This window comes from Phasianus colchicus, chromosome 15, assembly GCF_987193195.1.
Source record: "Phasianus colchicus chromosome 15, bPhaCol1.hap1.1, whole genome shotgun sequence".
NCBI lineage: Eukaryota > Metazoa > Chordata > Aves > Galliformes > Phasianidae > Phasianus > Phasianus colchicus.
In genome coordinates this window covers 8,104,524-8,348,316 of record NC_143450.1, presented here as the reverse complement: position 1 = coordinate 8,348,316, position 243,793 = coordinate 8,104,524, and the positions used below count along the sequence as shown (strand labels likewise).

The following is a 243,793-nucleotide window of genomic DNA, read 5'->3' as shown; positions in this document are numbered from 1 at the left end:
GCTCCCTGCTGTGGCTGCTGAGGTAACGGGACAACGAGGAGTCCAGCCCTAGAAGCTGGTTGGCAGTGCAGCTGCGCTCATTGTTGACTGCTGCTTCCAAACCTCAGTCTTATTCCCTGTGGTTCTCTGCCATCCCCTCCCAGCTCTGGCACCTGCCTTGTACCAACTGGGTTCAGCGGTAACCTGTTGGAAAACCAAAATGAAAATCACGCTGAGGATGGTTGATGGGAGAAATTGAGGGCAACAAGATCTCTCTGTTTTGGCAGCAGTCCCGCCACCCCCTGGGGCTGTTGGTGGAAATGCAGGGCTGGGCACTGAGAGAGAAAGGCAATGCTTGAACTGTTGCTGCCTGCAAAATGCAGGCCAGGACATACTAAATGAGGGCATTGCAAAGGAAAGTACATTATTTGCACAGCAACTGCTGGGAAAGGACTTCTGCCAGTAGGCTGAGCAGCTGCTCAGGAATGTACAGACCCTGTTCCACCTTGTAGAAGGCCTTGTACAGAGAGTAAAAAAGTGTGTGTGTTCCCTGGCTTGTAGGGTTGGGAGGGAGGAAATACACTGGTGGCATCTGGCCCTGCAAAATCCATCACTGAAACTGGCAGCGTCTGTGGAATCTGTAACAGTTTTGAAATAATTTCAGGAAAACTGCTTAATAAGCATTAAGGATGTTGCAGTGGTAGTTCTGTTCAGCTTTATTAAAAAAAAAAAAAAAGTATTTGAAAAGATTTTCATAAGATATAACACATTTAAAGTTGTTTACAAAATCATGCAAATACAATGACTTGTAGAAATAAGGTTAATATATATATATATATATATTAATTTGTTCTTCTGTGCTATCTCCTCAATGTCTAAATGTGCAAATGAGAAGAACTGGAAGTTGATACAAGTGTTTGTTGCAGTAGGGGAGACAAGAAATATGATTGTGGGAACCAAGAAGATGTGTCAGATATTGAGGAAAATTCCTTCCCTTTGACTGCAGGCTGACTTCTGGTAGTGAGCAGCTGCATACACTGGGGCAAGGCAAGTGGCTGAGTAGCCATACAGCTGGAGATGTGATAATGATGCTCCATTTGGGAGCATATCCCTGTACGGCTGCTGGTTGGGATAGGGAAAAATGCAAAGCTCATCATAGCAAGACCAAAAAGCTCACCTCTGGCCTTTTCTGCCTTGTTTTTCTTTTTTTATACAGTTTAGAACCACTATGTTAAGATCGCTCATGTGTAACATTTGACATACAAAATTAAAAAAGCAAAGCGCGTCATTAAGACAGAGTCTGTATGCAGCATTAAGCCTGTGAGGAGCACCTCAGCAGCACCATGAGAATTTCCTTTCAGCAAAAGCTGACAGGGATGGAGGAGTGGGATTTGATGCACCTGTTTCTGGAGTGAAGGTTCACGTTCTCTCTCTCTAAAAACTGAGTCTTATCTGCAGCGTTGCCCTCCACCATGAACCAGAGGCTGGCAGGTATTGGGCTTGCACAGCCAATGTCAGGTTCTGGTCACAGCTTTTTGACACTTGTCTGAAAGCAGATGCAAGACTCAGCACTGCTTTGTTGTGGCTGAACTCTGAGCAAACCAGCAGAGCTCGATTCGACGGTGTGTGTCTTAGCAGGAGTTTTACCTTTAGCCTTAAATGAGCTCTTTTCTTTGTGTCCCATTTAAACCGGATGCCGTTGCTTATTAGTACTGCTTTGATGAGGCTGAGGGTTGCTGGTACTTTTGTAACGGCAGCTGATAATTTCCTGACTTGTAAGTAGCTGGTGAAGTGTAGTAAGTTTTATTATTATTATTATTGAGGGTGGGAGAAGGAGGGGCACTGATACAATCTCCAACATCAATGGTGCTTATAAGCTCAGTTTTCAGGAAATGGTTTTCGGTCTCTATGCATTACAGTAATATAAAATCAAAACATTCTGCACCAGTATTTGAGTTACATGTCTGTGGCATGTTTGAACAGTAGGAAAACATAGCGGCTGGCTTCCAGGTTTACAGAGTCATGAGGTCACTTAAAGGTAGGTCCTAAACATCCTGATATACTTCATGGAACTAGTTGGTGATATCAAGTAAATATCTGTATTGCCAATATGGGCTGTTAGTGTCAAAAAAGTAAAATGATGAGATAATATCACACATGTCCACGTGCAGGCTACACTTTGCTGGACTGAAGTTGCATCCATTTCTTATTTGTTTCTCACTCTATATTTCATTGAGATAATCTTGGTCAGGGTAGATCAGAAAGCCAGTAAATAAGCTGTCTGTCCAGTAGGGATCATAAAAGAGCCCGTTTTGTTCAGAGTAAAAGATCTGCAGCCACACCTCATCCTCTTGCTTCAGAGAGAGAATGGTTGATCCAGAGGCAACGTCGTGGTTCCCAGTGTTGGCATCAAAAGTCTTGATCCGGTACTGCCCGTTGTGGACCAAACCAATGGCCAAATGTTTGTTGGCCAAAGTGATATCATAAGTGAAGTAGTAAATACCTGGGATGCTGCATATGAATTTTCCACTGGAAGCATTGTAATGTCCTCCCTCGTTCATCAGGATCCTGTCAAATTTGATGGGGAGCCTTTCTCTTGGATAGCTCTTAGAGACAGCTACAGAGAAGGCAGATTTGGCTTTGTTAGCATTGCAGGTGCAGGGTCCTGGCATCCCAGTCTCACCTTTGTTCCCTTTGGGTCCTTTCTTTCCTGGTGCTCCATTTTTTCCAGGATTACCCTTTAAACCCTTTGGTCCTCGTGGGCCTGCCTTGCCAATGGCTCCTGCTTTCCCCTTTGGTCCCGGCTTGCCTGGATTTCCTGTTCTGCCCTGTGGACCTGAAAGACAAATAACCTTGTAAACATTTTAGTGAAGGTTTATCAAGTGGAAAGGGGTTGTATCATTGCAGCAGTATATTTTCATTTGGGAGGAAAATCGTAGTGGTAAGAAACCAATGAAATACCACCTGGGGCTGGACACACGTCAGGTCATAAATCATGTAAAGACTGGGATTTACGCTGTGTCTTATTACCTGCCATAGCAAGGGTGGATGGCTGTCAGAGATGTTCTCTAGATTCCCTGTTCTGAGTGTGAGAGAAGATGTAGCACTGGCACACTGGCATTATGCTGAACCAGGAGTGCACTCTAGTGTGGTGATGGGAAATCACTGCCTTCTGCCTCCAGCTGCCCCTGATGCTCACAGTGAGGACTGATGGAAAAAAGAGCCCCTTTGCAGGACCAGAGGAGGGTGGATGTGTGCTTTGGTTTTGATGGAGCACGGTCAGAGCAGTGCCTGACACTCAGAGTGCTCCAGGGAATCAGTGCTTAATTTTTCATTTGATTCTGTTTCCCTTGAAAGCAGGAATCAGAAACCAGTGTTTTGTCTCTCACATAATGTGTGTGTGTCAAAACAGAAAATCTCCCTCCGGAGGAAATATGTGCAACAACAAAGGGAAGATGAAAATAATTACATGCAGCATTACAAATCTATCAGCAAACAATATGTTTTGGGAGGTTTTGGCATGGGTTTTGGGGTGATGTTTGAAATACTTTCTATTGCTGCTTAGGCTGATTAGACTTTCAAGGATTCGATATTGTGAAAATAAAAGTTTCCACCTGCTGCTGTGGCAGTGCTACGTGGGAGCGCCTGGACACAGCATGAGAATCCAAAACTCACTGGCAGGATTTGAGAAGTGGGGAATGTTGAGAGGAGGAGGCTGAATTCCTGGAAGTGTCTCATGAGATGTAGCCTGCTCTGAGGCTTGGATGTGGGATGACAAGTTGACGTTAACTGGGCTGTTGCACTCATGCTTTAACACTTTACCCTTGTTTTGCAAAGAAGCTCTTCCCTCTTACCTTCATCACCGTAATCGCCTTTGTCCCCATCCTTGCCGTCCTTGCCATCTTTCCCTGGGAAGCCCATCCTGCCAACTGTCCCCGGAGTCCCAGGTGCACCAGGAGGGCCAGGAGGCCCGGGGGGGCCTGGCAGGCTGCACGTCAGCTGGGGGCCCTCCTGCAGCGCTGCCTTGGCAAAGCCCCCGAGGATGTGGTTGGCCACGCAGGGCACAGTCCAGAGGAGGAGGACAGCAGAAATCATGGCACAGCCTGGAGAAACGAGATGGGGGCTCGGCTGATGTGTGCGGCAACCTGTGTGTGGGTGCAGCAGGGTGCCCTCTGCCAGGGCTGCATGGAAGTGGGGCACAACTGGGATTTTTTCTTTTGGCAGGGTGGGGGAGCTTTTTGTTTTGGTGTTTGTTCTCTCTTACCTCTTCTCTCCTCTTTGCCCTTTCCTGGGCAAGCAGAGCAGAGGAAGAAAAAACTGGGGAAGCTCACGCCAAAGCCCTGAAACATGCACTGCTGTTGTGTTGCTGGGTCTATTACAGGGTCCAAGCACAAACTCTATGGTGATGTGGGGCTGAGCTGAGTTGTGGAGGCCTGGGGCCAAGTCAGTCAAGGAAATTCTTAATGTGCTTTGCCTGATAGTATGCATTGAGCCTCTGCTAGCTGAGGACACCTGCCTGGGGTTCCCCTTCTTCATCATGCTCAGCTGCACTGCCTGCAGCCAGGATCAGCCCTGCTGCAGCCACCACTGCTGTGACCTGCCTTGCTGCAGGGGCTCGTGGCTCTCGCTAACCTTGGAAAGATGGATGGCCGTTAACAGCACTGTTTGCTGCTTTTCTCCTGGCTCGACCATAAGCCATTGCTTTAGGTGTAGAATACAGCAACATTTGTTACACTTGTTGTTGGAGCAGCCTTGCCTCTGCCTTCATTGACAGAGGAGGTTGATTGTCCTGGGCTTGTCTGACTCCCCTCCTGGACAGATTTCTGATAGGAAATCATTTCTAGAATAAAACTATTCCTGTGGAACTGTTAGTGATGCAGAGCAGTTATCATGCAGTAACACCTCTCTCTGGATGTCTGCACGTGAGCTGTTTGCGAAGAGCTGCACACAGAGTAACTCCACTGCATCTTAAAATGTTGCTCGGGATGGTAGCTTAGGGAAGGTGCTCAAAATCTGACTGACAGGAGCTCATCTTCATGCACAACCTGCCTGAGACTCTGAATGTCAGAAGAGAGTAAAGTAGACTTTGCATTGCTTCTGCATCTCATTACAGATGTACTTAAAAGGAGGATTTCCCCTATGGTATCAGTTTCTGGCAGATGAACGAAGGTCCTCTTGCCATTCCCTCCCAGCTCTGGAGGATGCTATGCATGTGGTGGTGTCCAGGCTGAGGATTTTCTTCTCCTCCTGCCAGTGAGGGAGGTCACAGCCATGAGCTGCGGGCACTGACCATGTACTGAGGGAGATGCTTTTGGTGTTGGGCTGTTTCCCAGTGGTCTCAGTGTGGAAACAAGCTGGTGGGAGATGAAAGGCATTCTCTGCCTCAGTTTCTTTCTTTGACCTTCTGTAGCTGGAGTAGCTCTTGGAGAAATGAGACAAAACCTAAAACATCTCTGTCTGGTTCACTGTTTTCTCAGTCACTCCATGATCAAGAGTGATCAAGCCAAAGGAGTTGGCTTGCGTGGGCTTTCTTATCACATCTCCAGTCCTGTTAGCTAAATACAGAAGCAGGGATTATGAAGCGAGAAAACTGCCTTTCAGATATTTCTTCATGCTTTGGTGCTGAGGCAAATTTGCAATAGACAGATGAACTGCGATATCCCCAGTCTTTCATTGGCCTTTTGGTCAGGCAGGATCCTGTGTGGCATGAAGCCAAATACTGGGAGTCTTTAGCATCTCTCTGGCAGCATTATGTTCAATTCCTGCACTGGAAATGAGATGTTTGAAGGATTGCATACATTTCGTGTTGCCTTAGTGCTCCCGCCTTGGTATCAGCTCCTGTAGGGGGTGGGAATGCACGTTACATGCTCCAGATCCGGCCAGCAATATGCCGTATATAAATGCTGAGTGGGAGCCCCTTGGTTCTGAGAGATGTATAATTAAGAACATGCAGAGGAGTAGGAAATGCAGAACAGATTTCTGAGCTGGTTGTGCCTGCTAAGCCATTTCCTTCGTCTGGGCTCTTTTGCTTTGCTTATACCCAAATTTATTTGCTGGTGAAAAGTGTTGGTTTAATGGCCTTGTGAAACTGAAACCACCAACCAGTATTAACGTGGATAGCTGAAAAAGTCTTCTCGCTTTACAGAAATGGAAATAAAGTGCTAAAATGCCTTTGGAGTGGGGAGATCCTAAGGAAAGCTCCATCCTCTCTTCCCAGTAACCACCTCAGATGGGGCAGAAGAGAAGGGAGAAGTGTTTGGAGATGGCTGACTCTTAAGTGGTTGTGGCAAGGAGGCATTTTGTTGTGGAGCATAACCTGGGGAAAAGCATAGATGGGACTACTTTGTGTGGAGAAGGAATGAGAAGGAGTAAAGCATGGGGAAGAGGGCAGCAACTTCTCTGAAACTTTCTATTTACCTCCAGGCAATGCCCCTAGTTAAGCCAGTGGGGTAACACACACAGTACCCTGAGGCTGGGAAGTTCAGGTACCGACACATGTAAACATGGGGAACATTTGGCCACCTGGGTGCTCTGCATGTCTAGTTTGGGGCTCCACAAGAGCACTGCATCCCACATCACAGCAGTGTCACATTCACAAGAGCATCTATAAATAACCTTTGAAAGGAATCCCTTTGAAAGGAAAAAAGACTCGTTCTGTTCCACCTTAAAAGGAAAATTGCATCTCGGTGTAGAACATACAATGAGTTCCAAAAAGCAAATTGGAAACAGACCAGCATCTTTCCTCTCCTCGGTACAAGCAGCAGACCTGGCACTGAAGGCCATGCAGCACATTTTCAGCTGAGGTCTCACTTTTACAGAAACGTTTTAATTAATGCTTTTTGTGATAGGGTTCTGGAGGCTTTTGGCCTTGACAAATGCCTGCTGTGTGGGACTGCACCCTGCGCCCAGTGCTGTGAGGGCTGAGGGCTGATGGCTGAGCACTGCCTGGGGGGGAGGGGGAGAGATGAGGCGATTGCGGATGCAGGCAATGCTGAGCTGCTCTGAGGTCAGCGTTGGATGCTGGCAGGCTCATCACAGCTGGGCCATCTATTGGCAGCCTCTGATCTCTGGGAGAGGCTCCAAAATGTGCAGAGAATGTCTGGGTCCTGAGGCGGCAGGATGAGCCACAGGCAGGTGGTGACAGGTACCATCTGCTGGGATTCAGGGACGATGTGCCCTTCATCCTTCAGCTGAATCCATACAAACTGCTGCTCTGGGGTCCAAGGCATTCCCTGGGATTGGTTTAGTGCGTAAAATGATGCTGTAGATCCCCATGGGTTCTAGTTCTGTATATGAATAAGCATTAAAAAGGAGCATCCGCAAGAAAAGCTTTTGCCTATCAGAGTGAGCCCCAGGAGCAAAGGAGTGCTTGAACCTCCTGGTGCTTGTGAGGCAGCTGGGCTGAGACCACACCGGAGGGGAAAGTCTCCTGGGTTTGCTGGATGTGGTGGTGGTTTGGCACCAGGCATAGTGGTCAAATGGGGATTTTTGGCAGGGAAGTGGACTCATACAGTGCAGTGACAGTGAGAGCCTCTGCATGGAGAGGGAAAGCTGTAAAGCATGCATTTAACTTCTGATATAAGCCAGTGAAGTTGCTATAGCTGATATGAACTTGATCTGCTGCACAGTAATGTTAAAGGAGTTGAGGGAGAACGATGAATCTCCTGCACCCAAAACCACACTGCCTCTTCTGCTGTTTCCTTCCCTGACTATTTCTTCCAACCTGGGCTGTTGTCTTTACGTTTCATGTGCAGGTGTTGGAAACCTGAGTGCTCACATTTGCTAAGTCAAGAGGAAGAGGGGGACAAAAAAAACCAAACCAAACCAAATCAAAATAAAAAAACAGGGAAAAGGAATGTACTCACCCAGGCTTAATTTCTTCAGTGAGGTCTTGACAGGCGCTGGGATTCCGCTCAGCTTGCAGCAGATGTTTTGCTGCAGACTGCTGTCACATCATGGAGCACAAACCCCGTCCTCCTGCGACTGCGTCTTTCTGAGTGTGCTCTGTGCTTCTGACTTGGTGGGTTTTTCTTTTCTATTAATGTTTTTCCCCGTTTTGCATGTATTGCTGGCTTCCCGCTGCAGCTCTAGGTTTTGGCTCAGCTTTGCCAAAGGCATATTTTTATTATTGTGTAATGGATCTGAGCCTCTTCCTCTGTCACGTGGCGTGGGCAGAAGTTTTGCACACACATGGCTGGGGAGCTCTCGGTGCCTGAGGAGCCTTCCCCCTTCCTCTCCTCTGCAGGCTGCTGCAGAGCTGGGCCTGGGTGGGTTCTGCTCTGCCCCTATGGGCAGGATCTGTAGGGCCATGGGCAACAGGGATTGATGTTCAATCTTATAGCACTAGCAAGGGAAGCAAATCTCATGCTGAGGGTGGAAACAAGCTTCTTGTGTATGGAATAATTTAGACAAAGCAGAAAGGATAGATCATTCAGGGCTTGGAGTGAATGACATCTCTGTGAAGCAGCAGCTTTGCAAAAATGCAAGTTGAAAGAAGACAGCAGGTACCGCACAGAGGTGCTGCAGGAGGGTGTGTGAGACAAAGCGTGGAGACTGACACTGAGATGATGGAGTGCGGAAGTTTCTGTCTTTGGAAAGGCTGAGGTTTTGCTTTAAGCTTTCAAAGTAATTGCAAAGCCCCAGCAATTGTTGCTGATGAGGCAGCAGTGCTGGAAGCGGTGCTGCAGTGAAAGCTGGCTGCTGTGCGATGCAGTCAGCTGTTGTGGGATGGCAGGGCTGGCCCTGGGGCTGCTGGCCATGGGCACAGGGCCCTGCCTTGCTCAGCACATGTGCTGGCAGCCAGCTCTGAGGCCAACACAGCTGCTGCCAGCTAGCGAGCACCTGGTGTTCTGTCCTGTGCTGAGGGCCAGCAGAGCAGGAGTGCTCCGCAGGTGTCATTCCTCTTCATGCCAGAATTTGTCTGCATCAGAGATCTGATGTGGTTGGTTTTTGTTTTCAGAGTTTTTGTTTGTTTGTTTGTTTGAGTTTTCTGCAGTATTTGCTCTCAGAACATGGTGAGAGCAGATTTAGCTGCATTTATTTGCATTAGAGACAAACATATAAATGGAGTGTATCTGCAATTGGTTTTGTGACCTGCAGTTGGTGACGCCGCTCCTGGAGGGGTGGGGATGTCTCTCTGCTGCCTGGGCACCAACCAATACAGCAGAACTGTGACAGCATTCAAATACTACGTGTATCTTGCTGTCCACGGGCTCCTCTTCCCTGCACCCTGCATTGGCTTCTCCCACCTAAGTGTGAACAGGACTCAGCAGAGCTGGAAGTGTGCTGGCAGCACGTGCTGTTAAACCAATGAGCCGCCCCTCCGCAGTGAAGCAGAGCAGCCCTGGTGTGCAGCTCTCCATTCTTTTCCTTTTCATGCATTGCAGGAGACTGTTACAAGACATGTATCTCAGCAACAGAGGGTTTTCCCCTGCTGGTTCTCGGAGGCTGAACGCACTGTTACAGACACCCAGCTCGTGGCAGTGCCTTCGTAAGCAGACACAAGGAGTCAGACAGGACAGAAGCAGCTGCAGCTGGAGGTGGCCTAACAGGCAGCCCTCAGGGCAAAGCAGGGTGATGGCTGAGCAGGTGCATCTCTCTTCAAAGATGAGTGCAGGGCCTTTGATTTTTTTTTCATTTTTATGTTTGGAAGATACTAATGGGAGGAAAAAAGCATTTTCTCTGCAGCAGGTCTGCTGGCTTAGCTTGGAGTGGTGATTTGAGTCACTTTTATTGCCCTGCCTGAAAGGAGCTTGGAAGCCTCTGAGCACTCTTCAGAGAGTGATTGTCCCTCTCCAAAAGCCCCCATAAAATCAGACAAATCGCTCTTTAAACTTAAAGGATACGCTTGAGACCATCAGCTCTGCTTAGAAGCTGCTGTCCTAACCCATTAAGATAAAAATAAATAGATCTATTTTGGGAGGAGGAAAGTGGGAACCAGCCCAAACATCAGTGAGACACTGCCAGCGTGTGCAGAAGACAAGTAGTGCTGTGGTTTTGTTTATTTGGCTTCTTTTTTTGGACTTTCTTTTTTCTTATGTGTCTTCTAAGTCAAAACCAGCAGTCTCTTTGACTTGCCACAACTGGTTTCTGCTGAGCTATCCAGTAACACATTTAGACAAGAACTGTTCTGAAAATGCCTTGCATTTCTCAAGAAAGCTTAAAAAAAGGCATGGGAAATTAGTATGGAGTTCTACAGGAGCCCAAGCCTGTAGTCAGAACACTGAGCGATGAAATGCAATGGCACACAAAAGCAGGTTACGTAGAGCTGAGTGAGCATCTGAAAGCAGCACAAAAAGAGGGAGAGCAGATTGGTTATTTAGTAGAGAGTGGGGAAAAAATGCAAAATGATCTCCTCAAACTGAAGTCCAGATACAGACATAGACGAGAAACAAAGCAGAAAAACAAGAGTTGATCCAGAAACCTTGCAAACTCTTAGTAATTGCGTACATTCTGAAGGCCCAGGGGAGCCAGACCTGGGGTTAGCAAAATCTCTTAGTTCTGAGCATCACTGACAGCAATGGCTGGGATGAGGGCAGCACTGCCCAGGCCAGGAGAGTCGAGTGCCTCAATTCAGTGCCTCTGTCCTGCAAGGCAAAGCTGCATCCCCTAGACAGACTGCCTGTGAGCCGTGACAGTCTGCACAGCTAATAATAGCTACAGAACAAATCCCACCTCTTCTGTTGCTTTCCAAGTGGAGAATTTAACATTAGAGCTGGATTTTCAGTTCTCAGACAACAATTAATTTGCTAGAAATTGACTTTCTGCTGTTCCTAAAACATAGAGCACACTGTATGGCTGCACTGGCTCTCAGTTGCTAGGAGCTGCCCTCTCTGCTTTTGCTTCTATATGTGTCCAGTATGAGATCTCTAAGCAAGAAGGAGCAGCCATGCCACAGAAGGAGCTGGCTGAAAGCAGGCTTTCTCCTCCCAGCGAATCTCAGAGCAGCTCTCAGGGTGCTGCCCATGCACAGTGTGCAGACCCAGGACACACGCTGACGTGGGCAGCGTCTCCTTGCCCTGTGTTGATGGAGCATTGCAGCAGGTGCTTCAGCACCCAGCAGCAATGGGTTACAGCTGAGAGGGGAGGTGCTGCTGGAAGGTCCCACTGCTGAGGTGCAGTGGGAGTGAACAGGGCAGGGCCACGGGTTGTGCTTGGACCCGAGTGCAGTGCAAACAGGAGGCAGGGCGATGGCTTTCCTAAAACACAATGGAATTATGAGAATATCTTTTTAAGACTGCTGCTAGGAAGATTTGGGTTTGCTCATCTGCCCATGGAACAACGTTTCCCTGGACAAAGGGTTTTCTTTTTGTTCCATTGAGGTCTGAGATATGGTAGTATTTAGTGGAAGCAAAGCCCACCCCTGCCTTCTATCTCTGGGCAGGTCTCTGCCTGACTTATCCCAGAAGTGAACAGATTTGTTCCATGTAAGATAACTAGCTGAACTTAAATTTTTTTTTGCCTTTTTCTGTGTTGCATCCAGCAAAGCTAACGCCACCAGGAGAGCTAGCAGAACAACAGGAAGTTGCTTGCATGTAGTGTTTTGGCCTAAATATATCCAAACATGGGATGGAAAACAGCTATTGGGCTGCACTGGGCCTAGCCACTGTGTTAGCTTGCACAGAAAATCCTGTCTCTGCAGTTTTTATTGTTTTTTTTTAATTCCCTAAAGGACCAATTCCATTTCATTCTTGACTACTGCTAAGATCCCTGCTATGCTCTGATCCCTGAACAATTGCACACATGTAGAACAGCACCTCTCTTTCACTAATCCACTCAGGAAAGCCATAAAGATCCAATTACAAAGAAATGTGGAAGACAGTAAAAGAACCATCTTCTGATGTGCCTTGAAGGAACGTAACACAGAACAATAAGCTTATCAGCAAAAAAATAAAGGAGAATATTTTACCTGCATGCTTAAATATAAACACTTTCAAATCAACATCTTGCTCACAGTTCGCAGATTGAGTGTGCCTTGAGAACCAGGATTCAAACAGGGAGGAAAAAAAGAGAGGTAATTGAAGCAATTGCTGGGAAGGGAGATGGGAAAATGAACACTGAACTCTGCCAAGGGTGAGATGCAGAGAAAGCTGCTCTGAGCGTGCTGGGTGGGTCTGGTCTGTATTATGATTTCAGAACGTGACAAGTTCTATTAACAGGCTACTACATTTCTTCTCATCTCCCTTGTCTTTTTATGCACACAAGAAACAATTGCAGCCATCTCTGCTGCTTTCCACTGTATGATTATTTTCATCCATAACTGGCCATAAACTTGTTTCCAACTCACTTTAGGAAAGAAAAAAAAAAACAAAAAAACAAACCCAACCCTGCTCGTTCAAGGGGAGGTGATCTTCGGACACGCAGTCACACTGCATGCCAAATGCAAGGGGAAGCAGATGGAGGAAAATCAATCCTCACAATCAAATGCGTGATGTTCTGTAACATTTAACCTCTGTCATAGAAACAGAACAATACTTTTTCAGCTTTTTCCCTTTAACTGTGGAGGCTGACGTAGAAGAGAGATCCTCTGTGTCATTCACAGGTCCAAAGAAGTGTACTTTGCATGAGTCTTAATGCTTTTTCACTCTACAGCTGGCTGCTCTGGGAAACATAAGTCCCCCAGGCTCTTTCTGAGCAGAGCAAGACAGGGGCTGATAGGGAGCTACTCATGGCTTCAGGCACTGGACAGAAAATCCAATCACATAAATGTACTTACGGTGGAATTTGGTATGTTTCTGTAAGAAACCTGTCTTGCTAGAGCACGGAGCATGTTACATGAGCTTTCACATACAGGTGCCTTTAACTCTCGCCCTTTTTCTCACATAAAAATACACACTACTGTGCTCAGCTGCTGGACTGCTGAATTATATTTATCATTCTTTATTACTCTTTTCGATGTTATTTCTGAACTGCCTCCTTTATAAAGAATCAAGACTCTACCTTTAAAAAAGTATCCAAATAGTTCAAGGAACCAATAGCACAGACTGATTTAACATCCCTCACGCTCAGCTTGGCACTAAGACATCAGCAGTTGGCACCTGGAGGTCGTACTGGCCAGTACAAAAGTATTACAGTTCAAAACAACTACATCAGAAAAAAATCGTTCAAAGCCAGTTTGCATTCAAAGGTTGTAACAAGAGATCTATGGACCACAATAAAGTGATCCAAAACACTGATCAATGACAACAGCACAGGTAAGTTTTTACACAGAACCAATTTAATGCCTAACGCACAATTTCCATTTTACTGTACACTAAATGGAAATGCTCAGACCTCAGAAGGTGGCTGCAAAATCATATGCAAAACATTCAAATTTGTACTCAGCGTATATAACTACTTGTAGAAAAGTGTTATTTTTTCCCTTTGAAATTATTCACAAACTAGACAGGTGAGGATGAGCTGATGTGAAAACCTAGAGAGTGAGTCACTGGTAAAGCAGAAGGGAAATTACACCCCAGCCCCTCTTTCCCTCTGACTTTCTAAATATCTGTGTTTTTCATGAAAACATAAAAACAATCTCTGCACTAATTCTCAACCCTTCCAAGTACAAAACTACGGCATGAAGCTTTTCACCCACTTCTTCAGCTTTTAATAGTACGGTGGAGAACTCACAGCTTAAGGACAAATATTTCCAAACAACACCCAGATGCTGCACGCCAGCAAGAGGTAGATATCTAACCATCACTTCCACACAATGTAACTGGACTCAGGAGGTTTAAGGATAAGATGTATATTGTTATGAAACAAAACTAAACAACTTAGATCTTTGCAGCTGAAATGTGCACTAACACCTGCAGAAACACAATGAGAATTTTATAGCTCTCTGGTCAGCTTCTCCTGAACTTTTAATTACAACAGCTAGATAGTTTTTGAGACTTTTACATTAATTTAATCAAAACTGTACAAAACTATTTTCACATTCCAAAATACTCAGTGAAAACTGATCAAAAACTATTTCTCCCTTTAAAGCCGTGTGACAGGCAAGCCCTTTTACAAATAAAAGTTGGGCTTCAATAGCTGCACAAATTTATATGCAACAATTACTGCTATACATTAACAGTGACACCTGTTGATCTTCTCTTCATTGTAGTTAATTTTATTGAATTAGTTAAGTCTTCATGTATGGCCAAATGAACCGGAACTTCTGGAATTACAGCCAATATCTGATCTTCTCTTTTCCAATCAAGAATTTAGAGTGTATATTTTTTAAAATGCATTTATACACTTATGTACATATATATTTGTGACTGCATATATACATACAAACATAACATTGTTTTAAGTACTAGACAGCTCAAGTCTACTGAAAGAATTTCACCAGCCTCTGTGGTACACAGATCTCTGCCATTTTTCTGGCATTTCTTAGCTGCATAGAAAGGAACAGCCTGCAGACTCATAAGCAAACATAGAAAAAAAAAGTCTTGGGTATTGGAATGATCTTCAGCACAACTACTGTCCAAGAAAAGAGGCCATGGGATCATCAGGTCTCTGACGTTTCATTCTATAGGCTTCCATTTCCTCTTCTGTTGGCTCCCTGGTCTCATATACACTGTTGTATGGTCTCTTCCTCTCATCTAACTGCATAATTTCTTTAACTTGCAGGAGACGAGCCTCTTCTGCATTTAATGCCTGAAATGGAAGAAAAAAATGCAATGAAATTAAAAAGAAAAATAATAAAGAAAAAAATAAACGAAAATTTACATCAAATCCTAGTATAACAAAGATAGAGCAGGCAGAATGCTAAGATAAGCAACACACACATGCCTAGCTACCTACAGCATACTTTGTGTGCTGTTTAATGCACATTTTTTAGTCTTAACCACAAGACAATGGTAAGTTGGTATTTTGCAATCAAGATACTTCTTTCCAATTGCCAAAACCAAGTATGAAACTCCTGTGTTCTACCTAAAAAGTAATCATGATCCTGGCAGTACAAAAATATGCCATGTTAGGGGGTTGATTTGTCTTTTTTCAGTTAGGCTGTAATTTTTTAGACGAAAATATACCTTTTGAAATACAAATTCTTCAGTTCCTCAAACAACTACTACACTATTAGAAAAGCAAAAAATAGTAGGATTTTTTTTTTTTTAAATTAACTATAGTTTAGTGTTAATTTGCTTCAGATACCCAAAGACATGTAGCTGTGTTTGCACAGGGTCCATTCAGCAGTGGACAGGATAGCTTGTGAATGGATTTATTTTATTAGCTGTGAGTTGGTGCCCAACTATGGGATTAAAAAAATGCTATGCTGAGCTTTGACAGTGCTTTTTTTTTTTATCTCTGCATCTTCCTTTAATAGAAAAACTGCTGTGTTCTGTGATTCTTTTAGATATCTGTAATAGTAGTAGGTGACCAGGAAGGAAGTATTCTGTATCTTCTAAACTAAGTCTTCCAAAGCTAGAGAAACAGGAAATAACAGCAGTGTACTTTAGAACATCTAACAGCATTTTAAGTTTGGTTCACCTCAAAATTAACATAGAAGAACTGTCCACAGAATTCTATTGCAGAACTATTACAGAATTCATAAACCTGATGTACAATGCATTTGAAGCTCTTTTTGCCACAGAAAGAATTGGAGTGCTTTTGAATGTACCTTTTTAAGTTTTTCTTGCTTCTTTTTCTCTTCACCCTCACTATCTGAATTTGAGCTCTTTTTGTGTTTCTTCTTTTTCTTCTCCTTCTGTTTTTCTTGGTGGATCTACAAGGTGGAAAAATAGCAGCAGTTAAGATTCAGTAGACAGTTGTAATATTCAAGCCACTAAATCCCAACTGTCTACTAATGCTACTCAGAGCTTTAACTTCCAGACTTACTAAAATGACTTAAATAATTTTGTAGTTACATATACATTTGGGTAGCTTAAAGTGATAAATATCTCCCTTAGAAAGGGAAACAACGCACCTCCATTAGTGTTTTGGGTTTTGTCACATGCTCCTCCTCCCTGGGTTGCTCCTCTAGTACGTTTGCTTCAGCATTCTGTATGGCAGACAAGAGAAAGGATATCCATTTACAAAGCATGTTTGAAAGCAGAAGGACAAGTTAAAAAAAAAAGCAAAATCATCTAAGGCTTACAGAGATGAATGCTTTCCAACTCTTCTCAAATAGTTAAAAAAAATATATATATATATACTTACAGCAATTTCTTTCCCAGCTTCTCCTGTACAGTATGAGAACTTGACAAATGAGTGGCAGCATTTGTAACCCCACTTGCCTTCCTTCCAGTATGAACCCCAAATGCACTGCAGGAAAAGATGACAGAGCAGTCATAATGACACTCCCCTACGAGGCAGGATGCAATTTATTCCTGCCATTATTTCCTGATGAGTAACCTATTCAAACAGCCCAAAGGGGAGAAATTATGAGAAATTAGCAATTTTACATTAGTCTTACAGGTATTATTTAAAAATAAACAACAAAACAGGATGTGGCCAACTCATTCACAGCAAAGGGAAACATAGTAACTTCCTTTTCAGTTCAAGATGGTCATCATAATTCTTTAAATTCATGCTGTGATAACGAGGTTGAAATTCCTTCTTTGCAGAAGGATAAATTTATATGTTGTTTTGATTATATTGTGCTGCATCTACCACATGTCATTCCCTTCCAAAGGGAAGACTTTTTTTCCCTTCAACTAGGTACTTACTGTATGGTTGTTAATCTTCACATCTTCCTCATATTTAGAGCAAGCAATAGCTTTCTCTTGTCCTTTGATCACTGTTCCATGTCTAGAATACTCTACATAATCTTCTGTTTGAGCTAACAGCAACTCAGCTGGTGGGGCATCTAGATGTTCTTGCCCTCCATACTATAATGCAAGAAGAAATCATGTGTGAGAATTTTGAAGAAAACCTACCTATATAGTTAACCATACATTTCAAGAATGTCACCTTTGGTGTCTTCTCTACCCACAGCACATAAATCCAGAAATACAACACTAAAGGCTATGAGAAATGCATCTCCTATGGCCACTGACTTTTCTTTTATTCCTGGAGGACTACAGCGGCAGATATCCTTATGTTAGTGATGTTTCAAAGCAGGAACACTTTTCAGATCAAATCAAAGGCTACAAAGGACAACCTTACTACAACTGAGCACATTTCCCCCCCCCTCCACACTTTCATGTTAGCAAGGTCAGAACCTACATGGATTGAGTTCTTTGTCAGTTGGCCAAAAAACCAACAGCAAAATATAAAATATACATATTCATTAAGACGACTTCATCTAAAACTAGATTCTGAAAACTGCTTCTCAAGAGAAGAAAAAATTTAAGGAAGCTCTGTGACACAGCTGGTGAGGTATTTTTTTTTAATTTTTTTTTTTTTTTTTTTTTTTTTTTTTTTTTTTTTTTTTACAAAAGACACCACTTTTAAAGCATATGGATTTTTTTTTTTTTAACCACTTGTATTATTTTTAAAACAAAATATGTAGAATTCATCATATGTACTGGTGTCAGATTTTTCACTAGAGAAATTTGTCAAGTAAGGGAAGCTCTCACAGTAATCTAAAGAAATATTTGTAGATCTTCAAAGGTTCCTGTATTAAATAATGGTTCTAATAGATTAGTGTATATAAATTTTTTAATTTACATATCATAAATGTCATTAGAATAGCTGCTATGTTTTCACATTACATTACATATTTGTTTTCTAAGAACCAGAATTCAAACGACAATTCTAACTAAATAAAACCAAACGCGTGTTACCTTCTCTAGAATGCTTTCTTTCTGCTGTGCCTTGAAGTCTTCTTTTTTCACTTTGAAGGATTTATAGAGCAGCTCTAATTTTGTAGGGTCTGCTTGAAGATGAACTTCAGAGCCTTTATCGTAAGCCTCCCAAGCAAACACTGTATACACAAGAGTCATCACTCAACATTTGTACTCAAATCATGTACTCATTCAAATTTCCATCTTCAATTTTGTAGTAATTTGAAAGAAAACCTCACTCTAAAAAAGAGTTTTCTTTTGCAGAAGAGCAGCATTAACTTAAATCCTTTAAATCTATTCCTTAAAAACAAACAACCAAGAAATAAAACCCAACACAAAAAGCCCAGCAAGTCACAGAAAAACAGAAACCACTCACGCTGAGTCTGTGCCATTGAAATGGTATCTCCAGTGTAACGAACGAAGTTGTCACCTGCATAACCAACCCTGCAAAAAAGAAAAATATTATTTTTAGCACGCAGCTTATGTGATTGTCTTTTAAAAGCAGTCATGGAACACCAACAGGAAAATAAACTTCTCTGTGCCTTGAGTTGCAAGAGGAGGGAGGGAAAGGAGCATTCCGCTCAATACATGAAATCAAAGCCTAGGCTCCCAGTGGTCATGGAAGTACTGGGCAGCATTTCGGAATATTCACTGCCTACATTTATATGGGTACATCTTGCAACACTTTCTTGGAGCTCCACCTTGAGTCATGCTTGGATCTGACATGAATATCAGGTGATATTCAAGCAGTGATTCTCAGCTTTCAGATTTATCAATCTTTCCTGCCCAGCTTCAGTGGATTTCAGCAATTTAAAGCCTGGTAAGAGCTTTACTGCCCTTGGTTACCTTTTGCTCACCTCTGCGTAGAGGTTCACAAACTGTAGCTGGAACACAGGTTGAGAAATCAAATTATGTTAACAAATTCAGTTTTCACCTCCCCATAGCCACCCTGAAGTTTCCAGTCTGCAATACTGTAGCAGAAGCACAGATTCAATAAAGGTCAAATTATGACCGGGGAGAAGAGAAAGCACCTGCATCTGAAATAAAACTGACTAGCTTCACTCTATCTGGGGGCAAGCAGAGGTGCAAAGAGCATTATTTGCTGTCATTGAGCCACTGCCATTCCATTTCAGGCAGCAAGCTAATCCAATTACTGTACCCTGAATAAATGTTTCTGCATGCAATCTGTCTGCTTTGCATGTCCACAGCACCACACAGGTCAAGGCAGGGTCACAGCTCAAGTGCTTGACTCAGGTTGTAGGTGAGACAGCGTTATGTGCAACCAAGAGCCCTCCTACAGTATTCTTTAATCAAGTGACCTATCTAGACAACAATAAAACATTCAGACTTTTTCTGTGCAGGCTCTCTGAATACATGGGGAGCTTTTGTTCCTGATTCTGGCCCTTAGGGAACACAGACACTCCATGCTAGAGGTCTCCAGTGCTGAATGCCTCCCAACAAACAAGGGAGGAAGTTCTAGATTCGGTTACTGAAATACTTTGCATAAGCATCATCATCACTGTTCATAAATACCACTTTTAGAGAAAAGAGAGTGTTCTAATCCTTGTTCTATGTCAGGTTAGCAAATAATAGTCCATGTACCCCTGAGGATTAAAGACCAGTATCAATGAAATAGTACTTTTATACACTAAACCATAAATTAATAAACAGAATAACTCCTGCACGTTTACTGTAAAGCATTATTGAAAGACTCCTCCTCCTGCAACTAACCAGGGATTAATTAATAACATGACATACAGATTCAAAATAAAATACAAAACTATTAAAGTCATCTCATTTTTAACAGAGTTTTGTTGGATGCACCAGCATGACCATTTCAACTTACTCATCTGGATTCTTGCCTGTATTGGCATATGGATTCTCCCTCATTGCTCTCGTTTTGGGATCATAATAAGCAGAGTTTGGATCTAAATTCCTCAGGTACTAGGGGAAGAAGAGAAGAGAAGGTATTTTATTAACATTTTTGGTTTTCAAAGAACTGAAAGTACTGCTGATGCCTCAACTTAAGACATTTTAAAGGGACAGTGACCTTGAAAAAATCACAAAATAAGCTCGAAGTGAGCTGAGAACTGACCTTAACTTCCCAAACACAGGGACTCACACTCAAACTCAGTGATAACAGAGTGTTCAACTTTTAAAATTAGCTAATATGAAGAGAAAAAGAAAAACTGTGAAGTATTCTTTACTCACTTTTGCAATATCTTCCCGAATACGTAAATTCCGAACTGTGATACGTCTTTTAGAGTCAAAGTTCTGCCCAGGCATATCAATGTCATCTGCATATTTATCTTCATCTTCATCTTCACTGTTATGATCTCTTTCCTAAGAACAGAGATGAATAACTTATTTAGAAGCGGTGATTCATTCTAGAGAGAAATATAAGAATCTGATTTTAGTGGTTTCATTACAAATGGGCTTAAGTGTGCTTATGGATCATGCAGTTACATTCATCGTTCCAGAAATACTCATCAAGGATTTCCACTTCCTCCAACTAAAAAACTGTAATTGTGATATAAATTTAAAAAGCTACCTTGGGCAAATCATACCATGCCTTAACAAGCGGTTACTTGATTACACCTTTAAGGTTTGACAACACACAGGAGTTAAAAAAAAAAAGCACAAAACAAAGCAACAATTAATAACAAAAAACCCTTCATAAAAGAAAAACAGGCAGCCAGTGATTGAACCCAACTCTGAAACCCTTATGCCACCCTTGTTTTGCTGTTTCACTAACTACAAGTCCTTTTTTCTGCCCATGATGTGATGCAGTGGGTATTCATCTTACTGTCTGTGAATTTGGTTCCTCTTCTCCCCACTGGTGTCTTGGGGAGTTCTGCAGCAAACAAAGAGCACATCAGCAGAGAAGATAAGATAGTGCAGAGAGGAAAGGCGGCAGGTAGATCAAGACCAATCAAAGCTGGACTTTGATGCTGGATATAAAAATACAATGTACTTGTGGCACAAAATGCACAGAGATCACTACATGTTCAGTATCCTAGGGAAGAGCTCGTAGTCCTTGTCACTGAATTACCAACCAGATTTCTAGGATTTGCCATTCTTGCAAAGGCTCAGTACTGTCACTATTACCTAAAGCCTGTTATACCTTTAGAGCAGAACAGAAATTGGAATATTTCACATCATGCAAATAAATCCAAGATTAAATTTTGAAAGCTTTAAAGAAATATATATTAAAAAGCTGGGTATGCACACATTTAATTAGCACTGACAAGAACACCGAGCTTGAATCAGAAGACAGAATCCAATCTGCAGAAACAAAACCTAATTTTTTTATTCACCTGCTTTGCCTTTCACTTTAAATGTTATTCTGCACTGAACACACACACATAAAAAAGAAAAAATAATAACAGCTTTTATCTGGAAGGTCAGAACTCTGTATTTTGTGCTGGGTCAGAGATTTGGTTCACTCTGCCACCTGGTGACAAAACGCAGGGTGACAACCTCTGGAAAATGGATTTCTGATTGTACATCATGTATTGCTCAATGCCTTCTGTCTTAAATGCCAATTCAAAAACTCTTTTGACCAGAAACAATTCCTACATTTTTCCATGTTAGAAACCTGGAGTTAAAACTCAGAAATTGAGCTTAGAAAAAAAAACATGCCATTAAAATCAGAACTTTGTATCAAATATTATCAAAAGCATTGCCTATAATCTAAGAGGAACCTGCAGAAGTGGAAGAAACAGACTTTGCAGAGTTACAGTCCAGAGGGAAATATCTACGCTCAGCCTTCATTTAATCAGAGACACTGCAAACAGCCATAGCAATGACTGAAGAAGAAACAAGCTTTGTTCCAGGATAAAGAAGATAATTTCCTATTCCCACTTACATCGACCACAATAAAACAATCCACACAATAATCACTACTTCACTATTAGACAAAACAACCTTTAAATTAAAAAAAAAACACCCAACATGCATCTCAGGGTATGAGCAGAATTACTATATGGCAGATGAGCTTGCTAATCTAAAATACCACATCATTAATTTTACAAGGTTAACAACCAGAAGGAAGTTTTGTCCAAAACCAAAATACGAAGTCACACATTTGAAAGAAGGTACTCTGAATTCTTGTACATGACACACAACAACCTGGTGCTACAAAGAACTTTAATATTTTGCAGGGTATAAAAAGCAACAGAAAACTGTGTATAGAGAATAAACACATCAGAGAGCAGAAATAACCTTGGTTTGGTTTTTATTCAGCCTAAACAAAAATAAATTAAGAGTTTAATGCACTTACCACTTGTTCCAGCTTTCCTGATGCTAACTCTTCTTGAAGCTTCTGGGCTTTCAGCGTACGCTTAGCCTGCATATCATGCAAATGCATTTGTTTTAGTATTTCCTTTTAATAGCAAGCATGTAGTGATGTCATAAGCATTTATTGTGATCACTGCCATTTAAAATCTATTATTACAAGAAAACGGGCATCCAGTTCTCCGGGTACTTGTAAAAAAAATCAGCAACCTGAAGTTTATCTCCTCTATGCTTAAGACTCATCATGCTGTTTTCAGAGCTCCAAGGAAAGGAAACTACACGTAACTCACCATTTCACTGTTTTATGGTATACTGTTAAATAAGCAAGTTTACTATAGCTCATGCACTTGTACCATTGCTATGCGTCAACTAATTAAAGAAATACAGCTTATTTCAGTTCACCAGTGTTTGAGAACAAATGTGTTTTACCATAGCACCCTCATAATGTAGTCAGGAATCTCAGTGATTAAGGCAGTTCACTGAGAGATAGTGCAAGCATTTACAATTTATGTGCATGACATCACAGAACCACAGAGACATGTATGAACAGCCACTGTTCCACAGTAGTAACAAGAAGGACTCGAGATAGTAAGCACTGCTTAGCAATTCCATATTTGCCTACAAATTGATCTTGGTCAGTACATTATAGGGTTTGTCTAGTAAACGCAAGCAATCAGGAGAGACACTTAGCATGGCAGACCCACACTCAGATCCGAATTTCTCTATTTCTAGTGAAGTCTGCTAACACAGCACGCATCCAGTTTTTCCATTACAGCACGAGGTCTAATACTGCAGTATGCAAAACACTCCTCACAGTGAACCCAAACACTACGTCTTTCCCCAGTGAACTGTAACACCTACATACCAAGTCAACCTTGGCATATTCCTCTACAATCTTCATGTGCTCTTCTGGGTTATAACCATTCCAGCGATCTCGCTTTCCATCGTAATCAAACATCAGCTGAGGCTGCACGTGTTCATCTGGTGCAATATTCATGCCTGTGTATTTTGCTCCAACTTTCCTAGGCCTCTGGAAGTAAAAAAAAATATAAAAAAGGCTGGATCAGTCAATCCAATTGAAACATACACTGAGACACCACTCTTTAAAAATAATATCAGTAGAGCACCTGTAAAGCAAATTAAACTTAGCATGATAAACCTCTGACTTGTAAATAAATGCAAGTAGTTCAGTTCTGTATTTCAAAATAACTGCAACTGCTACAAAAAAAAAAAACACAACCACCACATTTTCTAACTTAGACAGTAAAGAAAGCAAGTAAATTAACTTCCGAGAACTCTTCTAGCTGACAAGAAACACAAAGATGGCCACACCAACACTGGAACTGAAGTACATTAACATAAAGAACTAAATGTCAAACACTTTCAAGTTTTATTGCAGCATTTCCCACAAGCAGAATTAAATGGTGATTATTTTTTTCTTTGCTTTGTTCTTTATTTTCCCTACGAAACAGCTGCTTTAGATAATTTCAAACAGCATTATAACACTTGTAATCTTTTACAAAGTAACGGCTATTTTACCTGTAGCAAGACATTTTTCACTGCAGTCACATTCACTTTTGAACCATTAAAATATCAACAGCATCAAGCTTACCTCCATGCAGTCCTTCTTTTTGTGTGTCAGTGCACCACAGTTCTCACAAGCTCCCTTCCGGTACCTGGTAGCTATAGAGTGCTAAACAGCAAAAGAAGACTGTATTAAACAAACCTGTGCTAAGATTCATACAGATTTTCCACCAACAGATTTATTTATTTGCTAACACAACTAAAGCATGCATGCTCCAACCAAACTCAAAAGGCCATTTTGGTGATTACCAAATGCTTGGGTAATGCTTGCTGAGTACAATTTGCCAGTTCCTCTCACCCTCCAAAACACATAACCAGAACTTGTAGTGTATCAATTCCTCTTATTACGCAGGAATAAACCAAAGCTCTGTTTCAGGACAAAGGCAGCCCCATACCTCTTTCACTCCCCGTTTGTACCAGTCTCCCGAGGAGCTGTACTGCTTCTGCTTCTCCGGCTGAGGTCTCTGATGCTTCAGAGTTGGTCTTTTGGAAGGATCAATGTACCACGGCACTGAAGAGATGTACTGAGGGATGTGAGGATTGATATCTCTGTAAAAGGCGTTATGAAATTAACACGTGGCACAGGAAAAAAACACCACACAGTTCAGTTGACAAACAGCTCTTACGTTAAACTCCAGGTGAAACTATTTCACAAACAAAACTGTTAATTTCTGATGAATCTGCTTTACGGAACTCACTTTCCTTCCTCATCCACCTCAGCAGGCGCGTTCCCCAACTTCCTCTGCTCCTCCAACTCCTTCTTTTTCCTCCAGTCCTCCCTCGTCATCTTCTTCGGCTCCTCCATGCTCACGTCGCCCGGCCCTCCCGAAGGAGCTGCGTTTACCGCTGTCCCGGACGCCATTTTACTTCCCCCTGTAACACTAAAGAACCACACGCGTTCAAAGCCGGCCCGATCCCCCGACGCTCTCCTCAGGGACCCCTCAGGCTCTCCTCATTACCGCCCAGCCGCCCCCGGCCCAGCGCCCGCCCCGCGCCTCCGCCGCCGGTTTACCAGCAAGGCCGCGCCGCCGCCCCACAATGCACCGCGGCCCGGAGCCCCGCCCCTTAAAGGCGCCGCGTCCCCTGAGGAGCCGTCACGCGGTCACCACGGCAACGACGCGCCGGAACCCGGTAGTCCCGCCGTTGCCCCAAGGCGCCGCTGAGCCAATCGGATACCCGAGCGTTAGTCGAAACAGCCAATAGGAGGAGCGGAGGGGCTGGAGAGGCTGGTGGCGGAGGGCGCAGTCTGTACTTTTCTCTGTCTGTGCTCTGAGCCGCTCTCGCCCGCTCTGTCCTCCCTCTCACGTCCCGTCCGGCTCTCGTCGCAGGTAAGCACACGACTCTCCGCAGGGAGTTCTTTCTCGGCTGCCGAGCGATCCTTCTGCCCCGGGGGAAGCGGCCCGCTGTGACTGCAGGCTGCTCGCGTTACGAGTCGGATCGCCGGCCTAGGCTTCCCGCAGTAAGCGGCACTGAGCGCTGGAGAGAAGCGAGGCAGCAAACCAAAGGTGTTAGGCCTTGCCGCGCAGCATTGCAGTGAGACCTCGAATCTTTCTCAAGCCCACGTGAGCTCCGTGGGTCCGCGCACTGATGTATCCAGGGCCAATAGTCTGTAGCTAAACTGCTATGGCACGAAGCACGGCTTGCTGGATTCTCTTCTAAGAGCCAGCACGTGGCAACTGTCATCACAGAGTCATAGAACGCCTTGGGTCAGAACGGACCTCAGGGATCATCAAACTCCAACCTTCCCCCTCCCCCACTGCATGCAGGGCTGCCAGCCTCCATATCTAATGCTACACCAGGCTGCCCCATCCAACTTGGCACCATTCCTAGCATTCTTCAAACGCTTGCTGTTTTGTTTTCTTGTTTCTGTTAGCAAGAACTGGCTAGATTTTTTGTATGCCTTTCCAGGGTGGTCTCATCAGCCCAGAGATGTCAACGCTGATCTTTGTGGATAAGGAGAATGGTGAAGTTGGTGCTACGAAGAACCAGCTGAGACGCCCTTCAGTATCATGTGGGTATATGCTCCATGGAGGCAGTGTGGAATGCAGTAAAGTGCGTGTCCTGGATTTTGTTAATCACTGTTTTGAACAGAAATAACAGAACGGGTTAAGTAGATAAATAATAAAACTAAGTTTATCAGTTATTACAAATGTGGAAATCACTTGTCTTTTGTCACAGACAGGGTCTGTACTTTTGAGTTATAAGTGAAGAACAACAACTAGCTTTCTAGCACATGCACTTCATTAGAAGCAAGCTTTAGGGTTGATATGGTGCTAAAGTTTGCCTTCCCTTCCTGTCTTCAGCAAAAGTCTTATCAGAAAGAACGCAAGTCAGTACTCCACTTCCAAAAAAACCAATCAGAACTCCAGCCACATCTCACTCTGTCAGAAAAGCTCTTGGAAATGTGAACAGAACTGTAGGAGTTACAAGCAAGAAGGAACAGATGAAAGATAAAAGTCAGCCTTGCAGTGCAAAGAAAGTGAGTACAACCTTTCTGTAATGGATGGGAATCAGAGGAATGCATGACGTACCTACAGCAGCTTAGGGAACACACAAGGGCAAAGAAGTGGCTCTAGACAAAATATTGGCTGGGTTATTGTCTTGTTCATATTCTATTTAGTGGATGTTTATTGTTATGAGCCTAAACATCATACTGCAGAGATTTGTTGCCACTGTGTATCATCACACAAGCTCAGCTGAAGCATTTTCCCTTTTGCAGCTTATTTGTATCAAAGGTGTTAGAATTCAGACATAGCTGGAGAGCCTGTATAACAAGCACTCGTGTCTTTTCTATGCTATACAGGCTTACAGGCACAGAAAGGGTACCACACTGAGAATACATGATAGCACAAATAACATGACTTTTTCATTTCATTTTAAGGTTGCTGAAAAGACTGCTGGATTAGAAAGCTGGGATGCAGTGGGTGATGAAGCTTACCCAGAAATAGAAAACATGTTTCCCTTTGATCCTCTAGGTAAGAACTCTTGGGGTAATTATTAAAAACTAATTAGACTTTGACTAAGTGTTGATGCTGTAAGACTTTCACTGAGCTGTTGTGGTTTTTCCTGAGTCCTTTCTTAAACATAAGGGCATTCGTTATTTTTGAAGCATCACCTTGTTCTCAACTGAATGTTTTAAACATACATACTGCTTGATATAGTTGACATAGCATAGGGATTAAAAAAATTCCTTAAAGCTCTTGCTTTATAATGACTGTTACATACACATCAGATAAGCATTAGCATACAAAACATCATGGACGCTTATAAGTAACTGTAAATAAGCACTCCATGAGAAGGAACTGTTGGACTGAATTGTCCTGGAAATACTCCCATTTCACTTAATCAAAGACAACTTGCAGCTTCTCATGCTATTGTGTGCTGTTACTGAACTACAGCATGTCTTTCCTAAACAGATTTTGAGAGTTTTGAAGTTTCTGAAGAGCACAGATTAAGCAATATCAAGCTGTATGGTGTTCCTCTCATGATACACTCAAGTACTTGTGACAAACCTGTGAACATAACTTCTTCACCTGTAAAGCTTGAAAAGATGCCATGGGAGTCTGGTAAGTGGAAAACTAGCCTGAGTTCCAGTGCATACAGTGCTCATTAGTGGTTTGGGAAGGAAACGAGTTGGCTGCAGTAGTGAACAGCTATTGCTCTTGTGAGTACAAGAGCAGGACACTTGTCTCAAAGAGCTCGTGGTATATAACTGAGCTGAATTTAACTGGTCAGCTCTACTGGCATAGGTAGTGGTCTCAAAGCTGCACAGCCATGTAACTTTCTGTAATGCATTGCTAACTCATTTGCTAGGAGGAATTGGCTCATACAAGCTGACAATACTTGATGAAGCCATTCAAGAGGCTGTTGCTAATCCACCAGCAGCTAGCTTGAGTGTGAACTTCTGGATTTTATGAGTAACTAATCTGCTCTATTTCTAACTTTCAGACTTGCTACAACCACCTACTGACTTTATTTCTACACTGGATGACATCATTGATATGCCACCTATGAACTATGACTTTTAAAAGTATACTCTGAAGTTTCTATTGAATTTTCTGTTTATAATAAAGGTTAGTTTAACTTGTAAAATAAAACTCAGCTTGCTTTTTTTTCCTTTCAGTACAGTTAATATGCTTCATGCCCAAGATGTAGGCATTTTACTATCTGACAGGCTATTAAAACAAAGCTTAGTCTTGCTTAAAAGCTCATTTATAATTCAGTGTTCTGAATTATATCCAGATGTTAGCATATGAATCTTCAAATCACAAGTACAGATTCAATTTCTTCTTCTCACCACTGTTGTTATTCCTGTTCCTTTCTGCAATCACGTAAGACAAGTCAGGTTTAGAGGTGGCATGATTCACAGTTGCCTGTTTGAGGTGTTTACTGAAGGCTGGAATATGGGGCCCCTCACTACAAGAAAGACAAGCCCTGGAACACATTCAGAGAAGGGCAACAAAGCTGTGAGGGGTCTGGAGCACAAGTTGTAAAAGGAACAGCTGAGGGAGCTGGGATTGTTCAGTCTGGAAAAGAGGAAGCTCAGAGGTGACCTAACCAGTCTCTACAACTGCCTGAAAGGAGGTTGTGGTGAGGTGGGGGTCAACCTCTGCTACCAACTAGCAATAGGATGAGAGCCTCAGGTTGCTTCAAGGGAGGGTCAGGTGGGAAATTAGTGAATACTTCTTCAAGACAGTAGTCAGGTGCTGAAAGGGTCTGCCTGGGGAGGTGATGGAGTCATTGTCCCTAGATATACTGTAATGAGAGATGTGGTTTAGCGGGAATTATTGGTGATAGGTGGATGGTTGGATTGGATGATTGAGGTCTTTTCCAACCTTAGCAATTCTATGATTCTAGTATGCTATTCCATCTTCCTGCAAGTTTTATGATGCTTACATAAGCGTAGTAGTTACATATCTACTACTGTAAACATCTGCTTTGTTCCAGAAAAAGAAATATTTACTTACAGTGACTGTGTGAATTCACTCTTCTGAGAAAAGAGAGTGAACTAATAGCAGATGGATGTCCTTGCTTGATATACACAACTACATTTCTAATTCTTAAGTATTTTTCCACACACTAAGAAGCCAGTTCAGAAAGCGTAATGCTATAACATGATAGAAAACACAGCAATGATAGTGAGGTAGCAGAGTCCCAGGCCGCAAGAAGCAAGGACAAGCCCAAGTGCAGCAGCCATGAATGCAAAAACACAGGAAAAAAGCCGCTCACCTTCAGAAAGCAGGGATCTCTGACAAGATACCCTTACCTCCAATGCCTACTCTTAAATGAGGTCTGGTGGGGGGGGGAGGGAGGGGGGAGGGGGTTGGATCTTGGTCCCACCCTTTCTGGTCATTCCATTGCATTGCATTCACCTGAGCTCCCCCTGGTTTGGCCTTGCCTTCCCACCAGGTGCTTAATCATTGCTTCAGGCCATGACTTAGCATTTCTGCTACAGGAAGTCCTAGCGAAAGTCAGGAATCATAGCCATTAATGTTTGCTGTACTTCTAGTTTTGTATACAACATTAGCAATTGGTGTTAACTTGCTTTTATAGTTCCTGGGTAATACTTTGATCTACCTGGATTGCAGCAGCCTGAGCTGCCTTAAGCTCATACTGACCATGTATTACAACACTGTGATAGTTTTTTGTTGTTCTTTGGGGCAGCTGAGCTCTTGTACACTGAACAGGAATTGCTGTGTCAAATTTAACATCACTGTGACTGACAGATGAAGGATGGAGCTTGTCAACAGCTTTATTTTCCTAATTGGTAGGTGTGTAGTCTAGATGACATTTCGGGGCTGAAGGAAAGCAGGCGTTAAAGAAGCAGTTTAATGAGTCCAGACCAGTGGTTTTCCAGACCTCTACATCTCAACTCCTAACCCCTTATTCCCATCTCCTGTCTATGCAAGTCACTTTCTTGAGAAATGAACAGTGCTTTCTTATGATCATACTTTGCAATCACCATAATTACTGCTGTAGTAGTTAAGACATCAGTGTGCTGTGTGCTAGTGGTATACAAGATGTTGTTTAGCTAAGTAGTGTCCAATAGCTTTCCTGTATACAGGTGAATTAAAAGCATCACTCAGCACTAGTCACAGAACACAAAGGTGACACGTTATTAAGAGCTGCATATCTAGGTTGTGGACACGGTGCTGTGAGTACTTGTGTATTCTGTTCATTATCTTAGAATCCCATGATAGTCTGCACTGAGAAAATACTTGACCACTTGCTATGGTCCTTAACTTTAATAACTCTACATATATCAATAAGACCTACAGTTTCTATTATTGCCCTCCTTGTGGCTATCTTACTAGTCTAGTATCTAGACAGGGGTTCTACATCTTACTTCCAGTGTGCTAAATGTTAAGTGCTAAGCATTCTACTGATGTTCTTGCTATACACTTGAAAGGGTGCTCTGACTTGATGCTTTCTATGTTTGTAATAAAGGTCCTTATGTTCTGTAGGCTGTTCTTTTAACTGTTTTAATTAAAATACGTTGAAGATGTTGCTATTGCCACTCAACAGAGATTCTGAGCAATCTGCAAGTTACTCAACTTTCAGTGGGCTGTTGGGAACCTGGAGTTGCAGACAGACTTGTAGAGTGTGATTTTGAGTCCATGAAGATGGAAGAAAAGTGTTTTGATCCATAGATCCAATTAAAATAAAAGCCAACAAAACTACTGGATAAACGTAATTGGAGACTGTTTAGAGAACAGCTTTTACAGTGCTTCTCAAAGCAGGCCTAAGACTTCTTATGTTTTATTGAATCTTTAAAATGAACTTGGGAACCAGCAGCCTGTAGAAGCTTTTCTCAGAACTGTTAGACAGCTTCTTACAGTTTTGTGGAGTGTAGCAGCCTGGGTTTTGCAGTCTGGTAGTCTGGGTGCTCCAGAATGCCACAACTAAGCAGCCGCAAAAACAGCTTTCCAGCTCATGCCTATAGTGGTACTTGAAGTAACAAATAATATGTTAACTGCATGTTAACTAAAAGAAATCAGGCTAATTTGGTGCAGATCAGGGACAGTTTTGGAGGCGTGCTATGGCTGTAGCCTTACTGCTTGAAGGTGTGATATGAATGTGAAACTGTTTTCTCTTTGTGTTGTGCCTTGCACAGCTGTCAAAGGTAGAGAAAATCCTTTTCAAAACTAGAAAGGATAACAGGCCTCGGAATGTTTCAAGTCCTTAACGCTTTTTACTCATCAAAAGCAGATGAGCCTGAAGGTAGACAAGCCTTCTGGGAATTGTCCTGTTGCAAATTCTGACCTTTAATCAGGTTAGCTGTTTCTGAACTATCAGCCACCTGTAATAAAAACAGGCGTTCATTCTGCTTTGCTCTCAAACTTGTCAGGGTTTTAGGCAGCGTTAAATACCAATGAATTATACAGTAGCTGCTCTTTGTCTTTGGCTTCTTGCCTTTGGCTTGAAACTTCAAAAAATAATCAGGAGAATATCAGACCAGCAAAAACTTTGAACTGAATTTCTTTTAATCATATATCTCAGGTTTTTGATGACCCTTACTTCAGACTCAAGAAATATTAAAATTAGCATTGCCTTTTCAGCTGAAATCTAAGTTTGGGTATAATCTAACAGTCACGGGAGTTAAGGCAAAACTAGAAGGAAGTAAGGAAATGCATAGTCCTCTAACTTCGTCTCTGCCAGTTCATTTGAGCCGGGACAAGACTTCAAACCCAATTGAAGCTGAAAATGCCTGTAAGTGAGGCACTGAAACTGATCGCACAGTGCCACCATGTGGCCTCCTATGCAGCCATGCAAGTTAAAACAGAAGTCATTTGGTATAACACAAAACACAGGGCAACATAGTATGAGATAATGCAAGGCTGCGACTGCCTGTTTCAAGGCTGTGACAAGATAAATGCATAAATATAGGCTGCATCTATTTGCATGTCCACCTGTTTGATCTGGAGAGATATCAGTATTTTGTTTTTATAACAATCCTTTACTGTTTCTTCTGAAATATTCAGTAATCAAGTGCATACATCTATTCTTCCCTCCTCCAGAAATTACATTTTTGTGCCACACCCACAGTGTATGCTCATGATGTCAAAACATTCAGAGCATGCTTACTAACTGTAAGATTTCATATTGGTATGGATAGCTTATGTCATGTTCATAAATGATTATCAGATGATTGAGACAGTCTTCCTGCTGCTGATAAACTTTGAACTCGAGCCTCCCCTGAGGCTTTGTTTATTCTCATTGGATTCTCTGGCGAATGCAGGTCAAATCTGCCTCAAAGCTCTGCTCTGTAAACATTTGTCAAAAATATCTGTTGGTTTCAGTTAGCTTTTAATTTTCCTGTTTCAGGTACTTCTGAACTCAGTTGGTTGGGGTTAAAGGGAAATGCATGTTCTTGTGATTCTTGCAACTTGCATGAGAACCAAGCTGAGATGAGGCTCAATCATTGTGGATTGAGCTTCCTGTTTGCAGTGACTCAATGAGATCACAGTCACAAAGGCACAGTCTCTTCTATCAGGAAAACATAAACTTTTAGGCATCTTTTGCAGCTCTCAGGCTATGTAAGCCCACAAAATGCTGTTTTCTGAGATGCAGGCAGCCCACCCTTTGGGACTTTTGCACTGCTATCTGTTGTTTCAATTAGGGGCAAACAGTATCTTTGGTAACAAAAAAATTTCCTGAACAGTTTTGCTGTTGATATATATATATCTAAAGTTGCATATATTGTAAAATGTTGCTTCTCTGATTGAGCAGTGTCAGAAATAGAATCAACTTGAGCTCAAAGAGGCGTCAGAGCATTACCTCACCAACAGAAGCCCTGCTTAAAACTGTCTGCCTTCTTTCAGCTCATTCGATCAGGTTTATGCTTCCTGCCAAGGATGTGAATCCATGGCTATGATATAAGTGTTTGGTGTCTTCTTCTCAGTCTGAGTGATCCTTAAAAGGCCAATGTAACCATGATGTGACTGGGAAATCTGGATAGTAATAAGGTACATAGAACAGGTACTTTATTGACTGCTATCAGTTTGTCAGATGTTGTCTTTCTCAGCAACCTGATAGTAACAACTACTTTAAATCCCTACCTGAATTTCTGCAAAGAGAACTCAGAGATTCACTTAAAAATAATGTCTTAGCAGGCTGAGTAAAATTACTGCAGTGCACATCAGATAACTCACCCTATTTGTAAGGTGCTGGCAGCAGGAGGCACCGTGGTAACAGCCTGCATTACAGCTCCCGCAGCCTGACAGCTGTGCTGCGATGATGTTTGCCTTTGGTGCATTGTGCACAGCGCAGGCATCTGTAATGGGTTTCGTTCCACCATTAATGTGAAATGGAGGGTAAGAGTCAGCTGTAAGGAATTCAGTGTGCCGTTACCCTGTGGCTACAGGGAACCGTATATCAGCTGAGGGCTTTTTTATCTTCCGTTGTTTAAAAGGAACAGAAATTAGAAGCCTGCGGGCAATTGGTCTCTCTAGGGCTAGTAAGGCCATGAATTTTGTAACTTTTATTTTCACTGTAGTTTTATTAGTGCTAGCAAAGTGCTGTATAGAAGTACAATAACGTCTCTCTGATGTCCCCAAAGTGGTACTCACTGTGTGACAAGAGACACAGGCGCTTGGTGATGCCACTTCCCTCACAGTACTGCAAGCTCAACTTCCACAAGCTTCAGCAGATCTTACAACAACCTGCAGAATGTCTCCAAATGCACCAATTTCTGACTTGAGCAGATAAAGCTTTATTACTTAATAAGGTTGAGATGTGTCCTGGCAACAGTGTCCAGTTCAAATGGCAGTTTCTTCAGTTCACAGCCTTGGTACTTAGGGGTTGAATGTTTTCCTCAGGGACTCGGCTTGTGTAGAAAATCCCAGACAAACATCTGGTTTTGAGATATTTGATAACTTAAGAAAGAACCTGTTCCACTTGAGCATTTGGTTTGACTTCAGAAATACGCACCTGGTTTCAGTTTCACAGTTAACCCCGAGTCCTCTTAATAAAAGGATCGTTCTGAGCTGTGTGGTGAGGCTTGAGAAAAGTCCTGCAGAAGATGTAAGACTGTATGGGTGAGGCAGACTCCGAAGATAGATTTGACCTCCTTTTTTTCTGCCCAGTAACCCAGAAGTAAATCACCAGCATGATTAAAAATGACATTTGTGCTGCATACTCAGCACTGCAGCCTCAGGCCTGCACTGCCTTCACGTGGGTGCTCAACAGCCCTTGGGATTTGCTCTGGTGCTTTCTAGAGACCGCATCCTAAGTCTTCTGCTCTTTCCCAATTCAGATTAAATTTCCATGAGCAAAACTCTGAGAGCACTGGCTGAAAGCAGTCAAGAGTATCAAAAGAGCCTGGGGCTACAGCTGTGCTGCTGTCAGAAGGGGCTGACTGCAGCTTGTGCAGGCACATCAAGCATCCTTCTGCCTGGCTTTAGACTTGTTGAGCCTCACGTGTTATATGCAGCATTCCTTTGGCTCCTCTTTCTTACTCTGGAGCCTGTACTGTCTGGCCTTTTCACCCTTCTGTGGCTGTGAGTGCCGGAGGAGAGCATGTCTCCTCCAAAGTGTCTGCCACGTCTCTGATTGAGGTGCAACCAATCAGTACTTATGGAAGATGCCATTTTCCTGCTGCCTTCCCCCTTTAATTGCTGCACGTTAATAATCAGTCAGTTCTCTGTTTTGGTATTGCAGTCATGGTGGGAAAGCCATCAGGCACATCTGAGCTTCATGCTGTGAGAGGCAGAATTGGGTATTGCCATGCTGACAGCCAGAGGCTGTGCAGGGGCTGGTACAGGCAGCCCCATGTCCTGTCGGGGAAGTAGATGTTCTGGGGTGGAAGCTTTGAAGGATGAGGACAAAGAGATGATGATGTGTTACATGTAACTTGAAGATAACACATTCTGCTAGTGACAGAGGACGTTATCACTGTGAATATGGTATGAGTGAGCACACAGTATGGCTGCAGAAGGATTCAGAGACCTCAATGGCAGCATCTGAGGGCATCAGAGTTGGTGCTGTGAAAATACAAGAGGGTAAGGATGTAGCTGACAGCTTGGTAGGAGGAGGGCGGTAAAGGGAGCTAAAGGAGTCAGCAGTAAGAAGCAGCGTCCTTGGACTGAGTCGATGTTTGGGGCAGGTGGTGGGGATGGGGACATAGCCAAGAACTTCCTAATGCTTCTGGCAGGCTTTTACTTTCTTTGGCGAGCTGGGCCACAAGAGGGAGCCCCTGTTACCAACTGTCAGAAAACGAGGGACTCGAGCAAATTTTTCATCAATTCTTGCTACTGTGGGGCTGTGTCGATGGGCTGTAGCCCTCAGGCTCCCTGCACCGCAGGGATCGACGCTGAGAGAGGCAGAGGGGGCAGAGCCTATGCCTTTGGCTTCTGCACCCACTGCTGCTCAGCGTGCTTTACACAGGGACAGATCTCAGCAATGCTTCCTTTGCGATTTCTCTCTGTAAATGCGACTGCCTGTGCATGTGACATGGATCCTGATTAGGAGAAGTCTCTCTGATCCCAAATTACAGACCCTTGTCTTCCCAGAAGGCAGAGGTTGACCCTTTCTTCAAAAAAGCCTCTCATCTTTACTTGTGAACGATACCAGCATGGCTGTTGTGCAACAACCGAGCACCTTTTAGTACCACTGTGACTCTTCTCTCTCTTGCTGCTCAGTTTTTCTTTCTCATATCCAAGCATGATGTTGCTACTAACCTTCTTTAAACAGCCAGCTGGATAAGGAGTGTCGGTAGGCTTAAGAAAACATCTGAAAATGTTCATGTTCCTTGTAGTGGTTCTTTCCAGCTCTGTGGTCTGAGTGTGCACCTCAGAGGATGGAGAGATGAGCTGTGCCTCAGGGAGACTAAGCTGCTGAGCTCCCAGGGAGCTGAACTGAAAGTCACCATGTTCTTCCTTCTCTGATAAACTCCCAGCTGTCCATGGGGAAACAAAACTACTGTGTGCCTGCCCCTGCAGCGAGGGATGTCCCCGGTGTTGTTTCAGGGGAATCCCAACTGTGGGGCCCCACGGACCTTTGCTGCTCCCCTGAGCAATGTGCAATTCTGCGGGGTAAATAACATGGCCAGCGTCCCCTTTGAGGGACCTTGGGCAGGTGCAGGAATTCTGTGTGGTGACCAGGTCCCTGATGGATCTCAAAAGCAGCACTGAATACTTCTGCAGGACAGCAAAAAAGCTGCTGCTCCATGTGCTGGTGAATCAGATGTCTTCAGAGAGATGGACTATGGCTTGTGGCAAATCTCAGCAGGCACAAACAGCTTCTGTGCCGGGATGTCCCCATCAGGGGATGTTGGCTTTCAGCTGAACTTTTTTCTCACCAGGAATATATATTTCTTGGCTTTGTTCCAGTTCAGGTTCTGTAAACTCCCTATGACTCAGTGCTGCAACGAGGAGGAAAAGATACAGCCCGAATCAGTTATTGTTTTCTGTTTTCTGTGAGCCTGGTGAGCAAAAACATTTCAGCTTCAGGAATCAATAAGTTAATATAATGTTAAGATAAGCTATCATCATCTTCTTCCTTAATCAAATACATAATAAAATAGAAGGTGTTGCCAGTATTTACTAGTTCAAAGGGTTTTCCATTTTATTCAGCATGATAGCACCTCCCTGTAAACATCTGACTAGCCAGAAGTGAGCTTCGCTATGCCTGCTGCTTGGAAACTTCCGGCAGGAGAAACAAATTGTGATTCTTTCTGATGGTTTCTTTTTACTTTCAGGAAGTTCTATTGGCCTAAACATATTGAGCATCAAACAGTGAGTGATGGTTTCTTTGCTGTTCACACCTTTCCTGCTTGAAAGCTTTGTTCACACAGTTTTGTTCCTATAGCTGTTTAGGTATTGTCTGCTCCTTTCCATTGCCTTATTTTTTAAAAATACACAAGCCTTGACAAAACAGCCAGCACAACTGTTCTGTATGTAGGCAGCCACATATATTTTACCTTTAGCAGCTGCGTGATGCTTTGCTTGGAAGTGCCTGTTATATTTATTTCATCTCCTGGATTTTGTGAAGGAACTTAAGTTCTTTTTAGGTATTTTAAATTGTCATATTAAGTGTCTCATTTTTATAAAATAAAGACTCCAATTCCAAACCTGACTTACAAAATCTTACCCTGAAAAAGTTAGAAATGAAACATTATTTTGTTGATCCAATGTTCCCTAGTTCCAGAAGCATTTGGAGAAAAAAATTATGAGAAAAAAAATAAATAAAAAAAATCAAAATGAAAACATTCCTGTGGGAAATATTTGATTTGAACAGCACAGCACTTTGCTATGAATAATTATTCCACTGGAAAATGTTCAAAGCCTGCAAGTTGCAACCAGGTGCTGGACTTTACTTTTTTACCTTCTACCCAGTCTTACCCCAACTACTTTTTTTTCTCCTTTCAGATAAGGAGTTCTCTGCAATTTCTTTCAGTTTTGTAAACCTTCTTTGGAAGTGTTGTTCTTCCATGCTCACCCTCCAGAGTCTTACTCTAAGTGTCTTTTGAAACTAGCAAGGATCTGGCAATGCTTGGTACTGAAGTCTTCTCACCTCGAGGATGGTCATATTTTACTTGTCTGTCTCCTGACTCCTCACTCAGCTGTGTATGACCATGCTGTCACTTTAAGCCTTTTGATACAGCAGCTTGCTGCTTTGTAGATTATTTTTGGGAGGAAGAAGCAGAGAGGCAAGGGCCTTTGCTAGAACTGGAACTGAGCCAGTTCTGTCAGTTCTTCTACAGTCTTACTTTTTTATTTTCATTTTTTAGCTGAAATTAGCATCCTATCTTTCTGACTGATACACAGAGAAGAAAAATGACACATCCTCCTGACAGCTTCAACACTGTGCCTTGAAACACTGACTAACATAGTAGGAACCCCATGCACTCACAGCCAATACTTCACCTATTTTGTCCTGTTTGGGAGTCTGCAAAAGCTGGTGGGAATTTGTTACTAACCTCAGTCATGGGTGCTTGTGTGACTTCCCAGCCTTTAGTGCTGGATGTTCTTTACTGATGCTGCGACCAGGAATGCAACACTTCTGTGTGAAAGGCAATACTGTTGAATATCTCAAGTATAATTTTCAAAGCTGTATGTGTGACTTCAGAACCCAGGTTCTATTTTTAAATGCCTGCAGGTGTGCCTGCAGGTACACCTACAAAAGGACTTGGGCCTCTTCTGCACCTATCCCCAGACTGCAGTTCCTCAGATCCCCTGCCATAACGCCGCTCAGCTGTGGTCACACAAATGGCTTATGGCTCTTCTGATTATTCCAGATGAGTTCCATGATAAACATCTGTTTCTAGGCAAGCAGATAGTTTGGCTTATGCCTCAGCCTGCTTAGATATTCCCTTGTTCTATGGAGGCTGATGTGACAATGTTTTCAGAGCAGTTTCTCTGAGATTCAGGCAGAGTGGGATGGCAGCCGAGGAGGAGGTGTCAGCGTTTCTATTTCCAAGAGCACAGTACTCATCTGAATGTGTGAGAAGCCTGTGCTCAAGTTTAAAAATGCTTGAGAAGCACTGAAACTGTAGTCCCAGCAGGGCGACTCCAGAGCAGTTTTCTGATCCATCTCTCCTCAGTGGAGCACACAGGATCGCGGTGCCCCTGAAAAAGGGGAGGGCCTGTGGGTGGCTGGTGGTGGGCCTGAGGGTGGCTGGTGGCCAGCCTGCTCGTGCAAAGAGAAGGACAACTGTCGATTCCTGCCGCTCTGGTTCCTGGTCCCAGGCTGATTCACCTGGCTCGGGATGGCTGTGCCTGAGGCAGTGAAGGGGTTGCTGTTTGTTGTCCCCCTGCTCGGGGCTGACTCACTTCCTGCCTTCGTAACTCATTTGAAACCTTCCTGTTTTTGAGTCCTGACTGCAAAACATCTAGTGAAGTCATGTATGAAGCTGGTTACAGAAACTGTACTCTGCTGCCCCATGCTGCTTTGCATCATTTCTTTTTGGCCCAGCTGGCTGGTAGGACAGCAGCAGGTTTTTGTTTTGTTTTGTTTTTTTTTTTGCACACTGAAACACAGCGTTGCTATCAGTGGGAGCCTCCTGTCAGGAGCTGAGGTGTATGTAGGACCGATGCTCACCAGGCATGGCAGCAGGGAGGCATGCCAAGGCCTCACTGAGATTGTGGGGCTCTCACTGTATGGTAATCAATGACTCAGGACTTTGCCTTCTTAGAAAAGCAACTTAGCAAAATGGCTAAGAGAATGATAAACCAGAGTGGGATTACTCTGGCAGGGTTCAAGAATCTAAGGTGGATACAGTGGCTGTCATGGAGGACCCTGAACAAAACTGCAGGGCTGCTCTGGTGATACTGGAGCCTTCTGTGCAGCTACAGAGCAGAGCTTTTCCTTTAGGACAAGAAATATGGGCATGTATGTGCACTCACGTACACAAACAGGCTCTGTGGGGGAGGTTAATGGTGTTTCTATGTGAATCTCTGCAGGCATTTCCTACTGGGAATGGTTCCCAGTACAGAAAAGAATGTCACGGAGGGCAGCTTCAGCTCTCCTGTCTTGGCACGTTCCTCCTTCTTTGTGAGCCCTGTCTGCCAGCAGAGCCCTTCTGCAGGCTGCACAGGCCAACAGTAGAACACAAGAAGGGCTGCTCCTACTGTTCCCCTCCGCTCTTCCAGGTATGTTGCCAGGGCCCTTTACTGCTCACACAATAGTTGGGAGCACTGTCTCTTAGCTTATATATCCATCACAGTGCAAAATAAAGCTTATCTGGTTTGTGATATGTCTTTCTAAATATGCAAATATTCATGTTTTATGGTTTCTTTATCAGCCTCTTTTGAATCAAATGGCTGCACTGCATATTAAAGCCATGAGACAGAAGTCAGTAGGAGAGTGCACAAGAGTTATATGTGAATTCAACTTGAAGAAATCTGACACCTAGAAACAAAAAAGTAAAAAAGAACATATATTTACATGTACGTTTAAGGCTTTACACAACAGAAAAAGAGACCCACGGAACTCATCTCTGAAGATAAAATAAGCAAAAGTTTGCTTTTGACATACTGAGGAAGGAATTCCAGCTTCTTCACAAGTAGTGTGGATTTTGCCATAGTTTTGAGTGGGAACAAGCTTCAGCTTCTCTTGGAATTTATAATTTACGGTTTCATCTCACTATTTGTTACAGAGAAATGCTGTAAGCAGGAATGGAAGATTTATGAAATTATGCAAGAAATGTCTGTGTGTCTACTGTGCTTTCTGAAGACAGTTTTTGTGAAAGATACTTACGTATGGATCTGATTTCTCTCTGATGCCTCCATGTTTCATACTGCTGTAAAGCTTTTGCTTAAATAGCTTTACTTATGAGAGACCCTCCCTTCTGAGAACACATTCCTCCCCAGTGAAAGAGGAAAATTAGCCCTTTGTATTTATAAAGAATACAGAGAACAGCAATAAATAAAGCAAAAAAGCTGAAACTGCCAGGTGGTGCTGACAGCAGAACCTGGGCTGTGATTTGGTGCCTTTACAAAGTACAGCTTGTCTACATATTGTATTTCTGAGAACACTGCACTCAGGGCTGTATTGTTATCTTGTTTGGTTTAACATAATGTTGCCTCAAGAAATTCCAGCCACTGAATTAGGATGAGGTCTAGACTTCCTGTCAAAAAACAAATTCTGCTAGTCAAAACTTTCCAGATGAGATGTGAAGATGATAGTAACCATCCCGACTGATGTCAGCTGTTGAGAATGATGCACAGTGTATATATCTTCTCTTTTCTGTCACCATATAGCTTTTTTCCCTTAGCCTTTGCTTCAGCTCCACAAAGCGAACTAAAGAGCCTGTCCTGCCACCTTTCCTTTCTGAAAGCCTATGTAAGTGTTTAGGCTTTACTGGTCATGCTTTCCTTCTTGCTTGGAAAATGGACTGAGGAGGTGCTATTATCTCCCTGTGGGTCTCCCTGCTGCTCTTGAGCTACTTTCTGTTTTAGGTTATTCAGCTGATGAGTGCATACTGAAACTTACCTCTTGTTACCCAAGAAATGGGGATAATCCTTACCAGAGATTACCCAAACCAGCGAGAGTGTATTGGTTTGTAGGAAACAGATGAATTTAGTTCAGTGCTGCTTACAAGGAGGTTTTTAAACATGGGACTGAGGTGGGGGATATGTGATGAAAGTTGCACCAGTGAGCACTGCAAATGCTGCTGAATTTTAGCCTGAAATATAACTGTTCCCTCTTGTGCAAAGACTTGTGCAAGTTCATTCAAACATCACTATTGGTAAGTCCTATCAGGGCCTTTGCTTCTCATACCCAAACTTGACAAGCAGCAACCACCAGAAAGATCAAGGCAGTGCCTGAGAGCTCAGACACGGTATTTTCTTTGACTACACTGGGTATTTCTTGCTGCTGAAAGATTAAATCTCAGTTTCAGATGCTTTTTAAACATTGGGATATTTCACATTTGGATCTCCACTCAGAGTCAATGGATCTTCCTGCCAGTGATACTTACTGTTGTTACTTATTTCATTAGGGCTATTAAAATAGTGAATAGTTTTGTGTCTGAAGTCTCTGCTCCTGTGAATTGTATTTTGTGCATTTGCCAAGTTAGGAATCTGTAAACTAGACCTTGGGATGAAACAAAAGATGATACAAACCTTTGCTTTGAGTACGGATGATCTGAGCCTTTGTACAGACTCAGAGGAATGTGGTTATTAACAACAAATACCTTCTCAATTTTTCTCTTCTCCAAAGTAACTGGTCCATACACGAGCATAGTTTTTGTGGTAACCCTAAGGGTGAGTGCAAACATCAGAGCTCTTATGAAAAGCATTTGATATACTTTATGGTCAGAGAGGGGGAAAAAAAGTAAGCCTGGATTGCCTGCAGATCTACAATAACTGGGAAAGTGTTCCGAGTTCCCTCTGGACCTGTAGGCAGACTGGGTTTCTCCAAGCTCTTCAAAACTTGTCTGTGAAGGATTACTTCCCAGAATATGTCCTCAAGAAGCTCCCAAGCTCCTTGGCCAGACTGGGATGAAGGTGGCAGCGGAGCAGGAGTGATTCCCTTTGGTGAGCCCTGATTCAATGTCAGTCTGAAATGGAAAGTTTTGGGTGTTCAGACTATGGTACTGGAAGTTTAATCTTCCAGGGCTAAATCCACTGATCAGAGAGCAGAGCATGCCTCTACAGGATTTGTACTGCTGTCCTGCAATGAGAGGCTGGGAAAGAGTTTGGAAATATCCATCTAAGGCCTGGTAAAAATGACTGTCTGCATTGAACAAAGCAAACATTGCCACACTTGCCAGTTTTGCCAGTGAAGCTTTTAGGATGAGTGGGCACTGGAGTTTCAAGTAATCCCTCTCTCAGAAGCAATCTGTCTCGAGTCAATGGTGAGCAGCATTGGGATGGGGTAAGCAATCTGTGCTGCTGCTTCTGCTGTGCTGTTTGTAGATAAATGAAGGCATTTAGTTAACCAGACGTGTAATTCCAGCCCGTTTTAATAAGTTTGAATTACACACACTGAGCATCTTGATGCAGGTATGGAAGAGTAGGTTTGCTTATGCCAGTTTTAAATATCACTCATGTTATTTTGGATACCAGTGATGTTAGGCTGCAAGTCTAATCTCTTCTCTGTTAGGGACTCACTTTTTATGTAGATTTTAAAACTGTATTCAAATGAGGTTTTGACCGAAACTGAATCACTATGTACTTGAAAGCTAAGGAGCTTATCAGGCATCTGATAATGTTTTCAGGATTTCCCCAGATTAGACCGCGGAGTGTACAGACAGGAAGCTGAAGTATTGAGCGCCTGACCAGAGCTTCCTCCTGTGCAAGAGTGGGGGTTTCTCCAACTTGAATCTTTAGCTCTACAAGCACAGTCCGAGTCTTGAAGTCCAAAGGATAAAAAGCACCCAAATCTCTCAGCTGGGTCCTCTGAGCATGGAGAATGGAGTACTGCACTTAAGCCCTGCTTGCAAGGTCAGCAAAACAGTTCTCACCTCTCCCTGCTACTGCTTACCTTCCTGGCTCCTTATCAAGCAGGGAATCAGAAAGGGACTTTCCAGAGCTATAAACATGTGAGCTGAAGAGATGGAATGAACCCTTATGCAAATGAGTCTTGATTCCCTTCCCTTTATAAAGATAAAAAGTTTTTGAGAGCAACGGTTCCTCCAGAATGTGGGTGTCCGGAGTTATTGCCTCGGACTGGCTGGATCTCTCTGTGCTGTCTGTCTGTCTGTCCGCCTTTCTTTCTGCTTGTCTGTCTTTCCATTGTAGAGAACAAAGCGGAGTGATGTAAAATAGAAAATGAGAAAAGCAAACCTTTGGTGATTGAAGAGGAGGAAGGAAAATGAAAGAGAAAAAGCTGAAGAGTGGGAAAAAGATAAAATAAAATGAATTTTGGGGATTCCACTGTGAGTAAGAGCTGAAAAAAAAGTAAGCTGATTTATTACGTGTTTATCTTCTGCCTGAGAGTCAGTGCGTCTTGTGTATGTGAGGGATGTGCACAATTAAAGATTGAATCAAAATTCCAAATTCTTCCTCAATTCCTCCAGCTTTAAACAAGTGTAATTCCGACAGCTCCGATGGATTTACATTTTGTAAACAGCAGCGGAATCAAGATCAAGTCCTTTAAGTCATTTTGAGTTATATTTATGCTGAAGTTATGAGAAATTTAGAATGACTTTTAAATAACGTTTTGTCAGGGAAGCTGCACATTTTCTAATGCTTCTCTTCACTGGGCAGGAATTTTGCTATGGTCTTTCAGGTGCTGTTTTGACTTTATTCTGAATCCAAAGGCAGTACAGAAAGAGGGGGTGATGTTATCGTTATGTGCATCCATATTTTCCTTGCATTATGATTTATGTTTGTTCATTTTGATTATAAATGTGTCTTTTAACAATTGTTCAAACAGGAAGATGGCATGAGCTAGTTGATGTAAGTATTTCTTTTTCTCCATGAAATGCCATTGATTTTGAAAGTGCAGTGTTTGACTGCAGCTGATGGGTTTAGCTGGCTTCACCTTGCTTTCTTTCACATTAATCCTTTACTCTTTTGCAGATTTATTTCTTCCTTTGCGTGCTCTGAGCTTAGCTGGGCATCCAAAACTTTGTTTTATAGTATGGAAGAAGAGGGACAGAGGAAGCACCACAGGTTTTCTTGGTGAAATTTCCAGGCTTTTGTAGGGGTAGAGATGGGCATCTGAAGCCTGCAGGATAAGGCAGCTCCAATCCCTCTCTTTCTTCACCTAATTAGACAGTTACTCTCATGCTCTTTTTTATTTCAGAATAGTTTGTTTGCTAAAAAATGCTGTTTCGAATAAACTGAAATTATTGACAGAGCTGAATGGAGTGGTGCAAATAGTATTGGATAAACCATCATAAAAAGTAGAAATATTTTGACATTTTAAGAATTAAATACTAATTCTTTCTTTGAAAGTGCTATTTTCATTTTCATGTTGTTCTTATACATCGTTTTTATGCAGCAATAATGACAGCAAAGAAGAAACAAAGTATCCTGTTTTAGGCCAAGAAATACCCTCTAGTGCAGCTAAAATTATTTGCTTATTTATTTATTGTTCAGAAAAGAACAATAATCACTCCAGGTTCTGCCAAATGGCATTTTTCTTTTTCTTTCTTCTTCTTTTATTTTTACTATATATATATATATATATATATATATATATATATATTTGATTAGTAGAGGAAAACATGGCTAATTGCCACAACCAAAAGTCCATACGCTGTCAGGACCAGCTATGTTTCAGCTGTATTAATCTGTCAGAATATGGAGATTTCATTGACAATTCATTGACAATTAAAAAGCAGATTATTTTGATGAGAAAAATCTACCCTTTTCTGTGCTTTTATTGGGCAGATTAAATACACAATCTACCTTTTCCCATAATTATAAAAAAAAAAAAAAAAAAAAGGAGAAAAGTCAGCTTTCATTATTGAAATAGATTTTCTGGAAGACTTTTGACCCAATTCCCTAACATCATGAAAGGCTGAAGCTAGTCTCTTTCCTGCAGTGTTTCAGATGCCTGTGCTCCATTGCAGCTTCCACTGGGGCTGAGTGCTTCCCTGGAGCTCCTGGATCCATGGGATGTTTGGCAGGACAAAGGTTTCAAGTGTGTCAGTGACTGCCTGTGGTCTTTGTGGGGGATTCAGTAAAGAGAAATCCGGAAAACACAGAGCTGCTGAAAACTATTTCAAAGCTTGGATTCTTTAGTGCATAATGGATAGCCAAGTCCTCACTGGCAACTCGAGCAATGCCATGTTAAAAGTCTGTGTGGAAATCAAAGAACAACTTTACTTTTCATTGTAATCATTTGTAGCAGTCAACACACTTGATTAAATGTTTGAGAGATGATCATGTTGAATCTGAATGGCACCTAGAACTATTTTCTTTAAAATCAGCCCTGGTGAGCTCAAGGGGAGCCAGATTTAACATGGTAGTGAGCTTATCCCGGTGGAGAGCAGGCTGGCTCCTTGCGGGCTGTCTGCATCAGCGCTTCTCAGCCTTCTGTAATGGGGCCTTTTTGGAAAAGCCACTGCTGGACCGTTTCCCATGCACAACAAGGAGCCGTCTGCACCTGCAGGCGCTCACTGGCAGCATCCAGAGAGCGGCTCCCGGCTCCGTCTGCCAGCACCGGCGCTTCTCTGCCAAACGGAGCAGACATGTGGTTTGGATCTTCTAAACGAGCTCGTGCACTGAGCAGGTCCTGGCATCTAACAGCAAGCAGTGGGCTGCAGCCCATGGGCTGTGTAACACCCATCCAGCTCCCAGCGGTGTCACACCTGCACCTGGTCACGAGCCAGAGCTCTCGGGCTGTTGCATTCACTGCTGTGTGCCTCTGCAGAGCTACGGCCAGTCTGCACAGTACTTGAGCTGTTTCATTATTCTAATTTTAATAGTAGTCGATTTCAGTGAATTAATGTTGAAACAGGCTGTATGTGAACTGAAAGTGTGCTTGCTCTTCACAGCTTATTTTCAGTAGCTACAGTATAGTTACAATATAAATACAGCCATCTCTTATGGAATTGTGGGATCACTGGAGTTTGAAGGGATGTTTAAAAGCCTTTGAATCCAACCACCTTTCTATATTTCAACTCCATCTTTTATATTTCAAGTATTCAGATATTGAACCTGTCTGAAGAGAAAAAATCTCCGGCTTCTAATGGATTTCTAAGTAATAAATAATTGAAAAATAATAGCCTAATATAAATAAGAATAAAATCCTTGCTGAGAGATCATGGCATTCCTTTTTTAAATAATGCAATAATTACAAAAACATTTTAATTAATTAAAACTATTAATTAATGTTTGCCTGTTTTTCAACTACTTACACAGAGCCTAATCACTTCGGGTTAGTGATACAGAGCACAGCAGTTCCACAGGGACAAAGACTTGTAAGTATCTGTGTTATTGCCACAGATAGAACAATGCCAGTTCTTTTGAATTCTTAAAAATGTAGAAATTGGAAGGGAGCAAGGAATAGCCAACTAGTCTCTCCTGTTTGCTTTACCCTCCTCTCCCTATGTTACTGGATGTTTAGATTGTGTCTGACGTGTATGGCCGGACCAGTCCTTTCTGGTGCTTGGTTCCACTATGTGCATCAGGAATTGGTTTGGCTGCATAATGCCACGTGTTGGGATGCAGCAGGTGCCTTGCACCCAGCATCTGCAGCACATGCCTGGTTGGATATCTGAGCCGAAGGAGGAAGTGCTGCTGGATTTGGGACCGGCTCCATATATGAAGAGGTAGGCCTTTCCCTGACACTGTTACTCACTGACATGAAACGCTTTGCCGTTAGGATTAAAAATGTATCAATGAGATGATAAGGAATAAATAGGGTTGCAAGGTCTTTTAACTTCTCGGCTCTCATTTACCCTCATTAGCACGCTGAGAATGGGCTTTCTGGCTGTCCCTGCTGCTCCTCGCAACATCTGGGCAGTGTCAATGCAGCTGTTGCTGCAGTTGTGTCCATGTGCAAAGTGCATGTTTTATACTGTTTACATTCCCTGCGCAGTGCTCCCTTCTGTCATCTGACAGTGCACAGGGAAAAATTTGGAGCGCGTGTATATCTGTACTTTTCACTACAAAAACGTGCTGGAATCATGTTTGGAGAGGTGTGACCTATTGTGCCTTCCTTTAAGTGTAACTGAAACTGTGCTGTAGTATAACCATACTCTATGCACGATAGAGATTACTAAAAGTACTTGCTTTGAAAGGCTTTTATAATTATTACCGATGGCAAGAAAGTTTTAAAGCTCTGACAACATACAAGTTTTTCATGCTATGATTTTCCATATGATTGTTTTAAACACCTACTGTGTTCATACATGGCAGTCGAGGTGTAATATGTTTCGGATATCAATCGATGCATTTTGCCATGTACTTTTTCTTTAAATTAAATTAGTGGTGCAATGCAAAAACTGTCAGTTTTAGGTCAAGAAATGAAATGGAATATGCAGTGATTTTTATCTTTCGCAAAGGAAAACGGTCTGTTGCACAAAGTAATGTGTTGTTGGAAAATGTGATTAAAATGGTGACAACAGAACTGAACCTCCAGATAAGCAGAGTGGAATAATTCTACAGGGGAGGAAATTGCATGTTTGTTATTCGTGACATGGGTATTGGCAGCAGAAACACAGCTACCGCCTGAAATTAAAAATGCATCCAGAAAGTAACTGCGAGTTTCAGAAAGCAGTTTGGGAACAAACGCAGCTGCTTCTGCCAAGAGCAAAACATGTGGGGGGGAGCTAATACCGATTCATCATGAGATGTGAGATTGTTTGTTTCAAATACAAGTATAAAAAATAAGATTTTTTTTTTTAAAGCTCTTTTTTTTGTTCGGTGGAGGGGGCTACAAAAGTCTACTTGTTCTTCCTGGGCTGAAGGCATTGCTGGCTTGATGTACTTGAAGGGATCAGGAGGAGGAATCCCTGCGGGTAGTTCCTTGTTTGACATTGGGAGCCCAGGGAGCGATGCTGGAGCAGGGCATGCTTAGCACCCAGGTGTCTGTCTGATGGAAATGGTAGAGCAGAGTGCAGCTCAAGTGCAAAGCTTTTCCTTTCTGATTGCACTGGAGGTTTGCTCTTATATTTTTCAGTACTGAATATGGTTTTTACAAAACTAGGGAAGAGTTGTAGCTTCTCTGCGTGTAATCACAGATATGTTTGTCTGCAAACATGGATATTTGCTTTACCAAAATGGATTAACAAAATTGACAGTGTGTTAAGATACAGGCAGTGTTTGCCTGGTGTCCAAGCACTGCGTCAGGACCTCCCTGCTGATCCTTACATTTTAACGCAGAGCAGCTCTGTATTGGTACATGTGATGGGAGCAGAGCTGCTCAGCATAGCAAGGGCCCAGCTGCTGTGCTGCTTGTCCTGCTGCCTCAGTGCCTCCTTCTTCTGCTCTGCCCTCTTGCTTCATCCAGCCAGATGGCAGCATAGCTGTGGGATATGTTTTCCCACTAGCTATGGGGGGAAAATGTATTTAACTCAATAAGGGTGAAAAAGATGCATTATGCTCCTAATGAAATGTGACCATATTCATATTTTTATTTCAAGTTCCCCATCAATGTTAATTAATTATCACTCACGATGAGCTCATTTAAAACGTATCTGGATTCACACGGAGTTGCAGTACATCATTGACTGGTTAAGAAGCATTAAAATCTCACTCTTTGGTGTGTATGCAGACAAATGTAGATGTTGTATTAGCAAGAAAGGTACTAACGGCAACATGGAGAATAAAAATAGGGGATGGTAAGGAAAACGCCGAAGTTTTACACAATCCATTAACTTGATAGCTTTAGGATCATTATGTTCATTTCCTGTTAAAACATATTTAATTCAAAAGGAAACTTATGGAAGAATAGTCTTCAGGCACTTAACATTACTTAATCACTCTAAAAAGATTCGCCTTTTGGTACAGCAGTAAAACTTTATACGATGATTGCTTATTAAGTGCCTGTCCTATAGGGATAGTTATTTCTAGTGTAATAAGACCTCTAAGCTGTGAGGTACTAAGTGACCCTGATGGAATAGGAAAAAATAATGTTTCTTCAATAAGTGGATTTATGGTCTGTTAGGAGGCTCACCTCCTTATTGCTCTTGCAGTGGTAGAATAGTATAATTTTATGGGCTTTCTTCTTGTTTGCAAGTGCATGAATTTAATTCTTGAGCAAATGAGAGGCTGGGGGGCACTCCAGGAATGATACCGACAGACAGAGGATGCCATGTGTGAAGTTGATATTGGGTCAAGGCAGAATGCGTCTGACATTGGCATTGTGTACTTTAAAGGTGAAAGAGAACTAATGCGCTGTGATGACACTAAACGCAGTAGGAAAACTGAGAGAGAGCTTGACCTTTTCTCCTACATAGTTAAAAAAAACCTCTAAAGTCAACTTACCTTGAAAATGACTGGGATTATGAAGATGCACTCATCCATACTGGCAATTTAGGAATTTATGTTAGACAGTGGCTGCTCTGGTGGAGAATCTGTCTGAGATGTCCTTCGGGTAGAACACTGGGACAGGTTAGCTTGCTTGCAGTTACCTCAGGTCCATTTACTGAGCATTGAGGAGGGGGTTGTGGTGTTTTCCCTCATCTTTAGTGTGTCTGATTGGTCAGAAGAATACAAACAAGCAACCAAATCAGGTATCCCCCTGCTCTGGGTGCCCACACAGTGCCGACTGCTCCAGGACACACCTGTCGACTCTGTGCTCTGAACATGGGGCCAGGAGTCTGTTCCAGGGACACTTTCATGCTTTATTCTATTTGGCTCTTTCTCTATTTTACCATATCGTGTTTTCATTGATCACTGTTTGATTTTTTTCATATTTTAGATTTGAAGAGTCACTGTCACAGCAGGGCTGGGCTACTGACAGATATCTCGCTTTACATCAGCAAAGATCTCCTTCGTAAGCCGTGCTCCTGTGACCAATTAAAAAACCAAACAAGCAGATTGTATTGAATTACAGAATCATAGAATCATTGAGGTTGGAAAAAAACTCTATCAGGTCCAACCATCCAACACTGCTCACTAAACCATGTCCCTCAGTGCCACATCTCCATGGTTCTTGAACACCTCCAGGGATGGTGACTGCACCCCCTCTCTGGGCAGCCCATTCCAGTGCCTGACCACTCTTTCAGAGAAGTTTTTCCTAAGATCCAACCTGAACTTCCCCTGGTACAACTTAAGACCATTCCCTCTTCTCCTATCAAATGAGACTGCTGTGATATCTTCTTTCAAAGGAAAATTTGCCTGTTATTTGAGGGTCTTAACAAGAAGCTACTTGTACTAATTTGTTTTTTTCTCTCTATAGTAGATGTCTCACAAAGCCAGCAGCCTAAATGGGAGGAATGAACAGGTCTGAGGGTACCACAAGACATTTCTTTTGCAAGAGAAATTGTTCAAGAAGCATATTTTAAAATTCTATTGTTTGGATGACTGGCTTAATAGCCTAAGAAAATAATTAAGAGCAGTAGAGCCACAGGCATGCTGTGGGATGCTGCAGCAGCCAAGCTGCTGGGTGCTGTGCCAAGCACTGCGCTGGGGCTCTGCCGACTGGGCTGCGGGTGCCGCTCCATCAGCTGAAAAAGTGGCACAGGGTGTTTGCAAAATCACTCATTTCGCTCTGCTCAGGTGTTGGTTGTTCACTCGTAGTGAAGGTTTTAGAAATAAATCTGAGAGCTGTTCCTAGTGAAATGGTTTAGAAAAGCTGATGCTGATTGCTGCAGGACAGGCTGTATGGAAAACAAGATTTGACATCCATGCAGAGCTCAGGCCATTGCGTGGCAGTCACCAACGTGGGCTCTGCTGGGAGGGACGGATTCCTGCCACCACTGAGCAATCTTTTTGAGGGTGATTAGAATAACTTGGATATTTTTATTGGAAATTTGGAAATATTTTTTCAGCTCAGAATCAAATTACTCTTTCAGGGGACAACCTATAAATTCCTTAAACTTTTAACATTTTGTTTCAACTTCAATATGCTTATTTATAATTTAAGAAAACCAGCACTAGAACAAAATAATTTGTTCTCTTTCAGCCATGCTATTAAATACATTTACCTAAATTTTGTTTGTGAGGGTAAAGTGAAAGATTTAATCTAAACCCCTTTTTCCTCCAAATATTTTACCTCACAGCAAATATTTCTTTTCACTGATCCCGAAGAGACTTTTTGAGACATCTCATCTGGAATATAAAGAAATATGCTTAAACTGTTCCAAATCAATCTGAAACTTTTTTTTTTTTTTTTTTTTTTTTTTTTATGGGGATGCCACAGATTGTGTGCAGTGCTGTGCAGATGCAGTGTCTCATTTAGTGACTTTGAAGGGATGAGTGCATCATCCAACATCTTATCCGATCTGTTTCTCCTCAAAAATTCTAAGTTTGGGGTGTGAAGTTTGTAACACCAGTGACTTCTCTTACATTTGTAGAGTAATGATGAGGTGTTTCCTGGCTGAGATGCCAGCTTTGATCATCGGTGCACTTGAGCAGCACTTTATCTGTAGCTCAAAACTGCTGTCCTGGGGTAAGGCTGTCACCCTGGGATGAGACTGTCACATCAGTGTAGGCTGTGCCACAGCAGCAGTGCAGCCATGGCACGGATAGCTGCTGCTTGCCTTTCTGCCACCCAGACTCTGATGGCTGGAGGCTTGTACCTGTGCAGGAATTCCTTCTTTTAGAAGTATTAGATTGCTGTATGACTCTGGAAGATTTTACCTCTGTGCTTTCTTACTTTATTAAAAAAAAAAAAACAGAGAGAGAGAGAGAAGAAAAAGAAGGAAATGTATAACTTATCCCCGTGAAATTCTCAAACAAAGGCTTCCAGGAAAGTGCTGAGTGTTGTACTGTTTATGCTCCTTAGCTATAAATTTCATTTTTTATTACTAGTGATTCTGCTATGTGTTAGGGCACCTTCTGTCTATGAATGTGGCCTCCTCTGTGCCAAAAGAAAACATAAAATAGCCTGTTCTCAATATATATGTCCTCAAGCCATTATTTTGCATCTGACCTATGGGCTGGATAGAGTTGCTTTGGCTGCAGTGAAGATTTCCCTCTTCTGTTTTACAGCACCTGGAGGAAAGCCAAGCGCCGGGGAGAGAGAGCAGAGGATGAGATAGTGCCGCGCATCAGAACGGCCTTGAAACGAATGTCGTGTATCCTCAGCTTTGAGAACTGAATTCCATGGGTTGTAATTGAATCCTTTGTCAGACCCATGGGGCTCAGTTCTTCAGCTTGGATATTTCTGTCTTCACATACACAGGAGATCAAAGAAGCACTTGATCATGCGCTGACTCTTCTGGATTCTGATAGCAGCAAATAGGAAAGAGAAAGAATAACTGATGTGAATCACTCTGGTAGGGAGGTTTCACTGCAAAGACCAAGCTCTCTCATGTCGAGTAGCTGCACTGTGATTGAACCTCTCCGTGGCTGATAGTCTGTCCCTGCATTGCTGCTTGCTGGTTAATTCAACTCTCAGTTTTATTGAAGTTACATATGAAGTGCTGAGATGATGTTGACTGAATTATGCTTCCCAAAACTTGTGTGGTGCTGCTGAATGTGGCTCTGGTCCCACATGGGACCAGCAGCACCCCCACCCTGCCAGGTCTACCTGCTGTTGGTCTGCTGCAGCCTCCTGTGGGATCACTGCTGCACAGCTTCTGTTTCCTCTTTTTTGGCCCCCTGGAGATGGACTCATTTAAGCTGTGGGCTGACAAAGTTTGTGTTTCTTCCTTGGAAGATCTGTGTTAAAGTTTATTTTCTTTCAGGCATCAGGAAAATAAAATTTATGGTCTTCAAACACATAAAGAGGTATAATTACCAACAAGATTTCTACTTCATTCCTGCAATAATAACCCTTCCTAAATTACATTTCTCAAACTCAGTAAAATGGATCAGTCACTGATCTCATCCCTGTGGTGCAATGCTATTAAAAGCACAGGAATTTTAAAATCCCACAGGTGCAGGAGGAGCGTGTTCAAGCTAAGTAGTTTAAAGCTGCCGTGTGCCTTTTATTCTGAAAATGTATTTACACTAAAAATAATCAGATGTAATCACTGTTGCCTGTGGATACAGATGTACCTTTGTACCGATGTGCTTTTCATATAAATTTTATTCTAGGGTTTGAAGGCTTTCTTTGTGGCTGTCTGAAGCATATCATGCTCCCCAGTTGTGAGATGATGGTTCTTGGAAGGACTCACCAGTCCCACCAGCTCCTGCTGGGAGATATCCATTAAACAAGAAGGAGAAACACATACAAATGAAAGGAAAATTCTGAAGTTTCATTTCTGCTATACTCCCTGTCAAGAAGAAGGAATTAAACTAGAAGTCAGAGTTAGCAAAATCTGCAAAAGAAGAGAGTGAGGCAGCAGCCGCACAGAATGCCTGAAGCAGGCATCCGCTAGCAGGGCTGCAGCCCCACCTCTGGGGCAAAGCCCAGCCTGAGGGCACTGATGCAGCATAGGGGATGTGTGATGGCAGCCTCACAAAGCCACTGATGAAATCAAGATAACCTTTGGTACAGCAGTTTTGCAGTCCTATCACTTCGAGGGTGGTCCTTAAAGCACGGTGTTAGTTACGCTGGTTTTGCTCAGAAATTTACCATAAGTTGTGAACTAACAATAGTACTGCTGGTGTCTAGCTGGAACTACTGCAATTTCTAGTCAGCTCTTACATCCAGCCTGCCCTTGGTGCTGACCACTCTGTGTGCTCTTCCTTTGCTGTGAGCTCCTGTAGTTATTTTGATCCTTCCTTGCCCAACATGACAAAGCATTCTCTTTCTGGATGCTCCTGGGATCTTTTCTTTAAATCACACAGTTAAGCTTTCAAGAGCACTCCTGCAGAATTAAAATTATTTTAAACACATGGCTTCAAACCAACGTGCCTTTTGCCTGCGCAGCATTGCAGTACACACACAGACCCCTCTCCAGTCTGAGCTGGGCAATGCTCAGGCACCCCAGCATGCCCAGGACCTCTGCTGTGATTCTCACTGTGCACCCGGGTATGCGGTGTGCTGGTTGATATGATACCCAAATTCTTTTAGCTTCTTCTGCACCCAGGCTTATGAAACTGATTGCTTTAATTTAGGCCTCCTCGTGTTTAATTTCAGAGGGAAATGTTGATTTGTCATTATAATTTTTGTTTCTCTTTACAAACTCATTCAGGTGAATTCAGCTGTGTTTGTTGCTGCTGTAGACTTGAAACTCAATTTGGGGCCAAGTAAAGCATTTGCTAGAAAATATTACACCCCTACCCCCTCCCCCCCCCTCTATCTTTCTGATTTACACCACTTTCTGGTGCTTATTCACAGATCTCGGCCTGCACATTCTGTTCAGGTAAGGCAGTGAGCTGAGTCCTCCTGGCACAGCTGTGGCAGAGCAGCACGACCACCCACATTTTACAGATAAATAAACTGGGTCCTGACCCTTAGAATGGGACGACAACCCTGAATTCCATTGTGTGCCTGCTGTACTTCAGTTCTGGCTTCCTGCTTTTCATTCCCAACAAATAAATGACAACAAGCACCTTCACCTGCTGGCAGGAGTGTCCCCCAGTGTCCCACTGAGCCTCTCCTCCCTTGGCTGAGGTTCTGTCTCCACTTGCTGATCAACCACTGCTCCCTTTTGCTCCCTCCCACCCCATGAAAGCCCCTGCCTTCCTTCTTGATGCTGTGCGTGTCTTGCCTGGTGGATGCTGGTGGGAGAGGGGTGGGTACTGGCTGCAGACCGGTATTTCTGCTCAGCAAATGATGTCAGGCCCTTCCAAAAGGGTGACTACACCTTGCACACTGCTCTGCAGAAGGCTCTGTGCTTGCTACCCTTTGGTACCCCAAGACAAGCTAGCTGCTGCCAAGTGCAGCTCATCCATTTTTGGCTAGCAGCTCTTTTTGCTTCCAGGAAAATGATGAGTTTATGTCAGGTTCAGTAATCCTGATGTCTGCACAGCTGAGAGAAATAGCGCTTTAATATGTGCATGACTGTGCATGTGTATATATGGAAACTACAGCTTTGACAAGCCTCTTGTCTGCCTTGGGAAGGAAACAGCAGGGTCTGAAAGCCACGGAGTCGCAATGCGCTGGCTAAGGTCAGCAGCTTTCAGTGACTTGCAATCTGTTTTCCTGGCAGCACCACCATACAGCAGGTTGTGCCTTTTTTATCTTCTGTTTCTTTCTTTTTTTTAAAAAAGAAAGGCTTACATGAGAAAAGCTGCTAGCTCCAGACGTCCTGGAAGGCCTCTCCCTTTGACAGCATGCATGTTCTCAAGAACAGAAAGCTCTGCGCACTGGTATCTCTACCAGCCTATTTTTGCACTGGTACGGAGATGCTCTTTCAGTTTACATTAGATTGAAGTTACTCTGAAAAATATTTGCTAGGCTGTCTCTCTGGTAGCCATCCTTGCTTTCCATTTTCTGTATGCTTGCAGCTGAGCTGGGGAGGAGCAATGGGCACAGGCAGCTGAAAGCTGCTGGGGCACCGAGATGCCTCTGGCTGCCATTAAGCGTCTGGTTTTCAGTAAGAGGGACAGATTTGTTTCACTTTTTTTTCCTTTTCTTTGCTAAAAATAGGATTCACACTGCCTCAGCATTTAAAGATAATATATGGATTGATCAAATAATGTAATCTGTTAAAAGAACCTGAAGAGAGAGAATTTTTTTACTTTCATTTCTTTTAATTTTTTTTTTTTTCCTTTTTTTTTCAGGCTTTCTTTAACTTTCCTCGCCTTTGTTTCCCTTTCTTTTGTATTCCCAACATTTTGTTGTCAGCCGCCTACACATACTGGAACAAGCACAGGTAATCATTGGGAAAGGCGGCTATTTCATTTCAAGACAAGAAGGAAACTTCTGAATCAGATTTGAAATAAACATAAGCTGTGCTACAGATTTGTCTCTACAGGTACATATCTGCTCTGACCTGTGAACCTCCAGCTCTGCCCCACACACATGCAGGCATGGCCCCATGCTGTGCAGTACAGCCCATACCTCCTAGCAGCAGTTCACAGACAAATGAAGCAGCCTGTGTAACAGCAGTTGCCACTGTGATGATCCATGCAGGTTCACAAGAACATATTAAATAGTGGCCATTAATCTGTTGTTTAGAAAAAAAACAAACAGCCATGCATTTCTACTTTCTATAGATAGCAATTCAATTATTATTGGGCTTGAGTCTCCTTGTACTCCTGTGAGAAGTTTTATTATTTATTTATTCTCGTTTTATAGACTGAGACTCAGGGACATACTTGGCTGAGGACACAAAATGAATCTATCTGAAGTTTTCTAGGAATTTTGCCACAGTTAATATCACTTGTTGAAAAGCGTTAGTGTAAAGGAGGCCATCAGTCTCTTCACAGCCCATCCGCCTCTGAACAGATACACACAGTGCAGAGATGTCCATTTTTTGGTTACATTGCTGCTCAGAAAGTTGCTCTGCCTCTTCCTGCCAGCGAAAGGCTTTGCAAAAAAGCAAAACAACGAACCCCAGCAAAAGGACCACCTAAACCGCTCCCACTTCCAAATCATCCTGTTAACATTTGACAGCTTCCCTTGTTTTTCACATCTCCACCTTTCTGTGCTTTCAGTGTGGGAGGGCTGTGGATATGGATATCTGTGGCTCACAAGGTGCTTTGGGGCACATTGCTGCCAATCAGCCGGGTCACACAGAGAGCCCCTGGAGCAGACCCGAGGCCACAGCTCTGGGCATCAGTGTGGCAGGGCTTCAACAGTGGAAAATTTTATCTTTTCTTGCATGAAAACAAAGCTCTTCTCTTGACTGAGATTTCATGCAGCGCTGACAGCGTTTGCTGGGCTGCTGCCAAGTAATGAAGGGCAGTATTTTCTTAAAAAAGCAGAAAGCGTATTAAAAGTTCCCAGTCTGTGTTTGTGAAGATCTCGGAGCCGCTTGATTAGGAGCTTGAAGTTGGTCGGACTCCTTCCAGATTCCCCACTTCACCCTCCTTTCTGCATGATGCTGCAGCTGTTCTGATGAAAAACAGTTATTTAAAAATGTGCTTGTCTCTATGGCAACCTCCATGCACCGTATTTCAATTGAAACTCTAAAACAGTGGCAGAAGTTTCTTAATAGGATATTTATGAAGATTTTAGTCTTTGTACATTTTAAAATGGAAATATTCAATTTTTAAAGGAGGTTATCAAAATCTCATTAATTTTGGAACTGCTTTTTTTTTTGTTGCGAGAGCTGCTGCTTAGCTCTATTTTTTTATTTTTTAATTGGTCTTCTCTTTGTTTTTGTTTAAGATTCCTCTGGTTGCTTTAACCCTTGAGAGCCCACAACCTGGGCACTTTCCCACTGCCTGCTCTTCCCCAGCCTCCTGCCCTTGCTAGCAGATGGCTGTCTGTAATGGCAGGTGGAAGGGCAGAGTCATGTTTGGATGGGGCTGACTGGGCTGGAGCATTGCCAGTCTTTGCCTTTCCACAGTAAATAATCCAGATAATTTATTTAGACCTTTGTCATTGCAGTTTTTAGGTGTCTGCCTGCTCTGGGAGAAGCAAATAGATGTGCTTGCAGTTAGCCTATTTAGCACCTCAGTGATAGTCCAATTCTTCACAAAGGCACAACTTCCAGGGGGCACTTGCATTTGCCTGGGCTCAGCCACAGTAGTTTGTAACCTCCCAGCCATCTCAGTGCGCCAGCTGCACCTGATGGGGTTACATTCATAAAGCTGCTGAGTTTTTTGCTCTTTGTTTTCTTCCCTCTTCTTTTTCTCTGCAGACACGAGCCTTTAAAATCACAGGGATAAAATTAAGGAAGCCTTGCTGAGCCGTGCACTCCGCTGCCTTAAACCCCCTGAGCCGTGGTGTTATGTTCTAGTGCCTCCGAAGTGTGGATTAGGTCTCATTAATACTATTTCTTGACCAATGGTTTTGACACAAACTCGTCTAAGGGATTTGCGTAATTACAGCTTCAACAGAGAAGGCTTTTTTTTTTCCTCAGCAGTTCTCAGCACCGTGGCAGGGAACTTTGCTCCCAGTGATGGCTGTGGGAGCATGCCTGCCCTGCCACTCTTGCTCTTTATCACCTGGGCAGGTGTGGAGCTACTGGTTTCCTGCTGGAAGACACCTGAGGTGCAGACAGGCATGCTCCCAGGCTAGCACAAGTCTGTGTAATGGAGCATCTGCACTTTTTGGCCGTACCACCTGACCCACACAGTGAAATGCTCTTTTTTCCCCCCTGCAATGCCTCACAATAAGTAATGATGAAGCAGCTGAGGAGGTGTTATCAATGCACTTAGAGAGGATTTTTGTGTTTCTTTATACTAATCTATACAGGAAAAGTTGAACTGATCACATCTGACAGTACATCTAAAAGAAAACATGCAGGGAATGGGAAATGCTCAGCATCCTGCAGCCCTCCCACTCTGCATTTAGGTGATGAGTAGCCTCCCCACTCCTCTCCACACAATGAGCAGCCCATATGTGATCCATGTGGCACATCTGTTGCTGTCATCAGAGACAGGACCAAGACACAGAGGAATCTGCCTAGTAGACAGGCATGGCTCTTGAACTGCATGACTATGAAAGAGATTAATTAAAATAATGAAACTCTGCAGACCATTGCCTGTAGTAAAGCAGCCATGCTTCGCTTGGGGTTGTGATGCTCTAATGGAGGCTAGAAAAGCTGCCAAAGGGGCAGGCAAAGTACGTCTGTACTGGGAGGAGAAACTTATGGTTCTGTAAGACATGAAGAATCAACGAAAATAAGGCTGAGTGAATCTAAAGGGATCACCTAGTCCAGGCCATGCAATGTGCTATGAGGCATTAATAGGCAAAAAGGAAACACAGGGCTTAGGTTCAGGGCTGGATCCAGCTGTTAGCAGCTCTACGCTGTAACATTTCCCTCTCTCAGTACAGTTACAGCTGACAGGATGTGCAGAGTTCTGCATGCTCTTGGCATAGAGGTGAACTAACACAGAAGGGCAGAGCCTTGCCAAGCACCAGCACAGTCTGTTACGGGCCAGCACAGCAGGGAAGGGGACAGAGCACAGAGCTGCAAGGATGTCACGCACTCAGGTCTGTCCTCTCTTCTACCAGGTCCTGTGCTGGGAAGAACTCTGTCAGCCTGGATGATTAAAGCTCCTTTGCCTTTTCTGGAAGTTGCCACGTGCAGCACACAGATGTACAGGGCCTCACTGCACTTCCATCCATATGCTGGAGGTTCTGCAGGATTAATGCCAAACTGGGGATTAGAATAGCATTAACACACCCTCTACTTCAGGACACTGTAGCCTGCAGTCATACCATGAGCCAAATATTTATGGCTTAAGAGAAAACATTTTGATACACACAGAGGCACCCGGGAAGATAAGTCAGAAGCCACAGCATAACTTGCTATGCTTTGCTGTTTTCTTGGTTGGTCTTAAAGTCCAACCAATCCAAAGGCTTCCTTTAAAAGCTGGAGAACATGAGCACGACAACAGGGACTGATATTGGGAGATTCACATCACGAGGGTCTGTGCCTTGCATAAATCAAATGTTGGTGGGGTAACTTGGAAATTCCTCTCTAATTTTATTAGCTACCCTGAAAACTTTCATTGCTTCTTCCTGGCTCGACACGAGTTCTCTGGTTCCATATATATTTTTTTTCTTTTTGCTTTCCTTCAGGATTTGTTTCTTTCCCCTTACAGCTCACATCCTGAGGGGGGGAGGGAAAGGAGTGGAAAAAGTTATCTGAACTTCTGATTAAACAAACCCAGCTTCATAGAGACCCCTTGCGACATCTGAGGAAACTTGTGAGAAAGTCCAGCTCTCTGATGTGAACTCCTACAAAACTGGACGAGAACCAGAAAACGCACATATTTATTCAAGCACTAGCATTTATAGGAGCTATTGATGACCTGCCTCCTGCCACAGGGCTCTGCTGCTCAGAAACACAGGGAGATGACCATCCTGTGTACTGGGAACAGGTAGCATGAAAGCCTTAAACCCACGGCTCATATTGAGGCTTTTTCCTCTCTCCCCTCAGAGCAGCAAGAAGAGCTGAGCTCGCCGTGCGCTAGAGGGCAGGAATGCAACACCAAGGCTGTGCCGAGCGGGCTGGAGGGCTGGCGTCTGTGAGGGGCTGCTCTCAGTAGGGGAGGGAGAGGGGAAGTGGACAAAGCGAAGCGTGGGCCTCCGGGAGATGCGATGCAAAGTATCTATCAAGCATTTTTAGGGGGAGGGGGGAAATAATCAGGGAAATGAATGCTAGTCAGTTATGTCTACAGATGGAATTTGTAAAGGAGGAGGGCATTTACTCTATGAATCTTTGTTTTTGCAGAGAATTTACAGGTGGCATTGCAAGAAGGGGGTAGAGACAGCAAAGGGTGATTTCAGAACCGCTACTTCCACTGACTGGCACTGCGAGTTGTCCCATTCCTTCCCTGGGCTCTGCAGGCTTGTTTAATCCAAAGATCTCTGCAGTTGCCTTTGCTTCAGGGACTGTCTGTTTACACAGAGGCTGCTCAACTGAACCTCCTAAATATTCACTGCATCTCCTTCCCTTATCCCCAAGAAGCTGCTTTGCAGCAGCGTGCAGCTCCCTTCCACTAAGCTGACCGCAGAGCTGCTTGGGAGGCCAAACACAGCTCTGGATATATTGAAATGCATTGCTTGCTTTCTGTCAGCAGCACTGATGCCAGTAAGAACAGGGCAAACACCTTAATAGTTGAGCTGAGAGCCTGTGTTGTGGGCAAGCCTGGATATGGCTCAGCTATTGCTCTACCAGCAGCAATGGTATTAGTTCTGAATAGTGCTGGAATTAATTGCAGCTGGGCCTGCCTAAAGCCTGAGTAGCTGCTGGGTCAGCACTAGGCCCATGCAGAGCAGCCTCATGGGTGCAAGGCCAGGGGGCCTGTATTGATTCTGGCAAAAGAAAGTCTTTATCTGGCTCAGAGCGAAGGGCTTTGGCACTGTGGAGGGATAAGTGCAGTGGGAGCTTGTACTGCATGTCTGCCCCTGGCCAGCCTTCCTGGTGAAATACAAGGGAAGGAGGCAGCTCTCCACGTGCTCTGCAGGGAGAGCATTTACTGAAATAGAAACCACTCTCCCAGCACTGCCCTCCTGTGGGTAGAGCTGCCTCTTCTCATTGCACAGAAGCACCCAAAAACACTCATTCTCTGCACCCAGAGCAGTATCCTTTGCTGCCTGCACTGCAGAACTACTCCACTTAGTTAATAATTGCAATTGTGGGATTATTCAGGGGGATCTGAAAAGCTATAGCCACTGTCCAGCTCAGAGCAATTTTCTTTTTATGTGAAGAAAAACATCTAAATATCACAAGCATACAGCAGAGAGATAAAGAGCCTTGCTGAATAGATGCACAAAGAGGCTGAAGGACAGCATCAAACTGCCTAAGTACAAATGCATCAGATGGGTCTCACCTGTGATAACTGAAGTCTGAGCAGTTGTGACCAGCTGGGGTTTGCATCCCATCTCAAAAGGCAGAACCATTTGTTTTAAATGCTAAACCTTTCTTTAAGAATTGGTTTAGCAATGAATCAGGGAGGAGACTGCAGTGAATTGAATCACTGCTCAAATTGACTAGTGTGAAGAATTTAGTGCAGAGAGAAGGTTAGTGGTAAAGCTGTAAGGTCCAAGGAGATCACAGCCCAAACTGCTGCAGTCACTTTAACTTGCTAACTGCTGCAGTCTGGGCTCAGCCTCAGTGCTGATGTCATTTTCCACTGTGTGATTGTTCTACTTCCCTTTGGATTATATTGGTATTGCCCAGTATCCAAATATAGACTAACACAACGTTTCCATTCAGTGCTTTTGTATGTAAAATGTGTTAATCTGTTCTAAGCAGCAGAACATCTTCTATAAGCTGATGTCCTGGCACCTGCTTCACTCTGGAGCTGTTTTGAGTTTCAGACAGTGGTGCAAGGGATGCCTGCACCATGCAGAGATGCAGTGGTTCTGCTGCCTGGAGGCACTGGGAGGCTTCTGCTAGTGGGATGCATCCATGGAGAGAGACCAAGCTGACACAAGCATGCTAAAGCCGTGCTAGTGATGTTGTACACAAAGCCTGTGTTGAAAGGAAATGGGTCTTGGTAGATCAAGGCCTGGGTCAAGCAGGGGAGGGCTTTCCAAGGAGGCTGAAATTTGAGTCTGTAAGAACAACTGCTACAGAGAAGTTGGGCCTGTGGATGGCATGGGCAAGGAGATGAGCTCCACCGAGGGATGTGTGTAAGCAAACAGCAGGTATCCAAAATAAGGTGGCTCCAGTAAGCCATACAGGCTTACATACAAGAACAGTGCTCCTCCCTCATGTGCTGTTGAGTAAGCCAATTCTCAGCAATCCACCTGATTGGAGTTATAGGGACTCAGCCACCAGCACCTCCATTTGGGCTTAAAGAGAGGTGTGATAGAGGGTGGAAGTTGACAGCCAGCCTTCTTCCAAGCAATACTACCTGGTACAACCTATCTCCTGTGGTCTTCTCACAGCCCACAGCTGTGCAAAGGACCCATGTAAAAGGCAGAGCTGTCTGCTGTCATGCTTCATAAGGTTTCTTTGCTTCGAATTGACTGAATGTTGAATAACCAGCCTTGATTCAAGCCAGGGAGATTATTGGAGCTCCAATATAACAAAGTAGAGAAACCAAACATTTTATAGTGTAATGCTATAACATGATAGAAAGTACAGCAATAATAGCAGATTACCAAAATCTTTAGCTGCAGCAAATAAGGACAAGCCCAAATGCAGCAGACATAGATAAGGAAACAATAGGGGAAAGAAGAAAAAAAAAACAAACCTACTTACCTTCAGAAGGCCTCAGATACACAGGGATTTCCAGCAAGTCACCCTCACCTCCACTGCCAACCCTTAAATGAGGTCTGGAAAGGGGTGGATTCTGGCTCTATCCCTTCCGGTCACTCAGGTACATTGCATGCACCTGAGCTCCTCTGGGTTGGCCCTGCCTTCTCACCAGGTGCTCAATCACTGCTTCAGGCCGTGACTCAGCATCTCCCCTGCACACGGCAATATGAGTATGGAAGAGGGGAGGGCAAATTGTCCGTTTCCCACAGTGAGTGATGAAATAATTACATTGTAAGTGACAAAGCTGCTGCTTTTAGGAGGATAAATTTTCCAAGAGCAATGCTAAGACAATGAGCTTTCAGCTCTGATGCGATGTTTGCTGTTTCTTCTTGTGTTGATTTTTACAGTGGTTTGTCTGGAAAAAGTGGCTACTCAGCAATGTTAGTGTGTCAGAATTGAACCCTAAGATGGAATCCAGGATTTCATCAGCAAGCTTTTCACATATTTGAAAATCATATTCACATTGGGAGAGACCATTTACCACTTTGCTTCCCAGCCCACTCCACAAAACCTTCAACCAGGGATCCTTGTACTGCTCCCAGAAGCCACTGATGGAAGCTTCCTGGAGCTAATGCAAAAGAAACAATTTACTGGGAATAAAGTTTAAAAAAATGTCTCTTCTTTCTAATACACATCATCTGTGATGAATTATTGCCCTGCGTGTGGCAGGGGGGTTGGAGATTCGTGATCCTTGAGGTCCCTTCCTACCCTGGCAATTCTGTGATTCTGTAATTATCACAAGATTTCTCCAAATAGAGATCGGATTAAGACAGAAGCTCAACAATTTATACCTGGCATTGGCATTTGCAGCCTCTTGGCTGTGCGACCCAGGAGAATGGCTTCTTAATATTCCTCTTAAATACTGACTAGTTTTTGTTGGGTTTCCTGTAAATTCACTGTGTTTCATTTGCAGCCAAATTGCAACAAAACCCACATAACGATTAGGAAGCCTTGCACGTAGATACAGAAAATGCAGTCACAAGATTGCTAAATAGAAATCGCTCTATCTTTAAATGATCATGAGCTGTCAGCTGTTCCTTTGTTTGGATTATTATAGGCACATATAAAACGTTTGATTGAATGCTCAAGTTTTCACCATCTAGAATCCAGACGGATGTCTGACAAAATAACAAACACTCCCCACTCCACCCCTCCTCAAAACCCCCTTCCTGCTTCAGCTGAATTTCTCCCTGTAGTGAAGCCAATATTTCATGGACTAAATTGGACAAAGCAAGTAAACAATCTCCCTTGCATTGATATCCAAATCAAATCATTGTTAATCACATCAATATTCCCAGCCGACAATAGACCCCGAGGCCAGCATTCCATCCTAAACAAGCTCTTCCACGTGGGTGCCACAGAGCTCTCTATGTGTGCCACTGAGATTTGCTGTTAATTATGGCTGGAAGCATTCAGTTCTGATTATCTCACCTGTTCCTTCTTCCCTCCTCCTCCTCAGATGGCGAGGAGGAAACTAAAATATAGTTCTTTGCCTGGCACTGGATTTCTGACCTCTCTCAATGATGTCAAGGGAGCAGCTGCCCTGTGCTAAACCACAGATCACCAGCTTGCCTGTAAGCAATGCAGTACCTGACCCTCTAGTAAGCATGGCAGACATTTCAGGGTGGAAAGACACTAATTTCTGAGGCTAAACTCTGCTGTCTGTGGTATAACTCTCAGAAGGGTGCAAGGGATACCAATGCCCACTTCCTTGCCTGTGGCAACTGCAAACCATAAGCCCAGTGCTGCAGACATTGCCCAAGAGGCTGATTTCAAACCCGTATGGGCATCCTCTGTACATTCTCATGCTTTAAACCAGGGCAGTGCTTGTGCTTTAGGAGAACAAGAGATCAGAGCAGGGGCAGGAGCCCACTTGTGTGAACAGGGCAGAATGGGACACACCTGGAGGCTGAAATCCTCCCACCAGGGAGGCAGCTCCCAGGAGCTCTGCATATGTGTGTGCACAGGACACGCATATGCTGCCCATTCAATACATAATAAATTTACTTTGCCAATAGGCAGCACTTCAGGACTGCATCTGTAGCATCTATTAGGAACGGCAAATTAATTAAAATCACAAGCTAATTAACCTCCCAGCTCTTTGCATGCTCACTCTGCTGCTACTCACAGGGCTTTGCTGGTCCCCGCATTGCTCCGGGGTGGCTTGGGACTGTGGGACCTGCTGCATCATGAGGCTCTTAACTATTTGATGGTGCTTTCTGTGCAAGCGTTCTCTTTAGAATCACTACTCCTTCTAGCTACTCCTTCTCATTCTCCTGTCTGTTCACCTGTAAACCAAACTGCCACATTCTCTTACTCTTCCAAAAGTTACTGTTTGCATAGCAGCATCTGTATGATGCTGTTTTCCCCTCTGAATAATTGTTTTCATAATGAGAAACTGGAAAGAAGCCCCAAACAACTACCATGAAGAAAGGAAAATTCTCACAGAATAAATCTCCATAGACTCAGTTAAATTTTCCCATAAGTGTGTGTGACTTCTGCAGCTTCCTGGAGAGGCAGGGAATTATTCTGCCCCCTTTTCATGTACTGGCCATACCAAGTATTTCCTTTTCATGCTATCAGGTGGTAGGTAGAGCATTTGTTGTTTTCTGTTTAGTAGAGCTGATATTCAAATTAAGGGATGTCCCTTGTCACAGATATAATTTCATCCCTCTACAGCACTTGCCAAGAACAATGAGATGGCCTCGTTATTAGATACTGTGCTTGGTTCATTACTTTAAAATATGTTAGCACTTTGTTTGCAATAGATTTGATGGCTTAAACAGCATAGGTGCTGAATTTTTAATGGTAACAATCAAGTATTTTATTTGTATTTGAAAGAGGAACAGGAAGAGTGGGGGTGCTTTGGGAGAGAGCTGGTTTGTGTGAGACCAAAGCCTGCTGTACCTTGCTGTGCCGTGCCTGCACCCTTCTTTCACGTCACTCTGACAGTGTCACAGTTACTAAAGGTGATTTGTCATTTAAGGGAGTTATGAAACATTCTCTGGGAGCACTTGCAACACATGGGAACTCTTACCTTCAGAGCATCCACGGATAGGGTCTAATCATCTCTGTGTAAAGGGAGAAGACCTTACCTGTGCTTGAAGCATCTTTCAGTCAGTGGAAGGGTGTTTCTTGTGAGGATGCTAAAGAGACAGAGCTCGGATGTGTCTCATTAACAGTGAAGTTGAAACCCAAGTGATCTTGTGAGAACTGCCCAGGAAGGAAGTGTTACGAGACTGCCCCACATTCCTGTATTCCAAGCTGAGATCTGGGCTGCCCCTGAGCAGCATTCCCTGATGGCATCCAGAGGAGAAAGGGAAAAACCCTTGAGAGTATTTAGTTTACAAAAAAAAAAAAAAAAAAAAAGAAAGAAAGAAAGAAAGAAAAGAAAAAACATTCTTTTAAACCCATACACACAAGTTTCAGCTTCCTCTGGAAATGGAAACTGTCTCACAGCAACATATGCTAATTCATGAAATGAATTTCATTCATTGAAATGTGCAGTAGAGCAATTTCTTCCTCCTTTTGAATGCAAGTTGTAATTCAGACTTTACTATGGTGGCATTCCCATTACATGGGACTGAAGAATGTCTATAATATTTACTTCATTATTGCTTTTAGCTTAACAACATTTTTTTTCAATAAGCTCTCTCTCATCCCACAGCAGCCCCTGTGCAGAATGTTGCATTTTGGCATTGCACAGAGGGGTTGGCTGCCCTGGTCAGGCTGAAAGTCTCCTGGACAAATGGGGGGCTTTGGGATGGGCACGATGTGACTTCCAGTGCTCTTCTTCCTGGTGGGAAGTGCTCAGTGCAGCTCCAGCAGTCCAGTATTCCCACAGCAGGAACCTATTGAGGCACAGCCAATACCTGGCGTATTTTCACTTTGATTTAAATGAGCAATTAATTAATAAATAGGGGAATTTGCTTCTATTACGATTTGCAATTTGAATGAATGATTCTTCCAGCTAAAATAAGCTACCCCCAATTAGTAACACCTTCATAACCCTGAGGCTTCTCTTTGGGCTGCTGATAGAAATACTGCATAGCCTCTGTCAGCACTGAGCTCCTACTGAGCACCACAAGCGTTGAAAGAGAAAAAGGAATAGTGGGAGAGGCAGAGGAGGGTGAGAGACAAAAGGGAGTTTGCTTCCCCACTATGTAACAGATTGATTCTTAAAAATTCTTTTGATGAATTTCATGTGCTTACAATAGACTCTTCTGTGTATTTATCTGTGTTCTCCCTGTGTGAGACTAATGACTGCCTGAAATCACTCACTGAAAGCAATTGTTTGGACATCTCTCCAGATATGTTAAAAGTAGAAGATTTTAGTTATTGTTCAGCTCACATCTGGAATTAACTGCAGCCAGCGTCTGGCACAAGAAGTCAATAGCCTCATTCTATATTCCAGCTGCATCTTTTCCTTTTCTGAGCTTGTTCTGTCTGGCTTTGTGTTGCTGAATGGTGCAGTCACAGGAGGGATCGTGTGTGAGAAAGCGAGCTCTCTGGTTTCAGGCAGGAGCCAGTGTGAGGGATTAAAGCTCCTGTTGTGACAGAGACGGTAACAAAAGCAGAAAACTTCCTCGTGCAGAAGGAAAAGTTGTCTGTGTGATAACTGAGATGTTCAGAGGGGACGCATGGATATTGATCAGTGGGTTTCGCACTAATTCCCAAAGTGGTGGTGGTGTCAGTCTTGTTCAGGTCCTGATGCTTCCCAGCCTGGGGTTGCAGGGTGATGCTGCTTCCCACTGCTGCTGGAGAGTTTGTTCCCACTGGTGTGGATACAGAACGTGCAGTGAAGAGAAAGCAGTTCCTTTTTATTGCCCTCTCATTTCCAAATCCTGGGGGCTCTATGTTGCTGATCGCATATGCCAAGGAAAACAAGCATGTTTCCCCCAGGCCAGTGCCTCGCTGTCTGCCCAGCTGTGGGTGCCGGCCCCTGCCACGGAACATCCTCACTGCAGCCCCACCATGCCAAGAGACAGCGGGCTGCTGTGCACAGTCTGGAGGCGCTTGGGGTAGGCAGGCACCTCGTGGTGATAAGCTGCACTTTGGTATCAGTAAATAACAAGAAAATCCTTCAGGCTTAAAATTGCTTATGGTAAAAAGCTCCCATTTGTAGGTATCACTGTCTAACAGAACAAACTGTCTTGGGAGTTTAAGGATAAACCTGGCATTCACTAGTGGGACTGGTTGCGGGGTGGGGGAATGAGGCGAAACTGGGACAAAATGCACACAAGTTGTGTTTGAAGAAACGGCATCTTAGCAAACATAGTCTTACTCTTCATCTCTCAGTATTTAAGTCACAGTGCAGCTTCCTGCCATTATTACAGCAATTAAAATGCAATTACTTTTTCATCTTTATTTCAGTTCTTGAATAATTAAAGCCACTTTACATCAAGGGTGATCCATAAAGGAAGTCATTTTGCATGTGAAAAGCTGTGAAGAGTGGAAGACATCGGGGTATCGCAGTCAGCAGAGAGCATCTGAGATCGGTTATAGTACGGTAAGCTGCCTCCTTTGCACAGCTCTACAGGATCATGGAAGGAGGCCAATTGCTGGATTTCAGTGCTTTATCTTGATTAAACGGCTGTTTCAATTTGGTATTTGCTCCTTTCATATTTGTAATCACTTTAAGATTTTCATTTTATAGTATTTGCTTATTTAACTGCTTGTTTCCTGCCAAGTCTAAAAAAAGAAAGGCTTTTCCCTCCTTCCCCTTTTCAGGGCTGCAATGAAGAAAAGAGTTTACACAAAATGACTTCTATATTTAAAGTCTCCTGATGTAAATCTCTGATTGCTTTAAATAGTCAGAGCTGGTAACTATGGCAGATAAGTGTTAGAGCTCTGTGTAGGTGCTTCCCCTCCCCTGATGCTCGGAAAGATTTTGGGGATTGCTGTGATTCCTTTTCAAGTGTGTGCTAAATGCTTTCATCAGTCATTGTCTCTTTTGTGAAATGCTTTGAGATCTTCAGTCGTGGAAGCATTGAACCATCTGAGATATCAGCATCAGGAACAGGTGTGTGTAAGTAGCAGCCTCCTGTGGGCAGCCCTCACCCCACACCTCTTTGCCATAGCGAACTCAGGGGTCACCACTAGAAAAGATTCCTGCGTACACAAATGCCATCTCTCTGATCACCCAGGATGGAGTTTTCAGATGACAGCCTGACAGCTGGTACAAGACCTATGCAGCTCGTCTTGCCCCTCCCCAAAATTGCACCATGCCATAAACTGGGTTTGATTACTGCAAGGGACAAATAGCTTGTACTGCTAAAGGATTCTGTAACCAGCTTGTGAATCAGGGGAAGGGAAGGGAGTGGAAAGAGAAGGAGAAGGAGAAGGAGAAGGAGAAGAGGAAGGAGAAGGGGAAGAAGAAAGAGAAGGGGAAGGGGAAGGGAAAGGGGAACGGAAGGGGAAGGGGAAGGGGAAGGGGAAGGGGAAGGGGAAGGGGAGGGGAGGGGAAGGAAAGGGAGTCTGGCCAAATAGTGCATTTACAAGAAAATCAAATTGGTCCTCAAACTTGGCAGTCTGCAAACGCTTATCAAAAGGCAAGACAACTGTTGCACAGCCCTTCTGTGGCTGATTCAAAGACCGTGAGGGCTAAAACTTGCTTTTACCTGTACTCAGTTGCAGTGCTATTGTGTGGGTTTTGCTTGGTATATTCATGGTGTATGTGAGTACAAGAGCCTACCAGTGTGCTGGGAAGTGTTTGCCCAGAGAAAACTTGTTTCTTGCTAGATATGCTGCCTGATCAAAGAAGGGACTGATAATACAAGGGGAAATGTAAAATCTACAGGAAGAGTGGCTCAGCTAGAAGTACTGGAGTCCAAGGGCTCTTAGAATGTTTGTTTTTTTTTCCCTTTCAAATAGAAATAATGCATTTATGGCCTTGATGGTCTCTGAGAGCTGGAAAACCCTTGCAATCCTTTGTATGGATTTTCTTTAGCCTTCTAAATCTCAGTGATATGAATCAATCATATGTGAGCAGCTCTGTAAAAATCTCACGTCCTTTCCACTATATTTCACCCATCATCCCCTTCTCCAATCAATAGAACAAAAGCCAACTGCAATCTTCATTCATAATTGGTACAGAAAACAAGTTTGATATTTGAAAAGAAAGTTTCCATCATTTCTCCTTAACCTCAACCCTTTTTGTCTCCTCTCTCTGCCAACTATCAGGTTTCTGACGTTGTTTGATAATAAGAGGTGCCTGGTAAGAGGGCATGAGCTCTCACAGAATGTCTGACACCGCTAGAAGCAGCACCATCCTTCCTTTTGTTGTAAATGAAAAGCTTCATAGGGACGTGTGTGAGCAGAAAAACCTCCCAAGCTTAAAAGAATTGGAAGAGGTGAATGAGCAAGCAGAAGCTTGATGGTTCACCTGAGCTGCATCTCCAGCAGCACAGCCACCTCTCGCTCACGAGAGACTTTGTCTCTTCATCTTTGTTTCATACCACTTTGCTCACTGCTGGCTCTTTCCCAGTTATGCAGTGCCATAAGGCTTTTTTACATCAGACCCCAGAGAACATGAAACCTGTAGCTTATACCCTGTATGGGCCACAAATGTTGCTAGAGAGAAGACCAATGTCTGTGGTGTTCCAGAGGTGTTAGGGCTCTGGACACCCCACAGCAACTCAGAGGGATCAGAGGGATCTCAGGGTGCCTTACGACTTTGACTTCTTCCCTCAAGCTTCGCAATCAATTTCCCAACCTTTCTGCACAATGAAGGTTTAACTTTGCTGTGATTTTTGAGGCAGAGAGGAAAGACAGAGAGCAGATGAAGTCTTACATGGAAGTTTGCATGGTACTGGGCACCACAGCCCAGTCCTGCCTGGAAGAAGATGCCGTGGGTAAAGGCAGTGCCAGGCACTTTAGGTGCAGAATAGCCATACGACTTACCATCATCACAGGCAACACCTTACTTTATTCACTGCCCGAAGCAAGGTTTTACCTTGCCTGGTTTTACACTGAAACCATATTTCTGTCCCCTCCATTCCTGTCACCTCAGGGCACGGAGCTTCTCGGGGTCACAGAACTGGGGTGAGGTTTCCTCGTGGGCTGCTGTGCTCTGGCCCTGCTGCACTGTGATGGGAGCAAAGCACTGCAAGAAGAGGTGGAAAATTACCTGCAAGTCATTTGGTTTTTGTGTGAGTGGTTCTCTCCCAGTTCGCTCCACTGCAGAAGTTTCCTCTGAACACGTATTCCTGCAGCTTGTAGCCAATTCTGCTTGCTTTCTCTCCTGCAGTTTCTCCTGTCCTTGGATTTGATCGAACCGAGTTTTAACTGGCGCGAATTCAGGGCTTGGGGAGCAGCATTCTGTGAGCTACGCTCTGAAAAATTAAAAGCATTGACCTCCGCATTTCTGTCTTCACCCTTCACCCCTGACATGTAGTAAGGCTTGGGCTCAAGTTTGGGAGTTGCTGAATTTTTATTATCTAATGCAATTTTTCTCTGCAGATTGATTTCTGTGAAGTACCTCGGGGTATTTGCTAACATAAACATTGCTCCAATGGCACAGGCTGTTTGTTTACATCGATAGGAGGAAAAGAGTCCTTATTACTGATATTTTGACTTCTTCCCTCAAGCTTCTCCCCAGGAGCCAGCACGTAGGCAATATTGATAACTGCTTTTTTAATTTAGGGCCAATTTTCTATATAGATGGATGTGACGATGCATAAATAATACACCTCTTTGCTGCATGGATTGTTTATCCCTGACTTCATTGGCATGCACGGCACACAGGCAAACCGAAAGCTTCTCTGGATGGGTATTGTCAGATAACTTGCCAGGTTATTCCCTAGAGAAAATCATCAGACACACAGAGCTGGAGTTTTTAAAGTCCTTTTATTTCATCCTTTCAATGCACTCCGTGCTGGTACAGCAAAGTTCAGGCTGAATCAGCACTCCCATTAAAATTCCTTATTTTCAGGAATTTATAAGTTGTTGGTGAAAAGAATAAGAACAGGGCAGGACTGTACAAGAGCTGAGCTCCAAGGATGAAGACATTTGCACAAAAGTTTAAAAAGCACACAAAGGAGGATGACAAATGCTCTCCATACAAAGCAAATCATTGTTCCAGGTGGCTGTCTGGCTGCAGAAGGTAGGCTCTGGAAAAATCCTGCTGCTTAATTCAGAGGATTTGGCCATCTGTGCAGGACACCCACCCCTCCGCAGCCCCCGCTCTGCCCCAGGCTGGCCACAGGGGCAGCTCAGGGCTGGGCTTGGGCATCGCATGGGCAGCAGTGAAGGCCCTTCACCTCCCAGAGGGTTCTTGAGCTCTGAGGGGAAACAAATGCCTGGACAGCTTGTTTGCTGTGGTGCTTATCATGGTGCATAATATATTCCACTTTTAAATAGATTATGAAAGGCCCAGTTCACCCATTAATTGCAAAATTCTCGAGAACGTCATTATCAGCAGGCCTTAAATGTACATTTTAGAGTCTTAATTACTTGATATGCCATATGCCACTCCCTGGATCTAATACTGTGAGCAAAATTCATTCATGAGTGCTTTATGATGAACTCAATTTTACAGCTGATACCAATAATATTCAATTCTTTCCTAATGCTAGGAAATAACCTCAACACTTTTGCTATGGAAATACATTATTTAATCTGCTGATTTGAAGAATGAAAAGGATTTAAAAATGTGTGCTGCGTTTGGTTACTAAGCACTGACCCACTCATGTTTTGAGGTCCTGGTGATTTCTGAAAATGAGGAATAGTGACCAACTTGTTTCTGCCAGCTCACAGAATTCTGGCTTTTATAATTACCACATATTAAAATTACATTAGATTTATTGTTTACGGCAGTGCCTTGCAGGCTGCATAATGCATGGAAGGATGCTCAGCATCCAGATGCTGGAGTGGCCCACGCTTCAGAAGGCGAGCGTTAAGTACGGGGGATTTCCCTCAGCTGAGTGTGTGCTGTTTGGTGTTAGTTACTTCGGATTAGAAGGAGCCTGCCTCTACTCCCAACACTGCGAGATGACAAAGGAACACGCTATTGTCTGGATTATATTTCTTAAAAAGTTATTAAATATTTGCTGTTAAATTTTGCAAAAATGCGAGCAGGGAAATACAGGCATGAGAGGCATAGCTGAAGCAAACATATTACCCAGAGGAAATTATCGTGGTCTTGCATGTCTTAATAAGAACAAAAGGAGAACAAAAGATATTTTGTTAAATGAGATTTGTATAGGTAGTTTGCTGGAATTGTTTTTTGCTTTTGTTTTTTTTTTTAGTTAGTAATTAATTGCCAGGCTAAGCTGTAATAATAATATCAGCATAGCAATAAGATAATGAGCGCTGATGGATAGCAGGCATAAATTTAAATGAGTGGTGTGACTGGCCTTGTATGAGCAAGGTGTCCCAGTTAATGGCCAGGAAAGGCTTGAAAAAATAAGTATGTAAAGCATATTGAGTAAGGCACATGAGTTAAGTTAAACGCAGTGGTGCTTTGACTCTGCTCTCCTCTGCTTGCTGGCCTCCAAAATGCTGCAGCCATGTGCTGGCAGCCCAGTGAGGTGAACAGTCATGGGGTGAAGATGGCAGGGCTAAGTTGGTCAGTTCTGCAGCTTAATGGGGGGAAACTGGTTTGATCTTAGCAGCACAGATGTGATAATGCAGTTTGGTTTCTGATGAGTACATGAAGTAGCATCTGGTCTGTGGAAGAATGGGAGTGTTGCTTGTGTTCAGTTTTCTTTGCCCACAGATTCTGTGTCCGAGTTGGATGCTGAGGCTCCTACTCTCCCTGCACTGCCAGAAGCAAACAAACTGCTGCCAGGGGCAGTTCAGAGCATCCTGGGCAGCTCTTGCTCTGAATCGCTCTATGGGTTATGGGGCTTGGGCAACCAAATGTGGCCCCATGCTTAATAGGAGTCTTCCTGGGCTCAGTGCATCACAGCTTGTGAAAGGGCGACCCTGGTTGCTCCTGCCTTTCCTCATCTCCTTTGCCTCTATAGAGAATTTCCTGCCAAAAAATTGTTTGCCAGCCTCAGTTTTTAAATCCCAGTTAGCCTTCAGCTGAGGAGCAGCTCCTTGAAGCAGCACCAGGACACCAGCGTCACACTGTCACACTGCTGAGAAGAACCCACGGGAGAAGGAGCCCCGATGCAAGCCTTGATGACTTGGTAAGCAACGTACAAAAGGCTGCCAATGGGAACAAATGTATTTTGGTGATATAGGTGAACTGTATTTTAGCCGTACATCGGCAAGAGAGTGCCTAAAATGCTGCTGAGGGGACAGAAGTGCTGACCACACCTCGTGCCTTATTACGGACTATCATTATTAAGCTGCTATAGACAGTCACTTCTAGCACTTTATTCGTGAGTGCTGCTCACTGTGGAGCTGTTTGTCTCCTTTGAACACCTCAGAGCACATGCCATGATTTCATGATCCCCTATTGCTGCAGTGTCCCAGCTCAGCAGTGCCTGCGGTGCTGCCCCGGTGTGCGCAGTGGAGCTCTGCGTGTGCTGGTAAATGAGCAGTGAGAATGCAGCGAAAGCACCACTGCACATCACTGTTTGAGAACTGTAAGATCTAGAAAAGAAAGACAAGTTCAGACAGAAAAATACATCAGAAACATCATTAAACATTAATACTTGCAAAGCACTAAGAAGTTTTGATACACTGGAATTAAGGCATCTCGTACAGCCTGCACCTGTTGTGGCAGTGCTTTCAGCTTTTCATCAGCTATTTGCTCACATGCAGCTCTGCCATTGTTTTTGTTGTTTTCCCCAAATTCATGTGCCCAGGATGGTGACTGACTGGTGCAGATGAGGCCTATGAAAGGGTTTGCCTGGGAGCTGTGAATTGCCCTCTGGCCAAGGAGTTGGTCCCTCCCTCCTCCAGGTCTTTGGTTACAATGCTCCGATTGCAAACACAGGTGTTTTTTTTTTTTTCAGTAGATGAGTTCTTTGATGGCATGCAAACAGAAGACTGAGCATGCAAAGATGAATGCTTCATGCCGTCTCCTATGGACATATCTCTGGTCGTGGGCTCTGGCAGGGCTGAGCAATGCCCCAGGACTCAATGAGGCTGAAGGCTGCAGAGAGCTCAACTGCGGTTGTGAGTGACATCAGCAGCCCCACTCCAGTTACAGCTCCCTGCAGAGCAGCAGGGTGCCCCCAGGATCCGGCTGAATGACGCACAGGAGCCTCACAAAGAGCAGGAGATGCGTGTGATGATCATACGCCAAAATGGATGTGGGCAAGATGCCTAACATGATGTAGGGGCTTGAGCAATTGCTGGAGATGTGCAGCCAGCCCTGGCACTTCTCTTAAATGAGAACTATCTTTTTTTTGCTGGGATAATCTATCATACTTGAAACATTTGAAAGGCTGTATCTTTCCCCTTAACCATTTTATCATTTTAATTTAAAAGCTTTTTAAAATTATCACCCAAATAAATGATAAGTAGTAACAGGGTAAACTCCTCTGAGCTCTCCATTAGTGCAAACAATGCAATGTGACTGTGTTCTATTTACAGAAAATTAATGAACGTAAAAAAGATGAAGTGCACGTCATCCTGGTGATTGTAGGTTGTTTTTCATGCAGTGAGGTTTGCAGCTTTATCCATTAAATTCTGGGACAAAAGAAACGTCCTCACAATTTTAATAGTTGTAATATATGATTGTATGTGAAGGGAATAGGAATAACATTTATTTTATTTAATGAAGACTAATGAAGTTGTTCTGATCTTTCCATTACAGTTTCAACAAATTTTTCTAATCAGGAAGATCCTACTTTCTGAAAGCTAATTTTTCATCTTAAACATCATCTAAAATGCCAGCATAATAGTGAAATGTAGGAGCAATATTATAGGATGCCAGAAAATTTCCAGTACTAATGGAAAATTGATGCATTTCAGAGGTTTTTTGGTTTCTTTTTTGGTTAAGAGAAAAATGCTCAGGTTACTAGAGAAAGGTTTATGTTACGGTGCTTTATCATCTATTAGACAAACATGACAGATATTGGCTGATACTTCAGCTGGGAGGAAGGAAGGAGTATGTTTCCTGAGTCTGGTCAGGGCAGGACACTGGAGGGTGTAAAATAAAGGACAGTGTTGGGAGATGGAGAGAGTGAAGGAGGTAATCACTGCAACCAGGTCCTCCTGGGGCACTGCAGTCAGTAATGATATTCTTTGAAAAGTGTCCTTGGCTCATTAAGCCAAGGTTCAGGCTGCAAATACTGGGAAGTGATCAGGGCCAAATTTTAGGGAATATGTATGTTAAGATTCACAAATGAGCACGGCTGTAGGGATCCAGATGCTTTGGGGATCCCGAAGCACCAGCAATTCCTTTGGTGTGGGCATCTAAACAACTCCATAGGCAGGACAGGGTGGTAAAGGCAACAGGACTGAAGGTCTCTGAGAATGCCCGAGTCAGTAGTCATGACTTGCTGCTGGTGTCTTTTATGAGGATCTGTTCCATTTCCTGCTTAAGCTGCCGTGTTTCAGATCATGTGCAGCAGCACTGCTCTTAGGAAAAGAAAAGGAGTAGTTGCCCAGACTTGTGCTGTCTTAATTTCTGTCATATATATCTTTTGCTGTGTTGGTGCTGCTACATAAATCTGTCTAACACCTTCTCATAGCATTAATAGGGTTGTTGAGCCTTCAACATTTTTCACACCCGACAGTTTCTTAGAATGCATCAATTATTTTCCTACCTTTGTTCACAGTTTTGCTGTCTTCTGAAAAAAAGAAAAAAAAAAGAAAAAAAAGAAAAAAGAAAAGAAAGGATTGATTTTACTTTTGGTTTGAATAGAAGAACTGAAGTATTTTATAGCCTTTGTATAAGCACAAACATGATAACTACCACAGGCAATGGTGAATCTTGAACTGGTGAACTGCCATTTTCAGGCCAGCAGGTGTGAAGCAGAACAAGCAGGGCAGGAAACTCATGCTGAAAATAACAGGAAAAAAATCACTGCCTGTTACTGCCATTTCTAGATATGCTGATGCACACATATACACTCGTGGATTCACACAGAAAATACGTCTGTCCTTAGCAATTTGATTTTATTGTATAAACTTTTTGTCGTCTGCCTTGCGTAGCAGCAATTCTTCCTCTGTTTGCTCTCCCCATTATTCAGTGCCTCTCCTCCAGCTTAATGCTGGAATGGAACCCAGGAGGTGGCAAGTCGGTGAGTCCTTTGTGGCACCTCTTGCCTTGTTTGTCTGGAAAAGCACTACATCACACAATGACAGATGATAGGTTCTTTTCGTATTTACTTAGGAGTCCTGATGTCTCACTAGCAATGAGACTTTTTATTCCTCTATTTACTTAGCTCTTTCCCTCAGCAGTGTAACCCACACTTCTACTTGACTTCTTTCTTGCCCTTACACACATAAAGTAGAAAGCTGGCAATTTTAATAAGTACAGACTTTGCTGCCTAATTGAGATTAACATAGATAGTTAAAGTATTAGCACAGGAGCTGAACCTTGGTGGCTTTCAGGAATTGCTCATCTCTTTGCTGGGTCAGATTCTGATGAGTTATTTTAATACTTCCATATTTGCAGTGCGACGTCATGGGATAGACCTACTTATGCCATCCTGCCCTTCATGGTGTGCGCAGGGAGGGAGCCTGAGAGAGAGGAAAAACCCACACACATGCACAGACCTTCCATCTGTCTCTCTGATTTACATGCTTCAACACACTCTGGTGCTAGCCAGAACTCTGGGCACTACGTGTCCTTGCATGGCCAGGAACCAGCGTGACCCAGGCTCCTGTTTGCTTGAGTGATGCTAGAAAGAGTGTCACTTGCAGCCTGTCAGTAAAATGCTGCCATAAAATGACTCCAGAAGAGGAAGCTCTTACACTAATTTTGCAGTCGTTACTACTAGCAGCAACAGGCAGGTAGGTGACCTTGGGCAGGTCACACTTACCTCTGCCCTGAATGCCCCCCAGAACACAAGGGATTTCTAAAGATCTGCCCTGCTGGCAATCAAGGATGGATTTCCTCAGGTTTCTCTTTTTGTGCTGAAGCTGTTCAAGGCTCATGGGGGATGATTTTCTCTTGCACTAAAGCTCCAGGGTGCACAGCCCCAGGAAGGACAGCACCATGACCTCTGGGCCAACCTGAACTCCAAGGCCTGAGCCTTGCCTTCACAAGCAGAATGGGCACCAGGTTGCAGTCCCTGTGTGGCTCAGCCCAAGTGCTGAGCCCAGGGCAGAAAGGAATGGCAGCGGGATGGAAAAACGGGGAGTGATCTGCATGACTTTGATCTCTGAGCACAATTCTTGCCCTAAAAAGGGCACAGCTGTCAGTCCGTTTGTCAACATCAGCAAGTCATTATGTAAAGCAATACATCATTGTACTTTTGACTTTGTTGCTTGTCGTATCGGTTGGAGACCGATAGATGGACCACTTGTTCTGTGTGAGGTAACCGCACGGTGGGGAATGCGCAAAGCTGGAAGGGCTCCTCTGGCTCCAGCTAAGCTTGTTATTTTTTCCCCTAATAATAGAGTGAGAATCGAGAAAGAGAGAGAAAATTAGCAGGAGAAAAAGCAGTTCCTCTTTGTTGAATAGACAGTTTAATTTATTCCTGAGCACAATGTACCTGAAGAGTGATAAGAAACAACTTTGATATCATGCTAAATAAATAAAAAAGAGGTTACATAACCTAATTTTCCCCGGCTCTTGCAGCAGTTTCTATTTTATCAGCTTTCGTTTAAGCAGAGCAAAATTAATAAGATGAGAAAAGTGAGGCTACCTGGAATACTATGAGATTTCTTACAGTGACAAGGAAAGAGTCTTTTAGCTAATTATTTCGTGTGTGGGTTGCTGTCTGGCATGTCAGGAGGATTCACCTTCAAGAGAGGCTGATGTTACGTGTGGGGCACTGAGGTCTGGTGGTGGGCTGGCACAAACTGCTGCTCTGGGGCTGCATGAGGTGCTTGGACGTTGGGCATGGAGGGCAGCAGGGCAGGAGAAGAGCACTACTGTAGATCTGTGTTGTTCTTCTCATGAGAGATGTGATAAACCATGGTAAGCACCCAAGATTTCAAAGGCAGATGATTAAAACAGACTGAAATTATTTACTCCCTGTTAGAGCAGAATAAGCCCTTCAGTTATTTCCCAAAGAAAAAAAAAGCAAAATATGAAAATAAGCTGTTCTTTTTCTTCTTTTTCTTTTCCAGATTTTTACTCCATCTGATGTAGAAATTGACCAATACTACAATAGCTGCAGTGAGAGGAGATCGTGACACCTCCACGCATCCCTTCCCCTGAGTCAGACATTCAGAGTCCCTCACAGCTGATGGTGGCTTCAGGCACAGCTTTACCATTTTGGCTTTGGATGTGTTTTAATATCAGTCTGGGGAGGGCAGTGGACGTTAGATGTAAAATTCCCCTTAAAAAGCAGTGGTAGGTAATTATTTTCTGTTTCTGCAGAGGAGGATGTACGTGTAGATACAGTAGTTTTCCTTTTGGTGAGTATGACTAACACTAACCCATGCAGGAGGGCATCTGTGCCTTCTCATTAACTGGAGGGGGAGAGCAAAGGGGAGCTGCACTCATGCGGATACAGCCTGTAAAGCTTCTGTGTAGCAGTAACATCTTTTGCACTAAAATTTTCAGAGAGGCTTAAATTGTCACGCTGAAAGGTAGAAGGTCCCAGGAGCTTGTGTTGTGCTTTTCTGCTCTTCTCCTTGGGCACAGCTTAAAGGCTCCTGGTAAGGAGCAACCCTGGTGCTGTCAGTGGCTGGGAGCTGGCTATGCTGCTCCAGAAGAAACACCTATCTGCCAGCTGCTAGTCCCAGGGCTCAAACAGCTCTCACAATGGTCTGACATGAAGCTAAGCCTCTTATCTTATGTGTTGTAACCATGCAGCTGGAAGCAAACTTATATATGCAAATTGTACATCAGTAAATAGTGACAAACGTGACCTGATTCCTCTGGCATTACGCATTTATATTGGTATCTTTTGTGCTTTGGAAATACAAAATGGGTATGGGAAAATAAATTAGAGAGTGTTGGGAGTTTTGTCACCAAAGGTACTTATCTTTTTTTTTTTTTTAAAGGAAGGAACTCTCAGTTGTGCTGCAAGTTGAGAGATACTACCCTCAGAAAGCCACTGGATGTTTTTGGCTTGCTTCCTGCTGTCTTTACTGCTGTAGTACCACTCAAACAAGGATAAAACTCATGAGTGCCTGGTTCAGCAAGTCATTGTGTAGCTCCCTCTATGGGCCTCTGTGTACCACTCTGCCCATTTGTCTCAAAGCACCTGGTGACATGCAGACATGGAGTTACAGGCAGACCCTTGCTGGTACTCTTGCTATCAGGCCAAAGGCATTTATGGCCCCAAACGTCTGACACATTGGTTGAAAAAGGCATTCCTCATGTCCGAGCTATGCTGCAAGAAAACTATTGCAGTCCATTTGCCTTACTTGGTGTCCATTCCAACCCAAGCCATTCTGTGATTCTGTGATTCTACGACCACCTTTCCACCATAAATAAAATAATGCTATAGCATAGCAGGCTGCAGATATGCTTTGCACTAGATTGTAGAATGGAAATATATTGCAGATGGTATTTACTTAAAAGACAAGTAAATTTTTATTTCTGTCTCTGCAAGGAGTAAAACTAATTAAAAGCTAGGCAGAGTGTTTTCTTCTTCACTTGAACATTACAATAAGTGGTAACATCTGCGTTGCACAATTTATTATTTGTATGTGCAATGTTGTAAAATATACTTTCCCAACATTATAAGCTGGTGTACTAATTTACATTAAAATGCTAATTTAATTTGGAGTAGAAGAACTCCATATCATTTCTTTTCTTCAAAGTATCTTTCTCATCCCATTCCAGAACTCCAGGGAAACTGTTCTAGAATGACTTTGGGGAGTCCTCTCACCACATACAATAGTCTGTTAAATACAGGATGCAACTTCAGCTGAACTCAACACTGGGACACTGGAACTGGTAAAATGCCCTGTAGGTGTTCCTTGAATCAACAAGATGTGAGCCAAATGAGACTGCAGACTCTCCTAGTCATTGCCCTGACTGAGTCGCAGAGGCAGCCTTGCAGTACATAGTGGGGATAGTGACTCAGGAAGTAATACTTCTGGTATAACATAATATGTTATCACAGCTTTTCATCCAGCAGCCACCTAATGCAGAGCACAGTGGGAGTCCTCTCTGCAAGGACAAAAAGGATGCTCACTGCCACGCACGCATCCAACTTCACTCATTTTACTTCTGCACTGGTGTTCCATTCAGCCTTTCTCTCCTTCTCCACTTACTGTCCCCATCAACCAAACCCTTAATAGACCCCTCCAAGTCCATCCATCCTGTGTTAAATCCCAGGGGAGGCTGCACCCTCCTGAGAGGTGCAGTGCTTCCAGGAGACGTGTAATCCTGTGCCTCAGTGTATGTGGGAGGGAAGGTAGAGACACGGGAGCTGTAGAGGCTGCTTGTCCCCCAGTGTATGATATGAGCTCAGCCCATTCCCCCTATGACTCACACTGTTAGGAGACTAATTAAGCAGAGGAATATCTCTGTATGGATTATAAATAGCCTGAGGGAGTACATAGGGTAAATCAAAGGAAGACCTTGATCACTGTCATTGGCAGCTTAAATCAGGCAGTGTGACTTTGCACAGGGATGACTCAAACAGGAGTGTGGGAATTGCTGCTCCTCCTGAGCACTTGGCTGGTGGCTCTCCTTTGCCACTGTCTTACCTGACTGCAGCTCCAGCCTGGCATTGGGAACACAATGTCACCATGTTAGCAGACGTACTGTGAATAAGCTCGTGGGCAAGAACCTTCAGATCATGTGTGTTTAATCTTGAGGTGATTGATTTAGCCTGTGTACAAGGGAGTAGCCTTTTCTACCACTGCAGCCAAGTTTATCGGGGACTGTGAATTGATCTGAGCCACTGGATGCTACCAGTAAGGCCTTGCTGTTAGGGAACAGAAGTGAAGACACATCAGCTGCAGCTCTCTTTTGGAAAGAGCCATTAACCCCCCGGCTGCTGTTAGCCTGGAGATATTCAGCAAGGATTTGTCTCTTTCTCGGTGCTTTTAACCTTAGCTGTGAGCTGTTTCTTCAGCTTTGAGAGTTGATTGCATTCCCAATTCTACTTAAGCTGGCGGAATATCTCTGTGCAGCCCATTACTGCCATCAGTCATCTAAATTACATAATTTGCATTGATTTGGTTAATACAAAGAGTTTTTATCCATTTAGAATGGGAACTGATTTTCTGTTGCTGTTGTTCACACAACCATTGCAGACAAAGTAACGTCAGGTGTTCTTCTGCCTTCCAGATACCTCCACTCCCACCGCAAGGCTGGGTGTCAGAGTGGCACCTCAGATCACAGGAAGCTTTGGAACATCCCTGCCTTTGTGCTTCCTACCCACAGACAACCGTGATCACTAGAGAAATATTAAACTGGGACTCATCATCTCATCAGCACATGAGCTGCAAAGTATACAGCAAATCAAACTCTCCCCCTCCTTTGACTCCTTAGGTAAGGTCCTTTGGCTCCCACGCAGAACTGCTCCTCTGATGAAGAAACCCGGATTCCATTTGGGTTACAGCTTCACTTTAGCATCAAGTTGAAAATCCTATTCTTTTGTCACGGTGAACAAGGGCTGAAGTAAGAAAAGGAAAGATTACTTTTTTTTAAAAAAAAAGTTGGTTTTTATTACAGCTGGAAGGTAGAACTGAAAACTCTGGAAAGCCACTCCATCAAACTCCATGTAGTCAGATTCCCTCAGTGATTAATTAATCAGAAAATAAATCAAATAAACTGTGTTTTTCTCCGTTTCTTTTGCTGGATCCCATGTTATGCTCTTGGCAATCCCAAGGGGATCCCTCTGCTTCTGACTGTTGCAATCCACTTTATTCTCTTGCCCTTTGTTCAGTCCCAGGATGCTTCCACCTGCCATAAGTATGAGGAGATGATAACAAAAACCCCGCTGCCTATGGGGAATGATCACTTTACCTTTTATTACAATCTGTTTTCAGGCAGCATGTCTTTTTGTGTTCAGTTCTTTGCACTGCAATCTGCATTGCTGGGTGACGTTAGGACAAATTGAGTTACTCCTTCTCGCTCATTAAAAATATCTTGTGTCTGAAAGGGAGCTGAGGACAGAAGGGGGAGAGAGAAAGCATCATTATGAGCATGAATTGCTCTCTGATCTTGTTTGGTTTCATCCTAGCCTGTGGAGCAGAAAGTGTTCCGTCTGGCTTTGGCAATGCCAGAATTTGAAAGTTTTTAATTACCATCAGCCATTGTGTATGCTTATTATAGAGCCAGCATAAGAACAAATCCATCAAATTGGTTTATGGTTAGGTTTTTGGTTTTTTTTTCATGAAGCTGTGGGTGCTGTGAAGCATAAATAAATACATATAGTTTGGTTTCAGACCTCATGGCCCGTGGCATATGTTCTTAAGAGTGAAACAGTTCCTCCTTGATGGCTGCAGCAGTTGCAGTACCATAACCTCAGCCACCCACGTGTGCTGATGCTGCCCACTGCAGCAGCATGTGGTGCTGACACACGCCAGGTGCCATCAGACTGCTGGGTTTGGGGCCTCACCTCTGCACACTGCTTGGTTGTGCTGAGAAGGAGCGACCAAGGCAGCAGTGCTCATGTAACACTTAGAGAGTAAATGATGCCCTCTGTTATGTTTGTTTGAGTGAACCTGGAAGTAAAATCTGCTACAAGTGTGATGCTGCTGGCCCTCCTGTGGAGGGAAGTACAGCGAGGCAACCACAGGGTGCACAAGGGGTGTGCAAATCCTCGCTCCCCTCACGGCAGCCTGGGTGTGAAGGGCACTGGCTGTTTGTTGGGCACTGCAGGCTGCTCTCGGGGCAGCTTGTTCTGAGCAAGCCCTGCAGAGACCTGGCTCACACTCCCAGCTGCATTCACACACAGCTTTGTACAACCAGAACAGGGCATGTTGTTCTCCCACTGAGAACAAACAGCTCCTCAGGCTGTCCTTTCTTTCTCTGCCCTTCCTTTGGTCCCAGAGCAGAATGAACCCAGCACCACAAACAGCTGAGCACCAGAGAAGAAGCCATAATGTCTGAACTGTGTGTCTGAGGGAGGACTGGCTGTGCTGTCTGGAGTGATGTTTCGCAACACGTCTGTCTGTCCTGCGGCAGTGTGCACCAGAGGGAACGGCGGCTGCTGCCTGTCTGCTCTGCTGAGTCCCCAACGCTGACCTCCAGCCTTAGGTCCCACAGCACTGCTGGTTTTCTTGGAGCCTGGAGAAATCTGCCAGAAGCAGAAGGAACTCTCACCTCGTTGTTTTTCTGTGGTTTGTCCTGCATCACAGTCAGGCTTCTGGCTGTCCCTGCTGGCCCAGTAAATGGGAATCCTTTACCTCTTGTGCTCAGAGGATACAAAGTGTAACTGGGACCTGTGCTTTATCAGTGTATAGAAAATAAGTTGATTGGAGTCAAACCAGTCAGCAGACACCCGTCCTGGCCGTTGGTATACAAATAAGGTATCCATGGAGATCAAGAGACTAAATCTAAGAGACATAAAGATCTGGCCCTTGCCTGTTGGGGATCCAGCTGTACGTACCAACCTGCCTGTCCTCTCCATCTTCACAGCAGCACCCCCAGAGGGCAGGGGAGAGGAGATCCCTCATAGGAGAGGAGATGCTGTGCAGAGGCAGAGAGGCACTGACTGTTCCCTGCTGGGTGCTGAGAGCGGGTGCTGCTCTTCAGCAGCCAGCACCCATCCAGCCCAGGTAGCTCAGTTTTAAAGCAGGTTAAACCCAAAGATCACAGAAAATGAGGAAAGGAGATAGGAATGGTTTGGGGGCAGAGCCATTACCAAATCTCTGTAAAATGTTTTTTCCACTCTTTCTGCTATTAAAGTCATTTTTTTCTTTAACACTCAAACTGATTCTGCTTTTGCAGGCTCAGATTTGATTTAAAGTGCTGTTGGCTCAGTTGTGGATTAGCTGGTTCAGACAAGCCTGCAGGCGGATCCCATTAGCACCCGCTCTTCCCCCACCTTTGTGAAGCCTTGCTGGGACCTGCAGGGATGCAGCTGGAACGGCAGCAGATCCAGCAGTGCCAACACCCACACAGGGCCCGATCCACACTCCCACACATGTGAAGACCAAAAGAGTATGAACAACCAGGCAGTGCAATGCTATACGTATCCATTTGTCTCTTTTTCTAAGATATTTACAACTTCTTCTTCCCTTACATTTAGCAAATGCACGGACATGTTACCTGCTTCATAATTTTTCTGGAAGGTCTTTTCTGGTTACTAAAAATTTTCTTTCTGTGAAAGCTTTTAATAATTCACATCCAGCCTGGAAAAACACTGTGAGGGACATTATCTTTTCAGCTATGCTGTGTGGGGCTTAGACCCTGCTTGCCAGGCTGGTCAATGTTCTCCCTTAACTATTAGGTCTCAGTAAGCTTGTATTAATTTTGCTTTTCCCCAGTTTTAATGTATGCACTTAAGAGACTGGCTGGTTGGCTGGCCAGGAGGGAAGTTTTACATGTCAGGGAGGAGTTCTTCATTGAGAGAGCAGTGAGGTGCTGGCAAAGGCTGCCCAGAGAGGCTGTGGATACCCCATTCCTGGAGGTGTTCAAGACCAGGTTGGATGGAGCCCGGGACAGCCTGGTTTAGTACCAGATCTGGAGGTTGGTGGCCCTGCCTGTTGCAGTGGGGTTGGAACTTGATCCTTGGGGTCCCTTCCAACCCAAGCCATTCTATGATTCTATGATTGGCATGATTCTGAACAAAGTCCATTTATCTGCCTTGATTTTGCTGACTATCCTGCCTGTTAATTCTAGTCAAGCTGTTCCATATCCATATTTTTCTCTTCCAGAGAATTATCTGCTCCAGTGTTTTGATACACGGTTACTGGATTACAGTAGTGGAGAACCAGGTTTGCTGGGAGATGTGCTCTGCTGACTGACTACAGCTGGAGTCAGGGACTGTGCTCAGCATTTGCAGAATTCATGCAATTTCAGCACTGAAAGTTGGCAGAAAAAGAATGAAAGAAATGTAGAATCCGACTCCTCTAGCTGGATAGAAACTTCATGGTAAAGCATCTCAATTAGAAGGATATGTTTTAATGGTTTTGTAACTACCTTAACTTTCATCATTGCACAGCTCTCAGATCCAGGCAGCACAAGCAGAAGGTGGCTGCGAAGCCCTGTGCTCAGGTACAGGTGGGCTGGCAGAGCTCATCAGAGGTGAAGCACGTACTGAAGGATAAGCAGCTGTACATTGCCAGGAAGCATTAAAAAGTACAGGTAAAATGTGACACAGGAATCTTTCTTCTCTGATAACCTAAGTACCTAGAAAAACATGGGAATTATCTAGAAGTAATATGCATAATAATAAACATAGATACATGCAATGTAAGTATATAAATCTTATATGTATGCATGTATCTATTTCAAAGCAAATATATTGGAAATGCACACCTTTGCTTCTAAGGGTTAACTATATTTCATTATTTCACAGCTTAAATCCTCCCAGCATATAACTGCCAGTATGACAATTATTCTTTGGTTCCTTTCTTCCCATACAGTGTTAATTTCTTAATGTCAAATGTGATGCTTTTGACACTCATAAAAAGTACTAATTTGTAAATTAATTTATTTATAGTCTTCTCTGTGGAGTTCAGCACCATCGAGTCTGAATGCCCTTGAAAAGTTGCTAGGTGACACTGTCATACCTCAGTCTGATGAACAAATGAGAGCTCGTAATGTTGATGCAGTGACTTTAACCAAGCATTCTGCTTTCATTCTGATAGACTTTTTGATTGCAAATCGTTTGTTGTGAACTGCAAACAAGCTCAAATTATCCTATTCTCCAGTTATGGCTTGGTTCATAACTAAACTGGTTCATAAAATCAATGCAAATCTTTCTATGTTGTTTTTATGGAAATCAGAGCAAATTCAAATATTTACATACACACTAATATTCATAGCCTGTTCCAGAAAATGAACAAACCCACCACATTTTCACAATGTTGAACCTGAACAGCATTCATTGACAACATTGCTAATTCCTTCCTTTCCTACCTGCACTGGAAATGGAATCCAACTGATTGGAATCCTCCTTGTGATGCTCTTTCACGTTGAGGAAGATGAGTTAAAACAATGGTAGGGCACACAGAACAGAGGCACATGAATGTGTGTATGTGCTTGTGAACACCGGGCTTAGGAATCAGCTCTGACTGTACAGTTCCTTGATCAGAATGAGCATGGCTTTCTCCCAGCTCCGTCCCAGAACCATATCACTAATATTACAGCATTATGGCAGGGAAAAGGATGAAAAGAGCCAACAGCCTCTTACTTCATTGCATAGTTTTCGTTCTTTTCTGTTTCATTTTTTTCTCAAAACAAGCAAACAAAAATAAAAACAATTCCTATTATCTTTCCTCCTTGCTTTGGAATAGTAACGCTGCTGCATTGGCTCAGAGCGCTCACAAACAAGGTGATTCCATTTAGGTGGGATTGGTGAGAAATGCGTTTCTGACAATTTTCCTGCAGATTGAAGCCTACCGAGCTGGGAAATGTCTCTCAGTGGGGCTTTTCTGCAGTGAAATCATGAGTTTGAAAAGGGACTGTCGATGGGCTTTCAAGGCTTTGGCCTGGCTCTCTCTAGCAACATTTTTGTGATCCAAATTGGCATCGATTTGAGATGTGTTCCTGTGCAGGGTAAGCAATAGCTTACAGCAGCTGCTAATTAGCTCAGCTCTGCTCTGTTCTTGCTTTTCATGTCTAGATACCTCCTTCAGAAATAAGGAGCAGAAGGAAAACATCCAAGCAGAAGAATCAGAAGGCAAAGAAAAGGGAATGGATGGGGATTGCAACTGAAAAATTAATGAGGAGAGACCTCATTTCACAAAGCTTATATAAAGTCGGACTGCATCTGTGCAAGGAACAGTGACCCAGAAAGAGAAATCTGTAAAAATTCAGGGCAAGGTGCAAAACTTGGTATCCTCCTTCCCTCTGAGACACACTTACACTCACACACAAGGATCCTTTGCTCCAGGCCACTGCAAACACCTCTGTGACATCCCCCCATCCCTGCAGCAGGCCCTGGCTGCAGCAGCAGGACGCAGTGCTCACAGAGGTGGGTCTGGAAAGCTGTGCTGCAAGGTCAGGATGAATTGTCCCACATTTACCAGGGGATATCAAATCTCCTTATGTACCCTATTTACTTTTTACTGTCTGCTCAGTATGCACTTTTGTTTGTTGTTAGCTTCTGCATGAGGTGAAGTACTGCTGCTCCCCATCCTGCTGCCTGGAGAGAATTCCCTTCCAGGAGAGTCTGGGGTTGTTCCCAAGTGAACTGCTAAAATCTGTTTGTGGTATGTCAGAACAGCAGAAGTCTGCAGGAAGTCACCCAACTGAAAAGAAAAACAAACCCAATAATGGCACTTAGAGCTAAAAAGAATGAGTAATATGTCTCATTACTTTACAGTGAAAACCCACAATTAATGGCATAACCTTACATAACCAGACCCAGAAAAAAATGACCTTTTGCACCTTGCAGGACAGGGCTGGGATTCTCAACCCAAAAGCCTGCTCCCTCAGTGCCTGACAGAGAGAGTTCTTCAGGTCTCCCTGGAGGAGAGGGACATCTCCAGCCGTGCCACATCAGCACGCAAGATTGAACTGCACCTTGTCTGCTTGCCTGTTGCCTTGAGCAGAAGCTCAAGGGGAATTATTTAAAATGAAGACTGCCTTCTATATTAAGCACATCTCAGGTAATACCAAGCAGCTCACTCTCTACTATTAATGGGTCTCCAGGTATTAGCAGAGCACTTCTCTCTCCTATTAATTTCTCCTGTCAATCTTTGCCTCACCGTTCAAAAAAAGGGATCGAGGCATCATCTGCTATCGTGTAGCATAGGCTTCTCCTCTGAGCAGCATTGCCCGGTAGCAGCCAGCCTAATGTGATTGTTTCCAAACCAGAAAGGACAGCTGTCACTTGCCTCCCCAGAACGTACTCACAGGGTATAATCAAGAAATCTTCTTGAAGAAGTTGTTCAAAGCGATGCTTACCAAACGACTGTTAAGACAATAAACTAGTTAATTTGCTCTAATGGACAGGTGCAGTGTGAGTATTTAGTGTCTCGTTAATATTGACTGGCGATACTTAAAAGAATCCGAATGTTAGCTGCTAGACTGGCAGAACATAAAGCACTGATGATAAATATTTCTACTTCTACAAGCAGTTAATTCCGGTTTAGTTAACAACTGAAATTAAAAGTGTTTAAAACTCACACTTTGCAAATCTGTTCAGCTTTCCCTTGCAGATGCTCATTGTTAGCTCTCACAAGGTGCCACCATAAGATGGTAGGGATTTCTACTGAAAAAACTCACCTGGATCCTCCCTACATTTGGCACCAACTCGCTTTGGGGAAAGAGCATCACTGGGCACTGGCTTAGGGAAGCCTGTGCAGATAGGCAGTACCTCCTTAACCTCAGGATAGTGATTAAAACATGCCTTTGAGTCTGCTGTGAGTCAAGTAAAAAAAAACAAAAGGCCTCAAAAGGCCTAGGGAGGGATGTTCAGTAGATAACAAAACCTGCAAGACTTTACTGTTGTGGCAGGCAGTTTCCATACATTAAACTTAAGTCTTGCTGAAGCTTTCTTAAAACCACTTATGTACAGTTTCTTTTCACAGAAATACAGGGGAATTATTCTCTTTCCTCTTCCCGAATATCTGATTATTTAGCAGAGTTGAATTATTACTGGCTTAACAAAGAACCATGTGCAATAATAGCAGTACTTTTGTAGTAAATTCTATGTTTTGCCTTTTGTGAGCTGAAAGAATCTTTTTGATGCTGACAGGCAATTGATTAGAGCTGGGTAAATAGTATTAAGCAGACAAAATATTTCTTAAATCTTAGCATTTAGGGGATTCAGAATAATTTCCTATCCCTTATCACCATTTAAAAGGATTTTCGTTATCCACCAAACAGCATAGATTAAAAAAATAAATTGCAAAACAGTGGTTTGCTGATAAACCTTTGACTCTGACTATCTGGTTTTTATCAAACCCAACTAACTCGAGCTTTTCCTGCTTTTTCTCTGGTGGCTATACATTTCCAGAGGAATAAAATGCTGTTCTATGTAACAAGCACAGCATATTTAAGAACACGTTTCCAACAAAATGGATTTCAAACTTTTGATGTTTGTGGTCATTGTCATGAATTTTTATGATGATAGGCATAGTAGGAAGCAATAGGTATTGAAATTTTTACAATAAAAGAGCAACAAATTGATTTTGAATCTTTAGTGTATTGACATTTACTTGAATTTATTATTCCAGCATTTGACTAAACTCTCTAAATTCCATTTCGCTTCAAAATTTTTGTGTTTGTTATGCCAAAAGTATTGTATGGAAAACTGACCTCCAGCTAATTCCGCACCACAACAGAAGTTGTGACATTTACCACAATGACCGCTATGAGATGCTTGCTTTCTTTTTGGTTGCTGGTAAAATTGCTCTAATAGCTACATGATTACTGATCCAAATACAAAAACATAGCTCCCATCAGCAGAAACCATAAGCAAAGGGCCACACCAAAAAAAGTCCTGCATTTTCAGATGATGTGGGTAAAGATGTGGTTTCAGAAAAATCATATAATAAATATATACTAGAGACAGCTCTTAAAGATGTTCTATAGCTGATTTCCCTGTATGGTTCATCTTCTAGTTCCTCTTGTTGCTAAGATACTAGCAGCACTGCCTTTCACTGTGGCTTTGGGATTTGAGGATTTATATTCCCTTACTCCCAGTAAAAGTCTCCTCCATATACTGCATCCATACCTTTTCTGGCACTTTTACTTTCAGAAAGGACAGGTGGAGAGTGTAGGTGACAGAAAGCCACAGCCATCCAGTTACTCCAGTGGAACACTCCTACCTTACAACCACTTACAATCTGGCCTGGTAAATGTTACAGCTTTATTTAGCAATTACGGTTTTGGGGTTGTGTCATAGCAGGTAATGCAAATTCTTCTTTAAATGCAATTAAATTCACTGTCCTTAATGAAGACAGAATTATTTTGTATTTTATATGAGAGTTCTGATTTTCAAAGCAAACTTTAAAATTCCCTACTCAAATACCTGATTGCCTCAGTCAAAACAATTTTGATATCTAAATGGTTTTGTATTTTTGTGCTGCCATCAGCCTTGAGCCATCACAAAACCTCCTGGGCTGGGAAGTTAACTTCAGTGTTTTATAAATGATGATGTCCATTTCCAGGAGAACTGAAGATGGAGTGATTTGAAAGAAATTCATTCTTTAAAGTTCATCACTCTCACTAAGCATGATTAAATACTATATAATTTAACATTATTTGCTGATAGAAAATCAAAGCATTTGCCCCTAGCATGCTGACATTTACAGCAGTGGAGAACATTTGCACATTTTATGCTTATAATAACAGATGAGGTATGAAATGGATTGTGATAATGCTTTGAACACCATGGAAGTCTTCTCATTTATCATAGCATGTGAAGTCTGGATCCCTACCATTATTCTGTGATATATTTCCATACAGTGGAAATATAGAATAGCTTTATTTTGATCTCTTCAAGGAAGCGCCGATGTAGGTTTAATCTCATTTCTTACAGTCTTTTTATTTTATTTTTTTTAATGAGGACTTGAATAGACAAATAACTGATGTAGATTGTAACTCCTTAGTGCGAAGAGATTAGATCCTCTCCTGAAATGCTCTCCTTTTGTACATTTCTGTGGGATTATGATGGGTTGCAACTAACCAGTTATGTGGAGTGGTCTCAAGAAACTGCAAATCAGTCTAAATTTCGCATGGTCCAAGTCTATTCCTTTTAAATAAGTGACTTTCCAAATCAGTATTAGGATTTTAAACTTTCATTTGGTATATGCTTGAATCATGGCATCATAGAATCATAAATGTTGGAAAAGACCTCTAAGGTCTTCAGCCCACCCCCACCATGCCCACTAACCACGTCCCTCAGTGCCAGGTCTACCCTTCTATTTTTTATCCAAGAGTTATCAACTGCAAGCACAGCTCTGGCTCTGTGATATCTCTGCTATATTCCCTGCTTGTAAAACTCAACGCTATGAAACAGAGCAAAAAATTTTAAGAACAAATTTCCATAATATATATATGTTCAAAATTTCTGTAAGGTCATATTTGAAGCTTTACAGCATTACCTCCTCGCAAAACAAGATTAAAAGCAGAAACATTTTAGCCTGCCACATGTCTGGGTTCACTCTTCACAGTTCTCTCTACTTAATTAAGCACATGTAGATGCATACTTTATTCATTTCACTCTTAAAACACTCTAGACAGACATTTCAAGACATGAGAAACCACTGAAAGATGCCTGAAAATGGTTTAAGGACTTTGTGAATATGCTGAAGGCCGTAGACAAGTTTATATTCCTCCTTTTTCATTAAGGTGCTCTCCTGATCTTGGTGCTTATGAGCCCATCTCCTGTTCTGCCGAAGGTACACAACAAGAAAATGAAGAATCTGCTCCCATCTTTGGATGTTGACTTAGAACATGACATTACTGGCCATGAGCTGCATAAACATTGGTGAATGAGGAACCATTCACATCAAACACGAACAGACATTTATTCTTCCTGCCAAAAGTAGTAGTAAACTATCAACAAAACAAGATGGACTCTAATAAAACTGCAGTTGAATCCAGATGATTTTAAATGAGCTCCGTTGACCTGCCTGCATCCTGCTGATTCGCATTTTTTGCTTTTTGAATAAAACCAATAATGCTAGAGCAGTTTCCTCGCCAGTCAGCTTGAGGTTAAATAGAATGACAGTACGAAGGGAGAAATGCCAGTGCACAAAAGAAAAGCACCAGCTGTGTTGTTCACCTTTCAACATACTGGCTACTTATTTCAGTATTTTTTTCTCAGGGTTCTGAAATAATACCTTATTTCCATTTGAGTTTCTTAGGATGCTGACAGATGCTGCACAGGCAATGGCAGGACTTGGGATGGTGCAGCCCATTGAAAGGAGCTCACCAAGGGTAGAATTCATGACTATGCCATGGCCTGAGCTACTGTAACGTGTATGCTGTCAAAACTGCCATACCGGCAGGCTGTGGATGTGGGAGAATACTTCAGTAGCTGCACAAGGAAAGGTGAATAACCACTGCCTTCAATGCCCTCAGATAACAGTTACCTCTCTGCACTTCTTGGAAAAATAAACTCTTCATACTCTGTATTCAGACTTATTCTTGTTTAAGTAGCTGCAAATTATCAGATGTTACATTATAAGAGCTGGGCAGTTGTGTTCATGATGGTCACATGTCCTGATAATTGCAGCAAGCTCCAATCACTGCCAATGTCAAAAGTACTTCACTGATCTTCAGTGCTATTTGGCCAGCTCTCCAAGTCCCACCCTCTGAGATCATTAACTTCAAGCATCTCTTGTTTCTGCATTTATGTTTTTACTCATCAGTGCTACTTGCAAGCACCTAATCACACCACATCCTGCCTGCAGTCACCCTACCCTGATGCAAATAGTTCAGCACATCACCTTGAACTGCAATCAAACAAATGAGTTAAACAGTGCAACATCAGCCAACAAAGTAGCAAGATATATGCAATTTGTCCGTGGGAAAAATGCTTTTTTTTTTTGTTCTGCAGCATTATACATGCCACTCTCTAGATAATCTAAAAGCCCTTTTTATTTCTTTTTTTCTTTTTTATTATTCTGAGAAATAAAAGAGAACAAACTGGATTCTTCCTCCTATCCCAACTGACTAATTCTGGATTTTAGACTGAAAGAGTTGCTCTTCATACCAAACAGATTTCAGCTGTCAAGGCGCATATACTCAGATTGTGATGCTAAGGCAGGCATGAACAAAGTGTAATATGCATATGGATTTCCTGCTCCTTGCATTAAAAGAAGCAAACAACTCACCTCTGTGAGAACACAATGGATGGCTCTTCACTGACCACTGCAAGCAGCATGGGATCACATCTGTTATTCAACCAATTTACTTGGCATATCAGTTCCTATCCAGCTATGCATGAGACATCTCCTCCAGTTTGCCATGTAGGTATAGCTCTGCATAGCTCAAAGCAGTATCATTATTATGATAATATGACAGACTGTAAAAAAAACATGCAGTGATTTCACAAAAACCAATGATTTTATAGTCCAAGTACATGCAACACTGACTATCAACAGAACATGTATTAAAACATGAGACACCTGTTGTGTTGATGGAACTTAAATCCTGAAAATATTACTAAATACATCTTGAAATAAAAAGCTATCTTGAAAGACCAGCTAGGCCTAAAGAACACATTTAGTAAACATATATCCCTTCTGCAAACAACGCATTAGAAGCTTTTGTTTTCTCACAGCAGGCTTATGTTAACCAGGGGGAAAAAAAAAAAAAAAAAAAGGGCTTTAGCTTTATATCCAGAACCTATTCTGTAAAGGGATTGATTTATCTCCTGATCAAAGGGAAGTGCCTGTCCACTGCCTTTCTAATAAAAGAGAGTTCATGATCACTGCTTACCGAGGAGCATAGGAGAGATCAGCTATTTAGCAGTGAGCACAGGTCCTGAACTATGGGCAGTACCTGCTTCAGAGGAGGACTGGTAGCACTGTCACCCAGCAGGAGATGTATTTGGAGAGAGCTTTATACAGCTGTGGAGTCAGTTGGGATGCAGAGGCTACGTCTTCCCTGATATTTCCTGATGCCCCTTTTATTTCTGGTTGTTTCACCTTTCTGCCTCCTTGGTAACCAGCATTAATTTTCCTCTGTGTTGCAGACTCTTTGAGTGAATTAACCCATTGGACCAATTTGTTGTCATCTACCACACAAAATTAACAGACTGTAGGTCCATCCGTAGAATTATTCAAGGCATCCATGCAAATTTTGCTCCTTTCTGTCTTTTCACTGAAGAAACTGTTTTTGGCTATAACCTGGAAGCTAGTTAGAGAAGGGCTGTCCTCTACTTTATTCATTACTTCACGTAGCATGGACTTCATCACTCTAGAGCATTTAGGGACTGTTTTGTTGGAGATCATAAGCAGTTTTTGCTTCCCATTCTTTCTAGAGGAAACAATATTGTTGAGGAACAATATGTTGTTTCTGAATGTAAGCCCAGTTGTCCAGGAAAAATGCATGGCAGAATTATTTTGCAGAAGCACTGTCAAAAAAAAAAAAATGAACTTCTCAGCTTTGATTTCCAGAATCTCTACAGGTCTTTCAGATTTTGTTAAATATAAGCTGTCTGCCCATGGATCATTTCCTTATGTGTTCAGTTGCCTTACTTTATGACAAGCACACCTCCAGCAAGATAGAGGAGCTGTCTCTGAAAACATGCCACTCCTGGGTACAGCAGCAAAGCCATTCTTCCACCTGTTTCTGTGTTAGTCTCACTCCCAACAGCACACCAAGTCATGACCATGTTACATTTTATTACTATAAAAAAGTCACATTTTGTAATAAAATATATAACAAGAAATTGTCATCTTTAAGTAAACGGACCATTTCATGTAAAAACACAGCTGTGAACTGTAGGCTTGATCTTAAGTCTTGTCACCCAAGGTTCATTACTAGCTATGAGCAAACATCTGAGCAATCTCACACCCCATTAACAATAATCTCAGCTATGCCCAATTCCCTTCATTTGTACATCATGCAAAAATCTCCTTCTAAATTACTTTACAGCTGACAATTAATACTTTATCAATTACAATGCTATCCGTGCTCTTGCTCTGGCTACCAGAAATCCCAGTGGCAGATACGCTGCTCAGACTTGCCTGAGTTGCATTAAAGTAACATCTTGAGGACTCTAGTTACAGTACTGTAATACATAGAGGATAAATTACTGTTTGCTATAGAGGATATTAAACAGACTTCACACATTATGATAGGTGGCAAATAGCTAAAATAACATATAAAAAAAAGCTAAAAACATACTTAAATCAGAAACAGTGATAGATTCACAGAAGTACAGATGGCTTTGAGTTTAAAACATGGTTAAGATTTCACCCCACATTGTGAAGAAAAATTGGGAAATGGTCCTACCAGTCAACATTTCTATAAGAAATACCAAAGTCACCTTTAATTGCATTGCAATAGGTAGTGATGAAGGTGACATTTTGTGTTTTTTAATTCCTTGCATTTTGTTGCCCAGAGATAACAAAAAGGAGGAACATATTATGCATATCTTGGTCATTTTGTACCATGTGTTGCGATGTGGTTAGTGAACCTTCATATATTACTTGTCAAAATCTTTGTCATTAGTACCTCCATCAACTACTGAATGTAAGTAATTGAGGGGAAAAACATAATTTATACTTGATTGAATGCAGCAGCAATATAAGATAAGACAGGGAATTAAAGGAACAAAATGATTTCCAGGTGAAAAAGCAGGGAGAATTTTAACATTCTGGAACATAAATCTTTGAATTAGACTTGTTATGTCTGTCTACTTCCACAGATACGAAGAAGTAGACTCCATTTATTGTTGAGTTATGCTGTCAGTTCTTGCAGTTCTGTATTTGCGTTCTTCCATTTCATAAACTGCTTTCTCCTGTTCTTAAAAATCTCAGGTAAAACCAGTGCCTGCATAAAACACAGAGTATACTGTGCAAGGAAAGCACAGTAGATCTGGTATTGGAAGGTGTATGAAGTCTACGTGTTAAAAAAAATTGAACATTCTCTAGTCTCTTTCAGATGCTGTGATTCTGCAGCACCAGGAGACTTTTTTTTTTCCTGCTAGAATTATAATTTTTAAACTAGTAACGTCTAAGACTTTTCCAGAAGATTTAGAGTAGGGTGTGCTACTCTAATACTTGCTTAATGTTGAATGGATTTTCTTTCCATTACTCCAACATGGACACATCACTAGTGCAGTTATTCACTGGTATTGTGAAAGAAAAATATTCCTGGAAGAAAGAAAGTAATTGTAGCTTTCTCAGCAATTGCTTAATGATTATGTAATTTTTCTCAAATGACACAATACCAGGAAGATCAAGAAGTCATCTCCAGTGATATATGCACTAAAGAGAAGCTGAATATTAGAAATCCTATTGCACTACTCCAGCGAGTTTGTAAATCCACACCTCTCTCTCCTTTTGTAGTGAGCAGTATGATTAAGTATAAATGGAATTTTTATTTTCCTGATGCTATCTTTCTCCAAATGCTCTGCAGAGCAGAGATACCATGTACAGAAAAGGAATCTCATTTCTGAATGCATCTTCAAAGTGTCACTGCACTCACAGATCGCCGATGGCTTCCACAATTAAAATTCTTAGCTTTTCCTTTAGTTAGTTTGCCACCGTCCTGTCCAGGAGATGCTATCCCACTGGGTACGAGGGGGGAACAGCCAGAGAGAGGTCCTGAGGAAGAGTTCGTAGCAGTAGATTCTTCCTCTGCCCACCTGTTAAAGAAATAATATCCTTCCTCATGTGCCCATTTCCTGAGAGGATTCACCTCAGAGGCCAATAGTCCCTGACTTCCTGCGTCCGCCTGAGGTACGGGTGCTGCTGCTGGATGTAAAAATGGTGAAAAACAAAAGTGGCTGTTGCGTTGGTCAAGGTCCTCATTAGGTGCTGGTGACGCTACAGGTGCATCAGAAGTAGTTTGTTTTCTTGACCTCAGTTTCTGGATCTCACAATCCCGTTGCCCTTTAGGAAGTTTGTCTAACTGTTGAGCTTTCAGAAGCAGTGATGCTCCAAAGGTTCCTTGAAGAGCAAAAATAAAGTACCTAATGAAGGAGGAAGAGAATGGATTGTTTTAGCAGTGGGCTCCTCCCATAGTCTGCATTGTGTAACACAAATCCTGTTGCTAATTTTCCAATGCTCTTCAGGCCTCTGATAGACCATCTTATACTGCTGTTGAAAGAGGGCTTCTGGATGTTAATGCAACTGTACACTTATCTTCACCTGTATGGAGCCAACTACAAGCATATGAATACTAAATATATGATATTAGAACCATTTTGTCACTGAATAGTGCAAGAATGATACACAGAAGCTCACTAAGAGATTCAGTATTTGTGGAGCTTGAGATTACACGACTAAAACAGGCTAAAGAAAGAACCCTAAATTGATAGAAAACATAAAACCAGAAATTTAGAATCAGCCTGTGCATTTGCTCAGGAAGCAGTAAAAACACTGTGTCCTACTTGCCAGTGCAGGAAGGAGAATTTATATAGCTGTATATTGTGTGCAGTGAGAGTACACACACCTCTCCACATCATGACGGTCTTATCTGAAAACCAAAGCCTCTCTCAAAACAACATTTCTAATAGGATTTGACCTTTACATACGTGACCTTTATACAGATTTTACAGCAAACATCGCAGCTCTTCGAAATTGCATTAATGAAGGTGTCATTCTTGCATCTGGCTGCTAAATATATATGTAAATAAGCATACAATGTTAAAAATGCCAGCAAATCAGACTGAGTACAGAAAGGGCTCTTAAAGCAATGGACTTCTCATTCCTCTCTGCATAAATAGGAAATACACAAAAATACATAGAGTAATAAAATTGTTTGAGTTGGAAGGGATCTTTAAAGGCCATGTAGTCCAACCTCCCTGCAATGAGTAGAGACACCTACGGCTCAATTAAGTGCTCAGAGCCCCTCCAGCCTGACCTTGTGGGTCTGCAGAGAACACCAGCTCTCTGGGCAACCTGTGCCAGTGCCTCTCTGCCCTTATTGTAAAGAAGGAACTTTTTCCTTCTATCCAGTCTCTATTAGCCATGCCCATGGTCATGCTCATACCATTTCAGATATGAGAGCTGTACAGTTGCTAGTTACAGCTGGGCAGCTAAGAGAACAACAATAGAGAACCCAAACACATAAGAAATGGGTCACATTTGCTCCATCCTTGCTTTCAAGTTGTTTTCTGTGTCTTCCTTGCAAGTTTATGGCAGACTGGGTAGAAGGGCATCCCACCAACAGACTCTACTTGCTGCTGCCCTTCCCACAGCCCTGCAGTGTAAGATATAATGCAATATGCTGACACAGCCAAGTTGTAGCAGAACCCAGGGGCTGGATATTCTGTGAACTGAGGATCCTGCAGAAAATAATCTTAGGTATCTACATGATGATGAACAGCAGTTTTTCAACTCTGAAGATAACAAGATATAAATCTTTAGGCTCAGTATTCTGCTGAGGAACTAACACTCCTAACATTGCTGAATTCTCAATATGGATTCTTAAATTCTTAACAATACATTTGATGCAGAAAGGAGCAGAAAGCCCAGGATCAAAAATGACACTGTGAATGTGGTCTGATAGGAAGACAAAAATCACACAGGAAAAGAAAGTCTGGAAAATGATGCTCTGCCTAGAAGACATGAGACCTCACTGAACTGTGTGTTGTTTATCCTGACCTGAAGTTATATAACGTAACATGAAATCACAAAGGCATCTCCACTCAGCTGGGGAAATAAAATTAATTTGAAGAGAAATATGATTTTTCCTCAGAGAGCTTCTTTAAGACAAAGTTAGTACACAAATTTTAATTCTTCACAGCATTAAAAACAACAAGCAGGTTGTTTTTAGCAAGTCAGCTAGCAAGTCAGTCAAATCCATTACTTTAATTGTCTAAGCAGAAATAAAATTTTTAAATTTAAAATTTAAGTTTTAAATTTAAATTGTAGATGTGAAAGTGGCACAGCTCAGGCAAAATATACCTTAAAGAATGATTAAGGTATTAAGCATTAAAAGTAGTAAGGTTACCATATACATATATGGGAGCAGACTCATGGTTTTCAAGCCAGCTTTTCCCTGGAAACTATCAAAACAATTAATCTTCCTCCAAATATCATTTAAATTCAATTTCAGTTATCACTGCCATACTTGACTAGTCACACAGAATAAAACTAAAACTCTGCATTGGATGTAGAAAAGTATTTGATATGGAAACATTCTTAAACTTGGCTTACTGATGCACTATAATGTACAGAAGCAACAGAATATGTTCTGTAGCTTTCAAAGCATATAGGAACATTTCAAAGACTTGCTTTCTAGCCTTCATCTGCTCTACCACATTGTGTTTTTCATAATGAACAATTATATAAAGGATTTGTACCAGTAAACTTTGAAGCACCCAGAAAGAAAGGTTTTTCTGATGGGAAAATGAAGGCAGTAAGTGACTTATCTAGGGTTATGAGACTGAATAAATTAATGATTCATGAACCAGAAAGTAGAACCCAAGTTTCTGACTTCCAGACCAACAACCTATCTCTGCACAACACGAGTGCCTCACATATCTCCTCTCTATAGGCATTCTTACTGCTATTTCACTCAAATGCCTACAAATTTACAAAATGAAAACTGAGAAGAAGAGTGCTTTGCTCAAACCTTGGCAAGAGTGCGATGGTTGGGGTGATAAGACACACTAAATAGAAAGTGGGCTCTGAAAGCTGTTTCTCCATTATCCAGTAGGGGTCGGTGGGAGGGTTGCAGGCCACGCACACAGCATTGTAGATCAGAGAGAAGACAAGGTAAATTACCACGCTCCCAATTATTGTGATCCAGTGGAACAGTGTCTGTAAGAACAAAATGACCACAAAACGACCATAATACATTTGAGGCACTGACTCTTAGTACAAGACAGTACACAAAAAAAAGACTAGAAAGCAGATACCCAATAGATCCATCCTCTTGAAGAGTGCAGGCCAAATACCAGGAAATTAATTTATGAGACAATAGTGACAACTGTTACAGTTCTTGAAGTAACGTGTCTTGCTCATGTTACTGAAATATGTAAAATGGTGGACTGTCCAGTCCAAAAGCAAAGCAGAAGTGCATTTTGTTTCTACACTTACAAAGCTATTACCCCGAGGCTAATAATAAATTCTGACATATTGTGAAGTCTCACTGCATATGTTATTTTCTTTTTCTGACGCAGAATTAATGTAAAAGACTCTGAAAGAAAACTCTGTGTCTATACAAACTATTATATTTAGAAAATAAAAAAAAGTCATGTGGATAGGACAGGCCAAACACGTACCCATGTTTTCATTTCTAGAGCCTGGTGCAGGAGGATGGTCAGGAGGGAAACAGTATTGATGGGGTTTCCGAAGGAAAACACATCGATGTCGGAATCCTTGTACGCCTAGAAAAGAGGCAAGTAGATTGTGTTGAACCTTGACTTTTTAGAAGATAGCTTTCCTTTTTTTTTTTTTTTTTCTTTTCTATTTTTCACAGAGGATTGGAGACTGAGGATATGAATGACCCCTGTGTACTTACCAAATAGGGGACAAAGAAGCAAACGAGGCTTTGATAGAAGGCATCCAACATTGTAATAATAAAAGTCGACAGCTTGTATATCTGTAGGAGTTTACAGACAACAGTCATTATGATGGCACGCACATTTCTGATCTGTCCTGCAGACATATTTGTTTGTTTTTCTTCTGCTCAGCTACTCATTATAGCTAACTGGTCTCCCTTCACGAGCAAATGCCTCTTGAACAGGTGATTTAAAGCTAAGACTTATCCCTGAACAGACATTTTCTCTTTGTTAACTAGACAGTAAGATTACTGGGAAGATTAGCCAGTCAGTTGTAAGTGGAACACAATCACTGCTTCCATCCTTCCCCACAGGATCCCTTTCCTCAAATTCTTTTTCAAAAACAGCTCTTCCTGTACAGTTGGATGAAGTTAATTTGTTTTAAGGATCCTTCCCTTGATGCATCTATTTTGTACCATTTTAATTTGACTGCAAGATGTATTTAAATTTATCTAGAGACATGTGATGCCACGAACATTCTGGGAGTGACAGAAGGAAAGGTCCTACTGTTTCAAGGCAGACAATGTCAACTCAGAAATAATGACCTCTTCACAATGACATATGTGAGGTTCAAGAGTTCTTAAGAAGGGAAGTCCTACAAAAATCACCACATTCTGCACTCCTTTGACTAGATTTTTCAAAACATTACCAAACATGATGTGAACCCCAAAGTACTTGTCAGTGATAAAAAACACAGTCCATGATAAAGAAAACAACTACTATGAGAAGGAGAGATAGGAACAGTTCCTAATTCCTGCAATTTCGTGATCTATAACAAAGAACACATCAAATTTTGCTCATTTTCATTTTTATAATTTCCAATTGAAAATATTAAGACAATTTGGGAATATGTTTCACTGTGTATACACACTCTCTCACACACACATATGTAAATAGATGCATTTGTCACAAGCATACAGAGATTAGACCAGTTTTCTAAAACTGACAAACAATATGAGGAAAAAGCTTAATATAGTCTTACACATATATTTCCTGAGCATTACCATTTCTGACAGTTTAAAGTAAAAGAAGTAAATAAATGGAACACCTTTGGATTGGAACAACCTGAACACCTAACTCCGACATAAACCTTTATATATCTAACAGGTCTGTTTCTGAACGCAAGAGTAGAAAATAAAAGTCTAGCTGTTCATTGATTTAAGTGTTTACATTTCCTTTCAGTGTGCTGCAGTCTTTTAAAGACAGCTTTTTTCTGTACGTTGAGACTGATTGAAACACCAAATCTCAGCAGAGTTTAATCAGGAACCAGCCAAACTACTTCAACCTACATTTGTTATATTTCTCTTTTTAATCACTCATTCTTTTTTTGTCATTTGGATTCACTCATTTTTTTTTGTCATTTGGATTTTTTTTTCTATATATGGTGTGTTTACATATAATACACACACACTTATTTGCTCCATCATCTTTTCTTCATGTCAGAAACAACAAATACAGGTCTGATTCACTAGTATATCACTTTATTTATTATAATGCAGCAAACTCGTACCAAATCAGATTGCTCAATAAATTTAATGGCAGAATAAACCTTTTCATTTACATCTTCCAACCACGAACAAGCACCCTACTTACTCCCAAGATGAAACTTCAGTTGTATATTCCTTAGGAGCTCTTCTGATAGTTACAATTAACCCTTCTTTTTGTGGATATCAGTAAAATAGAATATATAAATAGATAATTTGGTTCCAGTTGAGTCTGAAACGATTCTCTCCCTTCTCACAAAACCAAAAACAATGTCATCTTTTGGATTACCAAGCAGTTATTCAAGTATCAAGACATACCTCTGAATTCTGCCCATTCTTGTATAACTCAGGCAAGCTCAGTAGTGTTTCTGCAGAAACATCTCTATCCAGAACTCCAAAGACCAGAGGGGGCAACGAGGTGAAGAAAAGATTGAAAAAAATCATCTGCCAATAATCTATCATTGTGTTGCCTGAGAACCCGCAGAAGAACTGGTACCAGAAGAGCAGGTTGACGTAGCTCTGTGGGAGAAGCAAGTACAAACCCAATGCTCTGTTACAAGCTGAACTGTTGTTCCTCATATGTGCAAAAGCACATCCCTTCACGCTGATGTATTTTCTCCTTGGGTCGTGAAGGCAGTGGAGATGCACATTTCCTGTGGCTTCTCCTTTATGCTCTTCTCCCTCTCCCACCTCATTATTCCCTACTCTGAAAGCTCATGTGGACCCTTTAGTTTGCAATGTACAGGTAGTTTACACCTCCCATAGTCCCATCAAAGAAGCTTATGCAGCACACTGGTAGTTAAGAATTTCCAAAGAATACATTATTTTAGTTAAAGGTGCTTTCAGAAGACATCTCTGTGTGTTGTTCCATAAAGCAGTATATCTTAAGGGACTGCTTCACACTGACCCACTATGATACAGCTTTATAAAAGCTGTTAGGTTTCTTAAAGAAAATACTGGAGAATAATTAAACAAATTGTCCACAGCTCTGAGTGCCAGACTTTAAAATCCTTTTACAGGCTTGCTGTCAGTATGGAATCAAAGGCCTCCTGCTCCCTAATGGTACCAAAGAGATAATAGAACAGCAGCATCCTGGTCTGGAGGGCTTTTTCACATTGCAATTTCCTTTGAACTGTGAAAGGGTGCCCAGTTAAGAAAAAGAAAATTTTCCATTTCCATTACAAGTGTTAACACTGACAGGACATAATCCTTATTCAAAATTATATATAAAAAAATAAAATATGGATGCTTTGAATTCTTAGTAAATAGTCTTTCATGCTCAGAGTACATTTCGTGTCAGATAGACTTGTTTGCACAGTCTTGCAGAAACTGTACTGCTGTCAGTTTTATCCACTTTACATTATTCTTCAATGCGCCATTAATTTGCATATACATTAAATTTTTAATAAAAATGCCAGATATGACTGCATCATTGCTTGCAAGTGGTTCCTATCAAATTAAATGCAAAAAAAATCAGGTTTCACAGGCAATCGTTTCTTAGTGCAGAGTCATCTTCTGCATTCTAGCACTAATAATCTGCTGCTCCTTATGCAAATTTTATTTTGAAACTCATGGGTATTATTAATAAAGTTTCTTGAACTGCTATATAGAATTACAAAACCTTGAGTTCCTTTTTCCCCATGGAATAATGCTATTTCAATGGATACTTAGATTCCATATTTTTCTCTATTCTTTATGCAGTACATTACTAAGATGGAAATAGCAAACCCTAAACTTCTGCAAAGTGGAGAGAAAGGAATTGCAGTTTCATTAAAAAAAAAAATAAAAAGAGAGCAGTGTCTTCAAAAAACAAACCTAAAGCACTCTTTTAATTAGCTATTGCTAGGATGAAAGCTTCCAGAATTTTAATCATCTTACCACATTTTTGTAGAAAAAGTAAATCACCATCTTTGCCAGGCGAGCATAACACCAATGCCCATGGACGAGAAGCAGCTTTTTGAGATGCTTGAATCGGGATATTGCAAAGTCACTAGCCATCACAGCCTTCATTAAAGAGAACAGAAGTTACTTTACAATCTATCTTTTTCTCCCATCCAGTGAGATGGAATCTGTATATGGACTTTGAAACAATTTTCTACTATTGCACATTGTAATAAAAATAATTGAGAAATTTCTTTATCTGCAGAACTCTCCATCTGATGAGAAGAAGAAGTGGGGATATGTGGCAAAGAATCTGAGGCAGAAAACACTGAAAATCAACAAAATCTGAAAATGCTATAGCAGAGCCTGTTCAGAGACCAGATGCTAACTTAAAAGTGGACAGGCATCTGTTAATTTTCCAGGCTTATGAGCAAATACTTATTTCTCCATGAATGCTAATTGTTGGCTCAATCTCTCTTTTTTATCTGGACTCGCAATTATGGACTGCATATTCTTTTATGACAGCAATAATGCCAACCTGTGGTACTCAGAATACAGGGCTGCTATGAAACTTATTAATGAGCAAGAACCTGTTTGACAAAAGAGAAGAGGAAGTAAACTGACGGGATACCTGCATGCCTTCTTGGCCAGATATTCCAATTCCAACATCAGCTGCTTGAATCATACTTACATCATTTGCACCATCACCTAGAAAGGGAAGACAGAAGTGAACAAAAAAGGCACAAGAAAGGGTGCTTAACATGACTATGGTAAAGCTAAAAAAAAAAACCAACAAAAAATAAACACAGCTGTGCTGTTAAATGTAGGCTATTGTGTTGTACCATGCATCTTCATTAGGGTAACTGATGGCATCAAGCAATTGTGACCTTTAGGTTCTGATCTTGGTTGGAACATCCTCCTCAGCCTGGCACTGGAACCAGCTTGGCTGGTGGCACGGACACCCAGACACCATCTACATCTGCACTATTTTGTACATTTCTGCTTGGTGAACTCCATATGCTCAACAACATGCTTTGCAGCACCCTATTTCACTGAACTCTTTGAATTATATGACAAATTTTATTGCAGTTGACAACGTAACAAGCCAATTTCAGGAGTTATTCTGCTCCTTTCAACTTTTAGCAATATGTTGAATACATAACCAAATTTCCATGGAAAGAAACAGCAATGATTGCCTGCAATGTGGAGACTGTGAATTAGGTTACCTGGTAAAGCAAATGAAATGGAGTGGAAGGCTGAAATTTTGTATTTTGAAATCTGAGGCAAAGCAAGAAATTTAATATACACCAGGCTCTTCCTTTTCTGATATGCCTTGTTGGTCCACAGAGATGTACTTTTTAGTTTTAAGTCATAAAAATCAATTCTGCAAGGATTTTAGCGGGATCACTTACCAACAGTGAGCAGGAAACTCAACACATTTCACATTATTTGAAGGTAAAAAGCAAAGGAGTCGGTGTTTAATGCTACTCTGGGAATAATGCTATTTTCACCAGCTGGGAAAATCTGACAGGAAAAGGCCTTTGTGAAAACACAAAACAGTAACCATTTCTGACTGCTTTGCTTCCCTAGGTGAGTGGATTCCACGGGGAATGTGTACATATGTTTGCAGTGCTGTGCTTGAAGGGGAACTACTGGGAGTTACGGAACACGGAGTGCTTTCATCTTGTTCAAATGGGGGTTGTACTGGAAGCTAAAGGAGGACTTCCATATGCTTATTGGTCAGGAAAGACTATTCAGTACTTGTTTTCCACTGCGTCTATCCAAGGGGAGTTAGAAGTAGCTCACGCAGTGTACACATTCCATACATTTTCATAACTCACAGGGAAAGAACCCGCTTCCCTCTTTCTGCTGTAAGATTCCAAAGACTGGTACCTATGGACAGGGTCATCACTTTGAGCTGCCTCCGCACCAGCTTGACCACAATGCTCTTCTGCAGAGGGGTGGAACGGCAGCACAGCACCGAGCGGCAGAGCCGCGCCAGCTCCAGGAACCGCTCCTCCAGACCTCCCTGCAGGATGATGTCCAGCGTCCTTCCATCGATCACCAGCCCAAATTCAGGGCCGGGCGTCTCAGAGACTGGTAAAGACGTTGGGATAAAGCCAAAAAGTTTCCTCTGTGGTTTTTCAACCTCATAGCTCTTCCTCACTTCTTCCAAGGTTAAATTCAAGAGCGATTCACAAGTTTCCTGTGAGAAAACAGAAGTGTTGCTAGAAATAGTTATCTCTATCTCCCTTCACAGCACAGCACCTTACAAAGTGTGTGTTTGTATAATCGTGCCAGTGGGTTGGAGCCTATCAGATGAACATTGGGGAAAACTGACTGAGAAAGGCACTAATTCATCAGATTGGAGATTATTCCAGTGATGACATCAAATCCTTCAGTGAAAACACTGCACATCTTATCAGGTAGTTAACTATGAGAAGAAATTACTTCAAAACAGAAAATAAGCTCCCTTCAGGAGGACATATTTCTATTTGCAATGCTGAGAGCTCAGAAAGAAAAATAAAATTTTGTTAAAGGTGATTTTTTAAAACAAGCTCTGATGTGAATTATTTGAGATAGTCCAGCTCTTGCTTCCATCAGAAATAAATGATGGCAGAGAAACAAGAGGTTCAGCTGTTCCAAATTAGTAACTTTGACAGTTTGGCCTTTTCTAGGTCACAAATCAGGTCTGAGTCAAAGGGACAGAAATAAAGCTTTGTATTACACAGTTCTCTGCCTCAGACACAGGCTAAGCCTTTCCCTATTAGCAAATTTGCCTCATTTTGGATCAGAGCCCCTTTCCACATGCACACAGCCTGAGTGGATGTAGCATCCCATACTGATTGATGGAGGCACTTTCACTGCTCCCCTACAGATCTCCCAATTTGGTGAACCACTATCAAAAAGACACCACAATGATCTAAAAGTTATTTTGCTGCCTGTTAGTGCTAAAAGTCCTCCTTCGGTGGCACAGTACCAAATACCTGAGGAGCTAATCACTCCTTTTCCTACCTTTTTGTCAGCTTTATTGAGTGATGACTCAGTTCTGAAACGTTATTTTCACTTTGTGTTGCATAAGGTAGATGTGTAGGATGTTTGCAAGATTTAAATTACACTTCAGTGGGAGGTTCTGGAATCAAATGTTCCTCTGACACCTAATAAAGAGCTACATCTAGCCTGCATGCTGAAATCTCAAAAAAATATTGAAGCGACATCATCCATCTGTGAGCAAACCAAAAATTGTATGGGAAATTCCAAGATTGCTGGGGTTTTCATTTTTAAATGAATCCCTCCAAACTGCCTGTTTGTGTTGCATCTTACTGGAAGATGGCTAATTTCCAGCATTTTAATAAGCTGCTGGGCTTAGGGCTGGAAAGACAGTCCTTTCCCACTGTCACTGTGGTTCCCCAACTGCTACCCTTGCAATTGTCTCCTCTTGTTGTTAAGCCTCACATCTTCCTCAGCACTAGAAAAGGTTGGGTAAAATTATCTGGCACAGCATAAAAGATTGGGATTTCTTGATGCAGTGCTCAAAATTGATTCAGACAGCAAAATGAAAAACAGGCAAAGATGCTAAAATATTTCAACCTCTTGAATTTGGAATCCTGCAGGGGAAGAACTTGGGCATGAACAAAGATGAATTTCTGGTAGTAGAAAATTACCCATAGGTACAAAGAAGCACTGTGGTATTTTCCACCTAAATTCACTTCAGCTATCATCTTCTATTAGCCCCCATCAAACACTTTGTATTTCAATGGATATTTTGTTTAAGAGTTAACTTGATCAAAATTAACGGGATTTTGTGAAAGGACCTTTGCTGATATCATTTGTCTTCCCCCACAGCAGCTATCAGAAAGCTTCCCAGAACCTGTACCCTTGGCTTCATTTTGAACCACCACGAACCATTTGAATATATTCATGCAAGCATCTATGTGCATGCAGCATGCATCCCAGCCTGATGGCCCTGCCGGGTGCTGTAGGTGGGCACAAGTAACTGTTTCCTGGAGGTGGGGCGGTGCTGCTCGCAGCATCCCTCCTCTGACAGAAACCATCTTCTAATTTCCATCCTAAATATATTCATTCTGCCTTCCGTTAAAGCAGATACGCGTATCAAATGAAATTACACATTGAAGCAAGGAATGCATTCCGTGCCAAATTCCATATCATCTTTGTGTGTTTCCCTATTTCCGTGACATTAAAAGAGAGAGACATTTGCATAGGATTTTATTCCTTTTTGGAGAGCTACAAGCTGCAGACAAAAGAAGCTAGAAAGTAGGCCATCTAACTGTTCTATACAATTGCCTATCATAAGAAAAACAGTCAGTATTTTAACATTATTTAATTATCTCACAATAGCTTTATGGAGAAAATCAAGGTTGGATTAGGAATCTATCTTCTATGGGGAGAAAAATGGAGGAAAGCATGACAAGTGATTTGCCTAGCCCAGAAAGAAGCCCTGCCTTCTCCCTTTGACCTTCTACCTACAAAAAGGCTTTTCTCACCACAGCTCTCATTGCTGCTAAGTGTGGCTCACAGTGTACACTGCACAAAGAGAACAGAGCAGCACCATGCTGCCCCTCACAGCACATGGGTAGGTAAGAGAGCACTGACTACAAAATAAGGATGAGGACAGCACAGATGGCCTTCTGGACACTAGAAATGGTAAAGACTGGCTTCCCCTTTGCAATTGGTTCTAGCTGAGCCACAGTGCTTGAACTTGCTCATCCCTAAGTCTGCCTCTCAAAGCCATCTGCCTTGCCAGGAGGCTTGGAGCAAAGAGACATGAAGCTGTGCACTGTAGTGGACATCCCACTTGCTGAAAGCGATGGTTTCCCAGGTACCTTACTAATGTTGCTTCAAAATCTGCAAAAGCAAGAGCTGTTTTTCTAAAGCATTTAATCCTCACTGTCCTTAATGGCATCTAACTTTGCTGAAAGTTTCTCTATTTCTCTTCTCTGTCCAGGTGGTTTTAGGAGTAGCCATAGATTGCACTACTGATAGTTCTCTGTATTTTCATGAGCCACAGGAGCTGTCAGTAATGCCCTTCAACTGATTACTTCCATTTCGGAGCATGTTTGCCTTTCCCACCATCTGACCTTCTTGTTGCCCAAGGAAATTCAGGGAATATCTGTGCACATCTACAACTAAGCTTGCCACAAAGGAGTGTCAATAAAGTCACTGCTTCTTCAACCGCTCCACAAGAACTATGTCTAACTATGTGAGAAGGTGAAATGTTGCTTACTCAAAAAGACACTTTTGTTCAGCCTAATCCTATTTGGGAACATCCAACTAAAAAGTTCTGAATTTCATTAAATCTACACCTGCTTTTTTTATTTTTTTTATTTTTTTCCCAGAGTGACTCATGCAAGTACTTTCCAAAAGCCCAAATTCCTACAGATATCACCTGGATTTATAATACCACTGCAGCTGAAATTTCCATTGTAATGTGAAAAGATAACTATCAATGCTATTAAGGAATCAGACACAGCATTTGTCAGGTCTGCATGTATAAGGAATCACAACTGTATATTATTCTCACTAGAGAGGTCATTTTTAGAAAAGATAGATTTTATTTGGGAAACTCGTTTTATTTTAAGTGAACTAAATTATACACGTCCTGTGTTCCAGCTCATCCTGTTACATGCAGTCTGGAGAGTATATGGCCTAATGCAGTTTCATTGACTTAGCTGTGTTTTCTTGTGGTGATTGCAGCCTAAAGCAGAACAGTGTCAAGCTGCAAGCTGTGAAGAAACGGAGAGACAGCACTCTCTATTTCTCTGCACTCACCTTATTTTCTGTGTTAATGGTGAAGACAGTGTCCCTTTGGTCCAGGAGCTTACAGGAATATGCAATGTTAACTGCTGTTTCCTGTTTGTCTCCTGTCAGCACCCAGATCTGTATCCCAGCTTCTCGAAGCGCTGCAATAGTGTCAGGCACTCCATCTTGCAGCCGATCTTCAATCCCTGTTGCTCCTGGGCAAACAGGAGAAGACGACGTGAACTGATTTTCTTTCATTTGGAAAGCATCTTGCTTTCTTTTTCTTAAAGAAAAATGATTCAGTTATTATCCTGAGCTTATAAAGAGTTGAATCAATGTACTGTCCGGCAAATAAGCACGCAGGCACAAAATCTGCATTTGGATTAAGACCTAAATCTGTCATCAATCAAATTCTGGCTCTTCATTTTACTTGATGCTAGAACAATGCATTTCTTTGCTTCTTAATAATCCAAAATGACAATGTACTGGCAGAGGAATTACACCATATGCATTTTTAAAGTACTGCATCAAGCCCCATATAAGCAACCAGGAAAGATGAACTTTGGCTATTTAAATGAATGCTATCCTGTTGCCAAGTTAGAGGCTCCACTCATCAAAGGGAAAAGCAAAGGTACAGCAAGTTTTCTTCTTTAAAATGTGCAAACTTAAAAAACAGATGCCACACTCATCCGAGACCCAAATCACCACCTGAATGTTAAAATACTCTTCTTCTTATCTCTTCCACTAGAGGTCAGTTTGGAGATGCTATAAACATGGTGTGTTATAGATATTGATTCAAGCTAAAATAACAGTTTTTGTGAAATGAAGTATGAATGCACACAGAGCCTTTAGAGTCGGCAAAGGTAACAGATTCTGACAAGACCTACATTACTTCTTACGTCATTCTGCTTATGGCATTTAATGTTATTACTTTAATTTTTAAAATCATTGCAGAGATTATGAGAAGTCATAATGCCACTAGTTTTCAATCGTAGAAATTCAGGATAACAAAGTATGGGGAAAGATTGTATGCAGAGAAAGATGAGAATGGGGTGAATCTGAAAACCAAAGTCTTAAAGACCAAAATATTTGGAAAAATGAAGAAAAAAAGCACTGAAATGCTCTGCAATTTAACAGAATAAGGTGAAAGTGGATAAGATACTACAGAGTTGGATGATGCACAAGTACCAGAGAGGTAACTTTTAACATGAAATATCACTATTTTACAAAATTCAGAAAGCAAACATGACAGTGATACGACGGCAGGAATTTGCTAGCAAGAATGCCTTTGTGCAGTTACCATTTTTTATAATGCAGTTCTAGAATAGAAATTCCCTAGGAATTTGTGCTCAAAAATAAACTCAATATATAACATTTTATAGGTTTATCTGAGGACACCAATGCTATCAAGTTATGGGAACTTCATTATCTGTCATGTCAGCAGAGCTGCAGTAACATCTGATGAACATGTTCTTTGCTCATGCCACATGAAAGTTTCAGTACACCTTTTCAAAGTTACTGCTACTCAAAATGCGTAAGAACTTGTTTAAACACCATCACTGGATTGTGTACTCTTGCCCTGAGATTTTCAAACCTCAGAGGAAGCCATTTTGATATAAACTAGCATAAGCTGTTGTCTGTCTGATTGCCAAGAATATCAGAGAAGAGCAAGTGATACTTCATGCAATGACAATTCATATTTTTAGCTACCCAGCAAGGTGAGTTTGGTCTCCAGATGCTGTGCTGTCTCCATTAGCAGCTCATCTCTGTTGTCAATTGCAGCTTCTGCCTCTTGACGAAAATTGGCCCATTTCTGAAAGTCATCCTCACTCAAGATCTGCATAATACAATTTAAGCAGAACTCATTTTAAATTTAAATAAGAGAAGAAGGATGCAGACACTCTGGATTGTGAGACTTAACTCCTGGATTGTTATGGTACTCTGCTGCCTTCAGAACAACACAAACTTTTTCAATTTAAGATTGCAGAAACAGGTAGCAATGAGTAAGGCATGCGGGAGCTAAGTATTAAAAACATGGCCTACAGAAACTGCTGTTCCCACAGCCCTCAGCTCAGAGTCTGGACTGGAGCACAGATTCTGAAGATTACTCCACATTTCTCGAGTGTTTGAATATGACCCATTTATTGCTCAGACACCTTCTGTATCAGGCTAAAATGCACTGACCCAGGCTGAGAACAAGATTTTGGAAAGCTGAATGCCAAGTAAAACAGAAGGTTGCCTTTCTTATGGACTTTCTGTTTCTTTTCTGGAATCTGTGCTAGAGAAGGTCACCTAGAGTTACCACAGGATAAACAGAAATGAATGCATTGAGGCTGATGAAGAATCCATTCTCTGCCTAAACTGGCCAAACACTGGAGAAAAAGAGAAGAAAAAGAATGCAGAGCAATCAAAGGGAGGGACATAAAATGTGCTCAGTCTTGTTTTGCAAGGAACAAAGCATTATAACTACTGCATTTTTCTAATAAATCTAATGACATACAGATAAAAACTGCAAACATTAGGGAATGCCTTCTTACCTTCTTAGCTATGCAAAGAGTTCGGAGGCCATCACGTGCATAGTAGTCCAAATGCTTCTGTGTTTTGTCTTTTATTCTTTTCATTCTCCTCTCTGCATTAGTATCAGCTGTGAAATACAAGGAAAATATTCCATATGTTAAGCACAGATCGTTTCAGACTTAATGACCTAAGGGTGGACATTAGTGAAAACAGGACTTCATTGTAACAGCAATTCACTTCCAAGTAGCTGTGGGTTGCATAAACCAAAAGCTCAGTAAGGATCCTTTAAGATTACATTACTTGCTTTTTGTTTGTTTGTTTTTTAATGTTATAGCACTCTTGCTGACAAGCTAAAATACCATGGTCAGCTCCTTATGACAGTATTATTGCAGAGTACACAATCCACATGGGTTAGCATCGTCAGTGAATTTTAATTAGCCCATTCCATATTCTCAGCACTCCTCAGGTTAAATAAGCACCTCAGTTCTGATCTGCAAGGATAACACCATGGAGAGCTTGTTCTTTTTTTATACTCCTGATGCCTAGATATAATATTTCATGCAAAAAAAGGGTACTGCAGACTTCTTATGCCTCTGTGTAGGAGACACAACAGAAATAGCTCTTTGACTAATTACCTTTGCCAGGGTCTTCCAACAAGTCCATTATAACAGAGTCAGCTCCTTTTGTGTAGACAATGATCTCCTTGGTCAGAGGGTGTCTCACCACTACAGACATCCTTTTCCTTACTGAGTCAAATCCCAAAGTGTAGAGAATATCAAAAGTTAGAAGTGTGCCCTGTGGCAACCGTACTGTCACCTGTTCGGGAGTCCGGGACACTAAAGTAAAACTGTATGCTTGGGCAGCATAGACAAGTGCTGCCTCATCTGGGCTCTCAGCCTCATAGCAAAAGTCTGTTGGCAAAGTTCCGTGAGAAACGGACTGAAAAACCTCATCCAAGGAAGCACTGCCAATGTCTGTGCTGCTCTTGTCCTGGAGCCCAGCGCCCCTACTGCTGTCACAGCAGCTGTCATCGTTGTCACAGCAATCCAGCGTGGCAAGATGCTCCTCTGTGTTCTTTGCACTGAAGCTAGCTCCTAGGTCTGAACTAGACTGAGAAGATGAAAAAGACTGGCTAAGGCTTACTAGTTTCAGCCGCTGAAATATCTGATGAATCTTCTCCAGGGTGATTCCTGAGGGTTTTATTGGTGGTGGGACTGTAACCTAGAAATTATGAGAAAATCTTTGTTTACCATGGTTAAAAATAAACAAATGTGAGCTACAAGATATTTTCCAAAACCTCAACATATTTCTTGGCATCTAAGTGACATTAATAAAAAAGAGCTGCAATGTTTTTTTTTTTCTTCTATTTAACTGTGTTGGGGAAATCTGTAGAGGAGTCGTTTGTGAAGTGACATCCAAATTTGATGGTGATTTGTGTCTCTGCCTCTGAAGTAGAGATGGAATCAAGACTCTTGTGATTCTGTTAACGGCCTGAGAGATAAGAGAAAACCCAGTACATTCAGCATATTTATTACAGTAAATGTAATATTAAATCTAAAAGGGAAAGTGCAGATAGCATGGTAGTCATAGCTATCCATCAAACATAAAGAGCCTTGTTGGGTAGGGATGTACGTAGGCAGTGAGATGGTACACACTACACAAAAGGTAAAAGAACTAGAGAAGAGTGCCCAAAATAACCATTGCTCAGGTTTCACTGAACACTGCTCTATGTTGTTAAATGCAAGCATAATTAATTTCCCTTGAATAGTTAATCAAAGTTAGATTACCCTTTGTCTTGGCTCAGTAGTTGTGGAGACCACGACTGTATTGCAGATGGCAAGGGCAAGAAAAAAGTCAGTGAGAGAGGTGGCAGTTTTCATATGTATAAAAGGAGAGAGGTTTTCAGTCCGCAGTGCAGCTTCCCTCACTCTCCTCAGCAGCCTGCTATCCGGAGTCACATCCTTCTCCTGGAAGAGAAGTTACTTAAGGAGAATTATTTGCATTTACAGCTGTCACCAAGAAAGAGTTCTCAGCTCAGTATTTTTTTTTTTTGTTATCTCTTACTGAGTTCACACCTAGAATTATGTAAGGTAAATGCCTTTTTACTGAATATCTAGGGGAAAAAGGATGGATTCCTAAAGGCTGAATAACTAATCAGATTATTAGGAGGAAATACTCCTTAAAATAGAAGGAAGTTTCAGAATTTTATTTCTTCTGAGATCTATCCCAAGAATAGTCTATAATATGACCCCCAGTTTTGAAACTGCTGACTAATGAATTAAAGGGCACCCCAGATGGAAATGCATTTGCAATCTCCTATCACAGTGGGGGAGTGGGAATTATATTTCAATAGAGAATACAGGTGGCTTATGGCGTGCTTACAATACAGCTTTGTTTCCTGAGTCACCTGAAAGAGAAGTTTGTCTCAAACTGTTCTTCCTAAGTTTTACAACAAATAAATGAATGCATGCATAATTCATTTGTTCTTGAAACGGTGTTGTAATTTTACTGCCACGCTGTCTATAATCAAACCTAAATCCACAAGCCAAACTACTTAACAATGTCACTTATCTACAATTTAATCTGATGTAGGGCTGTGGGAATGCTACTTTTAACGGAAATTTCATGTTAGCAGACTGTGGTTTGGATTTAATTCAGGGCCATATTTAACTGGAGCTTCCCAAGTTAGAGACACCTCCCTGTGAGCCAAGACTTTTGTATGCGTTCTTTAAGGAGCTGACAAAGTGATTTAGCTGCTTTCTAGTTCATCTCAGCTATTACCCTCTTCTTCTTCAATCTGGCACAGTTTTCTCGAGTTCCCTAAATATGCAGCAGCAATCAATCAACCACCTTTATGGCTGTGTAGTGCTGAGCTGAATGGTACATTGTTAACTCCCGCTTGCAAACATGAATGCTGGTTCTTAAATTGTCCTAATAATTGAAAATAAATCTATTGCTCATTTTGTTGAAGCACAGAACTCAGCTGAAATCCAAATATAAAGCAAGATAATGCACTTTCTTTGCTACAGGAAATTCTGGTTCAGTGCTTTCATGCTTTTTCTTTTGTATTTGGGGAAATATTTAAGTACAGATACATTCCCTCCACTAGAAAATTGATATGTATTGGGGAAGAGCCTGCTTCTTAGACATCTGCTCAGGTCTCCTAGAAGGAATCAGAAGCTGAAAAGTTATGATGGTCGTTCTTTAGAAAACCTTTAGCAGCATCATACTACAGCAGTGTGCCTGCTAGGTACAGCAGTCCAATGAGGCCTAAGTGGGTAATTCCCATGAATAACACATATGTGCAATCACAACTCTCAAAACAGTTATTTTGGGGATTACATTCAATTCTAAATACTGATGATTAGAAATCGTCTGTTTGCCCAGCTATTATATTTTACACGTGCACTGCCACAGTTAGAATGAACCTCAAGAACCACAAATCGGTATGCATGGATCTCAGCCTCTCCTAATCCCATTTTTTTTTTCTTTTTTTCTTTTTTTCTTTTTTTTTTTTTTTTACATCTATACCCTCACCGTCTGCCTTTAACTCATGCAAGAAATGGCAGTGTGGAAGTATGTATGCTATTTTAATCAAAACATTCTCAAAATTTATCTCTGGAAAAAAAATGGAAAATTGTGAAGTCAATTGTGAACTCAGGAACAGATTTTAAAAAAACAAAATAATCCAAAACCCAGTCTTTACCAGAGAAGCCTCTCATTATATTTACATTCAGTGAAAGCAGGGCTGACTTGAATTTCACTGTTTTCCTACATTCACCCTTATGAAATGTCAGCAGATAAAAGAATTCAGACAAACAAATTTGTTCATTGATTAGCCTGAACAAACGAAAAAGCAAATGAACAAAACAGAAAATGAAACAGAGCAGCATCAGTGATGATGATCAATTAAATTTACCACACTTTCAATGATAGTAATCATGTTAGTAAAGTGCTGAAGTGGTAAAATGGCTAGTACCATTCAATTGTTAAAATTTCCCATTAGTTTGATAGCATTTCTTCTACTTGATAGCACTAAAACCTGATGGCAATAGGACAATTGAAATCTCCATGAAATGATTCTAATAGCAGGGTACTCTTTATTGGAACCATTAAATCTAGAAAGAAATGTGCTGTCAAGATCTAAATTCATAAGGACATCTAAAGGTAGACAGAGTAAATGCTAATGCTCTGTTCTCTTCCAAATTTTATCATAATTTTGTATTTTTCTCACTCTTTTAATGTTCCCTGAAGTCTTTCTGTCAACCATAGCTCCCTGGTATATATATACACTATTTTTCCCCCTGAGAAGTTGCAGCAGCCACAATGAATCACATGAATAAAGTAAATCAGCACTGTTTCTTTCTGAGGTACCCAAAGAAACCAGTAAGAGGGCGAGTGACATCTTGAAGCCTCTAAAGTGAGGCAGTGTCTTCTGCTTTGGCTGAAGGCTGTGTCTTTAGAGGTCCAGACAGGCAGGATAAATACCAGTTTCCATTTTCACAAGAGATATGAAAGAACAGGTGAGTCTGTTCTTTTCCCAATTGCATTAGACAGTTTATATACGGACTCGTCCTTCTCCCTCCACAGTTCTCATAAACGTTTATGAAATGAATAAATCAGTCACTGCATTTGTTTCTCTCAGACTCCTTCAGAGCTTTCTGAAGTCTACACCATTCTTCTGTCCTTTCCATTCCACATAAAACTTAAGACATACACAGACACTACACATTTTTTATGATATCAGTATAATACTACAGACATGACAACACTTCTCAAGTATAGATTTCTGGAATAGCTTGAGTTTGGATATGAACAGATCTGTCCAGCTAAAAAAGGTTGACCTCTTTTTTTTTTTTTTTTTAATTATTTTTTGCTTCTAGAGATAGCAAGAGATACAACTGCTAACAACAAATTAGGAATTTGCTTTTCCATTGTCTAAGACCTTCCCAATGAACAGACTGTGCCAGTGAATTTTACAGGGCTGTATCTGGACATGGGATTCATCTTATCTTATGAACTTCATAAACAACATGCAATGAGGCTCCATAAACTGACATGGATCACAAGTACTACAGACAGAAATATTGGGAAGGGAAAAAAGAAGGTAAGCCATAGAATTTAGATTCCACTTAATAACTGTGTTATATTTACTCCAGGAAAGACAAGCTATACTGTTTAGTTATTCTTCCAGGATCTGCAGTCTTCAGTTTAATTAACTTTATCAAATGCCATTAAATACCCATCATCCTCATCTTGAGCTCAGAGATGCACTGAGATGAACAAGTTAATTGATAAGAGATTCTAAGATTTCAGCACAACTTCAAAACTTGTCAAGCAGAGAACACTCTCACAAACAGCCAGGCTGAAATGCATTGTGTAGCTGTAGAGCTTCCTAATTGCAGGGCGGCTCAGAATACCGAGACAAAGCCTCAGACATACTGATGTGCAGGCACAATCAACTGCTGCTGTGCAAACGCACTTAAAATACTGTGTGCAACCCGGTTATCACTGATCCACCGAACGCTGATTAACAATAAGCAAATTTTGTGATTGCTGCATAGATAATCTTCCATTAAAAGTTGTTTGCATATACGTTTTTAACATTAGTACATGATCATTCTTTGGCTGTCATAGCTATTTTCCAATTAAACTCTTTGCATTTTGCAGGATGTTATCACATTAAGAGCCCTCTTTTTTAAAAAAATGTTTTTCTTGGCAAGAGTTCCGATACGCAGGTGCTCACAGCAGATGCTGTGCTAACCCTTACCCAAAAACCACAATGTTCTCTCAGCAGTGCAAAGTTCTTCAATTTTCCTGTTACCTGAGGCTACCAATTTCCATGAGAAGCTTCCAAATGGTTGGCATATTAACCCTTGGAAATTTGGCATTTGTTAAGAAAAAAGTCAAAAACAAAGCATACAAACCCAGCTACTGGCCTTTGGACTTTGCTCTTCAGAAAGAGCGAGGTTTTGCTTTTACTTGCATTTTGTTGATCTGAAGAATCTGAGCCTCATGATTTCATAGTGAGAACATCATTTGACAACTGCTGACTACCACTGAATTCTTCATCGCTTGTAGTTAAACAGAAACATTAATCCATAAGGACTCTGCAAGCCTTAGGCTCAATGAGTTAAATAGCAATATTTCACTCACGCATTTGAAGATGGATTTTTAATGAGAAACTTTGATTGAGATACTTTCAAACCCACAATACTGTCTGTATAACCAGAGGATCCAAGATGCTCCAGCTGTTCTTAGCAATGTGCAAGTGCATCAGAGGAGAGGAAACAGAGACATAGAAAATGTTATGATTCCCATTTTACAATGAGGGAATTTTCTTTGTAAAAAAAAAAAAAAAAAAAAAGACATTACTGTGCATCATCTGAAGGACATCAACACACAGCAGTCTCCAAGCAGTACCTAAGTGTCTTCATTTTTATTGCATCTTCATATTTCTCACTGAGGTTAGCTGATATCTCCAAATAGACTGACAGCAGCAAAGGCTAGTAATTCCCAGGACAGTAGCTTAACCTGTCTCTATAAAGCAAATATTTGATACTAGCTCCTCAGATATTGCTTTTAAAATGGAAACAAACAAACAAACAAAAACCATACAAAAACAAAAAACCAAAACCCACCTCAAAACAGCAACAGCAACGACAAAAAAAGACCAAAAACCCCCACAGCCTCAAGCAAAAACAACAATAAGCATACAAACCAACCAACCAACCAGGGCAGTTTAAATCTGGAAGAAACTGAAGAGGCTTGGCAGAAAAAATTATCTTGGAGGAATATATCTGGCAAGGAATTCCTTTATCACACAGACATATAAAGGAAAAAGACAAAGAGAGGTTATCAACATTCCTTGAGGACTGGGTTGGGAAATGTGAGGACAACTGACAGACCCACCATATTCCAAGAACAGGAGGAACACTGACCAATATCTGCTTCTACGTGACAAAGGAACTGAATGAGACAAGTAGGATATTAAATTGAACTTAAAATTACATGAAAAAATCCTTAGCTCTACCAGGACTAGGATTTCTCCTGTCTCCCTGTCAGCTCTCCATCAGAAAATGCAATAGAAAGGAAAAATCTTTAAAGACATGCCAACTCAATCTGCTTGTACTCACAATGGTACTGCTGAATGCCACTTGAGATTGGTTGCTATCACGACGACCAAGTGATCTGCTCCTTGTATGCCCCTGAAAGTGAGCCCTGGCACTCTGGGACCTCCTTAAAGGTCTCATGGTTCTGTGATAAGTGGCTGGCCTTTCAATATTCATTGGGGGAAGTGTGAATTGCTGAAGTTTTGCAAAGTCCTCATCTTCTAAGTCCAACTCTTTGTGTGTTTCCAGGCGCTTGGCTGTAAACAGAAAACAAAACCTTACCTCTTACACTGTTCTTGGCATGGCTCAGGAGAAATACCTTGTTTAGTTAAAAAACCCTTGAAATAAACCAACCCAAAGCTAAAACAACTCCAAAGTCCTAACCAGAAAAACTTCATTATCCACTTCAACTTCTGGCAACTCCCTCTATGCAATGTTTATTATTGCAAGAAAACAAAAAAATGCACTTCAAAGTTATCAGTCATTTTTAAGGAGGTTGCCTAATGCTAGGTCTATTTAACTGCACTTTGCAGTTGGCTGGAACTGGTTAATGAAATACGGTTTCACAAATTTGCTAATGCTCTCAGTCACAGAGCACAAACATTTTTCTGGCAGCTGCTTGCCAGCTTAATAAAATCCTTTGCACAGCATAGGGAGAGAAAGTAGCAACCAAGGAGGGGTCTGAGTCAAAAGTTCGGATTCAGTGCTGAATGCCAAGAAGCTTCAGATACAGCCTGCAGCTAGAGTTGACTCCAGGTGAAGATGAGCCTTCGTTCATTTCACACTATGGTAATTACTTCTGGATCCATTGAACTTGATTACTAACTAATCTCAGTTTGTGAGTCTATGAAAGATTGGCTGGCACTTATTAAGAAATGAAGAATTAAATGTTCTCTTTGCACTCTCAAGTGCAGTGCAGGAAACCAAAACAGCTTCCCAATCTAACCTCCATATCATTTAAAACTTTCAGGAGTCTCCATAACGGGAGTCCCTCACAAAAAGGATACAAAACCACTGACCCAGCCAGAAGGCTCGGGAGGCTGAAATATTAATATTTAAATTATTAAGATTTAGTAGCTGAGAGAAAAAAGCAAGCATAGAAAAGTCTCCCTTACCATTTTCCTGATGCGAAAACTCATGTCCATCCACAGTACAGCGTCGGAATACCATTTTGTTTTCTGTTAGTGTTCCAGTTTTGTCTGAGAAAATATACTGGATTTGCCCAAGATCTTCAGTAATATTTAGGGCTCGGCACTGTATGGGCAAATCTGCTTCTTCATCATACAGGTCAATGTCATTGTGAATTAAGAAGACTTGGCCCAACTTGACTAACTCAATGGACACATAAAGAGAAATGGGGATCAAAACCTGAAAGAGATGAAAATCTCAGTGAGAACCAACCCAAAAGATGAGTCTTTCAGAGAATGCTCTTACAAAAACACATTTTCTGGACCAAGGTACATGCTGCTCTTACCCTCCTGAAACTCAGAAATGATACACTAGCACAAACTACCTCTTGGTGTAAACCTGTTTAACAAGCAATGCCTTCATATGCAGTGCTTCCCATCCAATAACTTTCCCACCGTGAAATAATTCTGAATTCATAAGATGCACAAATATTCTGTTTCAGTAATGAAGAATAAGCCCCTAAGGAATCTAAGCAGCTCAAAAAGTTCTCTTCTTATTTCACTCATATCAAAGAAATCCTGTCCACTTTAATCTCAGCAGATCTCAATCTCAAGAAACCTGAAAAGTAAATGTGATTTTCCCCCTTCCTATAACTCGTTCTTTCTCAATTAGGCTTAATCAGATCCACATATATGAGCACCTTACTTTTAATTTAGCTTCCTTCCTAAACCTGCAGAACCTTACCTAGTTATTATTCCCTGCAGGTGAAAACAATAAGTTTTGTTTCACTGTTTTCTTGAGACATTAAGTGACATTTCTACCTAGAAATGATGAGTGTAGGCAAAAAGACCACTACCACCACCAAAAAAAAAAAAAAAAAACGCAGCATCGAACAACTGATATTTGGATGTAAGCATTCTCTATAACACATATCTTAGATGCTCTGGAGCTGTTCAGAGATACAATACCTCTCCTTCCTATATATATCCCTGTAAAGTTTCATAAGCAACGAAGAAGAATTTGTGTTATAGTGCATTCCCCACTTTGATTATTTGAAACACTCTTCACAACATTTCCAAATAGGATCAAGAAAGTACTGAACAATCTATTTGTTGATATTAATTTTTTTTTATTGCTGATTGTAGTCAGTTTTTAATGCCTTCTTCCTTGAAGGTAACAGAGAAGCTTTGTCTTTTACCTGCAACAAGATTATCATAGTCAAGAACATGTAGAAGCCAGAAAGAACCGGAGACAGAAAATTGCCATTCTCATCTGGGACATCATAAGGTGGGTGTTCTGGGAAACTTCCAGACCAAATGCCATGCCCTGTAGGAATGATATAAGATAGTGAAACACACTGAGCAGGATGGTGACTGATAAAGCTTCTGATATGGACTGCAGTGCTAATTAAGAAGAACATTTCCAAACCAAGTACCCAAGCATTGCTGCAAATCTGCTGAAGAATGCAAAACATATGCAGAACTTTGTAGCACATGCACATAACAGACATGTTGGGCACAGCGATTTTTTTTCCACCTGTCCTTCAGCAGGTTTCTCCCGTGGCCCTTATGCCTGTGTAGATCTCTTCTCACTCTATCTTTTATCATGGGAGGACTCCATCTCTGCCACTTAGCTTTAAAAATCCTCAGTGCTGAAGGCTCCTATTCCTCTTTCTAACAGAAAGATGCATCACTGTCTGTACAGACAATCTGAAATCTTCGTAATTACATGTGAACATTAAATTAAAAATTAATTCAGGCAGCTGGTTTTTACATTTCCTCAATTCCTCGTCAGTTAACTCACACTCCCAAAATGCACTACTGCAGCACAGTCTCTGGTTCAGGACTTACCAACATTCCATCATGATTTCTTTACCACCTTTCATATTGCCGTTACAGACATAAATTTAGTACAGTCAGAAACTTGACATGTAGCCAGCACAAATGACTTAGTTTCCACACATTGTCATTGCTCTAGATGCCCTTTTCCTGCCAAAATCCCCTATTAGTTCACTTCATGCGTCCAGTTCTGATAAAACTTCTATTAGCACCAATTAAGCAAGCGGCCGTTTTGGAGCATCTGCCTACTAAAATCCTGCCAAAGGAATTAAAATTATTCCAGCAGTATTTTCTGGCTGCTAGAGACTACGATCACAACTTAGGAAGCACAGCTATAGTGTACAACTCACTTCTTCCCCCTCTTTTTTGACTGTGTGCAAGGAAAATACTGATGGATTCACCAGCACTGTCCTCCTGGAGCCCTACGTTCAGACAAGGTTGCAAAAAACTCATGATAGAGCAATGGGATCTTTCGAACAGATGAAAGTTGATATACTTGTTCCTGCTTTACATGTTTCACTTAAACTATGAATATTTTAAAGTCTTTCTTCTTTTTCTTTTTCTTTTTCAACCTGAGCATATAAATTGTTTTTTAAACGTTGATTTTTTTTTTTCATCTGAGACCACATCAAACCTTAAGTTAAAGGACTTTATTACTCAAGGGCTCCTACACACCAGACAAAGACAAGTTCTAAATTGACATGACAGCAGCCAGGGAACAATGAAAATGAGGTCTCTCTCTCTCTCCCTCACATAGAGCTCAGTTGTCAAACTGAAATCCCATTTCTGTGCCAAGAAAGCCCACTGCAACATGAAGCAGCAAAATTAAAAAAGTGATTAAGTCAGTTTTATTGTTCATCTTTTTGGATGGCCTTTACTTCTAACAGTGTTACAGTGATGACTGACTGGTGGGTCACATCGCAGGGCTCTGGGGAAGGTTCAGGAAGGCTTGACAGGGCCACACGATTTGACTTTGTCTCTACAAAACTAAATCAGAGCAGTAGCACTAAGCAAGTTATCACTGAGATGAAATCGATTAAAAAGAAAAGGGGCTTTGAACACAAAATTCTCATGGGAGCCTCTGTTATCTCTTAAAAGCAGTGACCCACTCAAAGCTTAGCAGGCTTAAAATCTGGCCCTTCTCCTCAGGGTTAGGAGATCCATTAATACTGACCTGCCAGGGACAGATTGCAATCAGAGCAGTAGGGCAAGTGGGTGCTTCTGTGCAGAGAAAGCAAGGCCTTTGAGATCATCAATCAAGTAAATCAGAGTCAGATAACCTCAGCCCCATCTGGTTGTGGTGTTCAAGAAGGGAGGCCCCTAGAAAAATGCGGTGCTCCTATTTAAGCAATTGATCCAGCTCAGCCTGTGCCAAAAAGGCCTTTAAGAAGATAGCTGTAGAGATTGTGAACCAAATGAATTACCCACGTGCAGCTCATGGGTTGCTAAAGTCACCATGAAGGTATTTAGGTGAATGTTATAGAAATGAAGGTAAAGCTGCATCATTATATTTTTTAGTCATATAAGGAACAAGCAATATGAAAGTCAATGGATATCATTTCCTACAGCATAGAGGAATTCAGTGACACACTTTTGCTTCATATGCAACAACATGTCATATGACTTCCATGTCAGATGCTGGTGTGCCACAGTGCCCCCCTGCTTCCATTTGTTGCACGGCAGCAAAAGGTAACAGAATACTGGTGGAAAGGTTCAACTTTTGCTGCCATTCCACCAACATCTGTCTCTGACATCATGAGCCAACATGATAAAATAGTGACTTTCAGAGCAACACTCTATGCATTAACTCAACAGCTTTCATTTGGTTGCTTTACACATATTTTACTATAGAAGAGACGGATCTTATCTGAAATATTTATAGCCATGGCTGAGTTTCCTTCCATCCAAATTGCTCAGATTTGCCGTTTTAATTTGTACATTATAAGACCAAAGAACCTAGAATCCAAAAGCCTAGATCTGATCTCACTCGTCTCTGTAAGATCAGTTTTAATCGCCATTGTAGAAAATAGGAATCAAACAAAAGATTTTTGTCAGTGCTTCTTACCTATAGAGCCAACAAGACACATTGTGAACAGGAGTCCCACACACAAGAAAATATCCACATTCATCCGTCGCTCTATCTTGCTGCGCTTGTAGCGAGGACCATTGTTATTCAGCATGGCCTTGGTTTCATGACCTTCAAAACACAAATGGATATCATCATGTTTACATAACATTTTGTAGTTTTTTTTCCTAAAGAAAGCATTTCACAAAGTGGGAGTGGGATGCTCATGACTAATATTAATTTATCTCCAGCTTCATTGAGGAACTGTATTGCTCATTTTCTCATTTGACTGAATGTCAGAATATATGAGACACTAAATCTAGGTAGGGGTTTACAGAAGAGCTCAATTACATTTCAGCTTTAAGCTGTCACATACATTTTACTTTCTCACTAGGAACACAAGGATTGTACCAATATTCAAAACACTCGAGACTCAGAAGCACAGATATGCTCCTACATAACAGCTAAATCTCCTGGAGAATGGAAGGAAAAGGAATAATAATATTGCATTTTGGAGTTTTATAATCAACGTGATTAGGTGCTATACTGGTTCCTGGAATCAACATTTGAAAAATATTGAAAATATTATTCATTAGCAATCTGGGAGCCACTAGACACATTTCATGTATTAACTTAAACACAATCCAACACGTCAGGTCCAGCAGTGAAGTACACTAATGTTATTTACTTTTTCATCATGTGGATGTAAAGTGCTAACAAAACAGCAGGACAAGAAATGAAAAAAAGCGTACTAAATCCTAAGAACATACTGAATTAAAATTGAGCTGGAATACTTGTAAGGAGAAAAGAGTTCTGTAAGAAGCCAACAAGCAGAATTTGCTTTTTCTATTTTATTAATATCATCTAAACCATGGCTCCACAAATAGAATACCTGGATTCCATCAGTTGCTATGTTAAATTGTGTATTTTATACTTATTTCTATAATAAAAAATAAAGGCCATGCAGTCTCGTATTTGCATTGTTGTTTATACGTGTGTTTAGTGTGTGAGAGGTACTGTTCGCCCATCTATCTTTTGGCTTTTCCTAGAAAAGTGATTTGAACCAAAAGCTGGAAGTAAGGAGTGATTTAATCACTGCTATTGGATTCACTCCAGCTTTACATCAAAGAATATTAACTGAGGTAGAGAGCAAGAGAGAAAATTACTCTCCAGCCTTATGTTCAGGACATTCACTAAGAGCAGGGACTCTTGGCTTCCCATTCCAATAAATATGTAATTTCTACACAACCCAGAGCTATGCTGGGGGGACCAACTCACACCACCAATGCTCCTTCGTTTTCAGCACACGTATTCCACTTCCTAAGTCAGCTAAGTCAGGACACTACTTGTGAGGCAGGAGGTGTGGGTTCACTCACGTTCAGCCTTTCCTTCTGTGAACAAATGCTTTTACCACTGAGTTACACAGAAAATGAGAGCACTACAGCCTGCACTTGTGTTCTTCCAGCAGCTCTGTAAATCTTGCTTCTCACTTTTATTTTTATGTGAGGCTTAATGGAATATTTTGTGTTGAAAAAAAAAACCAACAAAAAACAACAACAAACAATAACAAATAAACCCAACAACAAACACCTCAGGACAAAGCCCTTTAGTCCCCCTCAAAGATTCCTCAGGGAAATGTTGATGGATTTATGCAGTGAAATTGGAGGAAATTTAATTCCAAATTTCACCTCTTTCATTCCCCTCCACTTCAGCTGCCCAACAGGAAAAGGAATTTTCCCAACACCTCTAATAAGGATATAAGTCTGCAAGATATGAATATCAGAAATAATTAGAATAAACTATATATAGGTTTGTTTTTTCTCCTAGAATCCTCACAGATTTACATGCTGTGTAACCCAGCACCTCACCTATCACACCCCACTACATTATCACTCAATTTCTGGATGCTAATGGCTTCATTTAAAACTTGTTTCCATTCTGGTACTCTATTACTGGAAAAGCATTTTTAATTCTTGATGCTGTCCCCATCACAGCAGGTAAATCGTATTGGCCGTGGCTCTGTACTGTGGCTTTGGTGCATTAGTACTATTGCTTTATGTAGAACGTTTGGGTGCCCACGAAAGGTGAAACTCTACTCAGGTCAGATGAGAACTGCACAGGCTAAACAATCACTTAAGTGATGGCTCCGCGCTTCACAAAGCATCCATTAGAAAGTAAGATTGAGCAGTAATAGGGTTATAAAAATGGAGAATGTGCCATGTTACAATGTGACTGATTTTGGATGTTCAGAAAAGGTCACAGACCATGATTAAAAGCCAAAATATAACCAATGTCAAAGAAACCTAGAAATGAAGCTGGTTACTGGCTCAAGTGAGTCTAATTTTAGAAGAGAAAGAATAAGCTTTTATTCTGACATGAACAAAAAGATGTCAGTGGGAAATTGAATTGAAGTCTTACTCAGACCAATGACACCACATCTTGGCAATCATTAAACCTCCAACCTTTGCAGCTGGCAGCTTAAGCAACATTATAATGTGGGCCTCTGTTAATCTTTGCTGTTGGTGAAAGGAGCATACTAGGAAATGGCTAGACAATGAAAACGGGAATGAGAAGGTAAGACACGGACCTCTTAAAGCAGGTCCATGATGGCCATGAAGATGAACAGAGCGCTCAAACACCTCTTCTGTAAAGAGCAACTGTGACAGCTGGCATTGTTAAGCCTAGAGAAGGTTCAAGGGAGATGTTATAGCAAATTTCTAATGTGTCAAGGAGCCTAGGTAACAGACAGAAAAAGACTTTCCCTCATGGAAAAAGAGGGCGGATTCAGACTGAATATAAGGAAGATAATTTCTTTAATAGGGGTTGAAACAGGTTTCCCAGAAAAGCTGTAGATACTTCATCCCTGTCAGTTTACAGCGAGGCTGGATGGGATTTTGAGCATCCTGATCTAGTGAAAGATTTGCCTAACGATGGGGCAGGAAGGGTCAGAGCATATGATCCTTAAAGGTCCCTTCTAAATCTGGCTATTCTATAATTCTGAGAAACTACTTCAATTCTATAGGAAATAATTCCTATAGAGATTTTTATATAGTAGTTCCAAAAAACACAGGATAGTTTTGGAATTCTCCTATGCCTGTCTCTCCTCCCTTGGTCTGGTAGGCACCATTCTTCCTGGTGCTGTTTACAAAGACAGGTATTGAAAGACTAACAAAGTGAAGGCTGTGGATATATATGGGAGTTGTAGCCATTTAGAATCCTCTTTTACAGCAAGGAAATAAAATGGCCAATTATGAGATAAAATATTCTGGATTGTGGAAGGGATTCTAAGGTAAATGACTCCTGCAAAAATGGTGATTTTCATTCTCTCTTTAGGTGGCTCAGCCTTGAACCTCGCTGATGCTTGTTATACATACATCACCTGACGAGACTTGTCCAGCAAGATAAAAGTAACCAATAATGAGATTAATCGTTGTATTTAAACTGACTATCTTCATCAGCAAATGAAGAGGCCGTAAGGAGGGAAGTCGATACACTGTTTACGAAGAGGAAGAGGGCACAGATGTCAAAATCAGTGATAAATCACTCTTGCTGAATAAAAGCAGAGGTAACACTCTGAAGGTAAAAGAAGCTGAGAAAAAGATGAGCTGACCCACTGCTGAACCTGGACTGCTGCGTTTGATCTGGACACTGACACTGTCTGGTGTGGTTTATGCATCTGCTGCACGAAATGCACAATCGCACAGACACACGATGTCTATGTCAGCACATAATGGATCTTCAGCTGCAATGGTTTCTGCCCTGAGGAGCCATTGAGATCCCTCTTAGGAGAGCAGTGAAGATTTTATGACCGACGAAATTAGCATTATAATCAGAGCTGCAGAGCTGAGTGTTAAACTAACCTTATCAAATTTAACTGGTTTGGATATCTTTGCATAAATGTACAAGATATCTGACACTCACAGGTATACTGTCACTTGTCAGAGAACCAGTATAGGACTCCTTAGCTTTAGAGATGCGGGAGTAACACCTTTACTTCAAAAGGTTATGCACCCTTCCCTCTGACCTACCAGTTCTTAAAACTAAATGCCAAATTATGGTGCAAGGTTAGACTACTCGTGTTTACTTAAGGATATTTACAGGGAAATTCTGTGTTTAGCGAGATAGAATATACTTCTTACCTGCATATATAACAATTCCTATTGCAACTTCAGTGTTTCTGATTGTACATCCACGAAGCAGAAGGCTTTCAATGTTAAAACCAATCCGTTCATGATTTGGCTGTTCCCTGGGAAAATAAAAAGACGACAAAATAAATAAAGCAATTTCATTTTCTGTTCTGATAAACCTCAAACAATTTTTTTTGTATTCATATCCAATTCAAGGAGAAATCAAGAAACTGTGAGGAGCCTAATTTGTTTGTGCTTCACTCAGCTTCCATAAAGACTTCAGTAAGAAGTAACAGAAAAGCCAAATAACCACCAGAGGGCTTTTCATCTTTGTGAACCTCAGCTCCCTTCAGGAGTACCTGGGCTGAGGCTTTCTCCCTCACCCACGTGGAGTGGAAGATTTTTCACCCTGGCTGGGGATGTCCCATCACACATCTGCTCCTTCTGCTAATAGAACAGACAAGTGAAAACTTACTGAAAATTGTAAGATCAACACCATCAGGCAGGCAATTGGTTACTTGCCTCTGAAAATGAAAACTATTTTTGCACAGTTTTCTGTTATGAATTTGTGTAGGCTCTTCCTGAAATCTTTACCAAAGCTGAGATTTTTCTGCTTGAACTGGTTATATAAATATCAGCATAAGGTAAAAGTTCTTCCAGAATATGTATATTTTATGACTCTCTACTGGATATTTGGTATTGCATTTACCAGCAAAAGGCAGGGTTACTTAAATGAGGGACAAGGTTCACTGCTATTTAGATCTGTGTGCAATCCTATATCTGTTTGCAGCTGCACATGGCAACGTGACATCAAGGGAGAGGAGTAAAAAGGTTTAGACACCAAATAGCTATAAGATGGCAGAATAATGGCTTTGATCAAAGACCCTACAGAGGAAGAACACAAAGCAGCTCTGGCTTGCAGTGTTAAAAAAGGAAAAGGTCACTGTTATATGTTGGAGAGCAGGTGTGTAATTGCCAAAGCAGCTTCAGATTATAGATCTTCAGTTGTCTTCATTGGCATTTGAACATAATGGGAGTTATCACAGAGTGTTTTCTGTGTATGAAGCTCAGGCTGCAGTGTAGTGAGATTTAAGTATCTCATATACGAAGTTACAGTAATTAATAACTTTTAATTCTGATGTCATTGTCAGCACATTTTAAAAAGTAATGCCAGAACTCCCTTATCCTGGGGAGCTAGCTTCAGCCTTGGCGAAATCACTAAGCAGAAGCCTTCCTGCATCCCCTTTCAGCAGCATTTGCTGTGTCCAGAGCACACCAAGCCGATATCACTGAGTTCGTGCTTATCATTTTTAGCAGAGACAGTTCTTCCACACTGCTGCAATTTTACAGCAAGAAGATGGACATTCAATAAGGGCCCTTGGAGAAAAGTGTAAGCTGGCAGCACTGTAAGGGTGCACACCTCTTGGAGCAGCACTGTAAGCTGGCCATACCTTGCTTTGCTGAGAGTCCAGTTCTTGTTTGAATACTACTCAAAGTCATTTGGGTTTAGAAAACACCTCAGACAAAAGAGGACTGAAGAACAGAACTCGACTGTTAGTAAATTATTTTCCACAGAATTCTTTCATCTACCCTTGAAGCAGGGGGAGAAAGGCAGCTAATTCCCTACTGCACCAAGCAGGTGAGATAATAGGCATTTCCAAAAGAAATATCTGCTACAGATTTTCAACAGAGATTTAAAGATGTTGAAGCCAGTCCTGAACTTACAGGTGTGTTTTTGTGTGTTTTCTTGTGACGTTTCCTACATTTGCACAATCTCAGTGTTCTTGTGCTTTATTATAGCAGGCTAATTGGAAGGATTCCTTCAATTTAGTTGATACCTAGTGGTCTACTAAGCTAGCAACCAATACAGACTTGACCTATTCAACTTGTTAAGGTATCACAGAGGAGGGAAAACAGGATTGCTATATTGGGTATAATTCTACAGCACATAAATTCTCAAAACCAGATTAGGAATGATGAGGGCTAATGTCAAGAATCTGCTGGTTTATTCTATTTCCAGGTTCAACATTCTCACTGCATCACTGGAAAGACTTTAACTACTGATTTAGCTACTAGTAAACTTTTTATACACTATTCTAATGCATTGGTTTAATTTAGAGTTTTGGTGCTTACTTGTGTTTTTCAGCTGTAAGAAAAAATTAGGTTTGTATGTCAGATCCTGGATACCTTTTCCCCATGGCCATAAATATGGAGAAGTAAGAACAATGCAGATGGATATCTTTAAACATTAGAAAGGATTTACATAGAAAATCTAGCCTAGCATAACCCTCAGGTCAAACACAAATGCACTCATATCAGAATTCTGATAAGAGCTGAAACCTTGTGAGAACAATTTGTATAAAACGACTGCGAATTCAATGGCAAGCCTTTGTCCTTCTTTGCCTTAAAGCCCAAATTCCAGTCTGCATAATCTATTAACTTCTGAGTCCAGGAATAGATAATAGTAATGTCCACCAATTTCTGCAGAAGGCATTGCTTCCATCCATATCCCCCCACGTGAAGCATTAAAGCTGAGATAGACAATACATTTATGGATAACAAATACTTACATGTACCCTTTGAATTTATTGAGATCATTATTAGGCATTTCACAGATGATGGTATTTTGGAAAAATTCTGGTTCAAATGAAGTATTCTGCAAGAGGAAACACACAGGGAAGGAGTGTCAAATCCAGAGTAATTGAAATGCTAAATGCTAAAGCAGCTAAACACCCGTGCCGTGTCAGCACCAACAGGTAAACTTTAAACACAGTGTCAGAGGCAAAACTAATGGGCTTGGTAAACCAACCTCACAAAAAAGCAGGGTTTGGAAAAAATAAATGCTTAGATCAGGTTCACAGCTTGCCTGCAATTTTTTACCTTCCCTATAAGGTGAATTCAGGCACAGACAGACAGTACAGCCAAAGCTGGAAGTTGCCAACAGTTTTCATCTTTAATTTCTCAAATAGTACTCACTCAAATAAATTCTCGCTTTATTTATTTTTAATCAACACAAATCGATTTGACTACAAGCAAATTTGAGTGTGCAAAATAATGTAATTCACTGTATAATCAAAAGGGTATCATGATGGTATAGCAGGTCTGAGACTTTCCTTGGCTGGATTATCAATTGGTTAAACTAAATTTAAAAAAAATGATGGGAATTGGATCATACAAAAGGGATGCTAGTTGGTGGCAGCACCTGCCTTCATTTAAGGTTTATGTAACAAATTTTTATAGTCTTTTGTTAAATAACAACACTCTTCAGGCAAAAGCAAGATCAAACGAAAATAATTGCAATATTAATACGGATTTTGAAATATATTAAAAGAGTTGTTTTACCAGCCTGCAGTACACGAAAATAAAATAAGACCATACCTTTAAATAATTTGAATACATTCAAATACGACTAAAAGAAAGACTAACAGTAAAACAAGGAAATAAACAAAAGATCCCCTCAAAAGGAAAGGAAGTGAAAGAGACCGAAGTGCTGGGAGAAATAAAATAAGATGGAGCTCCCTGGGCTAAGTATGTCCTAAATTAGAGCTTGGAGCTGAATCAAGACACACACTTTTGCTTTATTTTCCCCTTATTCAAGGGAAAAGGCTTGCTTTTGGGGCTCTTTGAAGCAGTCTGGAAAGCCAACTGCATGAAAGGTACGTTTGCCATAAACCTTTTTTCCTCAACTGAAAAGATACTGAAGACTTTGATTTAAGATTAAGAATATGTAATAAAAATGGGATGTGAGAAACATGAAAGAGAATAATTACTGCTGTGAGATAAAAACCAAAAGAACTGCAACCCACTTGAATCCAAACTCCTCTCATTAGGAAATTCAGAGCTGGAAATCAGATCTGCTGCTGAGCTTCCATATCTTCTTCTAAAGCAAGAGAGACTTCCAGAAGTCACGCTCCTTTGGAAACTGAAAATCTTGAGAATCTCCCAGTGAAATTCATCACAGCTTTGCCAGACTGTAAGAATTCCTCATGGTGACAGTGCCCTGGTCTCATTTTCCTTTCGTTCTTTTTCTGAGCAATACATACATTCTATTTTGTATATATATGTTTAAAATCTAAGTACAAGCAAGCTGAGAATCTGATCTAAAAAATAAATTTGAGGAAAAACACCTTGATGAATTCAGCCTGGATAAGAGAAAGCTGTGAGGAGACCTCATTGCAGTCTTCCAGTATTTAAAAGGGGATAGTAAACAGGATGGGAATCAACTTTTTACAAGGGTAGATAGTGATAGGGTAAGGGGGTATGCTTTTAAGCTCAAGGAATGAAGGCTTAGATTGGATGTTCGAGGGAAGCTCTTCAGAGAGAGAGTGGTGAGGTGCTGGCACAGGCTGCCCAGAGGGGTTGTGGATGCCCCATCCCTGGAGGTGTTCAAGGCCAGGTTGGATGGGGCCCTGGACAGCCTGGTTTAGTACTAGATCTGGACGTTGGTGGCCCTTCCTATTGCAGGAACTTGATGATCCTTGAGGTCCCTTCCATCTCAAGCCATTCTGTGATTCTATGGATATCAGGGCAGTTTGTATAACATTTGTCTCACACGAGTGAATGTTTTTAGACTCTCTTTCAAGAACTCTGCGGAATCTTGTCCATCTCATGAAACTCAAGAGTAAAATTGTACGTTATCATTACCCTAGAAACATTTGTGCAATGGGAGAACAGCAAGATGCAAGAGGAGCTTAGAGGGCTTATTACTACCCAATAGGTTCCTAGATAGAAAAGGGATAAAGCAAGATGATTCTTCTCCCCCTCTCTTTCTCTCTCTCTCTCAGTAAATAAATAAATATATATTTATTTTGATGACAAGTTTTACAGTTGAAAATTCAGGTCAGAAAGTGACTTAGAAGAAGAAAAATTTTCCTTTGTCTCAGTATTTTAAAGGTAGGGGAATTCAGCATTCCAAAGAATTTCCTAAACAGAAGAACTGACCTCAGTTCATTCTCTTCTCCTTAAAGAGTCATATTTTATAGCTGCAGTTAAATCTGGGAAGTTTTATGGAGCAGTTAAATCATGATTAAACAAAGCTCCAAGAACAAGGAACAAGTTGCAAGACAGGAAGACTGAAACCAGCTTGTAGCATACGTAGTGCATTGGTTTTTTTTTCATCAACACGCTATTTACACTAATAATTTTAAATAACAGGGTAATAGAGATGATTATTTAAGCTCTGACCTTCCTGAACACTGTGGTCATCATGGTCAGAACTGCATTCCACTCTGCTTACGTAACAAGACCTCCTAAGTGTAAAGGCTTTGTGCATGCGGCGATGCGGTGTATCTGCATAACTCAAAGACTAAACAAAATAATCATGTACCATCTGAAGCATAACTAGTACCCAAGTGTCTTCTGATTTGAAAGTAGACTTCTCCACTGCACTTCGTGGCTAGAGCTGCAGAGCAGTCAGACTGCTGCTCAGAGCAGTCCTTGGCTGCATGGGCTGTGGTTTCATAGATTTACCTGGCTGGAGAACCCCATCACGACTCGTCGTTGCTTAAGGTTGGTCTCTCCATCAAGGTTGGCGGTTTCCAAGTGGCAGATCCCATTCTGATCAGAGGAGTACAGCAAGAGGATATCAGCTGGGATGGTCTCGTTACACTGCAGCTGCACAAAATCTCCCACTCGGACATCTTTCCAGCACTTCTCAACATAGGCATGGTCTTTCCTGTGCCATCAGAAATATATCAAGGATGAACAGAGACATTAGGAAGGCAGGCTCACTGCTAAGTGGGGTTTTGATAAAAGAAAGTAGAGCAGTGGGCTACATTGCTGTATTTTTTAAAAAGACACCGCAAAACACCTAGAAATTAGTGCTTTAGACAGTTTCATAGTACCACTTGTCCATATCTCACATGCAAAGTAAATATCTAAATGGAGTAAATAGAAACTAAAAGAAAATTTCTCTTTTGTTCACTAGCACTGGGCCTATATTCTCCACAGCAAAAGCCAGAAAGTTGCTCAGAGTAACAGAAGTGTTTTTAAGTATATTATATGAGAAATACAGACATTTAAAAAATATGTTTTTGAGTATGTCGCAGGTACTTTCAAGCATCAATCTGTAGACCCTGAAAGAAGTACAGCATTATCATACTCCCGCTTGCACCAGGTCTCTCCAATTTGGAATTCTCAAAAGATAATTAAAAATCTTAAGTTTAGGTGGTAGATACAACTTAAAAAGGTAGAACAGCCAACAAATGTCTCCTTAGTATTAAACAAGAAAACAGAAAAACATCCCCAAAACAAAAGGCAGCTAGAACCTAAGATTAATTTTAAAAAGGCAAGGAAAAAAAGGGATTCTAAATTAAACAAACAAACAAACAAGGATTGAAGTGTGGGGAAAATAAATGACCAAATGACTATTTCATCAACAAACTGGCATTCAACAGTTCAGGACACAGCAATACTTTTAGAAATAACCTTTTTAGTAATTGATCTCTCAGCTGGTCTTCATCACCTAAACACACTGAAGACTGTGGAATATACTTTACAATTAGTTAAAGGGAAAACTGCAAAGGCAGCAATGGCTCAGTTCTTTATGAGGAAATTATTTTTTTAGTATAAATAATTGTCATCTTGTATGTTGCTCTGTAAGACGGAAAATGCTCACAATACTTTACAAGACTCGCAGTAAAAGGCTTTTTATAATGACTCAGTCTCATTTCTGCTTAAGCTTTGAATCATCCTCATTTAGTGCCTGAAGAAGAGAGTCTTTCAATGAAGCGTTTGTATTATGAAAAGGGGAGCAGTGATGTAGGAGATAGAATGTTTTGCCACAGTTCAAAGGCACACATCCAAGTATGTCTTCAGAGTCTGGCCAAAGTCTACTGCGTGCTAACCTGCTTTCCTGGTCCTGGGGAAAGGAGTCAGCCCTAATGCTGTCAGGCAATCTGTGGCAGTTGGCTCACGTCCTTATCTAAAAAGAACATGAAATAACTGCTTCCTGCAAAGGTTACACATGCAGTTAAATATCCCACATTTCCTGGTGGTATTCACTTTCTATTAAAACAAAAGAACAACAAAAGCCAGAAAAACTCCTGAAACTATGTAAAAACCTTTGGTGATAGAAGGGAGATTCATTAATAATTGCTAAATAATGGTATTGTAGCAATGATTTTTCCTTCCTACATTGTTTTTTTCATTCCTGAATGTTCTTTCTTCTTTCTGCTGCATCTACTTATATGCATATCCTTGTTTCCTTTGCTCAACAATAGACATAAAAAAATCACACTGAGAAACAGATGTTTGCTGTAAGTGAATCTGATGTTGCTGATCTTTGAAAAAAATATTCCAGGACAGTTTCTACTTGAAAAATATTTAAGCAGGTGCATGATGAGTACTTATTGCACAATGAAGTGGATGTTAAAGCTAATATAGGAAATCCACTAAGCAACAAGGAATTCTTCCTGTATCTAATGCTTGCCTGGTAGAATTCCTCGTTTGTTTAAAGCGTGATTACAGAAGCAGTTTCATACAAGCAGATGGGCTGTCTTGCTACCCCAGACATCTGGATGTCATGTAGAGTTTGTATATGCTGTTTGCCAGGACATCTGCAAGGCAATCCTACTTTTCTCTACGTCAGCTGTTGCACAATTCTGTTGTTTATGGAACATTTCCTGCTCACAGAACGCTATAGATAGGCCTTACCCAGCTGGCTGTTTTCTACGTCAGCCTAAAGAAACTGGGTTAATAAAATAAACCACAGAAATCATAGATTTGTAATAATTTTTCAGTAACAGCCAATGAAACTTACATTACACGTGTGGCTCAAGGTTCGGTTCATACACTAATTACAGAGGAGACAGTGAGTCAGGAAAGCCAAATGACCTCTTCCAGATCAAAGAGGTTGTTTTTTTTTGTTGCATAGGAAATATAGTTCAGGAATTGCTAGTCTTCCAGGCTTACATTCAGGTGAAGGGTGCCCCTCTCTCCCAGTGAAAAAAAAAATTCAGTAAAGCATATTTTCGTTGTAGAGAGCTTTATTCCCTGAAAGGAGCTGTAGGATTAGGATTCCTCCAACATGAGGATTTTCTAAAATCTTGCAAAGAATTATTAAAGGATAAAAGGAAGAAAAGGTTCACAAGGAACCTCTTGCACCCCACAACGACACTGGTCCAACTGCCCCAAAAAGATTTTTCAAATGAAGCAGTTTCCCTTCAGTGATTCCCATAACAGGGAACGCTGCCCTTTTCCTGTACACTGATTAAGGTTCCTAGCTCATGCTATGGCTGCTAAATAAACACGAGAGCTTCGTACGTCTAAGATGGTTTGTTGAGAGACGTATAAAAAAGACACACGTATTTATACAATAAAGTAACAACACGTGGTGATTTTCAATAGGTGGAGAGTTGAAAGTCTGATTCTCATGGTGGAAGGCATCAAAGTTACGCATCTAGGAAGAAAGTCTCTCCATTATCTTCTCTCCTTCACCAGTCAATTTATCACCACCACACTTAAAATCATTCCCTCACTGCCCTGGAATAACAGGTAGCACAACAACACCCATCACAGGGTAGTGCAGACAGAAAGAGACAGCCTGGAACAGTCACAGCAAAGTCTGCCAGAATTTGATATTAGACTCGTCATATCTGATGAGAAGGACTGAACTGAATAGATTTTATGGAGGTATTTTAGGGGAGAAAGAATCATACAGAAATGCCTGCTGTGGCTGGAAGTTGTTGGGGAATGGGAATAAATTATTGTTGACACGAAGTCATTTCACATTCTTTGATTCAATAAAAATGAACTTCAAACAAAGACTGGGTCAGGAGGGGTGGTGAATAGAAGGAAGTAAGAAAATATTGCGCTGCTCTCAAGAAGAGATTAAATAAAAGTTTTCCATGTGCAAGCCACAGCACGGCTGTGAATCCTAAACTGTCTTAGAGGAAAATCTTCAGAAACCTTCATCATGTATCAACAACAACCAATTAACTCAGTGGGTCTGGTTCCTCTGAATTACTAAAAGTTCCAGGTCAGCTTCCCCTGCAGTTTGAGTAAAGATGTTACTCTGTCTTTCACATGTAAACTGCCATTAGACTGTAATATCAGACACTTCAGACAAAAAAAAAACACCAAAAAACAAAAAGCAAATCAGCATACAGGCAAAAATATAGGCAAATCCAAATGTTTTCTATTGTATGCAAATTCATTAGAATGTTATATTTGAAAACGGTCTCACTGAAGGATCACTTCTTCAAAAATACTCCAACACACTCAGTATGAACACAGCAATGAACAGCTGGAATTCCACAGGTATTTAAACTTTACAGCCTATTTTTGCAAATAGAAATTGAACACATACTGTCAAAGATTTTACCAGCTTTTAAATGGAAAACTCAACACTATGCTTTCAAAGACCATTTTAAGGCTATGAATGCAATGTTAGGAACTGCTGCCATAAAACCTCGAAAAAATGTCAACATCGGAGCAGATAAGAACTTGAGGGCAGCACTAGACTGGAAAGAAACTGATCCTGAAACCCTGAAACCTGCCCATAGCTCACAATACAGCACAACTTCACACATTATTCCTGAACTGGAGATATCATCTGAACCAAAATGTCCGTGCCAATTCATCCCTGGTTTATACCATGTTACCATCATTTAGGGTACCTAGGGAGGCTGTTGCTGTCTTATGGACATCATCAGCATCAAAAAACTGTATCACTTAGAAGCAGTCAGTCCAGCAAAAGGACTTAGCAAGCACCCACAGCCATTCCCCCCCACAATGGCTGTGCAATTTCAGTGAATCTTTTAATTAGACAGAACTCTTTTTTTTTTTTTTTTTAGTCAAACTGAAGGCATCATTAATTATATCATTTCGGCATTTCAAACTCCTTAATACTAGAAGCAAATCCTAAATTTTTATGTATTAAAACTGTCTGTAGCATCATGCTATGGATGTTAAAATCTCAATGATAAAAACATCTCTACTCAACTTCTGTTAACGTTCCAAGTTTATATGGACTTAAGCTAAGTACCCAAAACTTAGAAGTATATTTTTTTATGCAATGCTTTGGTTTTAGTTTAACTTGCTTTTTTTCATTACTATCTTGATTTGTAGTGACCTGCACCAAATGAGGAAATAAAGTAGAATTCAAAAGTATTTTGAATGCACATTTGCTTAAATTACAAAAAGCAATGTAATAAAATCTATCAATTAATGTAATAAAGAATATTTAATTTGTTTTTATTTTTATCTATTGTGTGTGAATATTCCCTAGAGAAATATGCCATGACTCTACCGGCACTATTTGGAGTGAATAAGTAACTCCAAGTCAGTGACTTAAAGACTTACAAAGTTTCTGGAAGCCATAGCCTAAGTCACCATTTTTGCTACAGTCATTTCCTTACATGACCACCACATACCGAAGTAGCATCTTCAGGTTACAAAGCAGGTAGCATCCTGCTCCTCTCCAGGATTTAGATGCATTCAGAAAAAACAGACAGTTAATATGGGACTTACTTGGGAGGTAACAGGTCTTGAAAAAAGCTCCGGCATAGCAATCCACAAAGCTGTGGTAGCATTAGTTATGCATTTATGGGTAAATAGACTCCATAGAGCCTAAGGATCCTCACTCTGGTGAAATGCTCTGGCTGACATGAATCACTACTTCACTGCTCTTTGACTTTTATCTGCTGCTGTCTGACTAGCTGAGAGTCAGAAATTTGACTTTTTTTCCTTTTGTCAGGTGCACGTCACAGATCTCTTCACCACAGAAGCACCATAAGGAGAGTTCACATTTTAATTATTTCTTTACTGTTTTGGTTCGACTGGCTTCAGGAAGTTACATGGTGGCATATATCAGACCAGAGAGTATTCCTCATTGAAACCAACTTCCCATCTCACTGGAAGCTGAGGAACACCTCAACATGCAGAAGACGCTTCGTTCTTCAGTTGTAAATTCAGGTATCCATACTTAACCCAGATACAAAAGTCCCATACTGCCTGCAGTACACACAAAAGCTGTACAGAGCAGAGAATGCTGACTCCCAGTGGCAAGGCTGTGGAGACAACAGTATCATAGAAGGCTTGGGTTGGAAGGGACCTTAGAGATCACCTAGTTCCAACGCCCTGCTTCAAGCAGGGTGGCCAGTATACTCACTTGTAATATTAAGCAAACCAGTGTCTTGTTGTAACTTTGTTAATGGATACCGAGTTGCAGTACTATCATAGCAGACAATTATCATGCAGTTAACAGTAATTTATTTATATTGCTATTTCATATGAAAAAGATTATATTTAAATTATCAATGTTTGTTACTGTCTTAGAAAAGCATCTTCAGCCATGCAAAAGCTGGGAGATTCCCTGTTGTTGATATTCATCCACCATTCGGAGGAAGCACCAACAAGATACGGAAGCCTTGATGTGGCTGTACCAAAGCAAATCCAGTGCCATTTTGCCCGAGGGAAGATGGTGGGACTTAAAGAAGAGTCACAAGCCTGTGGTCTATCAAAATCCAAAAGCCTCCAGCAGAACCCTAGTCTTTAAAGTTATGCTTTCTTAGAAAACAAAAATAAAGTAGAAAGAAATTGTTCTTCAACAAGCAAAAACTCAGTGTTGCTGAAGAAGACTTTAAATGAAAATGCTGGCAACAAACCTCTTTTTGCTTACTGTGCCCCTTGACAGGATGATGTTTTCCTCTCCTTTCTACTTGACAAGCTTTCAGGCTCCCCCTGGGTTGAATGAGCTGCATATGATCTTTCCTGGGTCCAGAGAAAAGTTGCCTTTTTTTCTCTGAGATTTGACAGTAGGTCTACCCCTGTTTGCAAGCACTTCCCCTCCCCTTCTCCACTGTCTCCCAGACATGCTGTTCTTTTGCTGCAGACCCTGTCTGTCCCTGCTGCCCTAGACAACAGCAAATGCTTTCCCAGATGCTGACAGCACCCAGCAGAGGTGTAGTCTTTCTTCCCCTCAGAAACTCTGGCTGGTCAGAGCATATGCAGGAGGTTGAAGCTGAAGGCAGTCTTCCTCTTGACTATTCACCTGCCTCAAATTTAAGAAAAAAAAGTATACAATAGGTACTGTAACTGTTAAGCAAGCAGATCTCCATTGCTGTCAGAAATTTCTTGCCCAATGTCTCCAACATCTGGCTCATAAATTACCACACAATTACAAATCTTAAATCAATTATGATATTTTCATTCTCTTTAAAAATTGCTTTCCAGCTGGTAGCAGTCCTGACTCAGTGTAATGCAGTGATGAGGTCTTTGTTTTTCTCTTATTTTCACAGCACTGCTTTGGGACTACCTTAGGGTAAGTGCTGATGTGGAAATCTTTGTATCTTCTCAGGCTTTATACTAAGCAAGTACAGAATCACAACTTCTTTTTTTTCTGTGACCCAGACACCTGCAGACCTACATGGGAAGAAGAAATTGATCCTTACAGGAATTTCTTGAAAGCCATGGGGTCTGTAAGCACTGCAGAGAAACTTTTCTATATTGAGTGCAGTCAGGTTCTCTCACCAGTATGCCTGCTGACTTACCTGGTTGTCTGACAACAGCACTGCATAATTCAAAGAACATACACTAGGCTTCTCTGAATCACTGTCTCAGATATCTGAGTATAGTGCTTAAAATTAAGCAATGTTAATTGTCCAGATGATGTTAATGTTTTTACAGGTGTAGCTGCCTGATGAATGCGCGTTGGCATTGCTCTGCCATCTGGAACTGACCATCTATTCAAAATAGTCAGAAAAATGTAGGTTTGATTTTCCAGAAGCATGAAATCAATGTTAAATCCTGCCTGGATGTTCTGGAGTGTTTGCAGACCATTACAGCTTAATCCTAGAGGTACATCAGACCCAGCTCACAGGTTAATCATACACACATCAAGTGGTTTCTCAAATGTCATGGAATGCTGAAATAAATAGCTTTTAGTAACTATTGGTTTGACATTCACTTACAGATCTATATACTACACTCAGTGGTGGCCACTGATAGTTAGTTAGGGACAAACTCAAGAGACTTCAGAGAAAAGTAACCAAAATAGGAGTGGAGGGACTGACTGACAAGACAGATTAAAAGGGTGTTCTGTATACATATCTTGCCTAAAAGCTGTCTGAGAGTAGCAAAATGAAGATGATAGAAATTACACATGCATGAACACCATAATTAAATGTTGATGATGAAGAATAATTAGGGTTGCATGAAACCAGGTCACTTGAGGAATTTTAATGCAATTAAAGAAGGATAATAAAGCAGAATATCATAGAAAATGCTTTGATAATCACATACTGTAGTGCTAGAAGCCTCATTCCTACAAAAATTTAAAAACAGACCAGGTATATTTAACAGAAGACTAAGTATAATTAAAGAATACCAAGACAGAAGAAGCAAGTATAATTTTGTTCTCATATTTTGGTGTAGTGCGATGTAATCTGGCGGTATAAGTCTGTACACAATTTATGAAACAAAAACTTTTTAATCAGAAAGTTAAATGTTTGCAATCAAACATCAGATCTAAGGTATTGCAATTGCCCAAGATACTTCGATATTATTGTTTCCTTTTTTTTTTTTTTTTTTTTTTTCCTCCAATGAAGCATTCTTTAAGTACACTACTTGAAGTGGCTTTTCCTTCATTTGACTAGCAGGCTAGATTAGCCATTCCAGCTGACCTCTGGGAAAAGAAAATTAGAAGTAATGTGTTTACAGGGCAGTCTACTTGAATTCAATTTCCCTTGCTCCATGCTGAAAAAAGACAGTTACAGCATTTCCTCTGATGTTCAAGAAAGTTTTGGAGGACATCTGGCTTTCAGAAAAGAGAGTGCACTTTGTATGTTTTAAGGAACAGGAACTAGAATTCTTGTTACTGAAATCTGAAATAAAGACAATTTACACTCCAAGATTAATACTTTCAATCTAATTAAATTTTCATCTTATGATGGAAGATGAGTTATTCTATTACAAAGGATTCTTTGGTGTCACAAGATTAACAAGATTCACAGTCCCCTGAAAGACTTTCACTTGTCTTAAAAAATTACCTATGACAGATGATTCACAAGGAGGAAAATTAGAAGACATCATACTCTTCCACGACTTTGCAGCTAGCAAGAAGAACAAGACATACCAGCTTCCCAAAGAGCTATAGAAGCCTGATTAAAATTATTCATGATATAATAAGCTGTAACTACAGATCTGACGGCAATCATAATTGTCAACACTTTTTCCAGATAGAATGAATAGTAGAGTCTGAAGGCTTCCTTATTTTTCTTTCCCTTACATCACTGTTTTGGGCCATAAGAGTCTGGTGAGACACAAGATTTATTCATAGATCAAAGACCTTCCTATGAAATAGGATGAGCAATGTTAAGATGGGCTGTCTCATCTTTCTGCATAAGAAAGTACACAGGGCTACAATTTGGATCTGGATCTTTATGTACATTGTAATGCCACAATGTACATTTTTCTTTAATTTTTAATTTTTAAATTTTTCATATTGTATTCTCTACTTCTCATTTACTCAAGGTAAAAGTCTTTTTGTGCTTTATGTCAAGAGGAAGTAGTGTTTCAATGCCAATCATTCATTAGTACCTACTGCATCACCTACTATTCCCTGTCTTAACAAGAGTTAACAAATAATTCATTGCTCCATGGATTAATGCAACTCCGGCAGCCTCAAAGGTAGGAGCAATTCAGGTACCTATCCAAAGAATTAGAATTACTAACAGTCTTCATGATGGAAGAGAAAAAAAGTCTTATGTTCAGTATTTAGAGACTTGTAAAATGTCCGCTTTTCCAGATAAGTTAGCAAAAAGAGCAGAGATTTTATTCCTGACAAGTCATTACCTCCATGCGGGGGTAAGTAAGCAAATCCATTATTTCTCTGTTTAACCAGCAGGATATAAAAATAAAAATCTGACAAACACATGCAAGAGAAACAGCAGTGACAGAACTCTGTGATAAAAGCTAGAGTTCTACAAGATCCTGCTTGTGAGAACATACACTATATAAAGCACTGCTGATTAATTGAAGGCATGACAAATAAAGTTCAGGTAAATTAAAAGTTTTGCTCTGTTGGCACCCTGTGTGATATTTAAGCAGGTAGAAGTCATTTTCTATGTTGATAACAGTTTTGATACAACAAAGAGTCCTAAACTTACTAAGTCACGAAACATTTTGAAAATGTCACAGATATTTGTAGATAATTCATTTAGAGAAGATCAAACAGAGGTACGTGTTATCATCTCATTTTTTAAAAATACATTTACATGCAGTTTTGTTTTACATACAACCTGGCAAAAAAAAACAAAAAATAAAAAAACACAACTGGAAGGCAGCCTACAATTTAGAGTATAAAACTGAAATTAGTTCAAAGCACTTAGCTACATTTTTCAAAGGTTTCTTGGGTTCTAAGCAAACAAGGACCCATTTGCATGACAGAACTTGTTCTGTGCTATATTGATTGTGCAAATCTTGTTCTGTACTATATTGATAGAATTTAGTCCTGTTGAAAATTCCTTAGAACTCCAGGGCTCGGCAACTTTTTAAACACTCCGTGTCTAAGAGGCCGATAGCCACAACAGAGCCATGAAACAAAAGCTTTCCTTCCCAGTCTGAACAATAGATATAAGCAAAATAGGAACATCTTTCCTGTTATCAGACCAAGTACCAGTGTTACCTAGTCACTGCAACTTTACACATTTCACTTAATCACTGTGATTTTTTTAGCAGGCATTTATTAATACTTTAACCAAAAAACCTCACAAGTGATAAAAGATCTCAAGCCAACATTTTCCACAATAAAAGCTGTAAAAAACTCACCTGCTGTAAATGTAACAACCCATATGATTGATTTCTTTGTCTAGTTTATACCGCCGAAAGTCTTCCCAAGCATCTTTAATGGCTGTCATAGCCATTATAACACAAATAGGGATCAAGGAAACTTCTGGTTGGAAAGCATTCACGACTGGCACAAAATTCAGCAGTGCAATGACCACAAAATAAATATTGGCAAAGCGGTGAAGCTGCTCATAGATGTTTTTAGGGAAGAAAGTCAAGATGCTGTATTTCGTGGTCTTAATTTTATTGGAGTCATAGTATCTGTTTGGATTTTCCTTCCAATTCGTACTTCCGAAACACAAATTGGACTTGATCACTCGCTTATTTTCATTTTTCTTCCTTCTTTTCTTTAATTTTCCTCTCTTCCCCAGCACTTCATTTTGGGTTTCTGTGTCTGAAGCAACGCATCGACAGCAGGTTTCCTTGAAAAAATGTTTTTTCCATACCATCTTAGAGAAGCAGCCTGGAAAACTTCTCCGTGACATCTTGCTGTCCTCTCAAAAAGTAGCCTCAAGTCAAAGGCTAATGAAGTTAGAAGAGTTCAATAACCAAGATAAACTCCAAAGTGGTGGAGGGAATACTCAAGCTGTCGGAGCACAGGGCTGCTTCTCGCTGACTCCGGCATCCACCTGCCCTGGAACAGGTATCTTCCTGACCCAGCTGCCCTGGGTCCTAAAGCTTGCCGGGAAGGCTGCACGTCACACACGAGAAAAACATCCTGAATGTTTTGTTATTCCTGTTACCGCATGCCTGGAGGCCCCAGAGTATTTCCCTGGAATCATGCGTCTCCTCACATGAAGTACCTCTGCTTTAACACTGCACAGACAAAACTAAGGACATACACGCAGTTTTCACCGTTCACTCCAAGTGTTTCTGAATCGTTTTATAAGCGTGTTAGCAGCCAGGAAGTTCAAAGGTAAAGGGCAGAGCTCTGCGTACAGAAGTCAACAGATTACTATGATCCTCTGTACAGAAAATATTCGTCTTTTCCAACCTCCTCTATTTACTATTTGCTTTCTTGCCCATAACTTCATTTATTAAAACAAACAAACAAGCAAGCATCCTGTCCCACCCCACTCTCTAATATGAACAAAAATTTCTAGTAGAAAGAATTATACATATACACAGGCAATTTAAGGGCAGTTTACACAGCTTGCCCCACAGCCTGATGCTCCTCCCCTGTTAGACTGGCCTCAGGACTCACCCAGACCCTTCTCACCCTTTTCTCCTTGCAGACTCTCATTTCTTTCGGTCTACTGGATCTTGTGCCACATAAGTAATCAGCACAGATGAGAGTTAATTTCCAAAAAAGCTACGCAGTAATTTTTCCTCTATTGGCTTGGGCATAAGGAGATGTAAAAAAAATGGAAGAATGGAAGAGGCACAAGTATTTAAACATCTTTTAAAGCAAAGCTCCTATTGTGTTATGTAGAGGCAAGTGATATAGTCTCAAATCAAATTAGTACTTGGACAAGAAACTCTGATGAAATCGAAATGTTGCAATAAGAATTGCACTTGAAAATATTTCTTCCTTCTGAGTCAGTCCTGAGCAAACAACGCAGCTTACTGCAAGTGGGTGTTGTACCACTTCCAGAGTGAAAATGTGTTGTTTTGATCACCTATGCTAACTGGAAATGCTATAAAATTCGTTCAGTTCCTGGTTATGCTTCACCTTCAATGCATAAATGCAGTTGATCATTAATTTTTGTTTTAATGGTTTCATCAGGAAATTTCTGAAAGATGTTGTTCCAGTGTGTAAAAAAAGCCTAATGATCTTTTCCAGACTTCCTCCAGAACCTTCTGCTACTGGGAGAAGATACAGTGTGTGTTGGTAAACTGGTTTCAAAACTTGGAATGAAAACTGGTGCATCAGCACACAGATTTGTGACAGAAAAAAAACAAAACTTCTCAGGATAACTCTGACTCTGAGTGATAAATGAAGCATGTTCTGAAGCAGAACAAAAGTCTTTTTATAACAGCTCTTCTAAACTTCCTGTACTCCAAAAAGTCAGGAAGGGAATTGTTGCAAAATCAAGATGAGCAGTTTCCACCACATCAAACACAATGAGAATAATTGGTTTGGTCTACTTACTTATCATATACCCTGCTTTTAGAGGAGTTTATCTTCTTATCAAATTGGTATTTTTTATAGTCTTCAATAGCATCCTTAATCATACTGGCAAGCAGCACCACGATCAGAGGAATCATAGTAATCTCCCTGTGGAAGACTTCCATTTGTGGGAACCAGTTTAGAACCACCAGGAAGAGGAAATAAAGATTAGCTAGCCTGTAAAGAAAGATACAATAAAGGAATTAAAGGTGTAATTTCCTGATGAAAATCCCTCATCTCATGTCATGAGCATCAATCATTTCACATCTCTAACCTCATCCTTTCTCAAAATAATTAATTATTTAACTGAGTTGCTTATTTTTTCCTCTAGAAAAACTTGTGAAATATATTGTCATAATATTATAGCTACTTTAATTTTCCACATATTACAAACATATATATATATAAAATCTCTAGGAGCTGAATCTTCTCTAATGATTCCCCACAAACTCAGTTTTGAAAATAATCATAGATTCTAACAAAAGGCAAACAAAAAAAATATTACCCACCTCCCCCACTTCCCCCCAAAAAAACCCCAAACCACACCAAACAACAACACAACAAAACAACAAACCCAAACTAAAAAAAACCTAAAAACCTCACAACTCATAAAAAATACATCAGTGCAACAGGATGAGCATAGAAAACTCACGTTCATAATTCACATTGCGATTCACTCAAGGACCCGTGAAAAATTCCATGTGTGGAAAATGGAAGATCAAGTTATGAAGGTATAAATCTAAGATAACAGAAATTTCAAACCTAGAGATGGATATGGAACTTGATATCTTATCTTGATATGCAACCTGAAATTTTTACAAGGAAAGCTGCTCCGGTACTGAATGTGGCCACAACGTGGGTTAGGACACCTACCATTTATTTGCTTTAAGCCTCCACTTCAGTATGAATTAGGTGACATTTGTTTACAAAGAGTCTTCACCTAAATTTTAAAGACATGGTAGCTACAGAAGCAGCCCCTCTTTATCACCCCCAAATATCACTGCTTCAGAAAGAATTCTTATATCTCATACATCATTTGATGATGATTATTTTTACCTGTGAAACTGCTTAAAAAGATTTTTGGGCAAAAAAGTAAGCCATGTGTATTTTGTAGTCTGTATCCTGTTTCCAGAATAAAACCTAGAAGCTTGGTCCCAGCCTCTCTGCTGTCTCCCATTGTTGGAAAACACAATCCTCCACTTGTTTAAGTTGAGTTTCAGTCTGTCTCTGACAGAAAACAGCAGAGGTGTTGATTCTGACACAGTCTGGGGGGCACTTTTGGCTCCGAGTCGCTGCCAACGGTACAAAGCTGAGTCTACCGACAAAGCCATCACAGCAGGAACATCAGGCTGAAAGACAAATGCACAACAAGGACTGAAAGCCAATTTGCTTCTGGTAGAAAATTCACTTTGTATCTTGCTAGCAGAGGTTTAAAACAAACAACAATGCAACCGTTCAGTCCACTACACGTTCAGTCTTTGAACTCAGTGCTTTCTACAGAGAATGCATGGAATAAGGGTTGCAACAAAATATTCGGTAATGAAAAATCCATTTCTATCTCCAGGCAAAAGAAAGCCCATCTCCATTTTCTGTGTGCTATAACAGCAAACTAACATAGATAAAACCAGTTTAACAGATGTGAACAACAGCTTTTCCATGACAAAATCTGTACCATTTTCTTCAGTTGTAAACCGCCACCAAATATATTCAGGCACTTTTCTTCAAGAGTTTCAGAATTTTTTACAATAGTTTTTCTTTTCACACTTAAAGAAAAGACAGACTCAGGTGTTGAATCTCAAATCTCAGATAGTAATGAACTGCAACATGAGTTTAATCTTGTACACATTCCTATAATAGTTTTCTAGAAGCTTCATAGAAAGCTCATTTAAATGGAAAATGCCAAGCAGCACTAAAAAAAAAATCGCTAGAGAGAGAAAAGAATTCAATCTCCTAATACTAATCCTGTTATCTCTGAACACTTGTTTTCTGTCTTGTTCACACATTCATAACTGCAATTGCAATCGAATGGCCAGGACACTCAGGCTCCAGCAGTGTTCTATTATGCTCAATCCAACAGTAGAATCTCAACTCAGCAGCAGGAGCTTGGGGGACCAGGAGTTGCCTTATAAAGTTGAAGCAGCAAATGTGAAAAAAAAAACCCAAGAAAATGCATTGGTTTGTGCAACTTCACAGTTCCTCTGAACAAAAATTGTGAACTGAGCCCACCTCAACTGGTGGAAATAGAGATTTTTCTACTATTTAATCTTAGACAATGGTCATTTAGATTAATTCACTGGTTTAAACTTTATTTAAGAGCAACCTTGTTTGAAACAGGTAAAGAAGATCTGTACCTGTTGCCTGTGCAACTCTAAGTAGACCCATTTCAAACATACTGTACTTTGAAACAGTTTATACCTTTATTACAGGTTGGGTCTTCCTTTCCCCTCAGCTTTCAACTTCCTCTTCCAAAATGCCTTCTTTTACTGAATGCACTGTGATTTCCTTTGGAAAAACAAAAACAAAAAGAAAGAAGAAAAGAACATAACCATATTTAAAAAGATGTATGCAATTTAGTCACGGGAGGGGGAAATATAGACTACTGAATTGCACTAACACATTTAAAATGTGTTGTGGCAATAGCATGCAGCAAGTAAGGTTTATGCACTTTATGTACTTAGCTACTGCAATGGTAAGCAGTTGTCATTGTGATAATGGGTTAACATGTACTTAGAAAGCAAAACAGTTTATAAACATGCTTGATCCATGTAGGCCATATTCGTATAGGAGCATGAGGGCAATCAGCACCAAGGCAGCTATCAGACTACAGGGTTTGCTGAAAGGGAATAAAAGCAGCATCCCCATGGGACTGAGACCGTAGATGAAGTGTAGGCAATGTGTTATAAGACAGAGATGGTCTGTAGGAAAGAGAGAGAGAGTGATTTGATGAAGGTGTACCAAACCTAACCTCAATTTGTGTTGAGTTTTGCCACTCTTTTCTGACCTCCAAGAAGAAACATGCAAAAAGTTAATGCAAGACAAAATATCTCTGTTTGGAGAAAAACATGCAACATAAGTGATTAAACTATAACCTACTTGTAGTAAAGGTAACAAGCAGACATCCAGTTATATTCAGGTTTGAGATGAAAAATGTGTATCCAGTGTTAGCACAGGTTAGACACAGCAGTCACATTATTTCACAAGCCTGCATCAAACTTCCTGAAACATGAAAAACAATAAGCAAAGCATGAAAACCTTGATGCATCTCCCATCAGACAATGGAAAGATGTAAGTCTAAGCAAGTTTTCAAGATTTTTGATGCTTGCTGAAAGACTTATGTGAACTATTCCCTGTGAATAGAAACAGTATCACTCTGTTGACAAAAAGGTGTTGAAAAAGAGAATCAGAATTTCCTAACAAGAAAAGGAGGACTGACATCACACTCTCTCTACAGTAAAGAGTGCAATTTCACAACAATTATCATCAGGTAATTCAAAGGAACAACGTCACTAAAAAGTTTTTTCCTTGCCTTTTGCACATAGATTAAAACATCCAACTTCTATTAATTAAAAAGAATGTTCCATCTTACTCATGGAAAATGAAAATATTTTGTCTAACAGTTTTGTAACAGTACTCTGAAAAATATACTGTTTGAGATATTGACTACTACTGCTACTTAGCATTCTATCATTTCACATGCACACAACAGCAATGTATTTATTGCAATAAGCAGACATTAATTATATCTCATACAGCCTATGGTTACCATTCATGTTTTGAAAGGCTCATTTATTTTATTCTTGCTCCATTTCATCAGTGAATGAAACCATCACCATTGCTAAGGCTAGCGCTGTGTTTTTGCCCTGAACAAATTCTGCAAAGTCAGAGTGCTCACAATTTATCCTACCTTGTGGTAAGCTTTCACAGACAGCACTCAATCCTATCTAGAACATAAGATATCTGGGGGATCAGGATGTGTTTGAAAGCTAGAGATAAACAGGATGATTCTCTTTTCCTTTTATTGGGAGGAACGAAAAGCTGGAACTTGTGCTGGGCAGGTAGTTAGAGAAGGAATGCTGCTGAGTCCTTCCTAAGGGTGGAGTTCAACTTACTCAAATGATTTAGCGTTATCAGAAATACATCAGCATATGACTTATCTGTATCAATCTTGCTCAGACAGGCCTATGTTTACTTGTAAAAAAATATTATTCCACAGAAGAAATATGCAAGCACTGTTGTAGAAGAGGTGAACTTTCCCATTAAGAGAAATACCTTAAACAAGAATCAAACCAGAAGGAAAACAGTAGTCCAACAACAAGCACACAGCTGGCCAAATTTGGCATTTTTCCTCTATGTGCCTCAAGTTTGTCTTCAGTTTCAAAGTGCTGAAAATGTAAGCTATCAAAGGCATTTGGGAGAAATTTCCCTTTACTAGAATTGAAGTGCTGGAGCCCACTGATGGCACATGTTTTCCTCTTGCATCTTTCTGGTGACAGTGGTAGAATTGCTCCTTGATTCCTCACGGATGGTCTACATTACTAGTGTCCTCCCTGCTACTGTTTAATCTCATTCAACATGAAAGGAAGCTTCTCTTCTATAGGACAGAAGCAGACTGCTTTAGAAAAACACGACCATCTTTTAGCTAGGGTGGATGAGCTGGCACACACTTTACTAGTATTTGTTTACATGCTATCTCCTGTCTGAAGATTTTTGCATTAAAAAAAAGGTACCATTGATTGTAAGAGAAAGCTCACCAGAAAGTCAGTTAATAGAACAACAACTTCTCTTTTGAAGTTACCTCATTCCTGCAAAGTAACAGGCTTGACTGTAAATGTCTGTGTGCAAGACTTTTGGAGACAGGAATTCTGTCCTTCCTGTAGATACACAGGAAACTTTTATGTAATTATGACTCATTTTCTATTTACTAAAGATGACTGACCCATGTTTAAAAAATAATTCCTTCTCATAGGCGACTTGAAGAACTAAGTGAGATGAGGTCTAGACCTTGTTATCAAAGGTTGTTTGGATATTTCAGAAAAGTTTATTTCAGGGCAATATTTCAGACAGAGTGGAGATTATTTCTGAAAAAGAGAACTGTGAAAAAAAAAAAAAAAAGCACAGAGGCAGCACCTCCATGCAGATGTGGGCATTATAGAGAACTCCATTTAAGAACACATCCATCCAACTTTTCACCTGATATTTTCATTTTACATTGCCTGTATGGCATGGAAGGCATTAAATAACAGAAATCCCTTCTGATACTTAACTCTCTTACTGCAAAACTTTTATTGTATTTCCTAATCGAATGCAGCAGCAATTGTATTCTTGATGCCCTATATGGACAATGTGGTATTCACAAAAAAAAAAAAAAAAAAAAAGAGCCATTCTGAGAAGGTTTTGGCTGTGGAGATAAACATTACTAGGTGAGCTGAATATTAAGAAAACCTCAGTCACAAAGTTCTTTATCTGCTTTGCAATTATCTGCTAGGGAGCTCTATCAGTTTTTGGTGATACTGGATAGAAATTCCTGCCTGGTCACGCTGGCAGTTAACACTAATGGAAAAGGGAAAGGAGGCTGAGAAGAATAAGGAAGGCAATTACACTGATTAGCAGGATATAGACTGTAGCCTCAAAATATGCTGTAACATTCTATATTAGAGCAATAATGCTTGCAGTATGAAAGCAAGTTGCTAGAAAATGAAAAAAAAGGAGCCCTAAAGGACTGTTTCATTCAAGAAACGCTGGTCACTGCAGACTGCTGTCTTTCAACTGACAAGATAAATGTATTATGGATTAACAGTTACATAATGTTTTTGAGTGCAAGTTTGTGTGGGATAAACAGAAAAGAGCTTTTCATAATTTTAATGTGTCATTAGACCACAGGGCTTCACTATTCTATTATTATATTAGATTGACATATTTTTCATGTCTCACCAGGATTCTCTTTCCGTGGGGAAGAAATCCAGAGATCTTGCAATAATAGGTTAATTATAAGACTCTTTCCCCAGGACAGACTGGATGATACTGCCTGCTGCTGAACTTTCCTTTAGCTGGAGGAGTGCAGAGACATGTTCAGGCAGTGCAACCTTCCACAGGGCTGCAGCTGTGCTATTAAGACTGCTTTCAAAATAGATGTGAGCTCAGCATATGCTGACATACAAGACACACAGACAAGGATGATTATCGGATGTTATTCAAGAAGCAAGATGTCACCTTGCAAATAGCAATGCTGGAGGAAGTGTTCAGCATCATTCTGAGAATGAGTTTGCTTTGCTCCTCCTATTACGTGCTTCTTTAAATGAAGAGAGCGACAAATAATCTGGCTAAATGCAATGAGTATCACTGCTGCCAGCATGTCCAGAACTACTCTTACTACTTTCAGACCCACTGCATTTTTTATTAATGTAGTCAGAGAGAGATTCTGCAACGTTACCATCTTCCAACACTGTAATTAATTTTACTCTGCTCACTCCCACTTTCAGCTTGGGAAATACTGGGAAGATGTACCTGCACAGAGCTTTGTGAAAGTCACTAATGACAAGATCTGACTTCAAGACTGGAGACTGACTGGAGAGATCATCTGAAAGAGCAGACAGATTTTTGTTTTCATGACTTCAAATGAGAAATTCTTGAGGTTCCTTCCTTACAATTTGGTGTGCAAGACATGGACAGTGAATGCCATTATATCTCCCAGAAGTGTTTTAGGTGGTCACGGTGATGATGAGTAGATGATTGGACTTGATGACATTGGAGGTTTTTTCAAACTTACAATTCTATGATCCTATCTTTTCAAAGCAAATACAAGAGACATAAAACTATAGGTTTTAGTCCAGTACAGAAATGGAAGTGGTTATTACAAGAAATAATTAGAACTAAACATCTTGACATTTAAAGACAGTATTTTAAATACAGATGTTTTCTGAAATCAGAAAACATCTATTTATTCCTCAGATGCAGGACTTCTAAAAATCAGTCTAGGAACAAATCCACACTCACATTTCTTTTTAAATAATAGTAAAAAGAACTCTACGTCACACGAGTCTACGCTGGCATGAACAAAACTGCAAACAATACAAAGTAAACAACAGTTAAGTATCTCTACCACTGCTCTTTGAAGTCAGTCTCCAAAGTAAGTTCTTACATACAGGCAAAAGTTGGGGTTTTTTTTTTTTTTTTTTTTTTTTTTTTTTTTTTTTTTTTTTGTTCATAGAAAAATGGCAATTCAGAAAGCATATAAGAACAAGGATATTAAGAATTCTAGACCATCTTCCTTCCTGAGTTCCCGAAAGCTACTAATCCATTCTCTATTGTGTAGATACCAGAAAATCTAGGTAGGAAATGGTAAGATGCACATGCTGTGCTGCCTCTTACTCACTCATTTGACATACCTCCATGTCACTTTTTAGCAATCAGCATGTTCTACATCTGAAGAGTAGGCCTTATTCATCTATAAAAGCACTTAATATGCCTTGATATGACACCTGTAATCAGATAAAGCAGCAACAACGTGTGTCGCCTGGGTTCTACAATTCTAACTTGCCCCATAGCGATAAAAACATTCATTTTTAAGACTTAAAACCATCAAAGAATTCTTGACCCAGTTATTCGTTTTCTTGTTGGGTCCATAGAAATCAGTCTAAAAACAGTAGTGGAATAAGGGAACCAGCATTTCCATGTAACCACATTAAGACATCTGAAACATAAATAAAGTGTGACTATAGAAATTTTGCTTGAGCAAAGTAACTTCTATAGCACACAGAACCCAGGAAGAGCCAATAGGGCATTTTCCACTTTGGAGAAAAAGAAAGTAAAGGGTACTTAAAATGTGAATGGACAACAGACTCGCATGCCAGATCTAGGAGGCCAATCAAGGTTAGCAAGGAGAGGTGAGGCAAATTACAGACCCACTGCACTGGAAGCTCATTTGATCAGAAAAAGTGTAGATATCTGCAGTTTGCCAACTACATCTATGGCTGCTGGAGTTGTTTTTCACGTATCTGTTTCTCTTTTTTTTTTTTTTTTTTCTGAATATATCACACAAGAAGTATTTTCATTGCCCCAACAGGGTTGGGGAAATTCTCTCTTCTGCTTTCAGCCAACTACTCAGAAATCTTTTGAGTTTTCTATGTATTTCAATCCAGTTTCTGTTCCTATTGCCAGCACTTTGAGTGGTTCTGCATACTACTTAATTAGAAGACTATGTATTTCAAACTCTGGCAATGGCAGAATTTAGTTGCATTTTAGCCCAGAAATGAGGACACTGAAATTAGAGTGATTGTCTGAATAATAATTTTTTTTGTTTGTTCCACTTAATATTCAAAATCAAAGTGAAGTGGCTTCTAAAAGACAATCTAATATTTATAGCGTGTATGATTATAAAGCACTTATGATCAAAATTATGTTGCAGATGTTCATGTGGGTACTCAGCAATGCTGAAAAAGTCCAAAAGGAAGCAGCAAAATTGAAGATGAACTGGAAACTGACCAGAAGATCCTTTATATGTAAAAACCTTTTATGCAGCTCTGGTTTTGTCAGAATGTGCTGAGTCTAATTTCAGTTCTCCAAATATGAATATTAAACTAAAGTGCCCCAAAGAGAACAGTTACTTATTTATACAAAATGGAAAGAAAAACCAGAAAGGCTAAAACAACAACCAATGAAGTAGGGCACAGCTCCATATCAATTAAAGACCAAAGGAAAACTTAATCAGGATCTAATCACACAGTATTGTTGAAGGAATGTCCAGTGGCACCTGGGTAACATTCCGGGATAGACTTGTTCTGCTTCATTCACAAGTTACATTTTTTGGGTCTTTTTGATAGTGTGAAGTAATCCTGGCAGGAAGGTATCATGCCAGGAGCACCAGGAGAACTAAGAGGACCATGTTAGATGGCTGAGGGTAGTGATGGGTTAAGGGACAGGAAACTTATCTCCCCTTATTGCTCAAGCACAGGTTTCCTTGGTCTCAAAGCTGGTGCAAAATTTCCGTAGAAGAATCTGAGCGTACAATGCATAATTAAGTACTTCTGAAGTGTTCCTTAGAAGAATTCCTTTTTTTTTTTTTTTTTTTTTTTTAAAAAGCAGGAGTAAAAGTCCCTTCAAAACTCTTTCCTTTTTTCCTCCTGTTCTCTTTCATCCCCACCTAAAGTAGCTGATACGTACATTTTGCATTTAATTAAACCAGATAGAATGGGATAATACAACAAAATCAATTCCGTAAGACCACAGCAAATACTGTACAAAAGTTAACTTCACAGGGTATTGCCCTTCAACTCTGTGTTAATGAGATCTAAAAGACCAACACCGACATGTCAAATTAGAGCTAATTTTGCTAAAAAGGTATCTGACCATCTTATTCCATCTACACTTCTATTTCTCCACGATCTTTCCCTTTCCTCCTCCTGTCAGATCACAGTGATACAACATCAACTTTGGGGAACACCACCTTATTCCAAAGAAGATGAGTCAGTCCTGACAGGCAGCCAGCTGGGACAGCAGTGATGGGGAAAGTGTTGGATTTCAGCAGTAAATGCTGCTGCATTTGGGTTGCAGTTTTTTCTAAGTGCCTAAAAGTAAGGTTAAGCTATTCTTTCTCTTTCCAAAGCAAGATATCAGGGAGCAACGGCCTACAGATGATGCTCCATGGAGAGAAAGGGAAATTATATTTGTACTTTGAAACAGTGATTAAGCAATCTTTGGAAGGTTTACATTTTTCTCCCGCAGAAAAAAGCATATCCAAAGCAAGAGAAAAGAACCCAGTTACTTCAGAAACGATGCATTTCCAGGATATCAGATGTACTGCAGTGCAAGTAGAAACTCATAGGAACATATTAAATGAAAGTAAACTCCTGAAAAATTTCAGAAAAAAAAAATGAAGGTAATTCCATTTACTCAGGCTAAATAAATATTGGCACAAGTAAGCAGAACTGGAACAGGCCACGTGAAGAACCTGCGTACTGTTCTGCAGTCAAGATTTTATAGATAAATTTTTTTTTTTTTTTTTTTTTTTTTAAGGAAATTAGGCAAGGAAAACGCTTGTCAAGAAAAATGGGCAGATGAGAAGCAGAAAGCCCTAATGCTCTGTGTGATGACTATTCTGGGTTTAACAGAGGCAATCATCCTGACCAAGCATCTCCTCACTCTGGAGTACAGATATTTTCTAGACAGAATCTCTGTGGTGCGCAGTTCAAACCTTCTCTCCCAGTCTAAATTCAAATTCTACAACTCCAGCAACATTTAATACAAAGTCTGATATCAAAGAATGAACTTCAAACTACAGAAAACTCTTATTTCTCATATGAAACTTCATCAGAAACCTTAATGAAAGAAACAAATATGCATTTTTCACATTCTGAGGATTTCCTGGGCTTTTTTTTTTTTTTTAATTGCTATGCAACTTCTGCAGTCACTTAAATTAATGCAAAACCACTGTGATAATGAACAATTAGTTGACCGATTCCAAAAGAGAAGAGGAAGAATGGGACATAAATGATGTCAGAACAGCAAGTGTGAAGCCTAAAACTGGAAGGAATTAAGAAATTTAATTCCAAATGTGATCTTCTCTGCTCATAAATCCTCCTTTCTCCTAACTGCAACTTCTGAGACTACATTATCAGTACTTGTGCTCTTAATTACTACCTAACCAATGGAAATGAGGACATTTTAATCCTGTTGAAAATTGCTTAAGTCTGAAATATACTTTTAAAGCAGAATGATACTCATCAGATTGTAAAAACATCCTGAAGAAAAGCCTTAAATGACATTTTGTTTCCCATTATTATTGAATTGCTTTCCAAAACATCTAAGAAGCTGTGTAAGAACCTAAATTGTAACATATGAAAAGCTCATTTGTTCACTTGTCCTGAGGACTACTTGTTTGGTTGTGGTACATACAAACATTATATAATCATAAACAATGGCACAAAAATCAGTTCAACAAAACTATGGCATGAGAAGAAAACATGAAATATGCAGTTGTTCTGATGATTTATAGCCAGAGCAAATATTTGTTTCCTTGCTTTTAAAGTATGACTGACTTCTGATGAAAATAAAACAACAACAACAAAAAAAACCTGGCTATTCAAGTTACTCCAGTTCATTATAACCTAACACAGACAATATTAAAAGCAAAACAAAACAACAACAAAACCAAAAAGCATTAATAAGTATTAATGTTGATTGAGTCTGATGTATAAATGGCTTCACTTCTAGGCTTTTTACATCTAATAGTTTCCAAGGTAAAAAAAAAAAAAAAAAAAAAAAAAAGTTCCTACCCATCTCTTCTTGCTGCACCAGAGATTTGCAACCAACTCTTCCTAACAAAAAGTAAAGCACTACAACTGGCATCAAAGTATGAGAGAGAACTTCTCCATCACTGCATCCAAAGTTGCTTCTGTCAAAGAAAGCAACATATAAATTACTACATTTCAATCTTTTTCTACCTTAAAAAAGCATCTGAATGTAATTTATATCTCCACACCGAAGTTGATGACAACCTGCTGCTACATGAGGTACTCGACTCAGCCATTTTCTCCACTTAGTAAGTGAACCACTTTCAGCTGTGACCCTGAAGTGGGTCATACAAATGGGAATTGTTTAACGGCTTTGTTTTGAACACGCAGTACTACCAGCCTATAAAGTAGTGAGTCTGACTTCCTGGAATTTTGCTAATTTATTAACTATGTTATGTAAGCCCAGCTGGCTTGCTGCTGAAATCAACAAAATTTATTTTCTGCTAAATTTAGAGAGAGATTCAAACCCTTGAGCTGTGTTCCTCTCTTCCTCAAGTGTTTTCTCTGTCTTTAATGTCATGAGCGTGGACCCTGCTGTCTCTACTCATTACAACAGCATACACTGAAGTTAGAAACATCATGCCATCCTGGGAGTTACATTTCTTGGAATAAAGGTGTGATATGCACAAACAGCATGTAATAACTAACACCATTGCTTGAGTGGGTGAAGTTAATAACTTCACCACCACCATCTGTATGCGCTCTTATGTCATCCTGAACCAGAAGAACCTGCTGTAGAACAAGTTTACTATTCTTATCAGTTACAAGACACATTCTTTTGGCAAAACTGTATTTCTCAGGTTACTGTATAATCTATTCATTCACCAGTGCACTGCTGTGCCTGAGCACACGGTTAACTATTGGGTATCACTGAATTCCATAAAAGAGATTTTCAGGAATAAGCTTCCTTTGTCCAAAACTCACAGGTGAAGTTGGTCAATCTTGCCATTACACAATAGACTAACCAACTTGTAACATTTCAGCACTTATTTCAGGGTAATACAAAGTATGAAAGAAATATAAACACCCCAGAAACATCGCTCACTAGGAAATGTAATTTTGTTCGTAGGAAAAAAGCTGTTAAAGTGAAGAGACAAGCTTCTTAGTTCTGATTCTCTCTGGGCCACAGCATTACGTGGCTTGATTTCAAACTAACAGTGGTCAATGCATTTATAGAGTTTTTTTTCCTGCATTGAGTAAAATTCAGTGCTTAATGCAGTTCTTGATTTGATGACATCAATCAAACATTGTTTACCACTCATTTTAAAGCCTTCTGAGTATTTTGCAATCATTAACTAGTAGCTGTTGTAAAGATTTGATGATGTAAGTGAACCACCTATTTTGCAAATAGAAAAATGGCTATTAGTGTCACAGAAAGAACAAAAATCCACTAACAATGTCCCACCAGGGTTGCACTGTACAGAGAAGTGCAAACCTCCCTGTATAAATGCAGAATCACATAGAGAGAGTTAAGTTAACCTACACAAGCTTGTTAACTTGTAATTCCAGATACTTGCAGATTCAAGGCCATGTTTCCAAAAGACACTAGATTTCAGAGATGAACAGAATGCAGAAAATGTGGATTCAAGGATATATTTCTTATTTATATATGTGTATTTTTCAGTTTGCACGGGTTTTAGCTTTTCAGACCACTCCTCTTTTTAAAGAAAGATCCATACATTACTTTGACCCAATTATATGCAGGCAACAGCATTAAGTTATTTCAGTGTAATTTGTTAATAACAAACAAGTGTTTTAGTTCCAACGTTACCATCTGATTTGTTGCCGTTAGGGAAGAATCCTACAGATTCTCCTCTGACACAGGTTTTGAATGTAAATTTATTAAAATCTTTCCTCTCCTTTTTTTTCTAAATTGAATTATAAGGAGCCCTTCCTGAACTATAGAGTTTCCTGAGCTATACTGTGTTGAGACCAATAAAAAAATAGTAAGAATCTTTCCTTGTATCCAGACAATTAGAATTAAATCTGTCTAAGTTTATTTGTAGCTAACAGTCCAGATTTATTTTTGTTATGCAAGACTGTAGATGTCAACAGAAGAACAGGCACAAAGGGAGCACATAACTGATACGGTGCATTGAAGACAAGCAGAAGTCCTTAAGAAAAACTTCCAGATAACTGCACTGAAAATATTTCCACTCGGTCTGTATCAGACAGCAAGTGAGGTATAAACCGAGCAAAGACAACTTTCTAAGCAGCAATTATTTGTTTTACAACCTGCCCACCTTGCCTGTTCCCTCTGTTAGAAAGCTTTTCTGTACACATGAAGACTCCTCCTGAAGGCAGTTACGTTTATGAACTGTTTGCTCTCTTCTCGCCTCGCAACCAGGAGTGGCACAGCCATCATTCACTCCCAGGGAAAGAGAACCAGGTGAAGAAAAACGACTCTCCCTAAATGCACTCATAAATTCACACAGAAAAATAACTGCACGGTGCTACCCAAAACCTTCTGTTTTATTAATACCAGGATGACAGTATTTTCATCTAATAAGTCCAATAAATCTCTTTAGCTTCACCTACTGGTCAAAATGGAAGATGCACCATTTTGGCCATTTCTTCTAGTCTTGTTATTACAGTTCCTGCAAAATATTAAATCATGTAATCTGGCTCACTAAACATCCTGCTGGCAGAAACACACTCTCGGAGAACGAATAAGTGATGTGGGAGGCTGAGCACCAATTCTTTTCCCCATGCTCCAGTACAGCTCTAATGACCCTGAGGAGGGCAGCAGGATAAACAAGTGAACAAAACCTAAATGAAAATAAAAGCAGAGGGGTTTATAGTTAAATGACAGCCGTGTTGCAGCACTGCAACAGAATTCAGATTTCAATAATATGTAGGTTACTCTGAAAGTAATACCTCCTATTTATTTCCGTGGAAACTGCAGCAGATACAAGAGAGCAATAACACTATTCGATAGTGCAGATTCTCAGCTCTAAAATGCTGTTTTTCTATGTAGTCGTCACCATCAGCTATACACGTACACCAGTAATGTACAAGAGCCTGCATACTGCACCAGTGGAGGTGACCAACTTGTGTCACAGCTGCTGTGATGGAGTTGTTGCTAGGAAAACGTTGCCCATGCACTCCATCTCTCATCAGCTTGAACAGATAGAAATCAGAAAGCACCAAATCTGAACTATATGGTGAGTGTGGTAGGATAGTCCAGCCAGGACTGATAATGTGTTCTGTGATCTTCAAACTGGCATGGAGCCTGGTGTTATCATGCTGCAAGAGAAAGATTGTCTTCTTCTCTGTCCTGACTCTGGAAGTTTGAGCCTTCAGCTTAGTCAGTGTTGCAAGTTATCACAATTGTTGGTTTCTACAGGTTCCAGAAAATCCAGAAGGATCAGCTCTTTTCAATCCTAAAAGACAGTGCACATCACTTTATCTGCTGAGAGTTGCACTCTGAACTTTGATGGGGAATTCACCACTCCATGGACCATCATTTTGACTTCGACTCCCAGTGCAGACAGGACATCTTGTCACTGGTAATTATATAATCCAGGAAACTGTCATGTTCAGCCTCGTATTGATTCAAAAGGTCCCGATAAACTTGCATACATTGCTCTTTCTGTTCCTGTTTGAGCTTTCATAGGATTGATTTAGTGCAAACTTTGTGATATTCCAGCATTGCCACCATCGTTTCCAGTGCATTGAAACTTTGATGTTCAGCTCTGTACACGTTTCCTCAGTCATAATCTGCTGATTCATGTGGATTAGCTGTTTCAGGCTCTCTTCATTTTGTGGTGTGATAGCTGTGACCATCTGGAACATAGTTTGTCACTCATTGCTACTGCCACTGCTGAAATACACCACCCACCACTTCACTGTGCTCACATCCACTGCTTGGTCCCCATAAATAAATGTTCAGCAAGTGTTCATGGATATCAGTAGGTGCCATTTTTTCTGCATGGAGGAATTGAATGACACACCTTTGCTCTGTACACACTTCCATGTCAGAAGCCGTTGTGTCACACTGCCTCTCTGCTGCCATCTGTCACACAGCAACAGAATGTAAAAGAAAACTAGTGGGAAGGTTCAACCTTAATGGCCATCCCACCAACCCCTGCCTCTGATGTTGTGTGGCAACATAATAAAATAGTAGCATTTCTTTCAGAGCAGCCCTTGCACATATTACGTGAATAGGCTGTGCACTGTTCCTTTTGATGGATAATTTTCCTTATCAATAGCACGGTGATAATATTTGCCATCTCACAAATATGCTTTGAGGCTGGCAAAATGAAAACAGTCAGATACTCAAAGTGCTGCAAGAACAAGATCAAACTGGTGGTTATTTGCTTGCAGTCAAACTGGCTTCACAGCAACTGATTCATTGGTGGGGGAAATTAACTGAACTCTCCACATCTAAAAATAAATAAGTCACTTAGCAGCTGTACCACAGTGCTAAGTATGGGGCTGAAAGAATCACACTTCAGGCCTATGGGAGACTGCTTTTAGTTTATGTGTTTTGCAGATGTGAGATGTAGGGAGAGCAGTGCCACTGTGTTTTTCAGTTTGTCTTAAGAAAAAAGAAAGTAATGCATTCAAACTCAAGTGCATAACATGCGAATGCATAAAATACTTTTGCTTGTAAAATGTGTAACAGGGGCTTTTAAAAAATGAGTGTAGATGCAGCCATGATTTTGCATCTCTTAACAAGGCATTCTGCTGGACTTCTAGTACTTGTCATTGTTATAGCAAAGTCACTTGTACTTTTGAGACAAACTGCATTGTAACAGGGACAGGGGCAAACGCTAGAGATGGGACCCTTCATAACAAGCCTAGGAAAGAACAAGAACAGCAATGCAGCTCAATTTTGCAAAATGATAATGTAGACACTGTGTCTCTTTTAGCCTGGATGCAAAGGCAATCATGCACAGGTATGATGTCTGTCATTGCCCTTTTCCTTCCCAGCAAGAACATTCTAATCAGTTATGTTCAAATTCAAAGACATCAACACTTCACCGTTTTTGCAAAAACAATCATCCAAACTGAGGAGAGCCCCAAGGAAGCCTCCCCTGAACGAAGGAATGCAATACAAGTGCAGTCATGTTACTCCACAACAAGGAGACTCACCCCTCCGAAAGCCAGGCTGTAGAAGCTGCACTGCTACAGCAAAGACTTGTTTACTCTCACAAAACCTTCAGAGCATAAACGCTATGAGGGTATTATCCAGGTTACTGAAACGTGGTGTCATTAGCAGGAACATCACAGCTTTATTTTTTTTTTTTTTACCACAGATCTTTAAGTGGGAGGCTTATTATGGAGTTGTTTTTAAAAGCTGAGAACAAGTTTGCAACTCTCCAGTGTGCTCCATAGGCTTTGTTCCGCTTTGCTTTTTTTTTTTTCCAGCAGTAAGTGACACATTCTCCTAAACAGAGACACTTTTTTTTTTTTTACTAATTAGAGGAGGTTTCAGGAAAGAGGATAGAAATGGCACCTAAACAAATGGAGTTTAAAATTTTCTGCAAGATTAACGCAAAACCTACTTTATGCAACTTAACATTTTTAGTCATTCCCACATATATAACTTAAGTGGAGAATAAAGTTAATCTAATATGCTTAGTGCATGGCTACAATCCGAAAAAAGCACAAAGCAGATGAGTGGATTCTCAAGTGTCTGTTTAATTACAGTTAAATATAGGAGAATATGCCTAATTCCAGCCTTCAGTGTCTGCTCCTGGACAAAGCCACTTCAGAGCTCTGTCTAATAAACACTCTGAGCATCAAAGCAAAGCATCTACTGCAAAGCAGTAGAAAGTAACTGTATTTTTTCTCTAAGAGAGTGGTGGGACATTGGAGCAGGCTGTCCAGGGAAATGGTGGAGGCACCATCCCTGTAGATGTTCCAGAAACATGGAGAAGTGGCACTGAGGGACCTGGTTAGTGGGCAGTATTGATGGAGATGGATAGATGGTTGGAGCTGATGATCTTAGCTGTCTTATCCAACTGATATGATTCTAGGAATCTATGATTCTATGTATGATAGAAGAGCTTTGATAAATGGATATGTCTAAGTGAACCAGAGGTGAGTACTTTATATGTACTCTTTGTAGAAATATATTGCTGGAGAGAGAGCAACTAAGGTGAGGGGTGCATAAAAAAAACACATTTTTTCACATGGATTTATGATGGGGAAACTGCAGCACATAGCAGGTCACCTCATTTGTCACCAAATGTAGAGTGGAAGGCAGTCACCAATTAAGAGTCAATAGCGACATTATAATAACAGCTCTGAGCAAGGGATTTCGCAAAGCCATAAGGGGAATTTTAGGTAGGCAGAATGTAATTATCCATTTGGAATTCAGCCAGATATGCACAACTCTCTAAACTCTGCATTTGCTGCCAATCTGACACTGCATCCCCACAATTTACAGCAGCAGCATTGCTCGATGGATCACAGATTAAGCAGTGGGTATCTCATGAGCTATTTGTAGGATGGTTACAGCAAACCCTGCTGCACAGGAAGAAAAAAGCCAGAAAAAAAGTCAAAGAAGTAACAGGCAGCGTGACAAACCCTCTGCTACTTTGAAGGCAAGGGCAAAACCTTTTTCACACATCAGAGATGCAAAAAGTTATTTGGCTTATCAACATCCTTGCAAGCAACTGCAACCATCTGGCTTCCTTTCAAACCTCCCGCCCAGACAGTTCTTTATTTATACAGCCCCTGGGGAACCTTGAGCTTCTCTGACAGCTCCAGCAGGCTGGCAGGGTACTTTCCCCTCTCTGTTCTGATCAGCCTAGATCTGTGCTTTGGCTCACAAGCAGCTTTCTGTTCCCAGACACACTACTGAAACTGGAAACAAGTGCCAGCTGAATTGGATCTTTTCAACAAGACACACTCAGAGCTACAGTCTCCACACTCAACAGGCCATCTACAATCCTCTGGGCACACACTCACGCTCTGTTTTCCTGCTACTACAGGATTTTCCATGCTGCTATTCACTTCAGGAGACAAGTTTATTGCTCAGACTAGCATGATGGGCTGGAAAGAAGCCCCTAGAGTCCATCCAGATCACTTCACTTAGCGTTGTACTCATTGATGTTCTTTTCATCCAGTCTGTTCAAGTACCATTTTGAAGAGAATAAAATAGTAAACAGTTGCACCAAGTAAAACCCTCTCCAGGTCCTGAACTCTTCTCCCCACTGACTTACTTGATACAGCATAAGTGATTGCTCCTGCTTTCTCAACAGCTTATCTTTCAAGGAATGGTTAGAGTTTGAAGAGCGGTAGTGAAAAACAGAGATTTGTAAAGAAAAAGGTACAATACACTTTTCTTACTATCAAGATGAGAATAACAATTGTATAATTTATAAACGTATAAGATCTAAATATTCTCCTTCATTTTCACGCTTCAGGAGAGTAAGTGAGTTCTGAACTGAGAGACTGAAAAGAAACTTTTGTGAGGTTATGCCCTGAACTGTCATGTTTAGACTCACAAAATCATTCAGATTAGACAGGACCTTTGAAGGTCCAAACCGCCAGTCAAGATCAGGGCCAACTTCATAGTTAAATCAGGTTGCTCAGGGCCTCATTCACACAAGTTCTGCATATTTCCAAGGACAGAGGCTCTACTGTTACTTAAGGAATTCAGAAATTTGCAGACGTGAGATCTGACGAGGATAGCAATTCTTGTCTGTGATTTAATGGCTCTAGAGAGCCATGTATCTCTAGAGAGATACACACAGTCAAAATATCTAAATCCATATTTGGATCTTCCTTTAGCTAGGAGGAAAGGTAAGGCTCCTGCAAAGGCTGGTTTGAGAAAAACTCTCTGTGATAATACAAGGAGCCTGTCTCTTCTAATTATGTCAGCTATCTAGGGAAATATGTCTGCAGCAAAATGTTTTAAATTAAGTATCTCCATTTAGGAAGTGTAAACATACAGCAAAGGACAAAAAAAAAATTAATAAATATCAAGATAATATAGGAAAAAAAGCACCATCACCTACCTCTGTAACTCTTCTCATGTACAGAGATGACAACGATTAACATACTTAAAACTGTTCCCAACCTCATAATGCCATCCCTGCTCAAAACAACAAAATCAGTCACATGCAACATAAAACACAAAATATGTTTTGGGAGAAGTGGGCCTGTCCTGAAAGCTACCCTCTTCAGAACTCTTTTGTTAGATTGAACAAAACTTAGTCAAAGTAGAAGAAATAAAATGAAGAGAAATCAGATACCTTTCTCTCTGCGTTGAGAATCTCTTCATGCTCCACAGAGGCATAGATTATAGGCAAACATTTCTTTAGCCAAATTGCAACTCTGGTTTATTATGCGTAGGGTGCTCTTATTTTTAATTATCAGTACAACACACATTTTAGGGCTGTCAACATTGACATAAAGTTTTTAATTAGCCACCACATCAGAAAAGGGACACCCGGGTTATTTCCAACACAAAGTAGTTGAGCTACAGTAGAATGACTCAGCACAGTGTTGCTGGATTCAAGGATTTACTCAAAAAAATATCCAGGAAAATGCGATACTTATTTTCATTCAGAACTAAGCTGCAGCAACACAACTCTTTCAACAATATTTTTGCCGTGATTAACTAATAATAATCTGCTTTTAGAAGGAGGCTGCTAATTTTTTACTCTGAGTTTAATTGAAAGTGCAGGCAATGGGTGCAACTAATATCAAACTGTCTGCTCAGATCAGGATATGAACAGAATCAGGTTGGAGTAGGCTGTAGGAGTGACAAAACTGAAGAAAAAGTGGCCAGAAACATCAAGACTATGAGTTTTCTATGAAATCTTTGAAAGTTACAAGGAAAGGAGGAAAGCTCTGCATGCAAGCTTTGAGGCTGAATCTTCTTCTCTTGTGCCACAGCTCTTGCAGTGCTATAATGACAATGGTGAGTCCAGGTCTGGTGGGAGATAACAGCAGTTCCAGCCAGACCAACTCTGTCCACCTTTGGGAGAGCATAGAATAAGTATTGCAAGACAGACACCAAAGCTTCAAAGGGAGCTTAGAGTATAATGGCCAAACTGTGCAGAGCTGTGCTGAACTGTACTAAGCTGTGTTGAGCTAAACCAGGCTAAACTGTACTGTACTGAGGGAAGCTGAGTCAAACTGCACTGAACTGAGCCATGCAGGGAGATATGCTTCTTCCACAGTGAAATATGGGGTGAGTTGGCACATCCTTGGCATAGCTTCACCTGGCATAGGTTGTCATGGCTTGGCACAGCTCTTCACGTCTCTGCATGATCAGGCTCAGATCAGTATTGTGTGGCATGGTATATCTTGGCAAGGCTTGGCTTGGAAGAGGTTGGCATGATTCGGGACAACATAGCTTGGCACAGTACTCAGCACGTTTTGGTATGGCCCAGCATGGCTAGAACAGCTCAGCTTAGCTTAGCTCTGCACAGCTAAGCATGGTTCGGCATAGCACAGTACAGTATGGTGCAGATAGGCACAGTGTGACTCAGCATGGTTCGACACATCTCAGCCATGCAGAGTTTGACACAGCACAGCATAGCACTCTTTGGCTCTGCTTGGTCTGGCACAGCTTGCACAGCACAGCACAGCACAGCACCCCCATTGCCATCACAGTGCAGTGTGACTCCAACACAGCAACACTGAGCCTGTCCTGCCACAGCCCTGCTCAGGCTGTACCCCACCAATCCCTGTGCACACCACCAAGCCAGGTCAGACAGCATGGCTGGGCAGACCTCAAGGGTACAGAGATGCTGCTACTTCTTTTTCCATCCATAACAAAACTCCTAGACAAAGCAGTCCATTAGCGTTTGCTATATAGATCCCTAGAGGTCAAATTCTGCTTAGGACACTAGTAACCACGATTGCATAGAAGCCCTAATTTAAGTAGCCAGGATATTCTGTCATCAAATACTAGCAGCATTGGGCATGGATGGCAATCTGCTAGGAATGAGCTCCAGCTGTTTCAGAGGTGCATGGGAAGCTCACATCAGAGATGTTCAAGACCCTCCCGGACATCTACCTGTGCAACCTGGTCTAAGGAATCTGCTTACACAGAGGACCAGGTAATCTCCAGAGGTCGCTTCCAACCTCTACAGTTCTATGATTCTGTGACAGGGCATCTGTTGGCCTGTCTGGCTGCTGTAACAAGTTGCAGTGAGCCAGGTTCCAGCAGAGCTTACATTAGCCATTGGAGGAGATCAGGAACCTGCAGGTGAGACCATATTGTGAAGTGCTTTTGGCAGTGTACAGCTCTCACTGAGAAACTCAAACTTTAGGCAGAGCCCAGATAGGGTCCAGAGCAAGTTCCTGACAGTCTGTTGGCTACCCAGACAGGAAAGCTTTCAGAAAAGACTCCCTTAGTTACCATCATTCACCAGAGAGCAGTCCAAAGATGCTTAAAAAAAAATTAAAGAGGTTGGGCTTCCAGGAATATTTCTAGGTAACTCACTGTTGCAAACTGATGACCTGCTAGGATTTATTCAGAATTCCCTCCTTTCTGTTTTCTCCAATGAATTCAGAAAAAGGAATAGATATGAGAAACTGGAGTACAGAATGGCAGCAGTTTTCCAGAGCTTTTCCTACTTTCTCTGGTAAATCAGCTTCATCTCAAGTGTGAATATGGGCATCACAGTACAAAAAGGACACATAAAACTATTAGAGAGTATCCAAAGGAGGGCTACAAAATGGGGACAGTTCTGTAGGACAGGATGTATGAGGGGCAGCTGAAGTCAGAGCAGAGGAGCTGAGGGGAGGCTCATGGTGGTTGCAGCTTCTCATAGGGAGCAGAGGGTAGAGCTGAGCCATGGAACCATGGAATAGCACGAAGCTGTGTCAGGTGGAGGTCAGATGGGGGTTAGTGAAAGGTTTTGCTCCAGAAGTGGGCATGGAATGGGCTGCCCAGGGCAGGGGGCACAGCCCCGAGCTGCTGGAGTTCTGGGAGCGTTTGGACAACGCTCTTAGACACAGGATCTGATTTTCATGTGGTTCTGTGCGGAGCCAGGAGGTGGACTTGATGGTCCTTAGGGGTCCCTTCTAACTCAGGATATTCAGTGATTTGAAATGTTTAATACTAGGCTCAGTAACAGCCCTTTTAAGCCAGACCCCCACTGTGTGCGTAGGTAAGAAGGAAAGATGAGAGCGATGCTGCCTGTTTGCTTTTCTGACATGGAGGTTTGTGCCTCATTGGCTCTACATCACATACAGACACTCTCTTCAATCTCGAGGAAAAGAAAATACAACTTTTTTTTTTTCATGTTATCTAACATGACTCTTCTCAAGCTCCCTGACTAAAATAACTTTGAAAACAGCTATCACAGTTTTAGGGGAAAAGCTAGAAAAAGGCACTTAAAAAATACCAGGTTAAATAACAGACTGAGCAATATAGAGAGCTTGCAAATAAGTAAGTTTCAGAGCTACAGTTCTTTGGATTTGTTTAGAGAAAAGGGATTCTATTCATAAGTAGCAGATTTAAAACTTGTGGATGGAAATGGAAGAAAAATCTCAGGCTCTGTATTTTAACCCCTTCCATCATTTAAAAATGAAATATTTGGAAATACAGCTCATATCCTCAGTCTTCTTTTAGGAAAACCCTCTTTGGGCCATTCTGCAGCAGAAAGAGGCACCAGTAACTTCAGGGTCTCTGCTTCCATTTGGCAGCAAGTGAACTTCTCTTCATGGGGGGATTTACCCTTAATAGAACATACCTACTGTAACTTAATTATTGTGCAATTATTTTTTCTGTGTATTCTATTCCACGTGAAAAGCAGCATGTTTGCAGTCAGCAATATTCAAGCCTTAATTTTAGTCAAAATTACCTTGCTAATATTTTTCCTTCATGTTTCTCAGAATGGTTATTCATCTTTTCTACCTCCTGCTAAAAGGGGGATATTTCAGCAGCTCCTCCTCTGCATGTGACAAGCACTTTTCTTTTATATTTGCAGAAGCCAGAAGCTGTATAACACATCTCAACATTGGGGACTGGGTTTAATTTCCTATTTACCACGCCTAGGAAGTACTGATGTACTACCTTGCAATTTTCACCTTCAAACCTCCTCCCCTTTTCAAACACCCAGATAAATCAGCATTGCAGCACGCTCCAAAGGCCACTACACTTTGATTCCAACCGTTTTGTTGTAGCAGTAGGAGGAACGTAGTCTCCAAGGTTACAGGGACACAAGTAATTTAGAAATTTCAAGCAGCTCATTGAATTGCACAGAGAAGAGATGTTCCCTGCAGGAAGCAACACTGTGAAAGCAGATAGACATTGTCTGCAGTAACTGAAATTTCGGAGTGCTCTGCAGAGACAGCCCTGCTCAGCAGCACAGGCTGGCAGCCACAAAACCTGGATTACTGCAGCGGGCTCTGCAGACCTGTTGACTTGTGAGGATGGAAAAAACTTTGTCATCCCTATCTTTGGGGTTCACAACTGCTTCTGAAAATCCAGACTCAGTTCAGACATCCATGGTGCTGTAAGGTGTTTCTGCTGTCGCAGGACAGAATTTGCAATTAGATGCAGAAGCAAAAGAAACTAGCTCCTTTCTATTCCAGTCATATACAGGTCTCCTGTGTATGGGATTGATTGATTCATCATTTTCTCTGATGCTGCGCTAGGGGCAGGCTTAAAGATATTTTTTTTGACCTGTTTTATTTCCATAGAATACTTTAGGTTGGAGCTGAGATTTCAGAATTAGTGTATATTCTTCCACTTGTAGCAGAAAGATCCAGGTAAAGGTCTAAGCACAGTTACCCAGGCAACTGCCAACAGCACAGCCTGCCTTATGCTCATTAGAAATACCTTTAAAAAAAAAAGAAAAAAAAAAAAGGCATTCAATTCTGGAGTCTGCAGTGCTTCCAAGCAATTATATTCATATGGTGTGTAAATGCTGCAAAAATAGCTTCTTAGCTTCTTCATTTTCTGCCAGCCAAAATAACCACAAGGACAGACCAATTTAAGAATGTAATTATTATAAGCTAATTTGGCAAACTACGCAGTCAGTATTACCTCAACCTGAGCAGCCCATCTCCTGGGATTTTACTTGCCTGAGGCTTATTACAAAGAGCTGGGAGCATGCAGTTGGCAAAAGGAGCAGGGGGACAGGAAGGGTTCTGATGGAAGGGGCTCTACTCTGAGCTTCAATTTTTGCAAACGCTACTATAAATCCTCAGCAAACGTTCAGATTTTTTTCTGGATTTAGATGGGGAAAAGATAATTACACTCCCACTGATAACAGACAATATACATCTCCAGAGATTAAAAAAACTAGTTAATGATCCAGACTCCGATTTGAGCCACATTTTGAGGATAAGCCTATAATAAATAAATACAAAAGGAAAGTCAGTGGATGCAAAGTATGGCACACAGGTCACCAACCACGTGAGTTACAAAAGAAGTGTACTTGCTGTCTCTTGCTGAAACGCTTAACATGGAACAAATTCTGTAGTCTGTTATTTAGCCAGATCGTATGAAAGCAAACCCCTCCCATCCCAGTGCTGCTGTGCTGGGAGCAATGGCAATAGGTGCCATCAGTACGCACCAGAGCAGCATCCTCTGCTGTAGCACCATAACTTCAGGGCCACTGGGAGGTCTCCCAAGGGACCTTGGAGAACAAGCTACTCTGTTCCCTCTTTTCTTGTCAGGGTATGTGAGACTGTTCCTGAGACTGAGCAGCCGAGACACAACTAGGATGACATCGGTCAAACATTGCAGGCTGTGGTCAGGCTACCCCAGACACAATAGGGAATGAAGCAGAAGCGAGGAAGGTGTGGAAGCTCTAGAGAGTAAGATTTTGTGTTTCTACCAGGGATTATTAGTAGAAGAAGAATAATTTTCTATTGAGGATGTAATTTTGTCTGCCCCAATGTATTGGTCAACTTTTTCCAGCTGTCTCTACCCCAGCAGCAGCAGTCAGCCCAGCTTTCTTAGGCCTTCAGATGCTGGGAATGTAGCTGAAGAGGTGTTTTGCTAATCTCAGCAAAATATTGATGTTAATTTTCTCTGCAGCTTGCTCTTCCATGCAGGAATCCAAAGTCAAGACCCTCAGCTTCTCCCCTTTACATACAGAAACTGGAACAGAGGAAGTTCCATATTAATACATTACAAGGAAGAACTTTTTTTACTGTCAGAGTGACAGAGCACTGGAATAGACTGCCCAGAGATGTTGTGGAGTCTCCTTCTCTGGAGATATCTGAGACCCACCTGTGCGACCTGCTGCAGGGAGCCTGCTTTAGCAGAAGTGTTGGACTTAAGTTCTAAAGGTCCCTTCCAACCCGTACAATTCTGTGAACTGACCAGACTGAGATTAGAGCCTCTCAGCTCTGCTAAGCCATCAACAAATAGGACAGGAACGTGACACAAAGGGGAATAAGACTGTATGTTTAAAACTGCTTTCCTAATGCAACTTCTTAATACAGCTTCCACTTGTCAGCAAGTCAGAAATCTCTCTATTGCACCAAGTCACACAACTGTGAAGCCCCAGGGCACCTCGTGCACAGTATCTGATTTGGGCCAAAACAGAACTGGAATGCACCACACTTAAATCTCAGGGGTTCCTTTCAGAATGGCAGCCCATACCCTCAGCACCCTTATCTGTTCACCTCACCAGTGCTACAAGGAGTCTTGTTTTCCCTTCAGCTTCAAAGGATCTGCTTATGCACTTCAGAAGAAAATCATTTTCAAGGGTTTCTCATTTCTTTTTTTCAATATGTAGAGCAACGGACCTCCTGGGATTGGCTAGAAACAGGCACAAACATAAATTATCCTTTGAACGTAAGTGTAACTGCAGTGCTGCAGCTCATAACGTTTTTAAATTAAGCTGAACACTAGTGACTTAGGAAGCTAAAATTCACAAAGGTTTACAGTGCAGTTAGGAAGAAAGACCAGGGTAAACATCTAGCAAAGTTAACTAGGCACCGTTCAGAAGCTGCATGATCCTTTTTCCTTGGGCTATAGAAGACTCTGCTTGGAAGCACAGGCACAGATGGAAAAAATCCACATTACTTCGGCTGTTCAAACACCCTAAACAAACTTCACTAAAATTACAGAATTCAGTAGAAGCAGATTGTGGACTCATTGCTGTGGCTGGACAACCCTGCTTGCAGAATCTCAGCAGGTGAAAAAACATGCAAGAAGATTCCAAATATTGCACCATATTATGGCGGTAGCATGTTTTTTTTTTTAAGACAATTTCTAAAACATCAAGGAAGTTATTATGAAAAGATTGTGTGCCAATAAATACTATATATATATGTGTGTGTATATAAAAGTTAGAGGTAATAACCCACTTCAGTTCCTCTACCATTAAAAAAAGAAAAAAAAAAGCAATAATCATTAAGGCTCAAAGAGATCAATGAACATGAAACCATTGTATGAGGCCTAAAACATTGACAGCTTTCAGAAGTATTTTTGGATGGCCCAGAGATAAAGACAAATGTGGATTTTTGATATTTGGAAGGAAAAAGAGACACCAAGAGATATAGTGACTATATGCTAATGTATACAAGGCCAGAAAATGATAATAAGCACAGCAGACAGGAAAGGTGAATAATAGCTACTAGGAGCAGTTACCAGGGCTTTGCCAACTGTTTCTCCACTTTTTGTCTGTCGTTTGATGTGATTGCCAGAGAAGTTGGTCACTATTATCTTGACTGAAGACTCTTTCTCTACAGGAGATTTATGAAATACCTTTAGAAACAAAACAAAAAAGTCCTGTTTTATTATTTTCCATGAAGTGATGATAACTTGACAGGAATCTTTCAAAGTGTCTGACAGTGTATTCTGATACAACACATTTATTAGCTGTAAAATCTTTAATACAGGATAGATCTGTTAAAAGAGATTAGTATAAATCCATATGAAAACCTTAGCATTCTTTTTGTGGAAAGAACCTGTCATTTCCTGTCAAATGTTCTCAGTTGGCAATTATTATCATACCTGTATTTTTTGCCTTTCATGTATTATGAGCTAGGTGGAAAAAAATTGTCTCTTACATCAAAGAACAAATATAAAAATAAGTTTTAAAAGCCTTGTAAAGAGAATGCTTTGGAAAGCACACCAGATGCCATTCTAATATATGTGTGAAGTAGAAGTTATTAAATCACATGTAGAGCTAGAAAAGAATGGTTCAGTCTATAGGAAAAGATGATAGCCCCCTATGTGTTAAGACAATAAGCATCTGTTATCACTTGTATGAATACAAACAGTTAGGAATGGCTGCAATCACACTTTTGTACTGGCTAAAAATGCACACCTTGTTACATTTATCAGCTCTTTCCCATCACCTTCTCATGCTTTCTCTGTTGATGCTAATCCCATGAACTAATTTGCACAGAACACACCTGGGTAAATGCTTGGTTCTGAGATAGCAACTTTATGATTCAGAGAAGACAACTTCCCCATTATAAGAAGTAATGTGAAAATGCTGTTTCACATTACTTCTTGCGTGTCAACTGCACACTCAAGCCAATTCTACTCATTTTCCTCATTTTCATGGTGGCTTTAGCTCTTCAACCTGATATCCTCAAGAACACAAAAGGCAAATTACAGCTGCCTTTCTGCAAAGCACAAGGCTATTAGCATCTGGTGCTCCATTTATCTGACATACGAATCTGACCACTTGTTTGTGCATTTACGTCTGCTAGCACTTCAGACATTACTACCCATTCAAAAGAAAAAAAAAAACACTTGGAACACAATGAATATTCTTCCTACTTTTAAATTACATCTGTAGTTTCACTAAAATTAAAAAGAAAAGCTTTATAATTTTTTGGTGATGTCAGCTGGGAACTTATTTCATCAGAAGAATAGTTTTATAGTATGAAAATGTTTGGGCCAATTCAGGAACTGATGGGGAGAACTTTGGGAGGACCAACGACTCTACTTCTAAAACTGTGTACAGCATCACCCATTTTACCATAACATAATAAACTTTTAAATCAGTCCTGAAACACATTTCCAACTATTTTGACACCTAGAATTTTCACCCTGTTAAAAGACAAGTTGCATAGCACACAGAAGCATTGAAGTTCTGTCTAAATCTGTCTTTTCTGAAGGTCTGAAGTCTGGTTCTTTAGTTAAACAAGCAATAGTACAATCTTTATGAAATCTTTATTTATTATTAAATTCTTGAAATTGATTTAAGGCTCCACAAAATAAAAGCACACTGATCTTCCCATTTATTTCAATCTAGCTCTGACCCATCGCTTTACTTGACATACACAATTCATCTTGTTGAAGTTCCTGCTTAAAGGTTATGACAGTTTGCACAGGACATGTTAGAACTCCTAATGTCATCACTGACAAGGCTACAACCTTCACGTGTTGACACCTCATCAAATAATCTCATTCTTGTTCAAATCTTGGCCCAAGTTACTTAAAATGACACATTTCCATTGCCAGTGAGTGAGTCAGCCAGTAATTGCTGCCTAAAATAATACAAATTCATAAAAATAAATGATGGCAGATAGTTATTTTTAATGTTTGAGTTGGTTCCTGAAATATCACTCAGTGACACAGAAGAACAACTCAACAAAGGGTGAACTTGCTAGAAAGCTGGAGTGGATTTACACATGGGAACGACAGCATTGCAAGAAAGGACACAGGAGCCTGTGCCACCTTCTTCCTCCTTCTCCCCACTGCCGTATCCAGCTTTGCACTTTTCATGAACTTTCCATTATTGGAAGCCAGAGGCTTAGCCTGTTCTCACATGATGTTACACCATAGGTCAATGCTCCTGTGGAGAACTCACTGTTCCGCAGGCACTCAGCTGGCCGCTCAGTTACGTTAGAGCAGCCCTTCAGAGCTACCACCAACCCTGAGGGTGAAAGAAGTGCAGTCTTACAGGAGCTGAAGGAAACCAGAGACCATCAAAGCTGCTAGTGATGCTGAAGCTGACATGAGCTAGAAGTCTGCATTTAGGCTGGGAAAGGCAGACTCCCCCAGGGGAGGCAGGGCGACACAGAAGGTACAAGTCTGGGCTTTGAAAGGAAATGCTAAACACGTTAACAAAGTTGCTGAGCAGTAAAACAGAACAGAAAAGAAAAAAGAAAGAAAGACGTGAAGCATTATCAAGAATTGACTTGGTTATTCTTCTCACAGTGATTGACTTTAACATTACTTTTTAACTCTGGGTTCCCATTTCCAGACCATTTATTTTCCTAAAATAGTTCCAATTCAATAGGAGGGAGAAGTATTGCATTTATAACTAGAAGATTTTTGTGAATATGAAAAAAAGGAGGAGGTTTACAAGATTTAGAAATGAGTACAGGTTTCTTTTATCTTTTCTGTTCCCAAGGTGGTGATCTAATCATGAAGATGTGCCTTTTTGGTTAAATGCCTTGTTCTCACACATACTTGTCACCAGTACAGGGACAGCCACTAAAAAACTCTGATGTCTGCACTGAGCTTAACTGGGAGTCCATTTTTATTTTTCACTCTGGCACAGGCTTTTCACATGGCCAGCATCCATTTGTGATATTTTTTAAGGTACCCATCTAGATTATGTGATCTAAGCATGACTTAATAGTTCAAATATTCCACCAGGGACTGATAAATATTTATATTGCAACCTTTTTCTAAAACCCCAGAATAAAAAAAAAAATGGAATTTAGCAACTCTGACTGCTGAACCTCTGTTCTTATTTTCTTAATTTACCATGGCTTATATCAAGATTTCTCCTTTTCCCTCTTTTACCATATGCATCTAAGAATTGTTTGTTTTTGTTTATGACACCATTTTAAAATTTAAAAAGCAGCCGTCTTCTGAAATTAAATGGGGTGTTTTTTTCAACCTGGTATAATCATGTTTTACATTTGGTCTACTCCCTGTTCTGGAAGACCTTACCTACTCTAACACGTTCTGCTGAATTAAGATTTTTTGCAAAAAAATCTTTTCATGAACCAAATCAACCTCCAACTGATATTTTCACATTAGTTTAACCCTTACTTAAATGACTAAGCAATAAATTACCACTTCGAGATTCCCTAGAAACTCCAAAATAATGCAAAGGAAAGCATTATTACACCTTTTATAAGCAATGAATATATAGAAAAAGAATCTCATTTCAGCCACATAGTTACTGTCTCTTAACTTTACACGGGACTTGCCTATATTTATGCTGGCTATACATTCACCAGTCTCCCATTGCTAAGATCAACATGTCTGCTGTATATTTGTAGTGTGTTCAGCTCAGACAACAGAAGCTGACAAACGAAACTAAGTATTGTTCTACCGTTTTCTGCAGTTGGATTAAATAGCATTTTTTCACAATCTCATGAGCTGTGATGGAGCTCTGATAAACACCTAGGTGCCCAATAGTTTTTTGCATCCTTAATCTAGAAATGAGCAAAACTGTAATATGACTAAGTGATTAGACAAGACTGTCCTCGTGGCATTACCATATGGCAGTCTGTCTGAGAAAAGACATGCCTTTCTTTATACAAGAAGGAGACTGTATACAAGATGAAAATCTAGCTTTCTATGTTCCCAGGATAAAACATCGTCTCTGACCTTCTCAGATGTCCATAATGAAAGCTTTCTGTTCCATTCAGGGCACACCAAATCATGATTCAGATTCAATGCCAGCATGACGAGACAATTTTTGCATTAAGTAGTTGCTATTCATTATTTCATCATTTAATTAATACCCTGCTACAACTGACAGTATTACATTACAACATCCTGAGATCACAGATTGCTTCCTTATTTCTCACTAGCACCTTACTTACTTCGGCAATAGGATACATTTCTCTTATTATTCAGAGGGGTATTTTTCTTCATTAACCAATTATTTAACCAATAAATGTGATATTCCAGGAAGGAGTTACAACTGAAAGGATAACAGATTTTGTTAACCTTTCTGCAATTTGTCTTGAAACACTGCATTGCTTGTACACATATGGCTCTGGCTTGCATTACTCGGTTTAACAGAAACTGAAACTCAATTCTACATTAACAGACAATAAGTCAAGGATTAAAGCTAACAAAATCAGACATAGTCCAGTTTGCACTCTTACATCTACCTCTGCTCTTTCCAGACAGATCTACAGAATGAGCTGGCTGACCTAGTTAAAACTGCCCAATTAGCTGAACAAATGACACGATATTGAAGAAAGTGAAGAAGAGCAATATCTTGGGAGACAGCTGTCAGGGACTCTGGGGGGGTGGGGAGGATCATCCTACCTATGATGAGATCAGGCCCAAGTTCCTATCCTGTTACTCCTGCTTGCAGATATACATAACTCAACAAGTTAGGTCAAAGCAGTAAGACTGGAAGATGTATTGTTTTCTTGTGAAGAAGAGAGTTTGTACTGATCTTCAAAGGAGAAAGCCCAGTACCCCTCCTGGGTGCTATTATAACAGGTAAAGAAAACAACAAAACAAGCAGTATGTCTGAAAGGCTTATTTGACAGATGGCAGTACCTTCTGTATTACTAGGAAAACAAACACACTGACCTTTCATTTCCAATTAGTATCCTTAAGGACATAAAGGTATCACCTAAAGATAGCAGAAGACAACCTTGTAAAAATGAAGAAATGAGAGTAACACATTTCGGATAAAGAGGATGGGCCAAATCCCACTCAATTACTGCAACCACTTGAGTGGTCTTTAAGATTTCCAAGTCACTAAAGGAAAGCTTGATCGTGACATTAATTAATTCATTCAGTATGATTGGAGAGTCTAACACTCCTGAAGAAAAAGCCAAAAACTAAAAAGGAATACTTACCATTCGTAAGTTTGCAGCCAAAGAAAATGATACAGAGAGAATTTAATGTCACACAGTCATGTCCAGTGGTCTAACAGTATGGCAAGATTTCCTTACTAGCCAGTACTAAGGATTAGCAATTGTGTGTGTGATTGACTTATTATAATGAAAGGCTGTACTGTATTCTCACAGTGACAGTGTTGCCAAATGAGCAATTAAAAAGCAGAGTTTAGATTCATTGCTTTTGACCAGCAGTAAAAGTAGATCATATTTGGTGGGAAGGTAATTCTTCAGCCAGGACATGCTGCCTGTAGTGTGGTCCTTTTCAAACCTTTTATTTCCTGCACATGATACTATTTGGCTAAGGCAATTCCTCCTATTTCAATCCCTCTTGTGTTTATCTAATCTATATCAACTTGTTTAATGCTGATGATTATTTTATGACTCTCATTTGCCCAGCCAAGTTACTTCAGAGTGACAAACACACAACACTGCTGAACTGTGTGCTGTATGTTTTTGTTTCAAGCAAAACATGTGTCTATGAGTAGAAAGGATTTTCCCCGATAAAGAGACTAAAAGCAAGTGAATTGGGGAACAGGAGTAAATCACAAGATAGAGTTTTGTCTAGATAATACAAAACTAGACAACAGGCTGCACATTTGTACTGCAGGCCTATACATTCTTGCTCTGTAAATCTTTATGTCAGATGCCCATTGGCGAGCAAATAAACATGCACAGTTTATAATAGATATAAAGACTCGAAATTAAGACTCCAAATTAAAAGTACTTCAGGCTCCCCTCCAGCAGCAACGTGTCAGGTTTTGCATTGGATATGTGCATACCAGGAGGGAAAGGATCGTACAGTGTAAGTGACACAGCACCAGTAGCTGCTGCATCTTACATGGACGAATTCCCTCTTGCATGCATTGCTTGAGCAGCTGAAGGAGAAGCACTTGTGACCACATGCTGCATCTGTGAGATCGGTGGGTGCAACAAAGCAACTACCCTTTGCCAGGACAATCAGTAACCCTCAGAAGGGATGTACATTTTTAGCAGGGCTTGTAGCACTTCTGGAAGAAAGCTTTTTTTTCTTCTTTGCTGTACATAATTGAGTTCTGTCTCAGGTGTTTGGTTTCATCTCTTTATCTTAAAGCAACAGAATATGGAATAAAACGAGAAGAACACATACATGTAACCTAAGACAGAAGCCACTATCAGAACACAGGTTTGTTTCCAGACCTCACTTCCCCAGTGATAGATTTTTTGATAAGGGAGACAGATCAGAATGACACTACTATATCAAATTGGTAATGCAATCCTTAACTTAACTCTGCCATTCTCTCACTCAGTTCTTATAAGTAGGCCAAAGCAGTTTTTCACTAAGGTATGGAATGCTTCTTAAAGCCTGCAAATAGAACTCAACTCCAGAACAAGGTCATTATAATAATTACGGATATTGAGTGAACTTCACTACCCTCAGGCTGTTTAATGCGAAGGTCCTCACATACACCTTAAGAATGTTGTGCAATATGTGAGTATTTGCTTCATGGATAACCAATTCAATCTTCTCTAGGTCTTAAATGTTATTATAAATCAAGGTGGATTTCAATGAAACTTTTTCCACCCTCCAAAATTTTAATATCATCAAGTTTCTCTGTTCACCTTTCAGTCAGTTACAAAATGTGCAGAAGTAAGAAAATGTTATGTATGTAATAAATAGCTTTTAAGTACATAGAACTTAAGTACATATAGGATAAAATGTTGCAAAACTAACAAATTCAATACATTCTGCACAACTACTATATTAAATTAAATCACTGAAAACCCTCTGCAATCAAATTTGCCAGATACTTTGGGTATCTTCATATCAAATAGCCTGCAGGTGTACAAATAAACATTCATAGTCCAAACCAGATGTCAATGTCTAATTACAATACATAGTTTTAAAAGTATGCTCTTGATGCTATCTGCATTCTGACAATAGGACTGTGGTTTTCTGTACACTATATTTCTGCTTTTCACTATCAGTATGCAAGAAAAAAGACTTATTTACAGAAGTGGCATTAAAGTGGGTTCAGAGATTGTCTCTACTTTCTCAAATATCAAAAGGAGCTAAGAGTTGTTACTTTCTTTATCCTCGCTGGTTATGAAAAAAAACCAAGTGTCACCTAAATCATGCACACAATTAAGAGGATGGCCATTATTATATACAATGTGAATAGAGGAAACTGCATCAGTCTCGGTCTGCTCCTGATGAACCAGTCCCGAAGAACTGCCTACCAATGGAAATTTATGAAAATTACAGTGCTTGAAGTAGTGAGAGCCCTAAAATAAATGCTTTTGAGGGGAGTTGCTTTGACATTAGTTAGTTCGGAACAGGACAATCACTGTTAATTATTTTACTGAAAATAGTGAGCAAACGGTCTAGCAAACCCAAGAAATATACTAGTCTATGAGAAGAGTTCTTCCCCTCCCCCCTCTTTGGCACAGGGAATCTAGTTACTTTTTCCTCCCTCAGGCAACATTCTAGACTTCACTCACAATTTGTTCTTTTTTTTTTTTTTTTTTTTTTCTTTTTTTAAATAAAGCTCAGAAACATAAAGATCTCTGAGCAAGCATCAAACACCAAAATGTATAACAGCAACTCCAGAAATATCTGTCTTATTTTCATCTCACACCCTCAAGTTTGCACGTTAATGAAAAGTGCATTTGGAAATCAGGAGGATTATAGCCTCAAGTACCAATGTTGATATCAAAGACAACGCTATATCTAAGATTCTGTCTTTACACCACAAACTGACAAAAGACACACACATGACTTACTGAATGTAGGTTAAGCGCTGAGGGCGCTGAAGAGGAGTTATTCCATAAAGCGAAAGGACCCAGTGGATCTGGGTATTCAATTTCCTCTTCTCTTTGTAAGTCTTGATGAGGAATTTGTCTCTTATTTTTAACCAGCTACAGAGATCATTTAAAACAAGTAACTCTAGCAAAACAGAAGTTGCCTTTTTTTTTTTTTTTTTCCCAATTATTTTAGAGTTCAAACAATTTAGCTACTTTTATTTCAGAGCTCATTTCTGTTATAATGCTGAGATTCATGCATTCATGTTAAATGGGGAAGGATTTGCCTTCACATAAAGGCATCTTTCTACCTGTACCAGCATCTTTATTTTAATCCTCAGTACATTCCTTCTGTCAAGTAGATACTCAGTTACCAACTTGGAAGTTCATCTCAATGTGCAGCATTAGAATTGAATGTTTTGTAGACATCCCCCACAGCTCCATGGTTCCAGACTAAAACAAGGTCCACAACTAATGAAAAATAATAGTCATTAAAAATCTATAAAAATGTTTTTTAGGTAAAGGAAATGACAACAACAAAGTCTATTTGTTTTTGTAACATGAAGACTGCTTAAAAAGTTGGCACCAGTAGAAAAAAATAAAATACCAATGAGACAGATGCAATACAAAATGCAATTATAGTGTTTGGTTTTGTATAGCAGCTGCTCCTTTGTACAGTAAACACAATCATAGTATCAAGAGGAATGAATACTGTTCACACTAGTAAGACTAAAAGCAATTAATCAAAAGGCAGTATGGTGGTATACAATGGATTCTGGCTACTTGCCACCATGTGCAAGAATGGAATTCATTCAATTAATAATTGCACAGGTTTGTTTTTTTTTTTCCTACTGGCGTGGAACTTTCCATCCTCTACTTACATACCAAGTATTGGGTCAATGAGCATTTGAAAGAAATCGTCTTTTTTTTTCCCCTTTGGAAAACACACATGCACTTACACAGCTAAAGGACAGATTTCTCATCAGCCAAAAATGAGTGCAAGCATTTCTGCACTCATGTTTATGAGGGTAATAATTCTTGGCATTGTATTTCTACTGAATAAATAGCGACAAGCGGTATCAGAATATGCCACCATGATTTGACTGGCAGAAGGACTAGACAGGCAAATCTAAAGAGTGCTGTGCAGACTGCCTTTTCAAAAAACTAATTTCTTGCTTATAAATTAGGATTATGGGTCATTAAGCTTTCTGTGCTAAACATAATGCTACCTAACTAGTCAACCAAGGCAATGAGCCATGAAGGACAAACTGTGTTACATATTTCGCTAATTTCAGTTTGGAAGACAAGACAAACCTTGTTGAGCAACAGTGATTTTGCTCTGCATTGATCTGTAGTCATGCAATCCAGTCATGACATTCAAGGTAATATTGCCTTGGAAGTTATTTGAAAAAGGAAAATCTTCACATTTTCAGTGCAGAGAACTGAATCTCTTTCAATTTGACCTCATTTCATCAAGGTACTTATGTGCATCACTGAAGTACTGTGTACCTGTCTGAAGGGCTGCAAAGCATTACAGGAAACTGCATGAGTGATGATAAGAAAGAGGCTGTACCCTTTTCTGAACCTCTTTGCAACCTTGCGTCTCCCCGCTTTCAGGATACGTTCTAAATCTTATGCAGCCTACAACAGTCCTGAGCTTGCTTTCTATGTAACCTTTTGCTGAGTCACGTTTTGCTAGCACTTTTTTCTGGCATTTTCTTTTCCTTTTAACTGCCGTGCCTCAGTGACAAAACCAGTCTCATTCCTATCTCATCCAAGGGCCATGTCCAAGGTATCTCTCACAAAGGCTCAAGTTCTTTGGCCCCATACTTTATTAAACATATCTTTACTGTCAATTGGTGGTTAAAACACACTTAGTATTTTTCTAAACTCCTGTATCCATCATCACTTTCCGTTAACTAAATTATTTATTAAATTAGAACAACATGAGCACTATGTCAGATTTTCTGAAGGACTAGGTTACTACAGATTTTCAGTATGTGTCAGGGCTTCCCAGTTTTTTGTGGTTTTTTTTTTTTTTTTTTGGTGGTCAGCATTATTATTTTATTCCTTTCTGATTGCAATATATTCAGCTACATTTAAACTATAAGAGTTTAAGAATTTTTTATTTGTATTGATTTTGTTTTTTTTCTTTTTAAATAACTGCTATGAACATATTCAATAATAATATTGCAAGTTCTATTCAATTTTTTTTCTTTTTAATGACAACATCTTAACATAGAATCCAAATTACAGGCTAATTTCCTCATCCTTAATCCAGTTATGCTTAAAAAGACAACAGATTCTTTGAAAGTTCACACACAAACTGTGACAGAGGATGGCAGAAGAAATAGCTTGCTGAGGTAATTCACTTGAACAGCAGAGAGAATGAAGTCTTCTTTCAGATAGTGTTTCTATGTACAAGGTGTCCCAAAGTGATTTACAAAGTACTAGGTTATAAAGCAGCCTGGCAAAGGAGATATTGTGAACTGGAAGATGCATTGTGCACTCTTAAAGGCTCCGGAATGTTTTGAAAATGGGAAGCTAGCTGCTTAACTGGTAAAGCTCATCTTAAGATGGAAAATGAGAAAAACAGTAGAGAACATTAGAAAAGAACAGTAGGGTTGGTGTAAGAAGAATCATCTAAATGTCAGCGTAGGGATGAAAGAGGAACTTCTAGTTTTAATGTTTGCTTGATTACCTCATTAACTTGACTGAAATGCAATATTCAGCTGAACCACCAAACCTTGAATAAATATCATCAGGATAACATTTGCCTTGAGGTAATTCCAAGGGCTGATCAGTCTTGGTCTATTATGGGCGGCCATGGGGAAACTGCTAACTCTATCCTCACCACAGAGAAATCATCTTACAGACTTCCTGAAAGTCTGCAGCTACCCCACAAGTAGCTTACTCCTGCCAGAAAATACTTCATATATATTAATATTATATTGCTAATCAAAACAAAACTCCCTTAGAATGCAGAAGAGCAGAGAAAGTTGCTTCTTTCTTCTCCGACTTTCCATAAGGAATAAACATGTGTTCATGTCAGTGAACACACACGAAATCTCTGACTATTTTCAATTGTATTTTGATTATTTTTCTCTTCTAGGCCCAGAAATGTAAATCCCAGAGAATGCAGTCACACACTTCAAACACAACCACGCATTATAGTCCCAAAGTGAACATCTCTCTTTGTTCTTTTGTACAACTCCCAGATATCTGCCCTCATCAAAAATCAGTTCTTGTCTCCCTGATGTGCATTGGTAGCTGCGGAGAAGACAGAAGAATTGCCTTCTCTTCAGTAGCCAGAATCCCCACTGCCCTTCCCCAGCTCCAGAGCAAGGCACTGCCTGAGATCATCTTCCTGTTGGCTGTTGGGAGTCTCAGACTGAAAGGTGACATCTGCCTCTGCGACCAGCTCTGCACCACGTGGGGTGTCTGTGTCATAGAATCATAGAATGGCCTGGGTTGAAAAGGACCCCAAAGATCATCTAGTTTAAATCCCCTGCCACAGTTAAGATAAGTTAATTTTATCCATTTTTTAGATGGAGTCCCAAATGCCTGCTAAGCAACAAAGAAAAAAAACTGCTAAAATAAAAAAGGAATCATGTTAAATAGGAAAACATGAAGCAAATACAAATCATTAAAGTTTGTCTTTATAAAAGGGGAATAATTTTTGTCTCACTATAAAGTGGATTTTCAGCATTTAAAAACCTTCCTTTGCTAATAAAAAAGACATTCTATAAGACTGCAAATGGAAAACATTTTATAGGAGGGGAACTTTTCTTTCTGTTCAGACCTAAGCAGTTAAAACAGTGGTTCAAAACTGCAAGGTTTTACACCTGTAGCTGAAAGTAGCTGTCAAACATGAAGGTTATTTTGTGAAGAGTAATTAATAGTCTGAATGGATGTACGAGGTCTCTCAGTATTCTGCCTTTGTCACAAGAAATCAGAAATGCAAAGAGCATCCCTGATATCTTTTGTTGCAAAATACTCTTCTCTTGCAATCAACATTTTAGCATTCAAATAAGGTAAGTGCAGATATTTTACCAACAACCTGAAGAAGAGCATTTAAATCAATCTGATGAAACATCTCTGCAACATAAGGAGGAGCTGGATAGAAATACTGCATTGCAACAAAACTTTCATTAAAAATATTGGAAAACTGATCTAGAAATGTGTCTTACAAAACACCATAGTTTTGTTTTCATGGATGAAGTTCTGGTATGTGAAAATTAGGCCAAGAGCAGTCTGGACATTTAGAGCATCTGAGCTGATGTTATTTACAGAAAGCAAACGCTACTTGCAGACAGCACTTTTTTTCTTTCTTAAACCACAGTAGTCATCACTCCACAGACAATAAAATCCATAGCTAATTTTCCCTGTTGAACCCCCACTGGAATTATTTATTAAAAAAAAAAAAAGAGTACTGCTCGTGATTAAGTCCACAGAAACAAATAGAAGAATGAACTCAAGTGAAAATAGAAGTCTTCCAAGGGAAGAAATGTCGCTGTTAAGCTTCTAAGCAGCTTTCCCCATCTTGCAACTGCCAAACGTTGCTGAAGAAGAGATTTTAAAAGTTGTAAAGACTCAGACTTTGCTAGTGCCGTTTTAAGCTTTCCTAGTTGGGATCTTATTATTATGGTCTCAGGAATTATTTCAGGAATGGTTCTCTGGTTAAACAGATGAGAAGCGTCTGCCTGTTCTTTAAGCTCTCTATGGTGATTTAAGCACTTGTCAGTCCTAGGACATAAAAAGAAAGACTGAAATAATTATCTCACTTTTAGAATTGACACTTGCTTGGATAGATAGCGCCAGTGAATTATCAAACAATTAGGATTATGGCAACTTTTCCCATTTATTTGGTAACTCATTTCTCGTTCAAAATATTCTGAATATGAGCATATAATTTCAAATGTACTTTCTCACTTTCTGAAGTCAGCAGAGCATCACGGTCTCAAGGATGAACATTGTCAGCCATGCCAACATGGCTCTGTGGCTTGTTTACTTATTATTTTGTCTGCAAACATAAGATCACTCAGCCCATGTTTTTAACTGACTAGATGTGAACCAGCTCCAAAGCAGAAAGCTGTGTATCTGTAGTTAAAAGCACTGAGCCCGAGCTAATGAGCCCCTTTGAGATACGGGATAAAACGGTCTGGACTCGATGCAGACTAACAGTGCTGTGCTGCATCCTCTGCCTCAGACAGAACTTTGGTGAGTAGATGGATTAAAGGCTGCCAGCGCAGGCATATCTGAACCCCCTGTAACACATGTCACTGGTTTCACAGAGAATTCCCTAATCACAAAGGTTTGATAACTTTGATGGCATATCCTAACTGACCAAAAACAACTGGCAGCAATATCTCAGCAGGACACATCCCTAAGCTCTCTGCCCCACTCCTCAGCACTGAGCACACGCCCATGCCCACACCTCAGCTCACTGGCACAGAGCTCAGCTTCAACCTGGGCACTGCTGGGGGGCAGCAGTTATCAGCCTTCCTGCTGCCTGCTCTACACGGCAGTGACCCAGAGCTGAGGGCAGCAACTTGTAAATCTGTTGCAGCAAGAATCGCTAGCACTCATCGATCACGAGCAACTGCACAGTCATGGGCTGTAGTAGGATGAATAGGTTGGGTGTTTAATTTATGTATGAATTACTAGGTTGCTGTGGACAGCATTGAGATTTCAGCTGTGTTCAGGATCTGGGTCTTCAGAAACCTATCCACTCACTGAGCAGCATCGTAGGTAGCAAAGGCAGACACTAAAAACAGACTGGATTGAAAAAATTGCTTTTCATGCAATGAAAGCTACTGAAAGCTTTGGTTATAGGAAGATAGAAAGCTTGGCAGAAAGGATTTGCATCTAGTTCTGTATAAAAACAGGACTTGGTGGCAGTTGTTTTATACTCTGCATTGCCCTGTTAAAGAGCAGTTATACTGTAGGGTGCTGGCACAGCTTTTCCTGCTCCCTTCTTCTGCTTCTCTTGTCTTTTTTTGGTTTGGTTTGGGCTCTGCACTGCAGGATGAATTAGCTTATCTTCTGTATTAAAGCAAGGGCTTTGATTAGGGTTAGATAGTCTGAAGAAAATTTTAGTGCTATAACCAAAGCAGGCAAACCCTACTGTCTTTTACACTGCAAAATGATTATTTAGAGACTGCAGTGGAATTTAAGACCAAAAGTCACAGATCAGTTCTAGAGCAGTAGTAATTGATCGGCCTTTGGTTGAGAGTTGTATTCTCTCTCTCAGAACTAAAACAAACTGGAAAGCAAAAAGCCCAATTACATTGAGCTAATTTTCATCAAACTTTTAACTGGATTAGAATGTAAGCTCAAGTCCAACTGTGGAGAGAGAGCATTAAATGGTTTTTGCAGGAAACTGGTTATTTAATAAATGTTATTTTTAAATCTTTTTATAAGAAGTCATCTTTTTTCTTGTTGACTACTTTATGCTGTTGAAAACAATAAACTAATAGCAAGTGCAACACAGGCACTACTTCAGTCCCTCTTGTTTGGAGCCTTTGGGCACAAACCACAGTAACTTCAATACTCATGTTCCCTTAAGATACTACAGAGTCAAAAAGAATATTTTCCCCCACACTATTAGCAGGAAAGGACAGCCATAAGTTGCTGATAACCCAAACAGCAAAAAAAGTAAATCACATCTTCCAAGAACTTAACGTACGTATCATTTTAGTCTTGTGGATACAAAAACTACTAAATAACTCATGGAACTCATAGCATCCTTTACATCCTGAGCTGATGTTCAGGATGTAAAGGATGCTCTTCGAGAAAAGTCAGTCCTCAGGATCAGATTACACTACCAAAGACTTCTTCAATGTGTTATGTATATATACATCATCATTGAACTGACAAATTTGCCTGCTATTGTTTTGGGCACTCTCAACAGTGTGCTAAACAATAAGCACTAACAAAAGATCAGGAACAGACTACTGCTATAACATTGAGTTTTCTCATAGATATAGTCAAAACATGAGTTTTTTTCTTATAGATCCCATGTCTCATGAGGTTATCATAATACAAAAAGAACAAAAAAATGCCTCTTCTCCCAGGTGATTTTACTTTGACAGTGCTTTTGACTCCAATATCATCGCTTTCCTTGTATTCTCACTCTTTGTGTCCATATCAATTTATTTAATTTCCTGGCACTATCGCACCACTCATGGGAGTTACACAGCTGTCACCTCATCTACGTTTTCTCTGAGGTCTGGGAAAAACAGTGGTCAAGGTGCTAGTTGCTAGCCAAGCACAATGCAATAGAGGGAGAATGAAGAAAAAGAAACCACTGCAGGGAAGACCTTCATTTATCTATTGCTCTACTGGCACAGGTACAGGAAAAAGATACAGTACATTAAGACGTTGAAGACAAGCAGTTCTGAAGCACGAGCACTAACTGATGCTTTCAATGTAAATAAGCTTAAATTTGATAGGATGTTGTGTTAATTTCTTTCCTGCTTCCTTTTATTTTTCTACAAAACAAGTTTAACTCCACAGTCTTGAAAAAGGTGAACAGCTTAATTAATTCCTGTAAATGACTGAGAGCTTCTGACAAGACACCACATAGGTATAAAGAACAAATGAACAATTGTAAGTAAAACAATAAATGCTGTGATCCTGCAAACCTACAATAAGAACACCTACAGCTTCTATATCTATTTGATTTATGTGCTTTAAGAACTACTTAAGATCAAATTCCAGCTGTGAGTACTATGGACATTCCCTGAAGATGTTTGAAATTAGTGTTACGTGCCCTCAAATGTTGTGATAGCTTACTGAATTTGCCAAAAGGCTAATTAAGAGAGAAGAGGTACATGTACTCCATAGGATATTTGGCCTTTCTATTTGTATTGTTTGCCAACTGCCATCTTTCAAGTCAGAAAAAACACTCTGAATAAAAAGCAGAAAGGAGTTTGGCTGGAAAACACGCACACAGATACACACAGGTGCCCATGCACCACTGCTCAGAAAGAGGCAGAACTCCCCAATCCCCTGTCAGGCTAATTAAATTCCAGACAAGGTAGAAAATTAAGGTATTAGCTCTCTACTCCCTGCACTGGCTGGTGTTATAAGCAATTCCTAGCAGAACTACCTGTGCAGCCTTTTGGTAAAGTAGCACAATGAGTTGGTAAGAAGTAATAATGAAGAGCATCCACTCAGCCATATTTTACTTTACAAACAGCACAGAACTACTTCTGAGGATAGCAATATATCATCTACCAAGGGATGCTAATGGAGAAGTGTTTCACTGTGTAAGGAGGGAGGAACGAGAAACAGAAGGACAGAGTAGAGACTACAGCTTGGGAACAAGGCAGCGTCCTTGCCTGCTTCCCAAACTGCTCTTCAGTACGTGTTGGCAGTTCTCTATCCAGTCTGGAATAATCTATTTACAAGTTCCTTGCAGGACTCAAATCCACAAATTAATTTTAAATAAGAGGCTGTAAAACTGTTTCAGTGTGAAAGTAAAATTAACACCGCCCAGTCTATGCAAGTATCAGCTCCATGAATTTTTGCTTTTTAAATGTACTTCTAACTATTCTAGGCTAAAATATGTATGCTGCATGCTCAGGCAAACCTCCAGCTGCATAGAAATGAAATATTACTGAAAAAATGTTGTTTACAGGAGCTGGCTAGAGCAGCTAATACATATTATAATACACTAAGCTCTGATAGTCCCATATCAGTTGCAATTACTTAAAAATTCAGCATCTCTGAGATTGAGGCAAACTGAATTCTCTTTATTCATGAAGTAACAAAAACAATGGGCAAGGAAATAAAGGAATACCTCTGGTAAAAGGTAACAACTGGTAACAGACTGCAGGCAGAAAAATATGCTTGTTGATGGCACCCCAGAGAATGCATAAGAAAACACCCAGTTTTCTGCAATTGTTCCTTAGTTACACTGTTTCATCCAGGCACATAAACTCTATTAAGCCAATACAAACAGTCTCCTTGGGTTTACATAAAGTTTGTTTCAAAACTAGTCTGGAGGTACCCAGCTCTATGCTGACCTAAAGAATTTCTCTGAGAAATGTGTGGATGAGAACAAGCCCATCCTGCACACAAATGGAGAGAGTGCCTCTAACAACTGGGACCACTCGATCAAGGTGTCCATGCAAATAATTAAAATGCTTAATGAAAGAGAACTGGGGAGAGAAAAATGGTGTTAATAGGTTTCTTCAGATTGATGCTGTACAGTGCTCAAAGCAGGAATTTAATGTGGCATCTCTCAAGAACAAACAGCCCGTGTCATTTTGCAAATTTATGGCTTGTACTCTTTGCTTATGTATGAGGAGTACCAACAAAATTTCACCTACCATTGCTAGCTCCTGTAAGTGGTTAAAACAGAAAGGTGGCAAACAACTAAAGCTGTTTTACTTCCAATTTTGTAATTAGGGGGAAACTATTAAAAAGTACACTCCCATAGTGACTGAGACCACTCAGAATTTGATAACCTTAAATTAGGGCACTTGCTTGGAGCAATTGCCCACAACACTTTTGGAGAAAACTCTGCCAAAGTGCAGAATAACTCGAGGGTGTTTGCAGCCAGAGGTGTGGGAGGGCAGGAGAGGGAGCACTGCCTGCTGAATCCAAGCTGGCACACGCTGAGAAAATGAGAACAGACAATTCCCAAAACAGCATTATCTCAATATCAGCACATCTCTGAAATAGGAAGGAAAAGTTGTTCGACAGAAAATGTGTGCTTATTCATGAGCAAATCAAATATCACTCTTCAGAAGAACTCAGATGTCTCTATTATGAAATATAATAGCAGCAACATGCCAAAATTAGCTTTGATTCAGAGCAGTGATGGCTGTAGGTACCATGGGGTATAAGGTCTCAGTGTGTGAAATATAGGTGACATAGAATCTTACAAAAGGATATGGCTATTAGCAGCATTAAATAATTTAGAAAATGGTTCCTGAGGTCAGGAAGCTTTGTAGTGCCTGACCTATGTTTCCTCTATCTGCACTAACCAGTGTTCAGCAGCTCAGAAGCTTAAACCCACACAATATTGGCAAAGAACGTTATCCACAAAAAGTGGGAAGAGCAAATAACTGTGCTAATGCACAAATTTGGGCCACAGAAAGGCACCAGCATTCAAACACATGTATGTGTTCCCAGTCTTTATCCTCCTAATCTGCCTGAAATTACCTTGTAAGTGTCTGTGAGGATTTTAGCTAGTGATCAACTGCAGAAAATCCTCATTTATAGTTATATTAAGATTAGATAAAAATATAGGAGAATGAGTCTCCCATGATATTGCAAAAAAGTATTCAAAATGTAACTTTCAGAAATCTTATTTTATTGACAATATTATTGCGGAGACGCACAAAATTTGGCATTCAAGTTCTTATCTTTCTGAAGCATATTACCAGTAGCCATCACAACTCCCCACTCCCAACACATACTCACAGGACGGACAGAGATTGACTTTTCAACTTGCCTAATTGGCCAGAGGATGTAGGAATTTAACAGGATCTGGCTCTGCTTGAGCTAGCAGTTTTTGCCTTTTGCTAGAAACAGAAAGCAAGATTATGCATTACTTATTGTTATGCCAATTTTCTTGCTAGAAGAATTAGAGGCAGCTTTCTTTGCAGGGGTAATTATTTTCTTTGCAAAGACGCTTACAGCTTTTGTTTTGTTTCCTCAATACAGTTTGCTTTATTTATTTCTCTTTTTTTTTTTTTTTAAATGCTCCTTTAAAAGACTGGAATTAAGGAGGTTTTTCCTCTGGAATGAAGAATAGTGAAGAATGACTCAACATGTTCACAGAGGTAAATGCAAACACATCACTGCTCTTCTCAAAGTTGACACAATAGCCCTGCAATGAAATAGCTGAGGGCAAAGGAACGCGTAGAGTTCTGACGCACCAGCCTTGCTGACATACCACGTATTCTTTTGAACTCTTTTTTTAGCCTCTATAAGAAGTCTGCCTTTGCCTTTTTTTTTTTTTTTTTTTTTTTAACTTAATAGCTCATCTTTCTATACTCGAATCAGTAGGCAACCACTGAAAAACACTGCTCTGAGCAGCACTGTATAGCTGTGTTTCCTGTGGCTACCTCCCAGCTTGACTTCTTACTGCCTAACTTTGGGATTGAGCTTAGCCTGCAGCCTTTGCATTGGTAGCGTCCCTTGCTCTCCACTTTTGCTTTTTTTCCCCACAAAACATGCCAAGTTTACTTGAAGCTGTTTCACAAGATACCTGAATAGACATGGGACAACAACTTAGCCAACCAACAGCAGTGCATAAAGCTTCCCTCTTTAACTAATCCCCAGACTAGATTTTCTTTAAAATATGAAGTAGGTATAAAGCTACAAAAACTCCCAATGCAGTATTCTCTTCTTATTTTGTTAACAAAAAAATTAATTTTTTATTCCTGACTGAGAATTCTATCATTTTCATATTTTTAACTTCTATATTTCTTCCATGAATCTCTCTGGAAAGAGCTCTCCTGCAGTCTTCCATGAAATACTGTCAATATTGTTATTCTGCTGTTAATTCATGTCCTCCACTTCACTGACACACAGCAGAGTACCCTAATGGAACTGCACTGTCTGCAACCCACAGCAATGAAGATTATCCTTTCTGAATCTCCTCACTCATTGGCAGTCTGTCGTTTAATGGATTACTCTTCGGAGAAGTGTAATATATATGGAGTGTAAAACAAAACTTTAAGAGAAATGTTACCTTCAAGAGTCACCAAAGCAAGTTCTCAATTATAGAAATGAAACTTTCTACTTTTATGCTCCATTTCTTTCCTGTGTGGATTTCTTGTTACTGAAAAAGTCTCTATTCTGTCTGTTCTATAACCTGGGTGTTTTTAAAGACGTCAAAAATTAAAAAGTCAAATCAGCAATGCTTATTAATGTTGGTTTTTTTTTTTTATTACTCAATTCTGCAGTAATGTTTACAGTTTCGAGGGGAGTTTATAATTATGCAAATTGCTAAGCAGTCTGCATAATGTACAACATGTTTGGGTTCACTGACTAGAAGCTGAGATACATTTCTTTAATGCTGCCTGTATGCTGTGTAATTCAGTTTGCATTTCTTACGCTCCACTGCTCTGTACCTGTCTGCAGCAGTATCCCTTGTGTTTTAGAATTTATATGCAACCTCGGTACCTTTGCAGACATTTGGTTCTCAGAAATTACCTAAATAATTTATGTCTGCCAACTTAACATTTTGCAAAGGAGAGCAACATTTTGATAGCCCTATCGTTGTTGAAATCTAGTGAAGAATTTTACCCTTTTCATTATAAGCTTAGTTGCTCTCATCATAGTTATAACTTAAACATTCCAAAAGCTATTCTAAGCTGAACATGACATTGATTTTTCTTTTTAAAATCAAATTCTGTTAAATGTATTCCACTGTTTTAAACACTGCATACCTCTTTCATACCGTAGATATGACGTCTGTAGTCACTAACAGGCTGTGTTCTGATTTTGTTTCCAAAGGTGTCCATCACTGTGACCTTGCCTGCACAGGGCAGTTCTGAATGGATGTTCCATGCTGCTCCTGGTGCTCAGTCATAGCACCCGGTACCAGGATGGTAGCAGGGTATTTCAAACCGAGGTGAGCTGAAGAGGCCCAACAATCGCCTGCTAAAATATTCCACCCTGTGTGAAAGGCTGATTCGCTCAGTGGCTTTCTTAAAATACCATCTAAGCAATCACCAGATTCCTGAAAGTCAAACTAAGGTGATTAAATACCTCTACAGACAAGTGGAGGCAATTAACAAGCTCTTTTGGATTCCCAACGACTGACTCAGCATCCTTCTAGTGCTGCTCATGGTCCAGGTTTCAGCTGCAGACCAAGGCCTGGCAAAATACCCCAAATTCACAGGGTCAGTCCTGCTGCAGCACTGAACTCCTCCCTGTACCCCAGGGTAAACTCAAAGAAAGGAGTTGGGGAGAAAATGACAGAAGCAGTACCAAATTAAGCATGGAAGCAGCTCTAAGTTTTACTCCATTCAACATTTGTTGCTTGCTGCTGTGGCAAAGTGGTGCTTGCTCTCGCTCAGGACTCTCTGGTGCTGGTCTGCAAAGTGGGGCTTCCTATTTTAACATTAGCAGCATCCTCTCAGTTTTAATAGGTGATTAATTAGAGCAATTACTAACTCCTACCCAGCCTCAGGGCGTGGACCATACCATGCAAACTGATAGGCTGAAAACCACAGGAGGCCTTCACTCAGCTCTGGTTATGCTTTTATATGGTCTCTGTGGGACAGCAGCGCTCAATTAACTTATATTGCTCTCTATAAACCTAATAGAGTTTTTATAGGTAGAAGAATTTTTTTTTTTTTTTTTTTTTGTCTCAGATTAGCTGAAAATGGCTTTTGTCCTTCTGTTATAAATCTATAGTGGGTTAGACTACAGTAGTAAGTCTAGGTCTAGGCAGGGAGAGGCCGTGCAATGCCAGCCTCGCTTTCCTTACTCTCCTCAGCAGACAGTAGGAAACCCAGTCTTACTAACTTCCTGAGAGTATTAAATCCACATCTACACTTTGAAATAAAAGGAGAAAATCTGAAGATTTTTTTCCTCTATCTTCTACCTGCTCTGCACATTAGCTATTTTGTGTCTACGGTTCAAGAGAAAATGGATTTTATAATTTTCTTATATCCACTTATTTTAGAAAAGGTATTTCCTTCAGCACTTTCTAAGCTCCCTTCTGTAATTATATGAGGAATATAAAACATTACTCCTTCAGGGAATAAGACAGCTCATGCAGTTAAGAAGAATTTTTCCTTAGAGACCCATAATTTCATAATTAGCCACTACAGGATATCTTGCAGCTTCCAACTGTCATGGGAGAAAAGATATTTGACCATCCTGAGTTTCTGGTCTCAAACAACATAACCATCACTGTGTTCTGATAGAAATGGAATGGACAAAAGCTCTGGTAAAATAACAAATAATTAAAAAAACCCACAAAAAACAGCCAAGCACACCTCACCAAGAGCAACAACAAATCCAGACTGCCAATGTCTGCAATGTGTTCATTTTAAATAGATATAGATGTATAACTTTTCCTTTCAGTTTTCTGCTATGGTTAATTTTGCCTACTGAGTTTATGTTTAATAAATTGAACAAAATTTGTAGTGATTAGAACACAAATCTTTTATATTTACTTCTCATCTTCAAGACTTGGTTCATCTGCCTGATTAGAAGACACTTTTGCAATACATTTTCAGTGTCCCATAAGGAAAATGCATATGCAAGATTCAGTGATACAGTAGCCCATGATTATGACAGTTGTTTCCTTGCAAGACCTCAAAAAACTATTTTACAACAATCAGATCTATATTGTGCCAAGACATATTATTATTATAAATTATAAGAGATGAAAAAATTATCTGCTTGAATGAACAAAAATAACACGGGAATGAGAAAATAATGTAGCACTACAGAGAGGAAATGATTTGTCCACAGGTATAAGGAGAGACCTGAGAAAATTAGAGCAGAAGTTCAGATCTCAATGGTAGAACACCTTTTCTCCTTTTTCTGGAAAGTACCCATTTTCATTTAAACCCATGAATCATTTCCTACCTATGTTTCAGGTATTACATTGAAGTAGTTGGTATAGAGCTTATCAGCATCATACCTTGGACTTCAGTCACTAAATCAGATAATTAACAGTCATTGCTATTTGTATATTATATAACTTTCAGTTATCACTTCTCATTCAAGGAAAACATTCAAATCAGTCATATTTAAAATGCCATCTGAATGACTGGCACCCAGTCAATTGCTAAGCAAATAGTATTTAAGTAGTCATAACAGTGGGGATGGGCAGCAGGAAAGCTTGAAAGTACATTTTGGAAAAGAATAAATGACAATGTTACATTCTGCATTCTAGCCTAAGGAAAAGCAATCAAAGAATAGCTCTTAAGGCTGAGAAGATGAAATCTGGTGATGCACTGATGTAGGGAGCAGGAAAAGTTTTGACCTGAAATAGACTGAGAAGAGCCATGATTGAAATGCATTTATTTTATTCCAAGCTATTTCCCTGATGCCTTTTCTTTATTTTCTTTGCTTTATATATATATATTACCTTTCTGTCCTCACATAAGCTTCACATGTGAGGGATCTGCTTCACCCCTTCCTCTGCTTGGTGTCATCTCTGCAGTGAGACTCATCTGCCATGACAGGAGAGCATAAGCTGCAGCCTCAGCTGGCTGAGTTCACAGGCTCCTGTTTTGGTCAGAATTTACTCCTGGGCTCCTTAATCACGGCCTCTGCCTCCTTGATGAGCCAAGACTATTCATCATCTATGGCCTTGGTCTCAAACATAACAACACAAACTCAAACTTGCATAAACCAATACCTTTATGTACTGATTTTCAATGCACCTTTAATACATATATTCCCCCTATGGAAATGAATCAAACTACCCATTTTATATCAGTTGAGGAGGAGTTTGAAGTTGAAGTGATCAAATGTTTTAAAACACAAATATCTCATGATTTGTATTTTCTATTAATTACTAATGATTTATGGCGCTCCTGTATTTGAAAAGACTCCTTAAGAAAAGAACACCTAAACCAGTCTGATTAAGCGAAATCAATGTTTTAACCCTGTACTCCATAAGAGAAGAGCTGAAGCTGCCCAAGGGAAAAAAACACTTATCAGGGATCCACACAGATCCTATATCAAGGACCTAATCTCAAGCAGATGTTGCCAAATTGGCAAACAGATAAAAATGAAAGATTAGCATTAAATTTATGTAAGCAACATACCACAGCCTCAGAATTTTCCAGCAGAAAAAAAATTCCCTGAATGACTGATTACTATCACTAAGAATTTGTAGACTGTCCCAATACAGCGATAGTTTTAGCGACACAGACCCAACAGTGCGGCTGTTAAGCCAAGCATGTTTATAGAGAGGCTCTAAGTTATTTCTGATAGAAGTCTAGAAATAAAAATGAATTAAATTTGTGAGAAACCTACCTGGCAGTTCTGCTTCTTAGGAAACAAAGGAAGAGAAGTGTTCAGAACAGATGGCAAGATTCGTACCGCCTTAGAACAAGAAATACAGCAGCTTTGGAGTATGGAGGACCGTTCTACCAGGCAGCCGTTCTACCATGCATGTAATGTGCCAGTTTGAAACTTAAGTGAAAACAGACAGTAGTTATTTAATAGCACCATGACTTTGAGTGCTGTAAGTGCAACTGTCTGAAAAACTTATTCAGAAGTTGTTGTGAAGAACCTAATCAAGAAAAACAGCTTACAAAGCCACATGCAAATGAGACACAATAACTGCTGAAAATAGCACGCCTGAGGGTTCACTTAGAAGGTTGAGATCTCATGTATTTGCAGTCCTGTTTCTCACCTCCAGGAACAGGTAACTACTAACATTTTACTTTTCTACAGTGTTATTCAGAATTAATAACATACACTGTCAACTTATTTTTTCCCTTTGTGAAAAACAGCTCCTAAAAGAGCAGTAGTAATTTTTACATGACTTCACAATAAAGAGCTTCATTAAATAACAAATATTTAACAGTCACATTTTTTAACAGATGGCCAGGTGCACAACTGCTCATTCTTCAAATGACATTAACATTTGCTTCCTAGAGGCTTATTATTTTTTAATGCTTGTACCTACATTCAAATAGCTTTAGAGTGTTTTTGTTTTGCCTTATCATAAAAAAAAAAATCTCTTAATTCCATGGTCTTGTAGGAAGCTTTCTTGAAAGACATAGGAAATATGACAAATAAAAGGAAAAAAATACGAGATATTTAATAAGTAATATTTAATAAGTAATAAGTAATTCTAAACTCGTTATACAAATAACACACAAGAACATTCAGCATATGCTTTCTGGGGAAACAGAATTTAAATAGAAACACTGCTGTGACCAATCCGTAACAGATGTTTATAAAATATTATTTACAAAATAAAATAGCCAGAGTATAGTCTTTTATTTCTTAATAAATCATCAGATTGAGATTTTTCATCACAAAAACACAGAAACAGATCAAATGGAAGTATGACTACAAAAGTAGCAGGTTTATTCCACTAAGCCTAGAGAACACAGTATGTGCTTTCTCTCTTCTTACCTCTCTATATTAGGTTTTGATTGCTTGATGATATTCAAGATGATTTGCAATTCTAATATCACTTTGTTTGGGATGAGAATCTGTAGCTATTTCAAGAGGTGAAGGGCTAATTCACATGTTATTTATTGCGTCTTTGAGCGTATCAAAAAATGAAGGACTAATCTTGCTCCAGCTACATCACATACATTACCCAGCAGAGCTACTGAGATTATTGCTGTGGGTTTACTGACACATCTCATGACAGCACAAGAGGAAAAATTAGGAAAACAAAATAATTCCCTATACCATAATGCATGGGTATCTGCAGCAACTTACAGTCTAGAGAAATGCAACCATGCTACTAATATATAAAAGGAAGCCAGTGAAAAAATGCTACTTCTCAATGGGATGAATTTGCTTCCAAATCTGTTAGCCCCAAAATGGTGTTTCCATGCTAAATAAACATAACTTCCCTGGGTTTGAAGATTTGCTAAATTAATTTGTGTATATATTATAGGAACGGGGACATTACAACCAAGCAACAATTATCACCTAGAAATTAAATAATGGAACGATAAGAACCTACAAAAGGATAGTTTGAAAGTTTCGTTAGTTCTGACTGAACAGGAAATATAAATAACAACAACAAAAACAGATAGGAAGAAAAAAACCACAAAACAAAATCAAACTAGAATTACTTTTGTCATGCAAGCAAAGCTTGCAATGTGATTTAGCAATCTGGAGTATTTTTTTTAGGACTTGTATCATTTCATTAGTCAAAAGAATAAACTGGAAGCACAAACCACATGAGTATTATATAAACAAGGCAGTAAACATAAAATATTCATTGCAGCGATTTATAAGTGTTCAGGATCTGAAGAGAAGTGAAGCTTCTCTGAACTGAAGAAATACATGGGCATAAAGACACATTAACCAACCTTATGCATTTACTTCATCGTTTCCTAGTTTAAAGTTTTTACACTAAATTTCAAAGTCTGAAAATGAATTCAACAGAAAACAGCTGCCTGCCAATGTTTTTATTAAGGGGGATGCCAGAAGGATTTTTGGACATCTGTTGACCATCTATGCTCGTGGCAAGATTAAGAAAGTCTCCTAAATATTGAGAGATCTCCAAAATATGAGCAAAATATATCTTAGCTTCAGGAAAATAATAAAGTTACACAGATTATCTATGACCACATTGCAGATCTTGGCTGAGAGTTCCTCTGAACTGCTGCAGCATTTGGGATCTGACACCTGCTCCCCCAGTGGCCGGGGGACCTAGAGGAAATCTGCAGGCTGCCAGCAGGCACTGCCTGTGTGGGCAGACATAAAGAACTCTTCAAAAGTAAAGGTGGTTAAGGTACCTTGTTTCACAAGGAGATGCTTTGTATTTGTGTTTGAAGAAAGCAGGCAAGAAAGATCGATAGTGGGAATGTGTGCAAGGGAGTAAATCATGAGGGTGCAATGGAGCAGTAGATAAACACGCACTCTGACAGTCTGCTTGAGGCTATCAGGCTGCAGTTTTGAAAGAAGCTTTCAGCATGACAGTTCATTTTACTTAAGGAGTGGATAGACCTGAAATCAATGCATCTTTAAAAGAGATACATCTACCATTCATTATATACTCTTAAGCTGTTTTACAAGCACTTAGGCTAGGAACAGCACATGAACACACAACCGTGGTCAACCAGTTCTGCAGGATCTCTGGGTTCACTATGAAGAAATGGACTTTCTCCAGGAAGACACAACTCTTCTTTGTATTCAGGAGCCAATTCATAATGCAGCTTGTGAGTAGCTGGAGCTGCCAGATGATTTTCAAGTTTTCCCTTGCAAAGCCATGGCTTGCCTATCAGTGCAAATGTATCATCAAGGTAATGAAACTGCTATTCTTCTCAGAAAGAAAATTAAACAAAAACAAAGCAAAGTCCACAACTAAATCAGATGAAACAAACCAACCACCCCAAAACTCAAGAACAACAAAAGAAAAATCCAAAAGCAAGACAATAACAACATATTTTCTTGAACTGTTTTCCTTCCTCCCTGTTTCAATAACATTGTTTTCTACTATCCACTCCTGTCCCAGAACTGCTGGGTTACTCTCCCCAGTTTTTTATAGTTGAACCAGACTTTGTACTAAAACCCTAATTTGACTTAACACTTCAGACAGCTCCTAGCGGAGTAGTGAGAAGAGCTTGTATAAATAGTTCATTCTCTGGACTTCCTATCCCAGCTACTCTTCACAACACTGATCACAATCCTACTGAAATTACATAAAAGATCAGATTTTTAGCATTATCAAGCACTTAATGTCGTTATGATGCTAACATTATTATGAAGTTAGGCAAAAAAATTATTTCTCTCTCTCAAAAAACAAAACAAAACAAAACCAAAAAACAACAAAAAAAAGATGTAATGGAAACAAACAGCATTTTCATCAACTGAGCACCCACACAGTTCTAAGTAATATTCCCAGTATTGTAAGAAAGGCCATCTGGTACCATTGAATTTTAAAAAGTACATATAGTCCAATATTTGGACACTAGATGGCAATGTTAGATTTTATTTAGTCATGTGATACAGTGATTAAATGGGATCTTCTATGAGAGGAAAGCAATTTTCGGGTTAAAAAGGAGAACAAGAATGTTTGATCTAGCTAAGAATAAAGATCCAAATCTTAGTAAATAATCCATGTAAAATCATGGAAAAATTAGCAAAATCCTTTTCTGAGATACAAAATAGAGATAACCTAGATACAATCATCAAGTAGATTAAGAAAAAAATCACATCTTGATAAAAGCAAAACATGCAGTAGAATCATATGGTTTTATTACTGTCTCTTAAATAATATGTTATGATATAGATTCAGTGCCTCAAAGTAAATTATGAGCAGAAGGAACATAAATATAACAGACCTCTACTAAATTCTTCCTTTCTTCATGTGACAGGTGTTAAAACAACGGAGGACACCAAGCTTCTCACAGTTGTTACAGATACCTGCTTAAATTCCACTGAAGATTTGGGCTTTAGTAAGGAATGGCAATATTCACATCTGACATAGAAAGCTGGAAGGAAGAACTTTTTTTTACAGGTACTCCTGCGAGAAATGATGATAGGAGAAAGATGAAGAGGGGATAACAGTAGATTTTTAGAATACACTGAAATCTTAGGTTTTTTTGAAACAGTTTTTTTTAAAAAACTTACCTATTTCACAGAGACTAGACTTGAGTCTTTCTCCCTACACAACAAAAAGTGAAACAGAGGTTATATCTAATTTCATCAGACTAATAGCAATACCATTTTCTCTTTGTCTTTCAAATAGGAGCAAAAACCAAGCAAAATTACTGAATGGGACTGAAATCAGTCCCATTTCTGTTTTCCCAGCCTTTTCATCTGTTCCTGCTGCAAAAAAAACTCTGTTAGTCAAACCTATTTCCTGCTAAATGATCAAAAGGCTCTTAACATTTTAGATATATGTCTCTGTCCTACCAATCCTTATGCTGGCAATGAACACACAAATAAATTTTATAAACAAATGCCACTGGTCTAGTTAAGTTACCTTACAATCAATTGCTGTATAGGGAATGTTAAAAATTCTACTCTTCATCCTCCTACAGGAAAACACAAGCCAATGAGAATTCAGAAATATATCTTGTTATTAAGCCATTGTTTTACTTACTATATTTAGGGAGAATCCCATTTATTTAAAGAACATCGAAATCAAAATCTCTCAGACACAAAAATACGTTTTTTTCTTTCAGCTGCAGTCATCCTCCTCTTCAAAGAACCCAATAAAACCATAAATGCAATGGACACGTAATGCACAAACAAGCTTTGTCTTTTGTCTAGACAAACAACATTAGTGATCATAATAATTCTGACATCAGAGAGAGCTTTTCTCAGAGAAAAAAATAGGCCAAAATTTAATTAATTTCAGAAAGAGGACAGGAAGTGCAGTTTAAATTTTACTATGAATTTACCATTTATTTTGTTTTGGGGTCTGCTGCTCTCTAACCTAAGAATAACAAGCAAATCCAGTCTGTCTGGTAGGATGCAATGCTACTGCCTTCTCAAAGCCACAGGGGAAAAAAATGCACGGACGTTAATCTAATTATCTTGTGGAAACACTTCAGGCAGTGTGATTAAAAAAAGGAAAACACAGCAGGAGATACAATGCAATTGCAATACTGAAACCAATCACAGATCTTTTTCTACTGGTCTTGGCCAAATTCATCTATCATGTCTCCTTCCAACAGCTCTGTGGTGGTTCAGATTTTGACTCATTTCCCTAAGTACAACATAATAGAAACACAGCAGAAAGAGAAGGAGGAAACAGAAAAGGCTGTTTATATTTTAAATTATATTTTAGATTCAATAAATGACAGACAAACAAGTTTTCAGAGCAATTTGGCCTTGGAAATGTGAATAAGTCACAGAATTTGCCAACTAAAATATTCCCAATAAATTGGTTGAAGATGAATAAAATTGAGAAGAACTTTTCTACTAGTGGTTATAAGGCACCAGTCTCTCTTTGCATTATTTATTTCTGGCATGGCAGTGCCTGGAGGTCTCAATAACGTCGAGGCTTCCTAATAAAAGAAGACATAATTCTCATCCTAATAGAGACAAAGTGATGAAGAAAGCATAGAAACAAAGGTCTAATAAAGTTTAGACACTCTCCTAAATAAACAAAGAAAAAGAGGTCCCTGTTTCTGGAGCCCTAGTATAGCACGCTAACCTCACAGCCCAGTCTCAGCTTCTCACCATCATTTTGTTCTCCTCGGAAATGCCACAGTCTGCCTTCCCCAAGCTCCTTGCTCTCCATTAAAATCTAACTTCAGTTAACTGGTACCTTACAGTTGAACTAACTGAGCTGGTAACTACAACTAGAAATGTGGTTGACAGTGCAGTTCATCATTTACGTTGGATCTGATGAAAGCTGCCTGTGAACAACATATACAGTTGCTCTATTAAACTAGCATAGGGCACTGAGGCATGGCTAACTTGAGCTAAATGAGCTTGGAAATAATTCAGGTATATTAAACAAGCTTGACTGGCAAGAAGCAACACTTAGTTTTACTGGAAAGAGGATGGATGGTTCCCAGTGCTGCTTACCTCTGTCTTTTTCTGATGTGATTGTTTCATATGAAGAATGGGAGAAGGACTCAATGAGTATTCTTAGAAGAGCTACTTTTTGACACTGCAAAGGGACCTCAGATGGACTACTTATGGACTTGATGCAGTCTTATTGGGCTTGGGCAGAGCTCGGTGTAGATGACAACTCTAGTTCTAAGTGGGCAGCAAGCTTCCACTCTTACTCCTGACAAGGACATTGCTTTGTCACAATGCTGAACTAAAACAGCAAGATACATGAAAAAAATCTATAGCCTTCATGAAAAAATTTGTTTTTCTACATGCAAAAACTGTATGTCACAGTATCAAAAGCATGCACATAGCCATTATGCACATGTGTTCTCCTGATGCGTTCTACAAATCCTATAAGAGTTACAGTAACTCTTCCACTTTCAGGATTCCCCAAGACTGAATTAAAATCCATAAAACCCCAAAGCTTCTATTAGTTGAGATCATTGCTTTAAAATGAAAACTGCAGGTCTCCTCAGAACATTAATTTTTAATTACATATTTAGCTTTAAAAAAAATCAAATATTTTTCAAATTTGAAAGATAAATAGACTGCCAATGCCTGTTTTGAAGCATTTGTAAAGAATCAAAGAGAGCATATCAGGATATAAGGGAAGGTCTGAATCTATATTGTTTGTTTGTGAGAATAAAACTGCATGCACATAAATCTAGAGGAAGAGAAACTGAAAATATCCCTCCCAAATGTGACCTGCTGTTCTCTTGTAGGGATGTCTCTGCTTTGGGCAGAGACAAAGGTTCCCTCTCTTCCTGCTCTGCACCCAAAAGCCAATACTTAAAACACATGCATTTGAAGCATTAAGGCATCTGGGCAGTCAGAGATCTCTAAGGGCATTCAAGTAATGCAGCAGTTTGTTGAGGTCCCTTAATTTCAAGAGCTAGCTATTCAACGGACTCATGTAAGAGGAGCTCAAGTGTATTTTTTTGATTACTGAGGTAGTTCAGTTAAAGGGACTGCAGGGATAGAATGCTTTTCATGGGAAGTAGGAGAGCAGAGGAAGATATTGAAAAGCTAAGTATGCAGGATGCTTTGGTGGATGAAAACAGCCTTTATTTGTGTTTGAGATCTGTGCTGCTCTGCAAGTACAAAAAAGCAGTCTTCATAGTAGTTTGTATAGCTGTCCAAGTTATGGTATAGAAAAAAGCACAGTAGCATTCTTTGTTCAGTTGAAACATCCAATCAATCCAAACAGGAGCTTTATTGGCACAGGGATTTCAGATCAAGGTATTTGTAAAATGGACTGAAAAAACTAAATTGCACCACTGTTCAGAGCTTGAGATATCATTGCCTTATCAATGTTTTCTAAAAACCCTGTGCATGGACAAAAAAAAATCTTTCTGGAAATACCAGAAACACCATGAAAATAAACGCGGTTAACAGCAACTAGCAAATAAGCAGTATATTAAACACAAATGAGAAATATCAGCTTGCATGCACCAGGCAGCAGCATTCTAAGACACTCCATTAAAAAAAAAAAATCCAAAAATACAAAACAAATGGATACTCCATTAGAATAGGCTTTCTTAGAAGCATGACGTGTACATAATGACAGCAGTTTCAAACGTGGTGATAAAATGGCACCAGTGAAGATACCAGACCTCAGGCTAGGCTGAATTATATACAATATAAAGCTCAAGGGAGAACAGCACAGCAAAAAGAGTCACTCTCTGAATGACCACTGGTCTCTTTTAAACACAGGCATGCCCAAAACATACAGCTGCCTTTAAATTCCACTCAGAGGAGTTCCTGAAGTTTTGCTCTGCATGGTGCTAGGTTTCAGGCTTACAATAGATGGAGCAGATATAATATGCGACTCAGAACTGCATGCTTTTATTTGCATTTTGAGATTAAAAATATTAATATGTTAAATACCAATTGATTATCCAAACCATTAATTCAGGATTTAAGAATATTAAAAATGCACATCGTGCATAACCGCTAATCAGCAACAAATCCAAACTAAATAAACTGGTATTTAATTGTATCTTGTTAACTTTAATACTCTTCTTAATCATAATTAAAAGCAGTTCTGAGATGCAATTTAAATCATTACCAAAACCACTTGCAAGTCCATTTCAAAAACAAAAATAAAGTTATATGGAGTTACTATTGATTTTTTTCCTTCTCCGAGCTGACTACAGTTATTTGTACACAACGCTGTGTCTGCCCCAGTAACTGTGATTAACCCACATGAGCTGGAGCCAGAAAGCTGTCCAAGGTGACAGCCAAGGCAGAAAGGACAATAAAATACAACTGCACTACCAACAGAAAAATGCTTTGCTTCGCTGCACTGATTTCTTTGGAGTCTCACTTGTCCATCAGTTGCACAGTGTGTGCTGTGTGAAAGACCCATGCAAGATTCTAAGGGGACCGCAGCAAAAAGAGGCTAAGTTTGTGCATAAATGTCCAGTGGTCTTATGGGTATTGTGTAAGAACAAAAAAATTGCAAAATAAGGCCTGTAACTCACAGAAATCAGGGACAGGGACCTTGGATTTATATATCCTTACATCTTGGTGAGGAAGAACTGCAACAACTAATTATATTCTGTTTGCTGGATTCAGGTAGCAGGACACTCATTTGTCCTGTTGTCTTTACTTTAAACAAGGGGTAGAACTTTTCAGGTAATACAGACATGCTCCAATACCTGAATGCTTTCTCTTTGCCCTGGGAATGGTCTGAATACCATCCATGCACCTACATGAGAAGAGGTTGACTGTAAATATATGCATGGCAGAAGGCAGAGCTGGGAACTGTTAGCAGAGCCCATAGAGTCTGCCTGTGGGATCTGAACCTGTGGCAAAAAGAAGCTGGTTTGTACCTCCTTTCAGCAACACTGGTACAAATGGGCCTGCTTATGTAACTCATCTTGAAGTTTTTGGTTTTTTTTTTTTGATACATGGATGGGCAGCATTTCATAATGTATTTTCAATGTACCCATAGCCAGGAGAAATGAAGGAGGATTAATGTGATAGATACTTCAACTCATTTGTTAATACATTTGTTAATACAGTTTGAAGACAGTAAAACAAAAAACCCAACACCCCCCAGCACAACATACTTCTTCAAGAGCCATGTGGATGTATATGATCACAATATCAAGAAACAAACTATTGCTGCCTGCCACGTGGCCATCCCAAACTTTATCATCATTAACACCATAGAATTAATAACGTTAGAAACTATCACTAAGATCATCAGGTTCAACTGTGAACCTATTCCCACTATGCCAACCAAACCATATCACTCAGTGCAACATCTGTCCTTCTCTTGAATACATCCAGGGATGGTTACTCCACCAGCCCCCTGGGCAGCCTGTTCCAATAACTCATCACTGTTTCCAAGAAGAAATTTTTCCTAATATCCAACCTGAACCTCCCCCAGCAGAACTCGAGGCCATTTTCTCTCATCCTATTGCGGCTATCTGGGAGCAGAGGTAGAACTGCCTCACAATTCAATTCACTGATACATAGAAATAATATCAGAAAAAGGATTAGGAATAATCCCTTGTGGCCCAAGTAATCAGGTATGTAAACACAAAAAAATAAATCTGGTACTGCTTATCAGAATGGTGAGTTCATGGGTAATAATCTAAGTAAGATGTATTTTTTGCTTGCCCATTGCATTGTCCTACATAGGCCATGGAAGTTACAGCTGTGTAGTTATATTCTTTTATAGTTTAAATCCACTTTTATTCTTTTGGACACTTTGCCTGGTTGCTCTATTGTGCTGTACATCTGTCTGTATTAAAGCTCATTTAATACACCAGGGCTCATACTTCAGCCTAGAATCCTTTCCAGTCTCCCTTATTGTTTGTTCCACAGCCTCTGCTGCTCCAAATTTAGTTTCATCAGCAACTAACTAGTTCACTCTCCCTGTCAGTCATGTATACAGATTAGGCACTGTCTATGTTCAAGGACTGCCCCTTTGGGAACTCTACTTAATACTTCTATCCAATTTAGAAGTGCTTTTCTGACAAGCAATTGCTTGTTTCCATTTTTTTTAGCTAGTCTTTATCCTCTGTATCCACTCTTATGTTCTCCCTTGGCTAACTGCAGCTTTCAGCTTAAGCAGGAGTCTGTGAAGTGGAACTTCTGCAAATACTTTTAACCAAATCCATAAATTAAGCCATATATAGTGCACTCCGAAGGATATTGCTTTGCCTTCAAAAGAAACAGCAAGAAAGCTTGGCTTAGCAAGAGCCATACTGCTTCTGCAGTCACACTGCCTAGTTCCTCTGAGGCTAATTTCATCATGTATTTCTTTTTAACCGCTTGAGACAGAACCTACTCTGGTTTGCACCAAATTATCCTTGGAGGAACTTCACCTTTTTCAAAGGTTTACTATCTTCTGACCCTTTCGCATAGCACAGCTATCAAAACTCAACATCTGCTATTACAGATTCTTGCATTTATCGCAGTTACAAAACTAACATGCTTTCTAAGTGGTTCAGCAAGACTTCTGTGGAAAAAACAAACAAACAAACAAACAGAGAAACTCTGAGATTAATGCAGAATCGATGTATGAAGCAAGATCATGACATATCTGCGATTTATTTTGAAGACAAGAGTTCAAGTTGGGGATTTTGTCCTAAGGTCCAGCTGCTAACCTCAATCTGTGCCTCCAGCTTCCACCATCATCATTTAAGTATGAAGAAGTCAGATTTTTAATAAGCCTGCTTCCAGTCTACCTTCATGCCTATTTAAAGTCTCCGTAAGGACTCTCTTATGATTTGTATCATAACATCTGCCATCTCTTGTTGAGTTGTATGTCTTTTCTACAGTCTCAGAGAGCATCCTCATTCATTGCAAATACTGACTCTAAATGCACTTGTAAAAATGCTGAAAATTGTTCCCAAAACTACCAAACACTTAACTCACTCCTCTTTCTGGACATCTTAATGGACTTGCAAGAAACTAGCAATATATTTGCCAGTATTTTGCATAGAAGTCAATTGGCATGGAAATAATCTAACCGTCAGAGCACAAGTGTTTAGGAAAGTAGTTTCAGCACATCTTTCCTGCACTAGAAGATGATGTAAACTCCTTCCCACTGTGTCAGATCCCACAAGCATCCTTGAAAAGCCAACATAAATAAGTATAAGAGATCAAAAAGGGAGGAAGAAAGAATAGGAAAAAAACAGAACTGTAAGAACAATTCTTCCTTGCCTCTTAATGCAGTCATATCTCATTGAAGAACATTCCACATATAATTCAAAAAAGATAGCAAGTGGATGCAAGTGGATACATGACATCACGTCATGTATTCTGACCAAGGGAAATATCGAAATAAAAGGAAAAAAACAGGTGTGGATATGTTAAGGAGTTATTAATTTACCTACTGAGTAAGAATACATTTTTCCTCAAAAAAAAGTGTGCCTTTTGAATCCATGCAAACCTAAGCAATTTAAACCCTTCCCTTTGAGTTCAGCTAGTTTCCCAGCAGTCGAACAGGAAAGAAAAATGCAAATAACTAAGAGATCTCTCTGCTATTGACAGGTTTGTTGCAACTTTGCTATCATAACAAAATGCGAATCAAATCAAAACTACCAATGGAAACCACATCTTAAATGTTGTAAGTGGACAGATGAGGAATAAGGCTAGTAAAAAGAAAAAAGGTGGAAGAAGTCTATCTGCATTCTGTTCTGAAGCTCACTTCTGTGAGGATAAAGTGCCTTTGGAGAAGATGAAAGAACATGGCACAGATGTCCACCCTGTGGCTGAGATGAACTAAGCACAGATGTCCAGCCTAGGGCTGGAACATCCCCTTCATTATAATATGTTTAAAAGTAAAGTTGAAACTACACCTTTTTTTTTAATAATAAACAGCAATTAGTGAATGTGTATTCCTATGGTAAACAAGGATGTTAGATGAGCAGGCTGCCACTACACTTTCCAGGTGGACTGACCCAGATTAAAGGTTTTAGCTAGGGACCCCTGAACTGAACAGGAAACAGTGACTCTCCAGGCATCATGAAAAAAATTAACTAAAAATTCTGCAAAAAGTTTGAGGTTGAAATAAAATGTCAAAACTTTTTCTGAAGCCATTGAGAATCCCCGTTCCAAATTCTTCAATGAAGTCTCAGCGCAAGTTCCATTTCACAACTTCCTACACTGCTCTTAATTTCAATTTTCAGGCTTCACTATTACTTTACTGAAGTAACATACATATCATTACCAAAAACTCCACTTAGAGGCCCTAACTAATAGAAAACTCCTACTGTGCTATGCATCATAAAATAGATCAGTTTTTAAAAGAAATCACAGTAGAAACTGGCAGCTCTTAACTTTATAATAGAAACAGAGGTAAAATTGAACCATTTGCCCCATATCTCACAATATTTGAAGCACTGACAGAAATCAAATCTACTTTTCTAAAGACCGTTCTCGTTCTCTACCTCACAGAGCCATTTTTTTTCTTACTTCTACCATCTTCTTTCATACATTTCCAACAGCTATTGAGCTCATGCTTATTTCTTTCATAAGGTTTTGGATATGAAACTTAATATTCAGTTTAAAATCCTGAATGAAATGTGAAATATAATTTCTTCATCTATCCAATAATTTGTGGTAAAAGGAGACTTGTTGTCTTTGTTTAATGGCTACAAGCAATCAGATATTCAGTGGACTATTCCAATAACTACAATAATAATACAATTTTTCCCAGTTTAATTTTCCATCTCTTAGGTTCTACTATTTCTTTGCCTGCTATAAGAAGCACTTTCAAAACACTTTGCTCTGCCTTATAACTGCTTATAATCAGGTGTCAAATGGCTCATTCCTTGGCCTTCATCAGCACTCTTGGATGCACTTCTGAGAGACCAAGCTCACTGACACTGGATGGGATGCAAGTGACCAGAAGGCACAGGAATAAACCGAGCACCAAGCTGGCTGGACTTAACACCAAATCTTTAGACTAGGTTTCACGGGGAAAACAAGCAGAGCTGCAAGCAGTGGCCCAAATGAGGGCCATAAAGTTGATCAGAGGGCTGGAGCATCTCTCTTACAAAGAAAGATTGAAGGAACTGAGTTTGTTCAGCCTGGAGAAGAGAAGGCTCTGGGAGACTTCAAGGGAGTCTAAATGTAGGAAGAAGGACAACTTTTTACATTACATTGCCTGATAGTGACAGGACATTGGAATGGCTTTAAACTAAAAGATAGGAGATTTAAGTTAGATATTAGGAGAGTGGTGAGGTGCTGGAACAGGTTGCCCAGAGAAGCTGTGTATGTTCCAACCCTGAAAGTTGGAACAACCCATGGCAGGAGGAGGGAGGTTGGAACAAGATGACCTTTAAGGTCCTTTCGACTTAAGCTATTCTATGATTTTCTTAAGCCAGACTCCTATGACTGTGATCTGTTCCTTTTTGCACACACACAGAGATAATATGTTGCTTAGCATTTATTTGCTCCCACACTGCAGAAACCATGTTGGGCATCAACACAAGCTGGAATAACTATACAAATTTTGCAAGCTAGTATAAGAAAAACTGCAATATTTTAGAGAATTTTTCTCATATTAATATGAAAATTAGTAAGCTCAGGGCACTCATATTTCACAGTAAGCTTTTTAGCTTATATTCACTAGCAGTTGAACATTTTGGATATGCTCCATTATGTCCATCACAGTCTCGTTTTGCACATTTCTTAATATTGCTCTGAGCTGTACATTTGCTTTCGTAAACATGCTGACATGCCACAGCACATTCCTGTGTTAAACATACCCCTGTACCTGCAACCATAACCATAGAAAATGGATAAGATTTTAATATAAATTTTTGATAGAATAAGACTTCCTATTGGCAGGGCTAATCTCACCAGTAAGTAGGTTCTATGAAACCTATAAAAACAAATGAAACAAGAAAATATCACCAGTACCACAGGGGAGAACTGCCACACCTTTGCTTTTACACCAAGCATGGCCAAATAAAATGTGGAATACTGAGTTGCAATGCATGGACATCTATCACCAAAAAACACTGTGTATCACCCATGCACTGTAAGGGTATGCAAATATGATAAAAACCTTTGCTTGAGATCCTTATGCAGTGCTTAGCTACTGGCAAAATAGCTGTGCATATGCTTACTACCTCTTTATGGAAATAAAGAATACAGAGCAAGATAAATATTGTAAAAAGTTCCATATGGAGAAGAAAGTCATTTTTCACACAGAATACCTGTCCTGCGTCTCTGCCCTCTCTCTTCCTCACAGCTATACGTACGGTCCAGTCCTCATTGAGTAATAATTTTTATTTCCCCTAGGGATGTAAGTGTTTGAATTTTTCAGACTGCTCAGTAATTACATGAAATTTGCTTGGTAGTAGAAGACAAAACACTTTCTTCTTAATGTAAGGCAAGGCCATTATACAAAAAAGAAAGAAAGAATCAATAAAGAGCTGGTCTTCTGAATTTATTTACACCAGATATTAGAAAAAGCTCTCTTAAAAAAATCTGCCAATACATAGTCCAATAGCATAAATAGAACCTTAAATATTAAGGATGAGATTAAGATATAAATTAATTTACCTCTGATCAAAGTGTAATGAAATGAAGAAGCAGCACCAAAGCACACATCACATCACTTTCCACTCTCTTACTGCCATTTGTAACACAGTACTGATATGGGCTGCAGGATTTAGGAAGGCAGGCAGCACTGTCATCATTCCAGATTCCCCCAAGAGCAGACACAGCAGAGTATGGCTAGCAGACAGCTCCAGGGAGTGTGTGGAGCTAGGGGTTAAATGCCTGCCTTTGCTGGGGACAAGCCATGCAGATTGTGTTAAACAACATGCAAAGATTATTTCATCCTGTGCACATCAGTGTGTTGGGAGCTTAAAACATAGTGAGCTCCTAGCACTCACAATAGAGTAGGTGTAAGGCTTGTTTGGAAATCATGGACAGTAAATGACTTAGTAAGAAGATGGGATCTAAGAAACTTGGCTGGCTTTACCTGCTTTGCTAGTTGATCAGAAATTTGTAAATGGAACTGCTTGTCATGTCTAGATATGCCATGATAGACTGATGCCGCGCTTAAGTATAGAGAAGTCCAACTTCCTGGGTAAACAGAATAGGAGTGGAGGAAATAAGCATGAAAAATAAAATTAACATATTTACAGTTAGAGAACACACGAAAGGACTAGTAATGAGCATTTATGGATGAAGAGAGCAGAGAGCAAATGCTATCCATGATTCTCACGTGGTACAGCTACAGTAAACGAAAACTCAGGACAGCCAAGGCCCCTAGTTGTGACCATGCAGCCCTGAAATAGGTCTGTCACACCTTTGACCATAGAAAGGAGGTTAGTAAAAGATGATCATATACCTTAAAAGAAAAGGAAATATTAGAAGTTACTTCCAGCTGTTTCTCTGACAGGTAGCAATCACCAGTCATTTTAGGCCAAATCATTACTACTAAATTCAGTGACAGCTGGTAGAAGAGTAAGCTTGGAGCTAACTAGGGAGAGCAGTCTACAAATGAAGCAGTATGTTGCATCTTGTTTATTACCAGCAATGGGCACGTGGACTGCCAGATGCCAGCAATAACACACAGATGCTAAAAGTGAAATCTCATCTCCATTTACTCCCTTGAGAATCCGAAGAAATCAGTTGTATTCACAAAACATAGTGACAAACATTCTTTAACAACAACAACAACAAAAAACTAAGAACAAACAGGCTCTAAAGGATTTACTACAGTAGATGACAGAATCTGTTATAACATGTATTGTCAAAAGAATTAATAAAAACAAAGAAAGAACTGGAGTTGCATACTAGACAGCAAGCCCCTTAAGACAAACACATCATGTCACTGGGAAATGAAACTCTAATAATGTAGAATTTGTATTACCCTTGCAGAAAGCAGTTTGTTTAACACATCTGTTGCTCCAGACATGGACTTTGGCTGGCTTTTGCTACATCATTGTGCCCGATCAGAAAAACTCTATCACATCTAAAACTATGATGGCCTTTGTATTGGGAAGCTCTGGCTCTCCAGTGTGAATACCTGCCTTTATTCCTTCACTTACCTGTTGTCAAACAAACATTCTCCCCTGCAGAAAAGTGCTTTAAGATTTACTGTATTACAGGAAAATAGGAACAAGATTCCTATTTTCACAGCTGTATTCCTTTTCATTTCCTCTTAACTCTACACTTAGCCCCTTGCTTTCTACCTTTCTGATTTCTTCAGATTATGTATTGTAAGCATCAACTGCCAACAGAAATAGGACAGGAAAGCTTGCTTTTCTCCCCATGTTTTAAAACTCAGTTAGATGTTTCCCTAGCACCAGAACACATATTCAGTGTCTCAAGAGATACAAAATAAATGGGAAAATAAAAGATTTAGGAACCAACACTTAATGAAGTTTCATATTCTCTCATAATCCAGTGTCCCTATTTTCACATACAGATGGAGTGTAATTCATTTACTGCCATACAGATATAATTCTAAACATTTACTATCTGCAGGTGGCAAGATTAATAAAACAAGTTTGCTGACAGTATACAATAGAGTATCAGAAAGGAAGGAAACATTGCAACTATTCTCTCACAGTGTAGACACCTCCTATCTGAGGAATCAAAATGAAACTTCAACAGAATACATCATAATATCATTATACCTGTCAAATACAACACAGAGAAAAAATGGATACTCCAGGCAATTTGTTGAACCCTAATTTATCTTGTCTTATTACAAGTGTACCAAGCGTAGGAATTGCTGTTCTTCTAGGTGGATCTTTTCCTTCTCTTGCATTTCTTGCATTTGAGAACTTAGAGAGTTGTCCATCATATTCCTTGCCTGCATTCCTAATTTTTAATCCAATACTAAACTGCAGCTGATACTGTTGTGGCTGAAACTGAGGTGTCACTATTACTACAGAATTTCTCCTCAGCCTTACCTACAGAGATTAACTGGGAATCCAGAAGGGAGATTATTCCAAGACAATAAAAACAAGTAACATATAAATGTATGCTAAAATGGATACAACAGCATTTTCTTGAATCTGCAAACTGAAACAAAAATAGTTAAGAAAAATGGAATTTGTCAAGAAGGATTCTACTATCAAGACAGCTAGATTCAAATTAAGTCGTTCAAGTTTTCCACTACTGTTTAAAGATCTGAGAGGAAATGTTTTATAGGCACAGATGCCAGAAAAACATTTAAGTTACTGTACAGACAACACACCCACCCACACCATTTTATTTGAATTAGATTAATTAAAATGTGGATTCTGCTTTGTGATATGGAATCCAATTCAGTAGCTACGTCTCAAGGACATTAGAGCATAAAAGTAAAAGCTTTTCAAAGTGATATTTATGTGCACATTGGCTATTAAACTATGACCAGGTACTATAAATCTCTTAGCTGAAAGAATAATACTACTTATTGATTACAGTTTGATCACACAAGGTAAGACAAGTAGGAATAATAAATCACTTCAATAGATTATTTGTGTACATCCAGCAAATAAGACTAAACGCATGTTTTGCATGTTTCACATATTTGCTGATGAATCTGATCAGTACAGAATTGAGGATGTTTTTGCATGTATAATCTGTTAATGAACTGTAGCATAGTAATGGAAGAAGCATTTTCAGTCATTTCAAATCATCAGTTATCTGTCTCAAGCAAACACACATGAGGGCAGCGCTAGGAATTATTGGCACATCAATCATCTCATCACTGGTCCAAAAAGAGAGTACTACACTAACATGATCAAATGGCTGCAGCAAGTAACTACTAAAGAAGTAGTAGAAGTAGATATACCTGGAAAATTACCTGTACCTACTTGAAATTGTGCATAAAACAGCTATTGTATGGAATTAAACTCTTAAATTACCATGACTCTATGATTTACCTAGATTATTGAAGCCATTCCGATGTACCTGTCACTTGCTGCAAAGAATAGCATCACTGGATTCTCGTTTTGAAAATTAAGTCAAGATATTCTAGATTTTTTTTTTTTCCTACCATTTCTCATTTTCTCCTACCAGCACTTCTCATTCTGCTACGAGTAATAGATTGTGCAAATTCAGGGAAGTTGACATGAAAATTCCTCCTTCCTCCTAAACTCTATTCTCATTATTCCTGAAGCTAAAGGAAAAAATTTGCAACCAACATTCAAAGGTAAAATTCAGAACTTTGGTGAAATGTAACAGCATATAACACAGGAATCCTAAATCTAAGCAATTTCATGTTATCCACCCCTATTCTTCCCAAATTGGCTTCTCAGCCATTAATGCCAGTTCTAATAGTGTTTTCTTTCCTACGTTTGTCTGAAAAAAAAAAAAAAAGACTAACAGACACCCCCTGCTTGATATTCTATGGCAGAGGGTGATTAAGGTATATATGGGTAGCAAACCAGAAAAAATCGAGTCAGTTGTAAGCTAAATCATGTCAATTCTTAATGGTAACCAGGACCTCTCACGACTAAAATTTTTTTGGTAGAAATGCCACTTTATAAAGGCACTGAAAATGTAGACCTAAAAACAAATCAAAGCATACAACAAAAAAACCATACTGGCAAACTGGAATCTTCAATGTTTAAAAAGAACAGCATGTTAAATAATTTTTAACCAGTAAAAATCAATGTTATTCCTAGACAAAATTGAAGATTGAAACTCCACATGTCACGAATCATTGAAATTCAAGGCAAGTGTGATAGAGCATTGGTAAAAGTCATTAGACAGTCATAAGGAAGAGCCTGCAATCCCCAGAATAACAATTAATTTAAATCAATATAGAAAATATAAGGAAAGATTAGAAGTGGTTGAAATTTATCCAGTAAAACTAATTTACGTTTTCAGTAAAATGAATCCTGGTACATGATCAGTAAACCTTCGGTTAAAATTCTCCACTTTTCAAATGAAACATAATGTTAATATAAATCTTCAACAAGAAATGCAGCCATTTACTATAGTTTGTAATAAAGAGCTGTAAAGTTTTGAAAGGTGGGCAGTTCAAAGTTTGTGATAAAGACATTAAAATCTGGCAGAAGTACAGAAGTGGACAAAACAAGTTTATTTAAGAGGTCTGAGCTGCATTCTGTGAAATACGTGATGGGAAATATTACGTCCTGTAATATTTCACCTTGAAAGAAGAGTCAGCCATGATGTGTTGGAAAAAAAGCTTTTTTCAAGTGATCCCTTGAAGAGGTGGACTCATGCCTTACACTGCAAGGGCCAGAATTGTGTAGGCACAGGTGTGGAGGAGAGTCCCCATCTTGCTATCCAAGTACTGCATATTTTGGTTACAGCTCACTGTACATCCATGCACTGAACCACCGTTCATTCAAATAGAAACAATGCACTGTAAAATGCAGTGCAAGAATTCAAAGCAATTTTCCCTCTGGATGTCTACCAACAAATTCTCATTATGTATCAAGGCTGACAGGCAAAGCTTTGCAACATTCTAGATAATTATCTGGACTTTCCCCTCAACAAATCAAATAAATAATGACTCCCTACTTATGTTCCAGTCCTCCTCTCCCATTTATTTTCTCTTCATTTGACAACAGAAAAAAAAATTCTGATGGTTTGGTTTTTTCTTGTCTCACTGTGGAAAAGAGTAATAAAAAAAAAAAAGAAAATACACAAGCATACCAGCAGATGACAGCTTGCCCTGAATGTAAATTATTTGAGAAAAGAATCATTTCTTACAGGTGTCCTAAAAGCACTTGACATAGCGTTGGTATTTTGAAAACTGGCAAGCGATGATTGTGAGTAATGATAATAAAGCATTTTTCCCTATAATTTGTATTATATATTTTTTTTCCCCAAGGGATGACATGATTTACTGAATAGATTTTCCTCCTTCTCCACTTATGCCATTTGCCTAAAACACCACAGCAGTGAATTAACAAACATCACACTACCACCTCTGCTATAGGAAGTCAGTGCTGAAAGTACTCTTCTGTTATGCTGCAGCCTTCTGGAAAGACAAATCCTGAGGAAACTGTGCCTCTTTTCAACCTCTACATGTCTGAATAACTCCAATAGGTCTGCTATTGGGAAAACCACAGAAACTGGAATTTCTAGTAAAAGACTGCTCATAGACCCCACCTCCTAATCCTGCACATTTAATTAAGAGAAGTACTCATATATCAGCATTCTGTGACATTAAGGAGAAGGACTCCCTGTTCAGGTCAGGCTCTTCAAATGACTCCGTGCTCTTGAGAAGCCATCTGCTTCCAACAAATCCATTTGCGCAAACACTGATGTTAAAATAAGCTGGTCTACCATTTCACATTATTGCAAGTTAACTGAGAAGAAAAGGAAAGATGCCTGCAGGAAAATAGCTCGTCCCACTTCACAGCACAAGAACCAGAGTAAGACAGCAGGAGGCTGGCATAGCAGAGATTACTTGGAGGCAGAAAGCATTATAGATGGTCCTAATAAGAAGCACTTTTGGATCGTTAGCTTGCAAAACCTTTACCATACAAACATGTTCAGACTGCTCAGTTCTCACTGTTTGATTGTTATGACAAGAGTCCTGCTGCCCGCCTCCTCACACGTACAAACCTTCCACATGTAAAAGAGGTGACCACATATGTCACATATACAAGCCCAGAGAAGATCCCATAGGGACACACTTTCTTTGCTTATCCCACCCTTCTGCATCACAGAGTGCATTACAGAGGTGCCTGCCAGCTGCACACTCCTGCCTGTCCCTGAGCAGGTGTCTATCTGCACCTTCCAGTATAAGCAGTGCCAAATGGAAGAAGAGCACACTTCAACTTCTGGGATTGAAAGGATTCTCCATACCCTACATAAACAGAAAAGGAGTTTGTTTGCATCTCCTGGCCCAGGAAAAGGATCTGTGCTCTAGGCAGCCAGCAAATTACTCAGCCTTGTGGCTGAAATCTTTCAGGGTGTGAGAAAGAGCAGAGTAGTAATGTGAGGCCTAACATCATGAATGTGCACACATTTTTGAGACCCTCCTTTGATGTCATTAAACTCAGTTAAACTGTACGTCACTTCTGACGGAAAAGAAAGGAATTGTCAAAAGCATTTCCCAGAATTTTCAGGATCACTCACTCTTGTTCAAGACCTGCTACTGTTATTTGCTGCTGCTTTTTCCAAGTAAAGTTTGCTCCTGCCACCTCAAACCATTTGTTCAACAACTGCTGAACAGATCCATGGAGAGGAAAAGGGAAAATGAATCAGCAGCCACATGAAACAGAGACACTGATGGAAATACTTATCTGGAATGAGAGAGAGGATAGAACAGGAATGTGGGCAAAGGAAAAAGAAAGAAGACATACAGACTGCAGAAAACTGGTCAAGATTCAAAAATAGAGCAGAACAGCAGATCCTTCTTCCTGATAGAAGTTTGGGTTCAACTATAGGAAATGTGACTTACTAACCTAGAATTTGGAGTTGCACAAAGGTTTGTGCACAAAGGTTAGTCTGGCTTTCAACATGTGGTTATACAGCAGGTCCATCCAATAAACAACAGTACTTGAAGTTACTAAGGAAGCAATTATAGGGTGGTTTCCTTCACATAGAAAAGTCACCGCAGAGAGATTCCAAGAAATGCATTCATTTACATTTAATAACTCACAGAAGTACTATTTTCAGTATATAGGCTATAACACAAAAAATCCAGGTTTCCCCATTCAGAAAGAAGAAACATCTTCTCCTCTTGCAGTGAAGTTCTCTGAGACATGGAAATAAATCATCTGTTCTGCAAGCCCACCACATTCACATGATAGTGTTTTCCTAAAGAAGAACAAGATGTTTTCCTTCCCCTATTAAGCCTATCTCTAATTAATGACCTCTTCAAATGACTTCCAAATGGACTCTAGCTCTTGCAACTTTCATTACACTTGGCAGACTGGTTTCTCGCACTGCAGCTGATGAGAACCGAAGTGCATTTAAAAATGGAAAATCATTGTCAGCATATTAAGCCCCACAGCTACATTTGATTTTCAGTCAGCAATTTGAGATCTTAATAAACAAACTATATCAAATTTTATAGAAATGAGTAAAAAGCTGCATATATATTTTGAGGAGGATATTGGTGAAGTATCCTTACCATGAAACACGAGATCTTCAGCATATGTTAATAATCCTATCATTTAATAAGTATTTAGCAATACAATATTACAAGCATATTTAAGATTGATTTGAGTAACTTTTAATATAAACAGTAAGAACTGTTATGTATAGTAAAATATATATTAAATATATATAATACCTATGTAATAATAATATATCTATTATGGATAGTGTAACTAATAAATACAAAATCCATTTTTAACTTTCAGCAAGGAAGGCCTGCATATTTGAAGGGCTAAATCATTTCAGGCACCATGCAAAAATAATAACACAAATAAAAAAAGCAATAAAATCTGCTAAAAAATTAGCCTTATAAAAGACAAGTAGTAAGCTCACTAGTCATGTGAGCGGACATAAAATATCAGGTGGTGATCTAAAACAAAACAACAAAGACAACCCTTATCAGCACACGTTGGAAAACTTTAAGACCAAATTTTATGGCAGAGATTGAGCAGGACAGAAAATATTTTACATTTTTTGTGCAGTTTTTATTATTTTCAGCTGAAATCTTGAGAGATTATTAGCAATCATAGCATAAATGGGAGATGTGAGGTTTCAAGAAGTGACATGAAATGTTGCTTGAAGTTGAAAAGCTAGAAAATATGCTGCCTGCTCACATTGTTTTACACTGAAATCAAATTTTAAGGAACAACTATAAAACAGTTCAAAAAACAGAAGGAATTTTGACACTATTTGTCTATTAAAGCCACTCACAAATGTCAACAGGAAGATTTACTAGCAGCTATCCACTTGGGTTCCCATTTTTGCCAAACCAGAACCAGGTAGAATTATGGATGATATCAAAAGGCACCAGAAGACAGTATGAATAATGACAAAGCATCAACTGTGTCAGTTGCAGCAGGAAGCCTGCACTGAAATCAGGCAAAGAAGCCAGAAAAGATGTGAGCACGCCATCATAAATATGCTACGAGCAGCAGTCAATTAGAAGATAAGGAAAATGTATCAGTACAGGAAAAATAATGAGCTCATAGAATTAAGTACTTTTGACAAATAAGGACGTTGGGCAGAATACTAAAGGTTAGAGGAGGAACTACTGCAATTTCCAGTCTTAACAATATCTAAGTTTAATATTTTAATAGAATTTGTGAAGTTCTTTAACATAAAATTAAAAACAAATTGCTACTGAAAAGTTTAAGCTATTTTGCTATTCTTGACATGCACTTCGTTTTTTCCTGTTGTATCTCTAACTGTTCCTGTTTGAAAATTAAAACAGTGCATCTGAAAATACATATTATCCCCTTAAATCCTTTCCCCCTTTTGTTGCAAAGACACTGGGCTTTAATATTTACTCTGTAGTGTATTACCTTGCACAAGTGTTTTATGAAACCATGCAGCTAAACACAGAATGAACTGACAGGATTTCAGTTGTTGTTTCTTGAGACATTTCTGTTCTGTGATCTTAGGAAACAGAGGTTTATGAGTTTATTTGTAACCATTGGCATGCACTCGGGGCAGAGACAACAATTCAACCTCCAAGATGAACATTTGTGCTTGTATTAGTTTAACTTCTGAAACCTGCACAACTGTGGACTGTGGGACCTCGCAGCAAATTTTCTGACTGCACACAGGCATAGACTCTCTCCCCCATGACACATGAAAACTAAAGTAAAAGAGTGCTTGAATGTTTTCAGCCAGTCCTAATCATGTTCTTCACATGTCTCTTGTCTCTGTATTTTGCATAATTCTGTTATTCACTCTCTTGTCTGGAAGACCAATTCAACCTAAGAGAACAGGAGGTTTAGTGGGAACTGAGGAAACCAGGACAGCCATTAGGATTAGTTTGTTTAATTTAGAAAATCTTAAGTTTTCTGGCAGCCAGCATTAATCTACGTGAACACTGCTAGGTAGGAGCAATTTATTGGCAATATTAACACGTTGCGATGATCTGTTGGAAAGAAATACTGCAGGACATATTAATGCAAATATTTGCACTATACTTCTCCCCAGTAGCAAAACAAGTCCATAAGTCAAAGAAACCATTCTCTAGGGCTTCCCAGAACTGGTCTCCCAGTATTTACAAGTGAAATAAGAAAGAACATAGAATGCTTTGTGAAGAGCGAAAATCGAGAGGGAAAACAATACAGAAAATGACTGGAAGTGAAGGGAAATCTTTGAAAAATACATTGGTATCAGTCTATTTTTCTTTGGAAATTAAGTTAGTAAGTTAAATCTCCAGTGCAGCATCATCATATGATTTAGATCACATAACACTTCATACAGAAATGATAGTACATGTGATTGCACTCTGGTCTGTTTCATGCCCTTGCAATTCCCACTTACAGTTTAAGTGCAGAATAGACCTTACTACATAAAATGATAATAGTTAACAGAATAACAAATGAAAGATTAAGAATGTGACAGGAATTAAAATAGCACTCCAGGGTCGGGTTCTAATTGCTTTACAGAGACAGTGCTTTACATATATAGGCTGAATTTGATGTGCTTCCTTCATAGATGCTAACAGGAAGCTAGATACTTCTGCCTTTGCTGTGTGACATTTATGCACCTACTATATCACTACAGCAAGAAAAAAGGTTGATACATTTTCAAAAAACAAAGACTTCCTGGTCGTGCTTGCAAGGCCCAGCTTTTTTGCTTATATTTTTTGGAAGGACCGGAGCCCTCTGGAAATTATTTGTTAACAAATAACTACTTTCCCCAACAAAAGTTATTACATATAGTTATTCTCAGCTGTCAACACCACTCAGAGTTGGCAAGAGCAAAAGGTATGTCACTCAGGGAGGAGCAAGCATTAAATATAAACAATCAGTAAGAATATAAAATAAATAAAATGAGAAAAAAAGTTATTTAGGAAGTAAAGCAGAGCTGGACCATTTCAGCATAGGATTCTGAAAGAAGCTTAAAGTGTGTCCAAAAACCTCTGGATGTCAATGAGATTTTGGAAGCAATATCCCCTCTGTATCCGTGGAAATTCCCAACTTATAAAGCATTGGCTATAAATTATAATGTTTTTGGTGAATTGAATGTGTTTTGCTTTGATGTTTCAGGTCAATCCAAACCACAGAATTGAAGCCAAATATGTGGCTTGGGAACCTGCAACTAACAAAAAACAGAAGACAGTTTATAAATCCCTGTAAAGAGATTAGCAAAGCACTGTGAATTTGGCTCTAATCACAGAGAGGAAATGGAAAGCCATGACATAAATTACACAGACCAATGGCTTTGGTTAGTAAAAGAAAAGTAACTCCTGGATGTTTCCTATGGAGGAATGCTGTTTGAAATTAAATGAAAAACTCTAATTGAAAACTCAGCAGCAAATAATAATCAAGTTACTGCAAACTTGGTCATGCCTGTGATGTTTGGCTACACAATCTTTATCTACTGAAATAATGCAATTCTCAACAGTTTACTATTCTCCCAACACAGAGAACCAAAACAGTTCCTCATTATCATGTCCACATAATTACCCACCAACTTTTCCAGTGCACCGATTTGCCTTCACATGACAGCTGGCTGGCTGAGCAGCATGCTCTGCCCAACGCTCTCCCAACACCAAAAGGTTGCTATTGAAACACGCTTGGGAAAATCTCACTAGTATTTCTGCTTTAGCCTTCATATGAAGAAAATCTAACCTTATATTCCTGCATCCAGCATCTTTATGCTAAACTGTTAAAAGAGAATCAAAGAAAAAAAAAACAAAAAGTTTTCACCTCTGCACTTTCCGCCTTTAATTTTTTACTATATTACAGAACACTGACATGAATATTTAACAGTTAACACTTTTAAAGACATTCTAGAATGAAACACTGTCCAACAGAATCCTTAATTGCAAAACATTTAAATAAGAGCTCCGAAATAGATTAACCAATTGCAAATGAAGACCACCATTTTTTCCTTCAGCTATTACCATTTAAGAATACAAACACAAACAAACAAACAAAAATACCTGAAAAAGCAACAGAACAAGAAAGCAGCCAACAAACAAAGCCCCACAAACCTCTGTCCCCAAATATCAGAGATTCCACACTTCAGGATCAGTTGGATTAAAAAAATATAGCAAGCGGTCCACAAACAGTACCTGCAATCAAATGTCCTTACTGTGCTTGAAAATATTTATTTTTTTACTACTCATCTCTTTCAGTGAGGCTTCTCAAGGTGTTGACACGCACTGAGTATCAGCATAAATCCACCATTTGCTTTGGATTTACCTCAGGACGTGAAACTACCAATGCTTTGCTAAGCTAGCTCAGAGTGCATCCAGATAACTGGCTCACGGGATTGTACCCATCCATTACACAGCTCAGTTTCTTGAATACTTCCTTCCCTAGAAAACAGGAGTTTAAGCCACCAGAAGACTGAAAGAGTAAGGGCAGTTCTAGATAAGGCTCAGTCTTCACATAGAGATCTCAAATCACTGCACTTCAGAAACAGCATCAGCCAGTTGCTCCCAGATGTAGGTGCATGCCTGATTACATCATTGTTACAGCTTTGGTTTAACCAAAAATCTTTCATTTTATTGTCTGTAACAAAGAAACAACTCAGTCACTGCAGGCAGAGCTTCTGCACTACCTACAAGTTTATTTTTAAAAATAAATAAATAAACAAAATACACATCTTGTCCATGGCCTGATTGCTTTTTGAACTAATATTCAGCTTTACAGCTGTCCATTCAGCATCTTGCATATTTGTAAGCAGCACAGAAATGGCCTGTCAGCAAAGCATGAGCTGCACGACTCAGGGGTGGCTGGAACAGTGAGAAAAGGAGAACAGGACTTCTGCGAAAGTTTCCTTAAAAAATTCAGTTCAGCCCAGGATGAACTCCATAAAACTCTCTTGTAGAGAAAACAAATATTCCAGACAATGAAGACTGTGGAAAGCTCATTAGCTAAGCCAGGCACAGCAGCAGCACTTGCAGGCATTCGCTGCTGTATCTCCAGCCTCTCTAATCACTGAGCCTTCACACATTTGCACATAGGAAGCCAATTTAAATTCCACTGAGAGTTAGGCCAGGAATCAGATATCAAACTTGACTATGAAGCTATCGCGCTTTGCAGGCAGCACTTACTTTTTCAACACTATAAACACAAGATTAATGAAGATAGCGACTGCAGGTGAGTCTGGGCCCTGACCCAACAGACTGGAAGTTGCTCGTATCTCTGCTTTTTCACTCAGACCATTAAGCAGGGCAGGGGACATCTTATGAGAGGCATTTTCTAATCTAAGCCTTTCAGGGTTCTTAGAGACTGCTGAATTTAATGCATTAGCTCCATCCTCAACACCAGGAAACCTAAAATAGAAAGTTCACCGAACAGTGCAAAACTCAGTGAATGCTGCAGTTCCCTGGAACAGTTCATACTCTGAAATTACATAAGTGATCTGAATTAAGTGAGAAGTACAACCCTTGGGAACAATTTCCAACAGCGGTAATGAGAGCACATTGAGTTCTTTATGTCCAGAAGCTGTCACTGTTCGCAACAGTATTTAGAGCACATCTTGATGCTGACTCGCAGATGCTGGGCATATTATATCACCTTTCAGTGGTTCAGTTAAGTCAGCTAGAAAGTTCAGCATCTGGTTCCCATTTGGGGGTTTATTTATATAGAACACCTACTTATATTCTACACATGAACTGTTAAGACACAAAGGACCGTTGGCTAAATGGAGCATTAGTGCTGATACGGAAGAACGCATCCTGCTATATACATAGGACCTCCGCCAAAGAAAAAAGACACAGCCGACCTGATAAGATTACTCAAGCTTTTCAAGTTAAGGCTTTTGAATATCTTAAGTGGATAAACTATCCAGGACAGCCATAGTGAAGATATATCCCATATCCCCTAAATCAATTGGAAGTTTTAATTTTATTTATTTATTTATTTATTTATTTTAATTTTTATTTTGTTTGCTGAATATTTTTACTGGATAAGCATTTGAAATGCTCTGGTATTGACATTCTCTTTAAAAGGGGTAATGAGTGTGTAGCTCCAGTGCTTACCAAAAGAGCCTGGACATTAACAAAAAAGAACTTATCAACAGACAACACTAAATGCTCAAGTGCAAACCTCACTGGGTAGGAAGAAACATTTCCTGCTTTTCATCATTACACGTGTAAAAACACACTATTAGATTTGCTCTGGTCCAGAGTACTTATTGCCATCTAACAGGCTATGCAAGCAGTCAATGCACTATTATGCCTTAAACATTAAAAAGTACAACATTAAATGTTACCCTTTGGCATCCTTCATTTTCCTATGCCCACAACCTCTCCTCCCCCAAAATTCATATACAATATTCAATTTTGCTAAAAACTATTAGATTTGCAGACAAGTGCTTTATACCGAATGAAAATTTGGAATCCCATTCTTCTGATAATGCTGTAAGAGCCTCTGTTCTTGCCTTTTTCTTCTGAGATTGTTTCCAACTGGATACCGCAAATCACAGCTCTCAGGTCAACCTATATTTCATTTTCTTATGTCACAGCTAAGCCCAAGAGAGTGAAAGCAGGGCTGTTAAGCTTCGCATATTTGTAACTGGAAGTGTGCTGGTTTTGACAGAGCACCTTGGAATAGACTTACAGATTCCTTCCCCTCCCTTTCCCCCACTGCTGTGATGTGATTGATATTTCAGACATTTGCCACCAGAGGGAGATGACAAAATTCCACAAATGCAGAAGGATGGGAAATGACTAAGACAGCTAAAAATGTTTTTTCTTCCCCTCCCCCCAGCCCATCTCGATGGCTAGAAATCAACTACATTTCACAGCACAAACTATGTTCAATGTGCATGCCGTGTTTGATGAACATTTCAACTTAATTTACTATTTTTTCCTCCAGTAGAGGAAGAAGAAAATGGAATAGACAATTTTCCTATTACATAATATCCAAATACCTTTTTACCACTAATGTTAATTCATTACCTCTCTTATAAAAGCAAATTTCTGATTAAATGAGATTCTGAGAGGTTGCCTTTAATTCATATATAAAAGTCTATGTCGGAAATTGAGCTTTCCTTTAAAAAGTGTTAAAAGATGTCAGTTAAGCCAGGAGTGCTCAGAGGAAGCAGAATGTATAGAAGCCCTTCTCTAAAGGGACAGTGACCAGAAGCACTGCCAGCTGCAATAATCCAGCCACAGGTTCTTCACGTTACTCTGAATCAGGAATAGTTGAATACTGAAGACTCCACATCCACAGAAATCTCACTGTTGAATCAGCAGCAGGCACACACAGAGTCTCAGCAAGAAGAGTACTGGAACAATCAAGGATATAGTCAGATCGAACTTACAAATTTATTCCAGCCTGGCTTGTAACACCAAAAGGGAAATGCATTGCACTGTCAATTTAAAAATCTAAATTTTGACTGCAAAAAGCAGCTACTGGGATTCTTTTCACAGAGGTAGACTCGGAGCAATGTCCTTTCAGACCATAGCATGCAATTTACTTACATTTAGCACAAGTCTCACGTGTAACTTTGCTGTACCAAAGACCTTTCACATTTCTGCCTGTACAAAAATTTCATTTTGAGGAACCTATTCTGCAGATAGGTAACAAATTATCTTTCTGAAAAAGTCTGCTTATTATAGAGAAATATAATAGAGAAAAAAATCTGTTCTGATTTTAAGTTTGCCTTTCTATTCCAAGGCCTCTCCTTACCAAGCTGTAGGATTTCTTCTGCATACAATATTTTATCTTTTGTAGCCAGAGGTTATCTCTGTAAAATGCTGTCTTTTCGCATTCTGCTCTTGCCTCTCCTCCAGATTACTAATGCTCCCGGTTTCTGAAGATATATTTGTCAATTGCTGGACTAGAGCTAGACCTGCTGGTGCTAATGCCTGGAGTGGAATCCACTTAACCCAATGGCTACTCACAGCTCTAGCAGGAAATATGCCCTCCCTCACTGTGGGGTACAGCAGAGCCCAAGGCTTCTTCTATGAGAGCAGTGCTGTGCTCTGGGCAGAACAGCTGTGCCTTTGGGACTGGTCTACAGAGCCACCCAAAACACACAGCCCTGTCTTATGGCAAAAACAGAAGCACACTGAAGGGACAATTAAAGTCAAATAAAGATGGAGAGGCTGCTTTCCTAGCTTTACCTAAGCTTCTGTTATCATATTTTTAATATTCAAAGCTGACTGAGAAGGATTAGTATCATCTTAGAGAGAAATTGAAAGAGGCATATAAAACTAAAGTTATACCCTGTGCAGGCTGGGTTGTACAGGTGAGCCTGCTGTCATAATCAGAAAAAACTGCTTGGAGCAGGACCAAGCAAACTTCCTGAAAACTGCTAGCTGTAAAAGAATTAGATGAACTTCTCCCCCAACCAGCACTTTTTTAGCTACTTCCTTCAAAGTAGATAATTGACTTGTAATGTATGGATGTCACAGATATTTCTGGCATTTATTGCAACTCGAGGCACAATGTAAGACTCAAGTGCTTGTTAGGCAAGGTGAAATGCTGGACAATGAGGTGCTTTGATTAGCCTTGCCTGTTTCTATAGCATGCAGCATTGGGCAGAGTAAGAGGCAAGTTATCAGACTGAAGGGTTCATTGGTGCACTCTGGTTTTCAGTTGTTATCTTTTTAATAACTAAGTCCAGATTTTAACAGAATCATTTTTTAATTGGCACAATTAGCTCCATAAGCCTTTTTTTCCCCCTAGTCTAGTAAAAATATAATGAAGATCATTGGTGCTACTGTTTCTTGTGCAATATCAGCAATAAAAAGAGAGAAAGATGAAATGGATGTCTTACACCCCATGAAACAGCATAACCAAAAAAGCTCATTCTTTTTTCAGTACCTCTTTCACTTCCAAAATATTTCAATATTTCCAAAATATTACTCAAGAGAAGCAAACCAAAGTCTCTCTGCTTATGATATTAACCAAAAGTTCTCAGTCAGTGAAGTTTTTATTTGAATATGCAAAATAAAAGAGCATGCCATATGCTATAATAATATGCTACCTAGACCACTGAACCTATTTTGGATTCACCAGAACTAAGTCCTCATTTTAACTGTGGAATTACAACTCATTGAGGGCTGTTTTTTTTTTTTTTTTTTTTTTTTTTTTTTTTTCTCTCCTCCTCTTAAGACTTGCATAAAAATCTCCAGTTGTAAGGAACATTTCTAATGTTCCCAGCTATTCAAATGAGCACTACCAACACACGCATGATGTTTCTGATAGACCTGTTGTGAAAGTATGTGCTCTAGAAATATTTGGGAAAAGAAACAAAAACAAAACAAAAAAACCCATGTCCACCCAAACAAGAAGAAACAAACAAAAAAGCCCCAAGATCTCCAGAAGACTATTTCATACAGATTGAGTCATCTTTTTGCCTATGCTTTTGAGCCCCTAGGAAAACCACTTACAGTTTTTCTTTCAGCAGAACACTATTTTTCAAGTATGTATATTACACGATAGCTTATCATTTACCTAATTCTTTTTCATTGGAAAAGAAGGAATTTGATTTCAGTGGAAGCAGTATTTAATCTCAGCAGTTTTGTTTTCCTCCCTAGAATCAAACAGTTGCTTCAGTAAGGAAAAATGGAGAAAATTATATTTAAAAATATTGAAAAAAAACCCACTAATTCCTCTCCCATTACAAACCTCGTCTACTGGAGTAGCGTAACAGGATGAACAGTACTCAAACAAGCAGGGAGTGGAAGGAGGACTGTAGTGCTCCTGCTAAACAAGCAGGGCTTGTTGAGTCCCTTTGCTCTCCAGGCTTCAGCAGGAGCAGCGGCACGGCCCAAAGCAGCAGAGCTTCTCACCGACCCCATTCTTTCCACCTCCCCTCTGACCCAACACACTTCAGCCCCAGCTTTCCAACAGAGGCAATTAAGAGCAAAGGTTCCCCTCCTGCTCCAGGGCTACATGTCTAATTAAACATTATTCACCATCAGGAGACGGAAGGTTTCCAAAAATACCCTCTCTTACGCACAATGACCACTAACAGAATACCGCTAACTATCAGTGCGCTAATCATTACTTTAGCAGTGCATGTTTTCCTGTATAAAATAAAATTATGGGAACTGAAATTAGAGATGGAATATGATTAAACTTTTAAATAAATCTATGGTGATTCAGTTCAAGCAAAGACGACAACCTGTTAATAACTTGCAATCCTATGCTGGAGATTGGGAATAAGCTGTAAATCTATAAATAATTATACAGCAACTGAGAAGAAAAGTTTGCTAGCTTTAATCCATAGCCAAAGAGCTATTGTTAGACACAATCTAACTTTTGATCTTCTGGCTTTCAAACCTACCTTCTTATTAGGAATATTGAGAGTTATTTTAGTAAACTGACATTGCAATTAAAAATGTTAAAACAAAGTATCTATAGCTGCCATAACTGAATGGCTTTTCAAATAATTCAAATATTTGTTTAAAAAAGTGAACGGAACTTTGGCTATTTATAGCATCAACCCATTATTCAGCACATCACATTCGGTTAATTACTAATTGTTCATTTTCAAAAGCTAACTTAGAATTAATTATTGGAATTCTCAGTCAACTGCATCTGTCACATCAGACATCACATTAAAAATTACACAGCAAGAGGAATGGGAATATCAGTGGATGCAGCAGATGCAGTTTGGACACCCCTCCCTTTACAGCATTAGGCAGAGGCACTATAAGTCAAAAGCCCTGAAATGAGGACCATGTAGTTTGAAATAGCTCAGCTGCATTTGTCAACCTCTTAAGCGTTAGCCTATGTGAAACAATTTCTCACTGCAAAACACGATTATCATCTGTGGAACAAGATGATGTCATTTAAACAAAAGACTTTGAAACAAGTATGAGACAGTTGATAAAGTAAACAGCTGTCACAGAAAGGCTGAGCTTGGAAGGGACCTCAAAGATCATCTAGTTCCACCCCTTTTGTCATGGTCAGGGTGGCCAACCACTAGATCAGGTATTTATTGTTATAAAGTTACCAGTAGATGCAGGAATTCCTGCCACTTTAACTGCTTCATTTTTTTTTTTTTCCTGCTATTATTTTTTTTCTGGGAAATTACATGGTTTTGGATAGAAACAGTTAGTATGCTTAGATTCATTGCAATAAGTTTACAAAATCAGAACTAAATGACATAATGAGATAGAGAATTCACTTAAATGAAGAAAAGAAATATTTAATAACACTTGGCAATTTATCTTAAAATACATTCTTGAAAGTGTAGCAGAATTATAAAATCAAAATATTTCAGTTAAGCCTATGTATGGTTGTAAGTTTCTTGTGTGTTAATTTCTGCCTATTTTCTGCCCCACTTCAGGATGAGGAAGTGTCACCTTGTGAAGCTAATCCAGCTAGATCCAAAGTAACCTTTAGATGATAAGCACTATTCAAATGCTCCTCCTTTATTCAAGGAGAGAAAAATGGAAAGAAAAAGCATTTTGGCAAGGTGGGCTGCTGAAACAGCTTGAGGCAGTGGCGGCTGTTCAACAGAACACAGTCATATTCATTTCTGCTCCCTGCCAAGGATACAGGAAAAAAAATAAAGGAAGCTAACAGGACTCAACAAATTAGTAGATGGAAACAAACAGATCATAGTTCTCTAAAAATTCTTCACCTTCCCTTGACAATGTTTTTTAAATTAAATACACAGAACACAAACGAGCAAGACCATAAGTAGAACCATCACACTGACAGACATCAGTGTGTGGAGAGAGGAGATGAGAGTTTGGTTTAGTTATTCTCAGTATCCAAACCAGAAGAAATATAAAATTAGAAATAATGAGTTGACTTGAGTAGGTTTATTTATAAATGTTTAATTATTCAAGTTACTATTTAATACACACACAGAAAATGTAACTTTTCCAAAAGGTATTTGCAAAAGAAAACACCTCCTTCCCAAGGCATAACAATGAAAGAACTTGAAAAGATTCAGTGCTATGATCTGTTGTATATATAGCCCATATCTTAAAATGATATATAGCTTTGCTTCCAGCTGAAAGTCTTCAGATTTTTATTGTAAAGATTTAATATTGGTGGCAGTTCCAACAATGATGCAGGAAACTATTTCAGATGAATGTAATGAACTGGACACCCTAAACAGATAATAGAAATTGAGAACCTTATTATAAGACAAACTATATTTTCAAAAGCTTAAACCCATGTAGTACACAGCTTCACACACATTAAAAACACGTATATCCTTGTAATAAAACTTTTGCTATAAGACAGCTTGTCACGTAACTTAGGCTTTGCCTCCAAAATTTAGCTCAAATCTGAGAAGTGCAGACTATCATAGCATTGCACTGCAATAGAACATCACAGGAGTAAAACTCAATGCCATTATATACATTAAAATAGGCCATATTAGTAGATTACCCAGGGTTCCAAGTCAGTCAGTAATTTTGATACCTACCAGTCAAAATCAGAACTGAGGTACTACTGTATAAAACATCTAGTATAAATCAGCCTATACAACAAATTGTAAGCAAACACTAGACAGCTACCAGGAATCTGATGCCAGAAAAAAAACCCTGAGATTTGAAAAGCAACAATAGGTGAAAGAAAGCAGAAAAGGAAGGAAAAGAACTGAAATTTCAGATTAGTGCTTCATTACAGATATTTTAGCCTCACATCAACTTAAGGTCAAATGTAGCCACCAATGTAATTTGTAACCATAAAAACTCTGAAAAAAATGTTATCAGACTGTCCTGGTTAAAGCTCAGCTCTGAATCTTCCTACAGTTTGAAAACTAACTAAGGGAACATTATAGTTTCCTTCTCTATTTATCTTTTTGGATTTTAACGAGCTTTGATGCACACAAAAGTACACACATGCTGTTTTGTAACACCAACAGCAATAACTACAAACACAACCTTTTGTCAATAAGCCAATTTAAATCATTGCATAAATATAGTCTAATTGTTGGATCTCATTTAACTTCCACTTCTATTGAAAGAACTGCCATGCCTCCCTGAAGGAAGCAATTTACACCAATTTACACTGAAGGCAGCTGAGGAAACTTCATCTCTCTAACAGACTTACCAGCACTGTCAGAGTAAAATACAATATTTTCATTCTGCAAATATAGAACATAAAGAATAATTTCTTCTGAGAAACAATTCGCTAAGGCATTCCAAGAATGTCTGGCTTGAAATAATTTAATTTGTGCCCAAATGAGCAGAGGGCAAATGACATTCCATCCAATATTTATAAAACAAGAGTTAAAGAAAGTAGAGTGCTACTGTTTATTTTAATGAAAAAACCATCACAACCAACAAAAACCCAAAGCAACAAAAACCTCACCACACACACGAATCAATCCCAAAAACATTGCCCACACAATATTCAGAATCAACGTAAGTTATCCACCAACCTTCAAATTCCTTTTTCTTGAAAAGTTGTTCTTGAAAAACATCACCAGAGGCAACAAAAGTGTCATATCTCCCCAAAACCAAGAACTATTTTTATTCAACTACTTCGGCTAATAAATCATATTAATATAGGCCGAGCTGAAGATTATATTAAAGTCTGGAGAGAAAGCAAGTTCTATTATCTAGTTCTGCTATGAGTTTCTTTGAACAAAGAGCTCAAACAGATCTCACAAATTTATCCTAACATTCTCTGCAACATTAAAAAAAAAAGGTACATCCTAGAGAGAGATGAAAGAAACTGAGTGTAACAAACAACTTGTTTAGAACATAACCTGTAGATTTCCATTCAGTTAAGCACAGTTTTGGAAGGAGCCCAGCAGCCTAGTTGTTGGTTTTTTGTTGTTGTTGTTGTTTAAATCTTCTCTTTTACTCATGACTGCTTTGAGGACCTCAGAAAACACTGATGTTATCAGAGGATGAGTGAAAAGAGGTATAGGAGGAAATCAGAGGTAGTGACATACTGATCGACAGCAAGAATAGAGGCAACAGTTCCGTCAGAGTAAATGTACAATATTGTATATGCATGTATGTGACATTTACCTTCTGAACAGGGCTGTTGAATCAATGCAGCATGAGAAGTGGTGTTTAAAAAGCAGTAATCATGGACTGTGCGTGAGACCATGTCATCAGAGCAAGTTCTCCTTGAAAGACACTGCTGTCTCGTGAAGGTTAAAAATTTGAAAGAACAGGGTTGTTATTTTTGGAGTGGCTCTCAGCATGGAGGCATACTTCTAAGCATGACATCATTTGGAATGATCTCTCTCAAATGGGACGGCACAATTTTTGTCTTTTCCATCATGTACCAGTTAAATTGCATGAGAATAAAACCATTTTCGGGAATTTGAAAACATAAGCAACATAGATTTTGAATTCCACTAAAATTTAGATACAAAAGAAAATATCTGTGCTTAGATACCTTGAAAGAGAAGTTAAAATTTTAATTCCTCAAAAGCAGACTTCACAGAAAGTCTTAACATAGCATTTCTAAATTCCAATATTACCTCAGTAAGTTTTCCTACTAATTACTAACATTAATAAATGCAAAAGAAAAAAGAATAATCTTTTCACTTCATAACAAACTAAACTTCATTTAAAATGAAGAGATTTGTAGATATCCTTCCTACAAGACCAAACTCAAAAATTCATTGGAATACGCTTGGCTGTCTTTCAGTACTTACGTTTTCTTTCTTTTTTTTTTTTCTTTTTTTTTTTTTTCCATAAAGTTGCTTAAAATCAATTAAACAAGTTCTATAAAGCAGTTCTTGAGAGAAGAATGCATCAGTGATTGGTTGAGGTTGGATACAAGATCACTATTGAGGGTGTTCCCTTCCTACGTCTTACAGGTCTTGGGCATTGCAAGGGTCAAAGAGACACGAAAACTGTACTGAAAATCCATCCCTGGCAGTATAAGAGGTACAGGTTATACACTTCAAAAAGCTCATCCCTTAGTCCCTTTGTGTTCGTATTTTCCACTGACTTTGCTACTTCACAACCACGCTGTCTGTACATATCGAAAGACAAATAGCAGTTTGGCTGTGGCTTCATCTGGGATGGAAACAAACGGGATCTCTCTCACTACTGAGTTGCTGGCAACAAAGCCTTCACAGTCAGAGACCTGACTTTTTATATACCAAACACTGATATAAATGTAGGCACTAAAATGTTAAGAAATCATTCATCCATTAAATAACGCATCAGAAATACACTAGCAACTAACCTAAAGATATATTGAGAGGCTTTTTATTTTTAAGAGCATGCAAGATGAATGTCTCAATTACATTAGAACAGCAACTATTACTCATTTTATCATATGCAATGACTACTGACACAATGAGGGAATGGGAAAAAGGACCAATCTTAAACCTAGTGTTACTTAAAGGTCATCCATTTCAAGGGAGATAGTGAAGAGAAAGCACCATTTTCTTGAAATCTTTTGAGGTCAAATATTTCTGGCCAAATTTAGCCCAAGAGTTAAGTGTTTTTTCCACCGGCAGTGCACCAGAATTTAATTTGGCCCACAGGATCCAGTGAAGTAAATAAGAGTATTTCAACCTGACTTGGATAGGTCATTGTAAAAACCCATCATCTTTTATGTACAATGGAAAAACTTCATCTTCACATCAATTACACTGAAGTTATTGCTATAGCAAATTTGTTTGCTTGTTTTGTTTTTGTTTTTCTTCTTCTTTCAAAGCCTTTCAAAAATCAATTTCACCCACGGAAGAATCAAAGCACAAAACTCTAATGTGAGACAAACCTGGAGAATTTTATCCCTCTAAAACTGCTCAGTCATAAGCTCTTTGCATTCACGCAGCCTTAAGTGTGAAATCATTTCACAAAACCAGTTTAGGACTTTACTTTCAATGAATCAAACAGAACACCAACAGAATATGTACCTTAGAGGCCCAACCTACAATGTGTTATAGATCATTGTGTCCTTTCCACACCATTATATCCAAAATGAATAAGAAATAGATTATTCCCTAAAAATTTTCAGAAACTAAGGGAGTAATTTCTATAAAATTAAATAGAGTATCTGGCAGAGAGTTTATGGTCAGGGTGGAAAACAGACAAAACCTGATATCATTAGTCAGTATAAAAGAAACCTGTCACGTTTTCTGAATTAGATGAAATGATCAGATCCATTCATGACTGGGCTGTTGTGAAAAAGCCATAGCATTTTTCATTCACTGTGAAAGGTCCCCAGCACAAAATTTTTATGTTGTCTATAACCATAGCTTCTTTTTTTAGTTTTTATTTTTTAACTTACATACTTGATTACATGCTCTTTAAAAAGTTTCAGTTACTCGAATTGAGCCAGGTAGACTGCTACAGGAAAGATCCATCTACATTTCTGGATGATCTTTTACTACAAACAGCACACAAGCAGGGGAAGTGAGTTATGAACATAATAGCCTTAATTTGCCATACTTTAAAGTAAGCTCCCAGTGAACTGACTTGCACCAATGTCCCTGACTTAGTGGTTATGCCATTTCTAGAATCAGAGACGCATCAGCTATCTCTGCACAACTATGCCTCTAGACACAAAGCAAAAAGACCTAAGAGTTAGACTTTAAATTACATATTTCTATTGCTACGGGAGCACCTAGACTGGGAGGACTGCATTATTCACATGCTACAAGAATGCCTTTACAATCACACAGACCACCAAGCACGCTAAAATGTAAATCATTAGCATTCTCTCACCAGCGATATAATTTTTCCCTGTGAAGTCTTTTCTCTGATTTTGGCTCAACACCGTATCATCATTACTGGCAATCTTTACAGGTTCTTACCACGGGTGATTCAGAGATTCAAACCAAGACACTTGGCAGTATTTTGTCTTGGAAGCTGCAAAAGTGTAAAGGCTGCCACTGGCCATTCTGTGATATTGTCAAATAGCTTCTTCTTATGACTCAAAAGGTAGAAGGATATTTGTGATGAGTGATGTTATCACATATGTGCTGAGGTTGAAGCAGTTTCAATGACAAGACATGGAACTGGTCAAAATGGTGCAGAAACTGGGCTTGTGGCACCACATCCAGATAATGTTCATCAAAGGCAAGTATTTATGATTTTTTGAGTCTCATGTTTGTGAAGGGGCATCCCACAATCCTAATCTAGTCCTAGTCTAATGGCTAATAAATCATGTTAAGATTAAGGAGAGATTTATCACTGGGGATAGAGCATATAGAAAATAGAGACACTCCCTTAATAAAACTTTCAGTGCAACTCAAGCACAAAATAAACAGGAGACAGCTCAGAGCCAGATCAGGTATGACAAATAACTGATCAAGGGAATATAGTGAATGTCTATTTGAGGTATCACAATCAACTCTCACGTAAGAGATGATCAGAATCATACCAAACAAGACAATAGTTGTCAGCATGATATGAAACAAAATGATAAGTAGATAGAAGAAATGCATAGCCTACCAGAAATAACTGGATGTGAGGAAACAAGTGTGAACATAAAAGCCCTGATAAAAAAGGAAGTTGGACTAAGGATCCATGTCTGTCTTGTCAAATCCAATCATCCTCTACTATACCATCAGCATCCAAAAGGCTTTAGCAAGCCAAGGAAATAATGAATATATCAAGAAGTAGTAAGCTTATGTAGAAAAAATGCTTGTGTTCAAATATGAAGAATAAAGGAGTTTGCAGAGAAAAAGGAAGGCTATGTTTTAGGTGTGATCAAAAACTCTTAATTAGATTTCTCAATGTTTTTCAGCCATTTTAATTTCTTTTTCTCACCAAAAGATGCTAATGCCTGCACTTCCCATAAAGTTCCTAGGATTTATGAAAAAAAGATCACACACTATTTCATTTGGAAATGCAGCTTTAAATATCCTTGAGCTACTTTTCAGGAAAGGTAAAATTCCTGGTGAACTATGACCAAGTGGCACATGTATACTTTTGGTGACAATGAAAGAAGTAATTAGCACAGATGTCAGAGACACTGATTGCTACTTCAGCAGACTGCAGATGTTACTCAGTGAAAAATATCAAGGTACACTTCCCTGCACAGCCATTGCAATGGAAATGTTCACCGACCAGTGAAGTTAGAAACATCAAGATACCTGAGATTTTCTATTGCTGAAAATCCAAGTAAAGTTTTTCAATTCCAGTATGCATCAAAACCTCCTAGCTCTGTCTTCAGAATAAAGCCAACTATTTATGTATATGGATGTACAGTTTCGCTGTTCATCAATATTTGCATGCTCAAATAAACATAAACACAGATTATTACTAAAACAGATTAGCTGCAAAGAAGCAAGCGTACCTATGAAAACCACAGCAATTTTTTATTACCTTTTCCCAATTAAATGGAGCTATAAGGAGGACTTAAACAAAAAAATGGCATATTAAATGCTAGGCTATGTTATTTTTAAGCTGTGGCATTTACAAGCTATGTCATCTTTCTTCTCTCTTCACATCATTTCTGCTGCTTAAAGCCTTTCCTATCCTGTGCTCTTATGCATATGCTTAGTTTCCTGTTGGAAAAGTAACTTCTTGATATAAGTGAAACAAAAAGTAGTTCTCATCACTTCTTGGTACTCTCAGCTCAGTGTCTTTGCCCGAATGTATTCCTATTGTTTTTACTGTATTATTTTGCTAAGTTAATATCTGAAAAGTAATCAGTAACTTAATATGTTGTCACGGAATTAACTAGATCAGTTAATGCCCGTGACAGGGGGCAGTAGGCCCCTGCCTTCCCCACCCCCCGCCTGGGCCCACAAAATGGGAAGGTAGGGGGAAAAGGAAAAAAACAGCGGCAACAAACTATGGAGGTAAACTTATTTTACTAACTATGATATCGGAATGCAAAATAATACAATATAATACAATCTAATTGGAATTGAGACTAATAAATCAAACAAGATATGAGAGAGAGTTCCCGAGACCGAGTCAAACCTGAAAAAGCTTGGAACGGCTAGGAAAGCACCCTCCAGCACCCACTGCCAGGCAGTAAGAGACCGTCCCCCCGGAAGGGTCAGATCCCGTGACTTCCGTAATGTATAGGGATAGGTACGTAGAGTTAGAGCATTAACACTTTAATTCCAGTACATGATGTTTTGATGTGGAATATTGAAAATCAAATAAAAAAAACCAAAACCATGACATTCCACCCCTTATTCTACATCACTACATCATGCTATATATATATATATATATATACACATACATATACAAACAAACAAAATGATTACAAATGCATCACACGCACACGTCTATATACGTATACATAGAATTACTGTCTGCGCTCCCCCAGCATCAAGTTTCCTTGTGGTACACATTGAACATCCCCATTTTCCTGCATTACCCACCAAGTAGATCCAGGTCCCTGGGCAAAAACAGTACCGCGGAGAGGTTTGCCCTTTCCAGAAGCTGGAAGAACCCAAACTGCTTTTCCCAACATGCTCTTTACATGTACAACAGGGACCTTATCTCCCTCTACGGTATGTAGAGAGCTGGATTGGGTAGGACCATCACGATTGATAGATCCTCTGGTATTGACTAACCAGGTGGCTTCTGCCAAATGCTTCTCCCAGTGCTTAAATGTTCCGCCACCCATTGCTTTCAGCATTGTTTTTAACAACCCATTGTATCGTTCGATTTTACCAGAGGCTGGTGCATGGTAGGGAATATGGTAAATCCACTCAATGCCATGATCTTTGGCCCAAGTATTTACAAGAGAATTTTTGAAATGAGTCCCATTATCTGACTCAATTCTTTCTGGGGTGCCATGTCGCCACAGGACTTGTTTCTCAAGACCTAATATGGTGTTTCGGGCGGTAGCATGGGGTACTGCATATGTTTCAAGCCACCCAGTGGTCGCCTCTACCATAGTAAGCACATAACACTTACCACTGCGGGATCGTGGCAGGGTGATATAATCAACCTGCCATGCCTCCCCATATTTATACTTTTGCCATCGCCCTTCCTCCCAGAGTGGTTTCATCTTCTTGGCTTGTTTGATTATGGCGCATGTTTCACAGTCATGAATAACCTGTGCAATTGCATCCACAGTTAAGTCCACCCCTCGGTCTCTAGCCCACTTATATGTTGCATCTCTCCCCTGATGGCCCGAGGTCTCATGAGCCCACCGAGCTAGAAATAATTCACCTTTGTTCTGCCAGTCCAGGTCTATCTGAGCCCCTCAATTTTGGCAGCTCGGTCCACCTGGTGGTTATTTTGCTGTTCTTCAGTAGCCCGACTCTTGGGCACATGAGCATCTACATGGCGCACCTTTACAACCATATTCTTTATTCGGGCAGCAATGTCTTTCCACAGTTCAGCAGCCCAAATAGGTTTACCCCTTCTTTGCCAGTTATTTTGCTCCCACTGCTGTAACCACCCCCACAAAGCATTTGCCACCATCCATGAGTCAGTGTAAAGATAAAGCATTGGCCACCTCTCCCGTTCAGCCACATCCAAGGCCAGTTGGACCAAAACCATGACATATGTCCTTTGCTATGTATCAGTATCTGTGATGCACAAATAAAGGCTTTCAGAACAAACTAAATTGTGTTTTTTTTGCCATTTGTTAATTTTAGTTTAGTGAAGTTAGTTACAACAGCTAAGAAGGCCAAGGTGAAACGTGCTCAGGGTATCTCACTGCTTACAGCAAGTCATTTCTGTTATCAGGAGCAATTCAGTGTACTTGCAACTCCTTATAGGCCTGGAAGTTCATCTCCAGGGCATGCTTCTCCTGACCATTTTCTAGTTACAACTCATAAATCTGCATTTTAAAATTCATGCTTCTAATCTATGAAGAGTGAATGAATTACCTCTGCTTCTCACCAGTAAGATTATAATCTCTAATAGCAAAATTCTAGCAAGTGTACCAGATGTAACTAGCAGAATCAGGGATCTTCATTTCTCAGCCTTAAGCAGATTTTCAGGTAAGGGTTTTTGCTTCTTAATCCATTTATTCAAATCCAATTGAATTAAAAAATGCAAAGCTAATACCAGTAAGCTGAAAGCTAGATATGTCCTGAAACCTATATAAATGTACTCCAGGTGACAAAAATGAAATTCATGAATTCTACCCCTCTCTTCTCCACTCTCCCCCCCACCCCCCAAAAAAGCCAAACTACCATCTAATGGATATTGTTTGGAGAGATCTAAAGAAAGGTTCTGCAAAATAATCTCTACTCATTAAGCAGCTATGCATTATTAAGAAAGATATGCAAACACTCCCCTTGGAGAAAACCACTAGCATCACTGAAATAAATTGGAAGACAGAAGATATCCAGCTAACACGAAGCGGTGAAGTACCAGCACAAAGAAACACGTACTGCAGTTCTAGGCCCACCACGCAAGTGGCAAAGCGGACAGCTTATGTTGCAAGGTGGGGTGCTTATTCATTAACGTGTGGAGAAATATGCTATCTCTACTTCTGTGGTTACAACGCACTTCAGAGCAGTCACCATTTCCGCATGGCCTAAACTTGTCTGCAAATTTCTTAATGATCCCGAAAGTTCACTCAGATACCATCGGGGAACCACATAAACTGTGAAGATCTCAAGCCAAGCAGCATGCTTTGACAAGTGCTGAGTAGACTCTTGTTATATTTCTCCGTATACATAAGCAGCAGAGATTCTGTAATTCATTGGCACAGTCCCCCCTAGTACACTGTGCCAAGCAGACTTACATTGCTGTATCATTAATAACTTTTCTGTAGTAAGCACTTATGCTTTTTAGCACACCTACTATGGGGACATATGGTCTACTGCATCAGTGTTATTAGCATCCAATTTTACCTACCAAGAAAATTGCTCTTTCTCCTCAATCCACAGATCAGAAATTTCCTGTCCTTTTTCCACAAATAGTTGACTGAATCACCAGAAAGTACAGTTAAATATTGGTGCACATCATTCTAAGGGCATCTCCCGACCCTGTCCTGAACTGCAGAACACTAATGCCAGCTGTTTGTTGATAAAAATTAGTGTCCAATTTACCTCATTTTAACTCAATGCAGTCACACTTTCTAAAAATGTCCTCAAGCTTTAGGCTTGGGCCGACTGTCTTATTATGTAGTTATAAGCTGGTTTATTTTTCCTCTTTTGTGAGAAACATTATTTCTCCTCAGTGTATTTAGAATTTCATTTCAAGGGAACAATAAGAGAATTAACCAGAAAATTAAGAGGTCACAGAAAAGAGAATTTGAAATTATGTGGGACATTTCTTCCTGAACTTCCAAACCAGTGAACAAAATGTAAAAACCCAATGAAACAAAGCTTTATGCTACTCCTACAAAAAATTGCAGGCTCCCAGGAACATATATACATATATATATACACACACACCCTTTTTTTTTTTTTAAGCAGAAAGATTTGCAATATTAACTTACTGTACTATGTTTGGACTTGAAAATAAGCACAACGATTTTGTTTTTTTAAACATCATTTACCTTGTGCCATAAGTCCAAATGCTCACCAGCTGAGGAAGGAAATGTTACAAATCTCTTAATACTTTTATTATATAGAAATAAAATTGTGTATATATATATACGCACATACACAACTGAAGCCTGTTTTAAAATTTCATGTTAAAGAACCACCTTTTCATGATGAGTAAATGCAGACACTTTCGGTTGGGTCATATTCTCAGATGACAATTTCCTTGGACAAGGGAGGCTGTCACTTACTTTGATCCGTAAAAATCTTGTAATGTAAGTAATACCTTAGAAGTATTTCAAAAATAATTGAAGTTTTTGATGAAAATACCGTTTCCCTTTATTAAAGCAGTCTGTTTGTATGGAGTTCCAACAAAACATTACTATTAATAACAAGGTGGAATATCTGTCCATATAAAAAGAGGCATCCTACTGTGATATACTATCTTGTTTGTCTTTCATCACTAAGAAAATTATCTATGCAGTTCCTGCTGGGGTAAAGATTTATGGTTTCTCAGGCTTTGGAAACAGTTAATTAAGCAGCTACACTGAGCTGCACTAAAAGTAAGTCAGGACATTGTAAAAAATGTGAAGTAAACATCCATCATCAGCTTTCTGGTTCCAACTGGAGCAACAAGAGCAGCCTGGAAGAAGTAGCTCTTTTCTGGGCACAGAGTAACTGCTTTCAGACTCACGCCCGGGCACATTCATAGCTAAATACTCGGACAAGCAGGGGCAAGACATGAACAAAAGAAATTTCTTACCTACTTGGAGCCTGGGCTTGGAATGTCCTGTTTGCAGAGGAAGCCTTGACCCACGATTAGCAGGGCAGGTGAGCTTGATTCAGAGATGCATGTTGCTCCCACGTCGTTGACTATTACTATCTGGGATGAAAGTGGGATTGGTCTGGCTGCTCACAGATAAGAGATCTTTCACTCCCCTGAGAGGCTCAGAAGTAACTGTAGGCTTTGGTCACCTTGCAAAGTTCTCTTTCTTTATAAAGAAGTTCAGGTGGCATTTGGGGGTAAGAAAGGAGGAGGTGGGAAGTTTGATATTTTAAACAAGGCCACTCCTGGAATTCCCCATTGCCATCACAGAAGCTCAAAGAACTCACTGTACTGTCTCATCTTCAGCGTTCTTGGCCCCAGGCAACGAGCGGGAGGGGGGAGATGATGGACTGCGTGATTTGTTAAAAACCCACCAGTAGGACTGGCTGTGCTCTCCCAGATGTGAGAAAGGAATCAGTTAACACGTGGGCTGCAGCAGGAATGCTGCAATAAAAGGAGCTTTTTTTCTTTAATATGACTACGGAATTTCCAACCCAAAACTTGTAGGTGGAAACAAATACCTTGGCGACTGTTGGCCTCCTCACATTAATGTGTTAATGCTTGCCCAGTTCAGAGCCTTGAGCAACTTACATTGTTAACTGTGACAACTACTTACTGCTGTGATGCCCAAGCAAGGTCCTGCTTCCTAGTATTGACACTTTAAAGATCTACTAATATTATAGAAGTGTCATTCCCTCTAAAATTTGGCCCTTATATCCCTAAATAAACAAACAAATAGGATAATGTATCCTGCTTGTATGTGGAGAAAAGGAGAACTGCAAAGGAGAATTAGGTCTGAAGGTTGGGAAATTCTGGGACGTGCCGTTCTGGGAAGAATGGCAGATTTTTAAGAACTGAGAGCTTATACTAAACCTTCTGCCATATAAGCAGTTCCAGACTAGTAGGTTTCTATAAAAACTCTTCAGTTTTCACTGTTACTCTTATTGTACATTATTCACTTGATTTTCAGAAGCCAGAAAAAGAAATTCTTTTTTCTCCTTTTACTCCTCTTTCTTCTCCCTCCTTCTCTCCCAATTACTGCAGTAACAGGGCTCTGGTTTTATTCTAATGCTGGCATTGCACAAAAAGTCCTGTAGTGTGGGGTCAAGTATTGGCCTCCTAGACAAAAATAAGATTCTTCATACAATCCACATGAGTCAGTGCATTTGGCTTATCTGTACCTACTTCATCAATCATTTTCTGCTGTCATTAAGTTGCATTAGAGGGGTGTGGATTCTGACCTGCTGCAGTTACTGAAAGGCTCCCACGCAGGAGAGGAGATAACTTGTGC

General features: G+C 40.1%; 4 protein-coding genes and 1 long non-coding RNA gene across 12 annotated transcripts; 2 read left to right on the top strand and 3 right to left on the bottom strand.

Moving 5' to 3' along the window:
- Nucleotides 1–840: 840 nt before the first annotated feature.
- C1QTNF2 (C1q and TNF related 2) lies at nucleotides 841–8,350 on the bottom strand. Its single transcript, XM_031598047.2, has 3 exons — nucleotides 7,845–8,350; nucleotides 3,834–4,082; nucleotides 841–2,815 (listed from the first exon to the last, which is right to left on the bottom strand). The coding sequence occupies exons 2-3, from the start codon at nucleotides 4,072–4,074 to the stop codon at nucleotides 2,202–2,204; spliced, it is 855 nt and encodes a 284-aa protein (XP_031453907.2). The 5' UTR covers nucleotides 4,075–4,082; nucleotides 7,845–8,350; the 3' UTR covers nucleotides 841–2,201.
- A 4,497-nt stretch (nucleotides 8,351–12,847) lies between these two features.
- Nucleotides 12,848–24,753, bottom strand: SLU7 (spliceosome associated SLU7). Of its 4 annotated transcripts, none has more exons than XM_031598044.2 (16): nucleotides 24,735–24,753; nucleotides 24,257–24,439; nucleotides 23,954–24,107; nucleotides 23,587–23,667; nucleotides 22,840–23,004; nucleotides 21,961–22,026; nucleotides 20,485–20,532; nucleotides 19,890–20,021; nucleotides 19,525–19,622; nucleotides 18,055–18,122; nucleotides 17,679–17,818; nucleotides 16,620–16,781; nucleotides 16,111–16,215; nucleotides 15,878–15,952; nucleotides 15,572–15,676; nucleotides 12,848–14,607 (listed from the first exon to the last, which is right to left on the bottom strand). In XM_031598044.2, exons 2-16 carry the CDS (start codon nucleotides 24,418–24,420, stop codon nucleotides 14,428–14,430), a joined length of 1,743 nt encoding a protein of 580 aa, XP_031453904.1. In that variant the 5' UTR covers nucleotides 24,421–24,439; nucleotides 24,735–24,753; the 3' UTR covers nucleotides 12,848–14,427. The 4 variants fall into 4 exon arrangements, with proteins under 4 accessions (XP_031453904.1, XP_031453901.1, XP_031453902.1 ...); XM_031598041.2 differs by lacking the exon at nucleotides 24,735–24,753 and adding an exon at nucleotides 24,571–24,677; XM_031598042.2 differs by lacking the exon at nucleotides 24,735–24,753 and adding an exon at nucleotides 24,518–24,577.
- A 4-nt stretch (nucleotides 24,754–24,757) lies between these two features.
- On the top strand, nucleotides 24,758–27,644 carry PTTG1 (PTTG1 regulator of sister chromatid separation, securin). The gene is made up of 6 exons (XM_031598046.2): nucleotides 24,758–24,886; nucleotides 25,467–25,569; nucleotides 25,862–26,037; nucleotides 26,440–26,533; nucleotides 26,975–27,124; nucleotides 27,507–27,644. The coding sequence occupies exons 2-6, from the start codon at nucleotides 25,488–25,490 to the stop codon at nucleotides 27,584–27,586; spliced, it is 582 nt and encodes a 193-aa protein (XP_031453906.2). The 5' UTR covers nucleotides 24,758–24,886; nucleotides 25,467–25,487; the 3' UTR covers nucleotides 27,587–27,644.
- A 14,460-nt stretch (nucleotides 27,645–42,104) lies between these two features.
- LOC149915892 (uncharacterized) lies at nucleotides 42,105–81,834 on the top strand. Of its 2 annotated transcripts, none has more exons than XR_016471345.1 (5): nucleotides 42,105–42,445; nucleotides 67,666–67,801; nucleotides 73,310–73,427; nucleotides 78,439–80,233; nucleotides 81,566–81,834. It is a non-coding gene; the product is annotated as an uncharacterized LOC149915892 (long non-coding RNA). The 2 variants fall into 2 exon arrangements; XR_016471344.1 differs by lacking the exon at nucleotides 42,105–42,445 and adding an exon at nucleotides 59,237–59,628.
- A 12,868-nt stretch (nucleotides 81,835–94,702) lies between these two features.
- ATP10B (ATPase phospholipid transporting 10B (putative)) lies at nucleotides 94,703–157,868 on the bottom strand. Of its 4 annotated transcripts, none has more exons than XM_090150837.1 (25): nucleotides 157,785–157,868; nucleotides 149,440–149,562; nucleotides 148,762–148,848; nucleotides 147,403–147,695; nucleotides 146,329–146,523; nucleotides 133,920–134,124; nucleotides 131,021–131,106; nucleotides 128,463–128,569; nucleotides 124,324–124,455; nucleotides 121,619–121,746; nucleotides 120,408–120,660; nucleotides 119,317–119,549; nucleotides 113,968–114,147; nucleotides 112,816–113,401; nucleotides 112,201–112,307; nucleotides 111,374–111,500; nucleotides 109,694–109,878; nucleotides 105,797–106,109; nucleotides 104,535–104,611; nucleotides 103,901–104,026; nucleotides 102,341–102,541; nucleotides 100,499–100,579; nucleotides 100,260–100,364; nucleotides 99,608–99,795; nucleotides 94,703–96,998 (listed from the first exon to the last, which is right to left on the bottom strand). In XM_090150837.1, the coding sequence occupies exons 4-25, from the start codon at nucleotides 147,675–147,677 to the stop codon at nucleotides 96,491–96,493; spliced, it is 4,398 nt and encodes a 1,465-aa protein (XP_090006963.1). In that variant the 5' UTR covers nucleotides 147,678–147,695; nucleotides 148,762–148,848; nucleotides 149,440–149,562; nucleotides 157,785–157,868; the 3' UTR covers nucleotides 94,703–96,490. The 4 variants fall into 4 exon arrangements, with proteins under 4 accessions (XP_090006963.1, XP_090006962.1, XP_090006960.1 ...); XM_090150836.1 differs by lacking the exon at nucleotides 157,785–157,868 and adding an exon at nucleotides 157,617–157,751; XM_090150834.1 differs by lacking the exons at nucleotides 147,403–147,695; nucleotides 148,762–148,848; nucleotides 149,440–149,562; nucleotides 157,785–157,868 and adding an exon at nucleotides 144,219–145,167 and having other exon boundaries at nucleotides 146,329–146,415.
- Nucleotides 157,869–243,793: the final 85,925 nt, after the last annotated feature.

What these genes read in the sequence shown, in the direction of transcription:
- ATP10B (XM_090150834.1), bottom strand. Translation starts at nt 144,721, where the DNA reads ATGTCACGGAGAAGTTTTCCAGGCTGCTTCTCTAAGATGGTATGGAAA. An exon ending in AGAATGGGCAGAATTCAGAG is followed by an intron (nt 100,580 to 102,340) that starts GTATGTCTTGAT and finishes AAACTCCTACAG; the next exon opens with ATATACAAGCTGTCGACTTT. An exon ending in ACCATCGCACTCTTGCCAAG is followed by an intron (nt 96,999 to 99,607) that starts GTTTGAGCAAAG and finishes CTCCTTCATTAG; the next exon opens with GTACTTTATTTTTGCTCTTC.
- PTTG1 (XM_031598046.2), top strand. Translation starts at nt 25,488, where the DNA reads ATGTCAACGCTGATCTTTGTGGATAAGGAGAATGGTGAAGTTGGTGCT. An exon ending in GAGACGCCCTTCAGTATCAT is followed by an intron (nt 25,570 to 25,861) that starts GTGGGTATATGC and finishes TCCTGTCTTCAG; the next exon opens with CAAAAGTCTTATCAGAAAGA. An exon ending in AGCCTTGCAGTGCAAAGAAA is followed by an intron (nt 26,038 to 26,439) that starts GTGAGTACAACC and finishes TTTCATTTTAAG; the next exon opens with GTTGCTGAAAAGACTGCTGG.
- C1QTNF2 (XM_031598047.2), bottom strand. Translation starts at nt 4,074, where the DNA reads ATGATTTCTGCTGTCCTCCTCCTCTGGACTGTGCCCTGCGTGGCCAAC. An exon ending in AGGCGATTACGGTGATGAAG is followed by an intron (nt 2,816 to 3,833) that starts GTAAGAGGGAAG and finishes TTTGTCTTTCAG; the next exon opens with GTCCACAGGGCAGAACAGGA.
- SLU7 (XM_031598044.2), bottom strand. Translation starts at nt 24,420, where the DNA reads ATGGCGTCCGGGACAGCGGTAAACGCAGCTCCTTCGGGAGGGCCGGGC. An exon ending in AGGAACCAAATTCACAGACA is followed by an intron (nt 20,022 to 20,484) that starts GTAAGATGAATA and finishes CTCTGTTCTTAG; the next exon opens with GAAAGAGATCATAACAGTGA. An exon ending in TGAAGATTAACAACCATACA is followed by an intron (nt 16,216 to 16,619) that starts GTAAGTACCTAG and finishes CTTTTCCTGCAG; the next exon opens with TGCATTTGGGGTTCATACTG.